General features: G+C 37.3%; 26 protein-coding genes and 2 long non-coding RNA genes across 37 annotated transcripts; 13 read left to right on the top strand and 15 right to left on the bottom strand.

The window, feature by feature from the left end:
* Nucleotides 1-875: 875 nt before the first annotated feature.
* LOC6638583 lies at nucleotides 876-1,669 on the bottom strand. Its single transcript, XM_002062258.3, has 2 exons — nucleotides 1,127-1,669; nucleotides 876-1,065 (listed from the first exon to the last, which is right to left on the bottom strand). The coding sequence occupies exons 1-2, from the start codon at nucleotides 1,663-1,665 to the stop codon at nucleotides 900-902; spliced, it is 705 nt and encodes a 234-aa protein (XP_002062294.1). The 5' UTR covers nucleotides 1,666-1,669; the 3' UTR covers nucleotides 876-899.
* Nucleotides 1,670-4,179: 2,510 nt separating this feature from the next.
* LOC6638584 (flocculation protein FLO11) lies at nucleotides 4,180-5,501 on the top strand. Its single transcript, XM_002062259.3, has 2 exons — nucleotides 4,180-4,602; nucleotides 4,722-5,501. Exons 1-2 carry the CDS (start codon nucleotides 4,180-4,182, stop codon nucleotides 5,310-5,312), a joined length of 1,014 nt encoding a protein of 337 aa, XP_002062295.1. The 3' UTR covers nucleotides 5,313-5,501.
* LOC6638585 lies at nucleotides 5,344-6,375 on the bottom strand. The gene is made up of 3 exons (XM_023180845.2): nucleotides 6,276-6,375; nucleotides 5,685-6,207; nucleotides 5,344-5,475 (listed from the first exon to the last, which is right to left on the bottom strand). Exons 1-3 carry the CDS (start codon nucleotides 6,349-6,351, stop codon nucleotides 5,352-5,354), a joined length of 723 nt encoding a protein of 240 aa, XP_023036613.2. The 5' UTR covers nucleotides 6,352-6,375; the 3' UTR covers nucleotides 5,344-5,351.
* Nucleotides 6,376-8,081: 1,706 nt separating this feature from the next.
* On the bottom strand, nucleotides 8,082-9,307 carry LOC111519756 (cell wall protein DAN4). Its single transcript, XM_023181640.2, has 3 exons — nucleotides 8,952-9,307; nucleotides 8,321-8,885; nucleotides 8,082-8,260 (listed from the first exon to the last, which is right to left on the bottom strand). The coding sequence occupies exons 1-3, from the start codon at nucleotides 9,109-9,111 to the stop codon at nucleotides 8,125-8,127; spliced, it is 861 nt and encodes a 286-aa protein (XP_023037408.1). The 5' UTR covers nucleotides 9,112-9,307; the 3' UTR covers nucleotides 8,082-8,124.
* A 205-nt stretch (nucleotides 9,308-9,512) lies between these two features.
* On the top strand, nucleotides 9,513-10,180 carry LOC6638586. The gene is made up of 2 exons (XM_002062261.3): nucleotides 9,513-9,547; nucleotides 9,649-10,180. Exons 1-2 carry the CDS (start codon nucleotides 9,518-9,520, stop codon nucleotides 10,072-10,074), a joined length of 456 nt encoding a protein of 151 aa, XP_002062297.1. The 5' UTR covers nucleotides 9,513-9,517; the 3' UTR covers nucleotides 10,075-10,180.
* Nucleotides 10,181-12,052: 1,872 nt separating this feature from the next.
* LOC6638746 lies at nucleotides 12,053-13,542 on the top strand. The gene is made up of 5 exons (XM_002062262.2): nucleotides 12,053-12,227; nucleotides 12,288-12,440; nucleotides 12,497-12,760; nucleotides 12,823-13,362; nucleotides 13,424-13,542. Exons 1-5 carry the CDS (start codon nucleotides 12,053-12,055, stop codon nucleotides 13,540-13,542), a joined length of 1,251 nt encoding a protein of 416 aa, XP_002062298.2.
* A 417-nt stretch (nucleotides 13,543-13,959) lies between these two features.
* Nucleotides 13,960-68,186, bottom strand: LOC6638747 (FH1/FH2 domain-containing protein 3). Of its 9 annotated transcripts, XM_047012127.1 has the most exons (20): nucleotides 68,151-68,186; nucleotides 60,583-60,633; nucleotides 56,947-60,512; nucleotides 56,705-56,765; nucleotides 27,372-27,481; nucleotides 24,848-24,906; nucleotides 24,569-24,753; nucleotides 24,264-24,487; nucleotides 23,979-24,200; nucleotides 23,660-23,919; nucleotides 23,066-23,203; nucleotides 21,853-22,854; nucleotides 21,461-21,704; nucleotides 19,224-19,629; nucleotides 19,014-19,161; nucleotides 16,756-17,096; nucleotides 15,976-16,691; nucleotides 15,689-15,915; nucleotides 14,890-14,969; nucleotides 14,338-14,401 (listed from the first exon to the last, which is right to left on the bottom strand). In XM_047012127.1, the coding sequence occupies exons 1-19, from the start codon at nucleotides 68,169-68,171 to the stop codon at nucleotides 14,914-14,916; spliced, it is 8,037 nt and encodes a 2,678-aa protein (XP_046868083.1). In that variant the 5' UTR covers nucleotides 68,172-68,186; the 3' UTR covers nucleotides 14,338-14,401; nucleotides 14,890-14,913. The 9 variants fall into 9 exon arrangements, with proteins under 9 accessions (XP_023036332.1, XP_023036353.1, XP_023036348.1 ...); XM_023180564.1 differs by lacking the exon at nucleotides 14,890-14,969 and having other exon boundaries at nucleotides 13,960-14,401; nucleotides 16,756-17,094; nucleotides 19,015-19,161; XM_023180566.2 differs by lacking the exon at nucleotides 14,338-14,401 and having other exon boundaries at nucleotides 14,825-14,969; nucleotides 16,756-17,094; nucleotides 19,015-19,161.
* Nucleotides 20,287-20,726, top strand: LOC6638748 (acyl-CoA-binding protein). The gene is made up of 2 exons (XM_002062264.4): nucleotides 20,287-20,314; nucleotides 20,397-20,726. The coding sequence occupies exons 1-2, from the start codon at nucleotides 20,309-20,311 to the stop codon at nucleotides 20,634-20,636; spliced, it is 246 nt and encodes an 81-aa protein (XP_002062300.2). The 5' UTR covers nucleotides 20,287-20,308; the 3' UTR covers nucleotides 20,637-20,726.
* On the top strand, nucleotides 21,051-21,455 carry LOC6638555 (acyl-CoA-binding protein homolog). Its single transcript, XM_002062265.3, has 2 exons — nucleotides 21,051-21,071; nucleotides 21,144-21,455. Exons 1-2 carry the CDS (start codon nucleotides 21,066-21,068, stop codon nucleotides 21,387-21,389), a joined length of 252 nt encoding a protein of 83 aa, XP_002062301.2. The 5' UTR covers nucleotides 21,051-21,065; the 3' UTR covers nucleotides 21,390-21,455.
* LOC124460704 lies at nucleotides 63,651-74,296 on the top strand. Its single transcript, XR_006954718.1, has 12 exons — nucleotides 63,651-63,665; nucleotides 71,835-71,945; nucleotides 72,027-72,182; nucleotides 72,256-72,387; nucleotides 72,461-72,617; nucleotides 72,684-72,815; nucleotides 72,889-73,045; nucleotides 73,119-73,250; nucleotides 73,324-73,480; nucleotides 73,554-73,682; nucleotides 73,756-73,863; nucleotides 73,937-74,296. It is a non-coding gene; the product is annotated as an uncharacterized LOC124460704 (long non-coding RNA).
* Nucleotides 64,286-65,624, bottom strand: LOC111519479. The gene has a single exon (XM_023180594.2). The coding sequence runs from the start codon at nucleotides 65,461-65,463 to the stop codon at nucleotides 64,519-64,521; it is 945 nt and encodes a 314-aa protein (XP_023036362.1). The 5' UTR covers nucleotides 65,464-65,624; the 3' UTR covers nucleotides 64,286-64,518.
* A 3,955-nt stretch (nucleotides 74,297-78,251) lies between the features above and the next one.
* LOC6638557 lies at nucleotides 78,252-78,975 on the top strand. Its single transcript, XM_002062267.4, has one exon. The coding sequence runs from the start codon at nucleotides 78,484-78,486 to the stop codon at nucleotides 78,742-78,744; it is 261 nt and encodes an 86-aa protein (XP_002062303.1). The 5' UTR covers nucleotides 78,252-78,483; the 3' UTR covers nucleotides 78,745-78,975.
* A 7,406-nt stretch (nucleotides 78,976-86,381) lies between these two features.
* LOC6638558 (paramyosin, long form) lies at nucleotides 86,382-100,439 on the top strand. Of its 2 annotated transcripts, XM_002062268.4 has the most exons (9): nucleotides 86,382-86,749; nucleotides 87,788-87,844; nucleotides 90,227-90,313; nucleotides 90,381-90,547; nucleotides 92,346-93,217; nucleotides 93,287-93,414; nucleotides 93,486-93,598; nucleotides 99,095-99,710; nucleotides 99,784-100,439. In XM_002062268.4, exons 1-9 carry the CDS (start codon nucleotides 86,627-86,629, stop codon nucleotides 100,258-100,260), a joined length of 2,640 nt encoding a protein of 879 aa, XP_002062304.1. In that variant the 5' UTR covers nucleotides 86,382-86,626; the 3' UTR covers nucleotides 100,261-100,439. The 2 variants fall into 2 exon arrangements, with proteins under 2 accessions (XP_002062304.1, XP_015034595.1); XM_015179109.3 differs by lacking the exons at nucleotides 86,382-86,749; nucleotides 87,788-87,844; nucleotides 90,227-90,313; ... (2 more) ...; nucleotides 93,287-93,414; nucleotides 93,486-93,598 and adding exons at nucleotides 93,882-94,011; nucleotides 94,077-94,179; nucleotides 94,604-95,714.
* Nucleotides 100,440-102,373: 1,934 nt separating this feature from the next.
* On the bottom strand, nucleotides 102,374-102,986 carry LOC6638559 (chorion protein S16). The gene is made up of 2 exons (XM_002062269.4): nucleotides 102,617-102,986; nucleotides 102,374-102,546 (listed from the first exon to the last, which is right to left on the bottom strand). Exons 1-2 carry the CDS (start codon nucleotides 102,984-102,986, stop codon nucleotides 102,458-102,460), a joined length of 459 nt encoding a protein of 152 aa, XP_002062305.2. The 3' UTR covers nucleotides 102,374-102,457.
* Nucleotides 102,987-105,384: 2,398 nt separating this feature from the next.
* Nucleotides 105,385-106,334, bottom strand: LOC6638923 (chorion protein S19). The gene is made up of 2 exons (XM_002062270.3): nucleotides 106,256-106,334; nucleotides 105,385-106,097 (listed from the first exon to the last, which is right to left on the bottom strand). Exons 1-2 carry the CDS (start codon nucleotides 106,268-106,270, stop codon nucleotides 105,531-105,533), a joined length of 582 nt encoding a protein of 193 aa, XP_002062306.1. The 5' UTR covers nucleotides 106,271-106,334; the 3' UTR covers nucleotides 105,385-105,530.
* A 1,827-nt stretch (nucleotides 106,335-108,161) lies between these two features.
* Nucleotides 108,162-108,793, bottom strand: LOC6638924 (chorion protein S15). The gene is made up of 2 exons (XM_002062271.3): nucleotides 108,719-108,793; nucleotides 108,162-108,645 (listed from the first exon to the last, which is right to left on the bottom strand). Exons 1-2 carry the CDS (start codon nucleotides 108,728-108,730, stop codon nucleotides 108,310-108,312), a joined length of 348 nt encoding a protein of 115 aa, XP_002062307.1. The 5' UTR covers nucleotides 108,731-108,793; the 3' UTR covers nucleotides 108,162-108,309.
* A 754-nt stretch (nucleotides 108,794-109,547) lies between these two features.
* Nucleotides 109,548-110,300, bottom strand: LOC6638925 (chorion protein S18). The gene is made up of 2 exons (XM_002062272.4): nucleotides 110,229-110,300; nucleotides 109,548-110,154 (listed from the first exon to the last, which is right to left on the bottom strand). The coding sequence occupies exons 1-2, from the start codon at nucleotides 110,241-110,243 to the stop codon at nucleotides 109,672-109,674; spliced, it is 498 nt and encodes a 165-aa protein (XP_002062308.1). The 5' UTR covers nucleotides 110,244-110,300; the 3' UTR covers nucleotides 109,548-109,671.
* An 835-nt stretch (nucleotides 110,301-111,135) lies between these two features.
* Nucleotides 111,136-111,705, top strand: LOC124460666. The gene is made up of 2 exons (XR_006954673.1): nucleotides 111,136-111,452; nucleotides 111,532-111,705. It is a non-coding gene; the product is annotated as an uncharacterized LOC124460666 (long non-coding RNA).
* A 41-nt stretch (nucleotides 111,706-111,746) lies between these two features.
* On the bottom strand, nucleotides 111,747-117,326 carry LOC6638926 (erythroid differentiation-related factor 1). Its single transcript, XM_002062273.4, has 6 exons — nucleotides 117,172-117,326; nucleotides 114,569-117,116; nucleotides 114,241-114,499; nucleotides 113,866-114,180; nucleotides 113,605-113,798; nucleotides 111,747-112,262 (listed from the first exon to the last, which is right to left on the bottom strand). Exons 1-6 carry the CDS (start codon nucleotides 117,190-117,192, stop codon nucleotides 111,817-111,819), a joined length of 3,783 nt encoding a protein of 1,260 aa, XP_002062309.1. The 5' UTR covers nucleotides 117,193-117,326; the 3' UTR covers nucleotides 111,747-111,816.
* Nucleotides 117,327-117,696: 370 nt separating this feature from the next.
* On the top strand, nucleotides 117,697-118,655 carry LOC6638927 (guided entry of tail-anchored proteins factor 1). Its single transcript, XM_002062274.4, has 2 exons — nucleotides 117,697-117,901; nucleotides 117,983-118,655. Exons 1-2 carry the CDS (start codon nucleotides 117,830-117,832, stop codon nucleotides 118,442-118,444), a joined length of 534 nt encoding a protein of 177 aa, XP_002062310.1. The 5' UTR covers nucleotides 117,697-117,829; the 3' UTR covers nucleotides 118,445-118,655.
* Nucleotides 118,656-119,415: 760 nt separating this feature from the next.
* On the top strand, nucleotides 119,416-120,797 carry LOC6638704 (signal recognition particle receptor subunit beta). Its single transcript, XM_002062275.4, has 3 exons — nucleotides 119,416-119,606; nucleotides 119,684-119,990; nucleotides 120,049-120,797. Exons 1-3 carry the CDS (start codon nucleotides 119,501-119,503, stop codon nucleotides 120,368-120,370), a joined length of 735 nt encoding a protein of 244 aa, XP_002062311.1. The 5' UTR covers nucleotides 119,416-119,500; the 3' UTR covers nucleotides 120,371-120,797.
* Nucleotides 120,798-127,046: 6,249 nt separating this feature from the next.
* LOC6638705 (cilia- and flagella-associated protein 299) lies at nucleotides 127,047-128,096 on the bottom strand. Its single transcript, XM_002062276.3, has 2 exons — nucleotides 127,630-128,096; nucleotides 127,047-127,573 (listed from the first exon to the last, which is right to left on the bottom strand). Exons 1-2 carry the CDS (start codon nucleotides 127,933-127,935, stop codon nucleotides 127,178-127,180), a joined length of 702 nt encoding a protein of 233 aa, XP_002062312.1. The 5' UTR covers nucleotides 127,936-128,096; the 3' UTR covers nucleotides 127,047-127,177.
* A 156-nt stretch (nucleotides 128,097-128,252) lies between these two features.
* LOC124460678 (cysteine and histidine-rich protein 1-B-like) lies at nucleotides 128,253-129,715 on the bottom strand. Its single transcript, XM_047012024.1, has 2 exons — nucleotides 129,582-129,715; nucleotides 128,253-129,530 (listed from the first exon to the last, which is right to left on the bottom strand). The coding sequence occupies exons 1-2, from the start codon at nucleotides 129,612-129,614 to the stop codon at nucleotides 128,271-128,273; spliced, it is 1,293 nt and encodes a 430-aa protein (XP_046867980.1). The 5' UTR covers nucleotides 129,615-129,715; the 3' UTR covers nucleotides 128,253-128,270.
* Nucleotides 129,716-185,668: 55,953 nt separating this feature from the next.
* Nucleotides 185,669-188,881, bottom strand: LOC6638707 (protein hairy). The gene is made up of 3 exons (XM_023178905.2): nucleotides 188,535-188,881; nucleotides 187,152-187,247; nucleotides 185,669-187,015 (listed from the first exon to the last, which is right to left on the bottom strand). Exons 1-3 carry the CDS (start codon nucleotides 188,631-188,633, stop codon nucleotides 186,068-186,070), a joined length of 1,143 nt encoding a protein of 380 aa, XP_023034673.1. The 5' UTR covers nucleotides 188,634-188,881; the 3' UTR covers nucleotides 185,669-186,067.
* A 31,216-nt stretch (nucleotides 188,882-220,097) lies between these two features.
* On the bottom strand, nucleotides 220,098-224,177 carry LOC6638608 (peroxisomal targeting signal 2 receptor). Its single transcript, XM_002062280.3, has 4 exons — nucleotides 224,080-224,177; nucleotides 221,483-221,602; nucleotides 220,675-221,415; nucleotides 220,098-220,603 (listed from the first exon to the last, which is right to left on the bottom strand). The coding sequence occupies exons 2-4, from the start codon at nucleotides 221,572-221,574 to the stop codon at nucleotides 220,429-220,431; spliced, it is 1,008 nt and encodes a 335-aa protein (XP_002062316.1). The 5' UTR covers nucleotides 221,575-221,602; nucleotides 224,080-224,177; the 3' UTR covers nucleotides 220,098-220,428.
* Nucleotides 222,270-224,078, top strand: LOC6638609 (phosrestin-1). The gene is made up of 3 exons (XM_002062281.4): nucleotides 222,270-223,236; nucleotides 223,301-223,495; nucleotides 223,553-224,078. Exons 1-3 carry the CDS (start codon nucleotides 222,381-222,383, stop codon nucleotides 223,705-223,707), a joined length of 1,206 nt encoding a protein of 401 aa, XP_002062317.1. The 5' UTR covers nucleotides 222,270-222,380; the 3' UTR covers nucleotides 223,708-224,078.
* A 779-nt stretch (nucleotides 224,178-224,956) lies between the features above and the next one.
* LOC6638610 (probable ubiquitin thioesterase DG1039) lies at nucleotides 224,957-227,031 on the top strand. The gene is made up of 3 exons (XM_002062282.4): nucleotides 224,957-225,726; nucleotides 226,724-226,844; nucleotides 226,930-227,031. The coding sequence occupies exons 1-3, from the start codon at nucleotides 225,014-225,016 to the stop codon at nucleotides 226,996-226,998; spliced, it is 903 nt and encodes a 300-aa protein (XP_002062318.3). The 5' UTR covers nucleotides 224,957-225,013; the 3' UTR covers nucleotides 226,999-227,031.
* A 2,020-nt stretch (nucleotides 227,032-229,051) lies between these two features.
* On the bottom strand, nucleotides 229,052-232,566 carry LOC6638611 (putative uncharacterized protein DDB_G0271606). Its single transcript, XM_023181695.2, has 3 exons — nucleotides 232,205-232,566; nucleotides 231,951-232,142; nucleotides 229,052-229,739 (listed from the first exon to the last, which is right to left on the bottom strand). The coding sequence occupies exons 1-3, from the start codon at nucleotides 232,505-232,507 to the stop codon at nucleotides 229,392-229,394; spliced, it is 843 nt and encodes a 280-aa protein (XP_023037463.1). The 5' UTR covers nucleotides 232,508-232,566; the 3' UTR covers nucleotides 229,052-229,391.
* Nucleotides 232,567-236,330: the final 3,764 nt, after the last annotated feature.

Genomic DNA, 236,330 nt, shown 5'->3' with positions numbered 1-236,330 from the left:
TGAATTGAATTTTGGTGGCATGCCACCAGGCAAACTTTTGCGGCCCATGAGGCCATGTAACTGACCCACATCACAGCCACCATATAGTTAGTTAGTGTGTGTGTGTGCGTTGTGTGTGTGTTGTGTGTGAGAGAGTGCATCAAATGGAGGTCTGGCAAAAGATTTTCCATGGCAACCACACATCTTTTGCTTTGACTAGCATCGCTCTCAATGTTACCCTCTTTACTTAGGAATCGATAATGCATTTAAATCAATTTTCTTTTGATTTACATTAAATTAATTCATTATCTTTAGAACATCTTTATCATGAGGAAACGGTAAACACAGACTTAATTTATAATGGAATGGAATGCTAGTTAAGCATTTCTTATAAACTGTGTCTAACGACAGATGGTAAGCTTTTATTTTGACTACTTTGAGCAATTAAAATCGAGTAGAAACACTTTAAGTCGTGGCTAGTTGGAATCATTAGCTAATGTTGGATTAATATTTATAATAGACAAAATGCGTGCATACCCTTCATGTATGTACGTCTACAGGGTATAGAAAAGTTTTGCCTTCTTGTATTTCTATTTTTTCAACGAGGAGAAAGAGAGGGAAATGGAGAGAGAGAAGGGAGTACACACACTTCATAATTGTATGCTAGCACTCTACGAGAAGGGCTAAAAGTACAGAGTGGAAGCTAAAGAACTTTCAAGGTAGAATTGGCAAACGTGTCGTATGCGTTATAAACGTCATAACTGGTCAGAGACCGCATTGTGGCCATGGGTAAGTAAGGTGGGTTAAAAGGTAAAGTGAGTGCAAAAACCCACAGTGCCATCATTTGGTCCATATGGAAGGAAATTGCATACACTGAGAAGATATCTAGAGTTATCTTCACTTTGCTTTCATACTTTTATTTAAATCAACAGCAAATTACTAAGTCTCAAAGAGTTAACTGTAGTTGTGCATCTGGCTGGGACATCGGTAATACAAATTCTTGTGGCACTATCGAAATATGTTGATCCGGGACATGTATATAACGCTCCATACCATGTAGAGTTAAATGTATAGCAAGAGACATATCTAAGAAAAGAAATTTCAAATGAATTATCGAGTTATTTTCGGATTAGTTTAGGTCACTTACTGCTTGCATGTGGTCGATAGGACAATGCCATAGGGAAATCTTCCCGCTTGCTGCAAGAGTTGACAATACTGGGCAGGAGTATAGTCTGAGGGATCTATATTGTCATTGTCCGAGTCGAGGGGACAAGATGCTGGTGATCCAGTGGTAATACTGCCACATATATACGGGTTATCCAAATTGCACACATAATTCGGGGCACACGTTCCGGTGATATTGTAGGTCAAGTAATTATCAGTACCCATGCAGAGGGCAAAGGTGGTGGATGTGAGACAAGCAAACTTCATATCACTGCTGCACACTTTGCACTCATTGCAGGACCTAAAGGCCGATGTTGTGCTACAAATTGTTGCATTTGCCGTGCAATAGTAACCAGCCGGACAGGAGAGTGTGTTACCAAATGGCAGGTTTGATGTATTACAGAACTGAAACGAGGAATCCGAGACACAAGCAACACCCGAGGATGCGGAACAGGTGTTGCAGTCCGCTTGACAGCCAAGGAATCTTATGATTCCCAGCAACAAGAACAGTAGACGCAGCATTATCACAAATTCACAACTGCAGTTCTTCGAACAAAATGCACTTAATTTTATCCACTTAGACTTAATCTTATCGTAGAGGCGGCATTAAATAATGCAAGATTAAAACTATCGCAATACAAATAAGACCATAACACGAGATGAGATGAGAATGTACGTCAAGGTTGGATGAATGTTTCTTGCATAACTAAGTGAACATCACAACACAGCAGTACTCCCAAAAGTATGCCACAAAAATTGCAGAAATCTCTCTCTCTGTCTCTTCACTCACTGAGCTCAAGTATCATCAACTAAACATACAAGTGAGTGTGTGCAAGTTGTGCAATTTGGCCACCCTGGGGTTTAAAACTTCATTAACTTCAGATTGTTGACCACAGACTCGACCCCCGACACTTGTCAACCGTCTCAGGCATTGACAAGCAGCAAGGGGACAAGCAGCCCACATACAGCATTCCAAATCAAATTCTGTCCTTTGCTTGGCCTAGTTAACATTTACACAATTGCCCAAGTTGTTCAACTACCACCTATCGAAGCCTGAAAGGTAATCAAGCTAAACGAGCAAAATCAAACTAGATAATAATTAATGCCAATAATTGGAAACCATCATGACGTCATCGGGTTAACTTTTCTACAAAACTTTTTTAAATAGCCCAAACATTTCAGCGGATGAATTGGAAATTCTTGACAAAATAGTTTGACTTGTATTTGCATAGTTTCATTCTAATATCATATGTTTATATAAAATATGATAATATATTTTACAATTCTACTTGGAAATAGGATATTATTTTATGATACCTTTCTTCAACAGAAAGTGACCAACAATCAAGTAGCTAATAGAACAGTCTTAATTAATAAAAGATTTGTTAACTTGTTCACATTTAGGTAAGCAAAGGTTACCATAAGAACTTGCAAGGGTAAACAAGACTTCGGCATTGCCAAAGTTAGCTCCGACCCTCTCTGGCTATTTCTAACTTGCTCTATATTTTGGTAGGTAAACATTTTTTTTTTCCCAAATATTTTTGTTAGTAGCTGTAGAATTCGGTTACAGAGGCGATTAGAAAGAATATTATGTTTATACAAGAGCTTGCTGAATCCTTATCAGGAAAAAGTTGTCTTGGACTAATAACTTCATAATGTATTAACAAATCTTAGTGTAAAAATCAAAATCACCAAAAGTTACGTAGAATAATTTCATTTCATCATTTCATTTTCTACTTATTTAATTAATTTATTTAATGCATTACTTAAATTACTCAAATCAAAGTACAAATAGAGAGAAATGAAATCATTTGCTTACCGTCTTTCCATTGCTATCAGCTGCATATGTTTCCATCTCTTTTACACACACACGAAAAAAAAACATTGAAACACAAAGCTTTGTCTCTGTCTTACACTAGGTCTGTTCCTCTCGCTTTATTCCTTTCGCACAGACGCAGTGGCAACGCTGTCAGCTGCTTCGACGTAGCGACATCAACTTTTTTATTGCGTGCTTCTTCTTCCTCGCATTTTTTCCGACAATTTAAGAATTTGCAACAGAAATTTCTCAAGAACCACTGAACCGATTTCAATGCGAATATAACCATTGCAAAGCCCGTCACAAAAACTTTATGCTAATATAATTTATTATTCACGAAATGCAGTTTTAATGCACAACAAAAATATTTTTTACGACAAATTCATCCAGGAAGCTGACTAGCAAAAAAACGCTCAACGACTGAAGAGAGAGCAATGAAATCAGAGAGCCAGACAGCTGTGAACTTAAAGAGAGAAAGAGAGAGGGAGAGAAGAGTGTAATACTTTACAACACTTTGGGCGCGTTTTTAAAACCATTTGAATTGGAAATATTCTTTCAGAATATCAATTTCCTAAATTTCTAAAGTCCATGACTCCGAATATTAAAATGTGTGTTAATACTTTAAACTAAAAGCTTTATTTAGACATAAGGAAGTCCCCACAGACCAGACGCTGACTTTATCAATATAAATAGCCTTATATCTAATGTTGTATCACTTTTATCTTAAATTCTCTTTACTTCATTCATCTGAAAGCCCTTCTTTACTGTGTGACATAAATGTAATATATTATTTTGTGTGAGTAATATTCCATTATATAAAAACTACACATCTTTTTGTCATATCTGGCAAGAAAAGAATTGAAGAGAAAAACAACAACAACAAGAATAAGTTTTATAATTTCTTTATGGCTTTAGCAAACAAACAAGCGACGAATTGAAGGTCGTCTTGTACGTCGATGCTGCGGAAGAAAGAATAAAGTTTTACTGGCGCCACAAAGTATGCAATGCATTTCGCAATACGCCCATACTCTCTTATCTAAATTGGGACAGACACAAACAAGGTCACATCGTGTACAACAACAATGGCCAACTAGATTAAGGGCAATCTCCAAAAAACCAAAAAAAACAAGTACACAAAAATTTAAAATTAGATTTTGCAGCTGAAAATGATATTTAAGCATGCTGATGCTGACTACTTGAGCTCAAATGTGAATGGGAAAATGTTACACAAGTGGATTTGGCTTATTTCGTTCTACCAACTGGGCCTGCTCGTTTCGCTCTCAAGGGCCACCTGCAATGTATGCAATACGGTCAACAGCATGGCCTGCTATTCGGTGAATCAAACGCAGGCCTGCGATGCGAGTAATTTGCCCACCGGTTCGCCATACGACTGTCCCAGCGGCTATGTGTGTGTCAGCGGCTCGAATGGGGTATTGTGCCAGCCGGAGGCTAGTGCGTCCAGCGAGGCGGATTGCCAGGATTGCAACAAGTGTGACTCGACAAACACTTTTGCCTGTACCAGCACAAACACCTTTGCCCTGTGTCTCGGGACAACAACACCGCAAAATTCCATAGGAACCTGTGCCGATGGTTATGTATGCAATGTCAACTACACTCAAATATGCGGCCTGGAAGCGGACGGGGTGAGAATTAACACAGCTTTTCCACACTTTCCACTAACTTGCAAAAATCTCTTCTCCTCCTCGTCCTCGTCGTCGTCGTTGTTGTTGCTCTTGTTTCTTTTCTTTCTTTTTTTTGTCAGGTTATGCCCACCTGTTCGTATGCCGATGACACTACCACAACAACAACAACAACAACAACAGTCACCACCAGCACAACAGCAACAATCTCTACCAGCGATGCATCCACTTATTGCTCAGCTATTGAATCCCAAGGAAAATACCCTGTGGGCTATGATCCGGATACAACATGCCATCAATATATTTATTGTTTCATCAACGATGGCAGTTGGGATGGCCAGACGTACACATGTCCGGGTAGTTTGTATTTCAGTAGCTCTTCAAACATGTGTGTATCCACGATGCCGGCAAATTGTGCCGCCTGGACAGGCTCCACCAGTACGACAACCACTGTGGCTCCAACAACAAGCAATCCGGATGCATATTGTGCAGCCATGCAATCGGAGGGCTACTATCCAATGGGTACAGATGCATCAACCACTTGCCACGAGTATGTCTACTGTTTTCTACTGAGTGGCAGTTGGAATGGCCAAATGTACGAGTGTGCTGGCAATCTTTACTATGATAGTTCGAGCAAACTGTGTGTCTCTTCATTGCCTGCCACATGTTCCACAACGGTGGCCAGTCTAACACTGAATGGAGTGACATTGTAGACACCATAGTGATCAAAGTTTTTTTGGGAAAGTATTTTATTAGAGACAATCATCGGATTTAATATAGCTGCAGACTTGATCCTCGGCATTGAAATATGAATTTGCAGTGCAATTGTATTCGGCAGCTTTAACCACACCGTTCTTATAATAGCAATAGATGTAACTGTAAGAAATAAAAATATGTAAAAGCGACTTGTCATTAGTCTTGGCTAAAACTAGTTGGAAATCAGAAGCGAATAATGCTTCAAAAGTGTACAAAGCTTTCGCCTTTTGCATGGTACTCTATGCTAAAGCTAAAACTAATTGGGAATAAAGTGTAAAGAGTATTCAATCAATATCTCGAGATATTCATCGATTTAATATTTTACTTACCGTTGACAATATGGATCTGTGGGCACTGTATTAAAAAGACCCGTTTGTTTCTCTTCCTCGCAAACTTCCAATGCAGTCCATGGACTGGAAGTACTTGATGACTCTGGTGTTGTTGCTTCACTGGAACTTGAACTCGAGTCCGTATTAATATCGGTCGATGCTGTCGATGTGGTTGTAGTTGTTGTTGTAGTTGTATCCACCAAAGCATCATTCACATCACATGTATAAGTTTGTCCCTCAACTTCGGGCACACAAACCGAATCGGTGCCAGCATCGCATACATAACCAGTTGGACAATAACCATAGCTACCACTCGGCCAATTGGCCCCATAGCACATTTGAAATATACCACGACTCAAACAGGCAAACAGATAATTCCTTTGAGCACTGCATAAGCCACATTGGGCAGTATCTCCGCAGCTTGGTGGACGTTGGCTACTCTTTTGGGCACAAATCGCTGTTAGATTTGTGCAATCGAATCCCTCCAAGCAATGATACAACTGATTCGTATGTGGTGTACCATCTACAGACAGACAACACAGAATGTCATTAAATTAATAATCTCTACACTCAAGGGAACAACAAACAAACCTCCGAAACATAAATAGAATGATGTGGAATTTATGCAGGCAACTTTATTCGTCTGACAGACATTGCAAACGCCCATGGCCTGACCCGTTAAATAGAGCAAGCCCAACTAAAAAAGAAAAAGGATTGGCTTTCGATTAGCTAATGTTCGTGTTCTTATCGTTAAGCAAAAATAAAATAAAATAAATATTCCATCATACCAAACCCAAAAAACGTATAGAACTCGTCAACTTCTTCGTCAGCATGTTTTCCTTCCTTCTGCCAATATTTTGTTGGTTGCTTCTGCTCACTGTCAAGGTTTTCTTGCTACTAATCACCACGACGAGTTGTCGAAAGTATTTTTGAGTCGGTGAAATTTTCATAGACACTATATACACATAATCTGTAATGTAGTTATCTATATTTCTTTTTTATACACATGTCTTGCTAATTACCTTATTTGCTCTGGCTTTCCACTTGATTGCCCACCGCGTTGTGGGCTATCCAGCATAAAAAGGTGCCATCAAGCCAACACACTAACAAAGTGGCGAGTTAGGTGCTATTTCTAGATTGTTGTATCATCATCGCCAGCATCAGCACCATCAGCCTCTGCCCATTAGAGTTTGTGATAAACTGCGGGCATTGACCAAAAGGTCTTTAAATCTTATCACTGGAAAACCCGAGACCAGAGATTGTCAAGGATACGCAGGGAAATGGAAAACCCATGGGTTTTAAAAGTGACCAGACTAAATGCATTTTTAAGTAAAATTGATAATCAACATGACAGTTGAAAGAAAAAGTGTACATTTTAACTTTTCTCACAGTGTAAATTGTCTCAACGAAAAATCTTGCTATGTGGCAAGCAAATAGTTTAATCTTTTTAAATTGCAAAATATTAAAACCCTACAAAATCTTATCTCTACCTTTCGGGCTAAATTCCATCGTTTATTCCCTTGCCCTTTTCAGCTATATGTCATTGTCGCCCGATCTGAATAAAGCATATTATACCGATTGTGAGATAATTAAAGTTTAGGGATAATTCCATAAAAAACATAAAAGGTATCGATGTTTTTCACCAATTGTTCCTATGATACATATAAATTTAATATATCCCTTTTTGTAAATAGGTATATAGAATAGAATATGAATTTTTGAAATTCATTAAACTTAAGAAATTCCTGATGCATCCTTAAGAAATCATTAAGAAATTGAAATAAGCTTAAAACATCTTTGAGAAAACCTTAAGGATTGAGTTAATAACTCTTTAAAAATCGTTGAAGAATCGTTGAAAAATCTTTAAAAATTATATGTGCAAACTTAAAATGCAGATTAAGGAAAGTTTAAAAAACTGTTAGAAACTGTGTAAGAAACGTTATAAAATCTTGAATAAATCTTGAAATAATATCTTAAGAAACTCAAAACGATTCTTTATAAAAGATTCTTTAAAAAAACAAATGGGATCGTTGGGGATAAGATTAGTAATTTTAAAAATAAAGTTGATGAAATTGTTAAGAAACGATTAAGAAAACCTCAAGCAAACATAAAGAACCCTTAAAAAAAGCTTAAGAAATCGATGAAGAAATTATGAGAGATCCTTAGGAAATCAATAAGGAATAATTTGTTAAAAATTCTTAAAGAAATAGTTGAAAATCTGAAAAAATCATTAAGAAACATTTAAGTAATTCCTAAAAACCTCAAGAAATCATTGCTGTATTAAATCTTCGAGGAAACCTTAAGGATATTTTACCTCATCTTAAGGAAGCCTTTCTAAAAAAGTTTGTCTGTTTGTATTAAAGTGAAGTTAACAACATTTTTATTAATAAGGTTTAATATTTATATACATAGTTAAGAATGCTTTTGGATTTGACTTGACCTAGATGGTGCAATTAGCTGAAGTTGGTTTTGTTGTGCCACAAACCGTGGCATTGGCATTGAAATATGGCTTACTCGCTGTGCAATTGTAGGTGATTGCTTGCCAGCCATTGGACTTGTAGAAACAATAGAGATAGCTAAGAGAGAAGATTATTGAATTAATCGTACGGAGATGTGGAATCGATTTGAGTATTTACCTAGTGCATTCAGTGTCATTTGGTATGGCATAGCGACCAGTTGCCGCAGCGTCAGCACAAAACTCGGTGGGAGTTATGATACTGGAGGCAGTTGTGGTGGTTGTAATGATTTCAGTTGTTGAGATTGTCACATTGTCAGTTGTACTCGGGACGTCGGTTGTTGTAACATTCGAAGGAGTTTCGGTTGTTGTTGTTGTAACATTCGAAGGAGTTTCGGTTGTTGTGGAATCATCAACTTCCTCAACACGATCACAAATATCACCATCGGCTACATCACAACGTGCCACACAAACATTGAGTGGATCTGAGGCGGCATTCGAAGTACTGCATACATAACTCGAGGCGCAGGTGGCTCTGCCCGTGGTAAGCTGACCATCACTACATCTGGCGAAGGTTGTCAACGAAGTGCAGGCATATGTTGATCCACTCGAACAAACATTACACTGTGACACTTCACCACAACCACGAACCACACTTGTGGAGTTTACCATACAGATTGTAGCATAATCCGTACAAATGGGCGTATCGCTGGGGCAGGTAAAGTTCAACGTTTGATTGCGTACGCCTAGTACGAAATATATATAGAAATCAATTCACATTCGATTTACACACACAATTAAATTGGTTTTACCATTGTAGCAAATTTGAAAGGATGTCTCGTTGATGCAGGTATGCGCGTTTTTGCACTGATTGCAAGTGCCATCCACATGGGTGGGTGAGAAAACTAGACACAGGGCTGCCGCGAGGGCAATCAGAGTGAGAGTCAATTGGAGCTTGTTGTTCACCGCCATCTCCAGTCTTTATTTGAAATGAACATACTACTGTTCCTTGCCTTATAAAGAAAACATTTATCTTTATGATTGACGACCATAGAGACCAGGGCTAATGTTATCTCTTCAATGTCGACGCCATCATAAAGATTCATGTACATAGAATCATTTCGGTTTCCACTTAAGCTAATCACTTCGTGTAGCACGGTAGTAGATGGTAGCAATATTCCAGATGCAGATTTATACGTATAGAGATATATATGTTTGTGCAGGCTAAGCCCAGCATAAACTAGACTAGTTATCTTTTTGGGCAAAAATACAAAAAAAAAAAAAAGAATTTCTGTGTTTAGCCGTGCCATATAAAAGTCAGGCGCATGTTGGATCTACTCATTAGTCAGTGCCTGACAGTTAAGTAGAATCACACAAAATGCAGCAGTATCAGATCCTCAAGAATTTGGTAAAATATTAGTAAAACATTCATTCAGGAAAAACAATCTTTAAAATTCACAATTTCCGTCTATCTCTCTCACTCTCACTCTCACCCTTTCAATCTCTTAGTGCCTTATCATTGCCTTTAGCTCAATGGTGATCACAGTTCTGGCTACTTGCAACTCTTGCCAAAGCAATGGCTTAAGTTGTGTCAATGAAACACATTTCAAGGTCTGCGTCGACAATGTTGAAACGGATAACTCTGTACTGTCCTGTGGTGCTAATAAAATCTGCACATCCTTGGGTATCGGTTGCTTCGAGAATGTCGACGGTGTCGAACCGTCCTGTACGACAACCAGCAACTGTGCCGGCTGCGATGGTTCCTTTTTGTTTGCCTGCACGAGTCGCACCACCTTCACCCAGTGTAATGGAACCACTGCTGGCACTGAGGTCCTTACTTGCCCAGAGAATAAAGTCTGTGACATGAATTCGGGTAAATTTTGTGTGGACGAATGTGAAGTGACCACTCTGGAATGCAACAAAGCTGCACCTTAGTCGAAAATTCATTGTGAATTCCGTTTAATAAGTAAGATGCTGTAAATCTAAACCCAAATATTTAAATGCCAATAAAAATGTACATTGTTTTTTCTATACAAATTAATTATAAAACAGAATAAAGAATAATTACTCTTATTTCTATACTCAACAAACGTCGCAAAAACTTTTGACTCCAAACGAATTTCAAAATCGTTTCCGGATTTTTGTTTAGATTAAATTTTAGTCTAATGCAACTCTTATTGAGGTGACTATACGCAAGATTTATTGTCCACATATCAAATTTAGTGGCTCCAGCTCTACTAGTCTGCAAGATCTAGAGGTTCTCTTGGACAAATAGACGGACAGACAGACTTTCCTCTTATTATATAAATTTTTTGGACTTTAATATACATTTTGGCGATATTTTTTGCTATCCTTAATAGTCGAATCTTACTTAAACAGTAGAATTTAATTTGGGGCATCTTTAACAGCAGAAACTTGTTAAAATAATTCCAAAAAGTAAGTAGCCATAGCTTTCATGTTATAACTAGTTGAGAATCACAGTAAACTGAAATTAGAAATCATTTACTATAACAGATTTCAAAGTCAATATATCAAATGTTGCGATTTAATTTAATAAAATAATATTAGAAAATCAAAAGCTTACAGATTTTTTCTTATTTCAAAATCTTACTATCAAATTTGATGACTTAAGTCTACAAGAAAATCATATCATGGGAATTTCGAAACTTGTTATGGCTTTAGAATACTGTAATTCTTTATCAAAGTCTTCTGATGATTGTACAACTTGATGAACTTCTTGATTTAGTTATGTAGATAAAGTTTTCAACTTTTTGTGTTAACTTTAAAACGATCTTGGTTGTAAGAGGCTAAGGCTAAGAGAGATGTTTTGTTGAAGAAAACAAGTAAATACATAAAAATATAAGAAATTTTCATAGATTTGTCATTCGTTAGTCTGGTTTTACCTTGTTTTCCAAGGAGAATTCATGAGAATTTCATTTATTCAAAACATCAACACATGAGCTGTCAGTTTAAAAGCCATAGAATATATTTAATTGTTAAGACCATCCATAAAAAAACAAAAACCAAAAATAAAAAACTTACTGCCTGACAGTTATCAGTTGTGCAGATTTCGTTACGAAGGTCAGTTATGTAGAGATTTTCTGTTCTGTACGCTAATCCCCTTAACCTTAACCAGGGAGTTATGTATGTGTTTTTTTTTTCGCTATGGTGACTTGCAAAGAGAGACAGAGGGAGAGGGAGATAGCGAGTCGATGGCCACAAAATGTGGCATTCGACGTTAATTCAATTAAAAGGCATTGCAACTAACATTGACCCAATTGGGGGCCTCTTTTTATATATAATTGTTGTTGTATAATCAAATTACTCATATGAGGCAATGACGTCAAAATTGTTATTATTTTTATTATTATTATTAAAAGTATTTACTGTTAGACGATGAAAATTGTTTATAAACTTTCACGCTCATTGTCAGACTTTCTGGCTTTAGGGCTTTGGGCCTTGCCCAATATTTAATTGGTTGAAGGAAAGAAGGTGTGGAAAAACAAATTCGCAACAGGAAGCAAAATGACAAAAAATTGACGAAACGTGAACATAAAATGCAGAGATCTCTGAATGGGTGGTTGGTTGGCTGGGTGGGTTGGGTGCCTTTTTTTTGGGCGGTGCGATGGATGGATGGGTAGATTGTAGGTGGCGTTGGCGCATCTAATTGTTTTTTGTTTTGTCGACGACTGCTGCGCGTTTTGTTATTGTAATTAATATTCAACTAAATTCATAGATTTTTTGTTTTTCTGTTTTCTGTTTTTGTTTTCTATTTGGCTTAAACTAAAAAGCGCAAAGCGTTAACAAATTGCGGTCATTAAACTTTTTGTCATACAAAGTTAAATAAATTGTCGCCTCGATGGCATCTCTTTGCCATAACGAAGTTGGTTAGTGACGCGTTTGGAGCTCAACGATGCAGCTGCAAATATCCATGGTCTTGTTGGTGGTGTTAGTATTTTCAGTTATCCTGCCAGCCAGATGTAAAGTGGCCAACAGTAATACGAATAGCCATGTGAATAGTTGGCGTGACTTGTTTTTTGGTAGTAAATGGCTATCGCCAGCAGCTCCACGTATACGTGAATCCAAGTGTAAGTGACGTCGTCTATGGCCCACTTTATTGGCAGCTCATTGGATTTTCTTTCATTCAGTTTTACCCATTTTCGCCTTGGTACCCATTGGTCCGGGCACCTGTTCGGCTCCATCTGGTGAGCAGGGCAATTGTATACCCAACAAGGACTGCGTCCTAAGAAATGGCATACCAGCCGGTCCCTGTGGCGGTGGTTACGGCGTCTGTTGCATATGTAAGTGTGGCTACCTAGATGTTGAGTTTGAAATCATTTCGTTGCATTTTATGCAGTTCTCCAGACTTGCGGTGGCATAATACGTGAAAATTCCACATATTTCGTGAATCCCAATCATCCGGATATCTTCGATGGCACTGGCAGTTGTCAGGTTACAATACAGAAACTCCATCCGGATATATGTCAGTTGCGTTTGGATTTCGATATGTTTTCGGTGGCACCGCCCGAGGCTGCCAATCATTTGTGTAATCAGGATCAATTGCTCATCTCCGGCGGAAGTCCAACGCCCACAATTTGCGGCAGTGCAACAGGAGATCACAGTGAGTCTTTCAGCTACATATTTCTCTGCTATTTATCTCCAAGTTGTTCGTTTTCTTCACAGTGTATGTGGATGCAGGTCTAGGACAAAGCTCTCAAATCATTCTATCTATCATAACCAGCGGCAGTTTTCCACGTCTCTGGCGGATTCGTGTCACGCAAATCCATTGCGGTAGCATCAGTCGTGCCGATCAGGGTTGCCTTCAATACTATACGGCAATCAGTGGCCGTGTCCGTAGCTTTAACTACAACACTGTGGCCGGACGACAGCTCTCCAATCAGGACTATAGCATCTGCATACGGAATGAGCGTAATTTCTGTGGCATTCAATACAATGCCTGTCCGGATTTGGAGAACAATCGTTCGCGAGCCTTCACCATAACGGGCAACTCCAATAATCCGGTGCCCACCATAGTCGGAGGCGGAGGCGGTGGAGGTCCTGGAGGTGCCCCGCCTACCAATACGAATGGCTGCATCAGTGATTGGTTACTCATCGGATGCATACGCTCTGCCGATCGCATTCCTCCCCTGCCCGGCTGTGAGGATCGTGTCTGTGGTGGCACTTTCAGTGCTGAGGCCGGCATGTTGGCCAAGACAGTGCAATGTAAGTATGAAAACTGCAATAGAAAACACTTCCTGCATTCATGATTGTGTACTTTTTGCAGCCAGTGTAAGGCCTTTTCGCTTATATTTTCACACAGATGGCGTCGAAGCGCCAAATGATATTGATAATCGTGGATTTTGTTTAGATTATGTTCAACAGCCTTGTACAAGTGGTTTTTAGCTGGAACCACGAGAAAAAAGGCTAGAAACAGAACACTTTAGCGGTTTCTTTGCTTTCCGTTTTTGGCTGAGCCAGAAAGTAGGCAACACAAATTTGCGCTTTTTGCAAAATTTTAATTTAATAAATATATATTTTTATTTATTTCTCTTGATATATTTGTATTTTGTTTTGTTTTTGTTTGTAGTAGATTATAGAGATAACTTTAAGATTTAAGTTAATATTTTTTTTTTTATATAAAACACAAATAAATTTTGTCACAATTAAATTTGAATGTGTGAATTTGAAAAAACAAAATTATTTGCTTGTCTAATTTCTGAATTTCTATAATTAAAATCATGTTTCATGTATATATTAATACATATTAATAATACTTAGCTTACTTTAGCTAAACAAAAAAAAAAAAAAAAAAAAAAAACGCCACTACAAAATACAAAAAAAGATAACAGATAAGCTAAAAAAAAAATCAAACGCTTTAAGGACATTTTCGTTGATTGCGTCGCACTTTGTCGTAAATAAAGATACATATTTTTTATCTGCTCTACCGTATCATGGGAAGAGCCTTTTTGGGTCGCGAGGAAAGCAAGGAGTAAATTGTTTGGTAGGAAAGTAAAGAATATATATCTATCCTGCTTCATGTGAGATCGCCAATTTCAGTCTGTGCGCGCATAGTCCGACTTGTGACGTCACTGGGGTGGTTGTGGGGGGAGTGAGGAAAAAACGTTAAGGGACTTGGACTCTTGATACTAATTATATATATATATATATAGGTATATTTAATTATATTTCTAATAGGTTTGTATTAAGGCAGCCACATGCTGTTTCTCCTCATCGGTCAGACCATTCTTCAGCGTGCGTCGCACTAAAAAAATATATATAAATATGATTATGATCAGTCCATATTCTTTATAAATAGGAATGTTTAACTATACAAGTTCAATGATTAGATTGGATTGCGGGGGCAAAAAGCAAGCGTTATTAGTCTCTGTCTCTGTGTGTGTGTGTGTGTGTCGGTGTCATGCGTTTTAGTGGCGCAGTTTTGATTTTGAAAAATCGGTTAAGAACATGCAATTGAAACGAAAACAAAAATTGTATATACATATATACGTTTTGTGTATGGCAGATTGATAGATCCAGCAAAATACAAAAAAAAAAAAAGAAATTGAAAATATCATTCCAAAAAAGAGAAAACGGCATGAACAAACATAAATTCAAAATTAGAATTCATTAACACTAACCAAAGAAAAGGGTTGTTTTTTTGGGGGGATAGAACCTAAATAAACACAACAACAACAATGACAACTCGAACAGTTTGTTGTTGTTGCTGGCTCGTTTCGGTTGTTTGCTAACCAGTTAAGGTTACATTAACGTTTCCTATGGTGATGCTGCTCTTTCGATTGTGAATCCTTCACGTGTACGGCTTCGCTTCACTGCCGATCAATCGTTACGTATTTTTATTGAGATTTTTAGTTGTTTGATTGATTCATTGATTGGTTGATTGGTTGGTTTGTTGGTCGGTTGGTTGGTTGGTTGATTGGTTGTTTTTGGATTGGTGCGTTAATGGTAAGAAAACAAAAAATTATAAAAAAAAAACCAATATAGAGGCAACAGATTTGATAAGCTAGGCAAAAACTAAAATTGAAAATTGGTGAAGAGAACGAAAATCAAAAAGAGGAAAGAAACCAATATATAGTTTATTTATAATGCCAAAGCCCAAGTGTAGTGTGGTGTAGGGGTAAGGATAAAAGTCTTAGAGGGGGTGGGTAAGGATATCAAGTTAATTGCCAAAAGCTGCGTATTTTTTGTTTGGAATTTTGTTTTTAAAAAAAAAATTAATTCAATTTATTAATTGATCTTTTATTATTTAGTTTTTCTTTTTATTTTTTGTGGTTTCTCTATATGTGGTTTGTCTCGCCTGTGGTGGGCGTGTGTGTAGAGTTGTGGTGGTGGGGCAGGTAATAAACATAGCGCGCTGTGTGTGGATTTCGAAAAGATAGACCAACACCTTTTCATTAAACAACAAAATATTGAGACAAATTGAACGAATTAGAATTCGTCCAATGTGTTTTTTTGTGTGTATAAAATTTCTTTTCTTTGTCTGATGAATGCGTTAGAATGAGAAAAAGAGAGAGAATGGGAATCAACTTACATGACTTGCGATCTGCATGACGCGTTCTTTTACGCTCTCTGGGCGTGGTACGTGTACCCGGAGCCTTGGTGGCTGTTTTCACCAGAGATTCCAATATCTCATCATCACCATCGGTGAACTGTTCCTCGCTATGGCGGGCAATGGGTGAACGTAATTGCTCGGCCCGACGTCTTCGCCAGGTTAAAGTGCCATCCGCCTGATCCGCTGTGGGTGTGCCCAATAGTTGCCTAAACAAAAGACACAGAAACGTTTTTAAACACTCAATCCACTCATCCTTGTGAACTCACTTCAATTCGGCATCGGCAACATCCTCTTTGGTTTTGAATTTGGCCATATCGATAATTAATTTGCCACGTGTCTTATTACGCTCTCGATGATTGGCCTTCTTCTCGAGCTGCTGCTGCACACGCTCTCTGGTCGTACGATACTCCAAGGCGAATTCGGAGAGGGTGCGACAGAATTCATTGGGCCGCGACTCGGCCACACTATGCTGTGGCATGCCCAGCCAAAGCAGGAACTTTCTATATCTATTCATCACACGTCGATGGACAATCTGTAGGATAATAATACGTTCAGCACAATCGGCCAGAAAGTCAACTAGTTTCTGTTTCAATGGCGGCGGACAATCGTGCTTGGCAATGAGTTTCAAGCGATCCCACGATGCCTTACACTCAGACTCCAGCTGAGTCAGATTGTGGGCCAAATCGGTGAAATCGGCCTTGGAGGCGCGAGTAATTGGGCCAATTTCGGAATACAAGTCGCTTGTATCACTGCATGTCTCCATAACCATGTGACAGAGATGATGCAACAGTGAATGCTTGTGAACCGTATCCTTAACCTCGGGCACTTTGGCCAGATACTCGATCTGGAAACCCTTAACGGGGGCGCCATTCAAGAAAATGCCCACGGACAGCAGAGTGGAGAGAATGCAACGGAAAGTGCGATTCTGACGCAAAATCTCAATGCCTTGTTTGAGATCCATCAGCGGTTCCGCAATCTCTTTCTGCAAAAAGGAAGTGACAAGTTAAATCTCATTGTATAGGACCCTTTCTCTTCCCTCCACTTACCTCGCTGTTGTCAAAGTCTAAGCGAAAGGCCCAAAGCTTCAGGCGAGCTCCCAACTCCGATATGGAAGCCAATGTCAAGAGAAACTGTTCGGCACTGCCCAGCGGTAATTCTGGATTAGTCATTTGAGCCTCCTGAATTTTGCCACGCTCCTCGTCGGTGGGCAGCATATTGAGTAGCTTGTCAATGCCCTCTCTGGTCACCACAGTGGCATCCATTTTCAAAATGGCCGCCTTGATGGCTCGCGGTGGCGGCAATTTGGTAATGGCTATATTGATGGCATTGGAACGTTTATGGTCCAGCACGATAATCTCTTTGCTCTTGTTTAGCTCTTGTTGTTTCTGTGAAACGGATTCGATAACATAGTTATGAGTAATTGGGTTAAAACAAATGAACATTTAGGGTATTCAAATAGGGTGAGGGAGATCGGGCTAAAGCCTAAATACAGGGTGTGTATTTGTGTGTGTTGGCAATGGAATGAATGGAGTAGAAGAAGTGTTCTAATTTCACTTTGTGTCGTTTCGTTTCTGTATTGTTCTGTTCCATTCCATTGTGGACATGAAATATCTGTGTTTGTGTGTGCACAACAGCAAAAGTGAGAGAGAGAGAGAGAGAGTGTCTATGTGTGTGTGTATAGTAAACCAACACCAAGATAAACATAAAAATAACACAAAACAGAAAGAGATAGACAGATATTGTGTGTATGTGCGCGTGTGTGTGAGAAAGAGATAAATAGAGACAGACAGAAAGAGAGAGAGAGAGAGTTTAACAAGATGGCATTTCATTTCACTCACCTCCTAAAACATTTTATTTGGAAAACATTTTGAATAGTTTATATATTTTGAAGTTGTTTGTTTTTTGGGAAATATATTTTTGGTTTTTTTTTTTTTTAGCACAACATTTAAGTGTATGTAGATATATCCGTCGACATTTATTTATTTATTTTTTGGTTTAGAATAGAAAAACAATGAGGAAAAGAATACAAATATCATTCGCAGTTTGGTTATGGCAACATTAGAGAACATACATATATCATCTATATAAATTATATATACACATACATATACATACATATATGAATAAACGGGTGTTTAAACAACAAATAAATGATAGCCACAGCTAATGTTAAACTTAATAAAGAATAACCATTATATCTTTATCTTATTTCTTCATAAGTTTAAATTTTATCAATGTTTTATAGTTATCGCTAATCACACACCACTCAAGAACTTAATAAAACCGATAGCAATGGACTTGAAACCCTTCAGCTAGTAAAAGAACCCTAAATAGGTAGAGCAATCTAACTGCTAATACAAGTAATAGATTGGTTTATCTAATGCTCAATTAACAATAGAAACATTATTCTAGAAATAACTAGTTAAACGAAGGCCAAACGAAAGTTTTCTTTTGCTAAATGAAAAATGAGAAACATTTTAATTCCTTTTGACTCATTTAAAGATCCATATCAGCCAAATTATATGCCTTTTGATTTCACATTTGTCAGAAATAGGAACTATAGACTCATGACTCATCACGGTTGTGTCGAGTACTTTGGATAAAAAGGCATTTAAGTTTAATCTGTCATTCATTTATATTCTCAAGTTATAAATTAACAAATCTTTGGTAAATTCTGAAATCTACATAAAAACTACTTTAGCTAGTACTCTAAAAATTCAGCTCATTAACCTTCGTCTTAATACTATCAACAAGAATAATGTCTTCTATATGAAATTGTGAAAGAGTTCATATGAGTTATGTGGTAAAATGGGCAAACTTTACCCCCTAAAGTATGCAAAAAACCGTCAAAGGAAACGTTTTTGTCAACAATTAAATGAAATTTTGAAATTTATAACTGAATCCTTCAAGCAAACATTGTTTATAGACAATATTGTTAAATTTAATGAATACTTTTTAAGGGGCAAAAGTTCCTCGTTTTAACTGTCCTAGATCCGTCAAATCAAATCAATGTTTAAGATACAATTGTATATCATCTTGGATTTGCTATGGATCTGAAACTCTATTATCTAACCATATTCGACAAGGCTTTGCCCATATAAATATATGTATGTATGAATGTATATATATAAATTGGTAGATAGAAAAACCATCAAAAGACTTAATTAATCACAATCTTCCGAGTTCAGAACTCGAAGAACCTTTGACCTTTATAATTGGGGTTACTTGTTATTTGGAGCATATAGATATATATATATATATTTCCTTGTTTGTGTGTATATGTTAATAAGCATATTGCTACGCACCTTGGTCATCAAGTCTTTGGCACGAGACTCAAAGAGATGTTCGAGCTTCTGTGTATCGACATTGGCATTGGGCAGCTCATCCCAAATGGTTTTGCCCACCACCTGCGGTATCATGTCCTCACGTACTTCCTTCCAAAATAGCTTGACCTATCGAGGGGGGGATAAAGTTAATATTATCTTTGAATTTCAATTGTTTTCTTCTTGTTTACCGTCTTTTTGTTCTTCTTGATGGTATTGTTACCCAATTCTCCATTGATGGAACCATTGAGTGAACTATTCACACTGTTTGTGAGGCTGCTGCCGGCTCCATAGCCGCCACCGCCAGCCCCGCCGCCATAGTTAAACATGGGCGGTGGTGCTAGATTTGGTGGTGGCATTGGCATCATCGGCGGTGGCACTATACCACCTGCTAATGGTGGTGGTGGCGGTGGTATGCCAAAACCAAGACCACGTGGCGCCAAGACATCCTTTTCATCATCCTCATGGAGATCGGTAAAGTCCAAATCGCAGAGATTCAATGGACGTGTCATATTTCGTACTAGTTCCTCCCAATGGAGTTCATTTTCCGATTTCTTCGGCTCAGACTTTTTCAATTCCTGATCCACGCTCGATGAGCTACAATGTGTAAGGTAATAAAAAAATAAAACGAATTTAATAATCAATAGATAGAGAGTGTTTAAAAGTCAATGCATTTAAAAAGAAATGGTCAAGTGACATTTGGGTCTATCATAAGATTGCCGATTACCGATTGCCCATGTTATAAATGTTTAATAGAGAGCCTTATCAATTCTCACGCCTGGCAGCAAGATAAGCGATAACAAAGAAGTAGGCGGCAGAACACTTTCTAGATAGGAAATCAACAGGCAACAGGCACCAGATATATACATATACATATATGTATGTACATATATATAGATAGATAGAAAAACGGACAAAGGTTCTTAGATCGGGCGGATATACCCTGAATAGGGTATTGCATAAATCGTATCGATTTAAAAAACAGAAATATAAATTGTTCCCATCATAAATAATATCATAAAATATATATGGGTTAGAGGTGCCTCATTCACACAGAGCTTTGAATTGTTACACTTGTCAATAGATTTTATGAACAAGAGGTTTATCGATGATAAGATTTAGTTATATTATGGGGCTCTCTTTCATTCTCTTTCTCCTCCCTCTCTCGCTCTCTCTCTCTCTCTCCCTCTCTTAGTTGTTGAGGTCTTTTCTTAATATATAAAAGGCTGCGATTGCTTGGTGGCAAATCATAGTATTCAGTTAAAACCCATAGAAAATGGATGTAGGTTTTATTTTATAATAATAAAAAATAATAATTTTGTTTGTTTTTGCTATTTTCTAATTTATAATTTGAATTATTATAGTTCGAGACAATCTGTGAAAAGTCCAAGGCCTTTAGCAAGAAGCCACCAAATGATGTCTATTTGGAATTCTATGGCCTCTACAAGCAAGTCCATTCCGGCGATGTGAACATCGAGAAGCCAGCCGATGCAGAGGGTGCTGCCAAATATGAGGCATGGCTAAGCCGCAAGGGCTTGTCTGTGGATGCCGCCAAGGCTGCCTATATTGTTCTGTATGAGAAATATGCTCCCCTTTACGGTTAAGTTTGATTTACTATATGCTTTTGTAAAGATTAATGTGCAATAAATTGACGACTTTGTGAAATAACCGCTGCAGTCGTCTTAAGAAGAGAAGACCGGGAAAGGCAAAGATATTTACGTCATTTCGGGTGAATGGAAAACCATTGATATTAGCCACAATTAAAAATTGTATTTGTTTTACGGCTAATATGGCCTAGTGACTAAGCTTATCAACGATTGGTAGGTTGGTAAGTTAGTTAGTTGGTTGGTTGGTTGGTTGGTTGGTGGCACATCGATATCTAAACGAGGCTTGCCATAAAATTCACTTATCAGTTAGGTAGTAATTAGGCAAGGTTTTTGCTCTATATCTGTCTTTCTCCCTGCTCCAATGTATATATAAACCCAAACTGGGCATAGAGCTCACATTCATTAGTTATTGAACCAAACATCGATATGGATGTAAGTAAACTACAGAAACCACTTCGTCCAAAGGATATACAATATTACTAATCGAAACAAAATTCTATTTAGTTCGCCACCGCCTCCGAGAAAGCCAAGAGCTTCACCAAGACCCCAACCAATGATGAATTCTTGGAATTCTATGGTCTCTACAAGCAGGCCACCGTTGGTGATAACAACACCAGTGAGCCAGGTGCATTGGACTTGAAGGGCAAGGCTAAATGGAATGCCTGGAACAAGCACAAGGGATTGTCCACCGATGCTGCCAAGGCTGCATACATTGCAACCTATGAGAAATACGCACCCAAATATGCCTAAATTACTTAACTTTTGTCACACAAATGGAGATAAATAAATGACCACAAACGCACAAACACAAAAAAACTCACCGAGATATTTCACCTTTGCTCTTGCTCTTGGCAAGACCCTCTTTGGCTTTTGATATCAGGCCGGACATATCACCGACTATATTGGCGCGATTATTAATCATTCCCATAGCACTTCCTGTTCCCATTCCCGTTTCTGGATGTGTGGGACTGCTGGGTAAATTGCTCAGTTTCTGTGTTAGATCCTTGACAGTGTGATCACGTTTCAGTTGCAGCAGCAATTGTTTATCGCCATCATTATCGAGATCTAAAGGGCGAGGAAATGTATTAAGTGAGAGAACAACATTTATATGCTTTGTAAGTAGGCAACACAATTTTTGCAAAATGTATGAAAATGACACACATAAAAGTAGGCAACACATTTTTAATTAACTAAGCGGCTGCTGGCACCTTACCTGTTTGCGTTGACGTCAGCGTCTGCTCTGGGTTAGTACTGGTTAGAATTTTAGCTGCCATTGGCTGTGTAAATGTTTGGAAGTTGGGAGGAGCATGCCACCAGCTGGCTGGCGGAGGCGGAGGCGGTGGTGGTGGTGGTGGTGGTGGAGGTGGTGCCGCCGCTGCTGTTGCTGGCTTTGGCGGTTTAACTGCAGTTGCAGGAGGAGCAGCAGGAACAGGAGCAATCATCGTCTTTCGTATGGGACTCAGGGGTGTTGCGAGCTCGTGTTGGTGTTCGCTCATCATCGTTATCATCATCATTTGCTCATCATCGCATTTAAGTGGCATGTTGGAAGCATCGAGTAAGGGACTAAAACCACTGGCATTTAAAGATTTCTTGGGACTTGTCACTTCGCTTGTTGTTGGTGTTGATGTGGCTGCTGTTGTTGCTGTTGTTGGTATTGGCTGATGTTTGGGCGATTGACTTAGCTGCGTGTAATAGTTATTCAAACGATTTGCATCGTTCTCATATTTTTTGTAGGCACTGTCTGTTGTTTGTTGTATATTCTTCATGATGCCATTGATCACAGTTGCATTGCGTTCGCGAAATAAATTCTTCTTGGTAAGGAACTCATTTTGATTGTTTGTATTGTTGTTGTTATTGTTGTTGTTCATATTATTATTGTTGTTGTTGTTGTTGTTATTATTGTTGGCCTTGTCGAAGCTATTGTTGATAATGGAAATGCTGTGACTACCGCTGAGCAATTGCTTTGTAGGGCTAAGCAGCAATAAACTATTGTTGGGCGTGTCATTGTTGTTGTTAGAGTGGCTCAAAATGCTATGGTTGTTGTGGTTGTTGTTGATATTGTTGTTGTTGTTGGTTGTGGTGGTGTTGGTGGTGGTGGTGGTTGAGGATAGGCTTGGCGGCAGTTCAGGCTGCTGCTGTTGTTGTTGCAATTGCAATGATTGCGGCGGACTATAACCGCTTTGTATGGTAGCAGGAATGGCGGTAACAATTTGGCCTTTTGTTTGGAATTGGGTTTTGATTTTTGTTTGTTTTTTGGCAGTTAGCAAATGATCAGCGGGTGAACGAAGACAAATACACAAAATGAATTAGCATGGGATGGAGAGAGAATCAAGTAGAGTTAGTTTTTTTCTCATATTGGCAAAATAAAAGCAGGAGCAAAACAATTATTTACAATTGTTTTCTTTTGGTTTTCCCATTCAACTTACCCAAGCCCTCACGTTGCTCGAGGGCAGCAAAAATGCCATTGGCAGCCGCCTCCTGTTGCTCCTTAAGGAAACTCTTGTGCCGTTCGGCACGTTCACGTCGTCGTCGCAGGCCAGGAGTAACACCAGCTCCATCGCGAGCTAAAGAAAATTATAAAAATGTAGTTTTTAATTGAACTTTTTCATCAAGAACTATAGGATAACAGTTGATTTAGTTTTAGCTTCACAATTATTAATTAATATTTTGATAATAACAAAAGAAAATAAATTTTCAATTCTCATCAAAACAAACTTAAAAAAAAAAAAAAATTTGAACATCGAAAGTCATTAAAATATATCCGAAAAATCATACTACTTGTTGATTTTTTATCTTATCTGTTTCTTATATGTTGGCAAAGAAATTTAAGAACGTAGCCTAAATGTATGCAACGAATTTTGATTTTTGTACGATATTTTTATACGATATTGAGCAAAGCACGATACAAAAGGGAAAGAGGCTAAGAAATAAGTGAAATTAAAACCCATTGATGGAAATATTTTCAAAATTCTAAATCAATCTTAAAACTGTCCATGATGAGTAGAAATTCTTTGGCTTACGTTTCTTCTCTTGAAAGAGTTCGCCACTGAACTCAGTGGAATTGGCTGAACCGGAACTATCCTCATCCAATGTGGCCTGTGCTGGGGTCATACGCAGCACAGTAGTAGGCAGGACCTTGGTAATGGGTGCCGGACTATTATCAGTGCTATGACGTCGACTCTTACGCCTTTCTGTCGTATTTGAGCCCGGTCGATAGCGTTGAGTCTTGCGCATAGAGTTCTGAGGCAAACGCTGGCCATCCGATTCACCATCCTCGAACCTGAAGAAAAAGGGACATCAATTAGTTGTTATTCAACTTATCTATTTGTTTATATATACTTTAAGACCGCCTCGTAGAGCTGCAATTGATCAAGCAGATCCAAATCGGTGCCTGGTTTGGACATATAACGTTGTATGACACTCTCCATTCCCTGCTGTTCCAACAGATCACTCTCATCATAGAAACTATCCTGATCATTGAGTCCGGCCAGAGTCTTGTTGATCAACGATGTGGCATATATAACTAACTCAGCATCGGCATTATCATAGTCTTTTAGCAATCTGGAAAGAAGACAAATATGAAATTTTGTAGAATAAACTTTTAATTTGCCAGCTTTGTCTTACCTCATAATGTGTGACCAAGGCAATGTACCCTGGGCTGCATCGACAGCATGAATGGCACTGACCAAGACATAGCAATTGGATTCGGCATATTCCACAAATACCAAGAGAAGTTTCAGTGAGGTTTTCACTACCGATCGGTAATTTGAGGCAATCAATGAGTAGAGCCATTGCATGGTGGGCTCATGCTTCATTACACCATTCATGCCATCCACATAGAGCATGACCTATCCCAAAAAAACAAAACAATCAATGGACATGATTAGAGTTTCATTTGATACTAGAATTGGTGGTGCGCGGTGGCTTACCTGTCCCAGGGCACGCAATATATAATTTTGATAGTTTTGATCTGCACAATTGCCCACGCGTACCAGACAATTAAGACCGCCGAGTGCCACAAAGGCATGAACTAGATCCTTATCCTCTTGGAACACTTGTTTCAATGAGAATAGGGCACGACGCAAATCACTGCCCTCGGCGGAAAGAAGTTTCTCTGTAGAATGAAAAAGAAATCGATAAAGTGGGGGGGTCACCATGGCGTATGAGCAATCAATTGCTCTCTCTCTCTCTCTCTTCCTTTCTCTTACCAATAATCGCATGAACGCGTACACTCAGCTGAGTACGAACTACCAAAGAGTTTTTGCGACTGAAAAAAAAAAGTAAATAAATAATGGTAAAAAATTGAAATTAATTTTGTATGTAATTTCATTAGCAATGGGCAAAAGACCAAGGCATTGAGCAAAAAATAGAAAACAAAACAAAACTAAAAGTAAAACACAATGGGGAAGCTTGGTTCATTGACCACTTAAGAACATTGATTACCCGCTGCTTTTTGTTGTTGTTGTTGTTGTTGTTGTTGCTGGAACCCCAACACTCTATTCGCCCTGACCATATAATAAAAGTAATAACAAACGACGCAGATAATTGAAAATGGACTATGAAGCATCAGACAACAGGCAGCAGGCAGCAAGCAACAGTCAACAGAGTCGAAGCCCGGCTAAGAATTCATAATGAAATGTGGTAGATGCCACACCTGTGTGTGTCTGTCTATGTCTGCTTCTGTGTGTGTGTGTGTGTGTGTGTGTAAGTGTGTCTCTTGCAGATTGACAGGCAGACACCAAAAGCCAGAACAGGCAGAGAACCAATCTACCAAAAGGCTAACCCGCGCTCGTACCTGCTGCGGAATTTTGATGTGAATTGAAGCGCAAGCGCATGATTTGCATGCGAGTTTTGCTGCCATGACTAATGCGATAAGCATGATTAGTGACCAGGCCAGGCCAGGCCAGGACAGGACAGGGCTAGGACAAGACAAGACATTGCAAGGCATAGCCTACAGCTCATTCTCTCACTCTCTCTCTCTTTCTCTCTCTTTGACAGTCATTTGGCGCCAAGCCAAGCTAGAAGACGTACCTAATCATAAAGTTTAAGCAATTTGCACAAGAAGCGGCGACATTTACGTTGTAATTTTCATAAGCCCTTTTGTATAATGATCATATCCCCCTACCCCTACCCCTCCCCCATCCTTAAGGTAAATAGTGAAAGTCAGAAATAGACTAAGAACTAAAACTTCTCCTCATTCTCTCGGGCTCCTTCTTCACATTATTGTGTTGCTTAAGTACATTGACTTTGAACCACTGCCCCTGGTACGGTTATATTCTGGTTCGTTCCTTATATATCTTCTTTTTTTTAGTACTATTAAGTTCTTTAGACCCTGATGCCCCATCGCGTACATCATATTTTTCTTCTTGTTTTGTAATTTTTTTTTTTTTTATTCTTGTTCTGAGACTGAGAGGTCTGTGGACGTGGTTTAGCGCCTGCCTTTGTCATGACATCACGTTCCCTAGGAAATGAGCAACAGCGAACAGAAAATCATATATAAAGTAAACTTAAACGTAACGAAGTTTTTATACCCTCCATTTATGGTGGAGGGACTAAGCAATTAGTAAGCTTGAAAGACTATGAAATAAAGAGATTTCGAACAGATTTTGATTAAACTCTTAAGAAAGGCTTCCTTAGCTGACATGAGCGATTGTTCCTAACTGAGCTCTGTGGGATAGATATATTATCTATCGCTTGATTGTGTGAGATGTTGATCTAATTGTTTTCAGAAAGAGTTTTGATCATCTACACTCCTTTAGAACTAATGACCTTAATGATTGACAAGCAAATGCCCTCAAATATATGTATGTATGTTGAGCAAGCCAAGCTAAACTGTCATCTTGGCCAGCAGTTACCTAGCTGATTTGATTGGGGATATGACTGTGGGTATTTTTTTTATGCATAAGTAACATGCATGCATTCCAGTTAAAAAGAGACAAAAAAAAGGCAGAAAATTATAACAACTTTGGAGCGCAACGACAACGATTCAAAAACTGACATTGCCATTTGTTGTCTCTCTATAGTTTGTCTCTGTTTTTTTTTTGTTGCTTTCTTCTTTTTGCCTCTTTTGTGCGCGGATTAAATGCAAATTAACTGCAAGTTGCAGCCACAAAGTCGCAACAAGTTGCACGTACGAAATGACGACGAAGCATGCAAATGTCTGGCCAGTGAGTGGCAGAGAGATTGAAGGCAGCAGCAGGACGGACGGACGGACGAATTGGCGGACAGTCTGGCCTGGCCAGGCCGGCAGGCAGTTTCCTGTGCCATGCCACAGATAGCGACATTTTTTATGACTAGACCAAATAACTTTATTAGCGAATGGAAATGGAGCCAAACGCCATCATGGCGTATGTGTAATATGTTGCATTTCGGTGAAAGGCCTGACCACCCACGAGCAGCTGCCCCACAAACCCAAAGAGACTCGAGTGTAACCAGTTCGATACACATTTCCTGTGGCTTTTCCGCACAAAATGGGTTCAAGGTAAGCGCAACAACAACAACAGAAGAAAAGTAACACGAAATGCAAAAGTGAAATTCAATGAAAATTAATAATAAACAAAAAAAATGCTAACAAAACTAATAAAAAGTTGCCAAGTTGCAAAAGAAATATTTTGAATGGCATCCCACCCCCCACCGATCCTTATCTTATGATGATTGCATTTTCGTCTTCCTTTCTAAACCCCTTTCCCTTTATTGCTTTGATTGTTATCTTTTTCCTTAATGATCACTCACCTAGCATTGAGGCCCTCAATTTCCTCGGCCTGTTCGGCCAACGATGATTCCAAATCCAAATAGGCTCCATAGTCACCGTCCTTATACACTTGAATGGCAGCATCATCGATCTGCAAGCAAGAAAAAAACAAAGTGAATTTAGTTTCGCTGGCAATTATAATTAAAGCCCGGCTAAAAGTAAATGGCAGCTAACCCGCGACTACTGCACTACGCAGTAAAAGTTGTTTATGGTTTTAGTTCAAAAAAAAAAAAAACACAACAAAACAAAAAAAAAAAGAAAAAGAGAAAGAAGGAGATAAAGTCGAGGGGCCTCACCATAGAACATTATTTTCTGTACTGAGTGTGCGTGTGTGTGTGTATGTGAGTGACGGTTGCATTGAAAGTTGGCAGACGATTTCGTTTAGGAGCTCTCAAAGACTGACTCAAAGCAGTCCAGGTAAGTGGATTGTGGACCAGCACAATGATGCGGCATAGCTGCCGACGCCGTCGTCTGGTGGTCACCTACTTTTCTTTGCTTTCAGTTTTCAAGCCGCTGATTGCCTCTGACTGCCTCCGCTTGATTGATCAAGCTCCTGCTGCGTGCACAAATGCGCTGATTGACGTCGACGACGACGACCAAAGCAGCTCTAGGCCACTTGGCTGTTTGCTGCCTCTGCCTCTGCCTCAGCTTCTGACTTTGGCTGATTTTTTTTTATTGGCGCATTGAAAGTAATTATTTCTGCATTTACAGAACAATTACCGGACAACATGAAATTATGTGTGTCGACGACGCTTGCTTAATGTGTGAAAAAGCCACAGCCACAGCCGCAGAAGCCAAAGCCGCAGAGAGAAAAATATTGTCAGTCATCCGGGTGAAGATTACACATACGCCTCTTTGCTAACGCCCCAAAAGTGAAACGTATGGCTAATGAAATCAAAAATCAATAATTATACAAACTTTTCAATACCCTTTAGTCTATTCTTCATACCCTTGCATCACAGTCTTCATCTTTGCCTTTAAGTTTCTATGCAAAACTGGTCTTTTATATTGAGATTCTCTGTTTTGACTGATCGAACAAGTAAAACACATAGAAATATACCAAACTCGGTAAAGGAAGAGTAGGCAAATGCCTATGGAGGAGCAAGAGAGAGAGAGAGAGAGAGAGAGAGAGAGAGAGAGAGAGAGAGAGAGAGAGAGAGAGAGAGAGACGGAGAGAGAGAGAGAGAGAAATGTTGCTTTTGTGTTAATTGGCTATTTTTCTAAGAAAGATAAAGCTTCTTTCATATTTTTATTGTCTCTCATTACCACAAATATGTATAAAAACTTTCCAAAAGTAAATTTGTAATTATATATTTAATAAAAAAAACAAAAAAATACTCTTAACAAATACGAGGTGATTAGAAAGAAGCTGTAAAAACGTAAGAGCTTATTATTTTTCAGAATATTATCTTTAAATGGTTCATCTTTAAGCAACTAATTACGAACTTTCCCTTATATAACTTTATTAACTTTATTTCAACAAAAGCAAGAAGATAATATATCTATATATATAGGACTTTTAAACACACTACATAAAATATACTAAAAAAGAGGAATATCCTAAATTAAAAAGGTGAAAAAGAAGATCTTTTAGAAACTGATTTAGGCTATTCGCTTATTTCAAGAGAGTTGTAAAGACAAATATATCTTACTTTTGCGTGTCTTAGTGAAAAATTTGAACTAAAACTTGTAAATTTCATGTTATTTAATAGAAAATATGTTTGTAGGACAAGAAATAAATGACAACAAAGGCATTTCAACTTCTTATTTTGCTTAAGTAGAAAGTAGAAAGGTCAAAGTTACATACAAATTCAATATGCCCTTTCTAGAGGTTTTAGAGTGGATGAGTGGATATTGGCCAGGCTAGTTGAACCTGACTCTGGAAAAGGAGAATTCACTGGCACACCTCCTACAACAACAACAACAACAACAACCTCATCAACATTGTGAATGTTCTTGAGCCAAGTTCATTGCATGTCCTGAGGTTCTTTTCATTCTTGTCTTTTCATAACTTTTGACGCTGCACCCAAAGGCTATTTGCTAAATTAAAAGAACACACACTCGAACACACACACACACACATACATACATGTCCAGACAAAGGCACAACAATTCACCTTGGCCAATGACTTCTTCTTAATAAAGTTTAACAGAAAATTCCAAGGATTAATGATTAATATTTATAATCGAAAAACTGCATTTTCGTAGAACCATTTAAAGCGTATGAGCAATTCCCTAATCAACTTTCATTCTAATAGCTCGTAGAGAAATGCCTTCGTGCCACTTTGTCTAGTAACTCGACAACGAGTCACGGTTTGTTTATCTCTCACAAATGGCCACTTGAATTTCGCTTGAATCGTCAAAAATTAAATGACGGCCACAGTTTAAGGCAAACTTCCTGTACACCGTACTGACTACTCATTTATAGAGCCAACAACGAGCTGAATCAGACAATTAATAAACAATATTAGAGAAAAACTTTCTAGACCAAACGCAGGAAAAACAAAATACACACAGTTCAAACATATTTATTATTATTATTGTTATTTGGTGTCGACAAACATGGCCAGTCATTGTTATTTACACGTGCTACTTGACATTCATATTTAAATTATGTGTCAAATGCGTGAGTTAGTTTTCATTCAACATTCCCATGTCTTTATATAACGCGATACGGCAATTAAAATCAAAGCAAATATTTACATATAAGCGAAAATATAAATAACCTTAAGGCATTCGATGAATGTATGTATGTAACTTGACCACAATGTAAAAACTATATCAAAGTCAGCAGAGGGGAAAGACGGAGGGGAATGGTCGATGATTAAGTCAGTCAGTCCAGTCCGACAGTCAGTCTCAAGACACATTCATTCACAACTCTATGCAAATTTGTTTTTATCGGTTTTCGGCTATCTATACGCTGTGTTGACTTTTTGACTGAAGCATGACAAGATTTTCGAATCAAAAATTCCAAATTTTGCATGTGCCAAAGACATTAACGTGGCTATTGACACAGTTAGGCCAAGTCCAAAAGCATAAACAGTTTGGAGAAAATCAAAAGAAACAAAAACCAAAACACACAATGTTTCACAGAGGAATATAATATTGAAAATTGAGTTACTTGTTTTGTTATTGTTTGTTTTTATTTATTAGCAAAACATTTATAAAATCTCAAATGATGTGATAAATATATAATTACCCTGTCTATTATACATATTTTCGTATTCATTTTGATTAATAAGTCTAACAGTATGGCTAATGAAAGTGATTTGTAAGCAAATACAATGTACCATAAATTTGTATATAGAAATAAATTACTTGAAAACGTTTGGCTGATATCTTAGTTAGTAATTAACAATTAAATATCATCATCAGCTATAAGAATCTATTATGATGGACTTTATTTAGGTTTTCAAAGCTAAAAGACTAAAAATTGAGTATAAGAAATAAAATTTACATTATGCATTCTTTTTAAAGGCTTGGCAATACTTTCACCTGGCTTGGTTGAAATATCTAAGAATTGAGATGACAGGAAAATTCGTAAAAAAGTCAATGAAAATTCAATATAGAAAAGCTTAATCACTTAATAGAAGAGAACGGAAATAAACTTAATCTAAACTCTTCAAACAACCAAGTTCCCATAGTTACTAAAGTTATTTTTATACACTTTTGCTTTCCCATCGATACAAGTTGATTGACCTCGCCCAAAAATTGACCGCAAAACCCAGGTGATGTATGCTAATTGATATTAAAAAGTCATCTCATTTATCGCGGTGTGGCTCGACTTCAAAAGTTTTGCCATTGACTCAACCAAACGGTGCGAATTATTACAGCAAATAGCAAAAATGGAAATGAAATGGACATCAACAAAGATGCGTAAGAGTCAATATTGGTCGATATGGCCAACTGACATTTATATATACATACATACATATAGTGGACATATGAAAATGTCATGGAGAATTACACAATTTCAGGTAATTTGTTTTGGCTACTTTCATTGGATATATGTATATGGTGGGTATATCTTTGCGTGTAGATCGACATTTGTTATTGCCAGTGTGAATGACACATTTACATGACGCAATGTGTTCCAATCTAATGGATTATTTGATTTTCCACAATTGTTTTTTTTTTTTTTTCCTTTTTACTTTTCCTCTCCGCTGGCATTTGCTTACTGCTTGGTGGACCAAAATGAGATTTCTAGCGATTTGATTTGCTTTACAATTTCTGTTTGGAGTTAATTTATTGATCTGCCTTTGTTTGGTTTCGACTGATTGGACGCCAGCGAGCGCACTTTACCTATATATACGCTTATCTAATTCTATATAGTGCGATTTTTATTGTTGTATTGTATTGTCGTTGTTGTTGGTGACGTGCAAAAAAACCAAAAAAAAAAAAAAAAAAAAACAGAAAACAAACTGAACAAAAATCAAACGAATCAGAAACAAAATTTAATTGGCAGAAAAAAGAATAACAAAATAAATGAATAACAAAGAAATTAGACGACATAGTCGAATGATTAATACCGAGTGAATACGATTATTCAAAAAAACTTATTGGAAAGTTCATCCCATCTATTTATATATAGTTTCAATATCTTAAAACTAAATCCTTCACTTAATCCGACAAATTGCAAATCATTGCTTTGCATCAAGGCAAATTATTCACCACTTTAAGGGAGAAAAAAGTCATTTAGATATTACATAATCAGTTGAAATGGCAGATAATTATGTATATAGCTTACGAATTAATTAATATAGAGTTTGCATATAATTCAGCATTGTTTAGATTACTGAATCAAAATTGAACAAGTTTTAGAGACGAAATAAATAACAAATAGTAAACTCGGTTTAAATAAGATTTACTGCTTCATTTAGTTATGATTCGCAACTAGTTTTAACTCTAAAAGAGAGACCAAAGCTAAGTTTTCCCATCTTAATGATATTTCTATTCAAAAATGTTCAAATTCTTTAGTTCAATTGCCTTAAAGAAACAAAAGTTTCAATTTATTCTGCTAATTAATTAGATGAGTTCCCCCCTCAGATCCCTCTCTCTCCACCTCTATCTATCTCTTTTGGTATTATTGTTATCTAATACTCCCAATTGATACCCTAAGACAGCTCGTTTCACAGTCAAAATGATTATTTATATTTTTAACTATTTCGTTTTTCGCATTTGATTTTGTTTATAATTTGTACTGATGTCTGATGTCATCTAACAATATAATAATAAACGCGTCAGAGATTAGAGGCCACAGTTCGATCAGTTTGAATTTATGAATCTATTGTAATGTGCTAAATTTAACAAGTTGCATACATATAAAACTAAAATCGAATGGGAGAGCCAAAGGCGGGCAATGGCAAAGTTCTATGCCGATTCATGTTATATGGCTGACTAATTGGACAAATGGCATTTACAGCTGCCGTTGCCGCCTGCCACATAAATCTGCCCACGACAACATCCTGAGTTGCAAAGCAAACTCAAAAAAAAAAAAAAAGGGGTTCCAAGAGAGGAAAACGAAAAAGAAAACCAGAACTTCCTTTTGCGATTTGCTCATTAGAATTTATTGCTGCCGCTTGTCAAGATTTACGTATCCTTGCGGCTGCTGCACCAGATGACAGATGACAGGCAACAGCATTGCCGATGCCCTGGCCTCGGTCTTGGTCTCTCGGACTGCTGCCAGGAATGGGAATGAAGGGGAAGTAGTTCGCTCTTTGGTCGCTGTTTAGTTGCTTTTGCAAATTAGTCAAAGTCAGCAATGTCGACGGCACAAACAATGGCAGGCTTAGATAATTGCTGGCCATGGCTTTTCACAATGCCAATGAAAAGCGCTGCAAGAAGTTTTTTTTTTCCAGTTTGCTTTTTTCTGTTTTCAGCTTAGCCCGCAACTTCCTATTAGTTGCAACAGATTGTGCGATAGCAATAAGTTAGCCTCGGGCAACAGAAACAGCTGAAACAACATAAAACAACAACAACAACGACAACAACAAAACTCTATACTCTTTGGTTTAGGGTTAGGGACTAGATCATCGGTACGGACTTTAGGACTTTGGACTTGGCCAAGCCTCTGCCCATTGTCTGCTCTCTCTCTCTCTTGGGTCATTGGCTTGCATCATTGCAATGGATCATTTGTTAAATGTTTACAACAATAAAATATAATAAGTGGCAGCTTAGAACATGCTAAACACTTAAGCTTGACTTGTCTTAGTTCTTCACATCATTCTCTAACTAACATTTACCACTCACATAGAGTTGGTATTTGTTTTTCTGCTTCTTAATATTTGTTGAACAAATTTTACGTTTTGTTTGTTTGGTTTTCAGTTCAAGTTTTTATTTACCAATTACCATTTTTTCCCCACCCCCTTTCCCCTTTAACAGGAACAAGAAAAACTTTTCCATCTGTTGTTTTAGTTGTGGCTTAAAACTCATTGTGGTTTTTCCATTTCAACGCTCTGCACAAATAAAATTTTCACATCTACATTTTAACAAATAGAAGGACTAGAATAGGAACAGGAGTAGGGGGAGTAGGAGTAGTGTCTAGCCATGCGAATTTGAATTTTCGCTCTGACCTCAAGTGGCTTTTCTCTCTCTCTCTCCATTTACATATATATTTTTTTACGACAAAGTTTCTAAATCAATTTCGAGTGATTTTATTATTGTCTACATTTGTTTGTCTCCCTTCAACCGATCTGTGTGTTGGTCTGTGTATTTAATCTTTGGCTTTCGCATGAAATTTTCTCAAATAAATCCATTTTTGCCTTTTCCTGTTCACAATTTGATTTTTTCATCTTTCTCGTTTATTGGTTATTTGCATTTTCCTTTTTGTGTTTCTTTCTAAACTTTATAGAACATTTTGCTTGCCATCTGTTGGTAGTATCTAACGATTATCAAATGGAATGAGTTAGTCTAAACAAGCTATGCAAATGATTCCAAATGAACGGAAGATCAAACACGCATAAAAACTAAAAACATGGCCAACATTTAGCCAAACCGTTAACAGTGAGTTGGCCAACTTAGGTGGCATAATAGAATAAGTCAGCTGTTTTAGATGATTTCATTTCCATTAATTCCAACTGTGATGAGCACCACAACGTAAGTAATTGAAGAATAATGTATGGTAACATCACTTAATCGATATAACTTGTTGTAGTTTTCTATGAATCATTTTACTTAATTTTATTTTAACATCTGCTCGATCTATTCCAAATACTTTTATCACTAACTTTAGTTTGTTTTCGCTAGTAGCCGAATTTTTAAGTTTGCTTGTGCAAAACAAAAAAAAAAATATATATATTCTAATCGACATAATCATCATCATCATCATCATCGCATATAAATAAATACATTCATAATATCAACTTTATAAAGACCTTCAGTTTAAACAGAAATATAGTGAAACATTTTCAAAGAAGTTGATACATTTGCAAACAAATGATATTTATATATGTATTATATAATGTATGTATATATATTGTATCTTATGAATGCGCAGTTAAATTTTAATGCCTCTTGATATTGTTTGGTTAATTTTGCACAAAAAATAACAACAACAACAAGTTTGAAGCCCAACAAAAGAAAAAAAGAGATTCGGCCAAGATAAGCTGTCCGGGGCCAGAGAGATAAGTTAAGCCAGTGAAGAAGAAAAAGAGATTTTGGTTCACAAGTATGTTGTTTTTGGGCCTCTTTTATCTTTCACTTGAAACACTGAGCAACATCAACAAAAGTTGATTGGATTAATACCAATTTTGTTTTTTGGCTAAAGAACAATTTTTTAAATATTTTTTATAAACAACAAAGTAAAATAACTTCTTTTTTTTTGATAACTTGATGAAATCAGGGAATATATGATATGCAAGCTGTATTCAATCTTTTTTCGCTTCATTTGGTTGTGATTCCCAACTAGTTTTAGCGTTGAAAAGCTGCAAAGTCTGCTGATAATGGAATTTGATGATTATTCAAATAGGTCTACAGACAACTTGTTAACATTTTTGTGTTGCTTTTAATTCATGTCCTGAGAAATAAAGAATATATTGGAAAACCTAATAAGATAATTGAAGAATAGTGTAGACGAAAGTAAATGAAAACATGTATAAAAGTAAGCTATATAGGAAATGAGTAGTTAGGTTTATAAGATATATGTATGTATATATATTTTCTTTTTAAAATTTATCCTTACACTTTGTGGGGCATTCAACAGTCTCAGGATGGTGCTCAGTTGCGTGGCCAATGGCATTGTTGTGGCAAATGCATAGGTCGGGGCACGCACTGGTATTGGATAGGCTGTGGTCGCCGACAATGGATCACTGTCGACCAGATACTGCACACGAAATGTGATTAGCTCGTCGGGTTCCATTTTCACAATCATTTTGGGCTATTTAAATTGCGGTGCAACACGAACTTGATGCTATTTCTTAAGTTGGAAACACTTTTGCACATTTGAAAATTGGTTTTCGTTTTAAGGGTTTTTTTTTTGTTTTGGGATTAGTTTAGTTAGTTTACTTTTGTTTTTTGTTTCGTTTTTTTCGTTTTCAATGTGTTTTTTATTTCTCTCTTTCATTTACATTTTCACTTGACTTCAATGAGGTTGAGATGCTGAGAGATTGATGTTGGTTTGTTGCTGTAATGAATCGTGGTTGGAATTAAGCGGGTTTTGGTTTTTGTCGTCTCCCCCACTTGTTAACTTTCCATTGCGTTTTTGTTTTCTTTTATTTGCTTGCAATTTGTTTTAATTTTTGATTTTTGTGTGTTTTTTTTTTTTTTGTTCGTTTTTGTTTTCTGTGTCTTTTATGTCTTAGGGGGTCTGCTTGTATGGAGGCGTGGGGGTGTGGCTTGGCCCAATCAACCGAATTCAAATCAAAATTGTTGCATAATTGTTGTAGCTCACACACACATACACACACACACACACAGAGAGACACACACTTGGCACACGCATGTTGCGCAATTTTATGCTAAATATTGCAAATTGTAGCACTGCCACGCCCACTAGCTCCTATCAAAACAAAATACAACCATCACATAATTGCTATGCCGAACCGGCTCGCATATATATTGCCCCTTCTCCCCTCAAAAACTCCCCAACACTCTCTTTCCGTGTGTGTATTTTAAATATTTGTCTTGATTTCTGGTTCGTTCAGTTTGCTCGTCCAACGACTCTCCATGGAGTTGTGTAACTTTCAATTCAATGTCAGTTGAAAAGAAAACAACAACAACAACAACAATAATAATAAAAAAAATTATCCAAGAAAAGACAAAGAAAGCAAAAAAAAAAAAAAAAAAACCGTTCCCAAAGCGACACCCGCCTCGTTTTCATCAGCATTCAAAGAGCATTGCCTCAAATCAAAACCAAATCAAACCTCAAAAATACAAATCAGAAGAAGGTAATGTCTGCCAGTGATTGAACTGTCGGTGTATTAAAAGTGGCATTGGGGAGTGGGAGAGTGGGGAGTGGGAGTGGGGAATGGGGCAGTGTAGGACTGCTCCAAGTACCGCTAAATGGCTGTTGGTATGTGCGTAAGTTGTTTATGCAAATATCTTAGACATTTGTGTTTTTCTACTGTGGTTTATAGGCCGCTTGTTAACGAGGGTCTTCAGTTGGCTCTCTCTCTCTCTGTGTCTTTGCCTCTTTGCACATAATTGTTTATAACGTGTCTCTAATGAACGGAGACAGAGTTTGAGACTAGCTACTAGCCTAGAGAGTTGGAGGCACTTGCCTTGGTCTCTGACATTGAACTCGACAAGGTCCATAGATTGTTGAGAAATGCTGGCTAAAGACAAACGAAGGAAAAAAAACATACACTGGTTGCAGATGTTGTTTTGGAAAGTAAACTCTGTAAGAGCTAAATACCATACAAACAGTTAGAGTTCACGTAACTTGGGAATGGGACCCTTCCCCCACAATAAATATGACCTTCTGCTTTCAATATATACTCATTCTGTGTATTCCAGTTATGTATGTATTGGTCTTAATTCTTAATTTGTTTTCTGCAGGAGAAAGTGCAGCATAAACATTTTGTTAATTATAATGAATTGGTTACACTTTCATACATTAAATGATCTGCTGCTTCTTTTTTTTTCGATTTGTGAAATTTCTCAGCGTTCTTCGGTTTTGAGGTGAAACAAACTTTCATCACGAAAATCATTACCTGATATACGAGAAATTTGTTTAATTCAGAAAGTAATGATAATGATATTATAGTCCATTCATTTAAAATTTATCATTACTTTCGAAGATGAAGACAAAAACAATGAAACTATTGCTTTTTGACCAATTTATCATTTGAACTAGCCCTTCGAGCTTTAAATGTTCCTTAAAGAATATGAATATGAGGTTTAATAAGAATGATCAAAAAACTTGTTATCTTTTATTGACTATTAAATGTCATTTTATATTAGAATAAAGTCATAAAAGACAAAAGATGAAGCAATTTAAAGAACAGATTCACAAGTATTCTTGAATTTGAACTGTTTTAAGCCATGACAAGATAATAAACAGTTTTGTGAAATTCAGTTAGCCCATTTGTGCAATGTACTTTTAATTATAGCCTTTTGTGTGGAGAAGTAAATAAATTTGTTAAGCGTGGCACACAACATGCAATTATTAACTATTTATTTACTATACAAAGTGCAGCTGCCAATTTTGGGCAGACTTGAATGGGCGGCGGCTTTTAAAAAGCCACAAAACGCGAATTTAATTGCAATAATTTACTACACAAAATGTACAGAAATACAATATATAAAATAAAACGTAAACCATAAAAGAGCTAATAAAATACACACACACAGACATACACATACACATTGTGTCTGTGTGTCTCGGTCAGACAGATGAAATATTCCAAGAATATTGTGTTAACGTAAACAGCTGTTCAACAACAACATGGTTTTGGCCAACAAGAAGCAAAAGCAGAATGAAATAAGAGAAGAAAAAGAGCGAAAAATGAAATAAAATGAAATTAAATCGAGTCATTAAGAGGCTAGGTAATATAAAGAAAAAGAAGGGTTAACTTAAGTGCAAAAGGAAGTAAGCACAAAATGAGAAAAATAAGAAAAAAAACCCAAACAAAGACCTAAACTTTGGTTCAACTTTGCCAAGAGAAAGAGTGTAAGAAAAAATGGCAAAAAAGAGCAAAGCGAAAAAAAAAAGGGGAAAAAGGTTTAAGCCAAGGACAGAAATGAAGGCATAGTCAGGCTTCTTTCTTAGGTAGGTTTATATACAGTTTTTTCTTTTTTGTTGTTGTTTTTGTAGTTGTTGAAACAGAGGCAGGTGTGCCAAAAGTTGTTCACAGGAAAGAACCAGCAACAACAAGTTCTCATCATCATGCGAAAGTCAAGTTGCAAGTTACCTTTCCGATACTCTTGCCACAAAACAAGGTTACACACACAATGTCTACAAAGTGGCAACACAAAGGCATGAAAAGCCTTTCTGATGAAATATATTCTATGGAAACAGATCACACATATCTTCTGATTTTTTAGCACTTTTTGCTATGCCCTGAATCTGATTACATTATTAACATTTGGTATTTATAAGCATCTTTTTAGATTAGATTATATTATGAAGAAATATTTTATGAGTGATCGTTTTAGTTAGTGACCATACTCAAGAAGAACTTTCCATACAATCTGTTCAATTTCAAAAATTCATCATATATTTTCACTCTTTTTCAATTAATTTTCAATACTTTTCAATCAATTTGCAATTCGAAAATCAATGTCTAGTTTTTGTACAACAAAATCATATAGAACACAGCGTTTTTCGTAGTGTGTCGAAAAATTGTTTGACTCCCTTTTGAGGGCCAATGAAATTGAAAATATTTTTCAAGCCAATTTTTTTTGGCGTGTTGTGAGGGGCTGGTTTTTTTTTTCTTATTGGTTTCATTTGGTTTTGGTTTGGATTTTACTTTCACGCATATATTTATTTTTGATTGTAAACAAATGCCGGAACCTCACAGAAAAAAAACTGACCAAAAGGGTTTCTTCAAGTCAAAAGTTAAGTGTTCACATTTTGGCAATGGCTTCCTTATTGTCGACGTGCAGAAATTTAATGAAATTAAATAAATATTATAGACAACAACAACACAGCGACAACAAGAAGACAAAACGGCAGCTAAGTGGCAGCCAAAAAGTTGATGTTGCAGTAGATGTTGCTGCTTGTTGTTGGTATTGTTGTTGCTGCTTGTTGTAGTTGGCTGGCCGCGGCATATTTAGTTACAAATTACGACAATGGCGCCGACGACGCCAACGTCAACGATGTTGGCCATATTAAAGTGTAAATAATTTATGCAAATGCTGCAGTCAGTTCGCTCGCGCAATTTGGCAGCAGCAGCGGCACCCACAACAACTACAACAGCAACAGCAACAACAACAACAACAACATCTATAGTTATTGCTATAGCTACAGTAACAACTGGCAGGTAATGAAACCCGCCCGCCGGCTCAAGGAAACTCCATGCTGGTCGCCTCTTTTTTCTTTTTCTTTTTTTTTTTTTTGACTCGCCTTGACTTGCTTAAATGAACTTTCACTTTTTACTGCCTTGTGGTCTTCTCAACGATCAGCAAACCACCCCCTGGAACCTCTCTCACTCACTCTTTCTCCTACCCCCCCACACAGACTCAAGACATGTTGCAATCTCCTGACAGACTATCCGGCAGGCAGGCAACTGTTGCTGCTGCAGCATCTGCTTTGCTGCTGCTGTTGCTGCTGGTTAGTGGGGGCCCATTAATTTTGCCTGATTTCTGCCATCAATTATGCAAATTTTTGGTATTTTCTTTACTACTATGGCTAAAAAACTTAACAATTTACCATGAAGCTTAATTGGCAGCTACTGTGCAGCAACTTGCTTGCAAATTGTACCCACGCCCTCCTCTTTTTGCACCGCCCATTATTAAGATTAGATGACAGAGCATTGGCATGGCAAGTCAAAATTATGATATCACTTGAGGGTGGGGAGACTCAATTTCGTAGGTAAATCAACAGGAAGTGAACTATGTGAAAAATAATTCAACTATAATTAGGTGGGGATAACCCCAGTCTGTAATACTCATTTTTGTGATTAAGTCGTTTAGATATCACTGAGGCTTAACGTTTATTAATATGAAGATGGACAACTTTAATAATTGCTTGCTTATGATAAGCCAAGTACAGAGATTATTGTGAGAGAGTGTACTCAAGCCAAATTTGCTGTATTAAATACAATTTTCTTACCCTAAAGTTCTTTTAGCAATATTCAATTAGGCAACGAAAAAAAAATATACTAATAGGATAAAAAGAAAAAGATTTTGCAAAGCCAAAATCATTTACTAACATTTCTTTGATTAAAAGTTTTTAAGTTGAATTACAAACTTCAGTTAAATCTATTTAAGAACATAATCCAAGGGTAAACCTATGACTCTTTGATGACTTAACTTGACTTGCCAAGAATAGTTGGCACTTGTTTAGAGTTAAGACAATCAATTTTATTGATTGCTCAAATCAGTAAATCAAATAGTTTCACGTATTTAATTTTGTCCAAAAAACTTATTTGGTAAGTAATTCTTAGTAAAGTGGACAAATATATTTATAGAATGGAATTTCTTGTCTTTAAATCACGTGACATTTGATAAAAACAGAAAAAAACACACCTAGAATACGGAGAAAATTCAAGTTTTTAGTTTGTTTAGTTAAGAATTTCATTTGGACTCTTGTTAAGGGAGACTTGCTTGCTGATTCGCTTATCTAGTAGATAGAAAAAATACAAATGAAAACAAACAAAATAAGTTATAGAACAATTCCCATATACTGTTCGAGAGATAGAAATAATACGAAGGTATATATCGTCAATTGCCAACGCATTGGGCGATACTTATCGTTGACTTAATAAAGACATAAAACCAAAAATGGGTTCAATGAGTTTGCAGAATGCGCAGAAAACCAAAAACCAAAAAAAAACCCATTTACTTGGCGAGTTTTTTGCCGGTTGCGCTTCACTGCATGGCAAATATTTGGCCAAACGATACAATGTTAAGAAATAAATAGGATGGATATGTATGTATGTATGTATGTATGTATATATGTATTTGTAGTAAGTAAAAAACATTTTTGCCCAAATGAGCTATCGGGGACCAGAAAGACATTCCAAAACAATTTGTCACGCTGAGAGCAGAAGAACGATCCACAACAAAAAACAAAAAAACAGAAAGAGAAAAATGTAACCATATGCGTTTTTCCCCAAGTCACAAGCCGACAAACAAACAAACAAACAAACAAACAAATAATTTGTAGACTGAGAATTGAGAGGGGTTAAAGAAAATGTTGTATGGCAATCAGAAGAAGAAAAGTTGTTTGACCTCTCGACTGACCAAACGACATACAGACAAAACCGAATTGACTGACTGACAGACTGCCTAACTGACTGCAACACATAAAATTGTTAAGCGACTGCATTTAAAAAACATGAAGTAAGTGAGTCGTCTCGCCGACTTGGGTATACCATACACCAGGTGAAACAAATATTTAAAATTTCGAAAACCAAATGTATGTCTACTAAATTGTTTTAACATGCCTCATACCATTTGTAATCTCGCTCACTCTACAAACACACAAGCACTCTAGCGCCGCCACTAGCCAACGGCCAATTCTGCCCTTATGGATCGCGTAGCAAAATACGTTCATACGTATATTTTGTACGTTTCTAGTCCGATTTCAATCAAATTTGGTAGTTTGATAGAAATAGATAAGATTTATTAGTCTGCCAAATTTGATCGCGATGGTCAAAAAATTGCAAAAGCTAATCGGTTTTTTCTAAATTATGGAGGCGGAAGTGGGCGTGGCAACATATTAAAATATATGTATTCTTCGCGCATACTAAGCCAATATACATACTAAATTTGGTGACTTTAGCTTTGTTAGTTTTCGAGAAAATCAGTTTTGTTTAATTTTCGGGGGCGGAAATGGGCGTGGCATAATTTTTAAATAGTCAATATCTGCGCGTCTATTAAGCTAACTTACATACCAAATTTAATGTCGGTAGCTTACATAGTTTTTAAGAAAATCAGAGTTATGTAAATTCCGGGGGCGGAAGGGGGCGTGTCAAAAAGTTGGAACAATTATTTTCTGCGCGCTAACTAAACGAGTATATAAACCAAATTTGATGTTTCTATCTGCTATACTTTTTAAGAAAAACAGTTTTATGTAAATTCTGGGGGCGGAAGGGGGCGTGGCAAAAATTTGAAACAAACTCGATAAGCGTACATACTACACGAGACTGCATACCAAATTTGGTGGCTCTAGCTCTTATAGTCTCCGAGATCTAGGTGTTCATACGGACGGACGGACGGACGGACGGACGGACGGACGGACGGACGGACGGACAGACGGACATGGCTAGATCGACTCAGTTTTTGATCCTGATCAAGAATATATATACTTTGTGGGGTCGGAGATGCTTCCTTCTGCCTGTTACATACATTTTGGCGACTTTAATATACCATTTCACCCTATGGGTGTATGGTATAATAATTTCAGCTGCCAATAAAACAGAGACAAACAACGGCAACAACAGAAACAACAACAGCAACAACAACAACAGCCAACAATGATGATTGCCCCGACCGGGGCAAGGTACTGTATAGTATAATAGGGCTAAAAAGAAACGAGTTTCAAACCGCACGGAGATGTAGTATACGTACAGTAAGCTAGAAGTTAGCCAGAAAATTGTGTCACGTTGTTTTTGGTTGAGGTTTTGAAACGGTTAAATGCCTTCATAGTAGGTAAAAGGCAGTTCAAAAGGAGAGAGAAAGAGAGAGAGCAAGAGAAAGAGGGAGACCCCCTCTATTTGATTGCATGCCACTTCAGTTTAAGAGATCTCTATGTGAGTGAGACGGGTTGTCTGAATCCTACTACTACTTACATACATTTAGACCAACAAAGACACCAAGCCAGACTAGACCAGGCCAGGCCAGGCCAGACCTGGCCATCCATCCATAGATCCATATAGCCACATACCAAAGCATACACTGCGTGTGCTCAGAGTCGTCCAATTTGATTTATTGAATTCTTAAAATGACCAACCAAACCAAAACTGATTTTGTATGCAGCGGATGCGCCAAACATTGAACAGACACAAGAATGCCAAACTCATTATGCTATGCCACAGGAAAAATGAAGACCAAAACGAGACACACACAGACAGACGGAGAGAGAGAGAGAGAGAGCGAGAGAGATAATGAAAAAGAGTGATGGAGAGGGAAAGGGTGAGGAAAAAGTTCTTCACAGTTAATTATAACAATAGGCAGCAAATCGCCTTTACTGCTTTATAATGTCATAAGACACCCAAAAGCGGAAATAAAATTACAAAAGAACAAAACAAAAAGAAAGAAAAAACGCAGAGAACCTGGAATCGGAGAGAACCAGAGCCAAGAGACCGGAGATGGTGTTCACATCGACGTGTTCACCTGGAATTTACCTGGCTTAGTGCAAAATGTAAGTGACAAAATGTTAATTGCCATTTGCTATAGACACTTCTGTGTGTGTGTGTGGGGAGTGGGTGTCGAAGTGAATGGGGGGATAAATGGAAAATGGTAGCAGACTGCAACTACCCAGATTGGGGTCAAGTGAGACAGCAGCAGTAGCTTTTGACTCGATTATGGGGAAGCTTGGACCTGGCCATAAGATGATGTTGAGGTGAATCAAGCCAACTCGAGTGTGTGCTCATGCTTGTGGTGGTGTCTGCATTCATAAAAATGCATAAAACGGTAGCCACTTAAGCCGAGGAAAGTGTTTTTTCTACTTCTATTTCTCTTGTTGTAGTAGCAGGAGAGAGAGAGAGAGAAAAAAAAGAAAATCAAATAATTTATGCTGCTTATGTTGAAAATTGCCCGAGATCTGTGTGTATAGAGAGATGAAAGTGTCAAGCAGTGGGGGGAAAAGGGCATCAAGAATTTGGGTTAGATCCCATGACTTACTGAGTTGGCATAATTAGGCTAGAAAAACATAAGCACCACACATAGAGAAATGAGATTACAATCTAAATGGGAATATGCCAACTAAATATACATAAGTAACAGCCTGACAAACTACATACATATATTAAGTTTCATGCAAAGACTAATAACTAATTGTTTCTGATTAAATATAAAGTTAATCATACTTAGAAAGAACCACAGAAAGTAAAATGGTTCGTTTGAGATCCTCTGAGGACTTTTTTGATGTGTCCATCCTCTAATGAGGAGGAAACTACTGACGAACTAGACAGGATAACCGAAAATATAATTATGTTAACAAATAATTCACAAAGAATACTACAAGAGAAAATAAATTTCCTAAAAAAATTCAGGTATTTCGAAAAAGAACTTTTCATCGCAATTAGAGATTGGAATTCGAAAAATGCTAAAAAAAAATATTTATAATGGTATTTGAAACCATAAGATACAAAACAATGAAATTAATTGGTGGGAGAGTGTATAGAAATTTCGTTGTTGGCATTTCAATAAAATTCTGTTGAAACGACAGAATGAGCATTTGAAGCATTTTGTCATTTTGATAGATCACCCAAACGATTCGATCTAACTTTACATTTGTATGTGTCATTCTTGTAAAAATTTGCCCTCACTCTTTGTCCCTTCTCTCACAGTTTCTCTCTCTCTCTCTCTAGAGGTAAATCTATTCCTCTTCATCTCTCAGGCCACATCTGAGATCAGAGATCTCATCTGCTTGTGGTTATTTTTAATGCAGTTGACATGAATTCTTACAAAATATCAACAGAGACTGACTGTGAGAAATATACAAATGCTAACGGCTAGATATAGTATATTTAGCTATATATACATATATATATGTATATATATTGTTACATGTAAATATTCAAATATTCATTTGCTCTACTAATTTGTTGGTCTGTGTGAGTGCGTGACTAATATTTTAGTTTAAATGCAGCAAACAACCGAATATCTTGGCCACGATTTTGCGGCTTATGCAATAGAAATGACAGAGAGGGAAAAGTAAAAAAAAAAACCATAACAATAATAATAATAATAATGGCAAAAGACTTTTTGGCAGTTGTTACCAAAATTTATATATATATTGAAAGAGAGAGAGAGAGAGAGAGAGAGAGAGAGGCAGCTAGATGTAAGGGAAACAAAGAGAAAAACTACCGGGTAAATGACCCACTTTTCATCAGTGCATTTTCTAAAAGTGACAATTTTTATTTCAAATCGAGAGCAAACACAAAATATTTTGTTATTTTTTATGGCCTATATCTTTATATATGTATATATATATATATATTTACATAGATATATAGATATTTAGAGCAATAAATTGTTGATTTTAGTTATTTTTATTCATTCGAATTATGACGAAACTAATGTTAATGCGTTAGGCGTTAATCATACGCACCGTTGACGTCTTCTTGCACAAATATTGTTCTTTTTATGAGAGAGAGAGAGAGAAAACAGAGAGATGGGGGATTGGGTTAATGGAGGTTTTGAGTTAAGTGTTTTGGCTAATGTGTTTAGTCATGGTTTATGCTCATTTCTTTCCACAACAAAAACTTTTCACCAAACTAAACTCTATGGCCATATTTTGAATAACAATGGGAAGAGACAGACGCCGACAAGAAATTTATTTGTATGCTATATTTTGTTTTTCTTTCTTCTTTTTTTTTTTGGTTTTTTATTTCTTAACAATAATTTCTTAGCCTAATGAGGGACGCCTGAGCTAGACGAAGCTGAAGCAAATCAAGCCATGGCAAGACAAACACTTTATAGTCTAATAAACAATGCGTTTTTATCTCTTCACTCTTCTCAAAACTCTTCTTCGAACGTGTTTTCACTTTGCTCATGATAAATTGCACTCAATATGTATGTGTGTGTGTGTGTGTGTGTGTTTGATTGTGTGTGTGGTGTATGTTTTGTGGGTTTTTCTTAGCTGCTTTCGATGTTGTCGTTTCGATTGCATCTGTGGAAACGGCAAAGTTGTTGCATTGCATTTTTGAACATAAATCACACTGACGACTCATAATGCATACAAAATTTCAATTCATTTATTGAATTTAAAAAAAAAAAAATCCTCAAGACACACACAGACACACACACACACACACACACAGTTGTTTGGTTAGGCATCTAATACATTGCCGGCGTGTTAATTTTATGCAAATTTTATGCAGCTCCGCTTAAATGTTGCCCCAACATTATTTGATAAATCGCCAATGCTTTTGGGTATTTTCTTATAGAAAAGAGTTGGCTTAATGGCCATGAAGAAGAAGGAAAGAGAAAAGTGCAGGTAAACCAGGAGAAGGGTTGGGGGGAGGGGGAGACGGGGGTTTACTACTACTGCAAAATGTGTGGCAGTTCCAGCTTGTTGTTTTTGGTTTTTTGATTGTGTTAAATTATAGACGCCGTGGCAAGGTCAAGTTGAGGTTGATGTTGATTGATTTGAAATGCAATTTCAAAGTGGTTAGACCCAATCGATTTATATCTAGGCATCTTGGCATTTATCATTTTGTCCCCGCCCTCGCCCCCGCCCCCTGGTCACGGTATATTGTAATCTCTTTCATGCAAATCAACTGCATCAAGGTCGCTGAAGGAAAAAACAAACCGAAAAACAAATTTCACAATTCAACGGATGTTGCTTTCGATAATGATTACTCCCAACGTACATCCCCATATGTGTGTGTATCCGTGTGAGTGTGTGTGTGTGTGTGGTGGTGTGGTAATAAGTTTTTTTTTTGTGATTTTACTGTGGTCAGGCAAAATAAAAACCGCAAATCGTTTTGAAATATCTGCTCATTGATTTTCATTTTACTGCAAAGCAAATCAATTTAAGGCAATCTGAATGATGATGCTCCCAACTTTACAATCTCCTCCCACCTCTCTCCCTGCCCTTTCCCCATAAACTTAAGTCCAAATAGCTCTTAAGGTCCAGTCTCAATTTCTGTTCCCTTTTACATCTACTCAACTTGTTTCACTTAATTGCTTTAATGGACATTTTGCTTGCTGTAAACATTTTTTTATGATCATACAATCAAACTACTTTGCATTTTATGGTCCCTTTTTGGGGCTGGCAGCGGGCTCCCCCACCGGTTGCAATGGAAAATAAAAAAACAAAGACTCCAAAAGCAACAAAATCATCGTCATCGTCATCGCCATCGCCATGAACATCATCATCAACGTGTAATCAACTTTTTACGACAACCCATTCAAAACCATTGAAAAGGCTTTTTCGTTTTACTTGCGATAAAAATCATAGAAAATTTGTTAAAGTTCACCTAAGTGATAAGCCTCAACGGAATGACAACTTATCACTTAATTAGGCAGTGGCTTATTGTTAGATTTACAAGTCATTTGAGTCAGGTGGAAATGAATGGAATGAAACAAAAATTGTAAGTCATTACAATAGTTTTCTACTAATTGAAAAATCAATAAGAACAAAAAGACCTTTACCTCAATCTTTTGACGAAATGCAATTACCTTAAGTTAGAACAGAAATATGGTGATTTTAACTAGCCAAGTATAAAGCTTAATTACTTTTAAGTTTAAATCTTTCATTCAGTTCTATCTAACCATTCAATAATGCTGAAAATGTTAGACCTCTTGATTGAGTGACTAAATAAGTTCTTTGTTTTCATGGGGCACTAAAAATTGGACGCCTTTGAGATTATTGCATTTGTTTCCTACGTAAGCTTCAACAATTGATAAGTAGAATATAATTACTTTGATATCAGTTTTCAAAATACTTATATGAGCAATAAGGGAACACAACTGCAATTCGTTTACACTTTTTTCTGCGATATAAGAGATATAACTATTCTAGAGACAAACTTGAAAGAAATTTCGATAATGTAAAGAATTTCAAGACATTTTACCAACTCATTTAAATAGTATAATCAAATCCACAAAATATAAAACCGAAAGCAGAACTCAAATGCAAAATTCATGTCAATGAAAGTAAAGTGAAAAGCAACAACAGAAAAAAAAATGAAAGAAAATCAATAAGTTGTTGTGTGAAACCTTCGTGCTAATAGGTTATTTATTTTTCAAGTGAATGCTAGTCCCCAATGGGATATACTATACTATACTATACTATACTATATATATATAGTGGGGATGGCGTGTACTAAGCAACTGACCTCAATAGCATTTAGCAAGGCGTTGCCGGCCTGAAAGAAAACCGAACGTAAACGTTAAAACGCAACAATTTGGTCGATGGTGGGTCGGTGGTGGGGCGTGGTTGCACCACAAACACTTTCATTGTCTAACTGCTGTTTTATCGGCAAAATGATATATAGATATACACATGTACATATATACGATATATAAAAGCGAAATTACTCACTAATGCTCTTTGTATGCAAAGTTGATTGTTAGTTAATGAACCAAAAAAAAAAAAAATACCCAAAAAGAAAAAGATAAGTTTCGTCTTATATAAGACAAAATGCAGAAAGATTTCCCACGCAATTGAACGATGGCTGACAGACTAAGCCGATTATAAATCATATATACATATATATATATATATATATATATGTATATTATTCGTCATTCAACTTAATTTGGCATTAAGATGAGAATTATAATTAGCTGTCAGTTGGCAGTTAAAACGAATTAGACATAAAACTAAAAACTATTCTCCAACTAAACGTAACCCCCCAGACACAGAGACCAGACCCCTAGACTCACCTTGACTTTGCCTAGTCAAGCAGGTAACAATAATAATATCAAGTCAGTAGTCAGATAAGCGCTAGAAGATAACGCCTAAAGCACAAAACAAAAAAAAAACTAAACTTAACTAAAGCAGAAAGCGAAATATAATAAAGTAAGGTATTCATTTTTTTCGCATTTGCAGCAATTGCCAGTGTACTTAAGACTACAACAAACAAAAAGAAGAAAGAAAGAAAGAAAGAGGAAAAAAAACCATAGAGAAAGATAGATGGAGAAGAAAATCCAAGGCACTAACTAAAGTGCTGGATGATGTTCTCTGTTTTTCGCATTCGCATGGCCATTGCAGTCACAATTAAAAAATTGGATTAGCGGCTGACGCTAAAGGAACTGAATGAAGTCAGGCATCAGGCCAGTGGGCAGAGAGGGAGGCTCCAAAGAAAAGAAGGGAAAGGAAGAAGGAAGGTAGAAAAAGCTAAAACTGTAGCTGAATCTGAAGTGTCTCGCGGTTGGCACGTCAACTGAAGCGGCAGCTCTGCCAGCGACGTTCGCAGATTACGCTGGCAGATAATTAAAATCGTAACTACGTTCTGGGGAGCCAAGTGACTTGTGTGTTATAGTGTGCACAGTGAGTGCCAAAAATAAATGCCCCTAAAAAACAAATGCTAATCAAAGCGTATAAGGGGCCATTCAGTCAGAAATCACTAAAATTAACTAGAATTTTGCAACGAATAGCTATTAATAATAAAGTGTCTATTAACCATTTTGAAATTGCTAATAAATCAAGCCAAAAATTAAACCACTGAAAATGTCTATAGAAAGCTTATATAACTAAATATGTAACTGAAAATATATTTCGTTTGCTTCTTCTTTTCAAAGTTTGATTAGCTCACAAATGTCTTAACTAAATCGATTCGAACTCATTGTCGCTAGTACTTGTGCTTAGATCTAGTATTCATATTTTGAATGATTTAATAAACTCCTAAGAATGTTATTAACTACGGCTAATATTTTGAATAATTAAGTTAAACATCTTAAAATTTTCAAAAGATATGCAGAAATCTATAGTCCTTTCTTTCTCGTTTTTTTTTTAACAAAAACAAAAATTTGTATGTAATTTAGCAAAGTTATATAAAAAATTTTAGTAGAATTCTCGCTGAGTAACATTTTACAGCAATTTAGAAATGAAAGCTTAAAAAATAGCAACTATTTAGTTTAAAATTGATTGTATGATAAGATATAGTATATTTGATTCTTACTTCCTTATCTATTAACGGACAATTCTCTATATGGATTATATTTAAATGTAAAATTTATTTTTATTTGTTAAATTTAATAGATTCTTTATGAAAGAGTATTGCCCATATTTCTTCTGGTTGAATACTTTTTCAATGTACTGTATATTTAACGTTGCTTGTGTCTATAACTAAAATAGAAGCTCTTGTTAGTTGGTAAGTAAGTACTACGTACTTAGCGCACTAACCGCGATGAAATGAGGTTTGCTTAACGCCCCCGCCCCCCTCCACAAATCTCCCAGCCCTCCCCTCTACCACCTGCTGCTCAGCTAGCCAACGTACAGACTTTTTTTTGTATTTTTTTTCGCACACCAGATACTAACTAGAGTTCTTCTTTTATAATTTTCTTTCTTTTTTTTTGTTTTATTTTTTGCCATATAAAAATTCCACAGCATTATTTGCATATTAAAATGTAAATAAGTGTTGGAATTGAAGTCTAGACTCTGTGTGTGTGTGTGTGTGTGTGTGTGGGAGTATGTTTGGGAGAGAGAGAATGGGCGCAAAATTTAAGTTTAAGTTACTTTAGATTAATGCAAGTATCTAATTGACCAAACAATTAGATATGAACACAAAATGGCAATGAATCTCTGTCTATTTAAATGTAATAATTTTGGTATTTGGAGCAGACAAAGTCGAGATAATTTATGGGCTATAATTTGTAGGTTACCAGGTGACAGATGCCTTTTAGATGTTGATAATGATGCGGCTTAATGCAAATGTTGTTGCAACTTTCGCAATTGCTAAAGCACTTTTACTTGGCCAGCACTTAAAGTGGCAAAAGGGGGAAGGAAACCCCTTTGGGGGCCAAATGCCAATTTCGTTAATGGGTGAAAATAAATAATATTTCTTTGCTCGTAATTCGCCAAATTGTCGAAAAAGAAGAAAAGACATTTGCTTCCTTGTGGGACTTTTGCTCTCCTTCTCTCTCTCTCTCTCTCGTTCTCTATCACACTCGTTTTTAATGGTCGATCTTGTTGCTTCTGCCACAGCAACAACAACAACAACAACAACAATATCAACCTAAACCCAAGACAAGCCAGACCAAGACCATGAGAGGTCCAGAGAGACTTATATCGAGATTTATTTGCACAATTCCGGTTTTAGGATTTTCGTTTGGTTTATTTCTTCTTCTTCATCTTCTCCTTATGCGATTTTGTTTTGGTTGTTTAGTATATTTTTCAATTTTTAGCTTGTCTCGTCTCTCGTCTTCCTTCTTGATAGAGTCCAGAGAAAGAGAAGGAAATGACAAAGGCAACAGCTGTTCTTTCTTCTTCCTCTTCTTCAGTTTTTGCCAACCACCAAGACGTGAGACGTGAGCGAGAGAGAATGAGACGCTTTGACACTGAAGCTCAGCTTCAAGTGTCAATGGCGCCCCCACAAAAAAAGCAAAAAATTATAATAAACAAAACCAAAAGACTTCAAGAGAATTAACAAAATTGAAGAAGAAGTAACAAATTCATTTGCAATTATTATAGTTTATTTTTTGTTGTTTTTGCTAGTTTCATCTTCATTGACTTTGACACAGTGACACGCAAAAAATCAGCCGACAAACAAAAAAAAAAAAACAATCAATATTAAAATAAATTGCAATTTTCAATAATTAAACACCAAGTCAAGTCCATTAACACTTTTATTTTACTGGAACGGTTTTTTAAATTGAATTTTCGTTTTTGCTCTTTATGGATTTTTGTTTTGTTATTTTCTTTTTTGGGCTTTTAACAAATCAATTACCAATATTTCATTGTTGTTGCCAACAACAACAACAGAAGCCGCATTAGCAATAACAACAACAATAATAATAATAATAATAATAATAGTGGTAGGTAGCGACGCGCGCAGCTGAGCGACAACGACGTTGACAACGACGACGGCGACAGATGACGAAAACCGCGGCGTAAACACGTCTACACTTAAGCGCTCTCGGAGAGCAACTGAAAGCCACAAAATTGTCGTGGAGCCCGACGAAGCCCCAATAAGCAAGTCAACGACGACCACGACCACGACGAAAACGACAACGACAACGACTACGAAGAAGAAGTGCAAGAAGCAGCATGGAAAGAGGTGGAGGTGAACACACACACACACAAGCACACGCACGCAGGCAACGTAAAGCAGAAAGGTGCGATAACGTAACAAAGAATTGTCGCTACGTAAGGTGGTCGGTCGGTCTGCTGTTGGTTGTTTTTGTTTTTTGAGGCAGGTTGCGATGTTTGTGGTGAGTTTCGTTTTTTAAAGTGTCTCTCTCTCTCTCTCTGTCTAGGCAAGGCCCAGGCAACTGCACCTTCTGCTGCAACATGTTTTTAATTGAACATATACTGCAGCTGATAGGAGTACACACACACACACACAAACTAACTTGGTTGGTACTTCATGGCAATTGCTAAAAATAGACCAAACGAGCAGGCGCGCGTGTGCCACAATTTGGCTTTATCGTTGATTGAACGTTAGCCTATCATTAGCTGGACATTTGGCTGGCTCTGACTCTGACTGTGACTCTGACTTTGGCTCTCTGGCTTCTAGCCTGTCCCTATTTAAGTTACGAGTTTGCCCGTTTGGAGAGTGTAAGAGTTTTTTTTTTTTTTTTTTTTTTTTTTTTGTTTCCCCGTTTTTCTTCTAGTGGGTGTGTGTGAGCACGGGTTTCGGTTAGGCGGCCCATCATCCAGTTGTTCGAGGTGCGGGCAGTTGAATTGAGAATATAATTGCCAGGCAAACGGAGTCCAATTGCAAATGGCCAGCCCAGCAAAGTGTTGGCCTAATGGCAAGTCATTTGATATTGGAATCAATAGATAATTTGTGTGTACGTATGAATAGGCGAAATGAAATGAATTTTGATATTTTCAAATGATATACAAATTTGTTTAATTTAAAGCATAAATTTATTCCACAAAATTCAATTGAATGCCTGGAATAAATTCTACTCCATTAATTAAATGTACAAGAACATTTATATAAATTGGAAATCATTTGCAATATATGTACATATATTAGAGGTGGAAACAATCGGCAGTCGAACCAATTAATAAAAATTCTAAATCAATTTAGCCATGTATGTGTCGGTATTAACACCTGGATGAGGACTAAATGAGTCCCAACTTGGAAACAAAATATCATTTTCTCCCTAATATTGAAATTAGCGTTATCAAATTTGGTATACTAATATTTCTTTTAAATATCCATCGGTATAACAAATTTCATTAAAATCGTATAACACATAATCAAGTTATAAGACCAGATGTTTATCATTTGGACTACCAAAAACGCTAAGTTGGCCAGTTGTGGCGCCAAAGTGCTTGTAACTGTGAGCGAGCTTTAGTTTATGAATTTGAAATATCACTTTGTCGATGATGGCTAAAACTTCATTATATATACATATATATAATTTAAGTAGATCATATGAATACTAGTCTTAATCAGTCTTAATAACGACATGATGTTATATCCTATTTCGTCACCGACTAAACATCTGAATGAAAGGGTATTCAAACTTCGACAATAATTAGAAGATGATTCTTTCTAATGCAGGTATAAAAATGTTATTCGAAATGTATTCTCATTAAATATTTTCATTCAATTAAATTTGTGTAATTTGCAGTGACTATATCATTGTACAATAACCAAAGTTAAAACAACTTTGTCTTTAACGTATTTGTTTTCCTAATTATAATGCAAATTTTCAATCAGCCTTCAACAGTTTAAGGTTGCGAAACATAGATACTAGGGTTTTTTCGATTTTTAGGAGAGGCCGCCAAGTTCATTTCACAAGCGTTTTGAGTACCTAAGAAAATAGAGTGAGTAAGTTTTTTTGGAGGGGAGAAAAACCCATGTGTCTTAGGTAAACAGACACAAAGTTAGGGGGATGAGGGGGTGAGTTCATTATCAAATGGCCGATTCAAGCTTAAAATATTTTTTATTTACTGAACGTGAACTGAGCTGAACTGAACTAAACTGATGATAGTAGAGTGAGTGTTTCCACTTATTTCTTTTTTTTTGCCTTTTAGCAACAATAAACAATATAATTGCCTCGTAGAACAGCATCAAAAAGAAGTACTCAAACATATGGGAATGAAGGCACAGAGGAGAATGAGTCATCCATCGGCTACATCAGTTTTTAGCGATCTGTTGTTGTGTCATTAAGGCAATTGCGCATGTTGTGTTTACTTTGGTTTTTTATTTTTGCAAAAATGTCTTTTATAATGTAATTTGGTTTCAGCTTTTTTTTTTTTTTTGGTTTTTTGGGTTTTTGTTGTCTTCACGCCTCAATGCCAATTGCTATTTTTGGGCCTACGAGTCAAATCTGACTAATTGAAGAGATGAGACAACTCAAGTTGACAGTTCAAAGGTGAGGAAAAGAAAGAAATAAACGATTGGGACTCAGTACACTGGCCAAGTTGAATGGACTTTCGATTTTTAATGCTCAACGATGCGTTTTTTAATGGCATCGAGCTAAAAAAAAAAAGTCAAACAGAATTAACAAACAAACAAATATAAATATTTGCAATTGAGGGGGTTCTTTCTGTTTTTTCGTTCTCTTCTTATTATGTATTATTTTTTGTATGATGTGTTGTGTTCCCCGCCGCTTACAAGCAAACCAAGTGCCAACCAACCAGCCAACCACACAACCTTTGGGGGCAACCTTTGTCGGCTTTTACAGTTGCTTGTGCTTGTGTTGGCCCTTTTCCCACTTGATTTGGCCTTTTATGTGCATGATAATTGCTTTGGTTATGACCCATTTTGTCTGAGAGTTGCCACTTTCAAACTGGAGCGCAAAGAATGAGCTTGGAATCTCAGAATTCAAATACGCTGAAGCAGCTAACAGCAGCAGTGACATGACTGCATATAATTAAGATAATAATTTTTGTTCAAGTCGTTTTTTATTTTGGCTTTTGTTGTTCCTTATTTTCTTGTTGTTCCGTATTTAGTTCTGGCATTGTTGTGATTGCTGCAGAGCCTTCAGGCTGAGTCACAAAGCCTCCGGCCCCCACATATATGTATAAGCGATATATATATATGTATATACACACTTGAGAGCTGTCATTCAAGACCGAATCTTGTATGAAAGATGCCGGAGGTGATAAGTGCCGCATTGGGTGTGCGCCCCTGTGAGTGTGTATATGTGTGTGTGTGTGTGTGAGTGAGGGTTCCTGTCGGAGGCTAAGCCAAGCCTTGCCCTTTGCCATATAACACACATATCGTGTAGACTTAAAGCCAACCCAGCTGCAGTTGTAACCGATATGGCAAGCCTCATAAGTTCTACGATAAATCTACACTGCAAATAAAATAATCTTAATCGTATGCCAACCTTTAAATACTCTAGCAAAAATAGAAACCCTTTAGACTGATCAAAGTCCTTTGAATTAAGTAAAATTGAATTCAATTGCAGATGGATCAATATCTTTATAATCCTTATTTCGTTTGTAGTTTGCTAATTGTTTTCCTATCACAACCTTTTAAATGTGCTCATGACCTACGAGTATCAAATTTGATCATAAAATTGCCTGAAAATCACAAAAAGAGTCTCAAATTCTCGGAGTCCCATATATTTGCATATAGACAAGATTTTTGACTTACAATTATATAAGATGTTTAAGACTGAGAAATACTAATGGACTAATTTTAAACGAATAAAGTGAAGTGGTTTTTGGAACTAAAACATTTGGAGCTAGGCTTTATTTTTGGTATTTTTTAAATAACTTGAATTGATATTTTCAAAATGCCAAGAACTGATTTCAAAAGAAATGCCCAGAATTAAAAAGAATTTTAATTATTTGTTACTTCTTAATTGAGTGAATTTCTTAGCCAATGAAAAGTGTTCTTAGATCAAAAAAAAGAAATGATGTTTTCAAATTATATTAAATATCAAGGGAATTTTTCTTAATTTTTTACTTCTTATGCAGATATTGTACAAATTGTTAATTAGCCAATGAAAACTGTTCCTAGTTTAAGAAACATTGTTGTTCTTAGTAATAATTTCTTTTTTTCAAAAACAGAGTAGTTTTTTAAAACGATATTTTTGAACGAATTGAATGAATGAATCATTCTATTTGAGATCATTTCTTGAGCCCGCTCTTTGTTTGATTAGACAATGTTTGGCTTTATGGTATATTTTGGCGATTAAAGTTTCTTGTAAACTAATGTACCCACTCGATGCCCTCCTTAGGGGTATCTAAATAAATAAATTTTTGGCGTGGGCGATACTGCCGCAGCGCAGACCGAGACGAAATCGTAACAAGCCGGGCAGCCTGCCAAAAAATTGTTGCAATCTGCTTAGAACGAAAGTGTGGGAAGACCCACACACACACACACACAAAAGATATGCATGCTGCCCCTCCGCCTTCCCTCCGGCAGAGTGCGGGAGGAGGAGGATTACTATCACTTACCCGACGATGTTGTTTCGGTTGTTCGTAAAAGTTGCTGCCATTCTCCAACCATTCCACATCGCTGCAAGATCAGAGAGAGAGAGAGAGAGAGAGAGAGAGAGAGAGAGAGAGAAGAGAAAGCACTTGAGTTTCAGCAACCACATGTTGACATGCATGTAAGTTTGTTGGCTGGTGGTTCCGTGAAGCGAAACTCACCACACAACAAACGGGAAAAAGCTCTTTTTTTTGATGGTGGTACTCACCGCTGCATGCGCTGGATGACCGGCAATTGAGCGGTGCTGTCATGGATACGCACTTGATCCGGGGTGATCTCTTCGAGGAGGAACATATTCTTCTGGGCCAACGTCAACGGAGTGGTGGCTTCACTTTCTGTCGCATTGCCACCACTGTTGTAGAAGAGCGGACTGAGGGGCCGACATGCACCACCCAAAAGCTCATCGATGTTCTGATGGCGCGAAATGAAAAGCTTTTCACCAGAGGATCGTCGTACCTGCAACGAGGCGGAAGTCGGGGCCGGCATTGTTGTTGCCGTTGCCGATGCTGCTGTTGTTGTCTGTGGCACTGGCATTTGAACTTTTGACATTGGAATGTTATCGTAGGGCGAAGCGCATTGTGAACGCTGTTCAGGCGGCACGGGGCTGGCGCATTGCCCCAACGGCGGTGGGCGCACCGAGTAGGTGAAATTGAAAGAGCTGCTTAACTCATTGGGGGCATCTTGCATTTCATTGTGAATGGAAGCACGATCGGTCTCATCACGGCCCAGCAGTTCGTCATTGTTTGGTTTATCCGTTTCCTGTTCATCCTGCTGTAGCCACCAGGCCCGTTCACCGGATTCCCAATGTTTGATAATACGTGGCGGTGGGGTTGGTGGTTTAACTGGTGGTGCTGCTGCTGCTGTTGCTGATCCATCACTATCCTTCTCCTGCCACCAGGCACGTTCACCCGACTCCACCCGTTGCACATTGAATAGCTTTTTCGTGGGCCCAGACATCCACCAGTGTTTGGGTTCCTGAATGCTCTTCGAACTGCGATCACTACTGCTGGGCAATTTGATTGTAATCTCAACGTGTGGTTCATTGTTGTTATTCTCATCCCCTGAGAAACCATTTTGTTTGCTCTGCTGGCTAATCCCTTCAATGTTCTTCTTATTGCTGTGACTGTTGTTATTCGCCTCATCCTTGGCCTCTTCGTCGGCATCCAGCCACCAGGCATCATGTTCTGGCGAAATGCGACTACGTGGCATGGCTTTGACTTTATGACTTGATTCGGTGTCTAGGCCATTGCTATGACCATTGGGCGTCAAGCCGTTTATTGTCGTTTCGTTGTCATCTTTGCTCCACCAACCAATTAATTTGCCATTGCCCTCAGTTGATGGCTCTGGCTCGTCATCTAGTTGATTGAGGGTCTCCTCGGCCAGGGTGTCGTCCTCTTCATCTGGTCGCAGCCACCAGGCATGATCCTCACCCGAATCAATGTGTCTCAATCTATATGGCATATCGCCACGATTATTGTAGTCTAGGGCTGAAGCCGTATTGATTTGCAGACTAGTATCTTGCCACCAACTGGGCTCCTCTTGATCGGGATCCTGTTCGGAGGTGTAGGTGGTTTGTCCCTGACTCTCAGTGGCCTGTGTGTCCTGGGTGCTGGTCGTCTCTCTGGGACACCTTGTGGTGGAGCTCAATGTGTTATTTGTGATTGATTTCAATGAGGGATTCGTCGTCGTCGTCGTCGTTTCGCTCGATGGCGTCGTTCTTGTTTCGTTCGTTTGAATATCTGTCATTAGACTGATTGTTGGCCCACCGAGAGTCTCCACCTCGCCAGAGCTGTCGGAGCTTTCGAGGAAGATCGGCTCACTATTTGCGTCTTGCTGACGTGTGGCGAAAAAATTCGATACCGACGAGAGCTTCTGCAATCGCGATTGTGATGCTGGCAACGAATTTTCCACAGATCGTGAGTCAGTATGGGTATGTTGTCCACTGTGGCTATTTTGGTTAATCAATTGGCCGGCAGCATCACCTGTCCTCGTCGTCGGCGTCGTCGTCGCTGTCCCCTCTCCCTGTATTAGTTCCTGATGCTTCTGCTGCTTGATGACGACCTTCGTCGCGTCTTTGTTTGGCGTCTTTTTCTTGCTTTGCTTTTTCGTTGTTTTCCCGCGCTGTTCACTCTCCGATGCGGAGGACGATGCGGTGTTGGCAGTGCTTGAGGCAGTATCTATGGCATTTGGCGTGGGTGCACATGATTTGTGTGCCTTTAGTTGGCGATTTGGTGGTTTTGTTGATACTTTTTTGTTGGACCCAGCTGAGGGTGAACCTGTACCCGTCCCCGAACCCGAACCCGATGCCGTGGCCGATGTGAGACTGCTCTCAGAGCCAGCACTGGGCGAACGTTCAAGTTGTCCGCCATTGGCCACATCCTCGGACTCGGCACCACTGCTTGGTGTACGTGATTTACGCGGTCTATCTGTAGGACCCACATTCAATGAGCTTTTGCGAAAGTCCTTGTTTGGCCATTTTACTACAGAATTACTCGATGTTGAACTATTGACCGTTTTGGTGGGTGACTCTGCTTTACTGGGCGCCGCCGGTGGTTTGTTGGCCAGATTCTCCACAGACGATTGACGCGACGAATTCAAACGTATCGCCTTGGGTGGTGACAATTTCGATTTACTTGTCGATCTAGAGCTAACTGAGCCATTTGTATTTGTTTTAACTAACTCTGACGGACTCTGTGATTTACTCTCTCCGTTTGCGGCTGCTCCTGTCGATCCTGGGGCCGATGCTGATGCTGATACCGAAACCGATTGCGATGGCGATGGCGATGTGGTTGTTGATTTGCTGGACATTGGACTGGCACTGTAGCGCAAATTGCTTATCCTATCTCTGTGCGGAGTGTAATTGGAGCTTAGGCTACTGCTGCCCGCACTGTAGCGCAGATAACGTGTCGAGTCATCCAACCTATCCGACTGTATCTCCTTCTCCAGCATCTGTCGCGGTCTGGTCGAGCGTTGTATGGTCTTCTCAATCGTTTTGGCTATGTCAATGCGACGTGTACGTTGCACTGTTGTGCTGCCCGGTGGTGTAGGTGATGTTGCTCGTGTAACCACCGCAACCGAAACGAATGTTTCCTCTGGCAATTGCTGTTCGCATTCCGTCAGCTTTTCAGTCACATCCTTGTCTGTCTGTTTGTCTGACTCTTCTGTTGTTGTTGCTGTGGTTGGTGAAGTTGCTCCTGCTGCTGCTGCTTTGGCTGACTTATCATCAGCTGCTTCTAGTTCCTTCTCTCTGCTGGCCTTGGCACGACTTGCAGTCCGCGCATGAAAATCACTTGTTGTCAAATATGATATTGACTTGTCCAGCGTGGTATTGGCACTGGAACTGCCATTGATTCTGGTGGAATTGCTACCAAAGCGACTACTATAGCCATTTCTTGAAGCATTGTTGCTCCTATAAGACGGACCCAGTTTGCTGCGGCCATTGTCAATCACTGGACTTGGATCCCTCGACTTGGCGCGACTTGTATGCTCCAAAGCCACAGGACTAGGATCTCGTGATCGTCCATATTTGCCCAATGTGCTTGTGGTTGTTCCTGTATACCGTTTTATTGGACTACTTCTGTCACTGGAACTGATGGCCTCTTTGGGTTCAGTTTTGCCATAACGACTCACATAAGTGGCAGTCACTGGACTTGATGTCGCCGGCGCTGGTGGATCACGTTTAATGCGATATGTACCACCCGAAAATGAGGGTCTGTATGCACTAGGTGTGGCCAATGATGTGTACCTGGAAGTCGAATCGGGTCCAGCGGAGTACTAAAGTAAAACAAATGAAAGAATTCTATGAGAAACATGAAGCAAATGAAAAGCAGATAGAATTACTCACCGTTGCACTTCCTGGCTTGTAGGAGCTGCCAAAACTCGATTTCCAAGGTGTCTGCAATAAAAAGATCGCAAAATGAGTTGGTTAATGAATTGCCAATGCTGTGTAGATCTTTTAGATTTCAAAACTGAGTTGAATGCAGAAAAGAGGCAGAAACTATTCGTAAATTGCACTTTTTCCAATCAAAAGGTTTTAGTATAATTCTCAAATGGTATTCAAAGGAATAGCTACAAGAATCGTCAAGAGAATAGCCTTGGATATTACCAGGAGATTGTCGGCCAAGCTAGCCACGAGAATTCCAAAGACAACCAAAAGAATAGTTCAACAATGAATAAAAGGGGTAAGGAAAGAGACATAAAAGAAGGAGAAGGCGGATTATGCAAGTTGCTATGACCCTTGCCTTGCCTTCTATCAGAATGTTTATGGAGAAATGGTTTAAAAAAATACGTTTAATCATTTTATTTTGGATTTCATTATGAGAATTTATAAGTTTATATCTTTTCTTTCAAGTGTTCTCAAGTTATTTGCAACAATTAAAAGAGCATTGGGAATGAACCAAAAAGTAAGGAGAATGAAATGTTGTAATCATTACATGACTGGATGCATTTGATTAAAGTCTCTGATGTTTTTCCTAAGTGTATTGTTTGATTTTGATTGATTGGTGCACTTAGACCCCGAAAGCGAGGCGCAAGCACCCCAAACAGGGGCAGCAATGTGCTACTGATTGGTCCATCCCTCTCACTCTCTCACTTTGACCCTTGACGGCGAATGTGTATGGCTCATTGAGAGATGCCCTCGACAATTATTCGCACACATTTCATCATCATCAACATCCTCATCATCATCATCGTCGTCGTCGTCGTCATAATCAGCATTCGAGAAACTGTGGCAGACACATCAACACCAGCAGCAGACGACGCCAATGCCTCCCTTTCCCCCACCCACCAGAAACTCTCTTTTTGGCTGGCTGCTTTGAACTCGTCTTCTTCTGGCATTGCATTTTCTTTTGCCTTTGCTTTTGCTTCTATTTCATTTTCAATTAAATGGCGCTGTAGCACGCGTTTTTCAATTAATTTCGACGTGTAAACAGATTCATTTCGATTATTTCAACATCTGCCTTCCCTTCTAATCTCAACCGCGTGGCGCATTAGAAGAATTGCCCTCGTCTAAGAACACACACACACACACACACACACAAGCACCCACCCAGATAGACACATCGCGTGGTGCACGATGAACGTTATTGCCCTTTACAATTTTGCCAATATCTATGAATGAGGCTGAAAAAAAAGTGGCGGGGAGGTAGGGAACATATCAGCCAACGACCATCAGCCATTTGAAACCAACACTGCTCCCCTCTTTGCCCTCCCACAGAAACAAGAGTAAACTGTTTGCGGAGGGGCCGAATTGTTTTCATTTTGGCTAACAGATATCACTGGCAGATCGGACATCCATTTAATATTGCCAAATTGCAAATGTGTCTGCATAAGTTGCTTTTTATAGTTTTTGGCAACAGCAACCACATTTCAACAATTATTGCAGATTCATCTAAATGAGACTCTCAAATGCTGTTGAACCCGACAAATTTTGAACTATAGAAAAATTCAAATATATATATTATTTCGACATAAATTAGTTTTATCCAAAAATTTAAACATATTTAAGTAGACAATGTAAGACAGCATAAAAGTTTCAAATAATATCGATCATACGACATGCAAAATGTCAATCAGGAAAGGAATATCACTCATACGACATGTGTCCATGAGAAAACTACTTAAGTTTCTAATAAAATTCTGGAATATATCTTAATTCATAATTATAAGTCTTTTATGTCTTTTATAGCATGTGATTTTATTTTAATCAAGTTCAAAGGTTAATAAAATATGAGAAAGTGCTACGCAAAGGTGATATAAGAACAAGAAATCATTAAGAAAACTGTAGGGAATCGTTAAAAAATCATTATTAAATATTGTATCATTAAAGAACAAAGTATAAGAATGGAAAAGCAAAGGTGAAATAGTAATAAAGAATCAGGGACAATTTGTTAATCTTAATTGGATCATTAATGAATCAGTATGGAATCAATCCTTTTCTTATCCCACCTGTCGGTGTTTAGTGAACTAGCAAAAAGTTGTCAAATAACCAATTTACATAATGTTTATAATTGACACAAAAAAACAACAAATCAAACATATTAATACAAATTTCAAGTTGAGTTCAAAAACCATTTACGGGGAAAAAAATTAATGTTTGGCTATTTAGAAAGCTTATTCCAAATATTAAAGCTTCTACTCTTCTGAGCTATGTTAGGAATTCAAAGGATCATAATAGTTAGTCTAGTCTTTTTATTGATATTCCCAAATACATTATAAAACTCTCTTATACACCATATATACATACATACACGTATGAGTATGTGTGTGTGTGTGTGAGTAGGAAATTCCTTTATTATAGTTCTCCCCGTCTTGCTGGCTGGTCCCAAGTGAATTAAACATTGGCGCCAACAGTTCATCAGCCACACCATACAAAATGACATATATCATAAAGAGAAAAGAATGAAAAAAAAAAACTCAATATATTTATTTCTTCAATATACTATAGTATTCCATGAACGATCCCAGCTAATTGTTTTCGCTGCTGCTGGTTTTTGTATTCATCTGTTCAGAGTGAAATGGAATGCCAAACACAAATAGCCCAACAATGTGCAAAACAAGCAAAAGTACATACATACATATGGATGGATGGATGTATGTAGTTATATAGTTGGCTCAATAGTGGCGAGAGGTGGCGAGGAGGTGGTATGGTGCGGTTGCCATCTGTATTTGTACTTTGCACGCCACTCCATGCCACTCCAGTCACTCGAAAGAGTGTTCTATCTCCTCACAGAGTCTTCTTTCGCAGCATTTGACAGCGTTATTATGCGGACTCAATTAGGCGATGGATGCCAGCCAGGACAACAAATACTAGAGGAGTGAAAGTACCAATGAAATGCCATGTCTGTCAGTTAGTAAACTCTATAAAAAAAAAAACTACATACGTATATACATATATTCAGCCAAATGTTGATGCAGAAATCCCACTAAGTAAGTAAGTGCTTGGGAGGAGATGGAAGTGCTAACAAAATCAGACTAAACAACATTCGCTTGCCATGTCACACAGCACGTAGACAAATGATTTTGTTTATTTTAAAAATCACTTTTCAGTTTTTATTTTTTTTTCACTTGTCAACTGCGAATATTTTTCGTTAAAGGGTCAGTATGGAAAATGCCCAAGTGAGACCATTCTGTTTAATACAAAAGATTGAGTGGACTTAAGAAGACTTTTTTGAATTAGTTCAATTAGTGATCAAGTTTGAGTAATAAAGGTTCAGGGGGTCTCTTCAGAAACATCGGTATTTCGAATCATTTCTCACTCATTTTTGAAAAACTAGTCAATCTTTTGGGTGGTTGGGCACAAAAATTACTGAATTTTCTAAGCTTAAAAACTAAATTTTTGATCAAGTATCCTTTGAAAATATTATCTAGATCCGTCCATGATTAGAGTCATCTACTCAATTCTTTGTTAGCTATATAGTAGAAAATATATAACAGACCCATTTTGGCCTCTCTTTCAACTGAAATCTACCTAATTTCATTGAAAATTTCTTTGTAATTCATTTGATTCTCCTGTTATTAGTTAGAATTCAGATGTTTTTTTTTTTTTTTTGTAGTATTTAGAAACATATATTTTGATTGATTTTTTGGGTATCACACTCGAAGATTTTGTCTTGCTCACAGCGGTATCAGGTATTAAGATTGATATATGGCCACAAATTGTTTAGTTGATAGTCATATAAAAATCTAGTTAGAGATGGTTTAGACTAAGTTAGTAAACTAAACTAACTCATTGTTTATAGTCCCACTTTCGGTTACTTTTGGTGCCCAACTAGAGAGAACTCTAACTTTTCCTTCTAACATGCTGTGCATAGACCTTCTTTAACCCACCACCAACATCAACACCAGCAGCAGTACCACCTCCAACACCACCACCAGCACCACCAGCACCATTGCCACAACCAGCAATCACATTCAGACCTATTAGACCCAAGTTTCTTGTCTCTGGGACAAATGACTCCCAAATTGGTGGTCTTGATGGATATTTGATCATGGCATCTCGCATACCCCGCATACCCAGCTCAAGGGCACAATCCATTGAACTTCTCTGCGGAGGATCCTGGGTAAAGGGTCCATTGAAATGCACATAGATGTCACCCTGTGCAGCAAGATCTAGACCAAAGCAAGACAAATCTTCGCCAATTGATAGCAGTGCAATATTTGGATTTGTGTGAGCATTGCGAATGGTTTCCAACATGTCGGCTATCCCGTAATTATCGTGCAGCATGGCACATTCAATGCCCGCCTTGATCGAACAGGTGGGCATGTCTTCGTGTGGGAAATTGAATAATATTGGCAAAGGTTGGCCAAAGATATCAGCAAATGTGGGCAGGGAGGCCGTTTGATTGTGTAGCTCGGGGAATAGTTTATATTCCTTAGTTTTGGGACTAGTATCATTAAAAACTGAACCAGATGCTGCTGCTGCTGCCGCCGCCGCTGCCGATGCCGCTGCCGCCGCCGATGTGGAAGCCTCTTCGCCACTTGTTCTACTATTATTATTTGTCTCATCGGTAAAATGTCGATGGTTTGCCTTCGGATGGTGATGATGATGATGATGATGATGGTAATAATGATGGTGTTGACGATGCGTTTGGGTATGGGGATACTCTCGATCATGATCCCGCTCCCGCTCCCTATCCCGTTCCCGCCTGCTATTATCCGGACTCTTTTTTTGTTGCAAGGCAGCCAATGGATTCATCTTGCAGGGTGGCCGACGTCGTCGGGGCATTTTTTCTCTTTTTTTTAGGGGGGTTTTATTTTACTCTTTCCTTGGGATACAGGGGCTTGTAGGGGTCGGGGGGCTGGGAGGGGGACAGCAGTTATGTTTGTTAATTAAAAAATACTACTAAATATTTTTTTATTTTTTTTGTGTCTTATAGTTTTTTAAGACAAAACTGAGAAGCACACACACACACACACACAAATTATATGTGTCAATTGAATCATGGCCGCCTGCCCTGTCTTTTGGCCATTGCATTCAGCAGCCACTCCCCCTGGCACTCCCCCACTCCCACTTCAACTCCCTCGATCGAGTCGAGTTGTTTTACAAATTGTACGAATATTCACACTTTGTTAATTAATTAGGTGGTGCGTGCCCATAGCATTGGAACTTTCAACTTTATGCGTGTCATAAATATTTACAACTTCCTTAGACACACACACGCACACACACATAAAACTCTTCCCATCTCGTTCTCTCATTTGTCGAAAGAAAAATCATTTTTCCTTTTTCGTGCATTTTTAGATTGAAGCATTCTAAAAATACAAATTTAAGATACTGAAACTTGTTGGCTACTGAACGCACAAATGAAAATTTACTCATAAACTGATTGGTTTATTAGATGCAAGGCGCAACAATATATACATACATATATATGTATTTATGTGAGTATATAGTGAACAAAAAAAATGTTTGATTTATGACCAAAGGGTTGACAAAGAGGCTAAAGGATATAATGAGTTTGACACCGCAAACAAATCGAATGAATTCGAACAAATTGAATCTCTATATAATCTGACCAATTAGCGTCAAATGCAGCTGCCACACCTATTGACAGACAGACAGACAGGCAGACAGACAGGCAGACAGACCGACAGAGTTGCCATTGAGAAGAAATTGTAGCAATTATTGAACAACAAAATCCAAATCAAAGAGAAAAACAAAAGCAACAAATAAAAATCTATTTTTTCAATAGATTTTCTAAACAATAACCAAACGTTTTGCATTGATTTTGCATTTGGTTTTGCATGGGTTTTTGGTTTTTGCTGTTGTTCCAAATTGTTTATCATGAAACTAGGTGCCGCACACACCTACACAAACACACACACGCACACGAAGAAACACCTATTGAAATTCAAACAATTGCCAATACCATTAGCCATGTGTGTGTGTATGCGTGCGTGTGTGTGTGGGGGTGGGCTGAAGGTAGTACACTTGGAGAAAAAATCTCAGTGAGAATTCTCAATCAATTCAAAAGCAATTCATTTATATTTGTGCAAAAGTTTAAAGAAGATTATAAAGGTTAATCTGGACCCTGGTAAGATTCTTGGTGATTCCATAATTATAAAATTTATAGAGTATAGTTATGGAATTGAACAAATATTGATTAGGTAACTTAATTAAAGACAAAAGTCTTCCTAGTCGCTTCATAAGCAACAAATTGAGCTTTCCAATTTTGATATATTAACATATATTCATACATATATGTTCTTCTATAAAGAAGATCGATTTATTGCAAAAACACTAAAAAAGGAAAATCCTTGTGTATTTATTTATTGATCTTAAACAAAAGGCAAACAACGGGTTATTCATTTAATTCAACTTGACAATAATTCTATTTAAAAAAAAAAAAACTCCGTAAGTATCTAAAACTTAGCTTATTTCTAGGAAACCCCGAACAAAACAAAATGATCTAATGATCAATGTTGTTTTACAAGTGTGAACTTTAAAATATATATCTAAAATCCTGTGCAAACTTTGCTAGAATTAGATTCAAATAATCTTACATAAATGGGAATGGGAAAACAAGTGTGAACATTAAATCGTACCAAGAAAGAATTGCCCTGCATTAATGATAATCCAAAACATTTCAAAAGGGCTCTTCTTTTCCTAAGCATAACAATGTTAAAAGGACATTGCAATTTACTTCATCGCAAGCCATAAAAAATATATTATTCACTTTTTTAAGGATTCTATAAAATTTAAAACAATTTATGCAAAATATGATCAGGGTTCCTAAAGGATCATTGATATGGATATTATGTTTTGGTGGGTTATATGCTTTATTTGTTTAAATCTCCTTGAAGAAAAGTAAATTATTTTAAGTCGTTTCTTTTGACTAATAAAATATATTTACATTGTGTTTCTTATCTACTTAATATCGTGTCGATCAGTCAATTATTTGGGGTTCATTTTCTGTTTCAAAACAAAATTAAAGAAATCTCTTAAAGAAAATTATGGAATTTGAACTTGTGAACTTTGATTTTGTAAGCTTTATTTTATTTTATTTCACTTCACATAGTTGTAGTTCTCAATTAGTTTTAGAGTTGAATGGTAAACGTAATTCGGGAGCCTTTGGCAAAATAGAAATGATGATAATAGAAAATAACTTTTACAACCTTCTTGCCCAGGTTTCAAAACAATTAAACTAACTGAAAATTGTTTTGTTTATTTCAAAATTTGTTTTAAACTTTTTGCTTCAGTTGCTTTTTTGTCAAGTGTATAAATAAGCTGCTAAATATGTATATACATTGACCAACAGTATTAACAATTAGAAACAAACAATTGCAAAAAGAAAAAACAAAAAAAAAAAAAACATAAATATATAGATACACCAACACATTCAAAGGAAAAGAGAGATATAGAAATGTTGAGATACAAACTTAAACTTGGCGATGCACAAAAACTTTACTTACATAACTGCGATACGAAGACATTGCTGTTGATTGAATGACTGATCGATTGACTGATTGATTGACTGTTTGGCTGACAGATTACGTTATTTTGGCAAACGATCTGTTTGAAGATTACGTTTTTCCTATATACACTTTGTTTTAATCTACTGATTTATTGAGCCAGCAGAAATAAAAAGAATATTGTATATTTCAATTGAGAACATTCACATTTCTTTTATAGATTTTTGTTGTTGTCTTTGGTTTTCATATATATATAAATATTTCACTTTGGCATATTGATCGTTTTTATAGTAATCTAATATGCACACACGCGACGAACTAACTAATGACGAGAACAAAAAAAAAACACACACATACATATAGATGAAAAGAAAACGTATCTTTCGGATGCAGAAACGTCTGTCTGACTGACTGTCTGCCCGGCTGCCTAGAGCTCACTGTACGGCCACTCAATTGCAAATTGCAATAGATGCGAAATAAATTAAACACATTTACTTGATGCGATGCGATGTGATGCGATGGGATGGGAGGCGATCTTCTATCTGTGTACACTGAGTATATATCGTTTCGTTCTTCTTTTTCTGAAATTTTTTACTCTTCCTTTCGACCAAATCAAATTTCCGTGAGTGTTTTCTTTTTGCTATTTGTTTGGTTGCTTGTTGTTGTTTCTTTTTTTCGGTTTCTTCTATTTTTTGCGCTCTGTGATTTGGGCCACTTTACATAATCCGCCGGCACGCACCGAAATGAAGGAGGCAATGAATGGATGGGAATGGGAATCGAAACGGGAATCGGTTCGGGGTGGGCATGGGGCACGTTAACGGATCGGATCGGATCGGATCGGTAGCCAATCTATTTGAGAATGCAGATGCAGCCGGCAAATGCGACACGTCACTGGGCGTTTTATTTATGCGTTGATATTTTCCTCAGGCAAATGGCGTTTTTTATCTTCATTTTCATGAAAATTTTCTGGTCACACACACACACACACACACACACTCAAACAAACATGGCACACACACACCGATCACATCACATTTTGTGTTGGTTGTTTTTGTCGTTTTGGTTAGAGGAGAGACAGAGAGTGGGAGAGAGAGAGAGAGAGGAGAGAAAAGAACTTTTGCTGTTATTTTTAAATTCAGCAAAATTATCCAATGCATACATTTGTCGCAAGCGGCGCGATTTTTAATTTTTGTATTTTTTTTTTGTATTTTTCTTTTTTTTTTTTGGGTTTGTTACTTGCCACGGCGCGTGGCGTGTGCGACTCGGCGCGTTGTCAAAGGAAAACTGCTCGATGTGTACAAATCATTTGTATCGCTCCGAGATTTTCCCCTAGACTGCGTGAAAAACTAAACTGAACTGAACTGAACGGAATGAAACTCTGAAAAAAACACGCTGAAATATCTGAAAATCTCAACACAAGAAGCAGCAAAACACACAATTCGAATTTTGTTGTTTTTCGTGTGCGTGTATATATTTTTGGCCAAAAGAGATTCATTCTCTTTATTCTTATACTCATTTTCATTCTCAATTTCTCTGCAACTCATGTCTCTTTCTCTCTCTCTCTTTCTCTCTTCATCTGTGTTGAGATTGTTGTTCAGTTTTCGTAAATTGCAATAACGAAATAAATAAACGGTTTCTTGTTGCCTTTTCGTACACACATTCATACATATATCTGGCGAAAATCGGCCGACCCTGTCTACAGTGCAGGATTAAGTCCAAAGCAGAAAAAGAAACTTCAAATCCTTTATTTTTTGGGTCTATTACATCTAGAAGTTGGGAAAATATACAGTTTTGGAATGTATAAACAAATAAGTATATAATCTTAAAGCGATTTTAATTCACGTTCTCCAAGATAAAGCCAAATTTCTAACGCTTTTTAAGCTTTTTTTTCTCAATCTCAAACACAATGATTGCACATTATTCTTCATAAAAAATATGTAAATATTCCTTAACAATCCTTAGGATAACTTTCAAATAGTTTTGCTAAAAACAATGTACAATAATTATTAGTCTCTAACCTTGTCTTTAAGGAAGAACCCAATGAAATATCTGATCGTTTTTGGAATCTTGTTCTGAAACATCTTTTTAATTCAAATAATTCATTTCGCAATCATAAAGCCGCGACTAATTCTGATCATCCATGGCATCAGACTTACATTTTATTATTGTTCTTTATATTACTCACAATCAGACTTGAGGCATCTGGAAAAGTCATTTTCGATTCTTCTTTTAATCGAGTAAAAAAATAATAATTTCTTATGATTGATCAAGAGGTCTGAAAGGGATTCATCAAGATACATTAAGGTTTGAAACCTAATTTTTAATTCATTTTAGATAATTTTAACAAAGACAGTCTTGTCTTGTTTTTCTTCAAAATACTTTTAGACAAGAACTAATTTGACTTTATTTCAAGATTTCTGCAGTCTGTTTTTCGTTAGATTTGACAAAGTTATTGAACAACTAATAAGATAAACTTTTCAAAAGTCTGAAACATACATGTCTATATCTAAAAGAGTGACGCTCGAAGCATTTACTACTCCTGCTATGTGGATATTCCGGCCCTGTCCGTCTATATGTATGTATTTATATATATATGCAGATATATATATGTAAATAGCGTGACAGCATCCCATTTTATCTTGCCCCGAAAAGTGCTTTTCTTTTCCAAACTACCGCAAAACAAAAAACAAAACAAAAATTGTATAAAAATTCTTGTAATGCTCATGAAGCCAAAAAGAAAAGAAAGGAAAGGAAAAAAAGAAGATTGAAAGTATTTTGCAAAGAATATGAATACCTATTTATAGCTATATATAACAACAAATTTTCTTTAATTCAAATATAAGTATTTCTGGACAGGTGAGTAATCAATGAGTAAAATATATATATCTACATATCAAGAAGTAAATATTTATCATATGTTTCATTCATTTCGCATATTGGCCTAATAAATAGAACTTTGTCTTTTGTTAAGGCCAGGAAAACGTTATAAATCATTCTTTAATTGGTTTTTTGATTGCCATTTTTATTAGCGAATGTCTAACAAAGAATCAATTGAGAAAGAGAAGACAAAAATAGGTAGAATGCGAATCTAACAGCATTTCCCGGATTGTGCCATGTGCTATCTAGGAAAAGGAAGCTTCGGACCAGCTTTTATTCAAAAGTAAATTACTTCTTCGAAGTTCAACTGGAACCCTTTACATTTTGAGAAAGAAAATGAGAATGGCAATCTTTAAATTTTTTAACCACGGCCTAATAAAGAATGGGTGAAAAATGAAACAAATGGAATGCATTACAGACCCATGTGGACGGAACAGATGGAATAGTTTATTACTCCCAAGTTAGTTTGAAGCTCACCAACAATCCTGGGTGTTTCTTAATCCGATATTCGTATTATTCTTGTCAATCGCATTTAATTATTTTGTTTGGTAACAGCAACAATTTATTTACTTCATTTCCTAATTGGGAATCAAAAATAACAATTAGGTACTTCTGATTCGGGATTTACTGTTTCACAACCACCTTCAGTCCCAAACGTTCCCCGGAGATGCGTTGTGTGGAATTTGGGTATCAAAACAGTTTTCAATCGATAACTATTAATCGATTATAAGAAACACAAAGTAGTCATCATTTTTTCATCATCTCCAAGTTTAACTTTGCACGAGTCATTCTTACAATTTTCCTTAGTCGAATAACAACTACATTTATTAATTAACATTATATCAAATCAATTTTTGCTTATGCCAACGAACGAACCTTTTTCTGTTCAAATATTCAACAATTCAAAAATTTTCCGAAGTAAGTATATATTTTATATTAGATTATTTTTCTGCACTAGCAATTTTGCGATATTCATTTAATTTATTTTTACATTTCAAGGAAATGATTTCATCTCGTCGTCTTTTTTGTCCTCTGATGGAGAAACAAACTTAAATCTCAAATTTTTGCATCGTCATCACCAATATTATTCCTTATTTTAATTATCAAATAGTTCAATATTTTTGTATTCTCCTTGGAAATTTACTGAGTTTAAAAGTAAGTAAAATATTTTATTTGAAAATATTTTTTGTGCAACAAATTTGTATGAAATACTTTTATACATTTCAAGCAAATGGAATTTCCTCTTCATCGTCGTCCTCTTCGTGATTTTTCCATCGTGATCACCAATATTATTCCTTGTTTCAATCATCATCGAAGAAACAGTTTTTGTATTTTCCTTTGAGATTTGTCAAGTTAAGATGTAAGTAGAATATTTGATATGAGAATGTTTTTTTCACAACAAATTTTTATGAATTAATTTTATATATTTCAAGGAAATGGAGTTTCCTCCTCGTCATTGTCGTCTTCGTGAAGAAAAGAGAAACCTAAATCTCAAATTTTTGCATCATCATCACCAATATTATTCCTTATTTTAATTATCAAATAGTTCAATATTTTTGTATTCTCCTTGGAAATTTACTGAGTTTAAAAGTAAGTTTTATTTGAAAATATTTTTTGTGCAACAAATTTGTATGAAATGCTTTTATACATTTCAAGCAAATGGAATTTCCTCTTCATCGTCGTCCTCTTCGTGATTTTTCCATCGTGATCACCAATATTATTCCTTGTTTCAATCATCATCGAAGAAACAGTTTTTGTATTTTCCTTTGAGATTTGTCAAGTTAAGATGTAAGTAGAATATTTGATATGAGAATGTTTTTTGCACAACAAATTTTTATGAAATACTTTTATACATTTCAAGGAAATGGAGTTTTCTCCTCATCATTGTCGTCTTCGTGAAGAAAAGAGAAACCTAAATCTCAAATTTTTGCATCGTCATCACCAATATTATTCCTTATTTTAATTATCAAATAGTTCAATATTTTTGTATTCTCCTTGGAAATTTACTGAGTTTAAAAGTAAGTAAAATATTTTATTTGAAAATATTTTTTGTGCAACAAACTTGTATGAAATACTTTTATACATTTCAAGCAAATGGAATTTCCTCTTCATCGTCGTCCTCTTCGTGATTTTTCCATCGTGATCACCAATATTATTCCTTGTTTCAATCATCATCGAAGAAACAGTTTTTGTATTTTCCTTTGAGATTTGTCAAGTTAAGATGTAAGTAGAATATTTGATATGAGAATGTTTTTTGCACAACAAATTTTTATGAAATACTTTTATACATTTCAAGGAAATGGAGTTTTCTCCTCATCATTGTCGTCTTCGTGAAGAAAAGAGAAACCTAAATCTCAAATTTTTGCATCGTCATCACCAATATTATTCCTTATTTTAATTATCAAATAGTTCAATATTTTTGTATTCTCCTTGGAAATTTACTGAGTTTAAAAGTAAGTAAAATATTTTATTTGAAAACATTTTTTGTGCAACAAATTTGTATGAAATACTTTTATACATTTCAAGCAAATGGAATTTCCTCTTCATCGTCGTCCTCTTCGTGATTTTTCCATCGTGATCAATATTATTCCTTGTTTCAATCATCATCGAAGAAACAGTTTTTGTATTTTTCTTTAAGATTTGTCAAGTTAAGATGTAAGTAGAATATTTGATACGAGAATGTTTTTTTCACAACAAATTTTTATGCATTAATTTTATATATTTCAAGAAAATGAAGTTTCCTCCTCATCATTGTCGTCTTCGTGAAGAAAAGAGAAACCTAAATCTCAAATTTTTTCATCGGCATATTTTCCTTTGACATTTGTCAAGTTAAGATGTAAGTAGAATATTTGATATGAGAATGTTTTTTGCACAACAAATTTTTATGAATTAATTTTATATATTTCAAGAAAATGGAGTTTCCTCCTCGTCGTCATCGTCTTCGTGAAGGAGTGTCAAACTTGAATTTTAAATTTTTCAGATTTCGGATTGCACCCCTCCGCCACTGCTCATTCCTCAGGATTTCTTTAGAAATTTGGCAAGGATACTCTTTAAAACTTGTGTCATGTGTGAAGAAATATATACAAAAATGATTTGCAATAAAAACCAGTCGTAATCAAATTTCAAAAGTTTTAGTAAAAATTATATAATGGTCGTATAAGATTGGTTAAGGTCTTCCATCCCATACTCAGTAAGTAAGCTAAATGTGATGAGTCATGCTAGAACATAAAGGACAAATATTTTGGAAAAGAAATCAAAAAGGGTAAGGGTAAGTCTTATTTTGCACACATTTCCTGGCAAACTTGATTCCTAAATTTAAGTTTTTTATATATATTCTAATGCTTATACTAAAAGAGATTTCACAATGAAACATTTTCTTCCGCCCCAGGCAAAACAAAGAAAGAAAACACTAATCCACTGAATGGTTTACCCCCGCCCACTTCCCCCGCCCACTTCCCCCGCCCACCTAAGACACATGCATGCCTTCATTCATTTATCAGAGGAGATATATGTTTGTATATTCAGTAAATATCATAGAGGATATCATATAGAAGACCACGACAGATATCGCGCACTCGACTCTAGAATTGATATTTGTTCTGATTTTAAAAATAAAATTTTGTGTGCCACTTTTTTTCGCCGGCCAGCGGATCTCTGAAAAACTGAACTGAAATGAACTGACTGAACCACAGAGAGGAGAAGGAGGAGGAGAACCACATGGGAAAATTTCAATAGTATAGAATACGGGAAGAGCAGTGAGACAACGGAGGGCAAACGGCGAGAGGGGCAACACCGGAAGCGTGCGGCTAAAGGAGGAGAATGACGTCTCTGCAACCGCCGAGCATTATTTCATTTTAGTAATACATTTAAAACTAAATATGCGCAAAATGCCAAAAACCATTCAAATGATATCTACGCTGAAAGCAAATGCCTTTGGCCCTCCCACCCCGCCGACTAGCCACCACTCCCCTTTCTCGGAGGTATCATCCCGGGCCCAGTATAGGTCCCTCTTCACACATAAATCAGATTGCGCGACAAAGATACGCTAAATTGCCTGAAAATCTCAACAAAATCTCAAAGTGTAACAGAGAGAGTTGGGGCATCAATGGGCTAATAGCTATAGAAGAGCAGCATCATCACCCTCCTCCTCAAGCAGACGGCAGGCAGCAAAGTGGCTCGACACTTTGACGAAAGACATGCAGTTGGTTACCAAGCAGAGATAAAGGAGAGCGGGGAAGGAGAGGTGCCGGGTGGTGGAGTAGGGAATAGGGACTTAACCCAATCTGACCGACAGATACAAATAGCTTTCAACGCTGCATTAAAAACAAAGAAACAAAAAAAAAAAAAAAAAAAAAACTAAAAGAGCCACAACAGGCGTTCATTTTGCATGCTTTCCACAAATATTTTTCCCAATGCGTGGCAGAGAGATGTTGACGCCAAAGTCGAAGCCAACGCCAACGCGATTTGAAAAGTAAAGCGAATGCAAACAAATCGAGGAAACAAAATGTTGGCCGCCTCAAAAACTAGAAACTGAAACTGAAATGAAATGAATTTTTTTTTTGGGGCAGGCCATAAAAAATACACCGACAGCCATAAAAGTCAGACCCCGACAATACCCGGGAGCAGGCCATCTAGCCATCGAGGTGCATAACGCGGTCGGTCAATCATACATACAAATATACCGCCACCACCACCAGCACCACCACCACCAGAAGCTGAAGCTGAAACTGCAACTGGGCAAACTGGGAGCAGGGGAAACTTTTGTGCCGGGGCGCTTTCAATCATTTGTACGATTGTTTTTTTTCTTCCGTTGCGTTACGTATTTGTAATTTATGTCTTGGGGGCCGTGGGGCGTGCCATCAGCGACAGATTATGCAATGAGAGATGATAGAGAAATGATATGGAAATGCTAGTTAATAAAATTAATCGAAGGGTAGCTGAGCGAGCATTGAGGAAAATGTGTTGATGCTGCTGTCAGTTGATGCCGCACGATCTGTTTGCCATCCCCCTCCCCCAAAACTATCATAGGGAAATTCCCATGGAAAATGTAATAAAAACTACAAGAAATAATCTATAAGCTTTTAAGTGGGCGCCACTGACCTGATTATAAAAGCTGGAAAAAGTGTATGGGGAAAAGTGATAAGTCTCAGAAGTTTAAGTTTGTTTTACCCTGCAAAGATTTTATTTGATAAACCCTTGGAAAGTTAATTAGCCAAATTATAGAAGATACTTTTGCAAAGGAAACCTCGAGAAATATGTACTAAGGAAACCGAAGGAAATTTTTATAAAGCCTTAACGACAACTCGACAAAAATCTTAAGGAAAGGAAGGGAAACCAAAAAGATAACTCCAATAAAACCCCAATAAAACCTTAATAGAAACTAAACTAAACTTCTATTTCTATTTAATCGCTTGAAAGGTAACTAGTCCGAACTAGTCTTAAAGGTAAACTAAGAATCGCACTTGAGTTATTCATTTGCTATTCAATTTGAATAAGTAAAGCACAGATTTGAGACATACATATTTTGCCAATTGCTAGTGTTGCAAAATGCTGTGCACTGTGACAGTTATCGAAGAAACTGAGATCTATCAACATGCTATCGAATCGTTGGTTTCACTTATGAAATCTCCTTTTTTTTAATGACAATAAATTTGATAGTTTTGCTTAAAATTTTGATACATTTTTCTTTTCATGTCACAGCAACAAACAATAAAATGCAGTTAATAGTTTTTCTGTGTGTGTGTGGGTTTTTGTTTTTTTTTTTGTAAATTTTATTCTCTTAAGTTTTTTGTTTTGTTTTCTTTTGTTGATTTTTATTTAGAACATTTTGTAAAATTTTTGTCGACAGCATGGACGGGGCAGCTGCTGTTGCAACACATGTACGCAACTCATTTTCTAGTTAGCCTGGCTAGCCCAATGGCTGACTCGCTGGCTGGTTGGCTAGTTGGCTCGCTGCTTGTGTGCCAATATTTAATTTAAATATTGTATGTATATTTTGCTGGCACATTTCGCCGCCACGATTCTTAACCAACCTCACTATGTTGCAAGATGTTGATGCTTTTGTTTGGTTTTCGGTGTAGAAGACGGAATAATGTTTTTTTTTTCGATCTTTTTTTTGGAAAATCTCTATGCTCTGTGTGTGCTTAATCGTCTGCGGATTTGATCGTCTTTTCAAGGTTATTTTGGAGACTGGAGCGGATTGGGATTTTGATTGAGTCTGCGCTGCGTTGCGCTGCTCTGCTCTGCTCTGCTCTGGTGTGAAGTGCCAATGTCTCAAGCATTTTTATTAGAAAATATTACGTATACGCAATATTGCGTATACGCCATGTCGGCTGAAACTCATGTTGATATTTGTATAAAATGTTCCCTCTCTTTTTTTTTTTTTGTTTTATGGCCAATACTCGGCAGATACTTCGAAGTAGGTAACTTATGTACATTTTGACGCGCTGAAAAGCATTTTGAAGTAGAATATTTAGTCTTTGAAGTGGATTTTTGAGTTGAATTTTGGATTTTGATTTAGCAAGCGATGACATAGATTCCTTACTTTGTTTAGAATTGATGTTGATGAAAAAACCAGACATAATTTGATAAATAACGATAACAAATTGCAAAATATTTTGCTCCATTCTTTTCTTTTGTGTTTGTTGTTTAATCTTTTCATTTGCTGTAATTATGAAAAAAGTCGATCAATTGGCGATAGTAAAACAAAAAGACATTAACTTAATATATTTCTCCTATTTCGGATATTCCAAGGCGAACTGCATTATTACTTTTTTAAAAAGAAACACAATGATTTGTTTTAAAATTTCATTTATTTCAAAAATGTTGGCTTTCATAATTTTGAAGGTTTTGTAGCTTTTCACGTATTAGTCCAAGTGGTCCTTAAGGGGGATAAAAACATCATTATACTTTCTTTTTAAAAAAGTTGCGTAATGAACCTTTTTTCCAACCATATATTCAGATCCATATTCAACCAAGACAGCAATAATAATTTTATAGGATCTTTTCTATTAACAGTTACTAAAACTTTCAAAAACTATCCCAAAAGAGATTCAAAATTCAAAACCCGCCATTTGTAAAAGCATTAAAATGAGAGGAAAACTTTTTAGCCGATTTTCAAAAATGTTTCCCAAAAACTTTCTGCTAGTGTTGCCAACAAAAATCGATGAAAATAGCAACGAAAAAGAAAACAAAAAAGTAGAACGCAAATAATTCGCATAAAGACAAGAAAATATTTACCGAATGGAGAGCAAAGTAAAAATAAAAATTCTGATATAAATTCATGTGACACAACAAAAAAAAAAAAACAAAAGGGAATAAAACAGATCGAAAAGCGTGCGTGTGTGAAACGAGAATGCCCTGAGAAATTAATCACAGTTCTGGCCATTCGATTATATTGTGTATATACATATATACTGTATATATATTTGTTAATATATCTGCTATCGTATACAGAATGGCCCTTACATTGATCCATTTGCGTCGCCTCATTCTGCTGCTGAGCATTGTTTATCTGGCCGGTGAAATGCTTCGTCGCCTGTTCACAGGTCATGATGATGCTCCTGATGATGTTGACTACTCCAAAGATGACACCTGGATGGGAGTGCCATGGCATTTGCATTGGTGGGCCTACATTTATACTTGCTACGTCTATGCTGTGGTTGTCAACTATGTCACCTTCCGTCATTTAAACAATTTGCTGGTCTTTGAGAATTGATTATTTGATTGCAGTCTACACGAAAATAAGAGTGATGAATCCTCAAACGATCATCATTCAATTAAGCCGAAGAAATCACTTTTTTGTAATGTAATGAAGAGAGAGAATTAAGAAAGTCTTTGGAGAAAGTTCATGGTAATCGATTGTGACATTTTTTCTAAAATTTAGTTTCTTTACTGTTTAAAGTTCTAAGATCAAAACAAAAACTAATAAAGTAAATAAGCATTAAAATCTAAATGGTTTATTTATGTTGAATGAAATATAACTAATGTTTTAAGACTATAAAAAGAATCATCTAATGAGATTTTTAAATTAAATAACATATTTAATAATTTCCAAACTAAATCGTCGTGTAATACTTTCTAAACTTGATAATTTTAAATATAAGCGGTTCATTCCAATAGGAAATATCAGCAAATTGCTTAAAAAGCTTCTCTCCCAGAGGGCGCCACGTTACGTCATTGGCATAAGCACAGAGGCAACCCTATGTTGAGGCTGCCAGACTGCTAATGCTTTGTTTTTGTGGCGCTAACTTTTATTTGACATTATAATAAAGACAAATTATAAGCAAAAGTGCTACAAAATTATTCTTAAACAAAAAAACAGATTAAAACAAATGTTTACCACATAAAATTTATGTTTTAAATCAACTTTCTTGACGATTTACTATGAATAGTTCTTCATTTCACCACCAGAGGGCTTCATAAACTGAGACAAAGTGGCAGCATTTTTGCAAAGTTTTGGCTTATGGAAAACGTAACGATGAACTTGGATAACGTAAAGTGGCAACACCAAAGAAAGCGCCAAAATGATAAATTTTTAAACAAATTTGTATAGTTCTTTTAGAAGTTATTGTTTTTTCCAGGAAATCCACTTGAGATATTTCACAGGCAAATTTTAACCGACAAAGCTTTCGGCTTTAATATATATTACTTATCTAGCGTTTCCTTTAACATAACTGTTTATTTTGTTTGTTTCTGAAATACTATAAAAATTAGCTTAAATTTGCATTTTTTGTAAATTGCGTATACGTAATTTTTGGCTTAAATTTTTTGCTTTACATGGTTTTGTAATTTGTATTGACAAAAATGTGTCGCCTGTTGGCATTAATTAAATTTCAATTGAATTTATCGTCACAATTTTGCAAATATTTCTGATGATTAATCGTTTTGCTAAAATTAAGAGCAAGCGTCAGGCAGACTCTCTAGTCACAACGACTAGAAAACACTCTATAGCCAAGCCCACCCAAAAAGAAATACCACTTGGAAGCATGTCTCATTTCGATTATATGTATTTGGTGAAATGTTCATAAACTCTTCCGTCGTCACTTCATAAACTCGAAAAAAACATGGCCAATGAGCGATGTGAAGTTGAGGAATTATGACAGACTCTATTTTTGAATGCATTTTACCTTCGATTGATTTTGATGGCAACGATTATTAAACATGCATATATTTCGTTTGTATATATTGAGCACACATTGCTCTACAAAAATATATGCAATGAAATGAAATTTATGAATTTAATATGTTGCAAATTCTTTGCCAAAAAGGTCAGACTAGTATTTGCATATTTTCATTCTAATTGCACATGTTTATATAAAACACGACAATATTTTGTCGAATTCTACTTTTTTTTTTTTTTGTACTAGATCGGTTTGGCCGATCAAATATTGTATCAAGAAAATATTTCATATATATATATATAGGTATATATCGCCCACATAGCTCTGTATATGTAAAATTGTGTATATATAGATATAGATATATATATTAAGATACAATACGATTCATAGCCTGGCAGACTGTGACTCATCTCAAACGCACACGTCACTCTGCATGTTATAGATAGGTGGTGGGCCTCTAAGGCAGAAAGCTCATACAAAATGGTCAAAAACAACTGCTAAATAAGACACATGAAATCTCTCTATTTGACAAATATTCATTTTGAGTGGGTACCGACAATGCCTATTGACATTAAAAAACATATTGAGCGAATTGTGATTCATTAAACGTTAGTTGAACCATGTCATCAGTTTATACCCTGTAACCAAGTGGAACCACAGAGTGAATGGGAATATTCTGCCTAAGCCTTGGAGAAATTTGCTTACTTGTCTTACCTATTAAAAGATATTTATTAGATATTAGAAAAGAAACTGACTCATTTTTGAAGATGCTTAATTCTAGTTTCTTTTTTTATTCGATGAATCAATTGAAATTCTTAGGATGGTTAGTCTATTTCTTTTATTAAAACCAAGTATCATTTTAGCTTGCTGAATCATTAAATAAACTATCTCAAACGCAAACAACTTAACGCTTTGTAATATTCATACCAGAGTTTGGTAGATTATGCTTTCAATACGAAAAAAAAACCATAAAACAAGAGTCAAGATTGGATTTTGTTGACATTTCGGAACAAAGCTCCTGAACATATGGATAAAAGATGCTTTAATTACTTGTTACCTGTTCATTTCTAAACTAAACTTTATCCAAGAATGTTTGTAAGTTCAATTCTTTGGATCCAAAAACCATAGAGTTTGGTTATGTCTTCGACAATTATACAAACATCACAACTTTTAACATTCATTCTTTTCCATATTCTATATATTTCTTCTATTATGGAATGAAAACCAAATCAATTTAGTTCAAATAATACGAAGTATTTCAAAGTCGTTATTCAATAATATTTGCAATTTGAACTTGTCATCGATGGACGGCAAAAATATTGTATAAATAAATTTTGGCAAAAATCGAAAAGAAGAGAGAAAGAGAAAAAAAAAAAACAGAAATCAAAAACGTGGCTAAGAAAATTGTAAGTTTAAGGAAATTTATAAGATTAAAATCCATCAACTGTGTGGGAAATTTCTTAGTTTGTTTCTTAGTTTGCATTGCAGAGTAAAAGTTATTTTTGGTCTGTGATCTTTGGAACTCAACGAGGCCAACTAACCACCCACCCACTTGAGCTTATCTACTTGGCACTTTTAACCCCGCCGAGAGCCGCAGCAGACCTCTTATGGCCGAAAAAGGGCTTCGTCCTCAAGTGAGGCATAGCAAAAAGTGGCTGAGCACTTGTCAAATGGGCACACACACTTTATGAACAAAAAAAAAAAGAAAAATAAAGCAGGAAAACACCTCATCTCCTCATGCCTCAAGCCTGATGCCGATCTATATATAACTGCATAGCAGGCATGCTTCTACATACACACACACATATATATATATTTCACTCTATACATACACGTGTAGATATATATTTGTATCTGTGTGATCATAACAATTTTGACCTAATTTCATGTGCTGGCACACGAAACATAAAGCACATACATAAGTAGCAGGGGGGGGAGGAGAGATAGAGAGGAGACAACGACCAGAGCAGAGTGATGAGTGACTTCTGTCTTCTCCCATAGAGCTCCTGCCTCCTAGTTCTCCGCCTCCCCCTACTGGCTGTGTGTGTGTATGTGTGTGTGTGTCTCCATCACTGACCTCAGCGTAACTGTAAAATGCTGGGCAATGAGCCGGAAAGTTAGGTAGGTAAGTTTATGCAGAAATAAAAAGGAACGCATTCCACCTCTTTTTCTCTCTCTCTTTCTTTTATTGTCTTGACTGTGTGCGTGTGAAGCAGTTGGGAATTATAAGCGAAATTTACTTGCAATCATCTGACGAGGAATTTGTTTGACAAAAAGGTGTCGTTCGCTCTGTTCATTTGTCTGGTTTATTTTTAGCTGACTTATTTATCGAGTTAGATTGCTTTGCTACATATTCGCCATGTTATTTTTAAAATATTACACATTCCAAAATGTGGCAAACAGAGAATATATTTTTTTTTCATTTTAAATATACCTACACACATACTTGGTGTGTGTGTAAGTGTGTGAGTGTGTATCTACATGCATAAAATAAATAAAGTTATGGCAGTGCCGATCCTCAAGTAGCACTAAGTATCTAGAAGATACCAAAACGAACGATATTTTTTTTTTTTGGTTTTTTTTTCTTCATCTATTTTCTTATGTCTGTATGTATGTATTTCTCTGTGTAGTTCAGGTGAAATGTGTGTGGAAAATGAACATGATTATGAGCAGCAACAACAACACAAAATGAAAGAAAAAAAGAAACAAAATTCAGTTGCTAAAAATAAGCGAAAAATCATTTTTAAGTATATGTATATAGTTATATAGGAGTGGATATATGACTGTGTGTGTGTGTGTCACAGGTGGAGGAGATCGTGTCGAGCAAAAAAAAAAAATATATATATATATATATACACTCAAAAAGCTTTTCTTTTTTGGAAAATTCTAGCCAAAAAACTCACTCAAAATTGTAACAAAATTGTTTAATAATGCGTGCAGTTCAGATCAGCTATCTATCCATATATATATGTAGGTATATACATGCCCAGTTTCTACATCTATGGAATTACTCTATATATAATAATAATAAATAGTTTGGCCAACATTTCTCATATATAAATATTTATGTAGATATTGTTGTTTTGCCATTTACATGGCCATTAAACAACAATTGTTGGCTGACAGCATATTGTCTGAGAAAAGCCAGACATGCAAAAAGCCTTGTCAGCGCATTGCCAAGGATTCAATTCACTCAAACTATATATATATACGTACATATATCTAACCTGTATGTTGCATACATACGAGTTCTATATGTATAGTTAGAATTCGAGTAATTTTTTTCTATTCTTTGTTTATAGTCTTTTTTTACGATATTTATTTATGTCACAGCATAATATTTTTCGATGCCAAAAGTCACAAAAGTCTGTTCTCTCTCTCATCTGTTTTATTTATTTTTTTTCTTAACAATTTTACATATAATTGAAATTGGCTTTTTGGCATAGATGATATTGAGAACAAAATATAAAGATATCTTCATATAGATTCTATAAGTATAATATTTCTTAAGGCAGCCAGGCAGCACCCATTTCCAGCCACTGTGGCGGAGGTCACGTAGACAGTGCCTCAAAACTTAGCGGAATTGAAAATTTTAACTTAAATATCCTTGGCAATGTTTCGAAAAGCCTTAGACAATGAGAGGAAAAAAAGAACGGTTACTAATCAGTTTCATTTCTAGCCCTTCAATTTTCTTGTTAAACCAAAATAATTTCATGTCTATTTCAATTTTTGCAACAGAAAGCTTTCTTTTTCAACTCCTTCTGGAAAAGCTTGATTGGATTCTTTGTAAATTTTCGCTTTTTTCGATTAATTTATTTGTAATTCCCAACTAGTTCTAGCAGGTAAAATATAGTATGGGTTCAGCAATTCTCAAGTCTATTGATAATGGAGCTTGCTGGTTTTAAATTAGCTTGTTTGTCGTCTGGTTTACTATTTGAATGCAAATAAACAAAAAAGAGTGTCAAAACCTGTCCACGCCCTTGAACATAAGTATTTCGATTGCAAATGTTCGAAAACGAGAACAGATCAATTCCATTTTTCATTCAATTTTCAAATTGCTAGGATAAGAAAAATTCTTGAATAGAATTTATTCACTTATGGCTAATATTATTCTCAACATACTGAAGAATAATAGAAATTCAAAAGCGAGTAAATTGACTTGAAATCAAAAGGAACAGGAACAGATCTCAAATTCTATTCCAATAAAAACGTTCGCAATCGGAAAAGAGAATGTGTGTACATATGTATATGGGATACACTTTACATTGTATCCTTTTCGAAAGAAAACTTTCAATATGCTTGGGTAGTCAATCTTTAGCTTTCTTTCTTACTCGAAGTCAAAGTTTAAGAGATAATAAAAATTGGATTAATTATTTATTTGTTGTTGTTAAGTCGTTGTAATTGAGACGCACCATTTTGATATATCTGAAAATATTTTACTTTATATAGAAATTTCCTAGTTTAGCCTGTGATCGATCAGTTTGGAAGCAAATCAACTTGACGATTATTTATAATCGCGAATAATTACATTGTTGCATCTGACAGGCATTATTCATTTTATAAACAAACAGTTTCTAAACTAAACATTTATGGATCCTAAAATAACACAAAATGGAATAAGTTAAGGCATTAGAGGCTAGAAACTTTATATATTGTACATATATCTAACTTTTTGACTTTACAAGAATTAATATAAGAGTTTTGTCTCCTTTCTATAAAGCCGAGTATTAAATGTTGTTAGTGTTTAATGAATATTCTATAAATTGGTATAAACAAATTGAATTGATCAAGTCACGTTGGTCTGGTGGGTGAATTTACCAAACATATATACACACATATTCTATTTATCAGAATTTACGTGCTTAAACAAAACGGAAAAACTTGATATTACAAAACATGGCTAACACTAACTAACTGACTAGTTAGCTGGAGATACAATACAAAAATAAACAAATATACTTACCTACATATGTGCATACATATATACATACATGTGTATATAGTTGTGTATGTATCTTTCCTATTCCATCTTTATGGTTTTTTTTTTTGTGTGTTGTTGTTTTTTTATGAAAATTATGAACTTTATGAACGCTTCTGTTTAAAAGAAGCTGCCAAAAATTTCAACATGACTTATATGTTATGGTAGGAAAATTTACGTGTAGATACTAAATTTTGATGAATACCCTAACCCAATAGGGCTACATTTATTTTAGTATCATTCAAAATTATAGATTTAGTATCCACAGAGTATCAGATCTTTGGATTAACCAAAGAAGGATTTTCCCCTCTGAACTGTGCAGTTTTCTACCCAAAGAACCGATGGCCCCCATCTAAATTATAAGCTAGATCCGCCACTGGTATCTATGAGATATTTTCTAACTATCTAACATCAGCAAGAGAATGTTAGATAAAGACAAGATCTTACAACTTTCTTATAGACATTGTTCAACATAAGTTTTAATGGCAATTTGATTGAATGATTGATTAGGGTATAGAAACTTCGTCTTAATGAAAGTTAATTTGGCCCACTGGGTTTTCATTTCGCTTTGGCCAGACGCTATTCAGTGATACATACAGAAAATGAAACGCATGAGGAGCATATAAATGACACAGGCTAATTACAGGTAAGCGGAAAAACAACAGCAACACACACACACACACACACATAAACATACAGAGACACACACCCATAGGGAGAGAGGAATAGATGAAAAATCTTCGTTGAGTTTATTTTTGTGGGGGATATTCGGGCAACTAGCGTGAAAATGCGTTTACACACGGCAAAAAGCCGAATTACCAACAAGAAGAAAAGAAGAAAGAAAAAAAAAGAGCCGAATCAAAGAATGTTCCACACAACTGAGCAATTAACACACACGCACACACACACACACACACAAGCAGCGACTACGGATAGATGCTCTACGCCGGACAAGGAGATCGAGGGACCAAATTGAGAAAAAAAAAACTCACTCAAAATGTTGAGCCACCGTGAAACGCCTGCCGAAAGTATTATGTGGGCTTTTCTTTCGACAGGGACAAGAGCCGGAGTGGGGTGGGTTGGGCAGCCAAAAAGCACACTCAAAAACTCGAAGAAGAAAAGACGACGACGAACCACAAAACAAAAAAAAAAAGAAAAAGAAAAACAGGCGAGCCGAGCCAACGAGAAATCGTAGAAATAGACGAAAACATTTGCGATCAGCGACCAAATCAACGAAATACTCTTTATTCGAACGACAACGGGATCTCTTGTTCAGTAGATCACCAGCCTTACTCCGACGTTTATTACGAATTTTTTCGGTGACTCGGTGACAACTACAACAAACTCTGTGTGCGGTGCTGTAGAGATTTTCCGTTCTAAACCAGAATACTTGAAAAAGTCAAACGCGCTAACGAGAAACGCGTAACGAAAGGAAATTATTTTTTTTTTGTTTCAAATAGAAAATCAATTTTTTTGAAAATCTAATCAATTCAAACATCATGTCGTCATCGCAAGCTGTACGCTCCTCGAAATACTCCTACCGGGCCACATCCACCGGACCCGGTGCGGCCGATGTTAACATCGAATATATTCAGGATCTGAGCTCTCTTTCCCGCTTGGAGGTAAGAAGAAGATGATCATGATGATGATGATGATGATGATGATGAATGGATCGCAACACAAAATGCTGGATGCAAAATGGAAAAAACTTTGTATTTTGTGTAAACCCGCTAACTCCTCACCATCCCTTCCTCTAATTCGATAAAGAAAATTTCAAGAAAAACGAACAACCAAAAGATTGAAAAGCAAAGTTAAAGAAAAGCCAAAGAAAAACCGAAATGTTGTGCGTGTGTACGCCAAAATTTTCGGTGTGTGTGATGAAGGAATACGAGAAAAGTCAAAGAAAATCAAAAAAAAAAACGAAACGAACGAAAACTAAACGAAAAAAAAAACCTTAAGGAAAAGAAAATTAAAAGAAAAATTCTTCAGAGCACTAATACACACACACACACACATGCACACTCTAACTAAAATGTATGTGTCTGCAATGCGTGTGTGCGTCTGTGTGTGTGTGTGTGTGTGTGTCTCTGTTTCGGTGTGTGTTGTTATTCGCGCCGTTTTTGAGTGTGGAAATATACAAAATTCGTTTAAGCAAATTATATCTACATATAATTATATATATGTATATATATATATATATATATATATATGTATATGTATATATATCTACCTATAACGGACTGACTGTATAGATACATACCTCTATAAGCATTGCTAAACAAAATTATGTAATGAGCATCTATGAGATACATTTCAATATCTAAAAACGAACAATTTTTGACTTTCTCTAAATCCTTTGCTTTTATTTTTTTTGTCCATTTTTTTTCTTGTTTTATTTTCAATGAATGTTTCATCCATTTTTTTTTACATATTTTTTTTCTGTGCATAATGAATTCAAATTGTGATATGAAATGGCTAAGAAAATGTGAAATTAATACCAATTTATATATATTTTTTTTTGCATATACATATTTTGCATATAGAATGATTGTATATAAGTTTGCATATATGTATGAGATGAGAAGATGATGAATTTGTAAACTAAATGAGATTATCTATTCAAAGTAATAGTAAATGATGAAATTTTTCAAATTTTCCAGGACAAGATCCGTTTGCTCCAAGATGATCTTGAAGTTGAACGTGAATTGCGTCAAAGGGTGAGTTATACTTTTTATATTCACTAGACTTAAGTTCAAATTGGATTATTTTATATATTTAATTTAATAAGCAAATAGTTGATTAGACTAAAAATCTTAATATTAGGCAGAAATCAAAAAAGGGAAAGATGTTTCACATGCTTACCGGCTAGAAATTGATGTAGATGATGATGATGATGATGAAAAATTCCTCTCTCTCTCTCTCTCTCTCTCACACTCTCTTATTTCGGCCCCCAATTTTACAGTACGAATTTGCCGTATTTTCACTTTTATCCGTTCACGCCAAATGTCACCCTAAAAAAAAAACAACACCCAAAAATATGTGGAAAGTCAACAAAGCAAAAACACAAATAAATAGGAAGAAAAATCAAGTGAAAAGACAAACAACAAAAAGCCAATTGCTGAGCTAAGAATAAACCCTACCCTTCAAGAGTTTTCCATTTTCATTTGGTTGTTGTTATAGTTGTTGTTGTTCTATTGGTTGTTAGCACAAATGATGATAATGATGTGTGTGCATTGAACTTCAATTGGTTTCGACTGACTGACTGACTGATTCCCTGGGTGTGTGTGTGTGAGTGTGTGGTGCGTGTGATAAATGATTTAGTTTGGCTTATTGTTGTTGTGCTTTTGCAAAGACAAAACATTTACTTTGAAAGAGACACAAAGCAAATAACAACCAAAATGCAAAATGCAAAAAAAAGGGAAAAGAGAATAGAACATTTTTTTGGCATACCAAAAAGCCCAAAGCACTTCCATTCAGCATGTGCATATTGCTCCCCAGAGAGTGTATGTGTGTGTGTGTGTGTGTGTGTGTGTGTTCCTGTTTGCCATTACAAATTTAGAAAATGCGGCCCGGTCTGGCCTGGGGCGTAGTATAGAAAATATACCAGGAAAATATGTGGAGGAGGTGCTAAAGGTGGGGACCGAAAAAAAAAATCGCATTTCTATCGCATTTTGTGGAAATAATTTTAATTACTTTTGCTTTATGGATTAGCACACACACACACACATAGCACGTGTGTATACATATATTCATATGCATATAGATTCATATAAGTTGTTCCAAGCAAATGGCCAACACTCATACACACACTCATAATATGGAACAAACTGGCTAAAATTAGCGCACGACATTCAATACACAAGCAAATGATTAACTTGAAGCAGCAAAAACAAGCAAGCAACCAACCAGCAACAACAAAATAAATATGAACAAGCCAAAGTGGCAACAACAACAACAAAATAAGAAAAGAAAAGAAAATAGAGTAGCCAAAAAACATCATCATCTCTCGGAATGAGAGACCAAAAGGAAAATTCGCTGGCACACACACACACACACACACACACAGAGAGACAGCCTTCAGTGTGTGGGTTGGCATGTTGTGTGTGTGGGAAAATTAAATAATTTTCATGCACATTAAAAGTTTTCACACCGCCTGCTGGTATATTTGTAGATTTCTATCTACATATGCATATGTATGTATGTGTGTACGTGTGCATGTATAGGTGGCAACAAATACCAAGAAACAGAAAACTGAAGATACAAAAATGTATCTTCAAGATACATATGGCGCAAATGGATTTACGTTCACAATCCCCCACCCAATCGCCCAATAGATATGGCCTTTAGAGCAACTTTGTTCAATCCTACACACACACACACACATACATGCATATATACCCATTCATATATGTAAGGTAGATACTTATTGGTATTAGAAAAACCAAAAAAACATGACTAAGAATGTGCTAAATAGAAGATCAATTTAAGTTTATATGCTTAGAAAGGGTTTTCAAATTTTCTTAAAATTCGCCTGCAATCTGGTCCATGCCACAAATTACATTTGACAGCATTCGAATGCGAAAAAAAACACACATAAAATTTCATTTAATTACCAGTCAAGAAGCAAATTCTTCAATTGGGTCAACTTTGGCGAAAAAAACAACAAAGAAAAGAACATTTTTTGATATTCTTCTAGTGAAAATGATCAAATGAAATGGTTTTTTCTTTTTTGGAAATGCTTATATAGAAAACATTCACTCAGACACAGATGAATTATGTAGAATGACTGGCCGAATGTACATACATACATAGTTGTTGCTCTTTTCACCTATACAAAAAATGTTTAATTTATTCGCTTTTTCTTGGCATTTTGCCATTGTTATTTTAGATATTTGCTGCATATGCATAATTATTTTTGACTGATTAATGTGATTTATTATATATATCATGGACCATTTGCATTGAATATAGTTTAATGAGATCTAGAATGATCGAAGTCAAGTCTTGATTAGATAGATTATGCATTAAGTATGCTAAGTATGCTAAGCTAACTAAGATAAGTCGTTTAATTCATATACTAATTTCTATTGTTATTACAGATCGAGCGTGAGAAAGCCGATCTCAGCGTTCAGGTCATACAGATGTCCGAGCGTCTTGAGGAGGCCGAAGGTGGTGCTGAACATCAAGTAAGTTTTGTGCAAAAACTAAAACAGTGATCAAAATTTAACTCCATTCTTTCATTCCTTTTGCCAGTTTGAAGCCAATCGCAAGCGTGATGCTGAGCTGTTGAAGCTGCGCAAATTGCTTGAGGATGTTCATCTTGAATCTGAGGAGACCACCGTGCTTTTGAAGAAGAAGCACAACGAAATTATTACGGATTTCCAGGAACAAGTTGAAATCCTAACGAAAAATAAGGCTAGGTACATATATATCTCTCGTATATCTATATATTTTCCAACATTGTGTTTTGTTTGTATGGTCGGAATGATTGATTGCCCATCAGCTGGTTAAATTTTCAATGTCTTGCCATGTCTTGTAACAACACACACACACAATGGCTTAGTAACCTTGCATTTGCCCCATTGACCCAAAAAACAAAAAACCAAAAAATCACAAAATCAAGAACCAAGAACCAGCCATAAAAACATAAACCATAAACTAGCAGAAATCCAAAAAAAAAAAAAAAAAATCGCAAAAAAATAACCAGATCATAAACAATTCATCAAAATGCCATGACAAGCGGAAAGAAAAAACTAAAACAAACTGACAACTGAAAAATTGCATTGCTTGCAAAGTTCTATTGACACAAATTTTGTAAAGTGAAATTCGAAAAGTGAGAACGAGAGAGAACACACAGAGACAGAGAGAGAGCGAGAGACCTCTTGTTGGTACTGCTCATATTTCCAAATCGAATAAAAAAAAAACACACACATACACTCAAAAAATATATATATATATAAATATATATATACGCCAAAATTTCCAAAAATAAATGCTAAGGAATTTTTTCTAATTTCAAAATCATTACCCAATTCAAGGCTAACGGCCAATATGTATATCGTGTATGCTTGTCTCTGCCTCATCTTGAGCCGTTTGGCCTCCTGTGACTTGCTTAATTTATGGTTTTTAAACCACGTATAATCCATTTAATCACACTTTACAGTTAGTAAATTGTATTACCCAGTTGTTTGGTTGCAACTTTCGGTTCGGTTATAATTCCCAATGAGTTTGCGCACTTCCGCCATATGATGCGAAATATCAGACACTATAGTCGTCTCACTCTAAACGCAAAAGCTTTCAAAAGCTTGCGGTCTTTGGGGCACGCACGAAATCAAATCATATGTTCCTGCCCCACCACCAACACCACCGACTACAACAACAACAACAACAACCCCACAAATTAGAGGCTAGGCAAATATTGTGTTTTTTTTTTTTTTTTTTGGTATTTATTTTTAGAAAATTTTGAAAATTTTCATCGAAATTTTTGTTGTTGTGCTTGCTCTTTCATTTGCCAAACGCTCTCCCACTTCTTTTCTCTCTCAGTGTCTGTCTCACTCTAACTGCCTGCGTGTGTCTGTCTGTCTGTCTGTCTATTTGTCTGTCCGCTTGTCTGTCTGTCTGTCTGCCTGTCTTTCTCTCATTTGCACCAACGCCCCAACCCAAATATGTCTTTGATTGAATCATATTCAAAATGTGTGTTGATTTTTAATGTTGTTGTTGTCTCTTTTTGACCAATTGAACTTTTTGGTGGAAATTCGATACGTTTTGCTTTTGCTTTTTCACTTGATTTAGGTAGGTGAGTGAGTGGGTGGATGGGGATGGGGATGGAGGGGGGGGGTGGTTGGGTCAGGTTGGTGAATGAATTTTGCCCCCTATGCACCCTGCACCCAGCCTGCCCACCCGCCCCATTCCGCCCTCCTTGTGAACTGTGGCAAAACGTTGAGAATGATGATCAATCGAATGAAATGAAATTTTTCTATTTTATATTTAACAAATTTTCATAGCTTGCTTCCAGGCGATTAATACTTATGATCTGAACATGTTTTTAGCCCCCTTGGCAGAGCTTTTGTTTATATCGATCATACATGCTTGATCCATTGATTACCAAAGCTTCTCTAGGCTTTGGCCCCTAAGTATTGAGAGTTTTTTGCATTTTGCTTCTTATGATTCTCTTCTTTTGATCGTAACTAATGTGAAGATTTTCAATAATGATTTCAGAGCCGAAAAGGACAAGGCCAAATTCCAGGCTGAAGTCTATGAGCTGCTCTCCCAAATCGAATCGTACAACAAGGAGAAGATCGTGTCCGAGAAACACATCTCCAAGTTGGAAATCTCCATTAGCGAGTTGAATGTGAAAATCGAGGAACTGAATCGCACTGTCATCGATATCACTTCGCACAAATCTCGCCTCTCGCAGGAGAACATTGAGCTGATCAAGGACGTCCAAGATCTCAAGACCCAGCTGGACACCGTCTCGTTTTCCAAGAGCCAAGTGATCTCCCAACTGGAAGATGCACGCCGCCGTTTGGAAGACGAAGACCGTCGTCGCTCCCTGCTCGAATCTTCATTGCATCAGGTTGAGATCGAACTGGATTCGGTTCGCAATCAACTCGAGGAAGAGTCCGAGGCACGTATTGACTTGGAACGTCAGTTGGTCAAGGCCAATGCCGATGCTACTTCATGGCAAAACAAATGGAATGCCGAAGTTGCAGCTCGTGCCGAAGAGGTCGAAGAGATTCGTCGCAAGTACCAGGTGCGCATCACCGAACTGGAGGAGCACATCGAAACCCTTATCGTTAAGGTCAACAATCTGGAGAAGACCAAGACGCGTCTTGCCAGCGAAGTTGAGGTCCTTATCATTGATCTGGAGAAATCGAACAATAGCTGCCGCGAGCTGACCAAATCGGTCAACACCCTTGAGAAGCACAATGTTGAGCTGAAGAGCCGTCTGGATGAGACCATTGTCCTGTTCGAGACCAGCCAGCGTGATCTGAAGAACAAGCAGGCCGATCTTGTGCGCACTGTCCACGAGCTCGACAAGGTTAAGGATGCCAACAACCAGTTTGCCCGCGAGAACAAGAAATTGGGAGGTAATTCACAAACTAACTAACTAATAGCCAAAATTCAAGCAAGTGACTAATAATCGTTCCTATTCCTAGATGATCTTCATGATGCCAAGGGCGCCATTAACGAGTTGAACCGTCGTCTCCATGAATTGGAATTGGAGCTGCGTCGCTTGGAGAATGAACGTGATGAACTTACCGCTGCCTACAAGGAAGCTGAGGCTGTAAGTTCCCATCAAACGAACGATCGATCGATCTTGTTGAATTCACTATTGATTTCATTTGCATTTGACAGGGTCGCAAGGCTGAGGAGCAACGTGGTCAGCGTTTGGCCGCTGATTTCAATCAATACCGTCACGATGCCGAGCGTCGTCTGGCCGAGAAGGATGAGGAAATTGAGGCTATTCGGTAAGTCGGTTTTTCCTTCTCTCTCTTGCATTTTCTTCAATCAACGCCAAAACAAACAACGATTGGAAGTGGCCCAAAAAAATTAAAGGGAAAAAGCAAATAACAACAATAGACGACAAGGCCAATCAGTTTAATGTACATATTGTTTCCTCTGCCAAAGCGGAAGCCCCTGAACGAAATCAATCGATTGCTTTTTTGCAATCGATCTTAATTCTAAATTCTCAATCAACTAATTGACCCATTTAACAAATCAGTACAACTTTAACAGTCGCGACCAAAGCAACAGCATTAGTTTTCTAGGCAATTAGCAGAAAAACTATCACTAAAGGAGCCAAAGATCCTGAGGGGAAAGAGGGCAGTGATAAAGAAAAGAGAGACAGAGATAGACAGCATACAAGGCTCAAGTCCAAGAAGTTTGTCATTATGAATTTAATGAACTTTTTTTCCTTATAATTATTTTACTCAATTTGTTCAACAGAAAATTGCGCAGTTGTTGCGATTACACAATCGATAAAAAAGTGTTAAATTTTTTGTTTCTGTTAACAAAAAGAGAGTCAAATTTGTGAATCAAGTGGCAACAGGTATGTGATTTACATTTGGTCCTAAAGTCGGTTTTAACTTGAGCATTTTTTTGGCTGTGATTGCATCACTGTGAGGTTTATTCTCCAGCCGGTTAGAAAGAAGCTTTTCGAGAACATTTTTTGGTCTTCCCGTCAATTGTCAAAAAGTTCTTTTATGAAATTTCGTTAAAATTTCTAGAGTATGGCATAAAATGCGTACAAACTAAATATATGTTCCTATATACGTATATAGACAATTGTCTGTAGTCTGCAATGCCAGAATGGATCAATCATAGCCAAAAAGCTCAACAAATTGACTGCCAACAAATGGATAATGATGATGATCATGATGATGATGTTAGAGTCGTCCATCATTATTATGCTCATATACCTTTTGGTCGATGCCAACAGCTGAACAACAAACAATACTGCAATCTTTTTATAGATTTCGACAAAATTTGAAGAAAAAATTTTATTTGCAAAAAAAGCAGCAGCAACTGTTGCCAAAAGCCAGAAGAAGCAGAAGAAGAAGAAGACAAGGACCACAGAGCTACAACCACAAAAGACAAAAAAAAGAGAGGAAGACGAGCCAACAGCAGCGACAAACCCATTCTTTTGTAGCTTTAATTTAGAGTACTCAAAAACACATAGACACTCTCTCCCTCACACTCTCCCCCACCCAGCATCTGCATCTCTCATAGCAACACTTTCTCTCCTTGCTTTCTCTCCGTAATGGCGCTGGCTTTGAAGCAACGTCCATCGCGTTTCCGTCATGCAACAACCACATACGATGACAATTATGGCTATACAATGAATTTCTATCAGCCAATGCTAGACTATTTGGATGCAAAGGCTAAAGGCCTTAAAGTACAGCAGCCGCATCTGCCCTGGGTTAGCGAGAGGGGTTTGAAGCAATATCGCTCCTCGAATGCGGTAAGGCAGTATAATGCCGATGAGATTGTACGTCTGTCGCGCACCTGCGCTGCCCGCGCCGATGAAATTCTGCTTAGCTTTCGGGCACAGAAACGCACGCCTTTCAGTGTGCAGAAGCTTGTCGACGCAACGCGTGTGGCCAAGCACATTGAACCGGACACAGTTGTTGAAAGATCGCGTCAGCGTCGTCGTCGTCGTCAGGAGGAGCTCGAGGATTTAATTAAACGCGATACATTAAAGATATTGCAGCGTATACGCAAAATTGAGCTAGATAACGAAGTTGATCAAATGTCTGACGATTTTAAGCGTTCGATACGCGGCAAGTCCGCCAGTGCCATTGCCCAGGCATTGCTCTCCGAGTCGGAGCGCAACATTAAAACGGCCAAAAAGGAGGAAGAGGACTATATTGCTCAAACTTTGGTCCGTTCGTCGCGTGCGGTATCGCGTGCCCGTTCCACTTCGCCCATCGATGGCCAATTGCGTGCCCATACCATGCATATCGAGCTAATGGACGATCGTCTCGTCGATAAGCTCGATCACCGTGTGTCCTCATCGCTGCACAATGTAAAGCGTCAATTGTCGACACTAAATCAACGCACTGTCGAATTCTATGCGGACAGCAGGTGCGGTATAGAGGATAAGTGTTGGGTTTGTCGCAAAGTCTTGCGAACACATCCCAAACTCAAGGATTATAGCTATATCTATTGGAAGCATTAGGAAAATAATCACCCAAAAAACACCCAAAACAATAAATTCATCCCCATTTTCTTTGCCCCAATCCAAAATGCCCCCCGTAAAAGTAGTATAACAAACTATTGAATTCAATACATGTTAGTCCGCCTTGGGTCAGACGATAAATACATATATATATATACTTTTTTTTTGAAAATAAATGCAGAAAACCTATTTTGAAATAGTTAGGCAACTTTTTTGCTCAAACAATTCCAAAAACTCTTCAAATTCCAATTCATTTCCATTCTCATAACACATTCAAATTGAAAGAAAATGTAGGAAAATTATGCCAATTTATTTCTGTTACAATGTAGACTTTTCTTTGGTTTTTGTTGCATGTAAAATTTATGCATTCTAGCCATTTGGACATTTATCTTATGTTTCTGTGTCGTCTGTCTGCATTTTCCTTGTTGTTTTTTTTTGTTTTTCTGGCTAATTGCTGGCAACAACATCATAACATTTTGACCATCATAAGGGCAAGATTGCATATATATATATAGAGATATTTCTACCAAAATCGATATTCTATTCTTTCAAGGTTCGTTCCCCTGGTTCTATCTCTGTCTCTCTCTCTGTCTCTCCCCCTCTCTCTGTGTATTGTCTGTTTTGTCATTAAAGTTTGAAATGAAAAGCGCAAGTGTTTTGGTCATAGACATCAAATTCCCTTCAAGTCAAAAACTAATGCCAACTGAACTGAACAATCTCATATTTCGCACCCACACACACACACACTTACACTCAGGTATTTTCACCTGCCCCAGCCCCCCCGCCTACACCCACAATCCTCAACCCTGTATGGCCCATTGTTGTCTAAGGTTGTCCTTCAAGAGATGAACAATTTTTTTGGTTTTTATTTTGATTTTTAGTTTTTTTTTTTTTTTGACAGCATGAAAATAAAATCGACGAAATATTTTTGCGTAGACAAAATACATAAAATTAAATGAAAATTCACTTGCGTTTGCAGAATAGAAAGAAAAAACAAAATACAATACTAAATAAATACTTTGGCAAGGCGACAACAATGAGAACACATAGATTAAGTAACCAAAACTAAGACAGAAAGAAAAACAAGACAAGAAAACGCGCATGAAAAACAAGAAAAGCAAAGAACAAATTGAGAAATTGAAGAGAAACCCCAAAAAGATGATCCGAATGATAAATGTGTTGCATATTTCTTTCCTTTTCTTCCTCTGACATATTATTTCACGTGAAGGCATTTGAGAATTTAGTATTTATTTATACTTAAAAGGTTAGATCAGATGCTAATAATTTGGACTTGCTATATGACTTTTAGATTTTGTTTTTAGGGCTTGACATTCTAGTTAAAACTGAATATCTCTAGAACTAAAAACTATAGTTTATCAAAATCAAATTGATGTCCAACAGGATTTAGCTAAAAATAAATAACTAGTTCTAATATAAATACTTTTCAAAGGTTAGATCATGTCACTTGATTTTAATAACACAATTTGGACATTAGACACCATTTAATCTGAATGGTTTATTACCCATTTTTCGATTGGACCTTTCCCCTTAACATCTAGATCCGAAATTGTATCTAAAAATGACAAATTTAGATTAATTTACTAGTAAATTATGTGCTAAATATTCTAATGAATTCATAAAACATAATCAGAATCAAATTTTGAGGTGTGAGAAGGCTTTTTGCTTTGGCTATAAAAATTGTTAGATATGCATTAAAAATGTTAAAGAAGATTTGTGGATTTTATCTTTGAAACTGTTTAATTTAATAAGCATATATGCTAGAAGCATAATCTATTAACTAGTTAGAAAGACTAGCTCCAGATAGTTATAGTTATTTAGTTGTAATATTAGAAGAGAATAATTGCTATACTTGCTCTTATTGGCCATAGAAATCAAAATCGTATGGTCATTCTGGGTCTATCTTGGTTCTAGATCTAATTATAAGCTTATATCTAGTTAGTATTTCAGATAGATCTTGAAAAATCAGAAGAGAATAGTTGCCTTACTTATTATAGATGCATAAAGCTAACTCTTATTGTCATTCTGGGTAGCTTTAGTTAAGCATAGCATAGCATAGATCAGCTCAATTTAGAAATTGACCAGAATAGATACAATAAATTAAGTGAATAGTTGAATAGAAGACCATACAAACGTTTATTAGATATAGAAAGCTAACTCCAAGAAATCTTGGATTAATTTTCCTTGCCAAAATGATGAGCTAGAACCACCACTGCAATTCTATATAGATCATATCATAGATTATATATATATTCTACTACAGATCGATTTTCATAACTATTTTTCTAGATTAAAACTCTCAGTTAGATTTGAATAGATAAACTTACATTGTAGTTAAGTTTTTAGATTAAAACATTGCCAATATAGTTAACTTAATGAGGTTTCTAGAACTATATTAGTTAAACTAGCTAACTTTTGATACTATTTTGGGTTGAGTGTATTGAAAAAAATGAATTTTTAGTTGCCTCACTTTTAATGCCATAAAAATTACATATGATAAACTAAATGGTCTATTTTAGAAATAGTTATAATGTAATTTATTTCAAAACTGATTGTTGGCCCAATCAAATTCATTGGTTAATAGAACTATCTGGGCAATCTCTGTCAAATGAATCAACAACTTGCAATTAGAAAAATAAAAATTACTCAAAATAAAACAAAACACAACAAATTTTCTTGTTGGCAATGTTAGTTTTCGTATATACATATGTATTTAATGACAATAGCCAAATAGAAAAACACATCTATGACTAAAATTAAACACATGATGCACTTGCATTGTCTATGCAACGTTGCCATGGTCCCTTGCCCGTCCCTTGCCCCCACCCACACACCTTAAAAATAATGAAACAAAAGCAAGGAACTAATAGTAGAATAGAGAATGCTTGCTATTTGTGACAAGTTCGATGTCTTTATCAAGCGTAAAAATAAATAGGTAGAGAAAAATTCGCCAATGCAGCAGCCGCAGCCGCAGCCGCCGCCAAGAAAACAATGCAATTTTTGACAATGCCAAAAATCACCTGAGAGTGCAACAGCAAGTTGAGTGCTGAGTGATGCGAAAATGTAAAATTTTATTTGTGGGTCAGTACATTGGGGCCAAAAATACATTTTGGCGTTTGGCTAGTAAGCGAAAATCAAAAATAAAATTATATATTTTGGGCTTATGTTACTTCCAAAGATTGTTTGTTTGACTGATTGATTGATTGATTGAAGGTTTTTAGGTATTTGTGTATGTGTAATAATGTTTGGAATGCATTTATCTCAATAGCAAGCAGACATCGATCGAGATCGAGCAGCTCAATGCCCGTGTCATTGAGGCCGAGACTCGTCTGAAGACCGAGGTGACCCGCATCAAGAAGAAGCTGCAGATCCAGATCACCGAACTGGAAATGTCATTGGATGTTGCCAACAAGACCAACATCGATTTGCAGAAGGTCATCAAGAAGCAATCGCTCCAATTGACCGAACTCCAGGCCCACTACGAGGATGTCCAGCGTCAATTGCAGGCCACTCTTGATCAGTATGCCGTTGCCCAGCGTCGTCTGGCCGGTTTGAACGGAGAACTGGAGGAAGTGCGCTCCCATTTGGATAGCGCCAACCGTGCCAAGCGCACCGTTGAGCTGCAATATGAGGAGGCCAGCACTCGCATCAATGAATTGAGCACTGCCAATGTCAATCTGGTGTCGATCAAATCGAAATTGGAACAGGAATTGACTGTGGTTGCCTCCGACTACGAGGAGGTGTCCAAGGAGTTGCGCATCAGCGATGAGCGTTACCAGAAGGTGACCGTAGAACTGAAGCATGTTGTTGAACAGGTCCATGAGGAGCAGGAACGCATTGTTAAGCTGGAAACCATCAAGAAGTCTTTGGAAGTCGAAGTCAAGGTAAGTTTACCTTACACACAACATTCACTGTATCTCAATCTCATTCTCCTTTTTCTCTTTCTCGCCCTGTTAGAACTTGTCCATTCGCCTGGAGGAGGTTGAGCTGAATGCCGTTGCTGGTAGCAAGCGTATCATTAGCAAACTGGAGGCTCGCATTCGTGATTTGGAATTGGAATTGGAGGAGGAGAAGCGCCGTCATGCCGAGACCATTAAGATCTTGCGCAAGAAGGAGCGCACCGTCAAGGAGGTGATCGTTCAATGCGAGGAGGACCAGAAGAACATTATTCTGCTGCAAGATGCTTTGGACAAGACCACTGCCAAGATCAACATCTACAGACGCCAGCTATCCGAGCAGGAGGGTGCCACCCAACAGACCACCACCCGTGTTCGCCGTTTCCAGCGTGAATTGGAGGCTGCCGAGGATCGCGCCGATGTTGCTGAATCAAACTTGAACTTGATTCGTGCCAAGCACCGTACCTTTGTCACCACCTCCACTGTGCCCGGTTCTCAGGTCTACATTCAGGAGACAACAAGAACCATCACCGAATAAATAGAGAGAGAGAGAGCGAGAGTCATAATGTCCCCCAACAACAACAACAACAACAACAACAACATCAACATCAACAGCAGCTAAAACAACAACAAACATTTTACAAAATATTCAAATAATAATTACAAATAAAATTGAATAGCAGATAAAACAACTGATCTGATCGAACACAAAATATACATATATATTCTCATATATATTTGCAACTTGAAATGTTGAGCAGCTAACAAAAACCAAACCATTTTTTTGCGTGAGAAAACCAAAAACCTAAAAAACAAAAAAAAAGGAAAGCCAAAAAATTTTTATAATTTAAATTTTTTTTTTTTTTTTTTTGAAATTGCATCTCTTCTGGGCCGCACACACACTTACTCACTTATACACACACACACACACTCATACACACAGGCAGAATAGATCCAGAATCATGATAAAGATCAATCCCAATGATCGATCGATATGAAAACGATATGAAGAGATCCTTTTTTTCCCCTCCCCCGTAACCAGTGAGTCGCCGTAGAGTTGTTCGTATAGGTTATACTTAATAAATACATAACACTACACACACACACACAAACACACACACACACACACACACATAAACACACACATCCTATCTATACATATGATAAATAATAATAATATTTTGAAGTTCATGTAATTTAATTAAAATAATGAACCTGAAAAACCAAAACAAAGAAAACAAACAAAAAAAAAAAAATAAATCACAAAAAAAAAAACAATTAAATTAAAATGAAATGAAACACAAATAAGAAAAAAATTACCAATAAAATTGAAAAACAGCGAAAATACAAATTGAGAACTTGAGAGTTAGTTACATGAGAAATCGAGAGAGCGATAGAGCGATAGAGAGAGAAACGAGAGTTTTCTTAGCTGATGATGGCCAAAACCAACTACAGTAAACCACCATTAAGAAACACCCCTTTAAAAACAAAAAACAAAACAAACGAGTTATCCAAAAACCGCTTCAACTATTTGTTTTTCTTTTAGTTCATTTTATGTTTAGTAGGTAAATATTTTCTGTGTGCTCGTAACGAATTTTGAATTTTACATTAAATGAACAACAAAAAGAACAAAAACAAAAAAAAAAAAACAAAACAAAACTGAGCAAATTTCATATTTTTTACTTTGTATTTTGCAATAAAAACGAATTTAATTCATAATAATAACAAACAAATTAAAAAAAAAAAACAAAAAATATTAAAAAAAAAAAAAAAAAATTAAGAAACAAAACAAAATTACTCACTTCCCAAAGATCAACTGGGATCAACTGGTTTTGGGGGGAGGACGTCTAATTCCTATAACTATTTCTTTGGAAAATTGTCCATTGCCCTTCCAATTCCCCATTTGTCTCTCAAAAAATTCTACTGGTCTGCAAGTTTTCTTATAAAAATTATATTTTCAAAAGGGGCTTATAATGAAAACTAAACTCCAGAGAAGATCAAATTATATTGGTTGAAAAAACAGCTTCTCAACTTTTCTCTACAAAATATTCAACTGGTTACCGATAGCCTGAAGAAAACTCTGTTTAGTTAGAAAGTTGATAGACTTACAGAAATTAGTTAAACAGTCAAATAATTTCTAAATATCAGGAAATTGTTTCTAAGCCAAAACGATTTCATTTAAATTAGAAGTCAGTAATTTAGTTAATGAACTTGCCAAATATTGTTTAAAAGGTTAATAACAATATTAAACATTGGTAAGTAAATCAAGTGAGAGAAAACTTAAGACAGCCGTCGAAATTAAGTTAAAGTCAGCTCATTCCCAAAACGTTTTCAACCGAAATATTCTATAGGCAACAGATGTGCTCTTTGTTTCTTTTGTTGTTATTCGATAATTGTTGTTTAAGTTGGCTAAAAGAAAATGTTTCGAATTTGGCTTTAAACATTTGATAGGATTGGTATTTCATTTGCAAGAGAAACGTTGCTAAATTGCTAACGTTTTGCGTTTAAAAAAGGATTCAGAAACGAAAATCTTATTTATCAAATAATATCAGACTCAGACTGATACTCTTATCAAAAGATTTTTCTTTTGCTTTGATCCAGCCCCTCAAAAGCCATAAAATTTCCCCATTAAAATAGACATTTTTTGTAGATTTCACTTTAAACTATCACTATTTATTAAGAGTCTTGAAACTGTAACAAGAACAGACGGAGAGAACACAGTTAGCTGATTGAATTTAAACAGCAGCAGCTGCCAATTTGGAGCCAGTTTGCAGAATGGCGGATTTCTCGCCATAGGCACCACCATAGTGGCTCTTCTTGAAGACTGCAAAATGAAAAGGAAAGAGAGCAGTTAGTAAGATGACGACTAGTCGAACATTTCGTTTAAAACTTACCGGGATCGATCTCAGCAACGAAGGAGCGTGGTGGCAAAGCAGCAGCATAGAGTTTGTCCAATGGGCCGTATGGCTTGACCAACAATGGTTTGCCCTGCTCCCAGCCATAACGGTTGAGCTCATACCAATTGGCAGCATCCAATTTGGCAGCAGAAGCCGCTGCTCCGGCAGCATTGGTCAAGGCGGCGGCCTGAGCCTCAGCTGTCTCGTAGGGCTTGACAATATCGGCATAGGACTGACGGCCATAATTCGAGGGCTTGTAGGCCATTGTGATGGTTAGGCAGCAGGCGGCCAGGCAAAGGAGACGCATCATGTAGGCGGACATGTTTATTTTGTTTGAGTGTTTCGCAAAACTAATTAACAATAGCATGTGGCCAAATTGCTTTTATAGCCATTATATTTGAGCTGGCCAGAGATTTGTGAGTGCGCTAAACGTGACCAAAACAAGAGTAGGTACCTGAGAGCGACGACGAGTCATGACGAAACTGTGACACTTTGGGAAGATGCCGGCACCCCCTCGCCATCCCTCCAGCCTGATAAGAAGGCCCCCACCCCGATCCATCCGTCCATCCAGACGAAACAGAAACAGAAACGAAACAGAAACACAAACAGAAACAAAAACCCAAGAGCGGCGGCCATTCGGTTCAGGTTCAATTTCTATGCTTGAAAATTGAAATTGCACTCGAAATTATAAACTATATATGCACATATAATACAGACGACAATGCCAATGCAAGAACACCACAAAACACCTAGCTGGCTAACAGAAAGCTAGCAGCTTCCATTGATAGCAGCTTCCCCCTGCATGTCACGCTTCGTTTCGGTTGTTGGTATCTATCTTGGACAACCTGGCTACCTGCACGCAGCATCATACATCATGGTTTCTGAGTGATCAATGAACTAGCCACAGCGTCCCATCCATTGTCATTCCATTGCCGTTGCTCTTCAATGGGAGACCTCTCTAACGGTGAAGATAATCCAATTACACTTCTTGATATAGGCCAACAAAAAAAAAATGTAAAATTATCAACAGAAACTCCTCCTACAAACAAAAATTGTTCCACTTCACTCGATTATCTAGTGAATCATTCATCATTGACTCGAATGTCGAAGGTAGAGAAAATGCAGAACAAAACAAAACCAAAGAATGAATATGAAAAAAAAATATTATGGCCAGCATTGTGCAATTTTTCGACCACCAACAGATTCAGCAGAAGTTTTGCTTGCTTTCACAAAAAAATAATCAACAACAAACTTGAAACTTTTTGTTTTCTTTTTTTGTTCCACTGATAAAGCAAGAAATTGAAAATGCAAATGAAAAAATGTCAAATCAAGTTGAAAGAATAAATGGCAAATTTCAAATAAAAATTTATGACGAATTGGCATTTCATTATAATTTATGATTACGCCAAACATTTATAACGATTAACAAAATATTAGTTTTTATCAAGAAAAGAAATTTCCATTGAAATTATTGCTTGAATTTTACTAACCTAATGTCTAAGACCGTTAATCGATTTCGAATATATGTAAATATATCGATTAAAAAACTATATTAACCCTCTAAACCCTAGACATTTTTGAAGCAGTTTTAAAACTTAGCACATAATAAAAAGTTTTCATAGAAAACTGCACTCATTATTTTAACATTTTAAAATTAATTCAAGTTTACAATGTCTGGAGAACTCTTAAACTTAAATTTATTTTACAAAATACTCAAAACTTTGGATATTTTTATGATTCAGGAAAAATTGAGAAATTTTTAGAGAGTTAAAGTATTCTATTTTATAGAATTTCCATTCTGATTTCGATTAGAGTTGACAATAAACAAACGATTAGTATATTGACTTTTGAGGGTTCATTTTGGTAAGGAAAATCGAATAATGGATATCGAAATAAGCAGTAAAATATCGATTTTCTCCCACTTCTATGATATCTACTTTACTTTATCATAAACTTTAATGAAATGTATGAAATTTACATACATCTGTCTATATAGAGCGATTTTATAAGCAGAGAGAAAAGTAGTTTATATAGTTTAATAAGTTAAGCTTATAAATCAAATCTATAATCGGTTTTAAAACATTTTGATTTCTAACTAGAAAGGTAACTTAAAAGTAGGTAAAGTTATTATTTGTAAAATGATTTAAGGATCAAACTGGAAAAGATATACATTTACATATAGACAAATAGATCGACGAAACAACCAACTAACATTCAGATCAATGGGCAGTCGACTCCGATGATTTTAATGCTGATCGATAACATATTTATATACTTCAAGGGAGTGGGCGAGTAGGTGATGCATCATGATCCAAAGTATATATACTTTATGTGATGGGAAAAGCTTTCTTTTGTCTGTTACAAACATTATAAAGACATCAATTGATGGTAAGAGCTTTTGGTCTTTAAGCAAGAGAAAAATGGCAAAAAAGAAACAACCTAAAGTAACTTCACTAAGGTTGTTTAAAAGGTTTTAGTTTAAAAATCAAATTCTAATGAGTACTTCATTAGCTCCATACACTAAAATATTGTTTTGGGAGAATTTTAGAAAAATTCTACTCTGCGAAATCAAAATGCGAGACATTGTTTTGGCCACCTGATCGCCATGCACGTTGCAATTTCCAAAATGACCAATCAAGTGCATATTTTTGATGACGAGCAGCTGCAACAGCTGTCGAGAATCAATAAACCACCCAAAACCGGATCCATTTATCTAACAATATACAAAACTAAGTTATAAACCCAATAACAAGATGTTTGCTTTCTTTTTTTGTTTGTGGTTTTTTTGTAGATTTTTTATTTTTTAAGCCATTTACGGGAACAGCTTGATGGTATTTACACAATCCACTAGAAATTCATTTGAAAAGGGTGAAGCAAAAAAGTGGACGGAGACATCATCATACTAATTGGTTTAGTATTTGGGTCCCTCAACACCGTAGCCAGCGTTGTTGTAGTTGTTCTCTGGGACGAAAAGCTTGGCAACTGGAGCAGCTGGGCGGATGGGCAGAATCACCTTGCTGTACTCTGGGGGAGAGACGTAAGCACGGTAGTTGTTCTGGCCGGGATAGAGGAGAGTGGCGCCAGCTGGCTGGACAGTCCAACGGGGACGTCCATAGCCACCGTGTCTCTGGCCATAACCGCCATGGGGACCCTGACGCTCACCGCCATAACCATGTCCCAGACGCTCACCGCCATAGCCTCCCTCCAGACGGATGGGGCGGAGGATTTCGTGGTGTCCATGGTGGTTTCCACCATAACCGCCGCCATAACCTCCACGTGGTCCACCGGCAATTATCTCAACGGGGCGCTGTTCGTTGCCACCGGCGGCAGCAGCCGAGCTGGAAGCAGCCGAAGCGGCACCACCATCATTGCCGCCATAACCGCCAATGGGGCCACCAATGGGACCACCATATCCACCATGTCCGCCGCCATAACAGCTGCCGACAGCCAGATAGGCGCAGATGAATACTGCCAAAGTCTGGAGAGAAAACGAGAACCAAGAAAAGAACATTTGAATTTTTGTTTTCTTCTTCACTCGTAAACGGAACGGGAAGTGGGTGACTGTGACGATGACGATGACGACACCAACATTTGTGATCTTCGATGCCGATGCGGAGAGATGTCATGGGTACTTACAGCGAATTTGTTCATGGCTATGATTTCTGTTTGGCACAGTTGGCACAATTAACAAATTAAAAGCCAAGCACACTTCTTTATATAAGCAAAATAATTGTAGCACTCGAAACGTGATCTCGCCGCAAAATTTATCACGGCTTACCTTTTGTGGCCAAAGCTGGGCAAGCTTGGGTGAGCTCAAAAGACACCAGCTTCATATTTTGCTCTCCAACTTGGTCCAAAGCCCAAAACCTGGTCGATATCAATGGCCAGCAAGAGCACCAACTTGTTGACGCTTTCGTATCGGTTCCCCATACTCAGGTTGAGGGTGGTTCAATGAGTGTTTAGGCTGATTCTGATTAGACCCCCCCATATACAGGGGCGGACTATAAAACAAAATAGTTATGGTTTTTAATACACATTTTTCTGTATCATATTTTTCCAAACTTTAACTTTTATCGTGGGTTCGGTACAATTCTTTATGAATTCCATCAGAAATCAGAATAAAATTTTAGAAATAATTAAATCTAAATTAATATCTCTATAGTTTAAATAAAACCATTTATCATAAGTTTTAGATAAAAGTTTTTTGAAACTATTCGAAAACCATTTCAATGCATCATCTATCATCATCATCTCTTCTTTCCATTATAAAAACTAGTGATAATAATATTTTCCTATCTTATTTATTATTTAGATCTTTTTCCAAAACTTCTTTAAATTTCCTTAATTCCAAAACTAGTTAATTTCATAGTTTCTCTAAACGTTACATAGTCTTTAAATCACGTGATATAAATATATATTTTTTTATCTTATTTAATAATTGAAACTTTTTTTTCAGAAGTTCTTGAAATTTTTGTGTAATCCAAATCATTTGAATGTGATTTCACTACACAAGTTTTAACAACTAAATAGCTTCTATTAGAAATGTAGAAAAAAATAAATAATTATATATTTTAAAGATATTTCATAAGTATTATTCTATGCCCAATAGTTTTATCCAATCTTCACATTTCAAACAACTCGTTTTTAGGTTTGCAATACTATAATCAATCATATGTTTCTATAATTTGTATCGAAAGTTCAAAGAATATTAAATTTGAATCGCATTGAAGTACAAGATTAAAATATATGATGATGAATTCATTCCTTTATCTTATATTCGAATTATTTCCATTAATCAACCCAAAGAAAAGCAACACTTAGTCTAAATTAACTTATGCTTAATTTAACCATTTCATTTTGACCACTTAAAATAATGAAAACAAAACTCAAGCACTCGTAGTTAAATGCTCAAGAAGTCATGAATTTGCAATAATGTTTCGACTTGGCAGACAACAAAAGAATATTTTATGTGAAATCATTTTGCCCATCTTACCAAAAGTGTTTTGTCTAGTAAAATTTTTATAAAAACATTTCAGTTTGTTATTAAACTAGATGTTTTTAACTGGCTTATAGAGAGAGTTAAGAGTTTATAGAGAAACGTTTCTGAACAGCGAGTGAATTATGAGGAATACACTTTGATCTGCTTAATAAAAGTCGTAAAACACTAAAAATACTCTGTATTTAGAATTATACTCTCTTGGGTTATAATAATCCAACTATTTAGACAATAGTTTTAGTAATTGTTAGTTAAAAACCATTTAAAACTCAACTAGTTATTGTCAAATATTAATAGTCTAAGATTTACGAAAGTCTTTGAAGGTTTTTGAGGAAGAATTACTATTCTGATGTTACTATTTCTGTTTGGAAATCCTTTTTAAAACACTTTTTCTGATCAGAAACATCCTAGACTTGTTTGCCATTTCAAGAATTAGATCATTGTACACCTACTAAATGGTATTATAACTAGACCCAAGATTTAAGCAATTGCGCTCAAAAGTATGCCATATTTTGCAGCTTAACCCATAGAAATAAAAAAACTTGATTACTTTTTTTTTCGTTCAATATTCAGCCATTCTGCTTTGCATTCAGCATGGGGGATTTTTTTCGTTTATTGAGTTCTCAATTCCGCTCCATTGAACAAAGATTTGAGTACTGGGGTTGGGGTTGGGATCGGGATTGGCGGGGGGTAATTAATAACGACGGCCATAACCGTGGCTGGGGCCATTGTATCCACCATCGATCTCCCAGCTGGGAACAGCCCATTGCTGGTAGCTGCCAGGACGGACAGCAGCAGCGGCCGAAGCAGCAGCAGCAGCAGCACGTGGAGCCGAAGGAGCAGAACGGAGGGGCTGGACATAGCCTCCATTGTGTCCGCCATAGCCTCCATTGTGGCCACCATAACCGCCGTTCACGACCTCATAGGCCACACGGTCGCCGCCATAGCCGCCACCATATCCTCCACGCTGGCCACCATAAGCTGGGTTAGCGCTGATGTAGGCGAAGAGGGCCAAGCTGATGCAAACGAACTGTAACAGAAATTAAGGATCCAAGGATTAATGCAAGTCCTTTTCGAGACGCTTGAGAGTCTTTACTACTTACCAGGTATTTCATATTGAATTTTTTTAAGTTTTGTTGGTTGTAGTAATCAATCAAACTATAATTTTCATAGCCAAATGTCACTGGCTTTTATACTCAATTATTAGACTGGATACTACTTACGTGACCTATATACACAACCAGCCAATAAAAGCAAAAAAAAAAAACACACAATATCATATATACATAATGTACATAATACATACAGTTTTCTATATGTATATAATTTCAAAGTTCTACACATATTTCATAATATGTATTAAACTATTAATGTGTTATAAAATCACCTTTCACAATTCGGTTACGCGATGTGCCATTGTTTCTATGCCCTGATAACAAGAAAACCCCAAAGCCAACTTAGACCTCTAGACAGAGACCCCCAGACCCAGACCCATAGCCCAAACCCAGACCCAATGCCATATTCATTTCCCTAACTGACTTTCAGTTCAACTCACGAACTTGTCGTGAAATGTTTAATAAATTCATGTAAATTAAAAATATTTTACAATTTAGCACATTCTTTTGTATAATATGAAAATGAATAGAACTAAACTAAAATTAGTACAAAAAAAAAATATAAATGCCAATTACAACTTGTAAAAGTCATAAGAGAAAACTTCAAATAATTAATAGAGAGAAAGAGAGAACATTTGAGATCTTTTAGAGAAACTCTCTTATTTCAGTTTCACATTTCAGTTCAATTTCTTTTTTGCTTTGTTTGGTTTAATTTCATTGTTTAAGCACTTTAAAGTTACAAGTAGAACTCTGCTTGGTAAGCACAAACCCCCGAGTGACCCCAAAATTTACGAGAAATAAAAAATAAAATTTATAATTTTGATTTTTCATGGATGAGTTTTTGTTTTGTTTATTGCCTAGTTTGCCTTAGAAGTATTTGCATTTTTGTTTTTGCTAAGTCTCGAGCCGTTAAGCTCCATAATTCACTGTAGTTGTGTCGCTTAATAGCCGGACTTCTTGTAGCCCTTTTGGCCAGCAGCAACTGAGCTGGCTGCAGCAGCTGCCGAACCACCCTTGGCCTCATCGCCATAGTTCTGCTTGGGGGCATAGCTGCGTGGCTCGTAGGAGCGCTCTACGTACTGGGGAGCCTCCTTCCAGACCAAGGGACCACCAGCACTTGGGGCAGCCAAAGCAAGTTTGGCCAAAGCGATGGCCTCACGATCAACTGGTGGAGCACCGCCATAGCTGCGACCGCCATAGTTCGATTGTCCAACGTTGGCGTTGCTGTAGGATGAGGCCACTGGCACCTGAGCTTCATAGCCGCCACCATAGCCGCCGCGTTGGCCACCATATCCGGGAACAATAGCCTTGACAGTCAGAGCGGGTTGCACCTGATAGGCATAGCCTCCAACGGGAGCACTGCCGTATCCACCAGCACGAGCACCATAGGCAGAAACAGCAGCCACGGCGCAAACGAAAATGCACTAAAGAGAGTCAAGCGAGGGAATATTTCGTTAGTTAAGTTAAAGGATTCGAAATTTATTATTTTTCCTCTTACCATGAACTTCATCATTTTTGTAATTGTTTTTTGTTTTTGTCTTAGTCAATGAAATGGAACTAATGTCTCTATGTGGCAGCCAGTTTTGTTTATATACTAAATCCAGGCAATATTCAATGTTATTTTTACGTGACGAAAGTGATGCATGTTGTTTTTTGGACTCTACAACCAATGGCCAGACCCAGTCAGACACCTCAATGATGTCTTTGTCCCCAGAATAATCTCAAGACGTCGCCGTCGTCGTCGTCGTAGTCGGGGGGCGACGACGTGGTGGAAACAACAATTTCATGTCTCAAATTGGGGTTTCGCGTTTGGCTAGTTAGCTGGGTTCGCTGCTCATTCAGGTCCAGATAGTAGGCGTCTATGCTTACGCCATTGAAGAGACGTCATTATGCAACCGACTTTGACTTTGTCATGACTCTTTGGACCCCCGGCTAGCTAAGAAGACGCGCGCGTGCCCATCCCCCGCTCTGGTTTTGCTCACAAGTTAACAAGTTCTGGTACCACTGTGCCAATCACTTTTTTTATTTTATTCGTTTTTTCACATTAAGTCGAGCTAAGGCATTGACTTGAACTTTCTGCTGCGTTGGTATAATTTATATACAAAAGCAAAAAAAAATATTATAATAATTATGATTATGAACTTACAATAATAAAAAATTAGAAAATTTTCAAATATTTAAATGATTTGTATGCGCTACAATGAGAATTTAATGGCATATTACTTGACATTTATGGCAGGTAAACAACTTGCTGTGTGTTTGCTGCTGAGTTCTTAATACTCAATTCATATGGAATATATATAAAAATGTATATATATATGGAAGAATAAAGAGTTTTTGTTTCTTGTTTCAAATACAATATTAAATATTTATTGAAAATTTAAATACCAACAAAATATAAATTAAGGCCTCCTAGCTCTCTCTCTTTCTCTGTCGCTCTTGATGATTGACGGAAATTTAGTTGTCGTCTCTTTCGTGTTTGTGAATAGATTTTACTATATAGTTGTAAAGTAGGTAATAGAGGTTGGTTGGTTGCTCTTTCTTTCTCTGGGTTACAAATTACAATCTTTTACGCGTGCTTACAGCATTCAAAATCTTGATCAGCGACACGTTTGATGATGGGAGGTTCAGGCCAGGGCCTCCCAGGCCTTTATAAAGAGCTCCAACCATAGACCGTGTAGATATCAACAAAATAAATATGAAAACTCTTGGATATACGAAGGTAAGAAGCGCATTGCAAATTGTTACAAATTGTTAATTGATCTCTCCATATCTCTCCCTCTCTCTCTGTCTTTTGGTAGATCCTACAAATTGCCATAGTTATGGTGATTGCAGCTGCTTTGAAGTTTGAGGAGGCACAGCAATTATCTGGAGGTTGTCGTTGTGGTGGCAGGCGTGGTTGAACCCATTTGGATCGATATCGATCCGCATAAGATCGATCAATAAACATATGCAGCAGCTTCAGCAATTGTGAATATTTTTGTGTTTGTTTTTCTTTTCGCTGTGTTTTTTTTTCGTATTTTTTTTTTTATCAAATTTAACTAAAGACACGTACGTAGTTGAGAGCTAAGCGGGGTGGTGGCGGTCTAGTCATTGGCCATATGAGCTTCGCACATGGTTTTCAGCCGGGTTATTAGTGTATGAAGCAGCTGTGACTTCAAGACAATGGCTGTGTCTGTCACCTCTCCATCAAGCTGCTCCCCTGTGCCATGTTTCCCAGTCAAGGTTTCCATATACATGCGCTTGTACAAAGCCGACAGCTGCTTCGAATCCTTGCCGGTTAGCAATAGTTTGGTCAATGTCTTTAATGCATTTTGTATACGGCTCTCAAACAGTGTCAAATGGATGTTAAATTCGTCATTACTATTATTAATAGCATAATTGCTGTTGTTGCTGCTGCTGCTATTGCTATTATTTGTGTTGTTGCTTATAATGGTATCGATGACGTTGCTGGCAACGATGACATCGCATTGCAAGCAAATATCCAAAGCCGCTTGCATTTGTTTGATCTTCTGGGCCGAGTAGCTGGTCACTATAAAAAAAAGGATTCATTGAACATCCTTGCCAAAGGAAATGAATATGCAGCACAAATTGAATGAAAGAGAAATTGAAATCAAAGAGAAAAAAGTTCTTCTCTTAGAGCTCAAATTTGGTTACTTTCAGTAATTTAATCCTTTTCTTCATCTCTCTTTTCAATCAAATAATTAGTTTAGTAAAAATTGATTCTATTTTCAGATATTTTTCTTTATACAGCATAAGAACTGATTTTAGTGATTCGAAACATTTCTGTGAAACCAAGTGGTTGTAATTTACTAGCTTTGACTGTATTAATGATAGTTTAAAAGTTTGCTATTCTTCCATGGAAGTTCAACTAGAAATAAAGCAACGAGACAATTCTACATCTACATTCATCTCTTGAATATCTCGAGTCTTTGTCGTGCAGCTGATTAGATAAATCTTTATTTTCTAGGTCAATTTACTAAGTTTTTGCTCCAAAATTTTTAGAATAAGAAAATGAAATTGAAATATTTCTGGATGGGGTAGATACGACCAAACAACTAACGATTTAAAGGATTTCAAACCGAAGGAGTATATCAATTTCGATTCCGAATTAGAAACGGGACTGATAGCAAAAAAAAATGCAAACTAAAAAGACATATCGTTAAAAAGACTACTTATTTCAATAATCGTTTTAAATTTAAGCAATAAAAGACGAAATATGTGAGCTATGCTTATTATTTTTAGTGTTTACTAGAGAATATAGTTAAAAAACTATCGAAGTAACTATTTTTTACCTGCACTAGCAACTAAGACCATCGAAAGCTATATCCTTACAATAGCGGATCGAATTGTTGATATATTTAGCTGATATATATTTGCATCTTCTTCATAAAAACGAGTGAGCGAGAAGCTGTTAATTATAGAAGGTGTCAAAGCAATTTCCATCTCGTTCGCTTTCACAGCAGAAGTAACAACAAAATGTTTCTTTAGTGAAAGTCTTTTATCTAAACGAACAAAAATCGAAATATTACCAAATATTTTAGCTATTTGAAGCAGAATTCAAATTACTTTTCTATCGTATTTTTAAATGATCTTTCAATCGACGAATTCTAAAGATTGTATAATTTCAGGTTTTGTTTTAGATAAATAAACGATAAAGCGTTGTAAAGGGATATCAAAACTTTCTTAAAGTTAAATTAAAGGATTTAGATCAAGTTCCTAACAGAGGCTATAGAATTGTTAAAAAGAATATATAGTATGATATCGGTCTTACAGACTTAACTTGTTTTTGATCTTTATGTATATTTGCTAATCAAATAACTTGCTGACCAGTCATTGGATCTTTGCTAAGAATTGGTTGCTTTTTAACTTACGCTCTGCCAAGTATTCATGCAACGAAATGCGTTCCAGTTGTACTATAAGTAGCTCTTGGACCTCTTTGAGGCTCTCCAGGATCTGAGCGGCCTTCTCATAATGATGCTTGCATAGCTGCAATGATGATTTAGGCAAGTGCGATAGCTCACAATTACCTGCTGCCCTCAATTGAGAGTAGTGAAACGAGGCAATTCTGTGAAAATAAATCAATCGACCAATTAGTTATGAATCTGCGCCCTCTCTCTTCTCGTTTGTATTACCTCCTATGGATCAAACCAGAACGAAAACTATAGAGCACTTGTCTGGCTCCAGCATGCTCTACGTCGCAGAGACGCAAAGATTTCTGTAGCAATTCCAAGACCTCTTTGGTCGACTCAACTAGGGTAGATTTTTCAGTCGTCACGCCATGATCTTGCAATTGTTTGGCCAAAGTGAAAGTCGCCGTGGATAATTCCCATTGCACTAGATCCCAAAGCTCGGCATTGGCTTTACGTGTATCGAGGCAATCCTTGGCCTTTTCATAGTATTTGAAGGCTTCGTTATAAAAGGTTTTTTGACTATCCAATTTAACGGCACTGGGAAGAAGGAGGAAGAAACCTAAAGAATCTGTATGCAGTTTTGGCAGATAAACTCACCTCTCATCGGGCATTGTTAGATGGGCACGTAGACGCATAAATCTTCCCATATTGCAATAGAGAAATGCCAAGTTAATATTATCCTCGACAGTTGTAAAGGCCTTAATGCCACGACGTAGACAATCATAGGAATTAACAGTCAATTTGACATAGAGCGGTTTCTCCTTGTCCTTTTTCTCTTCGTCCTGCTGCTTCTGTGGCTTACGTCCATACTTCCTAACATGCTCCTCTTTTTTCTTCATATATTCACTGTATTCCTCTGCGAAAAAAAAAATTATGATTTAGAGAAGGGAGAGGGAGAGAGAGGGCGAATGTCTTCTTAACTCACCTTGCGCCCAGTACATATACTTCAGACCCAATTCATTGCGCACATTGCCAAGACGACGCAAGAGTTCATTACTCTCGAGTTTTTCGGAATGCTGTAAAGCCTGCTCATAGCATTTACAACTGAGTAGCATCACCTGCTCCACATTGTCAGTGGGCTCTAGGGATAATGGTAGCTCATCGTCGTCATCCTGCTGCAATTCTTGAGTGATTTCCTCACCAATTATGCGCATAATTTCATTCTCCTGCTCATATTGTCGCTTATACTTGGCTATATCGGACCAATGCTTGGACATCTGAAAGAAACAGTCACCCGCACGACCGAGCAAACAACTTTGTTGAGACACCACATTGGCCATATACTTATTGAGCACCTGTTGGCAACGACAGGCCAACTCAATGGCTCGCAATGTGCAGCCGAAGCTCTCCAATTCGTAATGATGTTCGGCCAATGTGGCATAGGTCAAGCAGGCCTTCTCCAAGAGCAATAGCTTCAGATGGACATTCCATGAGCCAAAATGGTGATTATTGAATTTGGCACTAAGTTGTTGATTAGTTTTTCCATCCTCCGTCAGAGAGTTGCTACTATTGCTAGTGGTGGCCAGTTCTTTGGATTTGCTGTCGGACTTGTGCAATTTTGTGGATTTTTTACTCGAACTAGAGCTGGACTGGGATGGGGGCGGCATTATTAGTTGCTCATAGGGCAATGGGATGGCGTTGAAGGGTTTGGCCATATTTGGATTCTGCTCCTCATGCAATATGCGTTCCCTTTCCTCTTGCTTGGCATGCGTTTCCGTCTCTTTAAGCTTCTCCTCTTGATTGCCATTGAAGTATTGTAGACATGAGATTCCAGCGCTTATGTGTTCCAATGATATTTGACAACGTTCAACGGTGGTGGCCATTAATGGAGCCGGCTTCGATTTCTTAGTATGCGATTTGAAATCTCTAAGAGCATCGCATATATGACGTACGGCAACATTTGCCTTACCACCGCTCTCTTCGGAGCTTTGATAGTACTTATTGGCTGTAAAATCACAATTTCCATATTGATAATCCTCCTCCTCGTCATCATCTTCATCCTCCTCATCGTCTTCATCGTCGTCGTAAAGGGAATCGGAATCATGCTCATCAAACTTCGGTGATTTGGGATCTATACCCGCTGGTATATGCAAATCGGAGAGTATATAATGCGAGGAACTAACAATTTGTGGATACTGCTCTTTGGGCAACAGCTTGATACAATTATCTAATAGGGCTCGTATATTTCCTGCTGTCTGGGGACTGATATTCTTCAATGTGTTCTTCATATTTCGAGCCACCGAATACAAGAGCATGCCGACAGGAACTGTGAATGGATTCATTTGCTGCTGCTTCTCTGGCGACTCTTGATGCTGATGATGATCATCGCCACCGGCACCACCTTGATTTTGATTCTCACAGAGAGTGGTGAGATCATAGAGCTTGACCACGTCATCGTTACGCCCCTTAAACAGCCAATATGTGTGGCCAGCCTTGGTGGCATTGGCCTTCAGGAATGCCAATATGTTTTGTGCCACATTTCTCACCACTTGCGGCGAGAATTGTGAATTCTCCAGATAGGGTAAATCCTCAGTCTTAATTATCTCGTATTTCTGTACAATGCCATCCAAATGATAGCACATTACAACCTCCGGCACATTGCACATGAGATTATCCAGCCAATAATCGATCCCAGTGAGCACATTAATGGGCTGAGCAGCATCCCGGAGACGTAAACTGATGCACGGACGATTCGGTCCACCAAATATTGGCATATCAGTGCCAATTAACATGCGTATATCCTCAAATGTCCACACCACATTCCGATTAAAGGCATGACTCGATTTCGGATCCGGTACATTCTCTTCGATCTTTGGCTCTGGCAACACGGGTCCACTTATGGGTAAGCCCACTGGTCGACGACTGGTCACCTGGGTGGATGTACTCACTTCATAATTATCGCCTGCTTCACCCGTTTGCTTCAAACTGTGATACAGAAACTTCGAGAGTAAATTTTTTGTTTGCAATGCCTCACGATTGCGTTCTTTTAGGCAATAATTGGCCTGATTATCGCCGTAGGTTAGAATGTGCTCCAATATAAAAGAACGTAACCATTTCCAATCATCGTCCGCTTTGCGTAGCAAATACTTTTGTATGTCGAACTCATCCAGGAGCAATGTATTGCCCACTTTGTGGACCACCATGCTAATAGCGCTCTGCGCATCACTGTATGGCAGCTTTAGAAGCTGCTTTATATTTTCGGCATCCGAAACAACATCCACCTCACCCACACAATCAGGGAACATCTGTCCCAAGCGAAAACTAGCGAATCCTGCACTCTGGTACAAGGCTTGATGCAATCCATGGCTACTCTGCGATGTTGTCAGCCAATTCAAAGGGGGCAAATTGAGATTTGTGTTGCACTCGAGTCTCTTGAAATGAGCTGGAACCTGAACAGGTGATAGTTTAATGACTGCCTGGCTTTTAATCACCTCCAGCTCCTCATGTGGTCCTATATCGCGGCATGGTTCAATCTGCATCAACATCATGATTAATTAGTAGAAAAAAGTTTATTTTCTGTTTACTTACTTCTTCATTGCGATCTTCCATTTTTGCTATTAATATTTATATTTCATTTTTTGTAGAACATTCACGAAAATTAGTTTTGTTGTTTTTTTTTTATTATTTCTATACTTTTTTCCTAGTTGTTTACCGGCTCAGCTGTTCGATGTGAATAGAGATGAACTGCTGAGCTACACAAGCACATACAAAATCACTGTCAAGTCAAATAGTCACAGTTTACTCTGATCACCGAAAGTTCGAGAAACTGTTCAAGCACTTTCGTTCTAACCTTGCAGAGAGTATTATGAAATTAGTAAGCTGTTTGTAACGCAGAAAATTTAAAATTTCCGATTGCATAAAGTATTTGAGAAGAGGTTAGATTTGTTAATTAAACTTACCTAATTGAGATAGAGTATGGAAATTGAACAACCTTAATTTATAAGGAATTGTTATTAAGAAGTTAGGAATTTCAAATTAGTCGTGCATTCGTGACTGCGATAACTTGTAAGTCATTGATATCGATATGTCCACCATATGTACACCACCAGAGGCGTGCAGCGCACCGAACAGCTGTTTTGCTCGTTTTTTTTATTAGAGTATATTTTGTTTTTCTTTTTAATCGCAGAAACATTGCAAAACACATTTAAATTATTTAAATAATAAGATAAACTGACAGACACATACTATGACACTATTCGTACTGATAGCCATAATGAGCCTACTCAACACCTTCCTGCCAGACTTCATAAGAAACTACGTAAGTGTGAAGATCGAACATTGTCTCCAGACAAGCGTTAATTTACTCCACTGTATCCACTTTCCAAAAATAAAATACCAGCTCAAAGTGTCACGCTTCTGGCGGTTAAGGAACGAGGAGACAGAGATTCTACAAACGGAGCTGGATGCAGCCCGGGAGGAGGTGGAAAATGTACGTAATGCCGAACATGCCGGCGAATATGCCAAGACCATCAAAATTATGCGTGCCGAACGCAAAGTCAACGAAATTGAACTAAAAATAAAAACGGCCCAACAATTGGAAACCTTAAAAAAATCCACAATTGATACTATTAGCTACTATGTGTCTAAGCTAGTGATGACACTGATACTCATTATTATATCCGTCCGCAATCGCACCTCGCCCGTCATGATATTGGACAAGCAGATTAATCTGTGGCCATTGGAGGATCTATTGAGTTTTCCAACTGGCATAGACCATGCCGTTTCGGTGCCTATTTGGGCATTTTCATGTAATTTTACATTTCGTATTATACGCGGATTGATCAAGGATTTGAGAGCGTGAAATTGATAAAACGAAAGTAATTGCATTTAAATGTTAAATGGTTAAAACACAAACACCCCAAACACAGGACATTAACCGCTTCACGCTATAATTTAGTATAATAAAAAAACATACATACCTTGTCTTATTTTTTGTTATGCTAATTCTGCTAAGCCTCATTTTCGAGTATAAAATTACGATTTTTCACAAAAATCGAAAAAATTTTGTTGTATTCACACAATTATTTTTTCTGCTTGATCACTAGTAAAGGGCACATAAATTACTTTCTGCTTAAAATCGAATAAAATGATCTTATTTATATTAATGTGTAATTTATTACAAGTGGTTGACACTGTAAAACTCGAGTTAGCGACGGTACTCTGTTAAGTTTTTTGCATTTTTAATTTTTCAGCTATTTATAAACTTTTTTAAACAAATAAAGCCTTAAAATATTAAGAATAGATGAAATTTTGGTTTTAATTCAATTTCGCCATCACCTGGAACTGGGGCCCCACCCGATTGGGCTGGTGGTGGTGGCACAATTGGATATTGAAATTCCTCATGGATGGCCAATTGGGACTACTTGGCCATCAGGAGTGATGGCGTTATTTGGAATTGCGGGCACAGGAATCGCTGATGCCGTCGTGTCCTGGACAGGAGTACATGTGGCTACCCGTCGCTGATGGCGTTCTCGGTCTTGAGCTTCCTGAGCGGCGGCAAGTGGTTGCAATTGCAATTCCCCATCTTCTCGCAGTTTCCAGAGATAAAACAACTAAATAGAACAAAAAACATTATTTAAATGAAATTTAAAAAAAGTACACAAATTCAACAAGTAACCCAACAAACATTTACATCACACTGCATATCACAGCAAACATCACAAATGCGTCGATAGGTTCGCGGAACTATCGCTTAATGAGTTTATATGCTCATCTGGCAAGGCTTTACCCAAAACAACAGTGCGTGTCATTGTGCAATGTTGCCAGATTGATCACAAATAGCACCGAACACTTTTCCTCGGTTGTTTTGTTGTTTGTTTTCCTTTTTCGATTGTGTTTATTTAATTGCTATTTAACCATGGACAAATTAAATGAAAATGGTCGAGAAAAGAAGCAAATCAAGCTGGGAGAAATTGATACAGGACCCATATTGATAGCCCTGTTACTTGGCTTCATAGCTGTCGGTAAGTTAGCCACGTGGATAATTGTTCATTTTCCTTACCAACTTTCCTTTAAACCCTGGCCGCTTTTATATTTTTAGCCATCTTTGTTATACTCCGTCGACGTTCGGCTGGACGTCGCGACTTTCTTCTAACCGGTTTGAGTGAATCGGGCAAAAGTGCCGTATTTATGCAAATCGTCCATGGTAAACTACCCGAGACATTTACCTCGATTAAGGAGAATGTTGGTGACTATCATGCCGGACACTTGTCCGCTCGTCTAGTCGACATACCAGGCCACTATAGAGTGCGCGACAAATGCTTCGAGCTCTACAAACGCAAGGCGAAGGGCATCATTTTTGTGATTGACTCCGTGACAGTGCAAAAGGATATTCGTGATGTGGCTGAGTAAGAGACTTATACGAAAAACCTTATCCATGAACCTCAAACAACATTCGAATTTCAGCTTTTTGTATACCATATTGTCGGATAGCGCCACACAACCGTGTTCCGTGCTGGTCCTTTGTAATAAACAGGATCAGACGACAGCCAAAAGTGCCGTGGTTATTAAAAGTCTACTCGAAAAGGAATTGCATACGGTGCGCGATACGCGCAGTCGTAAACTTCAATCCGTGGGCGATGATGAAGTGAATAAACCTATTACGCTGGGCAAATTGGGACGGGACTTTGAATTTGCCCACATCTCGCAGAATATACAATTCTTCGAGTCCTCAGCCAAGGACAAGGAGTTGTCCAATTTAACCAATTGGATTGATCGCATGTTGTGAAACACAAACAAAACAAAAACCACACCAGACAGACAACAAATTCAAAGGACTGAATGTATCCTAATCCTAATCGAACGAATCGTAACTGCGCAACTGATATTTATGTTTTAATTGCTAAGCATTTAGCTAAATTTTATACGCTCTCCATAAAAAAAAAAACGGAAAACACACAAAAAAAACGAAAAACTCCTTCCTATTGAATTTTCATTTACATATTGTTAAATCTACTTTTTACACTACTTTTTGTTTATTCCATTTTAATTTTTTGTTTTTACATTAACTTTACGTGCCTCTTGAGGGACAAGAAAACAAAATTTAGATTTAAATTGAAGTTTATATTATAATCATAGCATTAATATTGCTATATCTTTTTGATAAAGATGAGATGGGCGAGTAAAACAACAAAAACAACAAATCACAAGTAAAATCAATATAAAAAGTGTTAAATTCTTTGAAAAAAATAAGCCAGGTAGAAAAGATCAAGAAGGTAGAATCGATTGCATTATCTGTTTACAAACAGTTAACAATATACACGATTTTCATATTTTGTCTTTGTTTCCATTAACTCTATATTTGACATTTCTATGTCTTGGATCTTCTATGAATCCAGAAAACATAGTCGTATTAAAGAAAGTTGAAAAAGTTGCTTATAGCTGAAATCTTGCGAACCATTAAGCCTTTTCTTGTGGCTCTTATTAAGTCTACATACTAACTGAAAGCACTAATAAGTATGCAATACCTTTTCTACTTGCAATCCACAATAAACAACATAACTTTCCGTATATTAATATTACCTCTTACCTGGACAAAGGACTCTTGCTTTAATTGTTTTATCTATTTTGCATAGTTTTCTTGTTTCAATTTTATATAATTTAACACCTTTTTAACTGATAAATACTGATTTAAAAAGTTTCTAACCAATTCAGAAGCAAGCCCAAAAGCATGCAAAAGGTTTCAATTTTAAAGTTTTAAACGCACTGCAGTCCAGAACAGAGAAAAAATTGTCCTTTAGGATAACTAATGTTCCATCAAAAGTCGTTAGTGGAAATTTATGGTAAAAGTTGAAGTTGCATTGGCCATATTTTAAATTATTATCAAAACTTTTCCACTTAAAGTCGAGGAATGCAAAAAAATTGAAGGGAAACCAAAAAAATCTCTATAATAGAATATTTGACTTTATGCCCAAAATAAGGCAACTTTCCTCCATAGTGCATTGTGTTTAATTTAACTCATTAAGTGCACCGCAGAGTAGGCTTTACTTTTTCCAATTAGAAGTTGAGTTTATTTAAATGCCTATGTACTTTTGTATTTTTTCCCCATTGTATCTAAATCGTTTAAACTATTTGCACATTGTGGATGAATCTAAACAAGAAACAAAACCTTTTGGGATGAATGGATAGCCAACTGTCCCACTGACCACCAAAACGATTGGCGCATGCTTAAGCATTCGGCAAAAAAAAAAATACCTTTTTCGCGATTTGAAACCTTGCCACAAGCTCAGGGCACAGCACCAAATCAGCAGCTGTCGATCGATCGATCGATCGTTCGGCCAAAGATCAAAGATGAAACAAAATCAATGAACTCGTTTTTGAATAGATAGAATTTCTAGGCTGGCAAAAACCGAAGAAACCAAAATTTCTAAGAATCGAAAGCTTTTATGATTTGCCGAATCGGCACGGGAGAAGGAAGTGAGTGGCGGATGTTCCAGTGACTTTTGTGTGGCTGATTAGGTATGGCTACGGCAGCTGCTGCCAATGGGCTAATGTTCTCCCTGGGTGCGGCGGCGGCGCCAAGTAAAAAAATTAGAAATTCTGATGGACAACGTTGGTGGGCATGAATTGTTCGTTCGTCCGTTCGATCCATCCATCCATCCATCGATCGATCGATCGACTTTTGATGGTTTATAGCTGCGAATTTCGAGGAAAAGCGCGCGAGATAAGCAAAAGGATCTAAAACCAGGCTAGTTTTTTGTTTTGTGTTCCTTTTTTTTTTATTGTTGGGGTAAGCACTCAATGGTTTTGCCCAAAGCAGAAATAAAACCAACGAAAAGGGCCAAACTTAAGCTTCGGCTTTTACGCAGTTTCTATACCCTAACTCTCAAAGACAAACTAAAGCAAACGAGTAGGAATTCTTTGTCTAATCAATGATTATAAATTGGAATGTGCACTTGTTCATGGGTTTCATGGGACACGAGTTGGAATAAACGGGGAAGCGGTTCAACACGATCAATTCGCTAGATATACGCCAAAATTTTAAGTACCTTCTTGTTGTTGGTTTTGCTCTGACATACATTCATTGAATTCGAAATGAGAATTCGCAATTTCCATCTGAAATCAAGTTGTAGGCATTTTAAGGTCTGCGATAGAATCTTTTTTCAAGGAAATGTTTTAAGTACTTAACGTGGCTTTAATAATTTCGAACCTTGTGTGTTTGTTTGAAAGAACGTGGGACTCTTAAATGTCTAATGCGAATTTTGAGTTCGATATTGTTTTATTTATTGGCAAATTCATGGAAAAATTAATCAACTTGAAGTGAATAAAAGGATACTCCATTTATATAACTCCATTTATTGCTTCAAATTTACCTGGACGCCAGGTAAATAAATAACATTAAACCGATTTTTATTATTTTTTAAGAGAAAATATCGTCTTAATCATCATTTACATATTTGTCATAATCATCATTGTTATTAGTAAAGTGGTCAGACTCTGCGTATACGTAATTGTTGACTAAATGAAGTAAGCCCAAAGAAGGAGACAGTTAATGCTGGTAAATTCGTCATTGCAAATAAGAGTTTAAGGCAGAATTAAAGAAAAATAGTTACGGAAAACTAAAATGATTTCGATTCAATGATTATAATGAAACTTTATCCAAAAGTCGCCCTTATACATAAATTCCAATTCTATTTAGCTGAGTGGTGGCAGCCGTTTAAGCTCAAGCCTAGAGTTATTGATGGTCTATTGTTTGGCTAAAAAGATTTTTAGATTGTCATGCAATGAAATTTAGTAAAAAAAAATTGTTAACCATGTTTTCTCGCCAGCTACTTGCCCCCTCCCACTCCACTAAACTTCCTGTGTTGCTTCCAAAAATCGCAGTTCGCGATTCAGTGTCATGTGCATTGAAGCACGTGCTATACGAGCAGCATAAGGAACACACTGTGACCCAAGTGCAGACGCCAGCCAGTCATCCAACCAGCCAGCAGACGTTTTTTACAGCTGTACCATAGACGGACAGACGGATAGACAGACAGACAGATCGAGCAAGCAAGCAGAAGAAGGAACATTGGATGACCAGGCCAGGCCATATGTTCCAGACACGCTTTACCCAAGCGGAAGAACCACCCGCAACTCTCTATCCCCTGTCTCTGTCGCTCTTCATACTTGATCTCTTCTCGATCGAGAAGATTTTTTGTTTCGGCGTACACAGTAGCTGCAAATTATCTACAGCTGATTAGGCAGACAAATGCAGCGACAAGAGAGGAGAAAAGAGACACACATCGACCCTTTGGACAAATGGAAAAAATCTGATATGCCTGACCATCTCGGATTACCCAAAAAATTTGGTTTGGGAGCACAAAATTCATTGGAACGCCAGTGTCTGATGGAGATTCTTTGGGGTTAAAGCCAAATGTATTATTGGGGTTTGGGTCAGACACTATTGAATTACGAATCTCTCGTTCTGTCTCTGTCTGTTTGTCTCTTGCCATCAGACCGTTAGTTATTGACTGGGCAATAAATGTGGCGAGTTTTTAGAAAGTAAATGTAGGAGTAACAGGCGGCGGCAGGCGTAACTGCAACTGCCTTCTGGTTTCCCTTTCCACCGCATCCCAAGTGATATTTTAATAAGTCTCTCTCCTTGCTTGGGCAATTACAGGGTGAACCAGACAAAAGAAAAAACAAAAGGTAAAGTGTTTTTCGATGGATGAAACTCTTCTTCTTGAAGGAGCAGCGGGCGCCCATTAAATTTTTATGTACACATCCGCGACGTTTTGTGGGTTTTCATCGAAAAACCTGCAAAATGCACGAGGAGGAGGAGGAGGAGGTGGAGAACTGAGACTGGAATCGGATCGATTCCTCTTCTTTCACATATGCAATTTATTTTAACACATCGTTAAAGCTCACCGAAAAAAAAACAACAAAATGAGAAAAAAATAAATCTTGACGCGCCGGACACTGCAATTATCACCTCTGCATAATCAGCAACAGGAGGTAGGGGCAACAACAAGATGAACACAACGAGAGCAACGCATGCCCCCGGGTGAGGTAGAGTGAGGCAGTGAGTACTGACTCCGACAGCTGCCTCTTTGGTTAGCTTTCCTTTTTCGTTGTGTTACCCTTGTTTTTTCTTGCTCAGCCCAACCCACGCGGCCCAACACATGGCTGCCTCCTCCTTCTCCTCCTCCTCCTTGTGGTTGCCTCTCATCATTCTCGTTATATATATAATGGCAGCCCATTTAGCACCTTGTTGACGCGGCATCTAATTAAATGGTTCGAGACAAGCGACAGATACCCCATGGCCCATGGCCCAATGGCCCTCATTCCAGCTCATATCCAGCTTCAACTCCTCCTGGCAGCAGATTTTTTGCAATTTTCATGTAACGCCAAATTGTAGCGCCTCAAAATGCACTATCATGATGAAGATGATGATTATGATGATGATGATGATGATGAGGATGATAATGTTGAACACTTGACGACTTGCAACAACTCTGGTAGATCACTCTCTTTCTCTTTCTCTGGCTGTGTCTGTCTCTGTCTCCACATGGCGCTCGCTTTCAACATTCATTCCTTTACACTTTCTCATCATTCCTTTAAGCCCCAAATTGATGATTATTTTTGATTTCTTTGCATACAATTTCTGTGATTAATTATAATGTGCCCCACAATGGTACAGTGGCCCTTAAAACTAAAAAAATAGTGAGAGGAAAGGTCTCACCTGTGTGCCAAAAACGAACAAGAAACAATTGATAATATTTCTAATAACTAATCTTTGCTTTTAACCATAAAAACTAATTAATAAACCTATAAAACCTAACTGAAAAAAAGTGTTCTATTTCATCTACTATAGCATACAATATCTAAGAGGCACTCCCATTCGAATATATCTCATTTGACTATAAATTTGATTCACATTCATTCGGTCAAAGGACCCGAATTGAGATGATAGTTTCAATGGGCGAAAAAACAAATTTTTGGGGCTAAATTTTAAATTTGTGGTACACAGTTTCTATTAGTTTTAACACTTGTAAATGGAATCAAATCAATTTAAAAAGGTGACCAACTTTTTGGGTACATGGCCATAAATTCAAAGAAGGAAAAGTTTTATTGGATTTGCTCTACAATCGAGCCACTGTACTTGTAACCCTTTTATCAAATCATTCGCTCCAGTTTCTGCAAGTCTATGGAAGCCCACCAGCAGCTGCGGCTGAGCCCAAATTGAAGCCTTTGTTGATCATAAACGTTTTTTCTCATGACACAGACTCCGCCGCCCAGTGCTCCTGCCCTGCCCCTGCCTCTTGGAAGGGATAATTATTGGTTCAGTCAGTCTGGCTTCAAAAAGTCGTCGGATGACTGGGTGCTTGGGATGTGCGTGCGGCGTAGCCAGTAGCCAGTGGGATTCAGGATTGGGGATGGATTTCTTTCTTTGGGGCTCATGATGTTTAGGTTCTCGTGGCTCTCGTGTCAATTGCACATATCACGACCTGTTTCATTAAGTTTTATTTTTCAAGTGAATTATATTTAAATGCAATAATTTGATGCTTGCTTTGTGCCCGAAAATGAATATGGTTAAGGAATTTTTACGGTAAATTTAGACATTTCAAGGTTGCCAATAATTATATATAGACAATGTAACCACAAAAGAAAGTTTCTCACGCATTCCAGGCTCAAGCTTTGACTAATTCTGATAAAACTAACGTCTTTCCCATTAAGTTTAAATATTCACTTGATATAACCCATTAACGACTTGCAAAGGAAACACATAAGACATTGGCTGGCTTTGAAAATTAGAAAGTTTTAGCTGAATATAAGTGAGAAAGTAAGGACCAAAAGAATAAATCCCGATGTAAATAAATGCATGAATTGGTCTAATAAGAATTTGCCTCATGTGAGGGGGAAGCAACGATGCCCGTCATAGAACTTTGAAGCTCTCTCGTTCTCTCTCTCTCCGTCTTTGCAATTACGTAACTTGCTCTCCTTCCTACGCTCTTTCAGTTTTGCCAAACAAGTGACCGCCTTCAGTTTGTCCCGTTTGAAGTGCAATTATTTTTTTTTGTGTTTGTGATTAAAGTGCTTAAAGTTGCTAACAAATTAGTTTGGTGAAAAGATAAAGCAATTCTCTTTTAATTAGTGATATTCGCATTAAAATCGGTTTCATATTTGTGGAGAAAAAAAAATCAATTGGCAGAAGAAAATAGAAAAAAGACCGCGAAATGCCGCGTTGCGTCGCAGTCGACTGCGCTGCCGCAGTCGTTGATTCTGTCAAGCCAAGCACAAAAAAGAGAGTGAGAGTAAGAGAGAGATTTGCCCAGCTTCTGGTGTTGCAAAACGTATGATTTGCTTGTGGAATTAAATAAGAAGCTGTTTTTTTGTTTGTTCTCTTGTTTGTGTGGGAGTAAGATAGCAAACATCAGCCTGCAAAAGAAGGTAAAATATTTAATAGATGAATTTTAAATATATTTAATGTTATGATAATTGTGGGTTTTATTAATATTTGGCAATTGAAATATATTGGGCGGTTGATATTAACGATTCATTTTCCTTTTGTAAATTTTTATGAAATCGGCGTTCAATAAATGGGCATCGATGATTATATCTTTTTGCGAACGCCATGATCGTATAAGACAACGAAATTGTATAAGGGGGATTGGAAAACAGTTCGCGTCACATTGTCAGAGTGAGGATTGGGCCTGGTGGTGACCGGAATGATCTTATGATCGCCCTTGTGCATAAAGTACATGCCATAAACGGGATGGCAGACCACCTGATAGTTATCATTCGAGGTGTCAAACACATCGCCCGTGCGCCAATCATAGAAACCAAGATCGGTTATCCTTGGACACAGTAGCTTCTGTCCCTCGAAAATGGCTCGCCAATCGACTGCTCCTGGCAAACACATGTTGGCCTGGCGCAAACTCATTTCGTAGTCAATATAACCAGATATATCAAATCCATTGCATCGGCGTACTTGCATATAGATTATGGTCTATAATTGGAGAAGTTTTGGTATATTGTTTCGTACTTTCCATTTCGATAGCTTACCGATATTTCCTGAAGCACATTTGGCTTCTCGCGCTTTGCCAATGCCTGGAGCACTGCATCATCGCCAGTTAGGTACATGCTATAAATCATTTTTGATGTAACCTTTGGGGCAGCAGAACTTTCCATAATGAGTTTGGCACGATAAAATTCACCTTCATCGTAAACCGTTGTCATGGTGCGATAACCTAATTTGGTTAATTTGTCGATTGTTGGTACATCCTGCAAATAACGATGGTCCTCGATTCTCGGAAAGGACGCCAAATATTCCGCATAAGTGGCGTACTTCAGTATACTATAGTCCTCCATCTCACCGCTCAGAAAAAAATATATATGTATATACGTGAAAATAAATTGGTATTAAACCTATTTACTTTCATGTATTAGGTTGGAAATCTATAAATTTTGTAATTTTTTCATAGGAAATTCGTTCAACCTATTTTGTCTAGTTGTCATTTCACTGAAAAGTTTGTCAAGGCCTACTAAGATGTGGTCGAATGTATGTACATACATATGTATATACCCTTTGAAAATGGGGAATATTGAATCCGTTCCCATATGCAACCTTTCAGTCAGTTTAACTCAATGTTCTATTAGAGATAGTATACAAAAATAATGCTTTGAAATTCATGGATTGAAATTTATTAAATCATTTGTTCAACATTTATGGTAGGGAGTCCCATAAGCATTCGTAGATATAGACCACGTTCATACAATAAGTCATCTGTGGCTTCCTTGGTATTTCGGTAAAGAACTCGTTCGGGGCCGTCAAGAGCTGTCGGCTCAAACACTACGTCCTCACAAACATTTGGCTCAATGTTGACCAGAGAACAGTTGCTGTTAATTAGGCAATAAGACACCTGTATCGGATTGCTCGGTGGTGTATGAAGCTGCAGCTTGAACAAGATGCGTGATATGTTGCCCTCATCTTGGCGCATTAAAAGCACGACCCACCATGAACCATGTGCGAAAATTTGATCCACTGTTATGAATTCATTTAAACCAGTGCCTTCGGGAATTGCCATCAATCGCAAATTACATATTACAAGAAATCTATCCTGTAAAAGACGTTGGAGACGAGCATATTGCTCTAAGGTCACATTAGACCTAGCTTCGCGTTCGAGCAGAGCCTTCGTAACTTGGCTTTCACTATTATTAGCCGACGCACAGATACTCTCGTGGGTGTCGACTTCCGACAAGGCGCCAATCCATTTACAGCCAACACGCCAATAATAGCAGTTCACTAAACTCTGACGACATGAGGTAATAAAGTGTTCGCGCAACTCCGATATGATTACCTCATCTCCACATCGCTGACAGACCGCTTCAACCTGACTTATAATGCACTCCGCCAAGAGATTGCGAATGGGTTCATTTGGATCCATGAAAATAAAGCACGTGGGGCAGTTGAATTGCCTGGCATCCACCATGTTCGGTACACCGTCTCCCACCATATTGTTCTCAGTTCGGATCAAAAAACAGCCGGCGCATATGATATGACCATTCATGCATTGAAATATCTCCTCCATAGGTACACGCTTGCACCTCGAGCACTTCATCAGGTCCAATGTTCTTTCCTCTAGTCTGCAAAGTCCCTCGCCATTTTCGCGTAGGACCATTATTTTAGGTACGGGTATATTCCTAAGTTCGTCAAGTGTAAGATCTCCATACAGATTGTTTACGTCTGGAACCACGGCGTCGCCAATTGCGACGATGGGGATGTCCCCATACGGATTGTTTTCGTCTGGAACCACGGCGTCGCCAATTGCTACATCCCCATACGGATTGTTTTCGTCTGGAACCACGGCGTCGCCAATAGTTACATCCCCATGCGGATTGTTTTCTTCTGGAACAACTGCGTCGCCATTAGTTACATCCCCATGCGGATTGTTTTCTTCTGGAACCACTGCGTCGCCAATTGTTACATCCCCATGCGGATTGTTTTCTTCTGGAACCAGTGCGTCGTCGTTAACCTGTTCCTCCGCCATTCTCCTGATGAATACTTTTCATTAGTTAAAAAATATAAAAATATAATTTACTCAAATATTTATTAGTTAATGCTTTCTCTGAGCTCCCTAGAGTTAGAATGAGGATATATTCACAGCACCACTCAGCACTACATGTTTTTTTGAAGTCATGGAGCTCTTGATTTACATGTTTTTTGTTGAGTTTTCAACTGAGTGTACCGTGTCAATCGAAAAGCCTACTTTTAATGAGAATAATCTCGTAATGTGGAAATATAGAAAAACTATAAACAAGTTTCAGTTAGTCATAACTGCTAGCCCTTTAACTGGATTATCCTTACGTTATTGTCTACTTAAGGATTATTTTTACAGGTTATAGAAAACTGGGAATCAATCTGTCACTAGAAATATGTTTACCACCGTAAGAAGACGTGCTTCTCACATGGTATTTTACTGAAGGCTTGTCTCGTCATCACATCGCATAATAACATAATCTTTGAAAGTTTTTTTTTGGCTTTATCTAAGCTGATGTTCATGTTAAATTGTGGGCTATAAACAAGTGCGGCCTCCGTCATCTAAATGCAAATGTGCAGCACGAAGGACAGTGCAGCCTGAGATGAGAGAGGGGGGAGAAGGGGAAAGGTGAGAAGGGAACGTTGTTACACGCTACAGAGCTATCAAAGTCTTTTGACTTTGCGCAAAAAACGCTAGCATGATGATCGTATTGCTAATGTTTGGTGGTGTTGGTGGGGCAAGTGGTGCACCACACACAGACACACAGAGACTTGGATAAAAGATTTGTGTATCTATGCGGCGGTCACACTTTTGATTTTCTATAATTTTCAGTTTTTAAAACGAGGCTTGGTCGTACTTCCTTCCCTTTACACCGCCGCTCACTTCACTAGAGTCACTTGGCCGTCGCTTTGCCAGCCCAGCCGAAAACATGGTCAGTCGTGTGCGGCGTAAGGCAACCAAATGTATCGAAATGCAACCGACCGATATAATTGCGTTTTTTCGTGAATATATATACATACATATACACACACTCACTCACATGGTTGGCCGAGCGACACGCGCAGCGATCTTTTTTATATGTAAAGCACATGATTTTCCAATTGGAAAATTAGTCATGTGTTTGTGTGTGTGTCTGTGTGTGTAGTGTGAGGGGAGAGGGGTTAGTAGGGTCTAAGAGAGGCACTAAGGGGGTGGGGTGGGTTTTTGGTGTTCAGTTTTTAGTTCTTCTTCAGTTCGGTAGCGCACGCGTGGGCAAGGCAACCAGCCCAGCATAAAGGAGGCCGGCTAGCGAGGCGCAACCGAAACCAAGCCATTGAAACGAACTTAATGCCTGAGTAATTATAGGCGGCGTTCGCCAAAAACAAAAAGCAAAAAAACAAAAAAAACAAAAGCCAACCATCGAATAACCGAAATATATCCCCAATCCAACGAAAAGGACCACACACAGACACAGACAATGAGAAAGCGCCAAAAATGTGAAGAGGTCCTAGGTCCTTGGCTTAACGCATGGGGCCGCCTAATTGGGGATATGTGGTCATCTTTTTCTTTACTTTTTTCCATCTGCTGGAATGATTAATGCCAACGCGACAACGTGTGAGTTCTCTCAGAGATGAAGGGCAGTCAGTTGGTCAGTCAGTCAGCCAGTCAGTCAGTTGAAGAAGAAACGACAGTAAACATTAAAATGAAAACGAAAACGAAACTCCAATGCCCACCCAGGTAGAGGGGGGCAGGTAGCCAGCCGCTGCTGCTGCTGCTGCTGCTGCTGCTCAGTCGCACGCCACACAGAAGACGATTGATGGACTTCACACGTTGCCCGGCCAAGCAGCCGACCGACCGACCAACCGACCAAGCGGACGGTCACCCAAATGATGGCTATCTCTTGCAACACGCATTTGGCTCGCGGCGCTGTGTGGGTCGCTCATCAGTCAAATTGGTTGGCATTGCAATCACTCGCCAAAAATAACAAAAAGGGATACCCACCCGCGGGGGTGGTGGTGGTGTGGTGGGTCACTGAAGATCCGAGGATATTCACTGAATAAACCTACAAACAAAACGAATGAAATGAATGTCATGAACATTTGTAAGAGATCTGTTAATGTGTTCCAGGGATGGTTAATCAACGATTACTTAATGTTCCATGACTTAATTCACTTTGTTAATTACTTTTCAATTAATAAGTTAATGAAACTATTTGAAAATTGTCAATAGTTGTAATCAATGATAATGATGATTGAGTAAATGTAATGCCATATCAGATATGCATAATTAAATAAGTATTTCCCGTCAACAATGGCCTTCGCTTCATAATTATGGATATATTATTTCATTATTTACTTTGTACCCCCATCCCTGGTTTTCAAAAATCTTTGTGGGCACTTGCCCACAAATTATGTGGTAGTCCTCTCATCGTGAACATCTCAGCCGTCGTCATCATTGTCTGACATTGGCGTCCTGCAGTTAGCTCTGCCGATTTCCGTTTGTCTCGGCTTGAGTGCAACATGACACTAATTAAGTTTTGCGGTTTCCCCCTTCCCCTCCCCCTTCCCCTCTTATCCCTGTCCAAGCGTATATGGCCTTAACCAATTTCATTCCCATTCCCATTCTCATTCCCTTGTCACTTGGCATGCGTGTGATTTGTGTCGTTTGTCGTTTGTCTCGGAGGCGCTTTTGAAACTTTGCCGACGCATCGTTTATATATTTTTGTTTAATACTCTTACAAAAAAAAACCAAAGAGGAAAAAGAAAAGTTCCTTAAATTTTTAAAGAATCTTTGACCAAAGAGAGTACTTATATATTCTTGATTCCCATTCATAGCCGTTTAGAAGTTGATTCATTAAGATAGAAATTCTTGGCAAAGGGTTTATTAAGAATCTTTTTTTCAAATTAGTTAAATTGGATCGGATTATATATTATACAAATGTGGTTAAAATATACAAATTGAACATGCAGCTTCTTGATCTCATGCTGATCTCCACTATTTCTATATAATTTAGGCGTATTTGGGAATAAAACTTCTTTGTTATAAAGCAAATTTGTTATTTAGATCTATAATATATCCCTATCAAAGAGTTTTAGATCGAGAACCATATCATATATAAGGTAGTTAACTTAAGTTTTAATACTCCAAGTTTATACTTCAATTTTCGATAAGGAAAATATTTGTATATTTATTGGAATTCAGCTCTATTGATCTATTGATCCTGTAACCAACAATCAAGGATATCAAGGAATTTATTACTCAGCTTATCAGTTCATTATAATTATGCCAAGGGCTAAAATTGAAAAGCTTCTCAAGCACATATAAGCTTTACATTTCATATAAGGAATAAGAACTGTTGTCCTAGGAAGCAAGGATAATAAGGGCATACAAATTTCGTTGGACTTTAACTTCTTTGAAATGTTTTATGTTGGTATCTTTGGTTCGGGTCTTTGGTTTTTTTCGGATACTTTTTTAGTTTATGTGGCATATTTGTTCTGTTAATATGTAAAAATCTTTTTGCATTTGGTGGCTCTGTCTGTCCGTCTGTCTGTCTGTTTGTCTGCTCTGTTGTGAGGCATTTGCCGCCATGGCATATTCACTCAATTGCAACTGGCAACTGGTACGCTGTGTGGAACGCCAAGTCTGACAGACCTTAATTCCTTTTTACGGTCATTTTAATATCCATCAAATCGCATCGCTGATTTGCAGCGAGCTCTACGCTCGTTGCCTTTTGCTATGGGTATGAGTATGGGTATGAGTATGAGTATGGGTATGAGTATGGGTATGGGTTTGGGTATGAAAGCATTTTAGCATTTTGCTTAGTACCAATGTATTGTCGATGTTTCATTCTGCTGATTTGTTAGTTTGCCAGCTTTATATCAGTCTGATGCGTGTTTTGTTTGCTGCTGTTGCTGTCAGTGGAGCGTTAATAGAGTAGCACGATGTATGTAGTTAGTTTTTGGCGTTGAAAGCGAACTGGCCCCTTCAAAGGGACGCATTGCGAACCATAAAGGGGTTGGAAGAGGCATAGGGGGTCGTGTAAGGGGCGACCCCCTTCAGTCACTTACATAAGACCCAAAGACGAAATGAGATGGTAATGATATGAATTGGCATACGGACGAGGTGGCGGCAGCGGCGGCGGCGGCGACGACGTCGGCGGTTGCTTAGAAAAAGGGTCCGCGATCTGAGCGATCTGTATGAGTTAGCAGGCCCAACTAGCATGAAGTTATAGACAATGAATGGTAAAGGCATAATATCATTAATCATCTAACATTTTGGTGTTTTTTTTTTTTTTTTTTTTCAATTTTGTATGAGCCACAGAAAGAACTCTCTGTGAGTTATATGATTGATCATAATTACAGATTGCCAAACGCAGTAAGAAAAATTATGCATCACAATGATTTCAACACAAAAGTTTTCTATTAATCAGCCAAGTGCAAGCCAACTTTTCATTTAATCACAAATATTAACTTTCGAATTGTTTTTAATTACTTTCTGTTACACTTTCAAATTAGAATTTTGTAAAATTTTGAGTTTATTGTTCGTTTTTTATCTAAATGACATATTTTGGAAATATTTTTATTTAAAGGATCAATGTTGAAGGCTAATTTAAAGAAATGAGCCATGCAAAAATGTTTTAGGCTTTTCTTGCTTTTGCTGATGCCCCAAAAAGTATGCTACATAAAGAAGGTTAATGTGTTGCATTTGATTTAATTAATTACCTAGAATACTTTTATTCTACATAATTTTTTACTTACTCTTTTCTCTTTCACACTCATTTCGTCGCAACTCTCTCACTCTCCCTTTCACTTCACACAATTCCCTTTCGCTTTTGTCCCCTGCCGCAACGGTCGGCTGACTCTCATAGATGATGCTGCTCGTGACCAGGCACAGGCGGACGGCTTCTTATCAATCATCAGTGAGCGAGAAAGGGAGAGAGCGAGATTATTGGCCTGCCTTTATTTCCATTACATGCCCACAATTTAATAATCATACATAATTATCGCACAGGGGATCATTTGTTGTTGTCATAAGCAAAAGCATTGATAGTTTTTAATTTAGACTTGATTGCCCATTTGGCACTTTATTTTCAAAATAAATCGAATATTTGGAACTAAGCTCCAAGTCAATGAAAATGTGGGTCTTTTTGAATACCTTTTAAACGAGAAGGGAAAAAAATGGTTCAACAAAATATTTGCTTGGCTTAAATTGTACCTAAACCTACTTTTCATTTGTTATGTATCTTATCATTTTGTTAACTCAACAAAACAATGACGAAAACCAATCAGATATATAGAAGAAGATATCTCCTTCCCCTTCTCCGAAAATAAAGATACTTTACCTCTTAAATTGCTAAAACTTAACAGCTTTTAACATTTTGCAAATAAAAATATTCAAATGATAAATAGAGTTATCAGTTTTTAGTCAAAATGGATTAGGCCTACAAGTTCTTTTAAGTATTGAAGAGTTTAGTACTAAAAGCTTGGATTTTTTTCAAGTTTAAATTATTTTTTGTTTCATATTCATAATAAAAAGTAGCTTAAGGTGACTTTGTGGTTAAATTGCACCATTTCTGGTGAAAATGACGTTTCATAAAATGAAATTTTTTCATTGTCAAAAGCCACATTAAGTCGATATCGAGTTAATTTAAGGTATTTTGGGTCGTCGACGTTGTCGAATTTGGCCACGTTTATTTACCACATTTAACACATGGCTCGCTTCTCGTCTCGGTCTCGGCTCAAGCCAAACCACCATTCATTGAGTGTTTGCTAGGTGCAACCGAGTGCCCAAAGGGCAGCCGACCATGAAGGACGTATGTACATACATACATATAAGCCACAAATTTTTGTGTGGCTCAGAAACGGAATAAATAAATCATGTATAATAGAATAATAACAATCTGAAGGCGGGGCAGGGTTAATACTATTTTTTGATCTTCTAATGTCTGTTTAGGTAATCTTGGACAATTGTTTGGTCAACTTTTAATTAGTTATGAGTTTCGTTTCCGGTATAAATTAACAGTAAAGACTATTGACCAAGTGATGGCAAGTGATTTCATGGAATCAATGATGATTCCCACACTAAGTTTGAAAATATTTCGCATATGTATATGCAGTCCAACAGCAACAACAACAAAAACTAGCAACAAAATGGCAATGAATGATAATGAATAAGCGAGAAAGAGGGAGGGGTAGAGAGAGAGAGACAGAGGGACAAGCCAACCGACAAACCGACAAAAAATTAACTACAACTTGTGAAAATCGCTACAAATGCACTTTGCGGTTTGGCATTTACCAGCTTCAAAGGGTCGGTAGCCATAATCCGACTTCGAGTTCAACTTTGTGACTCCATCTCAAGCAACTTTGCATAACTCTGCAGAAACTCTCGCGATTGCGTCCGGTGAAGCGTGTGTCCAAAGTTATTTCGCCACATTCGGGGATCAGAGACTCAGACTGAGACTCAGTCTGAGAGACTGAGGCTTGGGGGTTTTGGAATCTGGCCGTCTGGCCACCATGTGCACTAAAGAAATGTATGCAAATGAATGGAAAAACCGCGTCAAAGCAAAAAACCGCCGACTACCACAAAGAAGGGAGCAGAATTTAAGGGGAAACGAAGACAAAGAGATGATCATGATGACGCCGCTGTCGCCAAAAAAAAAACACGCACACACACACACTGAAAACCCCAACCAAGGCGCATGCGGATCGACAACTTTATAAAGTCCACTTCTATCTCCCTCTCTCTCTCTCTCTGTCCGTCTCTCTTTCTCTTGGGCCGTCTTTGGTTTGGAGTTTGCAGTTTTGCGGCGTGAGCAGCTTGTTAGCTGATTAGCTGCGGCTGCCGCCTCTAACAAGAAAATTCCATATAACGCCGGTTTAGCAGATATCCCAAAACAAAAACAAAAAAAAACAATCGCAAAGACTTTCAGCCTTAGCCTTCTGGCATTAATTAATAACATCCGGCGCCCCGAAAAATCAAAAGCCAAACCACAAAATAAAATTAATACATACAAAAATAAAAGCTAAAACATTATAAGAGTCGAAAGTGAAATACACTTTTAATCCAGAATAAAATTGGATTGAATTTACAGTAGTATCTCTAATTAAAGTTCTGAATTCTCTCCAACTATCAACATGTAGGATTAATATTCAGAATCGATTGGAAAGCTATAAAGCCAAAACTTAGTAGCAGATACATACATATGTACATATATGTAAAAAGTGCAGGTCTTGGTCTTGGCTACGGGCGATAAAACAATTTCTCTTTACATATTCTCGAAGAGACTGTAACTCAGCAGCTTCCAATTAAAACATTTCGATATTCCTCCTCCCACTCATTCTTTATCCATTGCATCATAGGAAAGACAAGAAAGTGAAGAGAGAAGCCAAAATAATATTAACTCACTCATACATCGCTTCGTTAACCGCTCGGCTCGTATCTGTGTGAATTGCCGATCTTATTATGTTTGCAGGGGTCAAGAGGCGAGCTGCAATGCTCTCTCTCTCTCCGTCTTTGCTATTGCGTAACTCACTCTCCTTCCTACGCTCTTTCAGTTTTGCCAAATAATTGACCGCCTTCAGTTTGTCCCGTTTGAAGTGCAATTATTTATTTTCGTGTGTGTCGTTAAAGTGCTTAAAGTTGCTAACAAATTAGTTTGGTGTAAAGATAAAGCAATTCTCTTTTAATTAGTGATATTTGCATTAAAATCGGTTTCATATTTGTGGAGATTTATATAAAAAAAAAAATAAATTCAATTGGCAGATGAAAATAGAAAAAAAGACCGCGAATTGCCGCGTTGCGTCGCAGTCGACTGCGCTGCCGCAGTCGTTGATTCTGTCAAGCCAAGCACAAAAAAGAGAGTGAGAGTAAGAGAGAGACTTGAACAGCTTCTAGTGTTACAAAACGCAAGATTTGCTAGTGAAATCTAATAAGAAGCTGGTTGTTTTTTTTTCGTTTTTTTCTAGTGTTTGTGTGGGAAGAGAAAACAAACATATGCAGTTGATAAGGAGAAAAGGTATGAATATTTTAATTTTGTATTTAAAATCCGTTCTCACTAAATTTTTTTTTCAATTTCTTGACTACATTGACGATTTATGAAGTAAGATCGAAATAACAATATAAAATTGAAATGTATAACCTATAAAGTTCTTATTTAGAGGCAATTTCAGTAAAACGAAACTTATTTGTTTATGATTTTGAAGTCTAAAATTTCTTCGTCCTCTTCGTGTGCTACATCCCAACCTTTTTCCAACTTTTTTCCAATTTTCTCTCATTTTATGGAGTTTCAAAACGTTTTTGAAAGACCTAGCCCAGACCCCCAAAGGGTTCTGCATTTTTCTCTATGAATTGCTTCGAATGACTTTTTGAGAGAAAACTTTTAACTTACATCAACTCGTATCTTTTTCTTTTAGAATATTCACTTTATGCCTGCTCGGGAATTTATAGTACTCTCCTTTTTCAAGTAGAGCATATTAAAAAATTTGCAGCTTTTCTTCAAGTTATCTGTTGCAACATTTTTTCTTGTATTTCGTTTTTTTTTTTTTTGGTTGCCTGTTTAATTACTTGCCGCAGAGAGCAAGAGATCGAGATCGGTAGTTGTTGCTGTTGTTGTTGCATTGCCCACACACATGGTGGTCGACTGTTGTGGCTGGAGTTGGACCTGGAGCTGAGGCTGAGATCCGAATAGGGTCGGGGGGATGTTGGATGCGGATGCCAATGCCGGAGGAACAAACAGTTTATCGCTGGAATAACATAATTTCCCTTTCGCGACCGCAAATCTGGTCCCAAAAAATTGAGCAATTTGAAATTCAATCAGTAGCCAGCCACTGCACGTCGACTGGGACACACACCGCCGCACACACACACTGAGGCAAATTATAGTAATTGAGTGAGAGACTCTTCCTCAGACGGCTGCAACTGGTGGTCAAACAGCAGCGGCACATGAATGGGTTGTAGGGATAGGCTTTGCCTTCGAAATGGGCACCGGGCACCGGGCACTGGGAACTGGCAAACTGCGAACTGGTGGGGCCCCAGATGACTGTTGGCGGTCGCCCCACACGAATGCAGCAAGCAAGATCATGGACCATGGAGCCGAATATGGAAATGAGTTTGCAGTGCAGAAACGAAAGCTCACGTAAGTTATTGAAGGATAGGAAGGGAGGGGCGGAGGTCCGGCCCACCATCATCGATTTGGCCACCAGGGAACAAGACACACAGATTCAGTATCACGAACGAAACGAATCTCTCGTTCTTTCTCTCTCTATATTTGTTTGTCTCTTTCTTAGCTTTCATCGATTGAAAGAAAACCTTCTTTTGCTGCTTATCTCCAAGGTCATTTCTAGCTAGAACTGGGTCAAGTTTATCTGTTAACTGTTTTCCTAAGTTTAAAACATTAGAGAGAAAGAGAGAGGGAGAAAAAGAGATAGAGAGAGACTTACATGTGGCCATGTTTTATCGTTTATCAGTTCAGTATGATAATTTTAGCCTTGTGTTCAACGCGTGGCATCAAAGTAATTGTGGAATTTACCCGCTAATAAATTGTTTTGTTTGCCTGCCTGCCTTATATATATTTGAATATATTTGTATGTGTATATATAATGTGCCTTTTTTTGTAGTCTTTCTTTCTCTTGCTCTATAAATTTTGTATTCTGGGAAATTTTTGTAATTTTTGTCGGCTTGGTTTTTATTTATTATTTATATACCGCGTATGAATGGAATTTTTGGCCTTTAGTCTAGACAGACAAACACAGAAACACACAAACACAAACAGTAAAAAATTCGAATTTATTGAACAAATATTGGAAGTTTTTTTTCTCCAACAAATTGTATTCAAAAGGTAAATAATAAAAAAAAATATAAGAAAAACACCTACGTCAAAGTAAATAATATAAGATGATTCAAAATATTGACTATCCAAAGCGCTTATATAGTGCAACAGAATGGCTAAGTCAAATATACTCTAACATGTTTTTCCATTTCTTAATTGGAAATTTTTCAAAGTTATTGCTGTACCAACTCAAGAATGGTATTTTACCCAAACCGGGATTTATTTAAAACTATTTAGCTCCAAGTTATAAAAGCTGACCAACAAATCAATACTACAAAATATAACCAAACATTTTTTTCTCCAAGATTTTGACATTTGAAAATAGAAAGTCATCAAAAAACTATACACAGTTTACCTTAATAGAAAACTTGAGCCAAGAATAGTTGGGCTAAATAGCGTTTAGCCAATTTAGTTTGGGCTACTGCAATTCCAATGACTTGGCCACGAAAGCTTTGTCGACTTGGCTGACAATTTGGATAAATGTACATATATCTCTTTGTTGTGTAGTTAATTTTCTTTGAGACTTTGATTTGGTTTTGTCACTCTCAAAGAAAGAAAGAAGACATAATAAAAAAACACATTAAAAAAGAATATCATTCAAATAATTCTATAACTTAAAACTTAAAAGCCTTTAAGAACAGACAAGTTAATAGCACCAATACTCAGATAAAAGGCAATATAAACTTAAATTGAATTTGTGTATCATGCTTTAATCAAAGGTTTGACAAATTTTGATTTTTTCTCATATATTTTGTCTGCCTACTTGTAGCTTTTATTATATATAACTTGGATGATCAATAAAATGACCCTATTTAACACCCTATTGATCCATTAATTCACTTAAAACATTGTCTTATCGCTTGCGATCCTTTCTGGCTGTCATAACTCTTACTTCAGGGGAAGTCGACAAAGACCTTCGAAACAACATTCGATGGCTTTGGTCTCCGATCGTATTCGTTACGTGTGAGTATAGGCAATAACAATTAAGCAAACCTTTACAGTTAAGCGACCCTCACAGCTCTGCAGCCGTTATCAATAATGCCACTTCACACCGACAGTGAAAACAAAAAATGAGTAAAAATGAAACGAAAAGATCGTCAACAATAATAAAGGGAAGAAGTGAGAAGAAGGGTCAGGCGGTAGGGTAGGGATGAGGGCAGTAGAAGGGAAGAGAGGATCATTGTTGTTACCAAGGGAATAATGGGAAGTCAAAGTCTGTTTTTGGGGCGTGAAAATTGACAACGTAAATTGCAAAATACAATACACAGAAGGGAGAAGGAGGAGGATCGTCATCGTCATCGTCGTCGTCATCATCATCATCATCATCATCATCGCGCCAAGAGTGAACAAAGTGAACGTGCGAAGACTTCACACTTTCAAAGTAATTTTAACACATTTCAATTAAAAAGGCCGCCAGACTTGTAAAATTTAATTAAAAAACCTTTAAGGATGCATGCACAAGGGATCAAGAGAGAGAGGGGGAGAGGGAGAGAGAGTGAGGGGGCCACATAGCGCCTGGTTGTTTGGTGTTGCTGCGTTAATTGAAGGTCCGTTGTTCGACTTTTTGTAATGGGTAAAAGCTATTAACAGCCTGTCATAATACAGGCCCAGGCCAACTGTCCCGGTTATCTTTTAAGGTGTATGCTTTTCAGACAGCATCAGTGTTGTCCGATTCTTTGTCAATATTCTTTTAGCCATGAAAATTTCTCAATTTACATGCTAAGCTTTTATTCTCAATTCAGAATTTACCTACTCAGAATGATGATCTATTGTTTGTAGGCATTTGCTTCATCTGTAATCTGATTTTAAAATTAGACATAGATTCTTATTCTGTAAAAGTTATATGGATAAGTAAAGGTTATCCTCAAAGTACCAATGATTTAAAGCGAAAAACAGATAACCAGCGATTAATTTGGATTTTTCTTAAGATGACAAGTTTCAGCAAAAATCTCATAAAGGGTTAAGTAAGGAACTAAAGATTAAAAAGATCGAACGCTTCAAAAACTAAAATCTCATAGTTTGATTCACTGAAATACGTAGTACTTAATGTTTTGAAAGAGTTCACAATTGAGACAAGATTCTTATATATATCCGAGTCGGTATTCAGAGTTTGTTTCACTTTTGTAATAGAATCTAAACCAAGATTTTCTTAGTTAAAGAAAATCTATCCAAAGGGAAAATTGAAACAGTTTCTACTCTTGTAAGTGTGTGAATTGCTGGATGTGATAACAAAATGTTAATCCCTTTTCTATCCTTCTCTCTTTCTGTCTCTTAAAATGTTCATGGGCAATATGCATATATTTAGCTTCTTTCGGCTGATGTAGCGGGAAAAACCGCCAAATAAATCAACACTGCTCTCCTCTTTTCCTGTTCCTGTTCCAGTTGCTGTTGTTTGTTGTTGCCGGTCGATCGGTCTGGCTACTGGCAATGTGTTATTGTTTTCGATTTACGATATATGTATATATAAATCATTTGGTTAATTGATAACCCGACGCTATTTACGATGACACAAATTAGAATTTGTGCTGCCAATTTATGAGCAGGTCTAACCAACGGCTGCTGCTGCTTGTGCTGCTTCTTGCCGTTGGGTGTTAATGGGACCGTCATCAAAAGCCATCAGAAATCATCGATTTTTCCAAAGTGTGTAAATTTTCCATATATTTGGAAGATTTCCTCTCTCATTTACTAAGCACAAGTTTCCATAGTTTAGGTCTAAGGCGTGAGATCTAACGCGTCACGTTTTTCCCATGAAATTAAGAAAATTGACGGAAGATTTTTTTTTTTTTTTGAATACAACATAATCATCAAGTTTTAGTTGCTAGGCAATCAGTACAGACTAACTTAAAAGCATTCAAACTTAAATAATTGACGGTCATAAATGAGCTTTATCAAAAAAGAAAAAAAACAATTTTGTTGTTGTTTTCTTTGTCAACACCCACAACGAGACAAGGCGTCCAATCGACCGATTGAACGACCCGGGTCCGAACGTCCGGCCATATTTACCCACTTCCCCTCCACCTCCCCCCTCCCCTCTCCACACTCACACATTCACACACCGATCATAAGAAACAACTCGGCAGACTTGAGGATCACGCTCGTGCCGGGTGCAACACGTGAAATAAGCGAAGGTCGCGTGACAATAACAAAATTCCATTCCATATAAATATATAGAGAAATTTGTGTGTGTGTGGGTATATATGTACATAGTCAGCATCGGTTAATAGATGAGATAACGTTGTCCATCAACAAGCTAACTAGCACAACAGCAGCGCGAAGCTTTTTATAGGTACCAATCAGCCAGCAAACTCACTTGCGAGCGGCGTGCGCGCTGATAAGATGATGATGGTTGGTCCCACCACAACGACCACCACCACCAGCACCACCAACAACAACCCATCGTACTCTCTCTCATCAATATAAAGTCCATCAATGCCATAGTGAAGGTTGGCCCGTCCCCACCCCCTCTCAAATCAAGTGTCCACAAAATTTGAAAGAGATCGTTTTAAAGATATCACAAGTAAGAGATTGAATCAGTTCCTACATAGTTTTGATAGCTTCAATGGGAGTGGGAGACTTAACAGTATATTTGGGAAGGTAAAATCGATTATTTTAGGGGGAAAAATCGTTCTTGGGGGATAAAATTTTAGCAGTTTTAAAGGGGTGGGAAAATTTGACCCATTTTCTGCTCCTAGAATTCGCTACTGACTGATCATTAACAAAATATGGCTGAACCTTTAGAATTATTACATTACCTATCGATTATTTGGGTTTAACTAATTACAAAGCTACTTTTTTGGTGATCAAATCTAAATGATTATTATAATTTGTTGAATAAATCAAAAAAAATAAATAAAGTTGCCTAATTGAAATATATCAATTTGTGGTTTAAGTTTTTGATCTAGTAATCAAAACGATTTAATTTATATTAAATAAATTAAAACTATGACATTTTATTTATTTAGCAAACTTTCGAATTATCTTCATAAATGATAATTTATTTAAACAAAATGTTAATGAAAAATTAATAATAATTTTCACATTGCTTTATCTTAATTTTTTTATTTTTCAAATTTACTTTCAAAATATTAAACGTTAAATGTATAAAGAAATATCAATTAAAATTATGATAATGATAAAAATAATTCTTTAGTTTTGTTTTATGTTTTTCTCCTTAAATTAAAAAGAAATAAAAATTATCATAGTTAATCTTAAGAAAAAAGGTAAACAAATTAGAATACTAAGCGTCACGCCTTAAACATAAAATGTAACTAAAATAGATTTTATTATAGAAAAAGAGTATTTCATCATCGTCATATCAATGATAAGACAGAAACTGTTCAGTTTTCTATATAAAATTGACAAAAGCCCACAAAATGAACTAACAAACAAACAAATAAAATTTTAACGCCATGGAAATTTACCCAAGCGAAATGCCACGCTCTTGCCGCCTCCCATCAGACGTCGCCACCCTCGATCACAGTGTCGATCGAGTGTGATATTTATTCCATAGACATTCAAAGTCAGTCACGGATTCAAAAGGCAAAAGATCCGTCAGCAGCAGAAGCTCATAAAAAGAAATCTTCAGCTGGGCATTTAGCGGTGTATTCAAAGTCACGGTTTACTGCATGCCACAGCCAGCGACATTCCTTCTTTTGAAACAACACACACACACACACACACACACGCCGTCATACTAGAAGGCAGGTCGGAAGGCAGGGCGGCACCTGATTAGTTAGTAAATATTCAAAGTCGAACCAGTTCCGTAGGGTAGAAGCAGTCAGGCAGGGAGGGGGTTCTTCAGGGAATCGGGGTTGAAGAGTTGAGAGATATTTTATTTTATATTTGTTTTTATAATTCCCCCCCCCTCTCCCCCCCAAACCCATTGACGTCAAAGCTTGCGGAATGGGCCATCAAAACAATTAAAATTGAATTAGAAAAGTCGCGAGACTTGGACCCGTTTATACCCTTCGCCTCTAGCCATCTACCCCCCGCGCCAATATTCATCCAATCGCCATTCCATTCTCATCTGTCGCGTTCTATCTTCATAAATATTGACTTGGATATATTGCAGAAAATTTAGAAACATATTTGCTTATGCCTATTTTAAATATTTTTCTGAAATATTTGACTTGTTTTCGAGGCAAAAACAAAACACATCTGATGATTGCTCATGAATATTCATTGAGTGTTTTTTGCTTCAATACTCGTTGCTGTGGCGCTTCAAAAATTATATTTGTGAACTTGTTTTGAATGAAACGATGAGGGTGGTGGAGAGAGGGGATGGGAGATTGGGGGAATTATGTGAGGAATTCGTAAGTATTACGCTTAATACGTATCTATGTATATATCTATGGGACTTTACTGGCCTACATTTTGCAGACTCGCAGCTCCCTCTCTCCTAATGAGTAGTCATCGATCGATTCAATGGAAAACGATTAAGGAATTCATATGACTAAACACAATTAATAGGATATATACAAATGTTTTAACTGATTCATATAAACTTGTGAATTGGGGGGAGTCCCTTTTTAACTTTTGTTTTAAGTTACGTCACACAAGAAAAGTGCCTCTTATTGTTAGTCAGTTTCATAATCATTGAAATAGTATAAAAACTATATTGATCTAGTGTAAGTTTGTTGGCAAAAAAAGCTCGAAAAGGCAACTGTCGTTGGGATGGAGAAACGAATGCTTTGCTAGAACAAAGTTGGGAATGATACCAATTTTCTCTTTGCCTATTTTTTTCAGGATCGAAATCATGGAAAAAGATCAGGCCTTACTCCAATTGAAGTTACTTTCGTTGATTGGCAGAGGATCAACACTGTAGGCCTAGAACATATTTAATTTTCATCTTCTTTAGCAAATAGTTTTGAATAAAATCAAGCGAAACCATATAAGTATAGATTGTTTTTACTTTATTATCTCAATATTGTTGTGTTATTTCTTTAATTTTTTCCCATAGTCATCGTTATGAATCCATTTTTTAAAAGTAACTTGTCATCGTTTACCAAGCATTTTGTCATACTCTATCAAGTGTTGAATTCTTTTGTCAAGTTTTTAGAGTCTTAGAACAAAATATTATTGATGAGCTTTAATAACCATTTTAAATTGATAATTAAATAAATTGGAGATGCTTTCTTTTAGATTTGAAATTTTCTGCTCTAAACGATTTTATGGTTCGATTTTTTGTGTCTTTTCATCTAAAACTGTCTTTAGAGGTTTTTTGAAAAGTGGTTTGTATTTTTGGCCTGATTTTTGTATATCCAAAATGAAATGTGTTTATTTCAAACTCATAAATTTAAACAACTCCGCCCAAAAAAATTCCGTTTTTTGTTTCAGGGGAAGTTGTATGTCTGGAATATAATTTATAAAATAACACAAAAACAAAACGTAAGCAGAACCAGTTCAGAAAATTAGAAATCATTTTTTTATGGGGTGCATGTCGCGTGAATTTTTGGCTAAAACACACAGACGAAAAAAAAAAAACGGTAATTATACGAGTTGGGAATTGAGGATTATTAAATACCCTATTTGGGGAATTTCATCAGTTTCGTAACGGTAGTGTTTCTTCTCTTCTTCTTTCCTTTTAGTTTTTAGTTTAATTAGTTTGTAAGTACATATAATAGTAATCTTTATTAAAATTATTAAGTAATTTTAACATCAGTGTTGAAAGTTACTAAAATGCTGGTGACCCCGATGCGTTAGTGTTGCAAAGTATCAACCTTTTGCCTAAAAACAGCATTTGTTGCTAAAAATGTTTTTGCAATAGCATTTGAACTAATGGGAAAGATAATAGGTATATAACTCTGACCCTTTGAAGTTCCCCTTCGATTTTACTGGATATTAATCCATAGAGGTAAGTATCTCATACACCAAAGAAGTGCCTAACGTGGGTGAGTTCTAGCCTTTTTTGTATTACGGATCACAACTTGATTCATTGATATATATAAGTAATATATAGTAAATACTAAATATAGTCGCATAAACGTTTTCATTATGCATATTAGAGTAGGGTATACATAGCCATACATATGCAAAAAAATATTTCAGGCATGCGGAGGGACTTACGTTGGCCCATGATGTTGGTTGGTTGGTTGGTTAGCCACCAAAAGGGCAGGGGGGCAAAGGCAGAGAGGAAAAGAAAAATTATTTGAAACTTGTTTCTTGTGCTTGCGTTTTTATTAATCTTAATGAATGTTAAACACTTTTATCAGAGGAATACGACGACAGGCGACGTCGGGCATAGTATATACAGCACGCGTCATTTCAAATGCCTTCGCATTTACGTCAATGAAGTCTCGATGTCGAAGACCAAGACGAAGGTGCTTGGTGCTGGGTGCTGGGTGTTCTCTGCTCCAGTTGGTTGCTGGTAGTATTTTAATCAATTCAACATATTTTTTGTTCAGTCTCTCTCTCCGTCTTGCTGTGTCTCTTTCTTCTTTTGGTTACTTTCCAGGGCGTTTCACCTATAAGAGATTGCATGTATATTACCTTTTTTTTTTTAATATTTTGTTGTTGTTGTTGCGCTATCGTTGGATCTTGTCAATATTTGCCAGTCACTTTCTTATTTGCTTTGCATTGCAAGACAAAGACAGACGAAGAGAGAGAAAGAGAGGTAAAGGGAGTTCTGTTCACTTGTCAAAGAGTCGTTGACGTTCGACGATTCGACCTGGCATGCCCTGGCAATGCCTTAAGTTGCCAGCATTACTTACCTGCCTACCTACCTGCCTGCTTACCTACCACCGTTCCTCACCTAGACAAAGTATATCAATATTTGCTATAGCTCTAGGTGTGACATTACTCATACGCCCGTTTGGCACGTCTTAGAAGTTGCAGCTAATTAGCTGCTTTGCTTAAACAAATATTAAACTACATGTATACAGAGAGTGTGTGTGAAAGAGAGAGAGAATCGCCGAGAGAGACATTTCTCGGTAGTTAAAAGTAGTTCACACCTTGCAAAGGCTCACTGGGTTCATTTACAAATCGCTCCTTAATTTGTTTTTTCGTACAGAAGGCAAACGTTGTTTCAGTAGCCTAACAAAGGTTGGTCTCTTTTCAAAAGGATTTGCTCAATGATCGTAGAGGATCAACATTAACTAGAGAAGGATACAATTCGATAACTATTGATTTCGATTAGGAAGATCTGTCCTAAATGGAATTCGCACTTTTCTCTGATCAACACTGACTAAAATAAATGAAATCCAGATGAATTGCCTACCGCATGCATGTCCCAGCCTCTTTTTGGCCTCTTCTTCTTGCTCTCTCCCTCTTTATCTACCTCTCTCTGTCTGTATGTCTGTCTGTCTGTCTGTCTGTCTGTCTGGTCGCCTCTGTGTGTGAACGTGGACGACTCGGACCATGGTATCATCATTCGAGTATATTGAGTTGTTATGGCCAACGCCTTTGTTTACCCTGTCCTTTTGTTGTTGTTGTTGGCAGCGTCGTGTGCGGCTGTTGTTGCCGCTTCTGCTTGGTGTGCCACTGAGGGAGAGAGCTAGCAGCGAGCCGGTTGGACCTAAATAAATATTGTGCCCCAGCAAAACTTGAACTGACCCTGACTGGCTGGCTAGCTGGCTGTCTCACTACCTGTCAGAGCTGGCACAGTGGTTCCATTGATTTATTACAAAATTAAATGCAAAATGCATTTATGATATTAAAATGTCATTATAATTCATGTATTACCTTCATGAGATAATGAGAAAAACAAACCCCAAATAAATTGACAGCGGTGCTTGACGAACAATCATAGAAAACAATACAATTGTTAATAATTTATCCTTTTAAAATTTATATACTCAAAGCAAATGGAGCTTATGTTGGGCATGTTTTTGAATTTTGCAATAATTTTGAATTTGATTTACAAACTTTCTCACTTCAAATGGCTAACGTATGATTTCTTGAAGCTACATTTCAATTTACTCGCCCCGAAAATCTCGAAACAGAAACAAAACTGAAAAGTTTACAAACTGGCCAACTCAAATATATTTCTGAAAATTTATTAAAGTTCCTGTTACATAAAAATTTCGATTCTTGCAACACAGATAAAGAGAAATACTTTAAAACTCTTTGCCTTATTAGCTATAAGCAGGACAAGGAGACACTTTTGATGCTCAAATTTGTTCGAACCACTGTGCTGTAGTCCGCCATTTGCCCAGAATTCAGCTCCTTTAGGTCCGTCAGTCAGTCAGCAGCTGCCCAGTGCAGCAAATTGTTCAATTACACAAAAGGCTGGCGACTTGAGCTACTTTAAACTGGCTGATGGGCTGATGGTTGATGGGCCGATGGTCGATGGGTAGATGGGAAGGGGGAGAGAGACCAGCAAACAATTTGCATTTTGTGGCGAATCGAAACGATGCATCCTCCTGTCCTATGTGTGTGTGTGTGTGTGTGTGCGGAATCTTTGCATCTCATAATTGCAAGCGACTTGGATGGACGTTAAGCAAGTTAACACCCCACAGGAGGAGCAGCTGCAACTTGGCAACTTTAATTATTTTCAGTCAAAAGACAAAGAGACAGAGAGAGAAAGAAAGACAGAGGAAGCGAGCAAGAGAGAGTTGAATAATGGCCGTTGCATTACATGAAAATTGTCCATTGATCTAAAAATATGGCTGCCAGGGGCAACTACATAAATATATATGTATACAAAAAATAAAAAAATATATATCAAAAAAGCAAAAACAATGGCCACCAAGCGAGTCAAATTTTCCACTACTCCAAAAACAAAAAAAAAACCGATAAGACCCCCCTTGACAATCGGTAGATGGATGGACGGATAGTTAGTGAGTTAGCTGCTTAGTTAGTCAGATACTTAGAGAGACAGGCACTAGCTAGCTGGCTGGCTGGCTAGGGTTACTGCGTCAATCAATTAGCAAATAAAATAACGACCACCAATACCAGCAAATGGCCCGATATTTATTTACGGCTACGTACTTGTAGTTTAGGTAAGGTAAGGGTTTTTACATGGCAACAAATCGGTCGATCGATCGATCGATCTATCTAGTGATCGTGTCAGCCTTGCAATCACGTTGTACGTGGTGCTGCAGTGTGCGACTCGAGGCTAATTATAGACATAGGACGGCGCAAATTTCATACTTTTACCCCACACCAATCCACCACCTCCCGACTATCAACCCGCACCCGCACCTCCACCTCCACCCACCCCCCATTAACTGTGATCGTTCGTTCGGTCTACGTGATTATGTCTGTGTCACACGACCAGGCCAACCCCAGTCTCCATTCCATTTCATTCCATTCCATTGGAGAACCGTAGCGTCAGGTGTTGATAAGAGAGGAGAGGAAAGGAAAGGCAAAAAGAAAAAAAAACACTCGACACAACTCAAAGCCGAGCACAACAAAATAATTATTGATAAAAGCTAACGACGACGACGCCGGCGACGTCGGTGACGGACAATGGAGGACGGACGGCGGACGACTATGGCGAACGACTTGAATACATGTTGCAAAGGCAAACAACAAAACAAGCTCAAAAACACTACAACAAATTCATGGAAAATTTTTCAACAACGCACAGTTCATTGCTTGGGGGGTGTAAAAATAGCATACAGCTACCCAGAGCAGAGACCCAACCTACGTACCACCTCCCAGTGCCACTCCCACTTCCCCTCTTTCAGCTCCTCGTCACCATTGAGAGAAAGAGAGACGCATTCGTCATGGCACACGCAAAAAGTCATGCCCCGTAGCGAAGTAACTAGATAAAAACCGATAAGCGGAGAGCTAACTAACTGCCTGCCTGATTGTTGGTTCCCCTGTCACCGCTTTCCCTCCCCTCACACACACTTTTTGTTACCCTATCGTCTTCATTTCTATATAGACTTAATCACGAGCACGAGTTTTGGATCTCATGATAAGATGTTGGAAACAGTTGGTGGAGGCGGATGTAGTCATGCTCCCCATATGCTGATAACCACAATATCGCTGTCTCTATCTCTCTCCTTCTGTGAGCGTGTGTGTGTGTGTGTGTGTGTAAGTATTCCAATGAATCCAACTCAATCGCCAGGGACTTGGTCAATTTTTATTTCAAAGTGTTATTGACTCGCCGCCCGTCCATGGTCTGTCGAGTGGGCTCGACTGCGCCAAGATAACCACCGATCGTGAGTTTGTGCTGTGCTGGGTGGGGGGTGAGAGGGGGTGGCATTAAAAGGGAGTTGGCGGAGGTGGGGTAAAGGTTATGGCCAGTCAAGTCTATGTGAAGTTTTTGATTAAATTCTTTTCTCTTACCATACAAAAATTATACCATATATCAACATTTTTAAACCCATTAACCCATTTTGACTTTTTCGCTATATTTAATTACAATTAGATTAATAATTATTTTTAAAATTCACTTAGTAACAACAAAACAAAGCACATATAAACTTATTTATAAATTTAGTAATATGTAAAACGTTTTAACATGTAAAATTAAACATTCATTCAAATTTTTAGTAGTTTAAAATTCAACTTAAGACTATCATGAACTCTTTTTAGTAAAATTATGGTAAATAGAACGCTCGAAGAACGTTTGTTAATTTTTTTCTCGTCTTAAAACTATCTTTTACTTAAAGGTTGTTAATCTATTGACCTGATGGCTTTTCAAGTAGGTATTTACTCAGGTGTATTAATATTTGATATAGACTCATTCTGTTGGACTGATATATGCAAATATCTCAAGGTATGTTCACTTTAGTTGTTGTTTTTTTTTTCAGTTTGATTAATATTGTTTATAATTTTGTTAAAGGACGATCTAAAAGGGTCAAGTTATGATAAATGTCCCCTAAAACATGCACTGAAAGAATTTGATTTTTGAAATGTATAAAGAATTTTGAAGAATTGCCCCCTTAAGTATGCAATGAGTAGCTAAAAAACTTGCTATTTGAGAGGAATAAAAAACTTTTGAAATACTTTGTAGGTTCAAAATATCACAAAAATAATGCTAACAATGAGGAAAAGTTTTCTATTTACATTGATCTTTTAAAACTTTTTACTTGTTATTTAATTTCAAACTTTTTTGGTAAACTCCAAAAAGTAAAATCATTTGATTCGGTTAAATCAAATAACTAAGAGCCTAAATGCTATTCACATATATGAACCTCTTAATATGAAAGAAATGTATGCGACCAATTAATGAGTAACAATTATTTTCGTTAAAGATTAAATCAGCTTCATGTGGTCATAAATTCATTCAGCTTAAGTGTTGACTTTTTTTTTTCCTTTTCATGTGGGAAAAACATTGTTTGTTCTTTTATTACTTTTTAACCTTAATAAGACCTTTTTGGGGACTGGCCACACGTCAATGAAAGAGTCCATTGTTGGCAGTATCTCACGTGGTATACGATTTAAAAGAACGCGTAGTAAGCCATATAGTAGTAAGTAGGTATATCAATCTATATTTTCATATCAACTATTTATATATTCGATACCCTTCACCTAGATAACAGAAAACCCCACATCGACATCGACAATACACAACACTTCAATTTGGCTGTCGCTGAGACAAAGTCCAAAACGAAGAAATGTCTGCTCGGTAATAAAATGCTACTCAACATAAGCCCCACAATCAAGTGTGTGTGTGTGTGTGTGTGTGTCGATTAGCAAGTCCAGGGGGAGACATAATAAAAAATAAAATACAAAAAAAAAACAACAACAAAAGCAATAAAAACTAATATTAATAATCCGAAAATCACTAAAAATAGCCTATCAATCATACATATATAGAGTATAATACGCGCCCTGAGTGCGACTTAATCTAATCGAAATCTTAAAACGGCGTCTAGGTAAACAACTCTTGAGACCCAAGAGTGTTAAAGTTGCCTAATTAGTTGGACGTAAGCAGATGTCATAAAAAGTAACCATTCCTCCGAGTGGTTTTGTGTTTTTAAATGACGAAAAGCGGGCAGGCGGCACTTCACTCCCAACCGCAAACCCAAACCCAATGCATTGCGGGTCTTAACTTATCAAATCAATTGACATGTTGACCTTAATGCCCGGGCCCAGCATAAGAAACCGAAAAAGAAGAAAAGAGAATTAAAACAAATACAACAGAAACTACCACACACACAGAGACAGAGACTCGGTAAAATTGTCAGGCGATTCTGATAAGCCTTTGCGCCTAACCTTGTCAACGGTTCCGTCTTTGTAAGCTCTGCTTCCGCGTGAAACGAAAAACAAAAACAAAACCAGAGGGCCGGGGCTAACTTCGACCGCGTCAAAGTTTGTATACCCTTGCAACTTTTTTAGTAACTTTTTCCTTACCTATAGCCATCAGAGTGGAAAAACGTTTAAGCTAAAAGGGCTAATGTGTCCGAAAGAACGGCCTACAACCTTAGCATAGGAAATAACGAAGATATTGATCAAAGTCACTGTTTTCCACCGATCGTTCCTATGGGTGCTATATGATATAGTAACACGATCTTTATCAAATTCGGCACAGTCATTAACAGATATATTAAACTAACAAATGTTTAATTTGAAAGCAATCGCGTCAAAAGTAACGAAGTTATTGACAAAAGTCACTGTTTTCGAAAGATCGTTCCTATGGGAGCTATATGATATAGTCACCCGATCTTGATCAAATTTGGCATGGTCGTTTATATGTGTAATTAACTCACCAATATTAAATTTCACGACAATAGCTCAGAAAATAACAAAGTTATTGAGAAAAGTCACTGTTCGTGACTTTGTCATTTGTATGGGAGCTATATGATGTAGTGATCCGATCCGGCTGAATCCGAGATATACAACGCCTGCAGTATATGCAAGCCTACATGCAAAATTTCAGCTCTGTAGCTCTTACGGTCTAGGATGAGTTTGCGTTGATCCAGACGGACGGACAGACGGACAAACGGACGGACGGACGGACGGACGGACGGACGGAAATGGCTATTTCAACTCGTCTCGTCGTGCTGATCAAGAATATATATACTTTATATGGTCGGAAATGCTTCCTTCTATGCGTTGCACACTTCTGACCAAAATTAATATACCCTTTTTGCAAGGGTATAAAAACAACAAAAAACAAATAACCAAACTGGTAATGACCGACGATAAGCTTTTTTCTATATAGGTAAACAGGGAAGTCGACCCTTGGCATCTTCTCTTCAGACAGGCAGACAGACGGACGGACAGACAGACAGGAAGTTGCTTGCTGGTGACAAATCTCAAGTGCTAACTGTTGTCCCATTGCCATAAACTATGATAACTTATAATTTCTGAGAAAAACGAACTAAATACATATATAGGAAAAAAACTAAGAAGAAAAATATACAATAAATACACAGAGGGCTGAGTTTAACTTTAAAAAAACCGAATCACTTATACCCTTATCACTTACGACTTTTTTTAAGAGACTTTCTTGTATTAGGAAGGATATTTAAAATTGATTTCTACAAACAAATTTTATTTTAGGTGCTTTTTGTTTTGTTTAAAGTTTGGTTTCTGTTAGCCTTTCCTTTTAAAATATATTAACTCAGATTATTAAGGCGAGGATCTAACTATATGGCACGGAGTGTTCTTGTCATTCTAAAAGACCTAAAGAATTGAGAACAAAAAGGCTCGAGTTCGCTGGGTTAAATTTTTCACGTTTTTGAAGTCTATTAAAGAGGAGCTCTAATTTAGTTGCGGGGAGTGTACTTGTTAGTTCAAAATAGCTACAAATATCCCTTCAGATTTTTCTTAGAAATTAAGACGGGTTGACCTTTCAGGGTCAAATTTTTTTAATTTCTCCAGAATTTTAACTCCACTTAAAGAATCCCCTTTATTTTTGGGATCCCCCTACATATCTTTATATGATTGATTGTTGCAAAACCTATGAACAAGATGAGTATACCTTTTCTTTTATGTTTTTGTGGCATACAGTCAGTGGGTTAGTCGGATCAATAAACCTGTCGTGGTAGTCAGGAAACCAGTTACCTAAGTGGCCAGTGAGGTAAAGATCAACGAGCGTTTACTACTACTATTAGAAGAAAAACAAAACTTTGTGAGAATTTGCTGATATTCCTGATAAACGGAAATGCTTTTCCAAAAGCGAGGCGGGATGTGGGAAACATATGTATTCTTTGAAGAATTCACACACAGATGGCACAGTTCCGTTTCGAGCCCCCGGGGGGCGGCGGCGACAAATCAACATCATCATCATCATCATGAAAGGCCATCAAAGTGCCACTGACAGACAGGCAAAGATAGATAGACAGCATGGATGCTTTTTTCTATATGGACAAGTGTATTTTTGGAGTCTTCTCTATCAGTCGATGTGCTTGACCTTTGCCTCTGACAATAAGCCGGGTCTGGGTTGGCCCCTGCCACTCTATATATATACATATATATATATACATATGTAGGTAGGCATGTACATCTGAGACACGCTAATGATGATTACCATAACGTATTTGGCGAGCGCTCGACTGACCGATCAACCATTCGACCGATCAACTGACTATACATATGTCCAATGTATGTGTATTTGCTGCTGCTGCTGCTGCTGTTGTCCGGCACGAGCTATTCAGCACGAGCAGCACGCTCAATTGGCGGTGGGGCTCGTGTTGCTGATTGCCAGTTCTTTGCTCTGCCTACCGCCACCACCACCACCACCACCACCACCACGACTCTCTGAATACCACACAAACAGTTCAGCAACCACCACCACCACCACCCCACCCCATTGCCACACTGATAATCATCTCGTGCGTCAGCAAAGCCCGAGCACTTTAGACTTGGAGCTGGGCCCCGGCGGGCTGAACTGAACTGGTCACGGGCCAGCCTCAAAGCCCCACAAAAATGTCAGTTTGTGTGGTTTTATTATACCCTGTCACCTGTTTGGTCTATCAAGGGGTGTCTTGGAATGGAGCAAACAAACTTTTATTAAAAAAAAAAAACTTTATGATTTTTGCGTTTGTATGACCAGCAGAATTTTTGTTTTTGATTTCGATGGTTTTGAACATTTTCTAGAATCGACTATTGATAATAATCAGTTAATAATAACAGCTATATAAAGACGTCATACCGTTTCACTCAAAGGATCAATAACCACAATATCAGAATGTCGATCATCTTAGGAGTGGAATGTTTTTCGTTTTCAGCAGTGCAAAAAGAGGCGCATATGCATATATTTTCTGCACAACAAATTTCTTTTTGTTTTTATATGGAAAAATATGTACAAGACGGAGGAGTACCTAAAGTGCGCTTCTTTGTCAATCGGAGCACTCATTATTTTTCTACAATTCTCCAGATGTATATTATATATATGTATATGGAGGTACATTTGTGTCTAGAATATATTTTATTGATAAAAATGCACTCGTGAATGGAGTGTGGACCACATGATCCCATAGATGATTGCAATGCGCTGAGAATCTTTGTGTTTTTTTTTTGGTCAGTTCATGATTTGAAATAATACCATAAATTAGTAAAAAATCATGGCTTATATTATATTTAAACCTATTCAAATTGTGTACTTTATTCGTATCAATTTTGCATATAAACTTTTGTACTTGTTTTCAAGTGGAGTTCCCCGAGTTCCTAAAATTTGCCTTGGGGCAGTTACAAGTTTCTACAATTTTGTAGTCTTTTCTTACATTAAGCTGAGTTAGGTGAAGTATTTTTTAATATTTTATTTCTTTAATCAAATTAAATTGATTTGGCCAAAAGCTAAAGAAGGTCCTAAGACTAAGGACCTCTTCTAGCTGAGGACTCACTCGTTCATTTGAATACAAGTATTTCTTGCTTATATTTTGGTCTGTAATTGTATGTATTGAAGTCCCTTAATAATTAGAACTATCTTTTAAACACCTTTTTAATGAAAAAGAGGAACCTTGAATTCTATCAGAAATTATTAGTTAAAAACCCAGTTGCTATAGCTAGAGTTAGGGTTGGTTGCAATGACCGCACATCTTTGGCTCTATAAACAAATATTATTAAAATAGTTAAAAAATAAACTTCTTCTCTGAGTTCTACTTACGTTATTGTTACTTAAGTTTAATTGTAAACGTCTCTTCTCATCGTCATGTGCATTTGAATGGCCCTATAATTCCCAACTTGTTCTAGTTCCGTGTTGAAATGCTTTGCTTAGGTAAAATGTATTTTAGTTCTCGATTCTTAGTAGAAGAAGAAATAATATATTAAGGCTATTAATAACCTAAAGCGCTAATTATAGATTAATGGAACAGTTTTCGTATATAAATATATTTAATAAATATGTAGTTGCTTTCATAAAAAGTGGCTAGTTAGTAATGTATTTCGATCTGTTCAGTATCTTATTAAACCTTTTTCTGTGTGGCGTACGACTTCTGGTTATATATGTATATTGTTCATTCAAATTCAAAACGCCATCATGATCCATTAACCCCATGGCGCTTTGGGCCCCTTTTCCCCACCCCAACCCACTCGAAGAAAACGATCTATATACTTACAATGCTATACATATGTACACATACATATATATATCAAATCCATTGAGTCGATCGGCTGCGATCGATCGATCTACAATAATAATGTGAATGTGCAAAAAAAAAAAAAGAAAAAAGTCGAAGAAAAAAAAAGCAACGCTTTCGCGATCAAATGCACGTCGCTCGTTTTGCCCGTTTGTTTGTGTGAGTGTGTGTATGTGTGTGTGTGTATCGCTTGTTTGCTTGTGTGTATATTGGCCCCACATTTGGCGTCGACGCCGGCTGCGGCACGTGCCGCACAATCTTTATGCGATTTCATTGCTCGCTCTCTGCTGCTCTCTCCCTCGCTCCTTCCCTCTTCCCCTACCATCGCTAAGGCACACCCTTCCTTACACCGTGTGTCCGCCGCCGACGTCTTGACGTTTCCGTTGCTGTTGTTGTTGTTGTTGTCGGTTGTTTGTTGTTTGCTTATATGAGCTTTTGTTATTTTTCCACCCGTTGCTATTGACTTTTGCTCTGTCGCGACGTTGTTTTACTCCTCTTTGCTTCTTCAGCTCATGATCATTATGCTTTTGCACTTATTGTTAGTCGCACGTCCGACCATATTATGGCAATTATGACCAGACATACATGTGTGTATATAGTATATCATCATTATCATGCTTATAGCCCTTTAATTTGCTTCATTTCGATGTGAAATCGAAGTCGAACTTTATGCAGCGCGTGTGGAGATTTGCATTTTTAATGCCCTTGCAGATAACAAAAAGGGTATATTCATTTTGACAGCAAGTTTTCAGAGCATTTTCGATTCGTATAACTATTTCTAAAACTTCTTCATTGATTTCTCTCGACTCCTTGCATAATAAGAATGGAATTTTAGGATGTAAATTTATAAACCATTTGAATCAAAAGACTATATCATATGGCTTCTAGCGGTTCATAACTTATATCCAACATTTCTGTTCCAAAATGTTTCAAAATTCACAAACAATCTTTTTCAATCTGTTGCTAGGATTGAATTAACTTGCAAAGGGTATGCAAATTTCGTCAATCCGTTAAGTTTTTTTTGTTGTTGTTTTTCTGTTTTTTAGTGGGTCACATTGTGAAATTTCATTGTTTGGCATAAATTTCTTTTTCCTTTCCAGTTCAGTTTTCTTTTACACTCTTTTGTTTTGGCCCCGGCTCCTCTTTCATTGCCCAGCCCCCGTGCCTTCTGTTTACGTAAGTGAACAAATTATGTAAGCGTTGCATTGACTTTGAATCGGAATTTCAATTAAATGTGAGCCATTTGTTGACATAGTCGATATTTTGGTTTTTTTTTACGACTTTAGAAGTTATTGATTGGCAATTTGCAATACAGAAAATCACACCCTACACCAAATAATTTCGGCTATAATCACGAGGCAGCTAATAAAGATTTTGGACATTTAGCTTACGGCAAAGGCTTTGATAACATTTTCTTAAGAACTACCAATAATTTTCAAGTTCTTTCATTCAGTTCACTTTACTACTTTAACGCTTAAATTAGTTGGGAATTATGTAACAGGTAAGTACATATATGTAGAATGTAACGAACAAGTGTCTGTAAAAAGGAATAGACATTTAAATTCATGAGCTTTAATGTAGAAGTTGCAATAAAGTATACAATTTTTAACAATTTTGCAATAATTTATCGATTTATCGGCCTGCGAATGATCCTTGTTCGTTTGTATATCGATTAATTTCAACTAGTTCTTAACATTGGACCTTTAATTTTATTGCACTTTGTATTGAGTTGACTTTTTGAACAAATTTTCCCAAGGCAAAGTTGACCTTCCACACGATTTTTATGTAGGGTTTCCAATTATGTTGACTTATGTAAGAATTTATTGGTTTTGGGCAATTCTTATGCAAGCGTCGCATTGACCATCCAAAGAGCATAAAACAAACCAAAAAAAAAAAAATCCAACACACTCCAAAAAATAAGAAGTTAAAATAAACAAAAAATAAACTGTTGATATTTAAAATTTATTGCTGTTGTTATTGCTTGCTACACGCAGATCGCGGCACGCTCTTGCAAAGCAAACAAAAAGAAAGGGAAAAAACGTGTAGATTTCAGATTTTGCATACGTTTTTGGTTTTAATTTTTTGTTTGACGAGAGTAGTACTAACCCCACTGGTCATCTTGGACACTGGATGGGTATTGAGCTTTGGTGGGTACTCTAAGCGTAATGACGAAAACGTGCCGCGATTGGCATCTTATTGGTGAATCTATTTTCGTTTCAATTCAACTTGGTAACAAAGCAGCAAAACTAATAGCTAAAGCTAAAGTTAAGGTTAAGTATTAATCGAGAGAGGGGGAGACAGACACATAAAGGATGGGAAAACACATCAATCGATGGCGCAATCATCAGACTGACTTCAATGGCCAAATAAATTAGAACACGCGCGCGCGCGGTTGCTCTTTTTAACCTAACCCAAAGCCAAAAACTATTTACATATGTATGCTTGATTTATGAGGCATTTTTTTTTTATCAGAAATTTATCAGAAGTTTTGTCGGAATTATTGGCATAGGTAGAGGTGATAGTTGGTGGGTGGGGGGAAAACCCGATGCCGACGACGTCGCCATCGACGCCATTGACACCTGCTGCCAGTCGGGCGGGGTAAAGCCATAGCCTCCCATATACCCATGTCCATACGTTTGGTTGATCGGCGGCTTTTGTCTATATAACATCAATCAAACGCCCCCACACACAAACACAGGCAGACGGACGGAGAGACACACAAGCCTCACCTCATTGAACTAATTGACAGAACGTCAGCGGCAAATTGGATGTGAAACGCGACATTTGTTAAGGGTGTATGATAAAAAGGTAGACAGAGAGAAAGAGAAACTGTAGTTCATAAAATGATGGATTTACGATGTTATTAACCCTTTGATTGAACAGCGGAAATACTATACCTACCTACCTACCTACCTACTATATAAATACATACCTACTCACCTCTATCCATGGCCCATAAAATTCTAAATTGATCAGTTTTATTGCATTCTGTTCTCGTCGTCACTTCTAATATACAGAAGGCAATTGAGGGAATGTGCAGCTAATTTGTGCTTCTCTTGAATTCAAACAGTTATGCAATTTCCATAGACAAAAAGTAGCCAATATTTATATAGTTTCTTTAAGAAGTTAGTAGGATTTTCTTTAAGTTTTTCTTTTTTAAACTTTTTTTCCACATGTAAGTGAGATAGTTTGGTTTACAGAGTGATTTAAAAAGGTGATTGGGTAGTTAGGTAAAAAGGGATTTTACAAGAGATGCCACGTTGTCAATCTTTCTAACAAGAATTGCCAAATCGTCAATACATATACGAGGTCGAGGTTTACTTCATAGACATATAGACTTAAATTGGTATTACATAACTTAAACATATATCTACATATGTCTTTTGTGTTAAAAACTAAAACAAAATGTATAATAGATCATTGGATATAATTCATTTCCTTTCGTACGTTTACAATAAGGATAAAGAGCTTAAAGCTTTATGCGCTATCTTATAGAAACTTATCGATAATTGTTTATCGATGCTGCAAATGCCCTTTTCTCACTTCTTCTATTGCCCATTTTTGCAAGGAAAATTTGCATTTTTTTCAGCAAAGACTCAAGAGAGACTGAATTTTCTCAAGAGGATGTACATTTTCGTTTGCTTTACTTTACGTGTACATATGTATGTAATGAGAGTAAAAGCCATTAATCAAGATGTCACTGAAGTTCAGTGAACTCAGTTAAGATGTGTAAACTATGTATGTCAGTTTTTTTTAGACCTAGAAAGCGATGAATTTATAAAAAATGTCATCACTATCACAATATAAGTCAAACATCATTCCAGCCATTGCCATTCATTCACATTGTAAACTTTGACTATAGTCATAATCCATAAATCTATATGGTATACTATATGCATATATATGTATGCATATGTATGTATGTACATTTGTATTTGTATTGTGTGGAGTGTGCTGGGAATGTCGCCGCGAATTCCGCGAAACAAATAAAATAAACCACAATGAGGCGTGTGAATTCAGCTGCTGCTGCAGTCGCGTGGACTATGACAAACTATGACAAAAGCGCCGGCAACGTCGACGCCAACGCCGATGCCGACGCTGACAACGTTAGCAGAGTTGCCGCCAGTCAGCAGCAGCAGCAGAAGCAGCAGCAGCGGCTCACGCGCTGAAAATTGCTCCACTGGCGCGTGTGGCTTAAAAAGCCCCGCCCCCGCCCCCGCTCCCCCTACCCTGCCATACACTACCCCTTTTCGCCTTTGTTCGATCTGTCTGATATATACCTGTACCTGGCTCACCTAGCGACTGGTTTTTTTTGTTTTTTCTTTGGTTTTTGTTTTTGTTCCCCATTGTGAGCTTTGTGTTTGTGTGACTTGCTTTTGGTTTTGTTTGGTGTGGTTTTTTTGTTTTAATTTTATTTCCATTATTTCTGTTACTATTATTTTTATTTTCAACTCTTTGCACACACGCTAGTTGCCCCTGCTGCTGCTGCTGATCAGCTAACTAATTTTTCATTTTATTTGTAGACGTTGCTTTCTTTTTTGGGGGAATTCCAGGTATACATATATACCTACATACATGTGTATCTCCGTATATCTCCTCCGTTGTCTAGCACTTTTGAGTGCGGCTTGGATAATATCAAAATGCCATAAAAAAAAATGCCGAAATCGCCAGACAAGCGACGATGGCAATGGCAGACGTGACACGCTGCAAATTAGAATTAATGCCAGTTTAAGCGCTTATATTTTGTGAGTTTTTGTTGTTGTTGTTGTATGTCTCTCCTTTTTGGCAGACGGCGCCATAGAAGTAAAAAAAACAAAGCAAAAAAAAAAAAACAAAAACAAAAACTTGATTAAAGAATTGAACAACAACAAAACGATTGAACTGCTTCTTTTTTGATACCCTAAACCAAAAATTAAGATATACACCAAAAGACAAGAGTCTCGAGAATGTTTGCTACATAAACTGGAAGGAGTTTACAATGAAAAAGGATATACAAAGATATTCCGGGTTCCATTTATAATATCTTTTATAACTCAAAGTGTCCTATAGTCTATAGCTCTGTAGATCTAAAGATCTGACTGCATTAACATTTTCTTTTCCCTTTTTTGGGGCTCAAATGTTGGTCAAGTTTGGGTAACATATCAAAAGAAGAGTATAGAACTATCGACTAATTGAATGATGCTGAGATTCTATTGTATTTTTTGCCATAAATTTGAAAGCCGTCGGCAACGTCTGGTCAAAAGTTGTTGAACATAATTAATGTAGAAAAGATAATTTGTCAAAATATGAATATAGAGTCTGGGATCTAACAAATTAGTCAAGATTCTTTTCTATTTTGTATTTAGCTAGAAAAAAAACCTGTCTGGCTTTAAAGTTTACATTTTAGCTAGGTATACATATATATCTATATATATGTATATATGTACATATAGGTAAATCTGTATCTAGATTCAAGTGGTATCCTTTAAACAAGAACAAACACAACGGGATTCGAAAATATGATTGTTTCACCGATGTCTGACCTCATAGTTTCTAGCGTGTCCTCCATCTTCCCCAGCTCCTGCAGAAAGTTTATCTTTTGAGCGTGGTCTTCAATTGGCCAATATTCCAAAATGATTGCAGACAGTCTTAAGATGCCCTTTTTGAACTAGTTAGTGTCATTTCGAGATGTTTAGAGATTGCCATCTCTTGTTGAGGATGTCCTTGGAGTGGTGGTCTGTACTGAGTCAGATCCCAACCAGGCAAAAATGCATACAAAGTTCAAACACAGAAAAACAAAAAAAAACTCAAAAGTCATATAAAAGCAAAATACGCTTATTTATAGACTTATTTTGATTGCAGCTTTCAATAGAATTAAATATGTGAGTGTTTTTTCAGAGAGAGAGAAAGAGAGAGAGAGAGACTTGAACATAAAAATCTATATTTGTATAAAGTTTTTTTTTTCTGATTGATTAGATTAGAAATGAATGCTGCTTTGGCTTTTCAATGATCTCACATGCATGCAAGGTCCATTAGAAAATGTCAGAGTACTATATATACACATATAAATGTATGTATATAGGTTTTACCGCATTGGAATGACCGATTACTAAGCCAGTTAGCCAGCGAATTTCGTGGAATAGAAAAATCCTGCAATGCCGAGTTATATGTCAAATCAACTAAAGTCCACATGTGTGTTTTATTATTATTTTTTACGTTTTTTTTTCTAATGAACTTGTTGCTCGTTTTATGTTTTTTTTTTTTTGGTACACGCTTGGATGAATCATTCCCAATATAATGGGTGACATTCGTATGGGGGGAGGGGTGGGGGACGAGATGTTATTTCGTTGATTTGGAAATTTAATTTTATTTTATTATACTTTACTGTATCATTATTGCGTCAACGTTTATGATATTATAACAATGACGTTGTCAGTGTACTTTGGTCTTCGCCTTTCGAGCGTTTTCGACGAGGCCAGCTACCTACCTAGAAATACTTATAGTGGAAAACGACTACGGCGACTACGTCAGCTGATAAGACGGTTTTTTTTTTGTTAGTCTTTCACTCTGGCAGACAATCAGTCATAATAAGCGCCCAAACTGGCCTTATCAATCACCACAGTCCGTGAGAGAAAGAGAGAGAGAGAGAAACAGGGGGAGAGCACTTGTTCATTCGTTGGTATATGTATATATATGTTTATATGGTGAAATACTGCAGCGCACGTAGACTTAGCTCTAATAGTCACCAGGAGGATTGGACTACTACTGTTGAGTACGTGTTCTACTGCATGGGCGACTATTATTTAGGGGCGTGTTATCAGGCCTTGTAAGGGCCATTCAGTCGCATGTTTCTATGTGGGTCAAAAACTGAAACTTTTGATTAGGATTTTTTTTTGACGTCAGTTAAATGCCGGAACTAGAGAGGGAGAGAGAGAGTCATAGAGATTCTGTGAGTGATCGTACGACACATGATGACAGCAAGATTTCTGACTTTTGTCTAGGCTGGGCTAAGCTGCCCACCCACTAGAATATCAAGCGCACAAGGAATGCGAAATTGTCTAGAGATTAGATCTAATCGTTCGATTGAGGTAATTATTTTGGGGCTCGACTCATTTCCTCCCTCCGTGCGATAGCTACAAGTTCCAGTGCTGTGACTTTCATGTGACTTAAGGACAATGTGGGAGCACGTTCCTTTCATTGATAAGATCACATGACAATATTGTCGCAAATTTTGTTAGAAGGCTAAAAATAGTAAAAACAACAACAAAAAACCAACAAGTAAAAAAAAGCCACAGAAAACCAAAAATAACATAATACAACTGATATGGAAATTTTTCTGTGTGACTCTTTTTTTTTTTTTGTTGTCGTTGTATGCTAATTAAGATATCAAAATCAAATAAATCTTATCAGGTGTTAAAAATCATAATGCCATCTTATATATGTATATAGTATGATGTGTGAGAAATAGAGAAGAAAGGAATCAGAAATGCCAGCCAAATTACTAAGTAAATTAGGGTCTACTGTGGTAATCTATCAAGTTAGAAACTTTTTTTTTTCTTGTGTAAAGGTTTTTTGTAATTTTCCATCGGCGCATAGAAACTAGAACGAACAAAACAAAGTAGGGAGATGGGATGGGTTTTGGTCTGGCTCTGGGGGCGGGGGGGTGGAGAAAGGCAAAAAAAAAAAAAAAAAACTTCCACTCGCGCTTCTTGGGTGTGAATTGTCAACACTAAAATTAACTGAACTGAAGTGGCCCTTCTCACGACTATGTATCTTATTTTTCTAAGGCCTCTCCCCCTTATTATTCATCATCTTCCAACGCCCAGTCTAAAAGTGTGTCTGTGTGTGTGAGCTACTGTATGGCAAGGTGCTACTTGCGTCATTATCGTATGGGGCAGGCATTTTTTTTGATGGCATTGGTGTGGATAGACATTTGGCAGTGGCGACGATATCTCGATTTGCCCCCAGGCGCTAAGTTTTGCGGTTTCATTTCGATTTGGTTTCGATTGTTATTTTTGGCTTTCGCGCCATAGATTATTATTTGTCCACACACGGTAAAAATATGAATACAAGTTTTAAGGCGAAAAGGCTCTGGCTCTGGCTCGACTCGACTCAAGTTGACTCTACCACACATACAATAGCTATGGGTGACGATGACTGCTATATAAATAAAAGCAGTTCCAAAAATATAACATATAACAAAGAGGTTGAGTTGAAAGATTGATGGCATTGTTGTTGTTGTTGTTTGTCCAATATATATATTTATATATATATATCTTTTTTTTTTAGGTGTTTTGTTTGGCGATGAAATAACGCCAAAGCGTGCCTCCAGTCAGGTTATTTTTATTGTTAATTAATACCTTTTATTTTTATGTGCGCAGAAAAAGTTATATATACCTAGCCATAGATATACCTACATACATATATATATATATAGGTATGCATATAATGTACATATCTCCCCCGTATGTATGTATATACATATGTGAGCATTATGATCAACCGCAGACTTCGACATCGAGCAAAGCCGAACAAAATTTGCATTACAAATTTGCACCCAGAAAGACGTAGACTACAAAAGAAAAAAAAAAAAGTCACCTTGCTTGGAATTTCGTTGTTTTTTTTCCACAACAAAAACTCGCATAAAAATAAAACTTTAAAATTTTTCTTCCTTACTTATATACGGAATGATTGCCTGTCTACCCAAAGAAAGCTGAAATAGAGTAACAAAATCTTGATTAAATATTGGAATTGCTAATATAATCGAAACGATTCCTCTACCGTTAGTTGAAACGAAATCAAAAATACAGAACTTTATTTAAAAAAAAAAACAAGCTACAGAAACCATGACCATAACGAAATCACGCTATAAAAAAAATAAAACAAAACAAACAGGAAGGCATATATTGTCTTTTTGTATGAATCTATTTGTATGAAGTAATTCCGAACAGTGGTGGAAATTCAAATGTAAAATTGTTCTATGTTATCTAATGATTCGAAAACTGATTGTCGTCAAATTGCATCCGATTTTATATATAGTGGCTCGTTAAGGTTTGCTTAACTAAAGGACTTTAATTGAGGGGTTTTTTAATTTAAATTTTTGATATTGTTTTTTATTTTGTATCGTGCAACTATAACCTAAGATGGATACTGCCCGAGCCGAGCGATAGATAGCGATTTGGCTATTTAACTACAAGATGTGGGCTTACTTATTTCGACTTGTTTCTTACTTTAAGGGCCAACATTCGAATTAGAGAGAAAAATACGTTATTTGCAGGACTATTTGTTTGCATAAGGACCTTTCCACTGCAATACTATTTCGGCAATTTAGGGCGAAATGTGATCATCTTTACCATACAATTTTTATGGAGAACTAAAGGTCAGCTAACATCCATCTGAATGCTTTCATTTTGACAAATATATGTATTAGATAATTTTAACATAATTGTATCGTTATCAATTCATCTTTCTGTTATCGAGATGTCGTATCATCACTAGCGACCAGTGTTGCCATCTTTTAGCATTTTCTTAAGTGCGAAAAGGATAAAAATGGCCACTGGTTTAGGAAAAAAAGCACATTGTTGAGACTTTTTTGTTGTCTTCCGGAGAAACGACCTGAATATTTAATTTCTTACACGATGTGTTAAGGTATTCCTGGATTACATCGAAATTCTCTGCTGGCTTAGAGCGCCTGGATTCCTCCATTACAAACAGAGTAGAGCTACCCTGTGGAACTCCAACTCTCATTTGGCATTGCTCCGATCCTGATCAGAAACTCACGTTCTTCTTGACACGATCTAAGCACAAAACATAGAGACTATTATTAATTCTTCATCATTCCTATTAATATGTTTCGAAAATCTATTTGTTCTTTAAGCTAAATCTAGACAAAATTCTACTGAAATTTAATGTTTGCGATTATTTTCAATGTTACTAATTTGTTGTTATTTATTTTTAGTTGTTGATTAACTGATGCTTAAGCTAAATTTGCTAAAATTTGTGATATCTGTTTCTGTCTTTTTTTTATTGTTACTGCTTATTAGCTTGTTGGCATTTTTCTATCGAAAAGCCAACAACAGTAGACAATCGGCCAACCAAATACATAAATTTCAAGAGTGCCAAAGCCGGCGTTTAAGCCAACTGAATATTGGAGTCCCAAGCCAGAATTAACTGGCTCTGACGCACCTGGAATTCCCCATAAATCAGTCAAAATAACTAGAAGCGCTTGTTTGTTTGCATTTGTTTTATTTTTATTTTTTTTCGTTTTTTCTTCTTCGTTTCTTTATCATGTTTGGGTTTTTGCTCTTGTGTTGTGCTAGAACTAAACAGTAGCCCTAGTCTCAAAGCAAAAGGAGAAAAGCAATAAATAAATAGTAAATAAAACAAAACAACAGTCAAATTAAAACAGAATAACCAAAAACAAAAGCAACAACTGAAGTCACATTAATAAAGTAGTTGTGGTCGACGGATGGAATTGTTGTTAACCAAATATTTGTAGGTACATACATTCATAAAGACAGTTATAATTAATAATTACCAATATTAACTTTGCAAATTCGTTAAATACTATTAAAAATGAATACAATAAATTGATATCCGCACTTTAATATACCATGGACCAAATGGTATAACTATTTACGATTGATAAAATTAGTCTCGTACAGGCCTGTGAACACAGCTTGTTAAGAGTTAAGTAAAAGGCTAAATCAAAGTGACCAGGTTTGATAATCGATAATCGCAGGCATGTATTTTTCGTTGTGACTAGCTACAGCCACACTATTTTCTTTTTACGTTGCTCCTTTCATCGGAGTAGTTTTTGATTTTTCTCATTCACTTTAAAGCATTTTTCCATTCAGTTGCTCGCCAGAGCAAAGGCAGCATCTCTTATTTTTCTATTTTCCCTCATCAACTTAAAACAATTGGGCATTATTTTTTTTTACAAAGATTTCATGTAACTCGCCGACCAGCGGCAATCATAGGCCGCATTAATATAATTTTAATTTTGAAATTATTTGACGTAAAAACTAGATGTTTACGATAGCTATTGACAATAAAAATAAAAGTACTTATGCTAACGATTTTAATAAAATGTAGTTCTCGGAACCGGAGCTGTCCCAAATGCCTTAGCACTACCGGGCCATACTCGATGAGCGATCTTCTGTGTTCCCGTCTAAAATAGTCTATTTAGTAGAAATACATTGTAGCTATTAGGCATCTAAAACAAAAAAATGTATAACCACTGGTGTCATAATGTAAATTCCTTTAATTCTGCCAAAAAATGTCTAACCATATTCCAAAGTTTGGGTTCCTGACTCACGACGTTGTCGTCCCATGGTGATAATCAGATGTCATTTAAGAAAATATATAGACATTATGCAGTTTTCGATTCGGGATTAGTAGTAACATGATCAAATTCGGCCTGCTAATTATACAATATGAATTCTCCTTATAAAAATGTTAATCGTCTTTAAAACACGTGCGAGGGACAGCAAGGCAGTTAGGCATTATTGTTTGAAACAAACTCAATGATAAAACTGATTAGTCGCCATTTGTGCCATACGCGAGGTAGGTGAAAACAAAAAAAAAATGAAATAAAATCATTATTGGCCTTGAACGCGACGACCGATTCAAGTTCAGCGACGTTATGCACAAAAAACAAAGCTGCTGCTGCCTGCACGGCATGCCCCACCCGTTCCCGTTCCCATTCCAGAAGCAGCTCCCAGTCCCAGTCTCCATTAATAGTGAACCCCATTTCCATTGCCTACACATCGCTTTCAGCCCCTACAGAATTGTATCTCTGGAATGATGAAGTTCCGGCTGAGCGGCAGACATGAACTTCGCGCCGCTCCGCTTCCCCTACGAACCTTTCCCCGCGCACTGCATTGTGATCATTATTGTGTTATTTTGTTGCATACGTTTATTTGTTCATTGAACGCGCCTTTCGGTGGGTGGGGCTTGTTCGACGACTTTATTGCGCATACGCCACGTGAGCCAAACCGAATCGAGCTAAGCCAACAAAACAACCACTGAAGCTTGCACACACCCCAAAAATACACACACACACATATACGAAAAAAGGAGAAACAACAAATTACACACTAATTCCACCATCGAATGGGTCATTGGACCGCACCAAGCGACAAAAACAATAACAACAACAACAACAAAATGGAATTCGTGCGATTATAACGACCTTGGGCGACCTTGAATCGTTCAACTTTAAGTGGTTAGCGTGCCAAAATAATGAATAAAATAATAATAATAAAAATAATTGTTTACACTTTCTTTGCGAACAATTGATTATAAATTTTTGTAAATTTTTTGTTTTTGGTATTTCGTTTTGTTTTGCTTTTCTATTTCGATCGCTTCCAAGAATTTTTTGATATTTAAATTTGATTTATTAGTTTCAATCATGTTATGATAATCAAATGTTTTTTTTTATTTTTTGCCACAAACAAAAAATGTAATCGGTTCAATTATAAAAAATAGTTTAAAATACTTAAAATTTATCGGTATGTCAGGTTTTATTCCAGTTGCAATCTTTTAATCAAACTCTTAGCACATTGATACTAAAAACTTTGCATAAACTTCGAGACGGAACTCTTGTGTTGCTTACCTATCGTACCCTTTTCTATATTTTACTCATTTAAAATAAAAGAATGACAGGGTTACGTAAGAGAGCGTATTCGAGGTAGCGTACCCAACCCTGGTCATTACTGGTGTGCAGCCCTGTAAATGCGTACAATTTTAAGCGTAGCGTACAGTTCGTGAAAGCTTCATGATGCAACGTACAGTTAGATTTGCAAAATGTAAAATAGAAATCAGGAGCACAGAATCAAAAATTATTAAAGGTCAAAAAAGAAAAAAAATTAGCTGACCGATCATATAGCAAAAAAAAATAGCAGACCGATATTATAGTTAAGCGTAAGTTAGTAAGATAAACTTGTATGTTCAAGTACGTTTTTTTATTTGGCGTAATACAAACTTGTTTCCCCGTAATGGAACTTAATTAAAAAACTGTTCTGCATAAACATAATAAAAATTTGTATGTAATACATCATATTTGAAAATCGTTCTTGATCCGTTATAAAACAAAGATGAGCGTAGCAGATTTCTTGATATTATATACATATTCCTATGCACTCGTATAGTGTGTTCCGATTAAAGGAGCTTTAAAATCTTTTAAGGATTGTTGGAATGTAAATCCCAGGTAACAGTTCTTAAGGAGAACTTAATGGATAAAACCTCATGAAAATGCTTCCAGGACGAATGAAAACGGATTTCTTCAGGCATTCAGCGTAAGATTTGCTTCATTTTATTTGTTTATAAAAACAAAAAGAATAGTTTCCGGTATCTGGTATCAAGTACATCGATTACCTGCATGTAACAGTTAAAAAAAAAAAAACAATACTGTCACGTTCAATTTGAAGGAAGCCATCAGAACCACAATCGAATTGAGTAAGTAATGGTAAGGATATAAAAAGATAAATATGCCGAATGCATAATTCCAACTCTTTCCAAAAAAAAAGATAGAGAAGAGATTAGGAATTACTGTGGAAATTTGAAATTAAAGAATTAAATGGGGTTTTAAGATATTAAGGAAAATAACAAAAGGGCGTATCTGCCTTTGCTCAAGTATAAGTTAGAGCATAATAAAAAGGAAAGCCCAATCGTTTAAAGTTGATGAGGAAAAATAGGAAAATAGGAGATGCTGCCTTTGCTGTGGCAAGCAGCTGAATGAGGAAAATGCTTTAAGTTCCTCTATTTATAGCAGTTTGCGTCAAAGCCTACTACGATGAAGGGACCAACGTCAAAAAGAAATAGTGTGGCTGTAGCTAGTCACAACCAAAAATACATGCCTGCGATTGTCGATTATAATCGATAATTATCGAATCTGGTCACTTTGATTTAGTGTCAACATGGCCTTTTTAGAGCCGTTTTTTTACTATTAAGGAATACCATTTCTTGTATTTTTATGTGTTGTCAATGAGAACTTGTCGCTTAGACATTTAGTTTCCACTTTCAGTTCAAATGGTTTTGCAGGAAATATTAGTTAAAGTCTTATTTCAGAATTGCATCTCCTAGTTTATGTATTTACTCTATATTATTATCCGCTTTTAGCCACAATTTTTCGGCTAAAATTTCTGAGTTTGTTTACAACTTTTCTAGATTTTCCCACCTCTTAGGTTCGTCATTATTGGCTATCAAATTAAACTGACTAATATTTGGTATTAATATCTGACGGCAAGACGGATGAGCGCTAAGGTGCTCGTGCCCTTATAACAAATTCGTATATAAATTATTTAATTGCTGTTCTTATTTATTGCACAAAAAATCTCAATCTTTGATTGGTCTCTGAGGGGGGGCAATGAATTGGTTGCAATTTTGATAAGCCAAATTGACCTATATACATACATTATAGCTCCCCTATCAAGCTATTTATATTATTATTATGATTTTGTTGATTCGATACTCGGCTGCTTATCGCGCAATTGATTATCAAGAACATTTTATTGCCAATTCATTCGGAATTTAACATTATAGTTGTTGTATGCAGTTGTGGCAAGATTAAGTGGCCCTTAGGATAAGTACCCGATATTGGCTAATCTAGCCTAAAACTAGGTAGAGAATTTGCAATTTGGCGCCGTAAAGTGAACATTGCATGAGAGTTACATGGAGTTAGACCTTAAGCCTAATCCCCATGGCAATCTGACGCAATCGACGACGCGTCAACAACAACAATAACCGCCGGCACGAGCAGACAAACAGACTTGGCAAAAACTGAGAAAAACCACACCATGGACAGTGAAGGTGATCAAGACAAGTGTTTAAGAGACGGCAGACGAGTGATCATGATGAGCATCATCATCATCATTGTCAGTGCTAATTACCCTTAAGCCAAGCAGCTAGCGGACAGACAGACAGACAGAGAAAGAGAGGTTCACTGACGCATCTCAGCATGTATCTGTATCTGTATTCGAATTGCAAAAATTTGCATCATCATTGGCTATGGCTGGCCATTATGATCGTGATCATCTCATACTCTATTAACCGCCATCTCTTCTCGCGACTAGTTAATCTCTTGTTGCCAGGCAAGGAAAGGCAGCTGGGCTTTATCTTCTTTCTGACGAAAATCAAATCCTTCACACCATGTGCGGCTCATTAAGTAGGAATTTTAGCTTCTGTCATTGTTCAATTTACTTTAGTTTTTTGGTTGTAGTTTTTTCCTTTTCGTTTTATTATTATTTCTTTGTTAGGCCTCGACGCGCCATCGTTTAAACGTGTTAATCGATTTATATTGCATTCATTATCATGCTATAGAGCTCTAAAAATTTTCCACTCTCCAATCTCTTCTAGGCCTCGTCTCTCTCTCGACTCCCCAATATACATATGATACTGAGACATAGACGACGGACTTGGCAGCGGCGCGTGCGATGTCGTTTGATTTGAGATTGCATGAAAATTTATATATACAATGTTAAATTTCTATCACAAACAAGCGACGTCACCGAGAAGGCACGGAGAGTGATTGTTCTTTTTTTTTTTTTTTTTTTTTATTCGTTATCCGCTAATTTTGTGTTTTTTTTTTGTATGGTGTTAATCAAGCATTCAGAGACATTGTTAGTTAGTATTGGATCAAGAGTAGGCGAGTGGGTCATTTCCGTCCCAAAAGCCCATGCCAACTCAATTTGAGAATGAAGTGGGACTGGCCATCTGGCCACCTAAATGCCATTAAAAACAAAAATGTTTATACAACTTTTGTTGTAAACTTTTTTCGCATTTGGGATGCACATTAGAGCCGGCACTGGTGTACCCAAAAGAGAAAAAAATAGGCACCAAAGGTTAATACTATTGGGGATTTCCCCAATTATTTGCCCAGCAAGTGTGTCTACTTAAAGTTTAAAGTCTGAATCTAATTAATCTTTGCTACAAAAATAGCTTCACATTGTTGACTAGCTGAAATATGTGTACTCCGTGTTACCCTTTGATGGGGAAGGGGTTTATAATGACTTTAATAAAAAGTCTCCAAAAAAATATCCATTAATTTGAAGTTCTTCTTGGTAAAATTGAGAGATGTTCATCATATTGTTAGTTCTCTTTCTTTTTACAGGGTATGCGAAAAGTCGCACTCTAAGAATGGTTTCTTTTGTCTTATTTTTTGCCTTATTTTTTTGGGTTTTTTCGAATTTTTTTTTTTATATTTTGTATATATTTGTGGCAATGTCATCGGGTTGAATGTGGAATTTAACAAGTTAGAGCAAAACATTTAAAAAAAGAAAAAACAATAGACAAAATAACAAACGAAATGAGGAGTATTTATAGTTTTTAGCCTTAGAAGGTGGGGGTTCTATGATCTTCATCAATGTCATGTAGAGACAACCGAGCACTTATCAAAAAAAGAATATCACATGAAATTGAAATCAGACGATGAATGACAGGGCTAATAGAACTTAATCGAATGATTTTATTTTTTGTCAGCTTAAATTAGTCACTTTTTGTTTGACTATGTGACTCAAATGAGGACTATATACCACATACATATGGTTCACTTACTTGTGTATGGAACACTTGTTATCTATATCCATTGTTGTGATGTGCATAACGGAAACGTGATTGTAAGAGTTTTAATCAGTGAAATGCAACCCAAAACCTTTAACCATCGAGTTTCATTTATTGCAAATCAATAGGTGGTAGTTTATATTAAACAAAGGAGTTGAAATTCTGTTGATATTTCCGAAAGTTTATCCACCATACACACATGATTATGGCTTATGTTTCTGGCAAGCAAAGCTTGTTATTGCAATTTACAGTTTGTGAGTTCTAATTGTGCGTCAATCTTTGTAATATGACGACACATTGGAACGATGACGACATCGTTGGCTTTATCTCTTAACGAATCTTGCACGTCATCGATTTTCTTATCTTGAAATCCTTCACCATCAATTACCTTTCAATAACAAGTTGTCATACCTGATTTTATCACTCTAGCACTTGGAAAAAAAGTGTCGAACATTGCTGGATTTTGATAAGTTATATGCAGAATGTGGTATTATTGCATCTATACATTCGAATGACTTATTAGCTTTAAATTTTCCACTTCAGTTGAAAAGGCCTCCCTTAAAAAACAATATCCTGGGAGAGACATAACCCACCTTATAGGACGACATGTTTGTTTACTTCTTTACATACATTTTTCAAGACCTTTTTTATAGTTTATGTGCTAAGCCAATGACATAAGCACTAATGGAACATGATAAAGTTTACTTTGAGAGTTAAAATTGGTTCCTGTAATTCGGAATGATACACTTACATTTGATTCAAAATAGAGACATTCTACTATGCTTGTTGATAATATCATCTTTAATCAATTTGAAAACATTTTAATAATCGAAATCTTTGAGATGATTGATACAGGGTCCAAAATGTCCTTTGGAATACTGAAAAGAAGGATCTCTTCAGAAAATAATATGTCCTGCACTTTTAGATGTCCCCAATTTTTTTTTCAGGTCAATCTAAAAAGATCATCAATCCTTTTATTAATATTTTTATACATAGTTCATTTTGCCGGCTACTGAACTCTCTCTTTCTCTCCGTAAATAGCTCGCACTTAAACCAGCTGTATATTAAGATCTTGTACTACATATAAATATCTCGTTCAGTTCATTATAACTTACACTTGGTGCAAATGAACGTAGTCCACCCAATTTGCACTTTTTTGGTGGTGCACAGGTTCATTCAAAAGGCGGCGAACCCCATTTGAACTTCATGTGTGTGTGTGTCTCTCTCTCTGTCTCTCTCTCTTTCTGTGTGAACACTAGTTAATCACTGAGCATTTGTCATAAAGCCTTAAAATGTTTTTTAAGTAGCCCCCCATGGTTAATTAAAAACTGAAAGACACAAAATATTCTATAGCCATTACTAAGTCCAACCAAAAAAAAAAAACAAATAAATAAATAAATTGTTGGCAGTTATTTTTGGCGGGCGGCGGACACTTTAAAGTGTCACCAGAAATAGCACACGGATTGCCGCATGGGATATCAAAAATTGTTATTGATTGCACAAATAAGCCACGTGCTCTCTATCTCTCTCTCACTCTCTAGTACTACGCGGCAGCAATTAGGCTTTAATGGAAGGTGGAAAGAGGGGAGAGTGTGGGGGGCTGGCTTGGTGGGCTGGGGGCTCGAATGAAGAAAGACCAGTGCAAAGGAATTTTATGCGAATGACAAACAAAACAAAAGAAAAGGCAAAAAAATGTAAAAAATAAATCATAAAAACACAAATATAAGCAATATTAAATGTTAAATAATTTCAATGTTTAGTTTTCAAGTAGCAATAGAAATACTCTTACGTAAAGATTTGCATTCGATAGATGAAAGAAATGTAAATTACTCAAAAGCTTCTAAATACAGTGAAACCTCGATATAACGAATCTGAGGGGGATCGCAAAATTATTCGTTATATCTATTGATTCGCTATAGGTACTGAAATGTAAAACCTTAGTCCTTTCAAGGGACTTAACAAAAAATTCGTTATATTGGGTTTTTCGTTATAACGAAGTTCGTTATATCGAGGTTTCACTGTATATTAAATTAATTTAAACTTATTGCTCTAAATGATTTACTCAAACTAGGACTTAATTTAAATTTAATGTTCTAGACTATTCCATTTCAACTTATTTTTCTTTATAGAAAAATTAGAGACAGTTGTTTCTATATAGATTATCAAATATATTGATTTTGCAGTTGCTCAACTTTATTTTAAGTGTTTCGATATGTAAAAGTTACAGAGATATTTGCAATTTGATAAGATTAATGAGTTAACAAAGCAAAAAATAAAACTAAAAATATTGAACTAAATATATTATATTGATATAAGAAAATAAAAGTACTTAAAAACGAATGGGATCCTAAAATAAAGTAAACTGAAGTTGGTAAGTCACGTTTAAGGCAACGCGAGTCGGTGTCACATGTCGAACTATATATACATACATGCGATATATATATACATATATATGTATATTTGTCCATTACTTACAATGAATATGACCAAAATGACAATAATGACTATGATGATAATCATAATGATGATGATAAAGTTGTTGATGATGGTCCAGTTGGCGTCGCAACGTTTTCGATGTTTCGCACGCTCCAAATGGCAGCGTCAACAAACAATTCGAGGAATAATGTCGGCAGATATGTACATATATAAAACTCACTTTAAATTGAAAACAGAAAACGCAAAGAAAGCATCAGAGGAAAGAGCAAAGAGTGGGAGAAGAAGATGATTGGGTGAGGGGGAGGAGGGACAGTGGGAGGCAACTGGCGCCGCACACGGCCAGGCACGGGACAGGGACAGAGACCGATTCAACGCTTGCTCAGCTCTGGTTAACTCACTTTGCTTGATTAGCAAGGCAATCGATCAATATGAACATACGACTGTCCTCCCAAAAACCTACCAAGCCCTTGCCCCCTCCCCTCCTCCCATCCAGGGGGTGGGCACAAACAAAACTAACACAAAACTGTTGCTCCATTAACACTTTTTATTTAGATGTGCGCGCGCGCGTTTGCCCGCCCTCGTTTTGTCGTGCACTTGGCTTTTTATGTGTTTTTTTTTTATTTTTTTGGGGCGGGGTTCGTTATGATGGTTGGATAGGTGAGTGAGTGAGTGAGTGAGTGAGTGGGTGGTTAGATCGTCAGACGGCATCACTAGTTAAGCAAACAAGTGCTGCTACTCCAATGGAATGAGAATGGGAATGGAATATTCCCACAGTTGCGTCAATGTTGAGCGGCTGCTGCTGCTGCTGCTTCTGCTGTTTGATTTCAATCAAAAAACGCCGCACAAATAAATCACAAACAAAAAAATGTGCCAAGTCAACAACAACAACAACAACACCAAGAAGAGACACCATCATCAGAAAAAAAAAACCTGGTAAACGCCGTGCCAAATTGCAAATATGTATGTGAATGCGAATATTCAGTTGGTCACCCTTTCCATTTCACCGCCGTCGCACAGTGGCTCATTTGCGGAGATTTCCTAGTAAAAATTTTATATAAGATATTCATTTTATCCAGAAAAAAACTGAAAAAAGTGATTGTATCCATGGGTGAAACATAAAAGAGCCCTCGAATGATTCAAATTCCAAATAATTAGATTAGATTTATCTAACCAAAGATGGTTAGAAGAGCAGGATACATTTTTCACCTCAGTTAAACATATATATTCTTGATCAGCGTCAAAAGTTGAGTATAGGCTTTAGAGATCGTCGTTCCATCTGTCCGTCTGTATCAGTGCATTATTCTTCCTCAGTTAAAGAGCTAATCTAATGAAATTTTGTATTTAAGCTCTTCATTATTATAGATAGATCAAGTTTGTAGGGTTCTCAGATCAAAGCATCTACAGCCATAGGAACATTTAGTTTCAGTTTGATAGATAAAAGAATCACTGTGCACTGCAAATTGTCAAAAAAAAAAAAAAAGAAGAAGAGAAAACCCGTAAAGTCAACTGATGAGTGCTAATTTACGGCACAGAGTATCACTCGGGAGTGGGGGGAGTGGGAGTGGGCGTGATAGTCTCTGGCTTTGCCTCTATACATTATCTTGGGAAGACAGTCCTAGCCCCAGCCGAGATGATGATGCTGCTGCTGCTGCTGCTGATGGTGATGATGACGACAACAATGGTGCTAATCAGCTATATAGATATTTACACATTTCATTGTCAGGGCTGAAAATACGTGTTGTGTATTTTTGTTTTTTTTTTTTTTTTTTCATTTTGTTAATGTAAATCATGAAAATTTTCCACTTCCATCTACAAATCGTAATGGCATTTTCCTCTGAAATCAAAAGTTTTAGGCTAAGATTTACGATAGTTAATAAAGAACCATTCCAAGTCGGCGGCACATCAATGCCCGAGATAAGGTCCCCACTATAAGTGAAAGATAGTGAAATCCAATGGCTTTAGCGACTTAGAACAGCATTTTTTGAAGTATGTAATCTAATTTTAATATAAGTACTTATTTTTACCTACTTGGTTGCTTAGTCAGAAACGAGAACTTTGTCAATCTTGAATAAATAGCATTAAGTGCTTATTAAGAAAGTTGCTGGAGCTATTTTAACGTAAATTTATTCATTTATAAGCAGCCAAATTTAAATTCATTTGGCAAAAACACCAGCTAAAATCATTTGAGAATTTTAAATGCAAAAATTTGGTTATAACTAGTGATGGCATTAAGCTATTATCGGTTATTTTTCTCAGGATTATAATTTAATTGTATCGAAAAATGTATTTAGATCAATAATCGCCCATGGTATATAATATTTTTAAGCCCATGCTTTGAAAATATATATTTCCCAGATGCTAACTTCTTAGTTGCAGTCAAGTGAATTTTTGAGTGAATTTTCCAATCGATATCATTTCAAGTTTAGCAATATTCGAAATTGAAGAAAATTAAAAAAAAGAATCGTCTAATTTATCGATTATTTTTATTCTTCTTCGATAGTGATTTGATTCGATTCAATATTCCATTAATGCCTTTTTGTCTTGCCATCACCCCCCAAGTATAGTACATAACCCAGAATAAATTTTAACAATTTCATCAGAAACCTAAATTTGCGTGACAGAAAACGTGATACGATTCGGGATATGCGTCTCTTTTTTTTGTGTTCTTGGGTATTTCACTTTGTTTCCATTCTTTTTTTTTGTTTTGTTCAATTTTTGTACAAATAAATTTGCTATATTTATATCACTTGTAAGTGGTTTGTTGGTTGCTTGAAATTAAAAAGCAAACAACAGAATTCGAATTACAAAAACCGATAACGGAATCGCCGGAACCTCAAAAAGAGAAGTGGAGGATGCAAAATACCAGAGCAAAGCAAAACTACCGTTCATTTCAAACGAATCCAAATTCTATATAGATTTATTTACATGTATGTATGTACATATAGAGTATAGAGTCCAACCATTAGCTGGATGATGATGTGGTGCCTTTTTGGGCAACTGTTGGCTGGTCACGTGCCGCACAAGGTGATAAGAAGCGCGGTAGCGTAAGCTTTAAGCAAACAATGAATGCTTCATGCCAAGAGTATGGAATACAGCTAGGGATCGAGCTGGAGGAGGAGGAGGCGGAGGCGGAAGAGAAGCCTATCAGTTCCAACGATAGGCTGTGCAAATATATGCTTAGTAGTTGGGCTACTTGTTGTTGTTCTAATTTATGGCGCAGTCTTCATAAAAGTATGAAATGAAAATGAACCTGCTTACCAACCAATTCCCAGCTACCTATCAACCAAGGTATGTAACTGATGTGTAAACTGGGTGAATAAAAATGACTTAGGTTAGTTAGCAATCAGCGGTAGCTGAACAGCTGTCTAACCTTGGGAGTGGCTCAAGTGGCACTTGAACTGCCGCCAGTAAGTTGAATGTCAAAGCCAAAAAAAAATAACTAAACTAAAAAAAACCTGAGTCCGGCTTTTGTCTATGCCAAGCACGCACACGGTTCGGGTCTATGGATGATATTAAAACAACAAACACAACAAACACAATGCAAACGACCTTGAGGGAGGCCAGTTAAACGACTCTCTATGTAACTTAACTGTGCTTAGGTCCACTTTCAGTAAACTTACATATACATTTATATATACATCTATATGTGTGTCAGTAAGTGTGTATACAGAATTCCTAACAGAATTTCAATTCTTTTATTTTTGTTTTGGATTTTGGGGTGGGGAAACCTTGAACCAGGCCAAATAGTTCAACAGCATCTAACATTTCCGAGATCTGTACTCTCATTTCATATGCCAAAAACGCCTCTAATCAAAACGAGCAAAACGAGTTCAATGGCTTTCCTCCCAAAAAAAAAAACCACACACATAAACAATATATATATATTTAACTCAAAAATAAACAAAGCGCAGCGCATTGGGCGCGAGTTAGCTTCATTTTTTTTTTTTCGTGCGGGTGTCAAGAGCAGTCGAACAGCAGTCAACAAATTGTTTTTGTTTTTGTATTTTGTTCGACATAAAGTCATTAAACTTGGCTCGTATTTGACATTGCCAATTGGAAGTGGAAGTGGAAATGGAAGTGGAAGTTGAATAGACAACTGCGAGACAAATGTCTTATTAATACCCTAGATTCATAGTCCATACAAAAGCTGAATGATAGTAGATCTTCATATATCTTTTACATATAGGTAGAATATATTTCCAATTTGTAGGGTCATCCCTTAGCAACTTAACAAAGTGATCCAAAATTTTTGACTTCCAAACCTCAGTGATGGAAAAACTTCAACTTTTGCTTAAAAGATTGAAAATTTGTTCAAGAAAAGTATCTTAAAAAGGGGCTTTATCAACAAATGACTTGTTGTTATTATAAATTAATTAAAACCGATATGCAATTGGTATATATACAATATTCATCCACATTGATCATTATGATCGACATATCTAAAAAGATGAATAACTTTTCTTTTTAAGCACCAAAATTTATTAAGTTTATTGTCAATCTATAAAAAATTCTCGAATTAACGTGCCCAAGCAATCCTCAAGGATCTTCTATGACATTCCCTAAGGAATTTTTTAACGAGATGTTCTCTCCATGTTGGAAAAATAAACTTATAAGAAGTGAAAACTAACTTGATTTTGATAAATTTTAGAATAGTTCGTTGAAATTTTCAGGAAACCGTCACAGATCGTTTCTTGAAGAATTCAAAAGTATATATCGAAATGGAAACAATCACAAAAGCATCTCAGTAATACCTATTACAGGGTATTTCAAAGTGTAACCTGTGTATCATAAAGTGTGCAAACTTTATTTAGCAATAGATTCGCATTCATTTCTTGTCCAGTGCGGTTCGTTCAACTTGTTTATGCGTATTCTTTAAAATACTTAAATGAATGTATGTACTTCCCATTGAAAACTCGAACGACCAACCATCCGTCCGTCCGTCCGTCGATTATCTGAGCCGGCAGAGGGTCTGGTTCGGGGGGTCTCATTTTGATGTTGTTATCTGATTTGGTTTCGGCGAATTGTTTTTTGTTTTGTGGCAGGTTCTACAATTTCTGTGAATGAAATGCCGCATGCCACAGTTGCAGTTCCATGAATTGCTACACGAGTCGTCGTTTAATAAAAACCAAACCAAACAAAAAGAAAAACCCACACACACACACACACAACTTAGTTATCAGCAACAAGCCACAACAACTGATACGCAGACCTTTTTGCCGTTTTGGGGTCATTTGCCAAAGCGAAACGTGACAACTGATGACTGCTAACTGGTAACTGTTGGCATTCCGATGGGTCTCTGAACTAAATTTTAGATCATACATACGTCTATATAGCCTCCATAAAGTTTTTTTGTTTGGCCCTGAGTTATTCCCCATGCTGCAAGTTCTCTGCATATCAGATGTTTTGTTTTCTCTAATTTCGATTTCATTTGGGCGCAACTGTAACAAATTTTTGGGGCGACACCAATTGGAGGATTACAAGCAGAACCATGCCAGACGAGCTTGCTGCCTTTGGTGGACTGACTGATCGTTTGCGGTATGCAGACATCACACACAGAGACCTACATACATGCACACACACACACACACACACATACGTACAAACATAGCATAAAAATTGCAATTTGCATGGAAGTTAACTTTGGGTTTATTTCTTTTGCACTTTTCCCGTTTCTGTTCTGTTTGCTTTTTCAGAAGCATGCTTGCAATCATGTACAGTATATAAAAATAATAATTATTAAAAGATTTATCCTCTCAAAAACATGATGCAACCCAATTTCAAATTCTACGCGAATGAAAGACGTTCTTTTTGAAACATTAAAAGACTTGTATTGCTTTCTGTCCCAATCTCTTCCACGTTAGAGCTTATCGATGTGTCTATCTCTTGTTCCTGTCGCTTTACATCGACCTTCAAACCACAACAAATGCCAAAGCGATTTTTACTTTGCATATATAATATCAATTAAATGTCTCTACTTTAAAATAAATGCATAGGCCTCTTATATGCATAATTTTGGTTGATTTGTTTCATATTTTATAAAATTTCAAAGTACATTTTTAATGTTCTTTAACATGTTCAGGAGCAGAGTTTACTTTATCCAACTGTTTTTCTATAAAATGTTTTCAATGCATTCCGCCATCCACTGAGAATCTTACACTATTCGATAGATTTTTTATCAATATTTTTAGAATGGAAGACTAAAATTATTATTCTATATTAAAAATATTTCATTTCTGTTTGCCAAGATATATGATTATGTTTCAATAAATAAATTAAGAACCATTTTAATTAAACTAATATAATATTTTTCTTCTTACATTTCAGAGTTAAATCATGCGGTAAGTTTTAGAACTCTAATCTTATATTAAATAGAAACGGTGCCAAGACATACTTATGTAGAGGGTCTTACTAAATCTATTTTAAATAGTAAATAACAAATCTTTCGTCTCTTAACTCATTCTAAAGCACCTTAGGTTAATAATATTTGTTATTTAAATTTGTTTATTCGATTTTTATTGCCAAACAGATTAACTAAAGTATGTGAATAACTTGGAATGGCTTATCAATCAATCAATTTGCTAGTTAATCACCAAAAATTACAATCTTAAAGATAAAAAACAAACAAACAATCGCCATATATGGATTAGTTGGTTATGTAAAATATTAACATAAATAGCAAAAACCTGTTAATTGTTATTAAATATCATGAAAAAGAAAAAACCGAAGAAGAGAAGCATAAACCATCGATGAGTCATTCTCGGATATTATTTGTGCCTTTTTTTAGAGACAGTTTTGTGGGTACTTTTTATTTTCCTTTTGCCCACACTTTGGACCTATGCTAGAGTGGGCTGGGGGAGGTGACGGATGAATGTTTAAATTAATGAATGAATCATCATGCCTTTGGCGTACAAAAAACAAAAGAAAAGGTGTCCGGTTTACAAAAACCCGCCACCCTTTCAATGACTAACGGATATCCGAGTGCAACATTTCTTCAGCTCAGAATATTCTAGAGGTTGTTTTTGCTATTACTATCACTTTTTTACTCTGTCTCTCTTTCTCTGAACGCCGCGCACGACTCGTTTATGATCATGTTTTTTTTTTCTTTATTTTTTATATTTTTTATCGCAGACATGACGACGCTTCTCTCTTCTGGGTGTGTGTGTATGTGTGTAGATCACTTACACTTACTCGAGTCATAGCCAAGTTAGCTGGAATAAGTTACAAGGCAATGCAATTACCTCTCAGATGTTACCAGTTTTCCGCCAACTGTGTCACAAACAGACTGAGAGACGGAGAGACAGGCAAACTTTTCATTTATTTTTTGCATTTGTTGCACTAGTTTGATTCATTCAAGGGAGAAAAAAACAAATTTTCATTTCTATTTTATTATTTTATGAGCATGATGAAGTACTTTTTCGTTGTTTTTGTTGATGATGTTGTTGTTCTTGTTATTGGCTTGTTGCCTGGGTCGGCTGATGGCAGACTTCGCGGAAACTTTTGTCACGAGCAAATATGGCTAATTGCCTGTGGGGGGATTTGCTTAGATTAGAGTTTGGAAAAACAATCTACATAGTACACATTTTGTGGGCGTGACTCCATTTAACTCGTTTTGTATATCACAAACACACAAATACACAAATACATAATGGAATATTACAGATTTCTGACGGCATTTCAGAGTTCCACTTAAGTGTCATGCATCATGAGTTAAACTAGTGCACTTGCATTTAACGGTTAACAAGTATATTCTGGTTTTAACTTGAAGAAGTTTGAACATCTATTTAAGGTCACTTAAACTGCATTTAGCAAAATAAATGTTCTAGCATCTTCCTAAACTAAGTGAGTAAGACTAATTTATATATTATCTATATCATCTCTCCAACTTTAGTTTGAAATTTCCACAAAGTAGTTAGATACAACATGTCGTATGAGTAATATTTTTCTATGCCAAACACTTTTATGGGGTTTTCTTTAAAATGTATCCTTGACTAAAGTATTTACTGTTTATGCAAGGTTTTGAATGAAACCCCAATTGGGAATTTATGTTATATTTTTTTCGTATCTACACTTTGTTTGGCCGGGGGAAGGGGACTCCCAAATGATAAGCTTTATTCAAATTGCTAAAGTGTTTTATATGATGAAATATAAAATACATTCATCATCAATTTCATTTCTGTATCTTATGTTTCATCATTTAACATATATTTTAGCTTAGCTTGATTTGCGGTTTTCTTTTGATATAATTAAATATCTTTTACTTTATTTTGCTTACCTTTGAGCCCTATTGATGCTCTGTAAAAGTATTTTTGGAAGATCTTGAGTATCTTTAAAGTGCTTAGCTCAGTTGAAAATAGAGTCGAAAATAATAGTGCCTGATTCGGTTAGTTTTTCTTTAAGAATTTCATAATCTAATTACAGAATATTTTGAAATATGCACAGACGAGACGAGTATTAAGTGGAAGAACAAAGGAAATCAAACCCCATACCAAACCATTTATGGTTATCAAAACATATATATATATGTATGTATGTATATATATTTTGTTTTGTTATTGTCGCTATTTAGTATGGAATAATAATAAGTATACACATACATATATTGTTCTTATCTTGAGAACCCGTGCATTTCAGTCTGGAAAGGCAATTGCGGATGTGGGAATGGAAGTCATGTGAATGTCAACTTCCTTTTCGAGCGAAACGACATGAAGCGAGCCTCCTTCGCTCACATTGCAGAAATATTTTATCGATCGAGCAATAATTTCACAACGAATCATATAAATTGCGGTTTAAGGGGCCATATTTATTTAAGATTTTCGCACCTGATGATTTATGATTTTGCTAATTTTATGAATGTGTCGAGACAGAGGCAAGTCTCTTGCTAATTTCCCATAGACACACACACACATACACACACATCATGTGTGTGTGTGTGTATGAGTTTGGCCCCACTTTATTGCTGTCTGCTTGCATTTAACCCCAATCCCAGTCCCTTTCAAGGCTTTCTCCTCATCATCAGCAAAGAAAGAAAGAAAGAAAGAAAAAACTCATTTTTGCGTATTTTTAGTAAAATTTTGAAATTTTATTCTTTTTGTGTTTTTTTTTTTGTTGTTTTCTTTTTTTTTTTTAGTATGTTGTTTGTTTGTTTTGTTGATTGTTTTGTTGCTTTTTTGATTCTTTTTTTTTTATATTATTTTCTTGTTTTTGTTTATCAAATTCTTATAAATTTTTTTTGCTTGTTCCTTAGACGCTCATTATGTTGACTATATCACGTGGCCTTATAACTAGTTGGTAATTGTTTATATGTTTTTGTTTATAAATAGATTTTTTGTGTTGTTTTTGCTTTTTTGCAGAATATTGTGTGTTTTTTGTTTTGTTTCTTTTCACATTGACTTAAAAAAAAGCAAGAGAAAACCCTAAGCGGCTTATCATTATTAAATTTATATGTATATGTATATAGATAGATAAGTAAAAAAAAAAAAAATTGTTTAAGAAAACCTAAATTTAAATGGAGATATTTATGTATCTATGCATGTATTGTGTTTTGGGTTTGTTTTGTTTTTGTTTTTGATTTACTTTTTCAAAAAAAGTTTTCAGCGCTTAGTTTGTGGAAGACTTTTGCTGTTTTGCTGTTATATATATATATATATGTATGTCTATATATACATGGATATACTATGGAGATTTCTAGTTTTTCTCCCTTATTTCTCTCTCTCTCTCTCATTCCGTTTAATACATGATACATGAGGCAATTCAACACCAAGTACTCTTGGATTGAGGTAGTTTGGCGATGTTAAAAAAAAAAAAAAAAAAAAAATACCTTTTCAAATGATTTACATAATAATAATAATAAATAAATTATAACAATTTGTTTTTCTGTGTGTAATGGATTTTTGTTTTGTGTTTGAATGAAAGTCTTTCAGCTCACTAAGAGTTGGTTTTAAGGTAAACTCAGAGTGAAATGTTTTCAGACCATGAAGGATTTTTCGCATGTTTCAAAGCACTTCAAAACAACATTTGCGTTATCCTGGCGAAATGATGTGAAATGTCTCTGCGCATGCTCCCAACGCCTGCGCATATAGAGGGATGAGAAATGAGTGTGTAGGTGTGTTTGTGTGTGCGTGTGTGTATGCAACGCCCATCAGTCTTAAAGCGGGAGATTCCATATTGAGCCTTCTGTATTACCATTGGATGTGGATGGACTCGATTTTCATTTATGTGTGTGTGTGTGTGTACGTGTGTGCGTGTGTGTTTGTTTTGTTGGTTTACCAAGGCCTCCAGGGCTGCTCCTCCTCCTTGATTTGTTTCTTAATGACCAGCGACAATGGCTGCTGCTCCATGGGGACACGCTGGATGACCGATGGCTTAATATCCATTGGCTCATATGACGAATTGGCCGGACTGGGTGGTGCATAATGATGCTGATGCTGATGCTGCTGATGTAGATGATGGTGATGATGATGATGGCTGCTGTTGCTAATAATGCTGCTGCTGCTGCTGCTACTGGGCGCTGATTCATAACCGGCCGATGAATGTGAGCTGGCTGATCCTGTGCTGGCTGTTCGCTGTGGTATTGCCACCAACATGGGTGGTTGTTGCTGCTGTTGCTGTTGAGCCACAACTACTGCTGCTGCTGCTGCCGCTGCTACTGCCAATTGTTGTTGCTGCTGCTGCTGTTGTTGCTGTTGCTGCTGTTGCTGTTGTTGTTGTTGTGGCAGACTTTGGGGTAATACCAGGGCAATACTGCCATTTGGCAATTTAGTAGGAATCACTTGCATGCCATTGGATAAAAAATAACCATTGGCATTTTGCTGAATCTGTCCAAAGAGATAGGGGGCCGCTGCTGCTGCCGCTGTTTGTGGCTGCTGTTGGGCCAATTCCTGTTCAGGTGAACTTGGTGGCGAGGGCAACATTTGGGCGTGTATCGATTGCTGACTGGCTGCTTGCTGTTGACGCTGCTGATGATGCAGTTCCGTCTTGACGCCATTGATGCAGCTGCTCAGATGTTGCAACAGACGACGACGCTGGGCAGGCTCAATGCCTGGGAAACGGCTAACCTCATTGACACAATCGGCAAATCCGGCTTTGAATTTATTGATAATCTTTGGATCGGCAGCCTGTTGCATGGCAGCCTGTTGGCGTTGCAATTCTTGCAAATGTTTAACTGTTTTCTCCAAAATGTCAGCCTTCTCCAATTTAGAATGACGAGCCGGCTAAAAGTATACAAAAAATAAATAAAATAAATTATTAGTAAATTGTCAATTAAATGGATTTAAAGAAAATGTTTATTCAAACATTTACAAGTTGTTTTTTTTTTGTTCGTTTCTTATTGTTGTTGTGGATACTTACGTCTTTTTTGGTGGCATCCAAAATCAGAGTCTTTAGCTCATTGAGGCAATTGTTAATACGAGCGCGTCGGCGTTTTTCCATAATTGGTTTGTTCGACTGTAAAGCAAAAGAAAAAATTGAAGATTAGTCACAGTTGTTTCTTTTTTTTTTTTTTGCATAGCTAATTTGACCTCATGCAGCGACCCAAAAATAAAAGGAAGCTGCATGGGTCTTTAATTGGACACACACACAGAAAGATAGATAGAGAGACAGAGAGAGAGAGGGAAAGATGATTGGGTGGGAAGGAGGAAGGAGAAGGCTAACTGACTGACTGACTGGCTGGCTAGCTGGCTGGCTGGCTGGTGGCCAAATTTAGTTGAACGGCGCGTGCTCTATTTATAAATGTTCTCATGCATAGAGTGGGTTAAAAATAGTTTGGCGGTTGCTTATAAATTACAGCCGCAACGAGCCATTCAAGCTAAAAATAACAAAGAACGAAATAATAAAAAAAAAAAAAAAATAGATATAGATTTATATATATATATAGATATATACCCCACCAGGTACAACAACAAGGTCATTGCAAGAAAATTCGAAATTCAAATACGCAAATAGCAAAATGTCTAATTTGTGTGTAATTTAATTTTGCGTTTATTTTTTCATTTTTTCTCATGTTCTGGCCAAATTTGGTGCATGCCGCCCGCGTTCAAGCTGCTGCTGCGGCTGCTGTCGCAAGTGCGTGGTATGATTTTGGTTGCCAAAAACGGTAAAATCAACACTAGCAACGCCGATGACCGACAATTGCAGCGATCGACCGACCACGCGACGCACGCGCCAAGTGGTGGTAGCTGTTTTTGGATGCCTTGTCAAGTTGGTGGGCAGAGTTAACCAAAAAAATAAAGAAAAAAAATCCAAATTGGGTGGCTCTGGCGGCTCATGGCACTCTGAATGAATGACTGACTGACTGGCTGAATGAATGAATGAATGAAGCAATGTGCCACCAACGCCGGACGCAAATAAATTTGCTTTGTGTTGGCGAGCCGACGGGCTTTCTATATGGTCTCTGCCATGTGGGAGACGACCACGACGACGACAACGACGAGTCGAGTGAGACACATGTACATATTTACTACATGTGGCCAAAAAGGAAATGCATTTGGGCAGCGGGATTGATTGGGCTCAACTGTGGGCGATTCCCATGTGTGTGTGGACAAGTGGGAGATGTAAAAATGTTTCGAAAAAAAATTCTTGTAGGTGTTGAATATGTTGGTGTTTTTTTTTTCTTTGGAGTGAAAAGTTTTCTAGATTGCGCCAAGGGAATAGTTCTCTCTGTGTTTTTGTGTAGTCCATGTTTTTTTTTTGGGATTTTTTAGTTTTTTTTTTTTTTGGTTTTTGAACACTTACCCGACGATCACTTTTGAGCGGCGTCTCCTTTAGCTGGGTGGGCACTACGGCCGTACCCAAGACATTTGTCATATTGGCTGCTGTTACGCCGGTAACCATTTCGGCTAAATATTCTTTGTTGAGTTTAAGACACAGTTTTATATTTTCTTCACTTGGCAGCAAATTTTTAAATTTGCCGCTAAACACTTCTCCAGAGAGTTTATATTCTGTTTTGTTGCTTTCTGCTTTTTGCAATTGTTTGTTTAGTTGTTTCACTTGAATTGTTTTTTTATTCACTTTCGCGTTTTGGTTTCACAAAAACTACGTTAAAAATGTTTTTGCTTGCAACCAAAAAAAAAAAATAATGTAAAAAAAAAAACGTTTCAGTGATAAATCAATTTTTTGTTTGTCGAATTGATTTTTGTTGAGTTTCTGTCTCTTATTCTTGCTTTCTGTAGTCCCGGAGAGTTCTTGTGGGTTCCGCACGCTACGAGTTTTGGCTTGCGAATGAATGTCGGGTTCTGACTGCAGTGCGGTTAAAAGACCAAAAAAATAAACCGAGCCGAAACCGAAACGATGATGATGGCAAGGCAGGCAGGCAGCCGATCGGATCGTGTATTCGTCGTTCGCTGAGTAAATACTTCAGAGAGAGTGAGAGAGCGAGCGTGTGCTGTGTGTATATGTGTGTTTGTGTGTAGCTGTTGGACGAGCAGACTACCTTATTGCTGGGCTTACAGCAGAAGTCTGACGATTGATCGACAGGTTCGTTGGCTAAATCGCCGCGACGAGACGCGAGCGCGAGCCACACGACCCAGTCAGTCGAAAGAGATACAGATACATTTTGCCTTTGTAGTTGTATAGTGTCTGTGTGGGTTGTTGTCGTCGCCGACGTCGTCGTCGCTGCTACCTGTATGTGCTGTACCTAAGCTAATGCGGCCGCCGCGTTACTCATACGCCCCCTCTGCCCCCCACTATCACTCTCACCCCCCCCCACACACACACACACACACAGACACTCTAACAACGCCAAAACTTCGGGGACATTTCTTCCTTTTTGGAAATATCAAAAAAACCCCTAACAAGAATTTCTGATCTCTAGGTGGGATTCACAAGCGTACAGCAGCAGCAACGACATCAACAGACAAAGAGAGAGAGTGAGGGAGAGAGAGTGTGTGTGTGTGAAAGAGAGAGGTAGAGTGGCTCTGTGGATTGCTGATTCATGCGGCCAATGCGACGACAGCAACAATATCGGTCCCATAGAAGGTGAAAATAGCAGCCGCCGCAGTCGCGCTCTACACGATATGACGCCACCCTAGTGCGACAGGTTCGAATCGGTCTCTCCCTCTCTCACTCTGTGTGTGTGTGTGTGTGTGTGTGTGTGTGTGGATGAATGGTGGGGTCGCTAAACAGTAAACAAGATCACAAGGTTGCCTTGGGGCTGTGCGCACGCCAAGCGGAAGAGACGCAGTCACCACCCCAAAAAAAATAAAAACAAAACCAACAACCGAAAAACCAAAAAACCTAAATGATTAGGGCGCGGACACCTTGTACCTATATATGTATGTAAACTCATTACCCATGCCACTCGCCACAAATGAGTGAAGGTCGCTTGAACAATAATTTTGTGTTTTTTTTCTTTTTTTGATCGATGAAAACGGAATGAAAATGAAATGAAAATGTCCAAGTGTTGTGTCTGATAGAGAGGGGGTGGCGATCGTGCAAGAGGGTAAAAATGGGTATTAGCTTGTCGCCTGGACAAGGCTGCGTGTTATACACGTGCGCCGATCAATGCTTAGATTCACATTAATGGCAACTACGTGGGCAAGTGGCAGTTCACGTTTTTTTTAATTAAAGGCATTGATAAAATCGCCCCCAACAAAGAAAGTAACTCAAGATAAGTGTAATGAGTGCACAAGGATATTTTGGTCAGAGGCTATAAAAATATTACAAGTTATGTGGCTTTATGTGAGAAGGTTGCCCCATGTCTAGAATCGAGAAGAGCCCACAAAAACAGACGACGACGACGACGACGGACGTCGACAACACCTTCGCGTTCCAATTACAATTTGGCAGCCGATCAAAAGGCGGCCCGCCCGCGGTCAGCATATACATATTGCGGTGGCGGCAACGACAGAGGCAGTGGTGCTGGTGCCTGATGCTGCTGCTGGTGGTGGTGGTGGTGGCGGCACTTGTGCATGCCAATTTAATTGCACAGCGACCGAGAGAGACAAAAAAAAAACGTTGGCGGCGTTTACATCATGCTGGTTGGCCAAAAACAGCCAAAGGTGTGGATGTATCTCACCACCAGCACCACCACCACCACCAACAACAACAACAACAACTACAACAAACCGTGCGGTGTGGTTGCCTCTTGCCTCAACGCCCAATTTGATGCCCAATTCTTGTTGTTGGCGCGCCTGATCACATGCAGCGTCGAAAATAAACTGTGGCAAAAATTTATAGTCAAGAAAACAAAAACAGCAAAAAAAAAAAAAATGAGAAGGAAAAAAAAATCAAGACAAAAATGTGCGCATTGCTAATTGCGTCTAAATTTAGCCAGATCCCCATAGTAGAGCAGAGCAAAGCAGAGGCATGTTAAGCCCAGCCGCTGTTAATGGTCGTTGGGTGATCTAACAGTGGCAGCGACGCCCACGCGCCAAAAAGCAATGCTCCCATGCTATGCTGCGGTAACCAGTGTCCATGTAACTAAAAATAACAGTGGAAACGGCGTCAGCCGACAACCAACAGAATAGACATAGAGAGAGAGAGAGAGAGAGAGCGAAAGAGCACACCCTTGCACGAAAGGGTTACATTAGTTGTGATTAAAAGTTTAAATCTCTCCCATTGACTCTCTAGGAACTATCACTGGATAGGGTATTGCCAAATTCGTCAATACTTCTGAGACTAATGTATGTATATATCTGCGCGCGACTCTCGCGCATTAAAATGCCATAAAAATCGCCAACGCGCGTTTTGATTTTATTTTTTGCTTTTTGAAAATGCGCGCGCCATTTGGCTGCAAAAAGCAATGCGAATGCGATCAATTGATGTTCTTCCCGCTGTTGGTGCACTTAATGGCGCTGTACATTTTGGCAAACCAGTCACAGAACACAGATGGATGGGAGTGGGGCGCAAGGGAGAGGGGTTAGGAAGATACAGACACACATTTCTTCCCCCACATATTTCTCGTTGTTGTTGTTGTTGTTATTATTGTTATTGTGCAAAGTATTTTATTACTCATTAACGTAACGACGCATTTTGGGCCAACGGGCCGAATTCTCTACCTCTCTCTCTCTCTCTCTCGGCCTCTGTGATTTTTACCTCGTCTTTTTTTACCTTGCCCATAAGATGAGAAATCAACAGCAACAAGAGCGAAAGGAGAAGAGGGATGAGAAATGAAGGGTAGTGGGTTGGGCCGAGGGGGTCGCTTATTTTCAGCACAAACGTCAGCAGCAAACCGACGACAGACATTCTAAATTTAGCAACAGGTAAAAAGTTGCAAAAATAATATTGTTTTGTTCTTTTTAGAACTTTGTGTTGTTTTTTTTTTCTTCTTCCCCCTTTTAATTTTTCTGGGTTTGGGTGTGTGCAGATATTGGGTGTTTTTTTTTTGTATACGAAAAACAAACTTTTTTGATAAGAGGTGAATGATGAACTTGTTTTTTATTACCCTTAATTTATGTACTAACGGTTTAAAAGCCAAACAATATTTCCTTTAAACAAACTTTTCCATTGCAATTAAATTTACTACAGAAATATAACAAAGAATTTCATTGCAACTATTTCTGGGTCGTTCTTGGTCGATAGCTTTGAGAAACTCATTCAGCAATTTCACTAAGGAAAGTCAAAGGGAACTGCATCAGTTCAGTTTAAGATCAAAGCATGAAAAGTATTTAATAGTTTATAATTTGAACTCACTTATTCTTATCCCCCAAATCGAATTTTAATCCCCGAAACTGCCCAAAATTGTATATCCACTATTCTCCTACCAAAATGATGGCAAAGATTTTGCCACTGTCAGTTACAGTATTTGCTTCGACTCAATATGTTTCCAAAAGATTTTTTAAAGTTTGAAAAACTTAAATTAAAGGAACTCTCAGTCTCTTCAGTATCATGGTCATTGTTACTGAAACAATCAATGTCACACTCATACCCTGGATATGCTTTTAGGAATTTTTAATAGCGCTTTCATTGCCACTTTTTAAGAGCTTAAGTTGTTAATTATAAAGAAATGCCAAAGTGCCTTAAATAACTACAGAAATCAGAAAAGAAACCCTTGAACAAAGTTATGGTAATGACAGTAGATGTAACTAAGATCTGTATTATCCCTTGCATCCCCCTTCTCAATGTCCGATAATCAAGGGCTTAACTCGAGGCTAAAATTTCCCAAAAATGCAAAAAGAACTTGACTTTTCGACTCTTCTTTTGTGGATCGATTGGTTTTTGGGGTGGATAAAATCCTGCATGACAGTCACGACTTAGAAAGTCAAAACAGCGGGCATATTTTGTGTAAATATTGAAAGGTTTTTCTGGCAAAAACAGTAGCAATGTCTGTGTACCACCCCCAAATTCTCAATTCCAACCAATACAATCGAATCGAAAAGCCAATCCTTTCGCTGGAAGTCAAATGCAAGCAAATTTAACCATTTTTCGGTAGTCAGTTAGGGCCTTTAGCAGTAACAACGCCCCCGTTACGTTTACGGGGCAAAACGAAAGGATTTAGCCCGGGGCTTTTGGATGCGACCGCGTTAATTAAATCGCTTTAGACACGCACTGAGCGTGGCCGCAATCATAGGCGAAAGGGTACCGAAAGGATTAACAGAGCAGCAGAGGAACAGTAGTTGGTGGTGATGGTGGCCACAGGTATCGCGGGTTTCTATTAACAGGATGATCATGCACATCAAAGGGCTAAAACCACACACCCATAAAACTGAACGTGCAACAATACTAAACGCGTGTGTGCAACCAAAAACGGACTTGAAGGATGCTCACAGACAGATAGCCCAAGCCGACCTTAGCCCGTTCATCAACTCTTCTGTTTGAATGTTGTATGTATGTATATACCCCGTTTGGGCCGTTTTTCAGTTTTATTATCTATGCTATACCCTTTGGCTGGCTGCTTTTTACCTAGGAGTCGGTGTAGATGTCGGTGTCGAAGTCCGTGACGTGTTTGTTTATTTGCCATAAAAGGATTATGGGCGTGGGTTCAGGTAAAGGCTACCAGTAGGGTTACACCGCACGCCCGCGGGTTTCAAAAGTTAACCCGTTCAACGTATCTAAACATCTCACTTTTCTCTCGCACTATCTCTTTTCAACTGGCTATCTATCTTTCTCTGATTATCTTCTTTTATTTAGTATTTACTTCCTGGTATTTATGTGTTATTTTTCCTGTTTTTTTTTTTTTTTTTGCCAACAACTCATCAATTTTTCACTAAAAAAGTCAACTGCAAATCATAAAAAATAAAGAAAAGAAAAGGTTTTAACTTTTTCTCTCTTCTCTCGGGTTGCATGGTATTGCGTAAAAAACTGACGCATTTCCCAAGAAAATTGCAAAAAAAAAAAAAGTACGAAATTGCATAAAAAAGTGATTCTTTGCCAAACAAATATTTACGAGTTCGTCTAAAAAATAGGAGAAGATAGAAAAAAAAACAAAAATCGCGACTCCTTAGAGATTCAAGGTGAGGATGGATGGGTAGATGGTTGGTTCGATGGTTGGTTGGTTGGATGGATGGGTTCGCAGCATGCAGAAGGATTTTATGGTTTTATTTAGGGTTATTTACGGTACACACACACACACACTCAGAGAGAGCTAGAGGCCTTTTCCATCTCTTTCTTCAATGTCAAATCAATTGGCGTGCAAACGTCAACTCGTCAGCGCGTCAATGTGAGGATTGAAGATACAGGTAAAGACATCACACAGTAGAGAAAGGGAAAGAGTGGAAAGAGTTCTGCTTGCTTACCTAGTACGAGTCTCGCGCCGAGACGAGAAAGAGGTTTTCGGGTAGAGTTTAGAGTTTCCACGGATTAGGCTGAGGCTGAGGCTGTGTGGCTGGCTGGGTTGGTTGAATTTTTATGATCCAAACGCTAATGTCTTGCATGTCCTTGATGAGCCATCGGTGATCGGCTGCCTGATTCGCAAAGAGTTTTACGACACGCACACGAAACACACTCAGAGAGAGAGAGTGAGAGAGAGAGAGAGAGAGGGGGAGAGGATGCATCGGTTGAATCCTTGCCAATTTCCGGGAATATTATTTGCGTGGCTAACTGTTTTGCGGCAAATGATGCCGCCAGCCAACGCCAGAGGGCGATGGATGCATAAATCCATCCTCAAAGCAGCCGCCTAATTCGCCTCTTTTTTTTTTGGCCAAAAACCTATCGAGTTAATTTGGGACTGGACTAATTTGCTTCCCCCTTCTCTCAGTCTCTCTCCATCTCTTTAACAGCTAATGATTGCCTGCTCACCGTTAGATAGTCTGACTAACTGCTAACCACATAACTACATATATAACTAACTAACTGACTAACAGCAGCTGCTGCTGCTGCTTCTTCTTTTTGGGTAATCTACATACATAAATATTTAACTAATGACAGGATGTGTTTACTCTGGCATAGTTCGATCGCTTCGATCGCTTCAAAATTAATAGCAACAACATAAAGAGAGAAATAAAAAAGGCCAACAAAAAAATCAGTTCCCACCGATTTCCTTTTGGCTGAGTGGGCGTTCTGTTTGGTAGCTGGAACAAAAATGCAAAAATGCCATTAAAAATCAAAAAGCAACAACAACAACAAAAAAAAACAATGCTGAACTGCAGTCATGTACGAGAAGTAGTATATAGATCGTTGAGGTGCTAAAAATGTTTTACGAGTCTCAACAAATCGTGACCAGACCCCAGGATCGATACCAGACCCAGGCAAATGTTGCAATGCTTCCTCAGATTGAACTGAGACAGCAAAGCACCATCTGAGGACAGGACAGGACAGCAGGAGAAGGTGTTGAGCGTATAAAAAACGCAGTGAAAACAACCAACAACAACCAAGAATCGATCATGGAAATATTAATATATTAATAAACGAATTTATAATGCCCTGCAAAATCTATTCACAATTTATTTAACTTTGCTTTGATATTGTTTCTTCATGTTTCTTACTGAAGATAAAGAAGATATATATATCTTCGAACTTATCTTACGATGTAGATGTATATATAGCTTAAATTATCCTTTGCATACTTCTATTTAGTAAATTTTTCTTAATACAATATTTACTTCAAAAAGTTCTTCTTGTTTGTATTTGGTGAACTTTTCTAAACTTCCACAGACGAATCCAGGGGGAGTCTGGGAGGTCTGAAACCATTAGGAATGTCAATATTTAAAACAATTTTTAACTATTTTCACTTACACTTAGTGAATATTTTAAGTGCTCGGGTAATTCTATAAATTCTTAATCTAACTAAATTTCTCCCTCGAAAATTACTGAATTTTCTTAGCCAAAAACTTGAACAAATCAAAACGACATTTTATTATTGGTAGATCATCAGATGAAAAGAACATGGAATAATGATCAGTTTTTAAGGATCACTTGAATTTGAGTTATCGTAGAATCTAATCATGAATTGACCTCCATTTTATTTTACTATGCCTATATAGTCTACAGTATCCCCTAACATCGACAGAGTATAATCAACTGACTTTAAGGGAATCTGGCGTGCAAAATAAAAAAAAAAGGAAGCATCCCAAACGACAACAATCACAAAAGGCAACCTCAAAGAAATCGACTCTGGCATCGATCATAAATGGGGAATGAAAGAATGGTAAGGGGAGAAAATTGTGGGGTCTCTTCTATAGAGATGCATGTCTGTGTGTTTATGCGGCAAATGTGCGAGTGTGTGTGGATGTCTACAGAAACAAAGCAATCCCAGAGTCGTGGTCAGAGTCGGTTCGGCTGGCTGGCTGGCTGGCTGACTGGCATTGCATGCACTATTGAACTTTTTGAATGAAACCGACAGGCTCCAGCAGCAGCAGCAGCCCAAGTATCAAAGATTCAGCCAACGGGCAACTTGTAATTTACACTCCCCAGCACTAGGGTGGCGTTGCCTGAAGATGTTGAATGCAGAAGTAGCAGCAGCCTCCAAATAAGTGGAAGAGGAAGACAACAGTCCAAGCATCATCGTCACAGCGGGCAGCTTGTCACGGCGGCGTTGGAGTTGCCAAGATCATGCCCAGCGATTACCTAAACGCACACACACACACACACACACCGAGGAGACATGGTAGACAGGGGAGTAAGTTGCAGATCCTTGAGCTGCGGCTGCATAAATTATAATGTGAGGGGTCTCAATGCTGCTGACCGGTTCCGTCCTCCATCTTCATCTTCATCTCCATCTCCATCGTCGTCGTCGTCGTCTTCTTCGTCTGGCACACTTATTGCGCAAAATGTGCGCTCCACGAAGCATGGCCACCACCAGATCTGTGCTGAGCTCAGCTGAGGCTAAGCTAAGCTGGAAGCTAAAAAGACTTGAAACTTGCGACCGATCGTTTTGACTCGCCTCGCCTCACCTCACCTCATCTTGCCGCAACGTTGCATTGCATTGCATTGCGTCGCGTCGCGCCGGCGCATTGTTTTCATTTTATGGAGATTAACATTCTGCGTCTGCTGCCACCGCCGCCACCGCCTCCAATGTTGATATCAGCATCTCTGACAAGCATCCGTTGCAATAAACTTTTCTTGCTTCTTCTTCTTCTCTGCTTCTCCCTTACCGATTTTTACTTGTTTTTCATTTCGGCAAGTCACGACCCGCGTAATGAGCTGCCGTTGCTGCTGCTCCACCATGGTGGTGGCTACTAGCTGGTGGTTGGTGGTTGGTGGCCGTAGTCAGGGTCTCTGTTCTTCTCTTTGTCTTCAGAGGAAGAGTGTCTGACCGTCTGACTGACTAACTGACTGACTGACTGACTGGCACTATTGCCAGTTGATCCATAAAACAAATGTTCAAAAAGTCAGCAACAAGAGGAGATCAGAAAAAAAAAAACCAAAAAAAAATGTTAATTTTTCTTATTGGGCAATGCGCCGATAATTAACCTCGTTTGCATCGCCATGGAAAATTGTATAATGTGGCTGAAAATTGAAATTTAATTTATGAACACTGAAACTGAAAGAAACCGCCGCTGTCGACTTGCACATTAAATTGATTGATTGATTGTTAGTCAAAGTCCAGTTCAGTTCGGATCATTTCAGGCTAGAATTCGAGAACAGAGAAACGGAAATTTCATTTGAAACCAGATTTACTTTGTTGTTTTCCCATTTATGATCGGCACACCTAAATCCCGTTTTTAACTTTTAGCCCACAAAGAAGAAAAAAAAACACACCCCATGAAGCGTATCCTCCGCAACAAAAAATAAAAAAACCCTTTTTGTTTCCATTTTTTTTTTTTGCATTTGACTTTTTGGCTTTTCGACTTAAAAAAAAACCTAAAAAACATTTCTAAATTACATAGATTCCACTGGGTGGAATCGAGCATCCAAGGTTAGGACCTTAGTTTTTTAAGCCTTTCTTCTTTCTAATCAACAGCACGAAAATTCTGCGAAATTCCATAAATTCTGCTAAACCCGTTGCTAAAAAAAATTGCTCTTCTAAAAAATCGCGGCCAAAATCGGTTTCAGCTTCGAAGAATTTCATAAAAAACAACACAAAAAAATACAGCAATAAAAAATAAAAATAAAAAAAGAGAAAGGAACTCTTTTACAACTTCGAACCTCGACCTGAAAGTTGGTTCAAAAAGAGTTGAGAGCAGAGCAAAAAGGCTTAAAAAACGAACGAAAACAAGGATCGTAAAATCGCTTAAAAAAAACAGAGACTACCCAAAACAATGCAACACAATTACCACAAAAGGATGCAATTGTCTGCACGGGGCAACCCTTAAAAAAACAACAAGAAGACCGCAACAAAGAAGTTGGCAAAGGATATCAGCTCATCATGAAAAAAAAGGCTTGCAAGGATGGCGAGGGTTAAAAAACGAAAGTCAACCCGAGGAAAAAATATAAAAACAGAGAGCGAGAACAAAAGTAAGGCGCGCGCATTGCACATTATTAGCCTGAAGAATGCAAAAGGCAAGAAGGACAACGGTGAAAGGATGCGAAACTACAGACGGACGACGATCCCTTTTGGCATGTGGCAAACTAACAATATTTGCAATCTTCTTCTCATTCCGCGTTGGCAATGTCATAAAATTGTCATCGAGCGTGGAATGGGAATGGGAAATGGTTTACTCATTTCCAAGGTTGCGAAAGGATATACAATTTTAATCCCTTCTGCTTCGTCAGTATTTGCCAATATTTTGATTTCGAAACAAAACAATACGCCCACATGCACACACACACACACACACAGACACACAGAGACAGACCGGGTCAGGTCAGTTCAGTTAGAATTGAAATTGGTATCGAAAGGGCAACGGGAACGGGAACAAGAACGATGAAGGGCTTACTGGAAGGATTAGTCGCGTTTAACCATGACGCGGATTTTTCACGCGAATCGCCATCACGGGGCGTTCTGTGTTGCTGCATTTAGCAAAGGATTACGGCCCATTTTAACCATAATTAGAGACAACAAGTTGTAAAGCCATTAAATGGCAATGCGACATGTCGACATGAATTTTTGGCTACCACCATGTCAAGATGGCAAATCAAAAGTTAAATGCAATCAATTCAAGGACACATTCTATGTAAATTCACATTACAAAAACTTCCATTGCACCAATTTTTTGTTACAATTATTGAGAAAAAGTAAGAAAAGAACGGAGCAAAAAAACACACACACAGAAATGAGAGCAAAACGACCTCATAAAACCCAAAAACCCATCCCAGTGAGTTCCGCTCTACTTTTTTACAATACTTCTTTGTGCCTTCTCCTTTTTTTTTTTGTTTTGTCTCTCTGTGTCTGGTCGACCTAGTGATCTAGTTCGGGTGTTCATTTCGTTTTAACCCTCTCAATTTGGGCCTTAAAACCGCGTGCAGGATTTTCCTGGAATGAGTCCTAACTCCTTCCTTTTTATGATTTCTTGTGTTCTGTTCTGTTTCCCTTGCTTTGCTTTACTTTGCTTTGAGGCAATAGTTTTGTATACAAAGAACTCGTCTCTGACCATTTCGCTTTAAAATGCCCAAATGCTGCTTTAGTTTTCTATGGGTTTTATGATATTTACTCCAGTTTAACATTTTAATTGTAGCAAAAACGAGAGGCAAAAAAGATGAGATGAAAAAAAGGGTGCCGAATGGCCTAAAAACTATTTTTATTGATGGCAGCGAAAGTGTTTTTGGACTTGGAAGCATTTTGTCAAGGTTATTGGACCAAATGATGCGACCAACGACGATGGATGACAACGACTTGGACATTTTCTCATTAGTAAAGGTTAAATTTGCTCATTAAAGCGAAAGGTAAAAGGCAAATATGACACTAAAAACGAAAGTAAAACAGTAAAAGTAGAAACGCTGCGACAGACAGACAGACGGACAGTGAGTGAAAGGGTGAAACTACAGCCATAACATCAAACTTATGACCCTGTGTAAATATTAGAAAAATATTAAAAATACTCTTTAAATTTATGGTAAAAAAATATTGCAAGACAAGAAATATTTGAAAAACTTGATGCATTTTCTTCATTGGGAAATTTGTAAATGTCTCTTTAACGATTTTCCCTTGCAAAAATAATCAAGAAGATTCCAAAGGCAAGAAATTAATTGAAATGAGCTACAAAAAATCAGCTTAAAAGGATGAGAAACTGTTCTTTAACATCCTTTTTTGTATTTACCATCTTTGTAAATGGATTTCATCATTATGTAGGAGAGTTTTTGATCCTTTTTTTTTTTGGAAACGTAAACCTTTAGTTAATCTGATTTAATCGATTTCGTGGTTTGGCACGCTTCTGGCGACTATGAATTTGAAACAAAGGACAACAGATTCCCTATTATTACAATTTTCAGTTACCTAATTGCAAATCTTGACAGAGCACGCGACTCAATGGAAAAAAAAAAGAAAAGAAAGACCACAAAAATTGCAACAATTATTAGCTAAAAATTGGGTCGCCGAGCCAAAACAAACAAAAAAACACCACAAAACAGCAGGAAAAACTACAATATAGAAGGAAAAAAAGAGAGAAGTGAAAATCTATGTAATCCAGGTCAATGGAATGGGCAAATGCGGCTTGCCGCAAAGAAGTGCGACAATTTTTGCGCGTGGTCTGAACTCATAAAAAATAATTAGAACAAAAAATGCGAGCACTTTGGTTTTTGCAAAAATGTCTGCCCTGAGGATGATCAGGATGCAGGACCTGCGAAATTCACAGTAAATAGAGAGCAGGTCATCTAATTTTTTGCATTCTAGTTTTTCCTTCGCACTTATTTTGGGATGTGCCTATTTTTTGCATTGTTCCTTTTTGGTCACGTCACGTGCTGTGTGTGTGCAAGGATCCTTGAAACGCGTTTTGTGTTAATAAATTATGCGAAATTATGTCATGCAGAGACACCGAGAAAGAGAGAGAGAGAGAGAGAGAGGGAGATAGATCGACACATTTCCGCTAAAAATGAAATGAAACGAGATCAGAACATTGAGAGCGCGTTTTCAAAAATTTTCATTCTTATGCCGCAGCGTGGAGGAGGAGAAAAAGGAAAGCAAAAAAACAAGAACCATTTTATGATACTCTCATATAATTTTTGCCCACTTACGTAAGAATTTTGTGACATTTCTCGATCTGTATGTGTCCTTTTTTGCAATTGTCTGTGTCTCCATGTGTGTGTGTGTGTGCGTGCCTCTTGCCTTGAGAATTTACGCAAAAATCTCTAAGAGATGGCAAATAGTTTTCGACTGGCTTTTTATTTTTGGACTCATTAGGAATTTTTCCTTACGCATTATATATGGTCAATTTTTATTCCCTCTGTCCAAGGACACAACAGGCTCCGCTTTGCTCTTGGTGTAATTAAAAAAAAAAAAAAAGCAAAGGAAAAAAATTTCGGTTTTTAATAATCACACAAGTTTTGAGTCTCATTAATTATCATCAGGTCTCTTCCTCTCATTCGGCCAAATCGTTTTGCACATAAACAACATTATCAAGAGTCTTGGGCAAAATGCGATTAAGTTGGCAACATTAACTGGCGACAGCAGCACCAACAACGACCAAGTAAGGCAAAGAGGAAGCTCCCGGGGGGGAACTCGAACTCGAAGATGAAGAGGAACACATTGGGCATGATGCCCAGGTTCAGGTTCTCCTCACTCTACACTCAATGGTTGGCAATTAATCAAAGTTTTTGCAGTCAGAAGCTTAACTGAGATATACACAGCCACACACACAGATTTCACAGATGCAGATGATAAGACTTGAAGATTTTCGTAATGTAATCGTAATTGACTCAAGGGCCAAAAGGAATAAACATATCAAAGTGAAAACATTTAGAGATAGATGTGATACAAAATCAAACCAAAAACTTCTTCTACATGAATAACATTTTATGAATTTTAATATATTAGACTTATTTAAACATTCTTAACTTATTCAATTTATGGAAATTAGAGGATTTTTTAACATCATTATAACAGGATCTTTATAACATTAAATTGGCCAAAAATGGTATTACAAATTTAAATAAAAGTAGAAACATAATCATATGCGTGTTTAATTATATTCGCCTATGAAAATTAGTAATCGAAATAACAGACCAACCCAATAATAGGCGATTAAGGATCCCAGGATTAAGATTAGCTATCAGACTAGGAGGAAATATGACAACTGGTTGTTAGGCGATTTAAGTTAGGAGATTCAACAAAAACACACTTTAAACTTTGAAAAAAAAAAAACTTCAAACAATCTAATCTACTCAATCAATGGATTGATTTGATTCATGATAAGACTTAATTTGCTGTTACTATAATTTATAAGAAGACAATCAAAAGATAAGGATCACAAATATATAGTTTTGATATCAAAATGTTGGTTGAAGATCCAAACCGAGTTTAGATTATTCTGGACTTAAATAAAACGTCTAGGTAAATATTTGATGAGTTTTTCTAGAGTTTTTTCGGTTTATATTTCAAACACTTTGCCTATTTTTGAGATTTTGAATATAATTAAAGTGGATCTTGTTTAGTCGCATTTTGTTTAAGCATTAAGTAATTCTGTGTAACTGTCTGTTTTATGGAAATTTTATTTAAATAAAGTTCAATTCTCGAAGAACACGCTATGTATTTAATAAGGGATTATGAAACAATCTTGTTGAAACTTGAATAGGTCATCAAACATACAAATGTGTAAACTTAAAAACCAAAAACATATTCGAAACAGGATTCATTAGCATCTATAAAAACTTCTAATATTGAGTCGTTTGATCTGGATAGATCTAAAAGGATTTTAGTGTTCTTATATATTGAACTGTGCTTGCTTGTAAGAATAGGAAATGTACCCCACTTTACAAGGATATAAACCAAAATTCAAGTATATCATATTTTTGCCTCCCCTAAAAAACTTTTACCCCATCATCACCCTATTTATTTTTTTTAACGTTATGTTTTGGTGTTTTTTGCCCTTTGGCAAGAGAGCTTCTTTCCCAAGTGATTCCTTGGCGCAGGAAAGGCATCCCTTTTAGACACTTTTACTTTTATATCCTGTTAACAACCCATAATTTGGCCAATTTAACACTTGTAAACGCGCTTTCGCCGCTCTAATGAGGTACAAAACGCTTGCCTTTTTGGCCAAGCCAAAAGAAAAAGAAACGAAAAAAAATTAACATATAAAACTGGACTAAAGCAAGGAACTCCTCTCTGACCCAAAAGCTAAATTGCATGTTTCTTCCCCCTCAATTGCAGCAAGCTTATAATCTGGCGCAGGAGTTTTTTTTTTTTTTCGTTGTTATTGTTGTTGTTTTTTTGTTGAAGCCAGCTTAGGACATATTAAAATGTGGAAAAAAGGTTCAAGTTTCAGTTGCTAGTCTTTCAGTCTCTCAGTCTTGAATCTTGCAATTACACAAATCTGCTGGAAGATTCCGAAGACTGAAAACTTGGGACCGACTTGGCTCTCAGATGCCGTCTGGTGTTAATTTATGCGTTTGGGGTCCATAAGAAATCGCCACCAATTACCCACGAAATGCTTCAATTATGGCCTGCAAACAGCTGCTGCTGTTGCTTTTGCTCTTGGCCTGTTGTTGGCGGTGAAACCCTTTTTAGCACTTGCTTTAAATCTTCAAACCATTCACCATTTCTTTCCATTGAATTCTAACTAATTTAGCAAGCAAATTCTTTCAAGTTTTGCTTACTCTATACACACATACATGCATACATACATACATTTAACTTTGATTCTACGTGCCTCAAATGGATTTCTCTGTTGTTTTTTGTTTGCTATTGTATAACTTCAGCATACGATAAGAACAAAAGTTTAACTGGGGCGTCATAGTATACACGATGGCATCGGGTTTCGACAAAATTCAAGTAGAAAAAAAAAGCTTACTCAACCTGACATTGACCATAAGCGTGTCAAAGTAATCGACAAAAGGCCCCACTTCTCCTCCACCGGCTCTGCACCTCCTTCCTACCAGTTTTCACTTCACCTTACCTGCGATTCGCTGACTTGTCGCTTGTCATTAGCTCCTTGTGTGTCATGCCATTAAAAACAATAATAAATGAATCAACAACTCGCAGCACATTCATTGGAAACCTTGAAATCGAAGATGCATCCAGCCATATCGTTATATCGTTATCGCTTGACAAAAACCAAAAAAAAAAACAAAAACAAAAATGAAGCAACCAATTTACATATTCTCTGACGTACTCCGATTCCATGTTTAGAGTGTTTTGGACCTGGGATGGACTCGCTCCGGTTCAGTTCGGTTCGATCCCATCCAGTTCTGCCCTACCCTGCCCTGTCCGCCTGGTCGTAATCAATTGAAGCTACCCGTTTCACGCAAACCTACCAGCACCTCGATTTGTCCAACTGATTAATGTGTGGGGGCCCTCTTTTCAATTGAGGACATGGACAACAACAAAAAAAAAAACACTGAGACTTGCAAATGGTTAATAAGGGGTACATGAAGATTCCCATTCGTGTGAGACTCAAGATGGAATTGGCAGTGCTGAATGAAATAAAAGCAAAACATCAATGTTAATTGGCGACAATTGTTGGTTTGTTCGAGTAGAAAGTTCGATTGCCAACTGCCAGCACCTGCTTGCCACAACAACAACAACAACAAAAACTGTGATAATTAGCCCCAACAACGGGAGAATGGCAAATACACAAGCTCATTTGGCAAAAATCAAAATTAACAAAAAATAAAAAAAAAATGGGCGCAAAAAAAACTTGCTGACATTTTTATGGCTAGGGCGGAATTTCTGAATTCAACTTTAAGTGACTAAAAAAAAAGGGGCATAATTATACTGTCCCTTACACATTGAATCCCAACGTAACGTCTTGTTGATCAACCCATCGACAACTTACATCTAACAGTTCAGGAAGGAAGCCATCGAGTCTATAAAATGTTGATAATTATCATTGAACGACAATCGAATTGAGTAAGTAATATATATAGGATATAAATAGGTAAAATGCCGAATTCATAATTCCAACTCTTTCCAAAAAAAAGATAAAGAGATTAGGAATTACTGTGGAAATTTGAAATTAAAGAATTAAATGGGGTTTTAAGATATTAAGGAAAATAACCAACGGGCGTATCTGCCTTTGCTCAAGTATAAGTTAGAGCATAATAAAAAGGAAAGCCCAATCGTTTAAAGTTAATGAGGGAAAATAGGAGATGCTCCCTTTGCTGCGGCAAGCAGCTGAATGAGGAAAATGCTTTAAGTTCCTCTATTTATAGCAGTTTGAGCCAAAGCCTACTACGATGAAGGGAGAAACGTCAAAAGGAAATAGTGTGGCTGTAGTTAGTCACAACGAAAAATACATGCCTGCGATTATCGATTATCAAACCTGGTCACTTTGATTTAGTATCATGGCCTTTTTAGAGCCGTTTTTAAACCTTTAAAACCTTTTAAGGATTATAATTGAAATATAAATCCCATATAACTGGTCTTAAGGAGAACTTAATGGGTAAAACCACATAAAAATGCTTCCAGGACGAATGAAAGCGGATTTCTTCAGGCATTCAGCGTAAGATTTGCTTCATTTTATTTGTTTATAAAAACAAAAAGAATAGTTTCCGGTATCTGGTATCAAGTACATCGATTACTTGCATGTAACAGTTAAAAAAAAAAAACAATACTGTCACGTTCAAAATACGTTCAAAAAATGTGCCGAATGCATAATTCCAACTCTTTCCAAAAAAAAAGATAGAGAAGAGATTAGGAATTACTGTGGAAATTTGAAATTGAAGAATTAAATGGGGTTTTAAGATATTAAGGAAAATAACAAAAGGGCGTATCTGCCTTTGCTCAAGTATAAGTTAGAGCATAATAAAAAGGAAAGCCCAATCGTTTAAAGTTAATGAGGGAAAATAGGAGATGCTGCCTTTGCTGTGGCAAGCAAGTGAATGAGGAAAATGCTTTAAGTTCCTCTATTTATAGCAGTTTGGGCTTCAAAGCCTACTACGATGAAGGGAGAAACGTCAAAAGGAAATAGTGTGGCTGTAGTTAGTCACAACGAAAAATACATGGCTAAGCTTATCTGCAACCTGGTCACTCTTAATTGGAGTTGGATTGTCTTTAAGTCTTATTGGCAAAAGTCTTTGGTAAATCAAAGTCAAATAATTTTAATTTGTGTTTTAATATAAATTTTTTTATTGAATTTTGCAGAATTTTTTAGATGGCTTCTACCCTTTCCTCTCTCTAAGGAATGAATAAATAGTTTGGTGTCCCTAAAGTTCATTTTTGTTTTAGATAGTATCCCAAATTTAATTGATATTTTATCGATTATTTGATTCTTGACTTGATTTCTAAGTACTTGAAACAAACCGCAAAGCCATGCGAGTACTTGATTTTTCCTTCTGTTTTTCAATTTCAATTGCAGTCCGAAACAATGGAAAGTCGAGCCACTCCCACAATTTTCGTTTTTTTCTTTTTTTTTTCTTCATTTTTGTGTTTGTGTGTGTGTGTGTGTTTTTTTGATCGGACTTCTGTGTAAATCTGGTAAATGGCAGGCCACACAAGAGCGCGCCCAGCCACTTGTTCGTTTGCCTCCTGGTAGCTAATGGATCTACACCTCTGTGTGTCCCTCTAGATCTCCTATGCTACTTACATACATACTCTGGGCTACTTAGCAAATACAGCAGCAGCAGCAGCAGCAGCAGCAGCAGCAGGAGAAGTCAGCAGCCAGGGGACTTAAAAACTCGCTCCCCAGACAATTGCCACATCATGCTTGTTTGCGTGCACATTAACGCCGACGACGATGAAGATGAAGATGATGATGATGATGATGATGACGACGTCGACGACGACGACAACGACAAATCCTTTTGGCTGCTTAGGATTTGGATAAAGAGATATTGAGACAGAGAGAGAGAGAGAGAAAGAGTCATCTCTGGCTGGCATCGTCTTATATAAACATTTGCACAAGGCACGGCATTAGGACAAAGAGGCAACCAAGCGCGTGATCGTGATCGCACAAACAGACAGAATATAAGTAACGAAACGTAAATGGAAATATCTCCTCTCTCTCTCAATGTCCATTTGGGTGGGCTGGAACGTGTACAAAACTATTTTGATAGCCACCGTTTGCTTCTCTATATGTACATATATAAAAATTTTGTAGTTTTTTTGACCAGACATATTCATTGGCGTCAGTCGCGCGCGCTGTTTGCCTGAGAAAATCTTTCCAAACGAAAAGTGATTAATGTCATGCACGGGGCAGCATCCCGATTCTCAAATCCCGAATCCCTTCTTTGGTAGTCGTAGTAGAAGTTGGAGTGGAGAAACAACAACATAATCAAGCATCAGCATTCTCACATCCGTTCTCTCTCTCTCTGTCTCTCTCTCTCTGTTTCTCTTGATGTTATGCTAATGGAGCGATGAGTTCGTCACCAAAGTCAACACAGATTCCTGGAAACGTAGTCATTGAATGGGGACCCTTTTGGGAGCTTCTATTGTTTCAGGTACGGATTTTGTAGTTTAAAAGAGTTGATCAGTTGAGATTAGATCCGCTCCTGACTCGGACCATAGCCATGCTTGGTAGATAAAGTCACGCATGGTAGGAAAACATATTCACATCAGCGGAAGTTGAGACCACGGGCACGCGCTTTTTTTCTCTTCTCTCCCTTTCACACTCTCTGTTTCTGTTTCTGTTTCTGCATTTGCATTACATTTGCCTTGAATTGTTGCCGTTTGTTGTTGTTGTTGTTGTTGGAGGTCTTTGGGATCTGGGATATGGGATATGGGATCCGGGGTCTTGGGTCTGGGGTCTGGGTCGTCATATATCTAACAGAGAAATTTATTCAGACGCAACTTTGTCAACTGTGCTTAAGAGAGAGAGACAGAGAGAGAGAGGGGATCGGACCAGACGGCGTCCCATAATTTGCAATTCGATGCTCTCCTTGCCAGGCGTTTTCTGCGTGTTGGCATTTCATTTGGTTGGTGGTGGTGGTGGATGGTGACCAGCAGCAAATGGTCAGATTTGCATATGAATGAGCCTATGTCCATCCATTGCCTATGCCCAGTTGAAGCATTGCATGGCATGGCGTGGCGTGGGTTAGGTCTTGGTCTCGGTCTTCAGTCTCTGAGTCTCTTAGTATCCAATGCTGAGCATACGTGTTTGTTGTCGCCTCGTCGTCGATTTGCAAACGCAATTGTGATGAACTGTCTTCTTTTTTGCTTGGTCTTCTCTCTCACTTTCAGAGGCTTCTTCTTTTTGTTTTTTTGAGTTGGGGTTGGGGCTTTTGACCGTCGCCGTCGCAATTAGCATTTGAAGTTGCATTTGCATTTTGTGCATAAATCAGTTGTCAGTTGTTTGGTTTTGCTTTGCTTTCGTTTTGGTGTTTGCTTTCTGTAAACAAAAAAGCCTTGAGAAAAGATATAAATCCTCCCCAGAAAGAGAGCACAAATTGAATCTTCATCTTCGCATGGGGCACCTGCTACTTCTTAGACTTGGCCCAAAATGTTATAAGGTAGCCCTTTCGCTAATGATTCTTTAGTTATCCAACACAAATCTTGAAGTAGATCTCAATGCCTTACTCACCTTAAAGAACTTTTTAGAGTTTCAAGTAAGATTTCAATATTTTCAAAAATTTGTTGTGAATTTTAACAGCTTGTAAATTTTTGAGTAAAGTTTTTTGAAAAAGTTAAGAGTTGTGAGCTAAAGGTTTTGGGTTTTTCGCTTGATTTAGTTATAATTCCCAACTTGTTTTGGCATTGAAGTAGTGGCAAACGCGCTCTTTTAATTCCATGTCCACTTAAACACATTTTCTCGATCAATCAATGTACTCTAATTAAATTGGAATAATATATGTTTATTTAACTTCGTGTTACAAGATAACAGATCATCAATATCACATATTCATTTATTGAATGAAGGCTCCATTATTTATATAAACATTTGTTTAAAATTTAACTCGTTTCTAGAGTTTCAAAGTTTCTAATTGTAAACAAACTGCAATAATAATTGCTTCTACTTCGATATGAATTTTATTATGACTTCCGAATGGCACCTGCAATTAAATGGGGCAAAATAAAGATTTCAAAGATCATTTTGCTTTAGTGCAAAAAATTGTTTGCGTTCATTTCCCATTTGGCACACATTGCCCCATATTTGGTCACGTTTCCCACTAAAAAAGCAGGAGAGGGAGAGAGAATGAGCAACAAATAGATGCTGGGCTCTGTGGCCAGTTGGATCCATCCAACTGGGGATGATGATGATGATGCTGACGTCAAACATTTAAACGTAGACCGTTTCGCTAATTTGGCTGTCAGTGCTGCGCGGCGTTGCGGCCCATTGATTAACAGAAAGAAAGAAATTGCGTGTGTGTGAAACAAAATTTTTGCTCAATGGGCTCTGGCATACAATAGGATAGATAGATAGATATCCAGACGTAAGAGTCTTTATACATTTTTTGTTGTATGTTTTTTTTTTTTTTTGCAGTCACATGAGTCGGAGGCGGCAGCGTTGGCCAACAACTCATTAGGGGCGAACGTGGAACAACTAAACGGAAACGTGCGTCAGCCGATTACGAGTAAAATATACATATGCATGTATGTATGTACATATATGTTATATACCTTGGTAGACGCGTGGCCCAGAGCTTTGACAGTATTTTACGTACATACATATATTTTAAACACAATCAGTCTCCATACCTGCATAAATGTTAATGCTTAAATTGTTGGCGCATCGCTTAAAATATATTACACTAATTGCACTTACGCACGGAATGTTTAACCTTCGTGCAGGATTATCAGCGAGTGGTGCAGGTTTAGTCCATTCCGCTCCCATCCCCACCACGTCGAGTCTCCATTACCAATTCGCATCTTAACAGTAGTTAAGCGATCGTTTAAAAGCCTCAGTCCTCAACTTTAGTTTCAGTTTTTCACTTTGTTTTTTGTTTTTATTCTGTTGTTGGCCCTACAATTGGCAATTTTTCAATGCGAACAGCGCTTAAAAGGCGATCAGTGCAAGCAGATAATGTCGGTCGCGATATGGCACCTGTATGGTCAGTCCCATGCCCAGGCTAAGGCCCAGGCCCAGGCCAGATGAATTGCGCCAGAGAAAGAGAACGAAACGCAACGCAATGCAACGCAACGCAACGCCATGGATCGAAAGGCCGCCGCAGCGCTTGAAGGAGCTAAAGGTTGGCAGTGGAGGGGGGCGATGAGATTGGTATGGGGGATTGGGATTGCTGTGCGTCAAGGTTGGTTGGCATTGGACAGACCAACAAGTCGTTGGCTTTATGCGTTGGACACAACACGCGACAATGAATTTCGCATATGTCACAAGGCACAGCACACAGAGAGGACTGAGGCCAAGACCGATACCCGGACCGAGACCGAATCATGAGAGCATGTTGTGCGGAGGCTGTGACAACAACAGCAGCATCCCGTGTAAACAGACAACAACAGCAACAACAACAGCAGCAGCAGCAGCAGCTGAAAGGCTGATGCTTTTTGAATGGAAACAATCACTTTTATTTGGGGGATTGTCACGCTACTGAGAAGAAAATGGGGCATATGAATAAGTTTAATTAAATGTCCACAAATTCACCTTAACTAAACTAAATTTCTTTAATGGTTTCGATTTAGAAATTGAAAAGAACTCCGAAAACTATTTTATAAATCAATCAACATTGAGTTTCAAAAATATCAAAGTCAGTCAGTGGCAGATCCTCTGAGAGGGACATGAGGGGAATTTCCTTAGATTTTACCCCTGAAACTGGTAGACAATTAACGTCCAAAATGCTTGATTTTCCTTTCAAAATGATCTTTAACTGGAATCAGTAGGTGAAGGATGACTTAATTTTATCTTAGGAGGAAGGTCAAGGGGTAAACAAAATTGTTCTAGGGGCAACAAATTTTCTCTCATTTCCATTCTGCAATGATTCAAGCAAAAGTTTATTAATTGCTGGTTGGTGAAATGGTTCCCAGCATTAAGGTCTCATCTACTAAATGATGTCCTTCCTAGATCCTAAATCCTTTGTCATTTTCATATATGTAAGTCTAACTGTAAAAAGTTCCTGGTGATGCATTCAGCTAATAAATACAACAATATATTTTAAATTGGTTTAAGAAGTCTCAAAAATTGGGGTTTATCTGATGGCTACTCATCAGGGTTTTGGGGTTTATCTGATGAGTAGTTTTTGGGTTTTTTCTCTTCTGATGAGTAGTTGAAGCAACTTTATTTGCACCGCATTCGATGGGTCCCTTTGGCCGAACGATGAAATCACCTTTTTTGGCAGGAAAATAAGAAACCTTGGCACCCTCGGATATCGGCAGAGTCTCTCGGCAATAAGCGGCGATCACAATAAATGCCAAGCATCGATGGTATTTTTGTAGTTGTTGTATTTTGTTTTGTTTTGTTTTACAACAACAACAAAAAACGTAGAGAACGACTACGACGAATATCGGATAATTTTTTGTTTTGTTTTTTTTTTTTTGGCATGTCTGTGCAATTACCTTTATGTTTATGCGATTTCGTAAACCAAAGACGAGGAAGCAGAAAAAAAGGTTGTATAAAGCTTATATATATATTTATATATATATATATACATAAGACACTTATATGACTAAAGCTGGAGGACAACAATGGAGGCAACAGGTGTCCAGGTTTGAAAATCAACGCTCACTTAGCCAACAGCCGCCAAAAGTTAAAAAGCAAATCTTTTTTATAACTATATTCGAAAAGAAAGGAAAGATAAGAATTGTATTCTCATCATCATCATCATCTGGCGGCATTTCGGGTTGAAATTGGATGAATGCTGATTGCAGACGATTTTCAGTGGATTCGCGAAGATATTTTGGCCTAATGATGGTTAATTTAATGCCCAGCAATGAACGGAAATGACACTAAAGAGGCTCAAGAGGCTCAAGAGGATCTGTCTCTGTTGCTGTCGCTGCTTATAAGGATCTTCAGGTTCTTGGCAGCTTGTTTTCGGCAAAAGGATAAAGGGAGTCACGTGCGGCTACGCATGCAATTTACTAATTTGGTAATCACCCAGACTAACTAACCGGAAATTGCAAATGTATTACCAATTACCATCAGATATAGTGTATATATACATATACATATATGTATATTAACCTGCCAAAAACAGATTTGAAAAACCCCGCCAAGTCTATTTGGCATACCATTAAATCAAAGTTTATGAAGTTGCCACCCACAGATATTTCTTTTCGGTTTGTTGTTCCTGCTGGAAATATCTGTGTGTGTGTGTGAGTGTGTGTGTGTGTCTGTGTGTGTGGGAGGGGGGCCTACGGTGGCTAGAAGGGGGCAAACGTGTGCGCCCTGCCAAAGTAACAATAACATTAACGAAATGCAAATGCCGCACTACCCACCGTTTTGCCTGCCCCTCCCTCCCCTCCTCAGCCAGCACCTTCGTCTTCTCCACCTCCACGAATCTCTTTTACGCTTGTTTGCTTGATGTTGTTTTTGTTATTTTTGGCGATCGCGAAAAACAAATCAAAGGCAAGTTCACGCGTCATCGCCAGCAGCCAGCAGCCACTGAGGCGAAAAGGCAGCCCACCCGCACACCTCCCCCTCCCACACATACACACACAAATACCAAAGCACAACAACACGCCCACGTCTGGACTTAACAGACGCGAGGAAAAAACTTTTTCTCTAGTCCCTGGTTTTTTTTTTTTTTTTTTTGTGTTTTGTTGTTTTTTTCTTATTCTCACAATTTTGACAGCCGCCGTCTCGCATTGACGTCATTGACGTGGTGCCAAAGAATTTGTTTTTCATGAAAAATATTTTTGCAAGTTTACAGTATTTGTTATACACTTGGCAAAATATGGGCATATCGAAAATATGAGAACCCCTTTTTGACTATTTTACACTAGTCTTAATCTCTAGCCAAACGAATAGTTAAAAATTGATTTTAGGTAGGCCTCTTTTCCTTTTTTAATCCTTTTTGAAAGTAAGAGGATTTCATGTTTCAATCCTTTTAGAAGTAGAAATACTGTATTGAAATGTTTTTGATTAAAAATGGTTACAATAACTAATGAAGTTATTTATATTAATTCAAATTATTTGCTTTAATGTTATGCAAACGAAATTGAAATACATAATTATTAAATCTTCCATTAAAATTTCAAAATTAAGTTAGTTAAAGGCGGCATAAAAAGTTCTTCTTATAACAAATTGCCGTAGAATATGATAGATTCAGAGACAATTCCAGTGCATTCTTGGCTGAAGTGCTTCTTACTTTTCTATGAGGATGAAGAAATTTCCTCGGAATTTTCCAAGGATCACACTGGTCATAGATGAAAAGCACATAGATTCCTACTTCAAAGTTTGTTTTAATTACATATAAAAACGTCAAGCCCTGTTTTGGTTAACTTCAAAAAAGGCCGAAATCTAGACCAACAAAAATTATTCAAAAGAAGATTTCATATCTATAAAATTACTTAAATGTATAATAACCTTCCAGATCATAGTAAAAAAAAATTTAACACTTGAACAAATTTTTTATACGGAAACCCTTTTGTTTATAAATTTCTCATTACATTCAAAGTAAATGTACTAAATGTAAGCGTATTTTAGCCATGAAAACTTAAATGCAATTGGCAAAGAGCAGGAAAATGCAAATCGTTTCACATGTTTAAAGACTAACAACTAAATTTAAATTGTCAATGTCTAATAGGGGTTTCACATTCCTAGAATTTTCTACTCATAGTAACAAAAAGAAAAGGTGAATAATAGTTTTTTCTTTTACATTATGAATGTCCGATGTAGATATGAATTATTTGTTTAAAGAGAGTATTATAGATTCGTTTTTCTTATGATACAAATTGATTTTTGTTTTGTGTTTTTTCATCCGCATAATGAAAAACTCATTTTGAAGATTGTTTTTTAGGCCCACTGACGGCTGATGGCTATTTTCATTTCATTTCATTTTAGTTCAGTTCAGTTCAGTTCAGTTCCTAGGGGCCCCCCATATCATTGGCCCGGCTATTGCTTTTTGCCATTTTTAGCTTAACCTGATGATGATGATGGTTTTGTACCGATGATGATCGTCATCACCTGGTTCTGGAGCGCCCATGCTCCTTTCCTTATCCTCTCCCATCGCCCTCGCATCCTCTGTGTGTGTTTTGGCCTCTGTTTAGAATCAGAATCTGCGAGCAAAACGCGTCATTGGCGCACGTCAGTGGCCATCGTCAGCAGCAGCGCCATCATTGAGTTCCAATTGAGGGGCTTCTGCAGCTTTTGGGTTACACACAGTCGATATGAGTATGAGTGTGTGTGTGTGTGTGTGTGTGTGTGGGGGCGACTATGGCCACTATTTTTAGTCATGAGACGAGCCGCTAAAGTATTTTGGTCATGAGTTTTAATACAACAACAACCAGATCTGGCTATTGAAATGGCATTTTCAAAAACGGACAGTTTTATACACATACATATATACATACATACCTATAGATAGAAATATTTTGTTTTGCTGTTGCTGTTGTTGTTGCTTTATATTCTCCAAAAACAAATTATTTATACGCAACAAAGAATTTTTGCACGGAATTTTATTTATAAATCAACTGCGAGACGACCTTGTGTAAGCGTCCTTCACCCTCAAAAAAAGCCTCAATGGCATAAATTATTGATACACTTGAAAAAGGAAACGAAATGTTTATTAACTCAGGATTTCAAAACTATTAGTCCAGAATACTTTAAAGTTCAACCTAGCCCAAATGATGAGTAGTTCCTACTTATTATTGTTTATCTAACTAGATCAATAGAATACTTTGTAATTGGAATGTAATTGTTTACTCGTAATGAAAAACTTTTCTGAGTTTCCACATGATTCAAATTGATTGCTATAGATTATTCAGCTATTTCAATCGATATATGTAAGTTATTTATATTCATTATTATATGAATCTAATGGTTGGGAGGCAGAGATGAAGACATAAAGTTATATATAGGAAACTCTTGATCAGCTTTAAAGGTGGGTCTTATATGAGTCGTCTCTGTCTGTCCGTCTGGATTCCTGTATTTATATCAGTTGGTAAAAGATCTCAAGAAATGAAACTTGGCACTTAAGTCTGTTGTATTTGTAGCTAGATTAAGTTGTTGAGTTTAACCGAGTTTATTTTATTACCTTAAGAAAATGGATTAACTCTTCTCTTTTGATACCCATTAAAATTTTGAACGATTGAGAATTACTCTATTCAAATGACTTAACACTCATGAGATTTACTAATTCTGTGTGCTTAGTTAAATAAAATCAATTACTCATTGATAAAACTATTCATAGCTGTGTCATAAATGTAGGATAATACTGAACGTAACTCTAGTCACCTAGTCATCTAGTCATTCCCAGTGCAAAAAAGAAAAAGAAATGGGATAGATATGAAATGAAATCACTCATCACCTTCAATGCAAAGAGCCAAACAATAAACAAGATTCTTATAGTTAATAATATTGATATTTTTAGGAAAGAATGTTCTCGTCTTGTAAATAAAATTGTTTGCTATGTCCGAGCGTATGTATTTAGACGAAAAGGAACGATAAAACGAAGAGGAGGAAGAAAACAAGTTCTCTTTTAGATTGAGCTCATTATAGTTATTGTAAATTTTTGCCACGCGCCTCTTTCAACCAACAAAAACTGTGGCCCGAACTGCGCTAATTTTTGTCTGTAATCTGGGCCAACTTTTTTGTTTTATTTTTTTTTTTTTTGTGTTTTGGTCAACCTCAGAGACACACGCAGTGGAAGAAAGAAACAAACAAACCCAAAACAATGCAAAAAATCGGAAAGAATGAAAAAAAAGGAAAAGAAGCAGCAACCTCAAAAACCAAAAATATTTGCCAAAAATAAGACAAATAAAATTGCATACACAAGGAACGAAAAAACAATTGTAACAAAAAATTAGAGCAGACCAAAAAATTATGAGATCCTTGGGCATGGGCATGGGCACCGTATGATCCTCTCACTGATCCTTATTTGGAATTCGTGAACCCAAAAAAAGAGAGCGAAATAAAAATCCCGTTTCGTGGAAGAGCAACAGCGGGACATTTGGCCTTGTTTTTTGCTCGGAATTGCGTAAATTGCATTTAGTTCAGGTCGCGTTCAGTTTCGCTCTCAATGTCCTGAATTTTTTAACAACATGTCATAAACAAATGTTCGCTGAATATTTTTTCAGTACCAATTTGTGCCCAAAATACAGGCAAACAGACAGCCAGACAGGATAAAGATGCCCATTTACTGTGTTAGTAGTTCAGTGGCCATTTTTATGGGCAATCTATGTATATAGATCTAGGTCTAGAGAGCGACTTTTATGACAGCAGCAGCGGCAGCGGCAGCAGCAGCAGCAGCTATTGCATAACATTGCGTTCAGGTCTTTAGTTGCCTCTAGGGCATGAGGTCATCGTTGACCTTACGCAAAACTAGGCAGCAAAACATTACTCTCATTATGTCATCGGGAAACCAAGAACAATAGGAGCAGGCACACACAAACCCAAATCCACAGACAGATCATAAAAATCACAGAGCAGCCTTAAGACAAAGACAGACAGATAGATAGATAGATAGATAGAGAGATCGAGGCGATGTAGGGGGAATCAGTCAGTATCAAAAAGGAATTCATTATTATTTTGTGATTGTCTTTGTCGAATTGTTATTCAATCTTCAGAATGGTGCATAAATTCACACTCCTTGATCGATCCTTATTCTAACGGTAGCCACACACACATCCGTTTCTCAGACCATAACCATTTGTGATCATTCATTAGCATCCTGTGCACACAGGTAGCCCACATATCCTAGACCCCGCCGGGAGCTGTTTATCCCTTGACAATTATTTCCGGTGTACACTCAACTGGAAATCCCTTTTTATCAAGATCGCCCTTTTTGCGTTACGCCCACTCCAGCTAGACAAGAGGAAAAGGCACAAGAAGTGGCGAAAATCTAAAATGCTCACAAAAAAAAATGGGAAAATTGTTATTTTGCGGTGATGTTCTCTGATGATATACACAGCAAGTCACACTCTCTGGGGGGGCGACGTCGCCACTGCCAAAACCCAGTGCCATGCCACTGCCCGCCCTTCCTACACGTGTTAGTTAACCAAGAACTCCATCTCTCTCTCTCTCTCTCACACACACTCTCTGTGTCTGTGTCGGCATAAAAGTGACGATTAAAGCCAAGAGGATCTAAAAAGAACAAAACGTTGAGAGGGAACAAAAATTAATACCAAGACAGTCGTAAAAACTCAATGCGCTGAGCTGTTGTTATTGTTGTCCCGAGTTTTAGTTCAGTTTTAGTTTATTCGTCCAAGAGTATCCTTTATGGTCGCCTTTTTTGCCGCAGATTGAGCAGCAAGATTTGAAAGAGGGGCGCGTGATCGCCATCAAAATGCTCGTGGAGGCAATTTAAATTGCTGAACTGAACGCTGCGGCGCGTGCAACATTTCGAGCAGGTCGGGAGCACAACACAAAAAAAGAGAAGAGAAAGACTGAGAGCACCAGGTAGACATCGAATCGAGAACCTGCTGGCTGACTGGCTGACGATGTGGCCCCCAAAAAGCAACCCAGCACCGAACGCTCCTCCATGGAGGTAGCAAAGGGAGGGAGATTACCTCCTCGCGTGCTGCCTGGATGGGTGTTGAAATATTATTTTTTTCATTTTTTTGCTTCTTTCTTTTTACTTGTGTTTTGGTATTTTAGCCTTTTGTCTGTTTATTTATAACAAGCCGCGAGCCTTGACACTGACGAGAAGACAAGATCTCTTGGGCTCCCTCTGCTGCCATCCTTCGCGTGGCCAAGAGGGGGCGAGGGCTGAAGCCAAATACAAAGAAACAGCAAGAAGTCAAGGTTATGTGTCTAGGCAACTGCCGCAACAACAACCGCCGAGGCAACTTAGTATGTGTCCAATTGTTGCTTGCTGTGTTGCATTGCAACATTGTTTGTGGCTAATTTATCGTTTGCCTGGATTTTTCGTTCATTCGCACTAAATTGCTGCGGGTAATTTTAGTGGCTTTAACTCCCCAGTAAGTGAGTGCAATTTTTAAGCCATTTGTTTGACGATCTTCTACCGAACCCCTTAATCACTCCTTCAATTTGGGCCTACAATGTAACCATCTGACTAATGTCCTTATAGGGCCTAAAGAAAAAGTGTAATCAGTTTTAATTTCATGAAAATTTCGTATGGTTAATTGTAGTCTTTGTTCAAAATGTCCGCCAAATGTTATCGATTAATGAGAACAGCGCACAAATTATCAATTTTTCACAGCGCCATCTGTGTGTGCAGTTAGGAAACTTTCTTGCCATTTTTATATTTTTAAATTTTTTAATAATTATTAAACTTAAACTGCAACTTAAATTATTTTTAAGTACGTAAAAGTAGTTAATTGTGAGTTAAATTTGTGTTTTTTTTTAACTTTGTTTTCTTTTTGCACTTTATTTGTTTGGCAGTCTGGCAACATTTTCATTACGTTGCCTTTGTGCAGCAACACAATGGCGCCATCTATATATCATGTTTTGAATGTAATAAGGAGTTGACATTTAAAATTCCATTTGAAAAGTAAACTAGTCAGAATATTTTCTATCCAATTAGAAATAAGTAACAAGGCTTTTCAGATAGGAAATAAAATTTTCACTAAAATGGAATTGAAATCCTTATCAGACAGGAGAAAAATGTAATAAAAAAAACTTATTTCATCGAAGTAGAAACTCTTAGGTTTAAGTTTATGAAAGCGTTTCGTTTTAAAAGTTTTCTCAACTTAGAAATTAAAATATATGTATGTATGTGTATACCCAAAGCCCCTATTTAACCACAAAATATTTAACACATTTAATTTTGAACCCTGATATGTGTTTTCCTTTCTTGTTTAAACTGATTTGTGTGTTGTACGCAAAATTATAGATTTAAAACAACTTTGCCTGAGCTCATCTTCACGCTTTCTTGGTATGAAATTTTCGATTTTTATTAACACAAACAAGCATTAATATCAATTTTAGTTTCACTTGACTTGGGGAAAGATAATTACAGGTTGTTCCTGCTTATTCGCACGAATAACAAGGGAACGAGGGTCAACAGCAGCTGCTGCTGCTGCTGCTGCTGCTGCCTGGTAGTTGGTTATACTTACTTGATCCTCCTCTTTCAAAGTTTGACTGATGCGTGGCTGTCTAAAGAAATCAACGCCAATTGGCATCAAAACAAATATTTGCCCGAAGTGGCAGCTAAAGCTTAGTCGCCATAGCTAATGTCCAGGATCAACAAGGCTCGTCATCCGACTCGACTGTGGCTGGCCCGTTGCTGGCGGCAGTCTTTTCACACCCTGATCCCAATCCCTGGTGCAGAAGGTGCGAGTTGGCACACCTTTTGGAGTCAGCTTTTGCTGACTGTGTGTCAATTCTGAGAAACTCTGATTTGTTGCACCAAATTAACGCTTTATTGCATGTTTGTTTGGTCAGCGAGAGAAAGAGAGAGGGAGAGACGAAAAAGGCTACCTACCCTCAGGTAGGTTTCACCTTTCCATTGATGGCCAGTGCCGTTAACTTTTGAATAAGTTCAGAAGTGCAAATTATAGTCAAAAGACAGAAAAAAAAAAGGCACCACAACAAGTAAATTGGACAAATGTTTTGATTAAACATGCTAGTAAAAATTCTTTTCTCTAATTCATAGTTAGTTAACTATCGTCTTTGCTTATTTCTGATAAGCGTTCCATTTGTATTGATTTCTTCCAAACAAAGTTTAGATTGGCCTGCCATACCTTCCCATCCGACATATGTATATTAGAACCAAGATAGATAGTTTTCCACTTTAAGTTTGTAAAATTCGGTTTTCATTCCAATTTATGTCAAAAGCAACAAACGATTGGTTAGTTCTTTCATTTCATTTTCATCCAACATTGTTTTTACTTAATTTTTGGTCATACAACGCCAAATTATAATGAAACCGCCCCTGTTTTTTAAGATAGATTCCGTTTAACTAAGAAATTTGTATGGAAATTTTCTTTGTTTTCATTTCCTTTTCTTTTTTATACAATTTGCATTTATCACAACTAGTTACACTTTACCTCCTCCTCGTCATCATCGTCGTCTTTGTCGTCTTCTCCGTCGTCTTCTTCGTCGTCGTCGTCATCTTCGTTGAGTATTCTCCTTAGAGGCATATATAGCTCAGCTATATAGCTAGTCGTCTTAAGGGGCTTAGGCTATTGGCCTGGCTATTTTGACGCCATTGCGCCTTATCACATTTCATTCAGTATTTTTCGGAGTACCAGTTCCAGAGTTTAGCTTTCAGATTTTTGCTTTGTTTTCCATTGTATTTTTCATCCAGTTTGTATTTTTGACTAGACCGAGACTTTTTAGGCCATTGTTGTATCCTTTAGAAATTGTGGTGTATAGACATTGACCACTGAATCCCAACCACAATCGGCCAATTGGTGGTTACGATGTGGATTCCAATCGAGACCGCAAACAAATTCCGTATGTTGTTCGTTTATCTCTTGTGGAGCTTCGCCGCAATCCAAATTCCAAATGCTAAATATCCACAAAAATAAAAATCAGTCAATTGTAAGAGCTAAAGAAACAAGTCAAACTAACTAACTAACCGTGTGGTAAAATCATAATTAGCCGATGCCAATACCGATGCCGAGTGCGGTGAACAGGCCAAACGTCTGACTGCAAATTCTCCGGAATATAGCTCAAAGACATGCGTCCGCATCTTACGTAAATCCCAGCCACGTATTAGACCATCCGAGCCGCCAGTCACCAGAATGTTCCTGTCGAAATGACTCCAGTCACAGGCCAAAACCTCACTTGGATGCGCCTCGATGCTCATTAGGGGTTTACCTGCAAAATCAAGAGAATTCCATAAGTTCAATTGTCCATCGGTACTTACGCTAGCAAATAGATTCGCAATGAGTGGCGAAAACTTTGCACAATATATCAAATCTGTGTGTCCCACAAATGTCGTTAACGAGTTCTGTCTATTGCAGTCCCACAATTTGAGTGTACAATCCCAACTGGCCGAGAGTAGTGTATGATAGTTCCATTTCTCGCCCCAATCCAAACTGTATATCTCGTTCTTGTGTTCCTGCAGACAGATCAATGGCTGTTTCGGTGTCTGTTGTCCCATAGCCGCTTCAGCATCCAAACCCGACCATATTTGCAATGATCCATCTCCCGATGCAGTGGCTGCTATATCAGCGGCATAGGGACACCAGGCCACATCAAACAGACCATCCGACCACTCCAAACGGCATAGCTCAGTTAAATTCTGGCCATCGACTGTATTGGGAGTTTGGGCAAGCAAAAAGAGAGAACCACCGCCAGCAAGACCGTACAATTGGCTAAAAAGGATACAAAAGACAGTTAAAGAAGGAGTAGAAATGGGCATCTTTAGAATTTGAGACTTACCTTGTAGCCAGCAGCAAATAATTTGCCTCGAAAGGTGAAAAGCGCAGGCTATAGCCATGACGATCGGTTGTTGTGTGGGTCTGTGTTTGCATGGTGACTTCTTCTCTAAGGAAAAGTTTGCTGAAAAGAAAAACGTTATAGAACTTTTACTTTAATTCCATTTCAATTGCAATTAATGTCTGCTTTATATTTTGCCAAGTCAGCAGCACAAAATCAATATATTGATGTTTTATTTTATAACACGTTGACAAAGTGCTCCAGAAATTTCTAAGGTTTCTCCAGGAACAACAACAAACAACTGTTGTCAAAGAAAACAAAACATGGACCAGACGCAAGCGACAAAAAAAAACGAACAAATTCTTAGTTCTTGGAAAATTATGGTTAAACGAATAAGTTAATCTCTATGTAAAGACCTGTCACCCTGCCCTGCCCTGTCGTTGTTTAGGGCGGCTGGAAACTTATTCAACACATGTGACATGACCTCGCACGAGGTCGCACACCATGTCTGAATGTCTGACTTGACATTAGACAATCCACATATGCAGATACATCCACATCCACACATCCACACACACATCTAATGCGGTCAAGTGAAAACTGCGCAGAAAAGCGACCCACCCACCCATTGGCCAAACGCCTGCCTCGTTAGAAACCAACTGCATAACGCGCAAATCCACTTAGTGGACATTGGGCCACCAAATGGTGGTGGTGGACAGGGCCAAGCCAAAGGTATATAAGCAAGTTGTAGGGCCCATGGGTTTTGCATTTTCCTCCGCTAACGAGAAATTGTGCACGTTACGAACGAGAAGCGTCGGTCGCGAAAATATTAATTGCTTTTTTTTCCAAACTCTCTATCTCTCTCGATCTATCTATCAATCTAACTAAGTAATTAAGCGACATGGTTGTTTCCGTCAAGGTGTTTAAGAAGGCCACGCCAAACGGCAAGGTAACCTTCTATTTGGGACGTCGTGATTTCATTGATCACTTGGATTATTGTGATCCTGTTGATGGTGTTATCGTTGTGGAGCCGGAATATTTGAAAAATCGTAAAGTATTTGGCCAATTGGCCACCACCTATCGCTATGGACGGGAAGAGGATGAGGTTATGGGTGTTAAATTCTCAAAGGAATTGATACTATCACGTGAGCAAATTGTACCCATGACCAATCCGAATATGGAAATGACTCCAATGCAAGAGAAACTTGTACGCAAATTGGGTAGCCATGCCCATCCATTCACTTTCCATTTCCCACCCAATTCCCCCAGCTCGGTGACATTGCAGCAGGAGGGTGATGATATGGGCAAGCCCTTGGGTGTGGAATACACCATTCGTGCCTTCGTTGCCGATTCGGAGGATGATCGTCAGCATAAGAGGAGCATGGTCAGCTTGGTAATCAAGAAACTGCAATATGCTCCATTGAATCGTGGACAACGTTTGCCCAGCTCGCTGGTCAGCAAAGGTTTCACCTTCTCCAATGGCAAAATCAGCCTGGAGGTAACATTGGATCGTGAGATTTACTATCATGGCGAGAAAGTGGCTGCCACAGTGCAAGTATCGAACAATTCCAAGAAATCGGTGAAGAGCATCAAATGCTTCATTGTCCAGCATACCGAGATCACAATGGTGAATGCTCAGTTCAGCAAGCATGTGGCTCAATTGGAGACCAAAGAGGGTTGCCCCATTACACCAGGAGCAAATCTAACCAAGACCTTTTATCTAATTCCCCTGGCAGCCAATAACAAGGATCGTCATGGTAAGAGTGAGAGAGAGAGAAGTGTCTATTCTAACCATAACAAATGCGTACTGATCTCTATTAGGCATTGCTCTGGATGGCCATTTGAAGGATGAGGATGTCAATTTGGCTTCCTCAACCATGGTCCAAGAGGGCAAATCGACTGGCGATGCTTGCGGTATTGTCATTTCGTATTCGGTGCGCATTAAATTGAACTGCGGCACTCTGGGCGGTGAAATGCAAACGGATGTGCCATTCAAGCTCTTGCAACCGGCACCTGGTAAGTGAAAACGTTGCATACTCTTAGGCACTTTTAATCTAATCTCCCTTTCTTTAGGCACCATTGAGAAGAAACGTTCGAATGCCATGAAGAAGATGAAGTCAATTGAGCAGCATCGCAACGTCAAAGGCTATTATCAGGATGATGATGACAATATTGTATTCGAGGACTTTGCCAAGATGCGCATGAACAATGTCAATATGGATGATTAGAATCAAGAAAAAAAAAAAAGTTGACCAAAGGAAAATGAAATGGCTTGGAATGATATAAACGGGATGAATTGTTGTGAAAAAAAAACGCATCGAAAGCACTGAAAACTTTGTTGCAGCAGTCTCTCTTTCTTACACACACTTTGGAGGCCAACATCTTTGTATTATATAAAATATATATATATATATATATATATCGTATATCGTAATCGTAATAATGCTCTCTATACAACAAACAAAAAAAATAACTCAAACTTTAGTGGATCTGGAGTTTATCTATATGTTTTATGTGTATGTTGAAACCATGTTGAAAACGCAGATCTCGTGTCTGAAAACTTCTATATTATAAATGTGTTATGACTATCTGAAACTTACCTTATTTGCCTCTTCTTTTATTGCTTCAAATAATCCAAAGATTGCTCTGTGAAATATATTTAGTTTTTTGTTTTTGGGTTCTTGGTTAGCTGTTAAGGCTTTCAACTTCAGAAGTCGAATGATCTTAGAAACTTTTCAATGCCACGACGAAGGGTTTTTGTTTCTCAACTCATCTAAGGGTTGCTGACAGGGGGTTGCAATACCTTACTGGCCATAGGTTCGTCCTTTTTTACGCGCCACACACACACACACACAGAGGCAAAATTTAACCCCTAAAATGGGCAAAAATGAAGCAACAGGCTGTCATCGACAACCAATCAGAGTAAACGCCAACTGGACATGGCTACATATCTAACGGAAACAGAAAGTACTATTATTATTATTATTATTACTATTTGAACTTGACTGACCTTGACGAAAGCTGGCAAAGCTGGCGGCCAGCTGGCTTATTTAGCAATTCAAATTCAGTTCTTGTTCTCAACTCTTTGTCATCTAACGTATATATTTTTGTTGTTGTTAGTTTGTTTGTGCCTTAGTTACTTATATAACCCAAAAAAAAAAAAACCCAACAACCGCAAAAAAAAATGTAGAAAAAAACCAGAGCATAGTAAAACAGAGTAGACTCCAATCCTCAGACCGTTGGACCATTGCACAATATGGAGAAAGGTGTAACTGGGGGGAGAGACAGCAAGAGAATGTAGGAGTGGGGGGGGGGGGGGGGGGGGGACCAAAAAACTGCACCAGCTGCAGCAGCGTTCGATCGATTTCACACACCGCTGACTCCTCTGCTGACTTCCGGCATTGACCAAGCCCCAAAAACAGTGAAGAAAAAAAAAAACACAACTAACCAAATACTGTAAACAACATCAAACAATGTATAAATGCCAATGTTGTTGTCAAAATGCTGCCACAAATTTGACGAGAGTGCAACGTGATGGAGCTATTACCACTTAAATCACTTATTTTACATCTATTGCTTGTGGCTGCCTTCCTTTTGCCATCGGCTCAACTTCAATTGATTTATCCAAGGCATGTGTATTATGAAGCTCCACGTTTGCGTCGCCTTGAGTATGCAACCAATCATCAGCCATCAGCCGGTTATATGGCTGCTGCCACTTATGGCCCCATAGCACCGTCACCTGGAAACTATCAATTGATCAACTATCGACCCAACTATCAGCCACTGGCTTTGGATTATCAACAATCGCAGCAACAATTGCCGTCAATTGGGCCACCAGCACCACCTGCGTTTCCCATCTATCCGCAACCGAGTGTTCAATATCAACAGCGTGCGATTGCCCCTCATGCTGAATTGGCCAAATATCGTTATGAGGGCAACTATATACCAATTCAGAGGATTCCCATCTTGACCCAGCAGCAGCAGCAGCAGCAACAACAACATCAGCAGCAGCAGCAGCACATTCAAGCCGCCCAACTGCCGCAACGACGCGTCGAAGAGCATCTCTATAATGTACCACCGGCTCTATTTACCAGCGATGTGTTGCATGTGGTGCCACCACGACAAGTGGCAGCAGCACCACCGCCATCATCAACAGCTGTGGAGCGGCCAAGACGCTATGCTGCAAACCACGATCCGAAAGATGCCGAAACCGCAGAGACTAAAACCAAAGAGACCAAATATTATCAGTAAGTGCTGCCCAATAAAATGGAATCGATCAAATTAGTTAAAGTTCTAAAGTTCAAGACTTTGAAAATATTTAAAAGCTGTACGTAAAGTTTTAAAGAAGATTTCTTGTGATTATATATAAGTGGATGGAGTTTTTAAGTGATATCCATATATTTAGACGAACTTAAAGAGTCTTCTGACTGCTTCTCTTTGAGATGTCACAGATTTAATAGGATCTTATGACTATATTATATAGTTCTTTAGAAACAATTCAGTGAAAATAGAAATTTGGAGCAATTTTTTAGGCGTTTATCAAGCCAATTCTTAAATTACTCGTTGTAAATCAATAAGATATCAAAATCAGACGACAAATATTTTAGAAAACATAGGCCTATTTTAATTAAGGTTAGAAACCTCAATTGTTTACTTTGTTTTTTAAACTTTTTACTTCATAAATTGTATATCTTTCTGACCTACTATATTAATCGTCCTTTAAAAAAAGTTCAACTCCTTTTAAAGGTCCCTATAAGCATTGCCCATGCTTTAAAATTAGATCATTCTGTATTTTTATGTAAGTATAACCAAAGAGCCAATATGGTTACACTTAATTTAATTGGCATATAATATATTTCTATAGTTTATTGATTTTATACTTTATAACTCTGGATTCTATATGTCTATAAATATTCACATTCAACCCAACCCAAATGAACAACAATCGGTTATAAATTGAGTTAAAAAACATGTTTGTCAGTATAGAATCTATGCTTTTCTATATTTATTCTATTTCATATCTATATTATAGACATAACTAAATATGGATAGGTATGATTTTATGGTTGATTAGAAGTATCGAATGACTATATACATATTATATAAAATATTCAATGGGCTTTTCTTTTAGCAAAACTTGATTAATTAGCATTAACTAACAGATATAACTTGCTAGATACTATTAGGGACCCATTTGTTTGGCAATTAAAACTTAATATTTGATATTTACAATTGTTATTATAGTGATATTTTTATGCGGTTCAATGGACCTACCTCACGTAGTCATGGACATGTTTTGAATCATCCAAAGGCCCAGGAAAGACGTTTTGAATCGCAACGCGGCACAAATCGTTACAAGGGCGAGGTGAATTGGAATGTTTTTTGCAATGATCACTTTCTTTCTCTTTTTCCATGACATTATAAATCTTTTACAATTATTTCCCATCTAGGTGATTTGGACAGATCGTCAGGGCAGTCATGGCGAGCATCGTTGGGATTTGGCCCAAGGAAAACTCTGAACTGAAATGAACTGAACTTAACCCATAAAATTTGCATATACATTTTCTTATTGTTTTTTTTTTTTGTTTTTTTTTTTACCACCCTCCCTCTCCTCTCGCTCCCATTTATATATATAAAATCGTGACTTTTCATAATTTTGGCGTATTATTTATTTAAAGACAATGATTTGGCGTGAAATTTGAATGGAGAGACGAACAAAAGATTTGCATAAGAAAGTACTTTGGCTTCTCTCTCTCTCTCTTCCTCTCTCGCTCGCTCTTTCCTTCTCTCCTTGGGTGATATCCTTTCGAATCGTATATGTGGTCTTAGGTCAGGGAATTTTCTCACGCCGCCCGAAAGTGTCCGGAAAGTGGACAGTCCGGTTACACGACTTTTTTTATGTTGCTTCTTGTTTATAAGCAAAAAGGTCAATTTCTCTGTGGCTATTCTTGGTCTTGTCTTGCAATGGAAAGAAAACTGGTTTTAGGCAATGTCCTGCAGCAGGATAGTTACAAGACAGAGTCCTGCAAATGCGGGTCATATGCAAATGCCAGAACGAAAGGGGTTGCTAGGTTGCAGCGGATTCTTATCCTTATCTTGTCTTGTAAGTCGGTGACCTCTTCCAAAGGGGTTGACTGGGCTGGGCCAAGCTCATTTGCATAGAAGAAGATGATGATGATGATGGAATGACACACACACACACACACAGTTACATACTGCCCTCGCCCTCGGGCAGCAGTGTCCAGTTGTGTGTAGTTGTGCCCTACTGACCAAGTCAAATCCTACATACAAACATATACGGGGTGTAAAGGATAAAGGTTCAATACTGAGATATCTTGGCATATGTAAATTTTCATGTGTCCTTTCTTTCTACCTCTATGTATGTGTGCGTGTGTGTGTGTGTGTGTATGCGGGTCATTAGCGCCGCTGCTGGCAGCTTCTCAAAAAACTATCTTCTCCGTCTGTCAGTCACTGTCCAGAACCGGTTACTTGTTTTCTTCTCCTCTCATTTGGACGATAAGGTCATCATGAAGAATGATCGGAGCTCGAGCTGCATGCATTACCCTTTGGCTCGCTCGGTTCTCACACTGTTTCCACTAATTTATGCAAGGACATTGCAAAAGGACACTTCTCAATCCATCTCCACCTCTCTCTATCTCTATCTCTCTCTCTCTCTCTGTCTCTATGTCTATTTGTCTCTGTGTCTATGTCTGTTTGCATTGCTGTGGCGTGAGTTCTTTCGTTCATTCAATGTTTTCCCAAAGATCAACCGGTTTGACCGGTCCGGTCGAAGCTTTGCCTGGCCTTCTCTTCTCTTGGGTGACCACGAATCATCATCAGTCTGGTCTTTGGTCGTCGCCTTCGTCTTCTTCTGGTGAGAACTTCCACATTTAATGACGAGGATGGCCTTTGCCTGGCCTAAGCAACTGGACGAACGGGTTACCTTTCCTCGATTGTAATTTCTGCCCGTTTTCTTTCCGTGCTTCATCTTGATCTTAAGGGTTAACACATTGATTTATGCGGATATAAAATTTGTTTACTTGTATCTTCACAATGACAAGGAGAAAAATAATAAAGAGCATATGAACCATAGAATTGCAAATTGTTTGCCATTCATGCTGAATCGAAAAAGTCTTCATATGCAAAGAAAACTTTTTGTAGCTTGTAGAGTAATACAAGTAGGATTATAAAATTCAGGATTTTTATCGCTTAAAGCTTACAAAGTCATTTGAAATCGAAGACTAAAAGAGTCCAGATTAGTTTATAGTTTGGTTTCATTCAAAACTTTCAAGTACTTATGTAAATTTTGTTTATGGCTCAATCAGTCTCTTTTAGTCTATGCCATATTATGACTGAAATTATGTTATGGAATTATGATCCCTTATTTTCCAAATCAACTTTAGAGTTAAGAAAACTAAAACTGAAAACTGAAATGACTTTATAGCTCTTGATTTTGAAACTTGCTTGCCTTAAGACCATTATTAAATGAAATTTACTCAAAGGATTCACCAGAGATTAATATTCCAACAAATAAATCCAATTACTTCTAAAAGAAAACGAACGAATTTTTTTAAATTTATATAAAAAAAAACACAATTTAATTCAATATTCTAAAAAAGAATGTCGTACAATTTGTTCACGATGATCGAATGTGTCTCTGCGAGGGGAGATATTTTTTTGTAGGGGGAATATGTAAATTCGCTTTTAGGCTATAAACTAAATGATGTAGATGCAGATGCAGATGATATATGTGTGTGTTATGTATATATAAGATATATAATAATAATATTATAATTTCTCTGCCCCTTCGTAATTGGCGTATTTACAAACTACATGGACTTTGCGGAACTTTCAAAAGAAGTAATCAGAGTAAATCTCCTTAGATCTGATCTCAGAGCCAATATTGTGTCTCTCACTGGTATTGATGATACTGCGGTTGCTGCTGCTGCTGCTGCTGTTGATATTGCTGTTTGCCGGAACTATATTCCGATTGCACCTTATGCCCACCGGCACGTAACAATTGCGTTGGTGGTGGTGGTGTTGGTATTTTGACAACAATGTCGGTTGGTTCGCGAATAACCTCCGCCTTGAAACCCTCCTTGGGATCGGCCGTGTACTTTACGGTGCGTATGAAGCCATCGGAATCGACCACCGAATAGCTGCCCTTAATGACAGAACCATCACGGACTTCCTTGCGATTCTGATAGTTGGTGAACTCGTCGTCTTTCACATCGAAGCCAAACTGGTATGAGGAGTTTGCCTACAAGAAAACGGATATTCAAATGTTATATAAAGTGTAATTTTGGGTTACAATTCCACGAGACTCTAGACTGGAGGTGGAACTGGACTATTTGATTTATCGTTTCAAATGCGTGAGGCGTTTGTCTGACCCACTTTGCGTGTGTGTTTGTGTGTGTGTATGTGTGACTGGCCAGAGAGATACATTTCGATTACATCATGGAGTATGCGTGGGTCTGCCTACTGCACACCACAAACCCAAAACCAAACCAAGCCACAGACTACCGTCCTACAGAGACGGACAGATCACGCACAAGTGAAAGTAATTTGAAGTTGCTTGCATATTTTTAATGGCCCACAAGCTCACGAAATCAAAGCGCAATTGCAACTCCAGTTCACTGTATCGATGGTGTGTGATGGACTTGGTTACGCCGCTTACTTATGCAATCCGAAAATATAAAAAAAAAATTAATAAAAACGGGGTGCAGGCAGTCTTCGCCCAAAAAACACTTCAAGAGACCCCCAACTTGAGGCGCACTCGATTCGTATTCAACCGTAACCAATATTGGCCCCCGGGCGAGGTTGGAATTGAAGCATAATTTATGCACAAGGTTGAGATTACTGCAGCAGATCGGTGGCAGTTTTTCTGAGGATGCCATAACAACAAAAAACAACAGAATTCAACCAGAGACCTTCACCAAAAGCATTCTAGGCAAAGACAATCGCAAAAACGTTAACTGGGTTAAGGTAACTCAGAGAAACGTGGCCTAAAGGAGTGGCCAATTCTCTGCGATTCTGTGCGTCGTGCGCCCAAAAAGAAGAAAAAACAGGCAAAAAACAAGACATAAAAAAGAATTGGAAAGGCAAAATCCAGTTTGTTTGTTTTTTTGCGTATAAATGCATTTTTCTCACAATCACATAGAGAGAGGTGGGGGGAGGATAAATTGTAGGCTTTTTTTGTGTCTATATAGGTCGCATTTTAAAAGTGATTGTACAAGAATTTGCTGCCCACAAACTTTTGCAATTTAATGGACCCCTCCAAAAAAAAAAAAGAGAGAGAAAGATCATTCTAACTAGCATTATTTTCGAATATTTCTTTCAAAACATTGAGTAAAAATTGGCTAAAAGAACTAATGCTTTATAGGTCACTTATTAGGTTTGGTTAGGTTGGCTTTAGACAGCCAAAAAAATTATGGAAAATATTTGCTAAATCAATTTATAACAAGTTTTATCTCAAAAGATTTATTTCACAGCTTGACAAGATTTTTTATATTCTTTAAAGTGATCAATTCAAGTAGCTACTGGAAAATCAAATAAAATGATTGCCTCAAAAATTAGACAAAACTAATTTGAAAGCATATGATATAGTGTAGGATCTATCTTATCATTTTGTTCCTGGAAATCGGAAATTTGGGGGAAAGGGGAATCAAAATTCCAGAGTTGAAATCTCGGTTTTGAGGATTTCCGAGAATGATCTAATTAACATGCTCATGTGATGCCTAGAAAGTCCTTTAAAAGGGTCTGCACTTGTTCCATTGATAATTAAAACATTATATATCGTTTTTAACTAAACTTTAAAAGGTTAAATACTTATTAACCATTTGCAGACCAATAAAGTTTCAGTATAGAAAAAGAAAAAAATAGAATCAATCCTAAGCACATCTAAATTGTACACTAAAACAACTATTATTCTAAAGTTTGAAGAATCGTTTGACCATTACGAAAAAGTAATTTTCAAATGGTTTTTGGTTTGAAGAGAAAGTATTATTCTTCAAAATGGAAGTGGGAAGGAGAAGGAGGAGGAGGAGATACCCACCATAAAACATAAACTGGTCTATTGTAAGGATGGATTAACATTAATTCGGTAATGGATATCTGCCAAGCTTCCGCATGAAAACAGAGACAATGTGCAAATACATACATATACATACATGCATATGTATACACGTTTTTGGTTAACTCGACTAAATGGCCAAGATACAATGTACAAACATATATGGCCATTCATTGAATGGAGATGGTGGAGGCTGTGTCTGAAAACTGAAACTGAGACTGAGACTGAAACTGAGGTTGAATAAATGTGAATGAACTCTGCAAATATCTTGGTCTCCCACCGCTGTTGCTGTTGCTGTTGCTGGTTGTTGCATGCCTCAATTGTAATTATTAGCAAAGCGAAAAGGAAAGTGCGCGAAAGTCGAACTCGAACTTGTTATGGCTTTAAATGTGTACTTACATCATCGTATTGCTCCTCCTCCTCTTGTTGCTGCTGCTGCTGCTGATGATGAAGCGACTGCAATTTGTGTTGTCCTTTGCCCAACAGAGACGAGGACGATGATTGATATTGAGGCTGGACACGTCTTGGTGGCGGAGCAGGAGCAGCGTGTACAGGCTGACGATAGACAGTTTGCTGGGGCTGTGATTGATACTGCAAATACAAGAATTGTCAAATGGGGATAGAGTCTTTTCATGGGATGACGGATAACCCACCTGTGGCTGCTGTAGATAATCTCTGACTGCGGGAGCCACATAGCCCTGTTGTTGCTGCTGCTGCTGTTGGGCACGTATCTGTTCTTGCACTGTATCCTTGAGACGAATCTGTTGTCCTGCATTCACATATTGTTGTGTCTGCTCCGAATTCTGCTCATAGATGGGTGTGCCATCATCTGGACGGGCTTGTTGCTGTTGCAATTGTTGATAATATTGACGCAAATAGGCGGGATCGACGCCCTGTTGCGCATGAGCAAAGCCGCAAATCGCGACCGTGGCCACCACGACAAATAATAGCTGCATTGTTTTTGTATATATATATATGTATATATGTTCACTTTAATATCGTAGCATGCGGAGCACTCAACCCACTTCAAAGCCAAAAATGTATCTGAGTTGCTGGATACCAAATTGCACTTTTATATCGACAACGGGGCAATGTAACATCGACTCGTTCATAGATACAACAGTTGGCTCTCTCTCTAGCTCCTTCTCTCTCTCCATCTCTCTCCCTCTCTCTTTCTCTGTCTGTCTGATGTTGGCGCTCTCGCTGTGGCAAGTTTATTTCTCTTTGATGCTCTCGATGGGGTTTTTTAGTTTTAGTTTTTTTGGTAATTGTTGTAAGTAGTTGTAGTAGTAGTAGCCTCTTTTCTGATTTACAACAGCTGTTTGGCTTAAACAGATATCATTTCCGTTCAGTTGTTTTGGGGCCAATGTACAAGGGGTGTATGATAAATAAATGGCCTTGATTGACAAATGTAGTTTGGGCTCCCGAAAACCTAATTTAAAACTCTATTAATACGCATACTAATAACATAGTAATTTCTATTATTAAAAGTTATTTCTTCCATAATTTTTGCACAAGCTCTTTTAGTTCAAGAGGAAATTATTCTTATAAGACCCAATTTGTCACTGACTTTATTTTCTTTTTTATATCAAGATCAATGTTATAAACTAAAGATCTAGATAGTAAAGAATTACTACTGACTGTTGAGGCCTTCTGCTAAACCCATGTATATTATATTCTATTCGAATTTAACCTTAGAGACATCCTAGTTCAGTTTATCTAGTTTACAACGAGACTCCACCAGTCCATGGATTTCTTGAGGCAACATTTTGGCAAAGAAAAACGTACTGACTTTTTCTTTTCCTACAATGTATACTTTTACGTACTCGTTAAAAGTAAATACAATCCCATTATATAATGATGATTCATAATTGATTAAAAAAAGACACACAAATGACTCTTCTATTATATACAAATATGATTTATTTAAAGTAGAATAGAATGCAAAATATGACTCTTGAAAGAGGTCCTTTGAAAGAGGTCAAAAGCAATTCATTAAAAGAAGTTGTTGCTAAGGTATCTCCTTCTTCCGATATAGGAGGTCATTTATGATCAGAAAATGAGCTCATTTAGGAGTGATTTAATCAGAGAGATCATTCAGTAAAAGATTCCTATCAGAAGTTGTATAAAATGCTGAGTGTGGATATTTCGATTCAATATGCAGCTAAGAATTTTATACTAGAATTTGTTTTTTTTTTTTGGTATTGATATTTGATATTTTGAAAAGGATTTCGTATTAGCCTTTTTTAAAAATTAAAAAGTTCCTACAGTTTTCCATAATACTAAAAGTTGAGTTAATTCCAATATCTATCTATCTATCCAATATTTATATATATGAGACTACTTGAAAACCCATTACTATTTGTTTTTTTAATGCTTTATCACCATCATTATGCTACTTTTCCAGTACTTTAAATTGGAATATCTTATTGAACAGCCCTCGATAATAATAATCCTCGACCCAAACCCAAATTGTCATTGTTTTTTTTTTTGTTTGTTTGGTATATATTTTTGTCTGTTTTGTTTGCTTTGCCGTTAGACCTTTTTGATCATTTGCATGGGGGGCTGAATGATATGTGTATTACGTGAATTTGTTACTTTTTGTTATTGTTGTCCAGTAACAGCGAGGGGAGACTGATTGTCTTTTAGCCTTAATGTTAGCTAACATTCAAGTGAGTGAAGTTGGACAACTGATTGATATTTGGGGCGTTAAAAAACTTTCACGAATTTGTCATTTAACATTAAAAATCGTTGACATGTCTATATACAACATGGATAAATAGATTTATATATACACACACATACACACGCATATGTACATACAAACGAACAAGCAAAGTGCATGTACGTACAACGAGTAAAGTAAAGTCAAGTAAAGTATATCAATATGTGTATATGGCAAATGTTGCAATAAATTTTCCAAGCTATGCAATCTCATAAATAAAAATGTAAATTACGACTATCTGTGGTTAGTTCGTCTCCCTCTCTTTCTCTCTCTAACTCCTTTGCCATGCAATCAACTTAACTGAAGATGTAAGCGTATATATATTTATTTTTATATATTTTTTATGCAATTATAACAGTTAATCTTTAGTTTTGTGGGTAGTGCAAATCTCAAATTCGTCTTAAGTAATCATTCAACTTAAGTCTGATGGAGTTCACATTCTTGAGGTCAATGTATTTAACTAGACTTTGCCCAAAAAAAATGTCTATAGATAGGAGACAATATGGCCAACTATTGTTTTAAACGCATTTGACCCAAATCGTTAAACAGTAAAGACTGAAAGACAAAAAAAAAAAAAAAACGTTATATCTGTTACGACCACGTTGCGGTTGAATAGTTCCAACGATCTTTGATGTCGTCGATTGCCAAATCTTTTGCATTTCAAGCCCTTTTACACCAGATGCGAATGCCGTTGCCATGTGATCGATCGCACGTACAGAGAGAGACAGACAGACAGACAGACAGACAGGCAGACATATAGACAGACATAATGCCATTAAACACCGCCCAATATAATTTGATATTTGTAGTCGTTGATGCGATTACAATTACCTACTTAAAGTCTTAGAGTTACGCCCCAAATTTCCATGGTAGATATTTTAGTTGGTTCGTTTTTTTTTTGTTTCTGGGCTTTTTCCCCTCTCATTTGATGATGGAGATGTCGGCAAGGTCATCCTCTCTGACTGTTGACCATTTAATGGGGGCGCACTGTGTCTTACTTATTGTTAGCCATGAAGTGAAAGTACACTATATGTGTGTGTGTGTGTGTGTGTAACACACACAGTCAAAACAATTGTTATGCACAATACAAGACATAGTTAAATTCACAATACGCAGAGCCGGTTTATTATGGGGTGGTTGACGGTGGTTTAACCAGACCTCAAGTTGAATATAGTACGAGATCTATTATCGTATTATCCTTAATTATTTTCGAGTAGATCTTCTTTTGAGAGATTCAGACTTAAGCCATGAATATTTAACCCTTAATAATCAGATAAATCTATTGAAATTGAATCAAAAGTTACTATATTTTTGAAAACTCTTGGAAAAAATATTACAAAGTTTTGATATTTACCAAAAGGGGGAAAAAATAATGCTTAAGAACACCTTAGCAAAATATATAAATACTTTAACCCATTAGAAAACCTTTTGAAATGTCCATCAAATACTTTCTTAAGACTTTTGCAGAAGAGTTTATTTGAAAACAGTTCAAAGACTTTCTTTTTAAATAACAAGACGTACTTAGCATTTAGTTAGCCATAGATTAATCTCTTAAGTTCCTTGTTAAAGCTTCCATTTAAGCCTTCAATTTCTTTAGTTTACCTCTTTCATATGGCAAGCCGCTCCTGCACACAGATTACTCACACGTGCAATGTACTTAAGTGACTTATTTCCATTCAAATTAAAGTCCAATTTATGTGCATGCTCATGTTATACATACACATATACACATACATATATACAGAGTCTATATATAATTTCAATATAAATATGTTTAATTGCTTCAATGATTAATGATCGATTATGTGTTATGTTTGCATATGTCTTAAAACACTTCATACATTTGCTTTGTCATGTTATGCAAAAGATATTTGGACCACATTTTCTATCTCACTCGCTACTACCCTTGCTGAAAGGATAACCATTTGCCTGTCAGAAGGGTGACTTCAAGTGATCTGTAGTTACCTGATCAAGGCAGAAAAGTTGAACTGGAATAGACGACCCAGAACGGTGTGCAAATTAGGTGCAAATAAAATTGTTTGTTTCTGTAAACA

The sequence above is a fragment of the Drosophila willistoni genome (genome assembly GCF_018902025.1).
Source record: "Drosophila willistoni isolate 14030-0811.24 chromosome XR unlocalized genomic scaffold, UCI_dwil_1.1 Seg144, whole genome shotgun sequence".
Lineage (NCBI taxonomy): Eukaryota > Metazoa > Arthropoda > Insecta > Diptera > Drosophilidae > Drosophila > Drosophila willistoni.
The sequence above is the reverse complement of the archived record's forward strand: the minus strand, read 5'-3'. Positions and strand labels throughout refer to the sequence as shown.

Coding starts and splice junctions, on each gene's coding strand:
- LOC6638926 (XM_002062273.4), bottom strand. CDS start 117,192: ATGGAAGATCGCAATGAAGAA. Junction 114,500..114,568: donor GTATATGTACTGGGCGCAAG/GTGAGTTAAGAA, acceptor TTTTTTTCGCAG/AGGAATACAGTGAATATATG. Junction 113,799..113,865: donor TCTGGTTTGATCCATAGGAG/GTAATACAAACG, acceptor TTATTTTCACAG/AATTGCCTCGTTTCACTACT.
- LOC6638557 (XM_002062267.4), top strand. CDS start 78,484: ATGGCCCTTACATTGATCCATTTGCGTCGCCTCATTCTGCTGCTGAGC.
- LOC111519756 (XM_023181640.2), bottom strand. CDS start 9,111: ATGGCGGTGAACAACAAGCTCCAATTGACTCTCACTCTGATTGCCCTC. Junction 8,886..8,951: donor CTTTCAAATTTGCTACAATG/GTAAAACCAATT, acceptor ATTTCGTACTAG/GCGTACGCAATCAAACGTTG. Junction 8,261..8,320: donor AATGACACTGAATGCACTAG/GTAAATACTCAA, acceptor CTTCTCTCTTAG/CTATCTCTATTGTTTCTACA.
- LOC6638927 (XM_002062274.4), top strand. CDS start 117,830: ATGACACTATTCGTACTGATAGCCATAATGAGCCTACTCAACACCTTC. Junction 117,902..117,982: donor CAGACTTCATAAGAAACTAC/GTAAGTGTGAAG, acceptor ATAAAATACCAG/CTCAAAGTGTCACGCTTCTG.
- LOC6638610 (XM_002062282.4), top strand. CDS start 225,014: ATGGAGCTATTACCACTTAAATCACTTATTTTACATCTATTGCTTGTG. Junction 225,727..226,723: donor AAAGAGACCAAATATTATCA/GTAAGTGCTGCC, acceptor TTGTTATTATAG/TGATATTTTTATGCGGTTCA. Junction 226,845..226,929: donor CAAATCGTTACAAGGGCGAG/GTGAATTGGAAT, acceptor TTTCCCATCTAG/GTGATTTGGACAGATCGTCA.
- LOC6638746 (XM_002062262.2), top strand. CDS start 12,053: ATGCAGCTGCAAATATCCATGGTCTTGTTGGTGGTGTTAGTATTTTCA. Junction 12,761..12,822: donor CAGTGCAACAGGAGATCACA/GTGAGTCTTTCA, acceptor TTTTCTTCACAG/TGTATGTGGATGCAGGTCTA. Junction 13,363..13,423: donor GTTGGCCAAGACAGTGCAAT/GTAAGTATGAAA, acceptor TACTTTTTGCAG/CCAGTGTAAGGCCTTTTCGC.
- LOC6638584 (XM_002062259.3), top strand. CDS start 4,180: ATGTTACACAAGTGGATTTGGCTTATTTCGTTCTACCAACTGGGCCTG. Junction 4,603..4,721: donor GCGGCCTGGAAGCGGACGGG/GTGAGAATTAAC, acceptor TTTTTTTGTCAG/GTTATGCCCACCTGTTCGTA.
- LOC6638585 (XM_023180845.2), bottom strand. CDS start 6,351: ATGGGCGTTTGCAATGTCTGTCAGACGAATAAAGTTGCCTGCATAAAT. Junction 6,208..6,275: donor ATTCTATTTATGTTTCGGAG/GTTTGTTTGTTG, acceptor GTCTGTCTGTAG/ATGGTACACCACATACGAAT. Junction 5,476..5,684: donor ACAGATCCATATTGTCAACG/GTAAGTAAAATA, acceptor TATTTCTTACAG/TTACATCTATTGCTATTATA.
- LOC6638609 (XM_002062281.4), top strand. CDS start 222,381: ATGGTTGTTTCCGTCAAGGTGTTTAAGAAGGCCACGCCAAACGGCAAG. Junction 223,237..223,300: donor CAATAACAAGGATCGTCATG/GTAAGAGTGAGA, acceptor GATCTCTATTAG/GCATTGCTCTGGATGGCCAT. Junction 223,496..223,552: donor GCTCTTGCAACCGGCACCTG/GTAAGTGAAAAC, acceptor CCCTTTCTTTAG/GCACCATTGAGAAGAAACGT.
- LOC6638608 (XM_002062280.3), bottom strand. CDS start 221,574: ATGCAAACACAGACCCACACAACAACCGATCGTCATGGCTATAGCCTG. Junction 221,416..221,482: donor TATTTGCTGCTGGCTACAAG/GTAAGTCTCAAA, acceptor TATCCTTTTTAG/CCAATTGTACGGTCTTGCTG. Junction 220,604..220,674: donor AATTATGATTTTACCACACG/GTTAGTTAGTTA, acceptor GTGGATATTTAG/CATTTGGAATTTGGATTGCG.
- LOC6638707 (XM_023178905.2), bottom strand. CDS start 188,633: ATGGTTACCGGCGTAACAGCAGCCAATATGACAAATGTCTTGGGTACG. Junction 187,248..188,534: donor CGCTCAAAAGTGATCGTCGG/GTAAGTGTTCAA, acceptor TTTGCTTTACAG/TCGAACAAACCAATTATGGA. Junction 187,016..187,151: donor TGGATGCCACCAAAAAAGAC/GTAAGTATCCAC, acceptor GTATACTTTTAG/CCGGCTCGTCATTCTAAATT.
- LOC6638583 (XM_002062258.3), bottom strand. CDS start 1,665: ATGCTGCGTCTACTGTTCTTGTTGCTGGGAATCATAAGATTCCTTGGC. Junction 1,066..1,126: donor CTATCGACCACATGCAAGCA/GTAAGTGACCTA, acceptor TTCTTTTCTTAG/ATATGTCTCTTGCTATACAT.
- LOC124460678 (XM_047012024.1), bottom strand. CDS start 129,614: ATGGCGGAGGAACAGGTTAACGACGACGCACTG. Junction 129,531..129,581: donor AGGTTAACGACGACGCACTG/GTTCCAGAAGAA, acceptor GGCGACGCAGTG/GTTCCAGAAGAAAACAATCC.
- LOC6638747 (XM_023180560.2), bottom strand. CDS start 68,171: ATGTCTTCGTATCGCAGTTAT. Junction 19,162..19,223: donor TCAAGAAGAACAAAAAGACG/GTAAACAAGAAG, acceptor CCCCCTCGATAG/GTCAAGCTATTTTGGAAGGA. Junction 15,512..15,688: donor TCATGCAGATCGCAAGTCAT/GTAAGTTGATTC, acceptor ATCCACACACAG/CGCGCTATGTTTATTACCTG.
- LOC6638586 (XM_002062261.3), top strand. CDS start 9,518: ATGCAGCAGTATCAGATCCTCAAGAATTTG. Junction 9,548..9,648: donor ATCAGATCCTCAAGAATTTG/GTAAAATATTAG, acceptor TCAATCTCTTAG/TGCCTTATCATTGCCTTTAG.
- LOC6638705 (XM_002062276.3), bottom strand. CDS start 127,935: ATGGAGGACTATAGTATACTGAAGTACGCCACTTATGCGGAATATTTG. Junction 127,574..127,629: donor ATGTGCTTCAGGAAATATCG/GTAAGCTATCGA, acceptor CTCCAATTATAG/ACCATAATCTATATGCAAGT.
- LOC6638559 (XM_002062269.4), bottom strand. CDS start 102,986: ATGCTATTGTTAATTAGTTTTGCGAAACACTCAAACAAAATAAACATG. Junction 102,547..102,616: donor CGTTGCTGAGATCGATCCCG/GTAAGTTTTAAA, acceptor TTCATTTTGCAG/TCTTCAAGAAGAGCCACTAT.
- LOC6638558 (XM_002062268.4), top strand. CDS start 86,627: ATGTCGTCATCGCAAGCTGTACGCTCCTCGAAATACTCCTACCGGGCC. Junction 93,218..93,286: donor CGAGAACAAGAAATTGGGAG/GTAATTCACAAA, acceptor TCCTATTCCTAG/ATGATCTTCATGATGCCAAG. Junction 93,599..99,094: donor GAGGAAATTGAGGCTATTCG/GTAAGTCGGTTT, acceptor TTATCTCAATAG/CAAGCAGACATCGATCGAGA.
- LOC6638611 (XM_023181695.2), bottom strand. CDS start 232,507: ATGCAGCTATTATTTGTCGTGGTGGCCACGGTCGCGATTTGCGGCTTT. Junction 232,143..232,204: donor ATTATCTACAGCAGCCACAG/GTGGGTTATCCG, acceptor TTGTATTTGCAG/TATCAATCACAGCCCCAGCA. Junction 229,740..231,950: donor AGGAGGAGCAATACGATGAT/GTAAGTACACAT, acceptor GTTTTCTTGTAG/GCAAACTCCTCATACCAGTT.
- LOC111519479 (XM_023180594.2), bottom strand. CDS start 65,463: ATGCCCCGACGACGTCGGCCACCCTGCAAGATGAATCCATTGGCTGCC.
- LOC6638704 (XM_002062275.4), top strand. CDS start 119,501: ATGGACAAATTAAATGAAAATGGTCGAGAAAAGAAGCAAATCAAGCTG. Junction 119,607..119,683: donor ACTTGGCTTCATAGCTGTCG/GTAAGTTAGCCA, acceptor TTATATTTTTAG/CCATCTTTGTTATACTCCGT. Junction 119,991..120,048: donor GATATTCGTGATGTGGCTGA/GTAAGAGACTTA, acceptor TTCGAATTTCAG/CTTTTTGTATACCATATTGT.